Source organism: Perognathus longimembris, chromosome 16 (genome assembly GCF_023159225.1).
Source record: "Perognathus longimembris pacificus isolate PPM17 chromosome 16, ASM2315922v1, whole genome shotgun sequence".
In the NCBI taxonomy this organism is placed as follows: Eukaryota; Metazoa; Chordata; class Mammalia; order Rodentia; family Heteromyidae; genus Perognathus; species Perognathus longimembris.
The window spans coordinates 16,324,988-16,613,345 of NC_063176.1; the positions used below are offsets into that span (position 1 = coordinate 16,324,988).

The following is a 288,358-nucleotide window of genomic DNA, read 5'->3' on the forward strand; positions in this document are numbered from 1 at the left end:
AAGAGGGGTGCACAGCTGCAGCCTGTCTTAGGTCAGGTTGCACCAGAGACAACCCCAGTGGTAAGGATTAAGGAGAGTATTTAATCTGGAAAGCTACCCCAAGAAGCAGTAGTAGAGGGAAGGGGAAGTGAGAAGGAAGAGAAGAGAAGCTGTAATGAACACCCCAGGGCACTGGGCCAATGGGAGGGAGGGGAACCACTAGCCTCCGAGTGGCCCTACCAGGTGAATGAGGTTGTTGTGGTTTGTAGTCACTGGTTGCCTTCATTCACTGGTGAGAGGCTGCAATGGGGAAAGGCAGACGCTTCTCTCCTCCCCAGCCTTTTCTCCATCCGGCTCACTCCCATAGTCCTAACTACCCAGTGGACTGGCATCTGAGGTTTCAGGTCCAAAGCCAGTCCAGGCAGGAAAGTCCAGGAGACTCCTACCTACAGTTCACCATCCAAGAGTCAGAAATGGAGATACAGTGGTAGAGGGGTAGAGGGCCAGACTTGCGTGGATAAAGCTAAGGGACAGCGCTTGGGCCTTGAGTTCAAGCCTCAGTATTGGTGCTCATGCATGCACATACATACAAACACACACACACACACACACACACACACACACACAGAGCAACTGAAACTTTATGGGAAGGCTGAACAATCATATGGGTTTTCCATCTGAGAAAATAACCAGTCTTTCTTTTGCTTCTGATTCTTTGAAAAAGAAATGAAGTTGTAAGAATTGCTTTTTTCCCCCTTCAATGTTGGCTTATAAGCTCCCAAAGGGAATCACTTAGAGAGAAGATCTGAGACTGTGAGAACTGTGAGCTGCTTTCTGTAGGTATCATGCAAGGATTTAGGATGTATGACTCAGTAGATTGTGGGTTTGCAATCACTCACAAATGTTAAGGGAAAGAATGATCTCATCTACAATAGGTTGCAACATGAGGACTCGAAACATTGTCTTGAAGTTTCTGTGCAAAATAATCCAAGTCTAAGGAAGTAAATTCACACACCCTGTCTGCTTGCTCAACCCTAGTCTACATCTCAATCAGTGGCTGAGCTCCCTGGATTGCTTTCCTCCTTCAAGCCCCCTGAATGCTGTAACTTCTTTCTCCATTGACCCAGAAAAAAAAAAAGAAGGCAATCCTAAATTTCTAATTAAAAGGGAGGAGGTGGAATTTAAAAGCTATCTAGGGGTTTTGAAAGCACTCATTAAGGTTTTTTGTTTTGTTGTTGTTTTGGCAGTCGTGGGGCTTGAACTCGTGACCTGGGCGCTGTCTCAGAGCTCTTTTGCTCAAAGCTAGGGCTCTACCACTTTGACCCCAGCTACACTGGTAGTTAATTGGAGGTAAGAACTTTCCTGCCCAGGCTGGCTTTGAACTACCATCCTCAGATTTCCTGAGAATTGCAGGCATGAGTCACCAGTGGCCAACTAGCACCTGGCTTGTTTTTGTTTTTGTTTTGTGCCAGTACTGGGGCTGGAACTCAGGGCTTTAACTCCTCATTTCAGTCATTGCTGGCACTTTTCCACTCAAGTCATGTTTTCAGTTTCAGCTTTTTGATGGTGAATTAAAGATAAAAGTCTTAAATTTGTCTTCCTGGGCTGACCTTGAACCTCTGTCCTCAGATCTCAACTCCTGAGTAGCTAGGCTTATAGGCTTGAGCCATAGACACCCAGTTGAAGGAGTCATATTTTATCAGATGCAGATATTTTCATTTTGCAAATGGAACGTCTAGGACTCAAGGCCTTTGTTAAGACCAGCTGTGGTAAGAACCATTAGCCAGGGACAATGCTACAATGTAATCTGACGCTACCCACAGTTGGTGTAAAGTCTACAGGTTAAGGGTATAGTCCCCAAGAAAAGCACCTTTGACTTGAGATGCCAGCAGCAAGTTTAAGGGTCCTCAGATCACCTGCTACATGTTCAGAGGATCCCACGGCCCCTCGTGTTTAATAATTTGTTAGGATAACTTACAGAAATCTGTATTATAAAGGGACTGCTGAGGGCGGCTAACGCCTGTAATGCTAGCTACTCAGGAGGGGAAGATCTGAGGACTCTGGTTCAAAGCCAGCCTGGGCAGAAAAATCTCTCAGATTCTTCAGTTAAACAACAGAAAAACGGAAGTGGAGCTGTGGCTCCAGTGGTAGAGTACACAAAAGCTCAGAAACAGCACTCAAATCCTGTGTTTAAGCACCAGGACTGGCACCAAAAGCAAAAGGGACACAAGTCAGAACCAACCAAATAAAAAGACACATAGAAAGAGACCTCCCATCCGCCAGGCTCAGTGCCTTAGAATATGGCGCCCCCAGCACAGCATGTGTTCACAACTCAGAAGGACTACTAACCTTTGTTTCCATAGGTTTTATTAGAATTTCATTATGCAAACATGATTAAATCGTTGATCATGTGGTTAAATTCAATATTTATCCCCCTCCACATTCCAGTAGTCAGAAAAGTCAGGCTTATATCAACTGGCAGAAAATATAGAAGGTTGAATAATTTATTGTAACTTCATACTAAAGGTAGATCCTCTATTACCTATATTATATATGTACCTCTGTATGTTGCTAAATCAGAGGTAGGTATGGCTGCAAAAAGCAAACAAAAAAATCTGTAACTACAATGGCTTACACAAAATAAGAGTTAGCTTTATTTGCATGGTGATTCAGGGATGAAAGAATGGTACAAATAGCACCAGGGACTCCCTAACCTTCTATTAATCTTCCATCATTCTACATATGACTTCCATCTGCACATAACTTTAAACACAAGCCATCACTTCCAGGAAGAAAAAGGATAACCTCATCAACAAAGTCCTATACAACACTATCTCACAGTTAGAACTTAGACTAAATATAAGAAAAGCTGAAAAAATAATCTTTTAGCTAGATACATAGTCATCTCTACAAAAATACTGAAGTTCTGGGGGCTGGGAATGTGGCCTAGTGGTAGAGTGCTTGCCTCGTATACATGAAGCCCTGGGTTGGATTCCTCAGCACCACATATATAGAAAAAGCTGGAAGTGGCACTGTGTCTCAAGTAGCAGAGGGCTAACCTTGAGCAAAAACAAGCCAGAGACAATGCTCAGACCCTGAGTTCAAGCCCCAGGACTGTAAAAAAAAAAAAAAAATACTGAAGTTCTTTCACTAATGAAGAGGCACAAAGATGGCAGTTAAGCAGCTAACAAGGTCTTCCACATTGCATTTAATTTTGTTAAAAAAAAAATTCTTTTCAGGTGCCAGTGGCTCATGCCTGTAATTCAAACTGAAGATTATGGTTCAAAGTCATCTTGGGCAGGAAAGTCTGTGAAACTCTTATCTCCAGTTAACCACCCCAAAAGGCAGAAGTGCAGCTATAGCTCAAGTGGCAGAGCACTGAACTTGACCAAAAATTCCCCTAGGACAGCACCCAGGCCCTGAGTTCAAGCCCCAGGACTAGCACAAACAAAACAAAACAAAAAATAACCACCAAAAAAACCCCACAAAAATATTCTTAGAGCTAAGTTTCATTATGAAGCTGTACATGGTAGTACACACTTGTGATCCCAGCACTTAGGAGGCTGAGGCAGGAGTATTATGAGTTTGAGGTCAGCTTGGACTATATAGCAAGCCCCTGTCTAATAAAACAGCAACAACAAAAATACATTATGAAGATGTTTCTGAAAGCTAATGTAGTACAGAGCTGTATCTTAGTGAAATAAGTACTATTCACGAAGATCTCACATTTTATTTTATTTATTTATTTTATTTTTTTTTTTTGCCAGTCCTGGGCCTCGGACTCAGGGGCTGAGCACTGTCCCTGGCTTCTTTTTGCTCAAGGCTAGCACTCTGCCACTTGAGCCACAGCGCCACTTCTGGCCATTTTCTATAGGGCACTGGGGAATCGAACTCTGGGCTTCATGTATACAAGGCAAGCACTCTTACCACTAGGCTATATTCCCAGCCTGAAGATCGCACATTTTAAATACGTATTAAAATTTAAATACAGTTATACTTGCTTTACTGTACCCGTTCCAACCATACATGTGCATACAATTTGCTTAGAAGTACATTTGGATTGATTTCAAAAGTAGTTATTGTAGTAGTTTTTTGTATAGTAGTTTTTTTCTCTTACTTTTTATTTCTCTTCTTCTCAAGTTGGAGATCAAAACCAAGACCTTGGATATGCTAAGCTACAACCCTACAAATTAACGATATCCCTAACCCAAGTCACAATTCTTTTGAAGTGTGATAGGGATAAAGGCAACTTCCTCTTTTCTTGACACTTCATAAATTTTTCTAAAGAGATATCCAGTTTCCCAGGTATGCAACTTGAGAATTCAAACACATTTTGGCAGGCTCATGGGAAATGGAAGTGATTTGACTTGGGCATGATGGAGTAGTAAAAGTAAAATGCTAAAAAACAAAACAAAACAAAAGAAGAAATTAATAACAAGTTCAAAAAACATCTTCCCAACTTTCAAGAGCAACTTTCAATGTGTGCTCAAAGTACACACCAAAAGCAGTAGCCATACCAAAAATTACTTAACTTTTAGCTCCACCCACATGCCCACCCCTAACCGCCTCAGAACACTCAGGGGAAAACAGAGCAGTGTGTGTGCTATGCAAATATAACATTTCAAGTACTGTCTAGCTGCAGCTGTCCTCTCATGCTTTTCATTAAAATTTTTTTTTTTGGCCAGTCCTGGGCCTTGGACTCAAGGCCTGAGCACTGTCCCTGGCTTCTTCCCGCTCAAGGCTCGCACTCTGCCACTTGAGCCACAGCGCCACTTTTGGCCGTTTTCTGTATATGTGGTGCTGGGGAATCGAACCTAGGGCCTCGTGTATCCGAGGCAGGCACTCTTGCCACTAGGCTATATCCCCAGCCCCTTCATTAAAATTTTTGAACCAAAAATTTGTTATACAGATATTTCAGTGCCACATGTGAGAACTAGTTATTTTCTTTTCGAGTTATGTGGCTGGGACAATATTGTAAGGCCTGAAACCTCACAATATTTACTATGCAGTCCTTGTCAGAAAGACACATTGAACACGTCCAGGCGCAAAGTTGATTTGCATTCATTTATTGTCCAAGTATTTACTTATTAAGAATCTACTATGCATGAAATATTGTTACTACTTTTTAATCTAAGGAACTTTCAGACAAATGAAAGATATAGCTAATTAAAATGCTTCCTGGTAAGTATTACTTTGGGGGAAAAATAGATTGCAATCTGTGTGGAAGAACTGTAAGAGCAAGTCTTTCTGATTAAAACAATGTCTAAGTTGATAATGGATGATGCGTAGTGGGAAACAGATTACTAGAGATGTAGAAATGTCTTTGTCAGATTAATTGCATGGGTAGTGAACGGAAAATCGGCCATTAACTTATTAAGCTAGCATAATATGGTCCAAGGTCAGAAAAGGTAGCCAACCATGCAGGATGTGTTGGAGCATTGCTAAGAAAAACTAAAGCCTCATGGTGCAGATTGGCTGTGGAGTTTCATGATAAAATAGGAGTCTAGGTTGGATGAAAATTTACAAGACAGTGAGTGACCTCAGCTGGAGAAGGAGGTGATGGCTTTGTGGACAGGCTTTAGAATTTTGAAGTTCAGTTTCGGAGACAAAAATACTCAATAGCTCTTCTGGGATTTACCATGTCCCAGCAAGCTTTGCTGTTATCGCAAATGAAGATAAATTTTGTTCTCTTGATTAATCTTTCTAAATCCATTTGCAGGCAGTATCTAAAATGTTTTTGAGATTATAAAACCTTTTATTCTGGGATTAGAGGAAAAAAAGGCTTAATGCGTAAAATGCAAATGTTGATTTGGGGTTTTAACATTGCAATTTATTGTAACTCAAGTACAGTTGACAGTAGTCCATCATGTCTTCTCTCCAGTTTTAAATTTGTGAGACCTTAGGAAGGAAAGATGGGTCTCCAGAATCCTTTCCTATTCTAGTCTGTGAATCCTCCAAGGAAACCCAGGAGAGAAGAGGAAAAGCTACAAAGTAATATGGTCAGAGTTAAAAAATGTGTCTTTCGTTTCAGTATGTATTGAAAATAATTAGATGAAAGCATTGTTGTGGATGTTAAAGGAGGGCTTCCTCTTGTTTATTGTAATGAATTATGATCATTTAGTTTTCAGACTTTTTTTTAAAGTGGTTAAATGGAGATAAGAATCTCATGGACTTTTCCTGCCAGGGCTGACTTTGAGCTGTAATTCTCAGATCTCAGCCTTCTGAGTAGCTAAGATGACTGGTGTGAGCTACTAACACTCAGCGAATTTTCACATTTATTTTATTTTTTTATTTTTTTGCCGGTCCTGGGCCTTGGACTCAGGGCCTGAGCACTGTCCCTGGCTTCTTTTTGCTCAAGTCAAGCACTCAACCTCTTGAGCCACAGCGCCACTTCTGGCCATTTTCTGTATACATGGTGCTGGGGAAGCTAGGGCTTCATGTATGGAAGGCAAGCTCTCTTGCCACTAGGCCATATCCCCAGCCCCTCACATTTATTTTTTAACCTGAATTCCCTACCCCAGTACTCCTGGCTTCCCCAGATACACCGAAATAACCACTGTTTTGTAAATCTATTTACTTCTCTGGCTTCCGTTAGTTTTTATTTTTGGTTTTGGGTGCTGAGTAATGAACTCAGAGCAAAAATTCTATTAAATAGGGTGTAACTAAACATAGTATTGTATCCCATTCTAAAGAAAATTTGCTGTACAGCTTTAAAAGCTGATCTTACTCTATTTTCTAAGGGCATTTACATTTGATTTGTAGACTACTGATGCTCTGGAGAATATTTTGATATGTTAAGAATTATTTATGCTGGACATGGTTGAGTATACTCATAAGCCCAGCCCTCAGGATGCTGAGGCAGAAGGTTCCAGAATTTGAGGTACCTGCATTATATAAAGAAGATCTCTCAAAAATATTTTTCCTGTGTAGAAATGAAAGCCCTATTTTTTCTAGAAATGAGGTTTCACATGACCATGTGAAAAATAGATTTTTTGTACATTTTACATAAGATGCGGCATGTGTATATGTTTCTTTAAAAGTCAATACAAATTTTGTATGAATATGCGTAAATCTTTCAGAATTAAGTGTATGGGTGACTGTGTTGCTGGAGATTGAACTCAGGGCCTCCTGCATGCTAGCCAAACTCACCACCACAGAGCTACATTACTGTCCCTTCCCCTTATTTATTTTTTAACTTTGAGGCATTGTTTCCCTAAATTGCTTATGCCTGTGCTGTGAGAACCAAGGAAAAGTGTAGCACCCAAAGCTCCTCTAGAAACAATAGAGCTTGTAAGATTTCACTGTCTTAGAGTTTACTCTTAGCTTCTATAACTCCACTTTGGTGACTCCATGCTAGAAGGCTGCATCCCTACCTGTGAGACTAGTTCCTTATAGTTTGACATTTAAAAGAATATGTAGCCCTTGTTCCTCTCTGTATCTAGGTAGCAACCATTGTAACAGATTGTAAAAATGATCACAATAATAGATTATAGAAATGATCATAGTAATAGTTATAGAAATGCCCTGGCAACTGCCAGGTTGCTCCACTTATGATTGAGTACTGGATTGTTTCAGTTGATATTAGGGGAACATGGTAACAATTGTTAAAAGTGAAGTTAATATTAGGTCAGCCTGACCGGGAAATTCTGCTTCTGTAAAATCCATTTGTGACTTGCTTTGACCTCCCTGCGTTGACCCCCTGCATGTACTACGTGCCCACCTGCTGTAGAATGCATAGCCTCTGCCTTTAAAAACCCAGCGCTATGAGGCTCAGTGCTGTTCTTTACCATCCTGATGGTGGAGACCAGACGCTGTGCACAGCTAAATAATGACTCCTAGCCCCATTGAGTGCTGGTGATTTGATTGTGATGAATTCGAGTCCTGGGTGACCAGGATGCTACATGTGCCTAGATCATAATATGCAAACTAGGATTAAAATCCTTATGTAATAGATTTCTAGGATTGCTTGAAGTTGCTGTGGCAAAAGATAATTCCAAGGGCATTCCCTTCTAAGACTTGTTTCCTTGCTTAGGCAACTTTTAAGGGGACGGCCTTCTAAAACTCTGTGAGCGTGTGTGTGCGTGTGTGTGTGTGTGTTTACTGTCTCTTGATCCCCTTCCCTGTTCCATTTTATTGACTCTACCGGAAAAGTGGTTTATTTCAACATCAAGGAATGAGTTTTAGCAGGTGAATTCGTTCCATCCGTTGCTTCCTGGGTTTATAAACGATGGACATGTATTTACAAACACAGGCCGCTGTGTATATCCCTGGCGCACGGTGAAAGTGAGCCGGGTGAAAAAGTGAGCACGAACAGAAACAGTGGTTTTGGTTGTTGTTTTAAGACGAACCCTGAGAGCACAGAGGTGTGACACGCAGGGGAGCGGATCCGATGCACAGAAGACATTTCCTGCTGCCCCCGAAGTGGAGCCCTGGATCACTGGCTCGCGAACCACGTGACCTCCGCAGCTTCCCGGCTTGACGCCGACTGGCGTTGGCGGTGCCCCTGGAGACGGCGCCCGCCCACGCGGGACCGGCCCGGGCGGACTCCGGGAGGGATAATAGAAAACTACAGTTCCCAGGGAGCAGTGCGCGGTCCCCGCGCGCGCGCTCGCCCGCCCCGTTCCCACCCCCCCCCCCTCCCCAAGAGCCGGGCTCTGAGGGGCGGGCGCGAGAAGACGCCGGACGCCTTCGGGGCTCGACGGGGACGCGCCGAGGCGCGCGCACCCGCCGGGGGTCGGAGCGAGGCTCGCGCAGCGCCGCTGGAGGCGGCGGGGAGGCGCCGGCGCTCGGGAGCCTTGGTGACACTGAGGGAAAGCCGGAGGAGGGCCGGCCACCGGCCGAGGTAACCGACGCCCGCCGGCCTCACGCCCCTCGTCCTTTGTGCGGTGCCGTCGGCCCGCGCCGACCCGCCCTCTGTCCCGCCGGTCGGACGGCGTGGGGCCCCCGGACGCCACGGCGGAGAGGACTCGGGGCCCGGGCCGCCCCGCGGGCCTGCCTCTGCCCCCCCGGGGGCTCCTCGAGGGGAACGCCCCGTCCTGTGTGTGGGAGAAGAGCGGGGCGAGCAGGTGCCTGGGCGGGGTCCGAGCGGGAGCCCTAGCGCCGAGGTCGCGGGTTCGAGGCGGGGGGTGGGCGGCCCGTCGCCCCGGGGGCTTCGCGGCCTGCGAGGCGGGGACTCGCGGGGCGCAGCGGTCCCCACGGCACCCCCGGGCCCCGGGCTCGCCGCGTGCGGGCCGGATGGGGACGACCTGCGGGGCCGGGACACGGTGCCGCCGCCGATCCCGGAGCCGCTGCCCCCCCCCCCCCTCCTCCCCGGTGGAGCGCCGGGACCGCAGCCTCGCCTCCGCGCACGGCGCCGCCCCGCTCGTGGAGTGGGTTCACCGGCGTGGATGACAGCTCCATACCCCCCCCCCCGTCCTCGGGGTGACGTCTGGACGGGTCGGCGTCCTCGGGGACACCCCCGGTTTGCCAACACCTCGTCTTCCAGCCCGCGCCGGGTCGGTGCAGAACGCGGTGCAAGACCCAGCACGGGGCGCGCGGGGGGTCGTGACCGCTGAAAACAAACACGCCTGTGCAGTATCCCCTTTAATCTGTGTAATGACACACTTCCGCGTGCGTCTTACCTGTAGCTCATGTTACCGATTTGGAGAGATGGAATCTTCGGGAAAGGGTCTTAGAAGCTGCCCGGTGTACTTTCTCCCCCCTCACTTATATAACCTGACAATTGGCTGACCCTTGGGGCTCCTGATCTTTCTACCAGGAAATCCTTTTCCTCCATCTCCCCTGTGGCCCTGGCCCTTCTACAGCACGGGCGCTTTAAGCCAATGACCCCCCTGTTCAAGTACTGCTGGCACCTGGAAAGCTCCTTAGATGTGGTGTTAACATGGGCTGTCGCTTTTCCTCCTATTTCCTTCTGGCACCTTGGTTCATTTCCCTGTCAAAATGACCCACTTAAAACTTGGAGTCACTTTTATACATTGCCTTTTGGATACCAAATAGTATAAGCCTGAAATGTCTTAGATATGTTCTTAGTTTCATCATCTTTTTTTTTTTTTCCCTCTGTGTGCATGCAAGCAGTTTGGGGGCTCAAAACCAGGGTGTCCTGCTGCTAGGTAAGTGTGCTATCATTGAGCTACATCCTCCGCCCTCCTTTTTATATTTAAAGCCACTAATGTAAGCAGAAGACCCTGAGTTCAAACCCTAGTACCGCAAAGTCAATCTGCTATTTCTTTTAGCATTTGATAAGATTACTGTTTTTAAGATGACATATTCTTTATATATTGTGAATCCTCTATCTTAGCAGGAAACTCCGTTCACAGAGAAATTTTACTCTTCATCTTGCTTTATTAGAGTACATTAATTGTACAAAGGGTTTCATTGTGATACTTCCATATATATATATATTGTATTTTGATTAAATTCACTCTGTAGTGAAGAGTAATTTTTTTTTTCTTGTACTAGTCCTGGGACTTGAACTCAACATCTGAGCTTTTTTTGCCCAGGGCTAGAGCTTTGCCACTTGAGCCACAGCTCCTCTTCTGGCTTTTTGGTGTTTCTTTTTTTTTTTTTTTTTTTTTTTTGCCAGTCGTGGGCCTTGGACTCAGGGCCTGAGCACTGTCCCTGGCTTCTTCCCGCTCAAGGCTAGCACTCTGCCACTTGAGCCACAGCGCCACTTCTGGCCGTTTTCTGTATATGTGGTGCTGGGGAATCGAACCTAGGGCCTCGTGTATCCGAGGCAGGCACTCTTGCCGCTAGGCTATATCCCCAGCCCCTTTTTGGTGTTTCTTTGTTTGTTTTGAGATAAGAGTCTCAGGCTTTCCTGCCCACCCTGGCTTTGAACCTCACTCCTCAGACCTGAGAAGCTGGGATTACAGATGTGAGTCTCCCCCACCTGAAGTGAAGAGTGCTTTTGAAAAACAATGTTTTTTTCTTAAGGAAGTGGAGTGGGTAAATTTTGGCCCCACCTCCTTGAAAAGTTTTAAGTTTATAGCAAAATTGATCAGAAAGTACAATAATTTTGTATATATCTGGGTCCCCACAGAAGAATAGCCATCCTCATTGTCAAAATTCCTCACCAGAGAAGTCTGTTTGTTACAGTTGATATCCATATGACATTTCATTATTACCCAAAAGCTGTAGTTTGCCTTAGGCTTTACTGTAGATATTGTACATTTTGTAGGTTTTAACAAATGACTCCTTTGTCATATCAGGAGGTTTTGAAAGCTGCACAGAACTAAATGGATTATCGGTTTTTGGTTCTTTTTTGGTTGGTTGGGTTTTTTTTGCCAGTCCTGGGGCTTGAACTCAGGGCCTGAGCACTGTCCCTGGCTTCTTTTTTGCTCAAGGCTAGCACTATACCACTGAAGCCACAGCACCACTTCTGGCCTTTTCTGTATATGTAGTGCTGAGGAATCGAACCTAGGGCTTCATGTATTTGAGGCAAGCATTCTACCACTAGGCCATACTCCCAACCCTGGATTATTGTTATTTAAAAAAAAGAAAAAGAGCAAGCCAGAGGTCCTAGGTTTCAGTCCTCCCCTCCCACACCTAATATTTTGAACATCCTGAAAATTCAGATAGGTTTCATGCCTTAAAAATTGAATATGTAAGGTTTTTTAATGTTTGCATTCTCAACAAAGAGCCATTCCTTTTTGTATGTTAAGAACTAAAGATCTCAGACCTGAAAAAAACCAAAACAGTAAAGGAGTTGGAGACGTGGCTGTGTTGATGGAGCACTAACTAGTGACCAAAAATGTTAGGTACTGAGCTGGAGTCTGATGTCAGACATTAAAAAGAGAGAGAGAGATGAGCGAAAAGAAGTGTTTCTTAGAATAACAAAATGACATGTTTTCCAGTGGTAAATTCATTAGCTTAGCAGTACTCTTGAGAACAACATTTTATGTTATCCAGTGAAGCTAGAAGAAATTGAGTAGTTTAAGAAAGTTAATTTTTGTTCACTGATACCAAGCTATGTGTACAGTTAAGGTCATGCTCATTTTTTGGAGGATTTCTTTTTCCTGTTCTGATGTGCTTTTGTGAAAGTCTCAGGTATACTGACAATGTGCACAGCTCGATTCTGGAATTACACAGATCTAGATTGGAATCCCAGCTCTCTGTTCATGCTGGGTGACCATGAGGAGTCGTTACCAGAAAGTCTTGTTTCCTTAGCTGTGGAAGAGGGGTAAAAATAATATATTATACTTTATTCTTCCCCAAGTTGTGGTATTAATCATCAGTATATGTGGAAACATTTTATGCACCAAAATCTGATCTACCATAATAATCATTACTAGCACTAGTCACTAGTTTTTTAAAATGTCAGCAATATGATTTGTTATTTGGTGAATACTGCTTGTTGTAAATACTATTTCCTTTTATTTTTTCAAGAATTAGGGTTTTTTGTTTGTTTGGGGTTTTTTTGTTTGTTTGTTTTTGACCAGTCCTGGGGCTTGAACTGAGGGCCTGGGCACTATCCCTGAGCTTTTTTTTGCTCAAGGCTAGCACTCTACCACTTGAGCCACAGGGCCACTTCTGGCTTTTTCTATATATGTGGTGCTGAGGAATCAAACCCAGGACTTCATGCATGTGAGGCAAGCACTTTACAGCTAAGCCACACTCCCAGCCCAGAATTATGAAAGAGGATTGGAGAAAAAATGGAAAAGTTTTTACTGCTTCCCTGGTTCTTAACTTGTATCTGGGGATGTGACTGTAGTCCTCTCCTCACAAAGTTAGTCTCCTCCTTCCTTCCTTTTCTTTCCTTCTCCCAGTCTGAAATTCTCCTATTCAGCTTTTCCAGTAGTAAGAATTATAGGTGTGTACCACCATGCCTGGCAGGTTTTGCGGGGGTAGGGGGGGGAAGAGGGGGAGTAGAGGTTTAAACCTGAGTTTATAATCTAGGATCTTGCACATGTTATTCAAGTGTTCTACCACTGAGTTACAACCCAGCCCCCTATTCCCAACAGTGCTGAGAACTACATTTTAATTACCTAAGTGGATTTCTTTATTAGAAAATTTGCAGATTATTTTTAAATTTAGGATTTTGGAGGACAGTAAGGAGAATAGGTAATTTTTGAAGCACCATGTGCCTGATTTTCTTCCAAAAGTACAATTTGATATTATCTATATGATAGACTACCATCCTCTGGGGATTCTACTCCTTGATTGACTGATTATTAATTGAGCAGAGATTATTCTTTCCTTTCCTGACAGCTTGGAAGGGCAATAGAGTAGAGAATTCTTTTATAATTCACCATGTTTGAATATAATTTAAAATAATCATAATTTGCTTTATTCTAAAATTTAGACATTCTTATTCTCAGCAAAACAAAAGCACCAGATGCTAAATAAAATTAAATATTTTATTTCCAAAGTAGTATGTCTGTTATATATTTCTTGTATGTCAGAATTTAAAGTTATATTAAATCCTAATTGACTTTCAGCATTGCTGATTGGAAAGAACATGGATATATATTTTTGTAGAAATTTATAATTTTATTTATTTATTTATTTATTTTGGCCAGTCCTGGGCCTTGGACTCAGGGCCTGAGCACTGTCCCTGGCTTCTTCCCGCTCAAGGCTAGCACTCTGCCACTTGAGCCACAGCGCCACTTCTGGCCGTTTTCTGTATATGTGGTGCTGGGGAATCGAACCTAGGGCCTCGTGTATCCGAGGCAGGCACTCTTGCCACTAGGCTATATCCCCAGCCCCAGAAATTTATAATTTGCTTATATATTACTAGCTTGTAATTTGCGGTTTTAATTTTTTAAATTATTAAGTACTTGTACAAAGAAGTTACAATTCTGTAAGTCAGATTATGAGTATAATGCTTCTTGGTAAATGTCATCACCCCTTCCATCTTTCTTCCCCATGATTTTAATCTTATTTGCATTTTCAGAATTCAGAGTAAGGATAGAGGTCTAAGTTTGAATTCATCCTTACAACAGAGTTGGGAAGTAAGCTTTGTCCGATTACCCTGGTTTCTTGGGGATAGTAGTGACAGATTGCTGGACCATAAGACTTCACAATTACCATACAAAGTCAATTACTATTTGTGGGTCACTTACCAGTAACATTCACAAAGCTTGGGGGAAAAAAAAGTATAAGATGAATTGAGTGAAATTATACAAACTTATGAATGACTCGCAGTTGGGGTAATGTCATTTCTTTTGAGGTCTTTTTTTCCCTTTTAATATTAGTAATCAATATTTTCCTTTGAAATGTGAAAGCTTTTCAAAGTTCAAGCTCTAAATCAGTTCTTGGGAATTTTAGATTAATTTAGCAGAACAGTATTTTTCTAGATTACTTGCTTAAAAAGGCATTATAAATGTATTTAATCCAATTTTTATATGTATGTAGCCATCAGAAAGGAAGACCCAGATCCAGGGAAAACTATTTTAAAGCTCCAGTTCAGTAAAGGATGGGCAGTCATATAAATGGGATTAGACACAGTAGGTTTACTTTTTGATAAAATAGCTAGAGGTTTACATAGACCTCAAAGATCAATCAGAGGAGAATGGCAGCATTTGCAGGGGACTTCATGGATCAGTCACAACACTGCATCTTTAAATATTTTTTGTGTGTGAGAATCCTGGGGTTTGAACTCAGGGCCTGGGCAGGCTTCCATCTGTGATCCTCACATCTCAGCCTCCTAAGTAGCACCAGTGCCTCACTCCACCTTCCTCTTCTTGTCTTCTTGTTCTTACTCTTTTTTTTTTTTTTTAAGCTGGAGACAATTTTTCTTCTTTTTTTCTTTTTTCTCTCTATTGAGGATTGAACTCAGGGCCTTGCTTGCTAGGCAAGGACTATACCACTTGTACCATGTCCCTACTCTGATCTTGCAATTTTTAAACAGACCATTTTTTAAAACTAGGATTTATTGGTTATACAAAGGGGTTTTATTTTGACATAGCCAGTACTTGCATTGGATACATAGATTTGCTTATAATGTACCCTTTTAAGATTCACCTCCACTATTACCCTCCCTCCTTTCCTTCTCCCTTCTTAAAACTGTTTCAACAGGTTTCATTTTACTTATTTATTTCTTTATTTTCATTTTTTAATGCTGGTACTGAGGCTTGAACTAAGGTCATTATGCTTGGCTTTTTCCACAGAGTACTGATGCTCTAACACTTTAGTCATACCTCCACTTCTGAGTTTTTGCTGGTTAATTGAAGATAAAAAGCCTCGTGCATTTGTCTGCTGTGGCTGGCTTTGAACTACAATCTTTAGATCTCAGTCTCCTCAATAGTATGGATTACAGACATGAGCCACCAGTGCCTGGCTTCACTGTTTTATTCTCATACATATTTATAAAGTACTTCAGGAATATTCACCTCCCTTTATCCTCTCTGTTTACCCGCTTTCCTTCCACTAGTAGACATTTTTTGAGTTGTTGCTTCTTGCTCAAATTTAACTTCAAATATAAAAATAATTTTACACAAATGAATAATTTAAAAGCCAAGTATGGTGGTGCATGCCTGAAATGCCAGCACCATGGATGCAGAAACAGGACTATGATTTCTAAGCCAAAATGGGCTATATAGCAAATCCCAGGGCATCCTGGGAATGGACCAGTACTGTAGGACCAGTATGCTGATTGTTTCTTATTCTTTTGGCTAAGAAAAAGAATAGTGTCTTTTTCTTATAGCTATTCTGACAAATAATAATTTTGGAATAATGCTAATTAACAAAGTCTGGAAAAGAGTTGCAGTTGTTTGATATAAGAGGGAAAAATGATTGTTTTGAACTGTATGCAGTTAAACTAAAGTTTAAAGATAAGATAGTGATGCTTTTTTTCTGGTCCTGGGGCTTGAGCTCAGAGCACTGGGTGCTTCCCTGAGCTCTTTTGCTCAAGGCTAGTGCTCTACCACTTGAGCCACTGCACCACTCTGGCTTTTTCTGAGTAGTTTATTGGAGATAAGAGTCTCACAGACTTTTTTGCCTGGGCTGGATTCGAAGTGTGGTCCTTATATCTCAGCCCTCTGAGTAGCTAGGATTACAGGTGTGAGCCACTGGTGCCCGGCTTGAGATAGTGATTCTTGATATCATAATTTAGAGATCCTCAGTTGTATGACAGAAGTACTAAATGAAAGAAGACTCACTTGTCTAACCAACAATGAAGATTTGACCCTGTTTTTTGTTTTTGTTTTGTTGCCAGTCCTGGGGCTTGAACTCAGGGCCTGAGCACTGTCCCTGACTTCTTGCTCAAGGCTAGCACTCTGCCAACTTGAGCCACAGTGCCACTTCTGGCCTTTCCTATATATGTGGTGCTGAGGAATCGAACCTAGGGCTTCATGTATACGAGGCAAGCACTCTTACCACTAGGCCATATTCCCAGCCTGACCCTGTTTTAATAATCAGTAAATGATTAATAATCAGGTTTATCTGCCTGATGCCATGCTTACCCTGGTAATCCAAGTTACTTAGGTTACTGAGATCTGATGATCACAGTTCAAAGCCAACCTAGGGAGGAAAGTCCATGAGGCCCTTAAAAAGAGGCTCTCAAAAGAGCCTGAAGTACAGCTGTGGTTCAAGCTATAGTGTTAGCCTTGAGTATAAAAGTTAAGGAATAGTGCCCAGGTTCTGAGTTCAAGCCCCACAATCCACATGTTAATCCAATCACTCATAGCCCAGGCTAATTGTAGGCAAATACATATTGTTAAAGGATAGCCTTCTTAATTGTGTGTGTATCTTAGTAATATCGTAGTATCCTTGAGCACATGTTTAGTTCATTCTTGAGCATTTCCCCTCCCTTGCTTCTGCCAAAAAAAAACAAAACAAAAGCCCCCACTACTGTAGGTTTCTGAAAAGAGTTTACAGTACATTTATCAGTTAAGTCTAAAACACAAAAGAATCAGATATACAGAGGTTCGCAGACGTGAAAGACCAGATGTCATTGGGAAAATTAGGGAAGGCTTTATAAAAGAAGTATTATTTAAGCTGAGTCTTGACATTATTCCCTCACAAAGAGTGCACATTTATTTGATAAAAACTGAATAGTGAAGCCTGTGCTACAGTAGAAAAAGAATGAACTTATTCAGCTGGATTGAAACTCTAGCTCCTACCCTTTCTTGCTGTATGACCTTGGGCAACTCAAGCATGTTCAGGCCATCTGTAATGCTATGGGTAAACGAAAGAGCATATGTAGACTTCTGGCCAAGTAGATAGTACATAGAAGTTTAGTATGTAGTCTTTCCATCTCCCTTTCCTTTCCTCTCCTGCTTTATGTTACAAATCAACAGAGAGTCTGGGCACTAGTATAGTCCTAGTTACTCCCGGTACCAGCACAAAAAACAAAAACAAAATTAACCCAACTTTGCTCTGGCCATGGTGTAACTTCTGATCTTTCCCTCTGTGGATTTGGTTCTGTTGCTAGAGAGTTATTTCCTTTTGGAGGCATTGTGTTCTTTTGATCATTCCTTCTTGTGTTCTTGTGTTGAGATTTTTAAATTTTGTAGAGCAAATATTCATACATTTTTATTGTATTCTTAGTAAGTAGTTTTCTCCTAATGATGTGTCTTGGGGTGTCAGTTACTTATGTAGTGGCTTTATTTATTCTCCAGACATGGTAGTATAGTCTCCCTATAACTTGTTTGGCTGTGGTGAATGACACAGTCACTATGTACTGTAGTAGAATTGGAAAGACCTGTTGTCCTTGCTATGCAAGAGTAGAAACTAGTAGTTCAAGCCATTTTAAATAAGCAGACAGCATTGGGTTTGAGTATTGAGGATGAAAGACTCAATAGCTAATTGAAAACAACAGTGTTGAGGCCAGGTACTGGTGGCTCACAGCTGTAATCCTACCCAGGAGGCTAAGATCTGTGGATTGCAGTTCAAGACTAGCCTGGGCAGAAAAGTCCATGAAATTCTTATCTGTAACTACCAAAAAGCCAGAAGTGGATGTGGTTCACATGACAGAGTGCTGTCCTTGTACAATAAAGCTTAGGGACAGTGCCCAGGCCCTGAGTTCAAGCCACAGGACCAGCACAAAAAACACCTACCGACTGTGTACACCAACTTCATGATAGACAATAACATGGTGAGTAATTATTCTAAGTCAAAATAATTCTAAGCAGGATACTGGTGGCTCACATCTATTATCCTAGCTACTTGGAAGCTAAGAACTGAGGACCAAGGTTTGAAACCAGCCCAGGCAGAATTCATGAGACTCTTACCAGCAAATAATCAGCAGAAAGCAGGTAGTGTGGAGGTGTGACTCAAATGGCAGTGACAGCTTGTATATTTTTCTTGATAATGTTGATAATGTTGATTTATCCCTCTGGGAGTAAAGGGGAAAGAGGGATCATAATTAGACAAAGATTCGAAGAGACCATGTTACTGTAGGATGTTCTTCAGGTGATTCTGAATGAAAACAGTCCAGGACCACTCAGTGTCATTTAGACAACAATTTTGTTCAAAACTTGAGAACACAGAGATACCACATTACTTTCAATCAACATTCAAAGGCCTCCTTCCTGAGATAAAATACCCTAACATCATCTCTTCTCCTTTCCCTCTTCTCTCCTACTCTTCTTTTCCCTTTTAGTGGTACTTCCCTCTCTTTTAGTGGTACTAGGGTTTGAACTCTGCCTTGTACTTGGTAAGCAGGTGCTCTACTACTTGAGACACACTTCCAGCCCACAGTGAAATTATTTTACATTCCCATGAACAGTGATATTATTTCACATCTTTGCACATGCTTGCTCACATGTGCTTGCTTCTTGCCTCCTCCCTTTTATCCATCCATTGGTTCATTTGACCTTATAGTTTGGGGCTTTATTTCCCTCATGATTAGTGATATAGAGCATTTGTTTCCTTTACATGTTGGTCTTTAGAATCATGTGACCATTACTGTTGTTATGTTGTAGGGAATTTTATTTGTGTGGTGCTGGGGATTGTACATAGGACATTGCACAGTTAAGCAGGAGTTCTGCCGCTGAGCGACATCTCCTTTCTGTTGAAATATTCTCTAGATACACTTCCAGTCCTGAGTTCTAGAAATTATTTATATATCTGAACATTAACTCATCACACATGGTTTGTAAGTACTATTTTTCTCTTATATTTTCATCTTCCTTTCTGGGGGATCAGTAGTTGAGCTTGAACTCAGGGCCTGGGCACTATCCCTGAGCTCAGGGCTGGCATGCTCTGCCACAACACCACTTCTGATTTTCTGGTGGTTAATTGGAGATATGAGTCTCACAGACTTTCTGCTTAGGCTGGCTTCGAACTGTAATCCTCAGATCTCAGTCTCCTGAGTAGCTAGGATTACAGGCATGAGCCACCAACGCCCAGTTCATCTGTCTTTTTACTTTATTGTCTTTTGCTGTATTGAAGTTTGAAAGTTTGATGTCCTGGTGTCTATTTTTGCTTTAAATTTTAGTGTCATAAACAAGAAATCATTACCAAATTCAGTATCATGAAGCTTTTTTATGTGTGTTTTCCTCTTAGTAATGTTTCTGACTTTTTTTTTTTTTGGGCTTTGTGAAACAGCATCTAGCTATGAAGACCAAGTAATCTTGAACTTCTGATCCTGCTGTCTCCACCTCTTGGGTGCTGGGATTACAGGTATGTACCACCGTGCCCAGCCAATATCCAGATTTATGTAGTATCTTCACCAATTTCTTTACCCTGAAATCTATGTTGTTTAATAATCACTTAAAAATTACTGTAAACATCATTTTGTTTCTTCTGTTTAACCTTTCTTTACCTTTTTGTTACACTAGAAAGAATTTTGGTGGTGGTGGTGGTAGTTGTGGGCTTTGAACTTGGAGCTTTGGTACTGTTTGTGAGTTCTTTTGCTCAAGGCTAGCACTCTACCACATTAAGCCACACTGCCACTTTGGGTTTTAGAGTGGTTAATTTTGAATGACTATGAGTCTCATGAGGGCTTTTCTGCCTGGGCTGGCTTCAAACTGTGATCCTCAGATCTCAGCCTTCTGAGTAGCCAGGATTATAGTCCTGAGCAACCAGCACTCAGCGTAAGAGATATTTTTGTTTTGTTTTGTTTTGTTTTGTTTTTATTGCATAGTTGGGCAAAGGGGTTATGATTCCATCTTAGGTTATGAGGACTACAATGCTTCATGGTCATTATCACCTGCCTGCCTTCATTCTTCCTCATTTCCCCCCTTCCCTTCCTACCTTCAAGTTATGTAGTTTGTTTTTCATGTAATGCACATTGATTAAAATGACATTTGCCATCCTTCCTCCTTCCATTCCTGCGTCTCCCTTTTGTCCTCCCCCTCCATGTTTCCACGTTTCTTGTATTCATTTTGATAAACAGTACACTAGTTTTTCACAGGAGTTATACCTTTGGATTTGTCCCTCCTTCTTTAATTTATTTCTGTATAAATGCCCTGTATATGTTATCATGCCTAGTTGCAGTTTAGATTGAGTTTCTACATACAAGAGAAAGCATGTGCTTTTTTTCTGAGCCTGGTTTACTTAATATGATTTGTTTTGGGTACATCCATTTCCTTGCAAATGACATATTATTCAGTCTAATAGATGAATAAAATTCCATTGTGTATTTGTACCACATTTTCCTGGTTCACTCATCCATTGTCCTTTCTTTACTCTTAAATGTTTTTTTTTTCTTTCCAGATACAGTGGTTCACACTTGTAAATCTTGCTCCTTGGGAGTCTCAGATTGGGAGGACTGCAGTATAAGATCAACCTGGGCAAGAAGTTTGTAGGACCCTATCTCAGTAGAAAAGGCTGATGTGTTGGTATGTCTGACACCCTAGCTATGGCAAGCAGTGTAACTAAGAGGACTGTGGGGCATGCTGGCCTAGGCAGAGAGTAAAACACCTCTCTCAAAAACAAAACAAAAAACATGAAAACAAAACAAAAAGAAGGAATGTGGCTTAAGTGTCTAGCAAGCGCAAGGCTCTACATTTAATCTCCAGCACTACTGAGGAAAAAGTGGTGGTGGTGGGAAGGTATTCTTATATTCAGCTTGTAACTTTGTTATTCTTTTCTTCCAATCTATTTTTATCTTAAAAATATTTATTTAAGGTAATTGCAATTGCAGTAATAAATCAGTTCCCCATGATAACATCTTACAAAGAAAAATTATACTGATAATTATGTCTATCGTATTCCTATCTCACTTGGTTTATTTGTTGCTGTTTTGTTTTTCGGTGCTAGTTCTGGGGCTTGCACTCAGGGCTTGGGTGCTGTCCCTGAACTCTTTTGCCTCAGAGCCAGTGCTCTCCCACTTGAGCTGCAGCTTCCTTTCCATATTTTTGGTGGTTTATTGGAAATAGGAGTCTTATAGCCTTTCCTGCCTGAGCTGGCTTCAAACCACTATTCACAGATCTCAGCCTCCTGAATAACGAGGATTCAGTGGCACCTGGCCCACTTCACCTATTTTATGTTCACTTATTTGTGTGTTTGTGAATGTTACACGTAGATTTATGTGACTACTACAGTAATGATACAGTAGCATTCCATCATAATAATCTCTTGTGCTGCCCATTCATGGCCACAACCACTCTTCTGTCTTTATCCTTCCCTAACTTCAGAAAACTAGTAACCTGTTCAGTATAGTTTTGTTGATCCAAAGGAGATACATTTTTGTGTGTATTTATGATGGAATAATAAGAGAATAACAATAATCATAATAATAGAATAAGCATGCTGTAATAAAGTATGTGATCTCATCCTTTCTCACAAAATGTTATTGTACCATACTCCTGTGATGATGAGCGATAATAAGTGAGGTGAGTGATATAGATATTGTGACATAGCATTAGACCATTATGTAGGGTTACCTGGAATATGAGCACTGCAGTATCTCAATAGTCTAGTAACCAAGACAGCTACTAATAAGTGCCTCAGGGATGGGTTACATCTACAGAGTAGTAAAACTGAACTAAGGGTATGATTCACATCCTGGGTTGGATGGAGCGGGATTGCACAAGGTTTTATCATGCTACTTAGAATGTCATAGAATTTATACTTGTGACTTTTAAATTTGTGACTTTTAAATTTCGAATGACATAGAGTTTAAACATATGACTTGTTTATTTCTCAAATTTTCAACTAATACTTTGAGCAAAGGTGTATTGTGGGTAATTGAAACCATGGAAAATGGACCATGATAAGAGAAGATTACTTACATGTAATCTCATGCTATAATTTTCATTTTTCAATATACTTTGAGTTCTATCCAGATTATATGTTTCATTAATTTGTTCTTTTGTTGTTTTATTGCTGAATAGTATTATTGAGTCTCTGTCTCTGTGGGTGTTTATCCATTTAAATATAACATGATTATTGATGTTGTTGAATTTAAATATTTTCCACAGGGATCAATAAACTATAGTCCAGAAACTAAATTATACCCAACAGTTATTTTTATTACACATTGATAATACAAGAGGTTTTATTGTGATCATTCCTAGATATATACAGTGCATTTTCAACGTTTACCTCCTCTGTATGTTCCTTTTATATATATGTGTGTGTGTATATATATATACACATATATACACATATATACACATATATACACATATATATGTGTGTGTGTATATATATACACACATATATATGTGTGTGTGTGTGTGTGTGTGTTCCTTTAGCCTCCCTTTCCCTTCTTTTTCCAGACAGTTTGGTGATTTCATTATTCATAGGGTGTGTGTATATACATACACATATGCATATAAATATATTCATGTATATGTATATAGAAAGAGAGAGAGAAAAAGAACTTCAATCTTCTTTACCCACTAGTAACTTTTGTTTTCCTCTTCACTCCCCCCAAATCAGTCTCCCTTTTATACTCAGGTTCAATTATTATTAGTATCACCTTCACCATCATCATTATTTTAGGTCTAGATTCTCAATATTTGAAAACAGATGATATTTGACTTCTTGAGTTTGGCTTTTTTCAGTCGACATGATTATCTTCAGTTCCATCCATTTGCTTTCAAATATGATTTCATTCTTCTTTGTGGATGAACAACACTTCATTGTGTATATATACATCACATTTTTTTATTATCAGTTGCTGGGCACCTAGGTTGATCCACAGTTTGGCTATTGTGAATAGTGCTGTAGTCTCGATGAGAATACAGGTAACTGTCTCATGTGTTGAGTTAGAGCATGGTGATGGTGTTTAGTTTTACCTTTTTGATAGTGTATACGGATTTCTGTAGTAGCACTAGTTTACATTCCTACCAATAATGTATAAGGGTTCCTTTTTCCTCTCTACATCCTTGCCAGCATTTGTTGTTGTTTTTTTTGATGATGGCCATTCTGACTGGAGTGAGGTAGAATCCAAGTTCAAGCCCCAGGACTGAAATAAAGAACACCAAAAAAAAACCAAAAAAACAAAACAAAAAACCACAAGATGTTGAGTTTTTGTCAAAGGGTTTTTCTACATCTATTGATATGATAATATTATTTTTGTTCTTGATCCTGTTTGTGTGCTATATTAATACCTTTTGATTTATTACCTTTATTGAATCATCCTTGTACCTTGATCATAGTGCATGGTCTTTTAGTGTGTTGTTGAATTCATTTTGCATTTATAAAATAAAATTTCTCAAAAATAATTGTTATGTCTATGTTAGGTAAAGAGATTAACAATAAAGGACACATACAGCTGAAGTTCTGGTTAGAATATTTTTTATTTTATTTCCCTCTCCAGTAGTTATAATTTCTAAGACTCTGTCACATTCAAAGTTTTCTGCTTGTAATACTAATATTTGCAGTGTGGTTTATAGTTTTTGGATTTTGTTTTGTTTGCAACATAGTTTATAGTTTTATAAGGCACTTTCAAATACTTTTACACCCTTTGTCAGGATAGTTTTTTGATTGGATAAATATCCTTGTTTATAGATGGACGAAGACACCAGGGGTTAGTAAGTCTTCAAAAAAGATAATACAACTTGTAAGTGATGAAATAGGTAGTTTGCCTTAAAAGCTTTTGCTTTTGTCTCCAAACTAGAATTATAACATGCCCGATGGATAGTGTGGATATTTATCAAATATGCTTGATAATAAAATGATGATTTTACATGTAAACAATACTATGTTTGATGTGAAACACAGATAAAATGAGATGCTTGTGTTATATGCAGCAGTTCCTGTTCCTAGCTGTACAATATTTTTAATGCTCAAAATTTTTCTTTTCTTTTCCTTCCTTCCTTCCTTCTTTCCTTCCTTCCTTCCTTCCTTCCTTCCTTCCTTCCTTCCTTCCTTCCTTCCTTCCTTCCTTCCTTTTCTCTCTCTCTCTTTTTTTTTTTGTTTTGTTTTGGTTGGTCATGGAGCTTTAACTCTGGGCCTGTGTGCTGGGCCTGAGCTCTTCAGCTCAAGGCTAGTGCTCTACCACTTGAGACACAGCACCACTTCCAGTTTTCAGATGGTTAATTGGAGATAAGTCTCACAGACTTTCCTGCCTGAGCTGGCTTTGAACCATGATCTTCAGATCTCAGCCTCCTGAGTAGCTAGGATTACAGGCCTGAGCCACCAGCACCCAGTTCAAAATATTTCTGTAGAGTTATCTTTATCTCCAAGAAGAGATAATTTAGGGTGTGGGGTTTTTTTTGCTTTTTTATTAAATATTTTTAAAATTGTTATTATAAAGGTGATGTACAGAGACCTTACATTTTCATAAGTCAGGTAGTGAGTATATTTCTTTTTGGACAATGTCACCCCTTCCTTCACTCTCTCCACTGTTTTCTTCCTGTCCCCACGCACAAGTAGTATAATAAATACATTTCAACTTAGTGTCTAGTGAGTGCCACTGCTGGTTTGTTCCCTTTTGTCCCTCCATTTCTGTGCCCCTATTCCCCCTCCCAAGGAGAGTACATGAACAAAGAAGACAGAAAAAAAAAGACAAAAAACCCTCTTGTTTGCATTGGATAAGTGAGGTTTAAGCTGGTTGTTGTTAGCGTAGAGTTACACAGTTTGTAAGTGGTAGAACCGCAATCTGACTGCAGAATCCAGCATAACTCTAATGCATTCAGAATAACCTTTGGCTTTTCCCTGGCATCATTGAATAAAGTTTCTGAACTTCAGTTCATTTTCTATTTTTGAAGACAGTACATTCTACATTTCAAAAGTTAGGTGCTTTTGGATTTTTCTCATATTACATTTGAAAGGAATTACTCTTACAGATAATAAGCCAAGTGTGATGTTTGGCATTAAAAGCTACAAAGTTGTTTTTTTCCAATAATGATTGATAATGCATACATTGTATTAGTTATAGTTACTAATGATTTTCCCCCTTTGGGTTTGTCTTTATGTGTGTTTTGTTACTTATTTTTCAATTTCAGCAAACTATACAATGGCAATTGGGGGAATTTTGAAAAATAAGGTTTAGTGGCTGCATCTACCTTCTGTCTTCTCAACGGTTTATAAAAGAATAAATGGAATGTTTGAGGAAAGATCTATATTAAGAGACTAGTGTTGCAAATGGCTTCAGAATCTATGAATGGGAAACAAGCTAGGAATCACTGCCCCAAGGGGAAAAGGCAGCAACACCAGCAGATAAAGAACAGGTCTTCGGTTAGTGATTGTGGTGGTGAAGACTCCTTTGTCTTTGAAGCAAATGAAGCTTGGAAAGATTTTCATAGTTCTCTTCTTCGATTTTATGAAAATGGAGAACTCTGTGATGTCACACTAAAGGTGAGACTGCTTTTTTTTTTCTAACTTCAACCTCTTCAATGTTATGAAAAATAAGGATTTCTGTGCTTGCACAAGGCATAGTTTTGGTGCTGTATTTATTTTATTATGGTCAAAATGATTTCAGTGTCCTTTTTTTTTATTTTTTTTGGGTCTATATCCCAAGCTGTTCTTGAACTTGTGATACTCCTCCCTCAGCCTTCGAACTTCTGAAATTACAGGCATACACTACCATACCCAGCTCAATCCTTTTTTATTGAAGAAGAATCTGTTTTTTACTGTATGGGAAGATAAATAAAGACTAGCATAAAATAAATTATTGTAATTACTGCTGGTAATCATTAATTCTTACAGAATTAATCTGAAATAATCCTAGAATTACCAATAGTGATCGAAGTTAATAAATTGACATCAGATAAGCTTTTAAGTTGTGCATTAAAATTTGTATTATTTGATAAAAATAAAATATTCTTGCTTGTTTTCTAGGCTGTACAGTTTAAATGTATTTCCATATATTGGTAATTTAACTCTTTTTAGTGCTATTATCTACTAGTGAGCTTTGAAAACTTTACATCTGATAGTGAAATAAAGTGTGTTTAAATTCAGATGAAAAGTATTTAGAGAACTTTGTCTACAATCTATAAAACTGTTTATTAAACAATTATAGTTTCTTATTCTTTATATAATATTGTACGGAGATTGATGTGCATCCAGTGCTTCATTTTCCTCATGAGTTTGGCTACATTGGCATCTTTTCAATTTTTTCATTCTACTCCTGATCACAAAAGTTCTTAGCACTCACAATGTCATAGTAAACGAAGAGTATAATCAGAAGATCAGATCAGGACACACTCAACAAAGACCTATAAGCTGAAAGTGCAGGCTTTGAGTTCCAGGCTCAGAATGTACTGGAATAGCATGTTAGTCACATTATGGATAATCCCTCTATGGTCTGTTTCTGTAAACTTTTAGTCTTTTAAGTATTGGGGAAAAAGTAACCATTATTCTATTAGCTTTTGTCAAATCAGTTCTGTGTTTTAGTGATGTTAACCTCTTTGATCCATGTGGTATATTTAATTTCATGCCATTCTGATTTTCACCTAGTTTGAAATTTAGTAATCTACACTGCCTTTGGCAAAAGGAAAAGAAATGTAAAACAGATTATTGGATCTAATCAGTTATTTAGCATACCAATGATCATATGGAAAGCATTTTAAAATTAATTATTTTCAAAATTTTGTACATATATTTTAGATCATCGTCTGGGCTATTGCATATAAACATTCTTAACTGAAAAATAAGAATGTAGCCATTTTAGGTGAGGTTGGGAAATGTCTATAATTTTGAAATGAAAACTCCAAGAAAATCTGAAGTGGAAGACTGAATATATTATATGTGAAGTAGTGGCAGGGGTCATCTAAGAATCACTAGGAGCTGACCCTAATTTTTATCTCCTCCATTGCAAAATTAGAATTATAGTTAGGTTTTGATGAGAAATAAGTGAGTTAATATGCATAAAGTTCTACAACAGTGTTTAGTATATATTAAACAGTAATATTGGTTGCCATTATTATATATACTATTAAATTTTCAAAAAATACCAGATACTTCTGCTGTGGTATATTTTATTCCTATTCGTTAGAAAGGATTAAAGCATAAAAATTCAAAGATCTATAACTTTTTTACGTTAAATTTTATTGTAAAGGTGTACAGAGGGGTTACAGTTAAATAAGCAAGATGAGTACATTTCTTTTTAAACAGTCTTATTACCCCCTCCATCATTTTCTCCCACTTTCTCCCCCCTCCCTGGCCCCCTCTCCCGCCAGTTGTAAAGTTCATTTCCAATATAGTGTCTACTGATTATCACTGTTGAATTGGCTCACCCTTTGTCCCACTGTTTCTATGATTCCTCTCACCTCCCCAAATCAGATAAACTTATATATAAGACAGAGAATACAGAAATAAAAAAGTGACAACAGGGAATAAACCAGAGGGGGAAAAAGAAATAACTGTACAGTAAAAAACCTCTTTATTTTTTGGAGTTCATTTCAATAGGCTTCAGTTTATATGATGATAGGCACATGGCTATTGAGCCATTGTGTTCCTCTCCTAAGAATGTACTCCTTTTCTGTCACTCTGTGATGTTTAGAGTGCTATTTAATCATGTCCAAGTCTAGATGTTTGTCTTTTACTATCCATTGGATCAACTTGTAAATTTATAGACATATTCTAGTTATTACAAATGAGGGAAAATATGGAGCCTATGTTTCTTTGGCTCTGGCCTTACTTTGCTTAATATAATTTTTCCAAGTCTCTCCATTTCCTTACAGATGGGGAAATATCATTCTTTCTAATGAAAGCATAGAATTCCATTGTATATATACCACATTTTCTTGAAAGTAACTTGTTTGGGGTTTTTTGTCTATTTATTATTTTTGCCAGTCCTGGGCCTTGAACTCTAGGCCTAAGCTCTGTCGCTGAGCTTCTTTGGCTCAAGGCTAGCACTTTACCACTTGAGCGATAGCACCACTTCCCAGAGATCTATTGAAATTGTTTCCTAATTCAAATTTAGCATTTCTTCTGCTTTTAGAATTTAATCATCACAGCACAGCTAATATAGTAGTTTAAACACTTTCTAGATTCATATTATATTGAAACTTATTTCTATTTATATAAATTCACTTTTTAGCATAATTCCTTTGATTATTATTGTGTTTAGGACAGTCTAGAAAAAGTTATCTCATAATTTGTTTTGTTTATATACAAATTGAACATAAACTTGCTTAGGAAATATTCATTAAGGTTTTACCTAGTAAGTAGAGAGGACAAATAAGTGTGAATGCTATACTGTATTTACCTTTGAGGGACTTTTGAAATTTAGCCAGAATTAGGCTCATTAACACTATATAGTGATTTGTCATTTTTGCAGTACTTTTATGGAAACATGGGAGAGGGTTCATTAATTATGTCAGGAGATCATTGGAAAGGAATTCCATTGAAATGGAATCTTGTGCATGTTTCTATTCAGGCTGGTTTGAACATTGATCCTCAGGTCTCAGCCTCCTAAGTAGTTAGAATTACAGGCCTGAGCCACAGGTACCTGGTTGTATTTCTCAGTTTTGAAGGCAGGAAGATCAAGATACCAGTTGTGGTATCTAGGGCAGGCTGATCTCTTTCTCTGCATATAAGGTTACTACTGTATCATCCAGAGAGGATGAATGTATAAGGGTGATCTGTGTCTCCCACAGAAAGCAAAGGGTAAAAAAAAGCTCTAAATCCATTCATTCCAAGCTAGAGGGTGTACCACCATGCCTAGCTCTAATAATTTTATATACCAGAGAGGGAAAATGTAGAAATTACAAACTTTAAGAAGAAACTAATCCAGTGAATACTAGCTATTCAGGAGGCTGAGATCTAAGGATTGCAGTTTGAAGCCAGAAATTTTATCTTTACAATATACCAGTTCTTTTTGATGTTATATTTTTATACTACATTCTTTATTGTATGTGTGTGAGAGAGAAATAGCCACATTTAGCTGGGCTCTGTGGCTCATATCTATAATCCTAGCTACTCAGGAGATTGAGATCTAAGAATCGTGGTTCAGAGCTATCCCTGGCAGAAAAGTCCATGAGATTTCTTATCTCCAATTAACCACCCCCAAATAGCCAGAAGTGGAGCTATGGCTCAAGTGGTAGAGTGCTAGTCTTAAGCAAAACAGTTCAGGCACAGTGTTCTGAGTTGAAGCCCAGGACCAGCACTAAAAAACAAAAACCCCACAATTTAGTTCCTTTGAAACAGATTTGAGTTTTAGAGGGACAGTACCTTTTTAAAATCAACATGAAAACAACTTTCTGGCTATTAATGTATACAGTTATGATGGGGAAATGAGTGTTTAAATAATGTTTTTCTGGAAATTGTACTATATTTCATAGTACTGTTATGTCACAAAGTGACAGTGACAATAGAGTAGTTTTGTCTTTGAGATTTACAAAGAATTTGCTTAGAAACTGAATCCTGATAGCATTTTCGTGTGTGTGTGTGTGTGTGTGTGTGTGTATACACACATCTATATACACATATACTTACATAGCCAGTTCTGAGGCTTGAACTCAGGGCCTGGGCACTGTCCCTGAGCTGCTTTTGCTCAAGGCTGACACTCTACCACAGCACCACTTCCAGCTTGTTCTTTTTATGTGGTATGGAGGAATCAAACCCAGGGCTTCATGCATGCTAGGCAAGCACTCTGCCACTAAGGCACATTCCCAGCCTCATAGTTTTCAAAAGGGTATTTTCAGAGTCAGGCATTGGTGGATTATGCCTGTAATCTTAATTACTCAGGATGTTGAGATCAGAGGATTGTGGTTTGAAGCCATCCCAGATAGGCAAGTTCATGAGACACTTACCTCTATTGAACCAGCAGAGAGAGAGAGAAAGAAAAAAAAAGAAGAGAGAGAGCCAGAAATGGAGTTGTGGCTCAAGTTGGTAGAGTGCTAGCCTTGAATGAAAAAATTCAAGAACAGCACCCAGGACCTGAGTTCAAGCCCTGGGACTTGTGTATACACACACACACACAGGATATTTTCAGGCTCTTTAATGAGTGTTTCATCTTAGAAATGAGTGTTTCATCTTAGATTTGAGATCCCATTTGGGGGCTGATGTAAATTTGAAAATATACCTAGCTTTATGTTTGTGTATGTTTTAGATTCAGTCTCAATGGAATCTAGATCCTACCTGATCACTTCTACTTCTATTTAAAATTAAATATGCCAGGAGCCAGTGGCTGATGCCTGTAATCCAAACTACTTAGTACATTGAGATCTGAGGATCCTGTAGGGTGAGGAGCCTTTTTTGGGTAGAGATTATTTAGATACTGATAGTGTCATTCAAAGGCCGTACAAAATTACCAGTGCAGATCGCCTCATGTAGCTGATGAGAAGCATATATGTCTGTCCCATCATATCCCAAATGATTTTTTAGGCCTTATATCACCTCTGCGATGGATATCCCCCACTGCTGACATCTAATTTAAACATCATTTGTCAAATAAACATAACTATAAGTTTATTTTGTAAGTAAAATTATACAAAAAGGACATTTTAATTTTTTTGTGTGAATTTCAAAAAGTTGTACCAGGGGATTAAGTTTAACATGTTCATCTGAGTGTCTGGTGCTTCCCATTCAGTCAGCCCTTCTGTCATTCTTTCCCATTTCATCTGTTCCCTACCTCTAGATTCACAGGAAAAAAATTAAAGTACTACTACAGTTATTACTGTTTTCATACATTATTGATTATATTGTGCATGGAAAATTGGATTACTGTGATGTTAAAAGAAGAAACTGAGCCAGGTGCTAGTGGCTCATGCATATAATCCTTGCTACTCAGGAGATTTGGTGGGGTTTTTTTGGTGGGTGGGAGATTCTGAGGCTTGAACTCTGGGCCTGAGTACTGTCCCTGAGCTCCTTTTGCTCAAGGCTAGTACTCTACCACTTGAGCTACAGTATCAAATTGGAGATAAGAATCTCACAGACTTTTCTGGGTCTGTCTTTGAACTGCCATCCTCAGATCTCACTCTCCTGAGTAGCTAGGATTACAGGTCTGAGCCAACCAGAGCCTGGCAAGAAGTACACCTTTTTTTTATCCTGAAGCTTCAACTCAGGGCCAGCGTGCTGTCCCTGAGTGTTTTTGCTCAAGGCTAGCGCTCTGCCACTTTGAGCCATAGCTACACTTCCGGTTTCATAGCTACACTTCTGTTTTTTTGGTGGTTAATTGAAGATGAATCTCAGTCTTTCCTTCCTGGGCTGGCTTTGCACTGTGATCCTCACATCTCAGCCTCCTGAGTAGCTAGGATTACGGACGTGAGCCACTAGTTCCCAGCCATGAGACTCTATCTCCAGTTAACTACCAGAAAACCGGAAGTTGTACTGTGACACAAAGGTGGCAGAGCTCTAGCCTTGAGCAAAAGAGCTTCAGGACAATGTCCAGGCCCTGAGTTCAAGTCCCATGACAGACAAAAAAAAAAAAAAAAAGAAGAAACTGGACATGAAACTCAAAGGTAGAGTGCTTTTCTAGCATGTTGGAGGCCCTGAGTTTAATCCTTAGTACCTAACAAAGTAGGAAGAAGAGAAGAAACCTATATTCATTACCAAAAATTTTCAGATATGAAGTTTTAAATGTAAAATGTTAAACCATAAAGGTAGTAGAAAAAGACTTGAGGTAAATATTTAGGTAACACTAGAATACCTAAGGAAGAGATAAGAAAGGAAAAGGTTGTTTTGGATTATGTCTTAAAAACTATAGGGGTGGGGCTGGGAATATGGCCTAGTGGCAAGAGTGCTTGCTTCGTATACATGAAACCCTAGGTTCGATTCCTCAGCACCACATATAGAAAATGGCCAGAAGTGGCGCCATGGCTCAAGTGCCAGAGTGCTAGCCTTGAGCAAAAGGAAGCCAAGGACAGTGCTCAGGCCCTGAGTTCAAGGCAACTATAGCAAACTATAAGATGAATAAGTAGCAAATTATAAAGGATTTAAGTTTTGTATATATCTACTAGAATTTACATTGATCTCAATTTTCTAGAGAAGAATTTCAGATGAGTACACCTATTTACACTGGAGTATAAGGTGTGAACTAGTCATTTCTCATCATTACTGTCAGCCTATGATTAAGAGAGATTAGGATTAGTTTTCTAAAAAGTTAAAAGACAAAACATTTTGTTTAGTAGATGGTTATGGGTATATGTAATATTTTTACATTTTACATTCTGAGTTAAATTGCATTTCTAATGATGTAATAAAGTCAGTTTGAAATATATGACAGTTGTCTAATATTCAAAATGTGTTGTCAAATTTAATTTTTTTGTTATTTCAGGAGAAACAAAAACCAAAGTTTATCATTTAATGTTTATAAAAGAAAGATAAATCATTTTTCAAATTAGCAACTATTTCTTAGTAAGCAAACACCCTAAACTTAACACAAATACTTGAAGTACATCTCAAATGTTTCCTTCTCTTCCTGTCCTCCTCTCCCCTCCCCCATCCCTCCCCTTCCTTTTCTCCACTCACTCTCCTCCTCCCCTTGCCCTTTCCCTCTCCTGTCCTGTTCCCCCTTCCCTCCCCCCCTTCTTTTTCTCTAAATTAGTTTCAGATTCAGGTTGGTCTCAACCTTGGAAGTCCCCCTGCTCCAGCTCTCTAGGTTCTGGGATTATGGGTATTTGCTACACACCCAGCTGTACCTATCCTTTATAGCACTTTATAGATTACGTAGGAAATAATGGGAATAAAGATCTAGTAATAATGAAATGTTTATAACGGCATATTATTGGAACAGTCTAGTTTTTCAATTAAATTAGCGAGAATTCAATGTTTATTTTTAATGCTTTTATATGAAATGTTATCTCAAGGTTAAAATGAAAAAATTGAATTGAGCTCATAATAAATACTAAACGTGGGTGTGTTTGAGCTTTGCTTCAGTTTCTGATTGATAAATCATAGATAAAAGCAGTATTTGTTGCTGGATGCTGGTGGCTGAAACCTAAAATCTCGGCTCAAGGCTGCGATTTAGGAATAGAGGTTCAGAATCAGCCAGGGCAGACAAATTCCCAAGAGTTATCTCCAATTAAACAGCAAAAACCTGCGAGTGGAGGTGGGGCTCAAGTGGTAGACAGCCAGCTGTGAGGGAAAGAGTTGAGGCAGAGCATGAGGCCTGGAATTTCAAGGCCCAGTACTGGCACCAAAAAGGAAAAAAGCACCTGTTCATAGGGTGTTGGGACAATGAAAAGTGAGTTGTTGAGTAGGTATAAAAAAGCATAAATAGTTCCTGGCATATAATAAGTGCCAGTGATGTTTGCTGTTTATTTAGTTTTACATTACTTCACAAATGTTAAGAGAGTTAATGTGGAAACTAACAGTACTTGTCTAAATTATGTGCTGATTCAAGGCTAATTTTGATACTGTCTGTTTTGGTTTCTTTTCAACAGGTTGGCTCAAAGCTAATCTCTTGTCACAAACTGGTATTGGCTTGTGTTATTCCCTACTTCAGAGCCATGTTTCTCTCTGAAATGGCTGAAGCCAAACAAACACTGATTGAGATTAGAGATTTTGATGGTGATGCAATAGAAGACTTAGTTAAGTTTGTCTATTCTTCACGGCTTACTTTGACTGTTGACAACGTCCAGCCTCTCTTATATGCAGCCTGTATTCTGCAGGTTGAACTGGTGGCTAGAGCCTGTTGTGAATACATGAAGTTACATTTTCATCCCTCCAATTGCCTGGCAGTAAGAGCCTTTGCAGAAAGTCACAATCGAATAGACCTAATGGACATGGCAGATCAGTATGCCTGTGAGCATTTCACTGAAGTGGTGGAGTGTGAAGACTTTGTAAGTGTGTCACCACAACACCTCCATAAGCTTTTGTCCTCCAGTGATTTAAATATTGAGAATGAAAAGCAAGTCTATAGTGCTGCTATCAAGTGGCTTCTTGCCAATCCCCAGCATCATTCTAAATGGTTGGATGAAACACTTGCACAGGTAGGACTGAAATAAGATTGTATATGGAAAGTAAAGGTGATTTTTTTTTTTTTTTTTTTGGCCAGTCCTGGGCCTTGGACTCAGGGCCTGAGCACTGTCCCTGGCTTCTTCCCGCTCAAGGCTAGCACTCTGCCACTTGAGCCACAGCGCCCCTTCTGGCCGTTTTCCATATATGTGGTGCTGGGGAATCAAACCGAGAGCTTCATGTGTAGGAGGCAAGCACTCTTGCCACTAGGCCATATTCCCAGCCTGGTGATAAATATTTTATTGATACAAAGTCGTTCATTTGAAGGAGTATACAAACCATTAGTGTAGATATAGTGATGAAAATAACTTTATTACTTTCCTATTCACTTCCTGCACTGTTTTAGAGTAAATCTAAATTTGTCATGTTTGATTTTTTATGTGTGTATGTGTGTGTGTGTGTGTGTGTGTGTGTGTGTGTGTGTGTGTTCTAGTTTGGGGGCTACTCAGGGCCTGGGTGCTGTCCCTGAGCTTTTTTACTCAAAGCTGGCAGTTTACCACTTGAGCCACTTCCAGATTTTTTTTGGTAGTTCGTTGGAGATAAAGGTTTCACAGACTTTCCTGCCTGGGCTGGCTTTGACCCTCAATACTCAGAACTCAGCCTCCTGAGAAGCTAGGCCCCAGCTACATCTGAATGAATTTTAATCTGTATATTGAAAATATTCCTGGGTCTGGGGATATGGCCTAGTGGCAAGAGCGCTTGCCTTGTATACTTGAGGCCCTGGGTTCGATTCCCCAGCACCAATGGCCAGAAGTGGCGCTGTGACTCAAGTGGCAGAGTGCTAGCCTTGAGCAAAGAGAAGCCAGGGACAGTGCTCAGGCCCTGAGTCCAAGGCCCAGGACTGGCAAAAAAAAAAAAAAAGAAGAAGAAAATATTCCTTCAAAAAATATATTGAATATGCTACTAGAAATGGTTATAAGGAATTTTCTCTACAGTAATTAATTTATGTCTGTTCTTTTATAATGAAACTTCTAAATTTTAACATCATGTAGTAATACAAGTGCCTATTCCTATTGCATATAGATTTAGCTTGGAAAAACTCATTAAACATCACTTTCCATTTTCTTCCCTCATCATAACTTCGCTTTTTTGAACCTCAAAAACGAGTTAATTGCTGTTATGAAGTTGTCAAGGTGGGGTGAAACACAGATGAGGAAGTAATGACTAGGCCCTGTAGGCTCTGTGTCTTGTTTTGTCCTTTGTTTTCTCTCCCTCTCTTCACCTTTCCTCTACCTACTCTCCTCTACATCTCTTATTTTCCCTTGCCTTTTATGTATTCAGAATTACAATGGTGCTACTTACAAGAGGAATGTTATTTCTCAGTCTTTCAAAGTTAAATACTTTATGAAAACCTTGCACTTGATAAAAGCACTTGATAATCATGCCAGTCCTTAATAAAAATTTCTTAATAGTATTATCAACTTTTACAGGTAGATATTAAATACAAGATTGCTTATAATTACCAGTGTTATCATTTTAGATGTTTACAGGTAGAGAAAGTAAATCTTTTCAAAGTATGATTATAATTACAATTTTTTTAGTACTAGGAATCAAACCCATGACCTCAAGCATACCTGTCAAGTATGTATCAGCACTGAGCCACATTGCCATTTTGCTTCATATATATTTTTAACTTTTTAACTTTTTTTTTGTTTATAGGTACTGAGGAATGAAACCCAGGGCCTCATGCATACTAGGCAAATACTCTACCTCTAAGACACATTCCCAGCCCTGTTTCATAGATTTTTTTCTTTTCTTTTTTTGGGGATAGTCCTGGGGCTTGAACTCAGGGTCTGGGCACTGTCTCTAAGCTTTTTTGTGCTCAAGACTAGGGCTCTACCCTTGAGCTACAGAAATGTCTGGCCTTTTCTGAGCAGTTTATTGGAGATGAGAATCTCATGGACTTTCCTGCCTGGGCTGGCTTGGAACTATGATCCTCAGATCTCAGCCTCCTGAGTAGTTAGGATTATAGGTGTGAGGTACTGGTGCCCAGCCCAGATTTTTGTTGTTGTTGTTTTGACAATAGTGGAGTTTGAACTCAGGGCCTCATGCTTTCTAGGAAAGCACTTTACCACTTAAGCCAGGCCTTTAGTGCTTTGTGCTTTCATTATTTTTCAAATAGGGTCATGCTTTTGCCCAGGCTAGCTTGGACACTGCTCAGATAGCTAAGATGGCAAGCATGTACAACTACACTTAACCTTTTAGTGGTTAGGGGTCTCTGGAACTCTTTATTAGGCCATCCTTGAACCTGCTTTTAAATATACTGAGTAGGTAGAATTACAAGTATAAGCAACTGTCCCCAGCTCTCTATTTTGCACCTTTTTTGGTGCTGGTTCTTGGGCATGAATTCAGGGCCTGGCCATTGTCCGTGAGTTTTTTTTTTTTTGCTCAAGACTAACACTCTATTGAGCTACAGCTCCACTTTTGGCTTTTTGGTACTTAATTGGAGATGAGTCCCACAAACTTTCCTGCCTGAGCTGAATTTGAACCATGATCGTCAGATCTCAGACTCCTGAGTAGCTAGGATTACAAGCATGAGCTGCCAGGTCCTAGCTTGTTTTTAAGATACAGTCTTGCTAACTTTTGCTGGCTGGTCTTGAACTCAAAATCCTTCTGTCTCTGCCTCCTAAGAAGCTGGGATTATAGATGTCTACCCTCATGCTGGGATTGTTTGTGTTTTTGTAGTGCTGGGGATTAAATCCAGGACCTTACACATGGTGGACAAATGCTGTATGTGAGCTGTATACATCCCCTAGCCCTAGATAAGTTTTTGAAAGAGTCCAAGCCCTGGTAGCTCATGCTTGTAATCATAGCTACTTAGGAGGCTGAAATCTGAAGATATAATTAGTTCAAAGTCAGTCTGAGCAGACAAATCAGATTTAAAAAGACTAATCTCCCAACTAGCCACCAAAATGCCAGAAGTGGAAGTGTGGTTCAAGTGTTAGAGTCTTGAGAGAAAAAGCTAAGCCAGAGTGTTAGGCCCTGAGTTGAAGTCCCACTATCAATGTGTGTGCGCGTGTCTGAGCACACACACACACATACACTTACACAGAGAAATTTTTTAAATCTACAATAAATGTGGAGAATAAACCATTACTATTTAAATGTTTAACATGATTCTTCATGTTCTTAGGTCCGTCTGCCATTATTACCAGTTGAATTTCTTATGGGTGTTGTAGCAAAAGAACAGATTGTCAAGCAAAATCTAAAATGTAGAGATCTATTGGATGAAGCAAGAAATTACCACCTTCATCTAAGTAGCAGAGCCATACCTGACTTTGAATACTCTGTTCGGACCACTCCAAGGAAGCATACAGCTGGTAATTACCCCTTTTTTTTTCAGTTCCTTTGGGAGGATCTTTGATGTAGTTAATGGTTGTTTGTGTATGCCCAAACTTAACTGTAAGATAATTAACATCTGATTGCCTCAAAGTAATAATTGGCAAGTGTGTGTATATGTGTGTATATAAAGGTGTATGTAATTCTTAGTAAATATAGATAGTTTCACCAATTAAGGTGGTAGTCTCCCTCTCTCCCTTCTTCCCTCCCTCCCTCCCTTCCTCTTCCTCCCCCTCTCTCTCTCTCCTTTCTTCCCTCCCTCTCTTTTGAAACAGGTTCTCATTATGTAGCCCAAACTGGTCTCAAGCTTACCTGCTATAACCACCCAGGTTCTGGGATTACAGGCATGTACGATATGCCTAGCTCCAGTAAGCTCTTTTTTTTTTTTTAAAGTGTTGGTACCAGGGCTTGAACTCAGGACCTGGACATTGTCCTTAGCTCTTTTGCACAAGGCTGATGCTCTTGCACTTGAGCCACAGCTGTACTTGTGATTTTTTGGTGGTTAACTGGAGGTAAGAGTCTCATACTTTTCTTTCTGGGCTAGCTTTCAACAATAATCCTTAGATTTCCGCCTCCTAACTAACTAGGGTTGTAGAAATGACTCACAGGTGCCCAGCCAGTAAGCTTTTTAAACAAAACAAAACCAATCCTATACAATTTGAAGAGACTACTTAAGTTTCTCTTCCTTTGAGACCTTCATGATTCTTATAGGTAGAATTAGGTTTTCTGTTATGCCTTTAGAGTACTTTGAAGAAATTCTTTTACTACGTTGCATTGTTACCCATTTACTTGCCATGTCTTGAGTTCTTCCAAAGAGGAGTACAGCTACTTTAATTTTTATTCCTAGTACAAGTATGGTGCTTGACACAGATTACATATTTAAATATTTGGATGTTTTGGGTTTTTTTTTCTTCTTCCGTTGGTTATGGGACTTGAACTCAAGGCTTGGGTGTGTTCCTGAGCCTTTTCGCTCAAGGCTAGTGCTCTACCACTTTGAGCCACAGTGCTGCTTCTGGTTTTCTGGTGGTTAACTGGAGATGAGTCTCATGGGCTTTCCTGCCCTGCCTGGCTTTGAACTGCAATCCTCAGATCTCAGCCTCCTGAGTACCAAGGACCACAGGTGTGCGTGAGCCACTGGCGCCCAGCAATATTTTTTTTCTTCATTTTACCAAATAAAGATGCAAAATTAGTCTGACAGTTGTCTAATGAACCAAATTAAACACTTAAAATCTAAAGCTCCTATCTTTTAGGAAGAATGTACATTTGCCTTTTTTTTTTTCCAGTTTTGGGGGCTTTGTATTTTCCCAAGAAAATAACTGATGTTGTTTCCTTTTTTATACTTATAAAAATATTTGAGGGATGAGAGAATATAAATAAGGTCTAGTTATTTAGCCAGAGGAATTTTGAAAGGGAAGAACTGGGAGAGAGCAAGGGAAGGAGGAACATTGTCCAAACTAAAGTGTACTCATTACCTGACTTAGATAATGAGTAGTGGGTAATTGTAACTGCTCTGTATATCACTTTCATAATAAAAAAATTTAGAAAAGGAATTCTGGGCTGGGGATATGGCCTAGTGGCAAGAGTGCCTGCCTCGTATACATGAGGCCCTGGGTTCGATTCCCCAGCACCACATATACAGAAAACGGCCAGAAGTGGCGCTGTGGCTTAAGTGGCAGAGTGCTAGCTTTGAGCAAAAATAAAGAAGCCAGGGACAGTGCTCAGGCCCTGAGTCCAAGCCCCAGGACTGGCCAAAAGAAAAAAAAAAAAGGAATTCTGAACATATTTGCTGCTAATACAGTTAGTAATGAGATCCATGAAATAGTCTAACTGCAAGAACGAAAGGCAGTACTTGTTTATAAATACAATAGTTTTTGTTCATTTTGTTTGGTGCTGAGGATCAAACACATGGTCTTGTAAGCTAGGCAGGCTCTTTTTTAAAAAAATTTATTATTTTAGGGCTGGGGATATGGCCTAGTGGCAAGAGTGCCTGCCTCATATACATGAGGCCCTGGGTTCGATTCCCCAGCACCACATATACAGAAAATGGCCAGAAGTGGCGCTGTGGCTCAAGTGGCAGAGTGCTAGCCTTGAGCAAAAAGAAGCCAGGGACAGTGCTCAGGCCCTGAGTCCAAGCCCCAGGACTGGCAAAAAAAAAAAAAAGAAAAAAAAAAGAAAAAAAAATTTATTATTTTAGAGTGGATACACAGTGGGATTACATTTCCATGTGTGGCGTTACCTGTTCCCTCATTCTCTCCCATTCCCTCCCTCCCATCTCCACCCACGGGGTTACATAGTTTACCTACATCAATGTCCGGTGCACTCCACTGCTGCGCTTTTCCACCCCCTTTCCTCTGTTTCTGGTCCCTCCCCCCATGCTCCCACAGATGTGCACGTGCACGCACCATATATAAGGTAAAGGATAGAGAATCGTCAGGGGAAAAAAACCAAATTAAGAAAAAGTCCCTTGTTTCCATATCTTTGAATTTTGTTTCAGTATGCATGTTATCTCATATACACATGAAGAGGCACTTGGGTATTACACCTTTGTGATTCTTTTCAAAACTATCCTCTTTTTGTCTCACTATATGTGAGTATCCAGAATCTGGTGTAGTTTGTCATATACCAGTACATTTTATATCTAACTTCCACATATCAGGGAGAGCATGCTAGGCAGGCTTCTTTCAAATCCAGATTTGAATGTAACATGTCAACAGTATAGATTGTAAAACAAAGTATGCTAGATGCTAATATTTGTGGTCTCACATGATTAGAAGAACTTTAGTTGATTTTAACAAAGGGGTTAAGAGTATGCTAAGACCATACAGAAAAGTGGTACAGAAAGGATTTTGCATCCTGATACTTTTATTTCCATCTTCTTTTTTCTTTTTTTGGGGGGGTGGGGAGGCAGTCCTGGGCCTTGGACTCAGGGCCTGAGCACCATCCCTGGCTTCTTCCCGCTCAAGGCTAGCACTTTGCCACCTGAGCCACAGCGCCGCTTCTGGCCGTTTTCCATATATGTGGTGCTGGGGAATCGAACTGAGAGCTTCATGTGTAAGAGGCAAGCACTCTTGCCACTAGGCCATATTCCCAGCCCTCCATCTTATTTTTTCTTCCATGTGTTCCATGATGATCTATAACTGAAGTATTGGTTTTACTTAAATAAAGATTAAGATAACATTCTGGGATCACGGTACCAGTAGCACCATTAATTATCTGTAATTTTTTATTTTTCAAGGTTCAGTTTATAAACAACTTGATGATGTGGGGTTTGTTTTGTGTGTGTTTGTGTATGTGTGTCAGTACTTGAGATTGAACCCAGTACCTTGAGCATGTTAAGACAGCACTATTACATTTCAGCCATGACCCTAAATGCTCCCCATTTTGAAAATTTTGTTTTTGAGATAGCTCCTTATAGTAGGTCATTTCACCCAATTTTCATGATCCTTAAGGTCTCTTCCCATTTTAAGTTTCTCTGACTTACTTTGAATTAGTTGGGAAAGATAGCACAAACTGTTATGTTCATTCATTTATTCAGTCGTTCATCGAACATTAAATGACCAGCTCGGAGATAGGCATTAGAAATGCAAATAGACAACTCTATTTTGATAGAACTGCAGCCTAGTATAGGGAAATAGACATTGGAATAAATAAATGAAATCCAGTATTTGTGGGTACTTTGGTAATCACAAGGTATTGTGGGATGCTCAAAGAAAAGAATGATCATTTTTACCTTGGAATGGTAAGGAAAGGTTTTAAAAAGAAAGTAAACTTCAGCCTTAGTTTTGAATAATAAATAGATGTTCTTCTGAATGTCAGGGAAAAAATCTGTTTTATGTTTCTTGAATGCCTTGCCTAGAACATGCCAGGCATTATGCTAGTCCCTGTTATATATAAATACCTAATTCACAAACATTACCTAGTTTAAACTGGTGATAATTGTCTTACAGTTATTTTATTTCAATATAGATCATTTCAGTAGAGTGCTAAGTAAATGAATAGTGCCAGAGTTACTATGGGAACACCAAAGAAAGAGACTTGGAACACTGCAGTAGACCAGATATATCCTGAAAGGACTGCATGCTGTGCTAAGGCTTTACCTTTTCTGTGTATGTGGTGCTGAGGATCAAACCCAGGGCCTTATGAATGCTAGGCAACCACTCTACCACTGAGCTACATCCTCAATCCTCAGGCTTTACATTGTAAGCCTTTTCCAAGTGGTAGAAGTGGCCAATCTGGGTTGGAGCTGAATCACACTGAAGTTAAATGGGTTTTTTTTCCCCCAGTTATATAGCATAACATTTATCATTTTCATCTTTTTTTTCTGGTCCTGCAACTTGAGCTCTAGGCCTGGGCGCTGTCCCTGAGCTGCTTTTTTGCTCAGGGCTAATGCTCTACATTTGAGCCACAGAGCCACTTCCAGCTTTTTTGAGTAGTTTATTGAAAACAATAGTCTCAACAGACTTTCCTGCCTGGACTGGCTTCAAACCACAATCCTTGGATCTCAGCCTCCTGAGTTAGCTAGGATATAGGAGTGAGCCCACTAGTGTCCAGCTCATTTTCATCATTTTTAAATGTATAATTAAGTGGTATTCACTTAAGTTTTTAAATGGAAGTAGTAGAAAGCTGTTGATAATCTGAAAGCAAAATATCTTGTAAATGATAACAGATGACAAGATCTTGCAATACTATGACTAAGATAGTAGCAGTGATAATAGAGAGGCAGAGGTGTGACACTGAAGGAAAAGAAGAGGTTTAGGTAGGTTAGGAGAGACTTTGTTTTGACTGTCCTAGATGTGAGACATCTGTGGGACATGTGCCTTAGAAATGTGGATTGGAAGATCCACAGAAAGCATAAAGTTTGTGAACTAAGAACAAAACATAGGTCAGGGTGCTGGTGGCTCATGCCTATAATCCTAACGTCTCAGGAGGCTGAGATCTGAGGATTGAGGTTCAAAGCCAGCCTGGAAAGTCTGTGATATTCTTGCCTCCAGTTAACTACCCTTCCACCCCCCCCACCCCAAATGCCAAGGTGGAGTGTGGCTCAAGAGGTAATGAGCTAGCTTTGAGCATAAAAGCTCAAGGACAGCACGTAGGCCCTGAGTTCAAGCTGCAGGACCAGGGCACGTGCACATGTGTGCATGCGCATACACACACACACATCAAAAGGGGGAGACAGAAGGAGGCTTTCATATTAGAGACAACAAGAAAGTAAGGAATTTCTAAAAAGAAAAACCCAGGGTTATCAGTATATCAAATGTTACATTTGTGCTCAATAAGAAATAATTTAGAAATGGATTGAGTTTGTTAGGACTTTAGCAAGAGCAGATTTACTGAGTAATGAAGTTATAAACTATACTGTCTTGGGATGTTAGCTACAAGAGGTAGTTAATGTATCTTATTATTTGAAAAGTTCAACTAAAGAGAAGGAAAGAAAAGTAGAGGTCTAGTAACATCACACTGAATATTAATTATCCAAAGAAGTCATTTTTCAACTATAACTCAACATTTTATTTATTTATTTATTTATTTTGCCAGTTCTGGAGCTTGGACTCAGGGCCTGAGCACTGTCCCTGGCTTCTTTTTGCTCAAGGCTAGCACTCTGCCACTTGAGCCACAGCACCACTTCTGGCCATTTTCTGTATATGTGGTGCTGGGGAATTGAACCCAGGGCCTCATGTATACGAGGCAAGCACTCTTGCCACTAGGCCATATCCCCAGCCCATAACTCAACATTTTTTTTTTTTTTTTGGCCAGTCCTGGGCCTTGGACTCAGGGCCTGAGCACTGTCCCTGGCTTCTTCCCGCTCAAGGCTAGCACTCTGCCACTTGAGCCACAGCACCGCTTTTGGCCGTTATTTTCGGTATATGTGGTGCTGGGGAATCGAACCTAGGGCCTCGTGTATCCGAGGCAGGCACTCTTGCCACTAGGCTATATCCCCAGCCCATAACTCAACATTTTGACTGCTAAATATTTTTCCATACTAAGTAATAAAGTTTTCATTTTTGTCTTGTGCCTTTACCTTTAGGTGTGCTTTTCTGTGTTGGTGGTCGAGGTGGATCCGGTGACCCTTTTAGGAGTATTGAATGCTATTCTATCAACAAGAACAGTTGGTTCTTTGGACCAGAAATGAATAGCCGAAGGCGACATGTAGGTGTAATCTCTGTAGAAGGTGGGTATACTACTGCATAAAATCATATCACATGATTGCAGTGTTCTTGTTCTTCTATAAAGAAGAAAATTGCTGGGGCTGGGGATATGGCCTAGTGGCAAGAGTGCTTGCCCCGTATACATGAGGCCCTGGGTTCAATTCCCCAGCACCACATATACAGAAAATGGCCAGAAGTGGCAGAGTGCTAACCTTGAGCAAAAAGAAGCCAGGACTGGCCAAAAAAAAAAAAAAGAAGAAGAAGAAAATTGCTAAATTTTGTGATGCCAATAAAAATACTTGGGTAATGGTTATTTATGTCCTTTGTGCCCACAGATATTCATGGTATAACCCGTTAGAAGTGATATAAATACAGAGATGTATAGCAAGAAAAGGGATGTGATGAATTAAACTCTTCCAACCAGGTCTGGTGGTTCACACTTGTAATCCCAGCACCCAGGAGGGAGAGGCAAATGAGTTGCAAATTTGAAGCCTGCCTGTAGTACACAGGCAGACCCTGTTCTCAAGAAAAACAACAGCTAAATATGAAGTTCAGTAGTAAGCACTTAAGTACCTTGCATGCCCAAAGGCCCTGAGTTCAATTCTCATCACAAAATAAATAAATATGTAAATTCTGAGTTTATATTTAAAAAAAATCAAAGTAAGGAAAATTTTTATTGAATTCAAATTACAAGTATATATAGCTTGTTCAATACCAAATTATTACTACTAAAATGAGATTTTAACTAAAAATGAATAGAAACATTTAAGTATCATTTTCCCGATTATGTAAGTACACAAATGCTGATTTTCTCATCTATAACACAGTGCTTAAAAGTAGTTACAATTAACACTTTAGTGACATAATTTCCATTTTCTCTGTATTTTCATTTCATTTACAAGGTTGATTATAGTTTTATATTTATTTACATGTTATAAGCATATTTCCACTTTTGTAAGCATTTTTGAAACCATGAATAATGATTTAATCTATGTAATAAAAAGTTAGGAAGCCCAAGAAATTAGTGTTTGAAAGCATTTAAGTAATTATAGAACTGAAGGTTAAGCTTACTTTGGTTTTCATTTAACTATTGAAATGACATTGATAGTAATATTGAACAGAATAGAAGTTGTTAAGTCAATTTGTCATGACATTCTAATTGTATATTATTTATGTACATATAGCATTACTATTTCTCTGCTTGGAATCACATAGGAGTACTTCTTTATTTGACAGGCAAAGTGTATGCAGTAGGTGGACATGACGGAAATGAACATTTAGGTAGTATGGAGATGTTTGATCCTCTCACAAACAAGTGGATGATGAAGGCATCAATGAATACAAAGAGGTAGCAGAGCATGGAAGTGTATTGGGTCTTAGGTGGGAAGGGAAATTAATGGTCTTAATATTAAAAGGACTTACTTTTCCATTTTTCTCTAATTTTAGAAACTTTACTTTCTCAAACAAATTTTGTTAAACAGTTCAATGTGATGTTTTCTTATGGCATTTTTGTTTTTAAAGCCTGAAATGGTATTTTAGCATATAGTATCATTAGTTACAACTTTTAATTGAACATTGTTTTTTCTTTCTTTTTTGCCAGTCCTGGAATTTGAACTCATGAGCTATGACCCCATCCTATTTCTTTTTAGTTATTTTTCAAGAAGGGTTTCTCTTTTTACCTAGGCTTCTTGCATAGCTAGACCTCACTGATATATGCCATCTCACTTGGTTTCCTGGTTGAGATGAAATCTTGCTAATTTTTCGTCCAGGCTGGCTGGAAAGGGATTGTCCTGGTCTCTGTTTCCCAGGTCGTTAGGATCGTAGATATAAGCCACTGTACCCGACCAGCATTACTTTAAAAAAACTAAACATTTCTTTCAGAAAAGCTGCAAAAGTAGTAACACTTCTGTGTACTAGTGGTTCTCAGCAAAAATATTTTTTCTTGTTGTCTTATAATGTACAGGACAGCCTTCTACATCAAAGCACTATCTGACCCCAAATGCCAATAGTGCCAAGATAAAGAGTACCTACTTTGAACCTACCTTTCACCCAGCTTCCTATACATTAACATCTTACATAGCTGTTCACGTATTTACACAGACTTGGAAGTTTCTAACCATGCATTTTGTAAGTCATAGCTTTATACTTCAGAGGACCGAGGTTAAGGAGACTGTAAATGAATGATGAGGTAATTCCTTCCTAGGACACTCTGATATATATGGAGTTAGAATGTCTGGCATACTCACTTTCTCTGTTACAGATTTGTGTGTTACTATTCTAGAAGTCTGAAATTGAGTTTGCTTTTAAATGGAAATTTTTTATTGCTAGCTTTCAAGAAGAGTCAAATTAATTTCAATTTTTTGGGTAAAGTCTATGAAGCTATCCCAAACTCCAGAATTTTGTTTCAAATTATTTCAGATGAGAGATAATCAACCGGTGAGAATATTTAGCACTAGATATGAGCCAGGCATTGTTATACTTGAGTCTTTGCCTCAGATGAAGAAGAAATAGTTAAGATATATAAGGTACATTATTTGGCAACCAAATTAGTGACAGACAATAGTTTTTAAGGAATTCAATATTTGATTAGTACAATGTATTCTTTAAGAAACAGATTTTTCTTCTGATCACAATAGTAATCATTTAGCTTTTTAAATAAGAACTAAATCTCTGAAAACAAAATAAATGTCTCAGAAAAAGGCAGTCGAGAGGTAATAGCTGGTGCTTGTGAAGCTTGTAAAGGAAAAGATTACTATTCTCTTCTGTAGTAGTATAGTCAAAGCAAGCAACAAAATGAGCTGTGAAGCTACCTCAGTTCAGAGTGGAGGCTGCCTTTGGACCTATACAGCAGATGCAACTGTGTATTTACAAATGGAATATTATGGACTACTTATTACTATTTCATTGGGTTTTACTTTATTTGATTTTAGTTTAGCGTGGGGGTATTGCTCACTGGTAGACTGTATGCTGAGCATGCAGAATGCCTGGGTTTAATTGCCAGCACCAAAACAAATGAACTAACAAAACAACAAAGACAGTTTAAAGCAAGTTTACATTAGCTTGTGTAGGACAGGAAAAACTGAGCTAGAGCAAGGAAAGAGGTGACACTGTCCAAAAAGAAATATAATTCATTACCTGACTTATATAACTGTAATCCCTCTATACATCACCTTTATAATAACAATAAAAAACTAAAAAATAGCTTGTGAAGGCTGTACACTATACAACTTTAAGGGAACTATTCACTCACAGTTAACAAATTTTGGTAACAGTAATACCATCTCTTCAAAAGCTTTGATCAGTCTAAAAGTAATGGAAACAAACTGTACTCTTTGAAGGTTACTATGATAAATGACTTACATTAGCACAGTTTTCTTTGCTTCCTTTTTCTTGGGAAAAAACTCAGATGCTGAAAGATGTCTTATTGTTTTTACAGGCGAGGAATTGCCTTAGCCTCCTTAGGAGGCCCAATTTATGCAATTGGAGGGTTAGATGACAATACCTGCTTCAATGATGTGGAGAGATATGACATCGAATCTGATCAGTGGAGTACAGTGGCACCAATGAATACTCCCCGTGGAGGAGTTGGCTCTGTGGCTCTAGTTGTAAGTTGTACAGCAACAAAGCACTTTGAATTGCATTCATCACATCTGTAATAAACTTAAGAATGCTCTAATGTATATTCTTACCACCAGCCTGCAACTACTGATTATAGTTGCCACATATTTCATGAACTTCTACATTCTTACACATTCTGGTCCATTGTTAGGGCCGTACATAAATCAATTCAAAATCTGATGTGATGTTTTTCTCACTTTTCTCCATTCAGAACCATGTTTATGCAGTGGGTGGCAATGATGGAGTGGCTTCTTTATCGAGTGTGGAGAGGTATGACCCACATCTGGATAAATGGATAGAAGTTAAAGAAATGGGTCAACGAAGAGCAGGCAATGGAGTTAGTGAGCTTCATGGCTGTTTATATGTTGTTGGTGAGTGGATGGTATTTCTCTAGTTTAAATATATCAGGATATACAATGACAAATACAACACAACAACAAATGTTCTTTTGTATTGGTCCTTTAGTGGAGTTAGTCCTAAGATGTTTTTTTGAATTCTTAAGCTTAACGTTTATGACATTGATGCTATTTTATTTAAAACTTCATCTTTTATATTTAGGTTTAACTTTTTATTTTTACAGCTCCTGAGACTTAAACTCAGGGCCTTTGTGTTATCTTTGAGCTTTTTCTTTTTTGTTCACAAGGCTAGTGCTCCACCACTTGTACAACAGCTGCACTTCTGCCTTTTTGGTGATTAATTGGAGATAAAAAGACTAACAGACTTTTCATGCCTAAGCCGGCTGAAACATGATCCTCAGATCTCAGCCTCTTGAATAGCTAGGATTACAAGTGTGAGCTACTGGTGCCCAGCAGTTATCACTCTTTTTATGATGAAAAATATTATAGTTGTGATAGTTGTGATGATACATTTGTAAAAACTTATCAGAGCTGAGCACTGGTGGCTCACACCTATAATTTTAGCTATTCGGGAGGCTAAAATGTAAGGACTGAGGTTTGAAAACAGCCCAGGCAAGAAAGTCTGTGAGATACTCTTATCTCCCATTAACCAGCAAAAATCTGAAAGTCTTGAGCAAGAAAGAAGCCAAGGACAGTGCTCGGGGCCCTGAGTCTAAGCCCCAGGACTGGCAAAAACAACAACAAAGCACAATGCATTGTTAGCTAGGAGCCAGGGGCTGTAATCCTAGTCACTCCGGAGGCTGAGTGGGAGGATCATGGTTCAGAGCTAGTCAGAACAGAAAAGTCCAAGTGATTCCATCTCCAATTAATCAGCCAAAAAGCTGGGCTAGAGGTATGACTCCAGTGGTAGAGTGCCAGTTGTGTGCAAGAGAGCACTAAGTCATTATATATAATATATATACATATATATATGTATTCCTCAGGATTATATTAAACTGTTAGATCAACATCTCTGTCATATTGCCAATAAGAGTATTAAAGGAAACAACTAGTTTTTTTTTTTTATACCTGGATAAGTCATTATATAGAGATAGACAGATAGGTTAGATAAATTTCCTTTTTAAGTCTTACTATTAAAAAATAAAATGCACAGAGAAGGAACTTCAACCTATTTGCTCTTGACCAAGGAAAAAATTATACCAACTATTGCTCAGATACAGCTCCTCCAATGTTTTCCACTTTAAGTTTTTTAGGTCAAATGAAGTTGAAGTCAAATAAAGGTAAATAGTACTTATTGGTAGTAGATCGGTGTTGGGATTTTTTCTAAACTATTCTAAAACAGGTTTGAAAAATTACATTATAGAAGCTATTGACTTGAGATTTAGAAGTCACTTTCTATAAAGTATAATGCTATTTTCAAAATATTTCTTTACATAGGTGGTTTTGATGATAATTCTCCTCTAAATTCAGTTGAGCGGTATGACCCCCGAAGCAACAAGTGGGATTATGTGGCAGCACTTACCACTCCCAGGGGGGGAGTAGGGATTGCAACAGTGATGGGCAAAATTTTTGCTGTTGGTGGCCATAATGGCAATGCATACTTGAATACAGTAGAAGCATTTGATCCAGTGCTAAATAAGTAAGTAATGTGTTCTCTGTTTTAATAGTTTATTACATGAAAAGAGTGTTAAAATAGAGTAGTCCTCTTTTATCCATGGATATCTTCCAAGACACCAGTCCCCTGTAATGCCTGAGTCACAAACTTTATGTGTACTATATACTATATTTTTTCTATACATACATACATACATACTGTGCTTTAATGTGATTTGTAAATTAGCCACAGTAACAATGGTAACTAAATAAAATAAAACAACAATAATAGCATACAGTAATAAAATCGTCAGTATCTGGTCTTGTGCTTTGAATGATTATTATTAAGTAAAATAAAGATGTGCACTGTGAGACCACCAGAGGATAGATGTTATCATATCAAGTGCCTTATGAGAAGGTAGCATCTACAGAATAGATACATTGGATTGAGAACTGATTGATGTCCAAGCAAGACAGAATGGGTTCACATGACATTTCATCACTACTTAGAACTGTATGCAAGTTGAAGCTTATCTATTGTCTTATTTCTGTGATTTTATACTTAATATTTTTCATTACTGTGGTTTAATACTAAAAACTGGAACCATAGAAAGTAAAGGCTTAGAGACCTGGGAGACTGCTATACTGATGATCATAGTTGTTAATATAAAACTAGAATCTTTTCCTTTCCTTTGGATGCTTGCTGTCTTTTAAAACTTGTCTTGTAATTAGGAATTTTTGTCATTCATTGTTTTGACTAAATTATACTTTGTTTTAAGATAATATTCTTCCTTTTCTGATTTTTCAGATGGGAGCTTGTTGGATCTGTGTCTCACTGCAGAGCTGGAGCAGGTGTCGCTGTGTGTGCCTGTTTAACTAACCAAATTCGAGATGTTGGTCATGGATCCAATAATGTAGTTGACTGTATGTGATTTCAACTCCAGCCACCAACAATTCAGTCATATCTGATAGACAAGAGAGACAACATTTTGTTATAAACCTTTATGGGCTATAACTACAACTAGAATCCTGTTGTCGGCATTGTGACTAAACACAACTTTTGGAGTAATAGCTGAAGAATTATTAGTTATAAAGTTAAATATGGTACTTCCTGCTTTAGAAAATAATGGAGTAGAGAAATATGACAGTCCAACTGAAACCATACCTACTTTGAAAAACGCTTAAAGTAGTGCCAAAAACTTTGTCTATTTGGATGATTAAAATGTAATTTATGGAGTTTTACATATTCTCTTGCCTACAATAGGAGATTGATCTGTTTTTCAACATAAGAGACTTCCTTTTGAAGACTTTCTACTTGGTGCTTATGAGTTTACGTCTTGCTTTTTATTCTAGATGGTAACTTTTCAACGTCTTGTATATTTAGAGAAGTAGGCAAAATGTCTTTGTCTTTCTGAGTGCTACTTGTTGTCCTTGAGTGCTTACAGGTGTGCCATGAGAAGCCCTAGTTCCTATTTGAATTGCTAGGATGCCAAAAGACTTAGTCGTGGGTCTGCCTGACAAGTCTACAGTTTTGTTTTGGTTTTTTCCTATCTCATGCAAAAAGTGAAGGAGACACAATCTCAGCGAAGGCTTTAAATCTAATCATTTTAATGTCTAGTCAAGAGACTGAAAAGGACTAGCTCCGATTATATGACTTCCTAATAAAGGGGTTCTGAAAACACCTTTAACTTTCTTCTTTGATTTAATCATTAGATTTTTGAACCTAGGATCTAGGTTTTCCTTTTTTCATTAATTTATCTCATCCTATTTTTTTTTGGGGGGGGGGTGGGTACTGGGGATCGAGCCCAGCACTTGCTAGGCAAGCGCTTTGCCACTGAACTATGTCCCAGCCCTCATCCTATTTTTTCTAATTGCATGGACTTGGACTTATCAGAAAATGAATGCATTTTTACGAAAACCCTTTTTAGGCTATAGTTTACTGATTGCTTCTACTTTGAGTCTATCATTAAGCAATAAAACATGACTGGTAAAAACAGAAAGATTGAAATTAATATTTTTTCTCATTATATTTAATACCCTCCAGTGTATTTATTGAAATTTAATTGAACATGTAATTGAAGCCTTCTGACATAATAGCTCTTCATTGTTTTAGCTAACATTATAAAATGCCTATTCTTATGTATATTTTTATGACTATTAAGAACATTAAAACATTCAGTTTTATATTTAGACCTCTCTCCTAGGCCTTCCTAAATTTTCCTTTAGTTAGACCTTATATTACAGCTCAAATTTTGTCATTCACAAGAAAAATGAGTCAGTGAAAGACACTTCCTCCTCCCTCTAGACTTGAAGTTTATTGACTCATTAGATGAGATACTGGACTTGTAAGAATAGAAAAGAATGCCACACTTCAAAAGCCATTCCTATTAGACAAATAAACCTAAAAATAAATTTAAATAAATCAAAGGGTTCGTGTTCGCAGATACATCTTTCATAAAGCAAATTTAAGTTTCTTCTATCAGCCGGGCAAGTTCATAAGTCATTGCTAGATTTGAACCAATATTCTATAATATAACTACCTATATTTCACTGAACTCTACAGCACTTACTAGACTAACTGGCTAGATAAGGAGATTAAGTCTTGAAAACTAGCTTCGGCCAGGTTCTGGTGGCTCATATCTGTAATCCTAGCTACTCAGAAGGATCACAGTTTGAAGGGAGCCCTGCCAAGAAAGTCCATGAGACTCTTTATCTCCAATTAAACACCAAAAAAAAAAAAAAGCCAGAAGAGGAGCTGTGACTCAAATGATAGAGCAAAAATGTTCATGGACAGTGCCCAGTTTCTGAGTTTAAGTCCTAGGACTGGCACAAAAACAAAAATAAAAACCTGGCTTCAGCTGTCTATTTCTCAACTCTGTTGGTGTTCTTGTATTATAATGCTTGATACTGTTGTGCATGTTATATTTATTTTCAGAGGTAAGGATCTTGTTTTTTACTATGATGTGTTTTCCCCCTTAAAATATTTCCACTTCTGTTAAGTGTGTAGTCTGCTGTACTCAATTTCTGGCTTTTCTTATACAGTGGTCATCTCACATAATTAGCAGGTACTGTTAGTATGAAGTACTCAGAAGTAGAATTGAGGGAACATGCAGCTGTCTGCTATTACACACCAGAGCACAATCTCAAACGAATTGCCAACCTGGAAAAGATAAATACAACCAAATACAGTCTCTTTAGGGGATTAAAATGTGTTCTTTAAGAAGTGAAGTGAGGACCAGGATAAAGGATATTCAATGGGTAGCTGCCTGTGTTCACAGGGATGAGGAGATGAAATATTCAAGGGCAACTACTTTTTGTGAGTCCAATCAGTATAGCCTCAGATGGTAACAGCTCCTACCAAAAAGTGGTGTAAAACAGAGCTAAAGTACTGAAATTAGACCTGCAAAACAATGGTAGAGTAAAAATTGACCTGTTTTTTTCCTCCCTTGAGATGGGGGGCTCACTATAATGTCTAGCCTGATACATCCGGGCTTCTCTGTTCCTGCCTCAGCATCATGTGAAGCCGGAACAGAGTGCCCAGCCTTCTGTGTTCCTCTTCACAGAAATCCTTCTAGCTTCTTGTATGTGATTGTCCCACTTAGTCATTAAAACCACTGCTTTTCTGTATTGCACTGTCACTTTAAATACATTATTTGACTGTTTTTGACTAATTTTGCTATATTATGTAACTATTTTTTGACATTTGAATAAACTTTGTATTCCCTCTGAGTTTTATTCATTCTCTTTAATTTCCAGGTGAATTTTTAATATTATTAAATGCCTAGATAAGAGATTATTCAAAATCATAAACAGCTTTTTTATGAATGGTGAAGTCAAGAATTTTCTTTGCTTTTCCTTTTGACTGGATGAGAAAGAGAAAATGCATATAGAATCTAATTTCATACTTTATCAGTTCAAAAGTATTTCTAGGCTGCCCATGTTTTTTTTTATTATTGCTTCCTGTTTGTTTTTATTTATTTTTTGGTGCCGGTGTTGAGGCTTGAACTCAGGGCCTTGTCTTCTTGCTTTTTTCCAGTCAAGTTTTGGGATTTTTACCACTTGAGCCACACCTCCTCTTCTAGCTTTTTGCTGGCTAATTGGAGAGAAGAGTCTCTTCAGCTTTGTTTACCTGGCCTGGATTTGACCTGAGATCCTCAAATAGAATTCCAGGCATGAGCCACTGGTGCCCAGCTATGCTCATGCCTGGAATCCCAGCTCCTTTGGAGATGGAGATTATGAGGATAGTGGTTTGAGAAGCCCAGGCAGGAAGTTAATAAGACCCTTTTCCAGAGAGCAAACAGCCTGGTGGTGCATGCCTATAATCCCAACTGCCAGGCGTCTATAGTCAGAGGCTGATTTGGGGCAGAAGTGAGAGAGCCTACCTAAAAAGTAACTTAAGCAGGACTGGGAATATGGCCTAATGGTAAAGTGCTTGCCTCACATACACGAAGCCCCGGGTTCATTTCCTCAGTATCACATGTATAGAAAAAGCCAGAAGTGGTGCTGTGGTTCACGTGGCAGAGTGCTAGCCTTGAGCAAAAAGAAGCCAGGACAGTGCTCAGACCCTGAGTTCAAGCCCCACGGCTGGCAAAATAAGTAAATAACTAAAGCAAAAAAAAGCTGTAAACATGGCTTTAGTGGTAGAGTACTTGCCTAGCAAGTGTGTATAGGTCCTGAATTCAAATCTCAGTACTGCTGAATTTTTTTTCCTTTGACTTCTCATTCTAGACTTAAACATTCTTTATTGAGGGTATCATTAACTGACCCTTTTTCATGTAAAATTAGAAGTGGTGACAAAACTAATATATTCTTAAGGCCATTCATATATTAGTGTTATAATACTCTAGCACACCAAAAATAGTCATACTAATTTCAAAGAGTTGAGAACACATCAGTGCAATTTCTTCAAAATATGTATATCTGTTATTAGAAAATTCTGTCTATAAGGTCATTAGCTTTATTTATTTGATTGCTGTTATAGAATCTTATAAAGATTATGTAATTTTCCATCTCAAATATAAAATTGATTTAGTAGGTTGTAATATTTTTCTCCTTATATAAAAGATCTTTACATTCAATGAAAAATAAAGTTTTTGTTACCTATAAAAATCAACAAAGACAACTGACGGAAGCAGTTTCAATAACCGTAAGCAAGTTTCCTCAGTTATTCCTGACTGGTATAATAATATATTATATGAATGTGGTCCTTCCAAATAGTAACCTTACAAAGTTGTAGCTGCATTTTTTAAGCAATGTTGACTTTTGCTAAAAACTGTCTTCAAAACTCATCTACGAAAGCCATTTGTATCTGAGTACCAGTGGCGCTGTCTTACTTAGTCTTAGTTACTCATGAGGTTAAGATCTTGTATAACCTTGGAGGATTAAAATGTCTACTTGATTATGGACCTTCATCAGATAAGAGTCAAAGGTTTTATAGCTATTCCCATGGGTGAAATCTGTCAGAATTAAGGGTTTTCTCCACTGGCAACATAGTTTCTAAGTAAACAATTCCAATGAAAGATTTAAACAATCTTCTTTAGCATACTACTGTAAATGTACAGATACTCTGGGAGACCATCTTATTTGAATAATGCAAAATTTTTGTTTTTTTTCTTTTTTAAGGTTTCACATATTACTGAACCAACCTACTACTGCAGAACATAGAAAGAGAAAAACCAAATTTCCAGTAAAACACATCAACTGTCCAGACAGGCATTACAAAGTAATGCCTTATAAAGAATGCTATCACGCTGTGTTGTACAGTCTTACTGAGTCTGATCTTTTCATTCAACAAGTTCGTCACTGGCTCGTTTTCCCCGTTCTTTCACCTTACAAACACTGCTACCGTTTCTTGATGTGCTTGTCCAAGAGTTTGAATACCTGCCTAGAGCAAAGTAGGATTTTTGTAAGGTATGTGGCTCATCAGCTTAAAACATTATAAGATACGCAAGTTGTTTCCAAAATGGTTATGCAGGTTTATATGATTTATACTTGCTATTAAGACCTAATTTAGGGGCTGGGAATATGGCCTAGTGGCAAGAGTGCTTGCCTCCTACACATGAAGCTCTTGGTTCGATTCCCCAGCACCACATATATGGAAAACGGCCAGAAGGGGCGCTGTGGCTCAGGTGGCAGAGTGCTAGCCTTGAGCGGGAAGAAGCCAGGGATGGTGCTCAGACCCTGAGTCCAAGGCCCAGGACTGGCCAAAAAAAAAAAAAGAAAGAAAAAGACCTAATTTATTGCCAGTATGATAGGTGTAAGGTGAGTTTATTATGCATTTCTTGTCTACTAACAAATTGAATATATTTTCATGTTGCATCATTTCTGTTCTACAAAATACTCAGTTTTTCCTCTTCCTTTCTTAACTCCTTTCCATACTACTGAGGGTGCTTTTCCTTTGCTTTTTGCTGTTGTCAGTTCTTTTTGTTACTAAGTGGTCTTTATCAGGTTTGTAGTTTATGTTTTCACTTTGGGCTTTTTGTAAGCAAAACCTTTTATTTGGGGGATTTCTAAATGTGAGTCCTTTTTAGATCTTAAATATTTTCCTGTCCCAAAGTCATAGTTGCTTATAATTTCTTATGAAAATAAAAAAGAGCCAGGCATCGATGGCTCACACCTGTCGTCCTAGCCTTGAGCACAAAAGCTTAGAGACAGCACCCTAGCCTAGATTCAAGCCTCAGGACAAGCAAAAACGTCTTGCCAGGCACCAGTAGCTTACACCTAGCTACGTAAGAAGCTGAAATACCTCAGGATTTCAGGCTGAAGCCAGCCTGGGCAGGGAAGTTTGTGAGACTCATCTCCCACAAACTACCAAAAAGGCTGGAAGTGGAGCTGTGGCTCAAATGGTAGAGTGCTATCCTTGAAGAGAGGGGACAGCACTGGCTGAGGCTTGAGCTCAAGCCCCAGGATGGGCACACAGACTGTGTGTGTGTGTGTGTGTGTGTGTGTGTGTGTGTGTATGTGTGTGTGTGTGTGTGTAAGTTATACAAAGGAGTTACCATTCAACAAAGCAGTTTATGAATACAATGCATCTTGATGGATTTCACCCTCTGAACATTCTCAGCCCATCTATGTTGCATTTTAAGAAACACTTTTTTCATAAGCATATGCTTTTCTACATTAGTCTAGTGATATATTGAATTATGTTTAAACATTATATTTAACCACCAAGCTATATTTATATTCTTGGGATAGACCAAACTTGATCATTAAGTACAGAAAGCCCACCTGACTTGCAGATTCATTATACATGCTTTTGACCAAGCATGCTCAAAAAAGAAGAAATTTCAAAGCACAGTATTTGAATCCCCCATGCACATTATTCACGTCAGCTCATTGTAATTTTTTTGGTAGTACTGGCATTTGAACTCAGGGCTTCAGTCCTTGCTAGGCAAGTACTCTACCTTAAGCCACACCACAGCCCTCTTTGATTTCGACATTTTTGGTTAGTGTCTCATAGTTATTCTAGGCCCTGCCTGAACCCCAATTCTCTTGTTTTATACTTGACAAGTAGCTCGGATGCTAGGTGTGTGCCATCACATCCAGCCATTGGTTGAGATGGTATCTCACTATCTTTCTGTCTAGGCTAGCCTCAAACCACAATCTTCACACTCTCCCTCCAACAGCAGCTAGAATTATATGAGTAAACAGTATTATTTGACATTTGTGTGCTTTTTCAATTCTGCTACTAAGTTTGTACTGACAGCAGTTGAGTTTTTGCTAGTTAGTTGAGAGTTGATAGCACCCAGGAACTTGCAGTCTGAAAGGACCTTGCCCCAGCCTTTTGTTCTCATCTACCTCTGCAGACAAAACCACCCCATTCAGCCGCTGCTCTTCCACTGGTCCTGGGAACTTCTCACGGAGTCCTTTGACTCAGTAGTTCACCTGCCTGGTTGTTGCTGATAGTACTGCCCAGGTTTTATAGTTGCTTAATTTGGAGGTTCTTGGGATAGTCTCAGACCTAGTTAGATTCCAATTTTGTACATTCAGAGTTTGTGTCCTCCTTGCTCCAGCTGTATTTGGGGGAGGAGGTGGGTGGGCTAAGGGCATTCTGAGTTCTACTAGTACCATTACTTGTTCCAGAATCCTAAGGAAGGCTTGATTCAGCTTTTTCACCCCTGCACAGGTTAACCTTGAACACTTCACATATTTAATTCAGAATCTAAAGGTAGAGCCTTCCTAAACCTCAGAAGACGTTTAAACACTCCATTCACTCAGTATTATAGTTGTTTCAATCCACACTTAAACATGTTGTTTGGGTTTGAGCATTATACATTTCTTATGAGGTCATTTCCTTCTAAGGAAATATTTCTAAGGGTATATTTCCAGATGTTATATTTATCTTGATTAGTTTCTGTTATCTGTTTATGTCCTGACTTTACTGGCCTTCTTAATGGTCTAGATAGGTACAGTTAATAGTTCTGGTTAATAGTTCTCTAGTATTCTGACATTTTTCTTCCACTGTCATCTGGTGTCTGTTTCCTTCCTGTGGACTCTCCTTTTCTCCCATCTTTGGTGCTTCTAAATTATTTTGAAAAGCTGTTGTGCCTTCACTATCGCGTCTGTCAGTAGAGTACGTATTTGTCCTGCTGGTTAGTATATACTGTGCTTCATGTTCATAGTATATCTTTCTCCTCTGAATATTTCAGCAATGAACTCTGGATCTTCTCCTCTGTCTCCTTTTCCTGGAGGCTTCTATATACGGTCACTTTGAAGTCTGTTATTCACTATTACATCACTGAAATTTGTTTTTAAACTCAGTGAGTGTACCTAACATTTCTAAATTTTATTCTTGGTTGTGGTTACTTTTTGTGTGTGGCCATTGGACTTGAACTCAGAGCCTGGGTGCTGTCCCTGAGCTGTTTTTTGCTCTTTCACTTTGAGCCACATTCCACTTCGTTTTTTCCCATGGTTAATTGGAGATAAGTCCCACAGACTTTCTTGCCCCTGTTGGCTTTGAACTGTGATCCTCAGATCACAGCCTCTCCTGAGTACCTAGGATTATAGACGTGAGCCCCAGTGCTCAGCTGCGGTTGCCTGTGTGCGCATGCGCACACGCACGCATGACAACCAGTGCCAGTTCTGGGGCCTGAATTCAGGGCCTGGCACACTGTCCCAGAGCATTTATTCTCAGGGCTAGCACTCTGCCACTTAACCCACAGCCCCACTGCTGGATTCTTTGGTTATTGGAGATTAGAGTGACAGATTTTCCTGCCTGGGCTGGCTTTGAACTGCAGCTCTCACATCTCAGCCTAGGATTACCTAGGATTAGTAGGCATGAGCCCCCAGTGCCTGGCCTGTGCTTATTTTTTTTTTTTTTGCCAGTCCTGGGCCTTGAACTCAGGGCCTGAGCACTGTCCCTGGTTTCTTTTTGCTCGAGGCTAGCACTCTTCCACTTGAGCCACAGCGCCACTTCCGGCTTTCTCTATACATATGTGGTGCTGAGGAATCGAACTCAGGGTTTCATGTATACGAGACAAGCACTTTACCACTAGGCCATATTCCCAGCCCCCTGTGCTTGGATTTTTGTCATTGCTTAATTCCGGTTTGTTTTTTTTTCATTTACAGGCATTTTATACATAGTTTTTTTTATGTTAGTTTTTTTTTTTATCCTTAAATAGTTGGGGATTCCAGTATCTTACTTCTCTGAGAATCTAAATCTGTTTGCCAAACTTTTTCTTAATGAGAACCATTCATGCTAGGTGTCTGGTGATTTTTACTTTATGAGCTACACTTAATTGAATCTGCGGGAGTGTAATGTTTATAATTGGGAATGTTCTGTACTTGAGAGAAATTTTGTATTTGCTTCTCTGGGCCAGAGAACACAACTGACGTCAGGCATTCTGTCCGCTTGGCTCCGCCCTTTGCTGTGGGTCCCGTGTTTAGTCTCCCAGGCCCAGGACTATGGTGAGATTCGTCTTGAGGGCAGCCTTGGCTTTCCTGTTGGCTTACCACTCCCACTCAGGTCTGGCTCACATATTGTCCCTTGGGGTTTTCTTTGCTTTCCTCATTGCCCAGTAAAGCATTTGCCACTATGCTATTTCTAATTTAGAAACTAAAAGTAATGGGAGGTCTCTTAGACCATCTTGTCTTCCATCATCCCACAAGCAGAACGTTGCTCTGTATTTCTGGAGGCCAGAGAAAGGCTGGGTTGATGATTCGCTTACTAAATTCCTTCGTGAAGTTTATCAGTTGACTGCTTAACATAAGCGTTTTGATCATAAATTTATTATGCCTGAAGTTTCTTGAACTAGTTTAAACAAAGTGTTTATAAAAGATTAACTCAAGAAACTGTATTACTTGGTATACACATGCCCTTCACTGTATGTGAAACGTACATTACATTCCCTGAATGTTTCAGGTATCTTAAAAGTTTTTTTAAAAGTTTGACACTAGTCACGTAGCACCTTGATGTGTTATCCCTTCATAAATAGGACTCCAAAGCACTTATACAGGTCCAGAAAATGAAGCCATTACCCCTGAAGCTACAAATGGAGTCACACTAGTGCTCCTTTGCGCCTGGTTTCTTTGCCTTGACGGTCGCGGTTGGCCTCGGCTGCTGCCCCGTCCTTCAGCCCCTCGTGATGGCGACTTGGATCGTTCTGTGGGGGTGCTGTGCGCAGCGATGGGAATGCTCAGGAGCATAGCTTAGCGGGCACACGTCCACTTATCATGGATAGGTTCGTACATGTGGAATTGCTAGTGTTTATGACAACTTGGTTTCAACTTTTTAGAAACTCCTAAACTACTAGCCCAAATGACTATACTATTCTCTTTCCAACAGAAAAATAAAATTTCCCAGGTTCCCTTCGTTCCCCCTACTACTTAGTTCGGATTATATCCATTCTCCTCAGTATGAAATTTCAGTGGTTTAAAAACTTTCAAATAGCATCTTTTTTGCTAAAGGAAATGGCTGCCCCCTAGTGTCCAATTCTGCACATTACCCTTTCTTTGGGCAAGTGGCCCTGATGAGAAGCCTAAAGCTCAAAATGAGCTTGTTAAAATGTATATGCATACATACATTGATGGGGTGCTTGCACTCTTTGCACACTTAAGTGTACTGTGAACCCAGTTTTACAGTGTTTTCCTCCTTAGTAATACCAGTGTTCAGGATTTGGGCATGTTGGGCATCCCTTTAAAATGAAAACCAATTTGATTTTACCTGATTTCATCCAAGGTCTTTGGACCTGTAAAATGCCATGGCCTGTGAAGATGGGGCGGAAAGGCTGAAGCTGTCAGGAGCCCATGGCTCACACCTGTAATCCCAGCTACTCAGGAGGCTGAGATCTGAGGATCACGGTTCAAAGCCAGCCCGGGCAGGAAAGTCTGAGACTCTTAGCTCCAATTAACCACCAGAAAGCCAGAAGTGGTGCTGTGGCTCAAAGTGGTAGCGTGCTAGCTAGCCTTGAGCTGAAGAGCTCAGGGACAGCACCCAGGCCCAGAGTTCAAGCCCCACCCACAACCGCCAAAAAAGATAAACGGTGGAAGCTGTCTCTGTTGATTTAAATCTTTCACCTTCTTTTAAACCAGACCAAAGGAGTCATTTTTGCTATTAGAGTGGATATAATGAATTGCACACAAGTGGAGAGAGGCTGGTGGCTCCTTGGTATTTTCAGGTAACACTTTGTAAATATGTCTGTAAAGTGTTGTAAAATTTTAGGAGCCTGGGTCTTAGCTGCCCAGGCTGCAAGGCTGTTGAAAAGAGCGCACTACACATGTAAAAAAGCAGTGAGGTGGTTGGGCTAAGCAGTACGCCCAAAGAAAGAATAAGAATAGGAAGGATGTGGCTTTAGGAAATGAAGGCAGCGGAACTCAACAGTGACTTCATGGAAGACCCTCAGATGTTTGCTGTAAAAGATATCACACACGTGATGCTACTTATGTAGAAACGGGAGCGAAATTTCCCCTAAGTCTTAGGCCATAGACTTGCAAATGCTTAACTGCAGTTCACTGGCCGGTCATGTGTGTGTCCGGCACGCACGCACAGTGTTTCTTAGTGTCACACACCCATGGCTGGCTGCTTCCGTCAGTGACGCGGCCCGCAGCCGCATCCTCCATACACGGAGCCTGCTGCCGCTCCACAGGGATCACCTCCAACGCGCATGCTTCATCTCTAGGCACACGCGAGGGGGGAGGCCAGAAGGTACTTCACTCAACTTCACAGTGAGCACTGGAATGAAGAAAAATGGAAATACTCTGCGATTCAAATCATGATTGTAAAGCATTCTCTCAGAGCCTTTAAAATGCTATCATGAGACCCAAATAAATACTGAAATTTAACATAGGGACCCGAGGTGAATTGCAATGGACTGGCCTTGAACTCCTGGATTCAACGCTAGTGGCTTGAAATACAGGCGTGCACTACCACATACGGCTTAATAGGGACTGTTGGAACTGATTCACAGCCATCTGTTACTTATATGGAAAATATCATTTAACTCTTCCTACCTTAAAGGTGTATGCTTTACCATCTAGTCCTGAAGGTCATTTAAAAAAGTTTTTCAAGGGCTGGGAATATGGCCTAGTGGCAAGAGTGCTTGACTCGTATACATGTAGCCCTGGGTTTGATTCCCCAGCACCACATATGGCCAGAAAATGGCCAGAAGCGGCGCTGTGGCTCAGGTGGCAGTGCTAGCCTTGAGCAAAAGGAAGCCAGGGACAGCGCTCAGGCCCTGAGTCCAAGGCCCAGAACTGGCAAAAAATAAAAAAATAAAAAAATTCAGGGCTGGGATGTGGCTCAGTGGCAAAGTGCTTGCCTAGCAAGTGCAACGTCCTGGGTTCGATCCCCAGTACCAAAAAAGAAAACACAAAAAAAAATACAGTTAAAGTTTTTCATTTGTTTCATGTGGTAATGAATGTGTAGAGATTCCTCAGTATTTTGAAGGGCAGTGTGTTTAACCTAAGTTCTCTCTTTTTATTTCTGTATCTCTGGATTAGACCAGTTTTTGTCCATATTAGAGTCTGCACTGGCTCACACTCATGCTTGGCTTTCGTGGTCACTGCTGCCACTACCACCGGAGCCGCGCCTCCTAGCCCATCATTTTCTGCCAAGGCTGGCTTTGAACTGCAGTCCTCCAGGTCAGCAGCCTGAGTAGCTAAGAATATGGGTACGAGCCACCAGTGCCCAGCTTGCTCTTTGGATTTTAATGGGGAAATATTCTATTCCTAGTATCTTCACTTCATATATGTTAGGATATCATGCCTCAGCTCCTTTACTACAAGCATCAGGTGCCTGACAGAAGGTAGATGGGTATTCGGTGTTTTTAGTTTGGTTTCTGGTTGTTGCCTGGACTCTATGGTGAGGGCCAAGATGTCCAGTCTTAAGGGTAATTAGTTTCTGAACTGAGGTTTTCTTCTGTCCCACTTGAAATCTCTCAAATTTGGAGAAAGCTGGGGGAAATTTCAGTGTTGCCTGTTTAGTGACCATATCCTTTTTATCCTTTAAGACTTTTTACTTTGTGTGTATGTGTGCGCATGCACGCGCGTGTGTTCTGGGGCTTGGGCTGGGGTTCTGGAGCTTGAACTCTGGGCCTGAGTATTGTCCCTGAGCTCTTTTGCTCAAGGCTAGTGCTCTACCATGTGAGCCGCAGAGCCACTTCTGGCTTTTTTGTGTAATTAATTGGAGATAGGAGTCTCACAGATTTTCACGCCTTTTCTGACTTTGAACCACGATCCTCCCATCTCAGCCTTCTGGGTAGCTAAGATTACAGACATGAGCCACGGGCATCTGGCTTTTTACTTCTGTGTGTGTATGTGCTTGCCCTGGGGTTGCTCAAGGCTAGTGTTCTACCACTTGAGTCACAGCGCCGCTTCCAGCTTTTGTTTTTGGTAGCCTATTGGAGAAAGTCTTACATACTTTCCTGCCTACACTGGCTTTGAACTGTGATCCTTAGATCTCAGCCTCTTAAGTAGCTAGAATTACAGGCGTGAGCCACTGGCACCTAGTTGTTCATGATTTTTAAATCTTTTCTATTGGTGGTACTGGTTTTTATGTCTGACTAGCAAGCAGTTATCACCTGTTACGCTCATTTCTATAAAAGTTCATTTCACCAAATATACCTTTGTGTTTAGCTTCATGTCAGTGGTCATTAGGGGTCTACTGCTGTCTTCCCTGGAGCGGGGAGGCCGAGGAGTCGCTGGTGACATGTAAAGCATATAGGACAGCGTGTCAGAATTTTCCAGTAACTACAGATTGTCAGTTCTTTTCCAGATCCAGTTTACAAAATCTGTCTAATGGCAACTCACAATCCAGTCTTACTAACAATCAGCTAAAAGCGGTAAAATGTCAACACTGACAGTTGATAAAACCCACATTTCCTGTAGTTCTCACAAGCAAACCCCTTCACAACGTGAAGTCATTCAGCTGTGTATCACACACGAGCGTCATGTATCGTGCTGTCATCCTTGCGTGCACTGGGGCTTGAGCGTGGCTGTGTGCTGTCCCTTAGCTTTCTCGTTCAAGTCTGGCACTCTACCACTTGAGCCACAGCTCTGCTTAGGCTTTTTGGTAGTTAACTGGAGATCTAAGGCTTACAAACTTTCCTGCCTGGCTGGTTTTGAACCATCACCTTCAAATCTCAACTTCCTGAATAGCTAGAAGTGTGAGCCACAGGCGCCCAGCTCACGCTTTATGCTCTGTCTGCACGCACAGGACTAATTTGGACGACAGTGTCAAAAGTATAGACTATATAAGGGCTGGGAATATGGCCTGGTGGTAAAGTGCTTGTCTCATATACATGAAGCCCTAGGTTCGATTCCTCAGCACCATATACACAGAAAAAGCCAGAAGTGGTGCTGTGGCTCCAGTGGCAGAGTGCTAGCTAGCCTTGAGCAAAAAGAAGCCAGGGACAGCATTCAGGCTCTGAGTTCAAGGCCCAGGAGTGGCAAAAAAAAAAAAGTATAGACTATAAAGAATACACGCACATACTTTGCTCTTATGTTCTTGCTTTTTAGGTCTGTGCCATGCTGTGGGGAATTAGGACAAGTGTGTAGCCAGAACTACCCCACGGGGTGGTGTTCGCTTTAGAAGAGGGCCATCTGTGTTAAAGAGGAATGGCTGGAAATGGACACATGGCTATTTGAATGGAAAAACACCCATCTCAAGTGACTTGTTACCTGGGTAGAGAAGCCATGGAGGCGTTATGCCTACGTGTTCTGAAGCATGCCACACTATACTGAGTGATATAACACTCACAAGTGTTAAGAAAACACTCTGCCTACTTTTCCTCTTCAGTCAAAATAATTATTAATAGGACCATATTCAACATTCAGGACTGACATTTGGCGGTGTGGCAGTGTGATTTGGGGCTTTTGATCATGGAGATAACCCTGATGAATATTCTATCTAGTACATTTCAAAATAGCCAGTGTTAAAATGGGACCTGGTGGCTCATGACTAATCCTAGCTACGCAAGAGGCCAAGTCTCAGGATTGTGGTTCAAAGCCAGCCCAGGCAGGAAAGTCCATGAGGCTCTTATCTCCAATTAACTGCCAACAAAGCTGGAATGTGGCTCCAATAGTACCGCAGCACTAGCCTTGAGCAGAAAAGCTCAGGGATAGCACTGAGGCCCTGAGTTCAAACCCCAGGTCCTGCACAAAACAAAAGTCATCTACTTTATCCAGAACCAATGCCATCCTCTTGGACAAGTAGTTGTAAAGATGGATGGAGGCCAGCGACCCACATGAAGAGTCTGTGATGGCAGGATGCTACTTCCTGTGCGGCTGAGGGAAAGGTAGAGGGAAAGGTAGAGGCTAGCAGCTCCCAGGTGAGCGACACCGCTGATGTCAGGCAGCAGAGCTGAGTGAGGAAGAGCCCTTCCCAGTGGGCTGCAGGTCACCTAGGCCAAGCTGCTTCCACGCACAAATCGGTAGCCTCAGAAAATCAACGGCGTGCACAAACAGGCGCTTCCAGAAATGCCCGAGGCTGAGACTTAGCTAGAATGGGCCGAGTCCTGGGCTCAACTCCCAGCCCCAAAGACCCATTTCTCTAGTAAGAGAAATGCACAGTGAAGTAGCATGAGATTGTTTCTTACACTGCACCCACAGCTAGGGTAGTTTGGTAATATTTAAAAAAAAATTAGGTGGGTCCCAGTAGCTTATGCCTATAATCTTAACTACTCAGGAGGCTGAGATGTGAGGATCAGAGTTCAAAGCCAGCCCAGGCAGGAACGTCTGTGAGACTCATCTCCAATACCAGAAAACACTTGGTGGTGCTGTGGCTCAAGTGGTAGAGCTGTAGCCTTGGTTGAGCTGAAGAGCTCAGGGACAGCGCCCAGGCCCAGAGTTCAAGCCCCATGACATAAAGTTAAATAGAGTCAGGCATGGCGGTGGCTCACTTAATCCCAGCACTCAGGAGGCTGGGGCGAGGGCATCACAACTGAAGCCAACCGGGCTGCATGCTGAGTCGAAGGCTAGCTCGGCTATGCAACGAGGCAGCCTGCCTCAACCACAAAAGCAAGGAAATCGAGCTTCTGGCTGAAGACACCTTGCATGGGATGCTAAGAACGCAGACGTCGCAGCAGATCCTACCACGCGGCATGACTGCGGGAACCCGGCAGAGCCGGCCCTGGGTACCGGCACATCTGCAGCGGTCAGCCGGAAGATCGAGAGCAGGGAAGCTAGAGCCGTTTCCCCTCTTCCCTTCGATTGTGTGCACTTGACTTTGTACATTATCCGGTAGAGTCCAAGCAGAAAACTAGGTGTGTCCAGGGGCCCTTGGCTTTGCTTTTGCTGGGTGTGTTATTGCTGGAGACATACCAGCTCGTAATTGCTGCTTCTACTTATGCATGAAATAAAGCGAAGGAGATATTAGGGCTGGACCCCATGACAGGGAAGGGTGATATAAAACACTTACCAGGGCACACACCCTGGCTTTTTGCATCTAAAATAGAACTATCTATTTGGAAAGTATTTCATGACCCGCCCTCCAGTCTGTTAGAAGGCCTCCATTATCAGAGCCTTGGTGTCTCACTGAAGGCTTGGCTTGAGCCGAGTGTGGTCTACCAGGAAGCCACAAATGCTGAAAGAGCCCTGTTGCTAAGACCAGACAGTACAATTATCTAATCACAACCAGCAGATTAACCCCAATCCTATTATGTAAAAGTCCACTGGGCTGTCAAGTTGTTTGGAGTGGATTGGAAGAATCGAGCACCACTTGGATGATGTCAAACACAGGCTGGAGGCGTCCCAGTGCCCGGCAGGTGCTAACGTGGGCTCCCAAGGAGCCTCTACCCACTGACAGGCGCAAGAGGCTCCTAGCAACTACAGGCTCGAGTCGCGAGGCCTAGCTATCAGGACCAGGTAAGATGGCAGGATTGTGGTTGAGTCTCATCCCAGGCAGCTAAACTTTAATGATCTCCAGTTGACCAGCAGAAAGAGAGCTAGAGGTGTGGTTCCTTCCAGTGGTAGAGCACCAGTTGTGATTTTTAAAAATCTGAGTGCAAGGTCCTGAGTTCAAGCCCCAGTATCTGCATTAACACGAGCAGCACTTTCCCGCCACCTCCCCGAGTGGCTGCTGGCTGGCACTGTATGGGAAACCTCGAGATTCCCAGAGCAAAAGAGCAGAAGGACAGTGAGAGCCTGCCTACTTCAGAGCTTCAAGAACTGTGAGCATAAAAACAAACAGAAGGCAGGGTGAGGAGAAGTAATGCAACAAAAACATGAATATCCTAAACACCAGAGGAGAGCCGTGGCCTCGCTTAGCCTGCACGGAGCTCGTCCTGTTCTGCTCAGCGCCCCTGTCCTCCATCACGCCGAGCGCATGCCCCGTGAGCTCAGCGCGGCTGAACAGCCCAGGGTCCACAACCCAGGGCCCGCGCGTGACCACGCAGGAGGGAAAAACAGTTGCACGAGGTAGTAAGGCACGCACACGGGACGCCATTTCCCACCGTCAGGATCAGTGCATTTTTCCTTCCATCTCCAAACCATACCCAGGAATGGTGGAGTTGGAGAACACATCCTCTGGACCCAACTGTCCCCGGACTATGACAAAGATGGAAGACACACTTGCTCTCACTTCTCAGCTCCCATGAAGTCACTTGATTCAAGTTAGGATCACCTAATGGACCCTAAAAATGGACCCTAAAAATGGACCCTAAAAATATTGAAAGTTTTAGGGAAAGCTTATATAAGAGTTCTAGTGATCCTACCTTTATCAGACTCAAGACAGTGCCACTGAAGGTAGAAGAACCACATCAAGCTGGGTGCTGGCGGCTCACACCTGTAATCTGAAGCTAGGGGAGGCTCAGACCTGAGATCTGTTGATTGCAATTCAAAGCCAGCCTGGGCAGGAAAGTCCTTGAGATCCATCTCCAATTAACCACCCCAAAATCAGAAGTGGTGCTGTGGCTCAAGTGATGGAGTGCTAGCTCAGGGACACTGCCCATGTCCTGAGTTCAAACTCCAGGACCAGCACAAAAAAGGGAGGAAAAGAGGAAAAGAGGGAAAGAGGGAGGAAGGGAGGAAGGGAGGGAGGGAGGGAGGGAGGGAGGGAGGGAGGGAGGGAGGGAGGGAGGGAGAGAGGGAGGAAATCAAGTCCTTTTGGATGTAGTAAGGCATGGTGTCATCTGGGAAGAACGCTGGCCAAATATAACCAAGCTTCTTGTCTTAACTTGGCATTTTTAGAAATGAGTTAATGGATACTTCTAAGGAAACCAGTGCACAATGGCAGACATTACAAGGGGAGAGAGGACATTCTCAATAGGTGAAAGAGACATTGATCAAAATTGGTGGAGTTCATGTTTGTTTTTTTAAGTTTCAAGACAGTTTGAGGGAAACCGCTCAAATCCTGAATATGGATTATTTAACACTGAAAATTTCACTTAGCTGCTGTAATGGTGTTTTAGTTACCATTTACTTTCTCTGGAAAGTGTCCAGAGATGCACACTCAATTTTTTTAGCAGAGAGAAATACATCTGCAGCTGCAGCTGGATCTATTCAGCAGATAGACAGACAGACAGACAGACACACACACACCCCATAAAGCTACTGAGGTATTTCATTCGGGATGGCAGAGGAAGCAAGGACCATACGGGCTTTGGATTCCTCTCAGCAGCCGCACTCTACAAACCCGTGTGCCCAGCAAAGCGGTTGAAAGCAGGCGACCTCGGTCACCGATGCGCCTGGCAGTGGGTGCTGGGCCAGGCCACACTGGTGACATTAGACTAGCGTGTGCATGACTATCCTCTTAAAATAGACCAAGTGGGATAACTGACCTCATCACATTTCTCCCCCTGCTTCGCAACACGTACGTTCTGGAAACAGCACACAAGACCACGGCAAATGCCTACCTGGAAATGTCATATAGAGGAAAAGGGTTTTTTTTTTTTAATAGGCCTTCACAACAGAGCCGGGCACGCAGCCTCCGGGTGACCTCCCGGTGTGGCTTCCCGCAGCAACGTGAATCATCATCCCAACTACGAAAAAGCACGCGCACCCCAGTGATTTCTCTAAATTTTTATTATTTTTTTACAGCTCGATCCTCTTGTGAAAAGGAGAGAATTTGAAGAACAATTACACTTTTCTTAAAAAACAGCACTTTCTCCTCGGCACAGAGAACAAACAAAAGACTTGTGGCACATTTATCTTTGGAAAGATCTTTTGCAAATGTTTCCTCTAGAAAAACACCCCTGGCTCGCGGCCCGCTCGCTGACGCGGGGGGCCCGCGCTCCCGCACCGGGGCGCGCATCTTCCCATCGGAAGCTCCTGCCCTCCCGCCGCACGGGCAGCATCGCGCACCCACGACACGGCCGCCACCGCAACCCACGGGAAGCAAGGGAAGCAAGCACACCGCCGGCAAGGCGGCCCAGCGCTTCGCCACCCGCTGCCGCAGGTCTGTTTCTTTTTAAACAATTTTAACAATACCAAGATGTTGACTTTCCGCTAACATGGTAAGAAAGCAAAAAATAGATATATAATATAATAAAATATATAATGGTAATAAATAAAAAAAAGGCAACTCTACTCAGGCATCATCCAAATCACAATCACATTCAGAAAACAAAAACAAAAGATTCGGGCCACGCGTCCACACGCACGCAACACGCCCGGCGTGAACAGTGTATGCTCTGCATCTGAGGGAGGCTGATGGACTCAACGCGCGCCACGGCCTGAGCAAAAGGCAAACGTAATACTGCCCGGGCCAGCACGGCTCTCAACAGCTACTTTAAGCGAAGCAAGTCTTCTCCTCTTTGGCCACGGCGGCTGCCATGCGCAGCTCGCAGCCCTGCGGCGGCGATCTCATTTCCTGATCCTTCCAGGCTCCGCAGAGCCCGGCCTCCGACGCCCCCAGCGGGGAGGAGCAGGAGCCCCAATCCCATCACAGTACTTGGGGACACGGATACACAGAGGAACAGAACAGTGCGAATTCCCGCAGGACAAGAAATGCACAGCCACCCGAAGAAAAGTGGTAGATGGTTCTTGTTAATGCTTCATAACTAAAGAACATGGGCAGAAGAGAGATGTGCATTCTCAGTCACCAAAAAGCCAACACAATTAGACTGCATACTGAAGGCTCCTGGAAGAAATACTATTTGCAATATTTGAAGGAAAATCCCAATCCATGCGCTTCTGCCAGTATATACTTTGTTCCGACAGGACAGTAGCGAAGGCACAGGAAAAAACCTTATTTACATCTATTATTTCCAAATGGGATTAAGACCAAACCCACTGGAAAAGGAAAAGAACAAGTACTACCGCAAGTGAGGCTGGCATCTCTCCACAAACGGAACGGCCACCTCCCTTTCCACAGAGACAACCTATGCTTGTGTTTCTGAAAGCTCCGAGGCATCTTTCATGATCTAAATATTGCGGGTCAGTGGCAGAATATAACAGATGAGGTGGTCAATTTTCAAAGCTATTTCGTAGTGTTGGGAAAAATTTGAAGTAGACAATCAGGAGCCATGGCAAAAAATTTTAAATATCCAACACATTTACTTCAGGATGCACAAATCCCCTTCAAACGGCACAGAAGTAGAAGAGATTTAAGATCTATGTAACAGTCTTTGAAGATGTGGCAAAACTTAGCATTATTTCAAAATCAGGTTTGGTCCGTCAAGGCACAAATGAATGCAACTAAATCCCTCCTTGTGCATTTGTGTCCACCTGTCCTTTCTGCAGAGTCCAGATTAACAGTTGTGAAGAAGCACGAGTTACCTCACAGGAATCACAGTAACCGCTCTTAACAACAATGATCTGCAAGGTACTCCTAATTAAGGCAAGTTTTCAACCCAAAGTGGGGAGAATTAGTTTCTAAGCCTCCTGAGTTCTAGAATTAGATAAAAACAAGGGAGATAAAGGTGGCCCAATTTGTCTACGAGAAAAATAGTTACCCATTTCTGCCAAAACCAATCTAGCAAAATAAAGGCCGTTTTGTTTAAGAAAAAAAGACCAAATGCTTTTCTCATTATGCTCTTCAAATTACCATCCTGTTGTGATTTATTTCTAGTAACTCTTCACTGGGCTGTCCCATCCCCCCCATGGGGCCTATGTTTTCCCAACCTGGGTGATATGCTGAGTTTCAGTAAAGCATTTTCATAATTGAGAAAGGCTCTTAATTAATTGATTCACATTTGAACTATCTCCCAGAGCAGAAACATTTGACACTTTTCAAAGTAAGAGAATGTTCTATTTCCTGTTGCAGGCAGACACACACCTCTGTAGTGGCAAAGGCAAGATTTGCACTTTATTTTCACTTCTTAAGATACTTAGCTGTCTCACTGTGAAGTGTGTACTGTTACTGGTATAGGACTTCACGTATCCAAAGGCTTAATTTTATAATCTAATCTCTCAAATTATATCGGTGCAAATTTTGCCTTTGTAAGCATGCAGTAGAAAAGTGCAAATGGTTTAGAAATTCCTTCAGATTTCTATATACAACAATAAAGCATAAAGACCTTCAGAATAGTAGGGACTCATCAGCCACTACTTTTGACGGATTCCATTACCAGGGCAGTTACTAGCTATTCTCTTTTAGGTAAATGAATATTGCAGTAAGAACTAGACACAGCCAATGTCCAAGGCAGTCCAAGCTAATCTACCCCAATGCATTAATTTTCCAAGGGACAAATACAATTTGAAGAGAATTTTGAAGAGAAGCAAAACCCCACAGAGGTGGTCACTGAACGAGCGATCTGTGCTGATCCAGGCGGCTGAGAAACCTGCTAGGGAACTGTTCAGCCAAGGGCGCCGCGTGGCCAACGTGGAAAGAACCCGCCACAAAGCACAGCGCGCGTTTCCACGGCCACAGCTGTCGAGGAGCGACACGCAGGACGCAGGACGCACACGCAGCCGCCAGGCCCGGGGCCGCTCACCTCCCACATCCATAAAGCAAATTGCTTCATGAGAACCACGCGCGGCGCTTCTGCTCCGACAGGAACACTGTGGGTAAAGCCAGCAGCACAGAAGAGACAGAGCGGACATGGCCACACAGTTTCCGCTGTGACAACCTCCACGCACTCAACCTACCAAGAACGTTCTCGTATTCCTCACGCGGCTGCGCTTCCACTGCGAAATGAACCAGAGGAAGCCACGCGCAGAGCCGCAGCGGCAACAGGAGAAAAAGACCAGCTAGAAATAACAGTAACTTCTCCATTTTAATACGTACTCAAAGTCTCCATCTAAAAGGGCTATTTAGCACTGGCTTTTAAAAACACTGAACTCAAAAGAGGATTTCTAATAAGAACCCTCCGAGAGTCAAAGGAAACCTGTGCTTGGGCGTGCGGGAGTCTGCGTGCTTGCGTTCTGGGTGTGCTGCGGGTGCTGGTGACAGCGTAGGGAAAGCCTCCCCTCCTCTGCCCCCTAAGCAAGTCCAGCGGCTGACAGCCCTCGGAGGCGAAGGCATGGAGTGGCAATTTTTTTGAAGTCAAAGTGATACTCCAAATCTTCACCTCTGGTCAGGAAGTTAACTTTCCCTAGACAATCAAGACAATCAAAAGTTTCATTCTGCTATAAATATAATCTGCAACAGAAAAATATAGCATAAGATTTCATTTTTCTTTCTTCATTAACAAAACTCTGAGTTTACTAGCCATCGCGACCACACCGCTGGAGACCCCCCCCCCCCTCCCCACGCCTTGAACTCCCGCTCAGGTAAGCCAAGATTGAAGCCACGCTAGCCATGTGGCCGGGCAGACATGCGGGTTCCCTTCTCCTCCAAGGCGGGCTTTCTAGAACGCGCCAGTCCTCTTGGGGTGTGAGATGCTCCCAAGTGCGGCTCCTCCTCCAGGGCTCCCCACCCCCGGCTCTGCGCCGGGACAGTGTGCTTGGGGATTGGAGGGGGGGGGGCGCGGGGGTCACCTTCAGTTCCACGCACACCAGGGCCTGGAATGAAGCCACAGTTGGACAGCGGGACGCAGCGGCAGTGGAGTCCTTCACGACGGCGTTCGCAGATGGCCATTCGAATTCATGAAGCAACGCGGCCCCCAAAATTAAACAAAGAAATCATCCACAAAACCCTTCACCGCAAATCATGGTTAAAAAGAATTTTTTTTTAAATGGATTCATATGGCTACTGACACGACAGGAACTTGCTTTCCGAGCTGAAGTTGCTTCTCCTCATTTCATTTGCAACTTGGATCCTATGGAGTAAACAAAACACCCAAACAAAACAAAAGCACAGAAATGTCTCTAGACCATCCAGATGCGCATCCGGCGACGCGGCGCGCCCGTCCCCTCGGGAACAGCGACATCATCTCTGCCCGCACCACCACTGCAGCGAGCAGCGGCCACGCAACTCCCTTGCCGCGGCGACCGCGCGGCGTCCGGGCTCCGCCGCGCAGTCGAGGCCGTCCCCAGGAGACACGTGTCCGCGCCGATCCCGAGGCCTCCGTGTGCAAGGCGGGTCCCCAGGCCTCGCGCCGGCCCCGCACGCGGCGCTAAGGCGCTCGGGTCGCCTGCTTGAGCCGCTGCAGGCCCTGTCTCGTGTAGAGCACCAGCTCCGCCAGGCTGCTGTTGAGGGCCAAGGTACAGGCTTTCGTGCTCAGCTGAGCGAAGAATTCTGAAGGAAAAAGAGAAAGGAAAGGACGCACAGGGACGAGCGTGAATACACGGAGAAAATGGAGGTGAGCAGCCCTCGCGGGCTCGCAGCTCAGCGAGCGACCCCAGGGCTAAGTGCTAGGCGCGCGGCGCTGGGGCGTCGGGGTGGAGGCGCCGGGGTGGAGACGCCAGCACGGCGGGGCGGGGCGGGGCGGCGCGGGGCGGGGCTTTGCGTCGCTTTGCGTCGCTCCGGTTCTACAGCCCGGCCCGCTGGGTCTGAAGGGAGGGGAGGCCGAGGGAGCGATGGTGGAGGCCCAATTCCCGTGCTCGCAAAGACCCAAGGGGCGGCAGGGCATTCGGAGGCCCCAGCCTGGGAAAGGACGGGGGGGGGGGGGCAGCGGCCCTGGGCGGGAGCCGGGAGGCAGAGGACGGAGAGGGGGCCACCCACACCGACCGTGACACAGGGGGACACCCCGGATTCCCTCCCGGTCCCCGCGTGTCTCCCCCCCGGAGCCTCCCACCTCTGTTCTTCCTCGACAGCGCCTCGGCCTGCTCCCACAGCTCGAAGGCGGCGAGGACGTGGGACGTGATGGTCACGTAGGACGAGGTCATGTTCTGGATGGAGAGCGGGGTGCTGACGGCCGCCACGCCGCCGCTCCCCACGCTGCCGGCGCTCGACTGCGACCCCACGGAGCTGGCGGGAGAAGGCGTTGGAGAAAGCGGGGACGGGGTGCCTGTGCTTCTGCAAGGTGGACACAGAATAGGGGGGTCACCCACGAGTCCCCGAGGACTGTCCTCCCGTCTCGCCGGCCCTGCAGCCCCTCTTCCCCGCTGTCAAGAGCGCTCCCGCGGGGACACACCACGGCTCCCGCGGGGACACACCACGGCTCCCGCGGGGACACACCACGGCTCCCGCGGGGACACACCACGGCTCCCGCGGCCACCACTGCCACGCCTCTCTTCTCTTGCACTTCCTTCTCCTGAGTCACGGCACCAGGAAGGCAGAGCCCGAGTCCTCCCGGCTCTGACTCACTAGCACTTAGCACAGGCTTGCTTAAAATTTGTAGTAAGGACTTGCATAGAGATGACAATTCCGTAAATCAGGTTATGAGCGCAGTGCTTCTTGATCAATGACACCCCTTCCTTCATTGTCCCGTTACTCCCCTCCCCCACTCCTACCCTCAAGGGATGGAGTTCAGTTCTTCCATAATGTACATCGAATATAACGACTGCATTTGCTCACACTTCCTCCCTCCATTCATGTGGATTCCTAACGTTAATTCCCAGATCAGAGACAGAATCCGTTAGGAGGGAGGGACGCTGAGGAGTGTCAGGAGGCTCAATTTTCGCTCCACTCTGCCCTTGGCTTAGTGTCTAGTCACGCAAGTGATCGCATGCCTCACGTGGCCAAGGGAAATCGCTGAGACGTAAAGCAAACGGTATTGGGATGCTGTAGCCGCAGCAGCTCTGACAGCGCGAGTAGCGAGGTTCCCAGCAGTAACAAAGTCCGTCTCAGTCAGTACTTTTTAAAGAGGCCGTATGGGAACGTCTCCTTTTGAACTGCTGGAAAGGGGACAACCTAATCGATGCTCTTTCGAACAGTAAAACCTGTCAGAACTAAAAACGTCCCCAGAAATATGACCAAACTAAAACAAAACAAGAAAGCTGCCCAGCGGCGGTGGGTAGCTGTCTCCCAGCACTTGGGAGGCCGATGAAGGAGGATCATTACGTTTGACGCCCTCTACCCAGGCCAAAGGGGCTATACGGTCTCAGATACAGAGAAGGAGAGGAGACAAGAGGGAGAGAGGGAGACAGCGAACATATAATACTTCATATGGCTTTATTACAGTATACTGAGGTTTTGTTGTTGTTATTTTGGGTAGAGCTAGGAATGGAATCCAGGGCCTTAGACATGCTACCCAAGCACTGCCTCCAAGTCATATCCATGGCCCTTGTTATTAATCACTTCCTGGGCTTCATTTATAAACTCCTCCAGGTATGTATAGCAGAGATATAGTATATATACAGTGTGGTACTACCTGTACTTTCAAGCATCCATTGGGGGTCTTGGATTGTGTCACCAGTGCGTAGCATTGTTTTTTGTTTGGTTGGTTTTTGGTTCATCATAGGACTTGATTCCAGGGCCTGGGCACTGTCCCTGAACTCTTTTGCTCAAGGCTAGCTCTCTACTACTTTGAGCCACAGCGCCATTTCCAGTTTTTGAGTGGTTAATTGGAGCTAAGAGTCTCTCAGGGACTTTTCTGCCCAGGCTAGCTTCAAACCACAATCCTCTTGAGTAGCTAGAATTACAGGTATGAGCCACCAGCGTCTGACTTTTTTTTTAAGAAAGAAAAATCCTCTTGTTTTCATTTCCTGAAGATCATTTCGATAGATACTGTGTTGTATGATCAGAGACACAGAGGCATTGTGCCTTTGGTTCTTTCCCTAAGAACTTCCTGCACACTGTACCTTCACGTTAGCCAGTCAGCCAAAAGCTCATTTCTAACCAGTTCTCAAAAAGCAAAACTATGCTAATGACGTCAGTTAGGGAGCAACTGAGCACAAAGAGGAAGCATTTTTGAAAATCTACCATCACTGATCTAGGTACCAGCAGCTGCAAAAGCAAAAGTGCATTTGCTATGCAGACGCGTGAAGTTCAGCTTGTCATTACCTTGCCATGCGCGGGGAAGGCGCCTGGACCGCTTTGGAAGAACTCTTGAAGTGCTCGTTAAGAGTGCGTGAATACTTTATTGCTACGTCTTTTTTGCAGCGAAACATGGCCATATTCAGAAGGGACTGGCAACGCATGCTGTGAACAAAAATACGAGTTACTGTGACACGCGTGGCTTCGTGGGCAGGACTCAGCCCCACGGAGGGGCAGCTCCCCGTGGAGAGTGCAATGCCATGCCCGGGGGAGGGGACAGGGTGCGGACACAGAGTGTCACCAAAAGGAAGCGCTGGCAGGAAAACACAAATGAACGAGGATATGATGTAAATCACAGGCCCACTGACCACTGAGGCCACTGAGCCAACAGGCATGTTACCCCGATCGTGAGTGGAACCCCCCCACCCCCCCACCCCCGCCAGATGCCTCACCATGGTTTTTACACTAAGAAAGCACATTTCGAAATCGTTCGTAACATCTAGAGAAACACCAACTTACTGTTGTTTAGACAAAGAAAAGTGTACACACCATAAAACTGCAAATATTTTCTCCTGTGTTGGCAAGGTGGCATCAGAGAAGGATTTTAACGCCATCGTGCATCTGTGGGGAGGCGAACAGTACATCAGGTTCAACCGAGGCAGTCACAGTCACAAATCCCAGCCATGCCCGGGGCGGGTGTGGACTGACTTCCTGCAGCCCAGAAATCAGGGAAGTGGTAGGGCGACAATGAGGCCATTCAGAAAGCCAGGCCCCATGGCCTGTCTGCGGAGCCCAGAGCCGCCCAGAGCCGCCCGTCCTCACGTCCCTGCTCCGAGAGGTGGACACACACCCACGGGAGATAAGAAAGCCCACTGGACAAGCTGATCTCGCCCCAAGGCCTGGCACTGCTCAGCACACCTTGGCAAGAGCATAGAGTCGGAGCCATTCATTCTGTGCTTCATCTAGAGCAGACCACAGCTTCACCTCAGAACAAACAAGTTCTTGGGCCACAAAAGAAAGGGAGGGAGGGAGGGAGGGAGGGAGGGAGGGAGGGAGGGAGGGAGGGAGGGAGGGAGGGAGGCGCTGGGAACTGAACCCAGGGACTCATGTGTAACCGCTGAGGGGCTCAACTGTCTTCACACTAAGGTTCCGGGGCGTCAGTGATGAGGCCAGGAGACCGCGCCTCGCACTCACCTGATGAGCTCGGTGGTGTCCGAGTACACCGTGTAAGCCGCCTTGGCCGCCGGCGTCTCCGACTCCATGGCGACCCCGCACTCTATGAAGGCCAGGACGGCTTCCAGGTACTTAAAGGCCTTCCCCACCTTGTCTGTCTGCACGAGAACACGGACACCGTCAGCGCGAGCCACGCCGCACTTCCCACCCTCGTTCTTCATGCTAACTCCAACTTCACTGTCTCAGTTTACTTGTGGTCAGAGACAAGTGGAGAAGGAAGTAGCTCAAACTGATAAAGAACCAAGGCCGATCAGCTTTAAACTACAAAAAAAAAAAAAAGTCTTTTAGCCAAAGTTCATTAGGAGAAGAAAACAATTCTGTATTATAACTACTTTCTGAAAACATTATGGGAAGAAAGTACATGTTCAAACTCAAGTGTGGAGCCCACAGCCGCGTCATTAGTGTGCAGGCATTCATTACATAACTTTCTTGAGAAACAGGAAGTTATGAGGGTTATAAGTAGAAAACATCTATTATGGTTTATAAGCACCTTAGATTATTATCTCACAGTAATCTTTTATGCATTTTGATTGCCATAGATTAATCTCCTCTGGCGCCTTGGTTTGGTATTCAAGGCTACTGTCTGGGCCAACAAGGGCAAATCTCAAAGTCCTCGGAGGAAACAGAGCCGTGTGAGTGCCAACCCCTTGCCCTCGCAGAGCCATCGCGGGCTGGGTCCGCTCCTCGCTGAGCGGCACGCGGCCAGCTGGACTATGAGAGACTGTGGCCAATGACAGACGGTCTCTCTCCACGTGACACACACACCACCCATGAAAGCAGCTCCTTAACACTTGCCAGAAGGGAACTGCTTCCCCACTTGACATGTGCAGAAAGAATGAAGACACTCACGCTGTAGGTGGACTACGGGAAGGCAGCCTTAGGGCCGCTCGCCGTCCTCAGACCGCTGCAGGGTGTATGCTTCTCATGCCTTACCAGCACATGCACATCCCCGTGCACGTAGGTATATATGTACACATGGGCATAGGTATGCGTATGTATGTATGCGCATATATGTACACACGTACTTATGTGTATACACATATCACTTTAATCATAATGTAAAAATCCTTCCCAGACAGGCCAGGCTCAGAAGATAAGTGATTAAAAAAAGGATAAAATCCAAGGGCCAGGAGTTTGGCCTAATGGCAGAGTGCTCGCCTAGCACGCATGAAGCCCTGGGTTTGATTCCTTGGTACCACATCCATAGGGAACGCCGGAAGTGGTGCTGTGGCTCAAATGGTAGAGTGCTAGCCTTGAGCAAAAAAAGCTCAAGGATAGTGCCCAAGCCCTGAGTTCAAGCCCCAGGACTGGCAAAAAAATAAAAAATAAAAAGAATAAAATCCAGATTTACATGCCTTAACCAATCAGCAATATAGGACAGACCAATTGCTTCACTGCAAGCAATTGGAATTGAATTCTCAAAAACGTACTTACTTAAAAAGTGCTTATTTGAAAGTATTTTTCTTTTTTGTTGGCCAGTCCTGGGCCTTGAACTCAGGGCCTGAGCATTGTCCCTGGCTTCTTGCCCAAGGCTAGCACTCTGCCTCTTGAGCCACAGTGCTGTTTTCTGTATATGTGGTGCTGGGGAATCGAACCCAGGGCTTCATGTATATGAGGCAAGCCCTCTTGCCACTAGGCCCTATCCCCAGCCCTTGAAACTATTTTTCTCATGGAATTTCCAAAATTAACATTGGCCGAAGGGCAGAAGCAAAACAAAATAGAGGATCACAGTCAACATCCCCTTCCTTCAGTATCTTGCCGAGCTAAAAATGAGATTGCGGCGGGCATAACTCTGGTAAATTGTGTGAAACGCTGTGGCATGGCAGAGCTGCAAGTCCCCCCCGCCTCGCACAAGCGTCAGGGGGGCACTCCGCACCCCACCAAGCACCCCCCGCACCCCGCCGCTTGCTCCCGCACTCCACACCCGGCCACACCCTCCGCTCTCTGAACACCAAGCGCACAGCTCTGAGACATTATGCAATGGAGAGAGGTGATGCAGGCGATTGTACAGGTCATTGTGAAAACACGGGATGTCATTACCTACAAAGGGATGCAAGTGGCACGTGGCCACCTAGTGACTGACCTGCCTACACACAGACCCGGATCTTCTCTACAGTACTCATCTCAACTGAACAATGAGGGTGTCTAGTGTTGAAACCATCCCATGTCAGGGATTGTACATAACTGGTGACGGCGCTAGGGACACTCTTCCCAAACTTGAAAGACACACACGTGTGCAGTCACAACGTGGTGGTGCACGGGGGAGGGGGAGGGGGGCAGGGAAGAGCGCCCTGGCCTCTGCTCTCAGAGCCCCGGGGGGGTCTGACTTGGGTCACCCCCAGAGGGCGGTTTCAGGGCCGAGGCCAGAGGGGCTCGTCCCAGACCTGCTCAGAGCACAGGGAGAGAAGCGTCTCAGTGCCCCTTGCTAGTGTTGGATGAGAGCGGGGGGAGGGGGGGGCTGCCACCGAGAGGGGCAGACAGCAGGACAATATCCTGACACCTGCCATGCCAGTCTCGACCAGATCCCCGGGCCTGGCAAGGGCAGGTAGCCCGCATGGCAGAGGACACAGCCAACACGTGCTTGTGTGGAGACCCGGATGCTGCAGTACCGAGGGGGGGGGAGGGGGCACAGGAGACCCAGGCACTGCCCATGCGCATTGCTGGGGGGGGGGGGGGAGGAGCTTCCACAGCAGCTTCGGAACACACTGGGTGCGGGGGAGGGGGGGAGACAATGCTTTAATCATCTAAAGATGTTTTTAAACATGACAAACATGATCTCTATAAACTGCAGCAGGGATATAAAAACATACTTAACCATGTATATAATTAACCACCAACTACTACCTTCCAGAAAGTTCAAAGGCCAGTAAGTAAAGACAATCCCCGGGTTCAGAGTTTGTTTACCAATAATACAATCAGTAGGTATATCTGCAATTTTCTGGCCTTGGGCAACTCTTCCCCGCAGGACCAGTCAAGGCTTTGAGGGAACCTTGGACCGCGAACAGGCTTCCCAGTACTGTTCATGTGCAAGGAACTGACCCAGTGGGACGCAAAAGCATTTCCACAGGAACGGCCGGCAGGCGGGCCCACTTCCCCACAGGGCTAGGTACTTCAGAGTCACTCAACAGAGCCAGAGAACCCTGTACCCCAACAGTCAGCCAGACCTGGCTACCTCGCTCACACCTCAGCCAACAGGGGGCCCGACCCCGCCCCCCCGCCCTCTGTCTCCGAACCCAGATCTCCCAGACACCCCCTCCCCCCTGCTAACCCTCAACCCGCATCTACCAAAGGAAGAAAAGCCAAGACTGACCATTGACTCTGCTTTGTACTTCAACTTTTTGGCTTCCTTCATATGAAAATCAGCTTGCTGTCTGAAAAAGAAAAGCAAGGAGGGGGTCACGTGACCCTAGAGAGCCAGACAGAGCAGGGCCACTCAGAAGATGGGAGAAGGAGGATGGGAGGAAGAAGGACGCAAGCCCAGCATGGAAGAGGAACAAGCTGTCAGGAAAGGAGGGAGGGGGAGAATAGAAGCATCTAAACTCTTACTTGTCCAACTTCGCTTGAGGCTTTCCTGGTTTAGCGTTACCATTTGGCAAAGAAGGCACTGGGAAAGGAGTAGAAGTATCTCCAGAAAATCCCTACAAGAAAACAATACACATTACATGTCCTAAAAGCAACACACCCTTTTTGGTTTTTGAGACAGGGTCTTGCAGTACAGCCTAGCAGGCCTTGAACTCTTGGCTTTCCTGCCCCAGCTGTCCCAATGCTTGGGGTCGCAGGCACTTGCTGCCATGCGTGACAGCAACCCTCGTAACAGCCCCAAATCAAAGAAAAAGAGCCAACCAAACCCTGTGGTTTAGCTCGGCTGAGCAAGCGGAAGGACTTACAGCCGTAGAGTCTGCTGACACCGGGGACTTAGCAGGAGTGAGGACAGCAATATACGTGAGCAGAACTCAACGAAAAGCATAAAATCATCTTTCAGTCAGCATGCACACGCATGCACGCACGCGTGCACACACACACTAAGGGGACGAAGGTATTTGTCTTATTTGAGAAATACAAGTTTTTTTCTATTATGAAGTTAATGAAAGTATTTGAGATCTAAAAAACGGGGCTAACCATTTCTTATTGTTAGACATTTGATAAAAGGGTAGAAAATTAAAAAAAAAATCCTATACACATTTTTCTACTTCTGAATCTGTCTCAGAATTGAGCCCTAAATTTTTGTGCGATATTAACTGCAACTCAAAAACAATATATCTTAAACAACAACCACAAAAAGCAAAAAACAAAAAGAAAAAAGGCCTGTCATGAGCTGCCAACCAGAACCAATGAACAAATGGCCACAGTGCGCCACTGCTGAGGTGGAAAGGCCGCAGGACACACTCCCCGCGCACCCAGGCCGCCCGCTACTCACTCTGGGCTCCGCGGAGCCGCCGGGGCCCCTCCCCTGCACTTTCCTGTGCTTGGGAATGGAAGCGTCTTTCGAGCTGCTCTTAGTGCTGCTGGCACTTTTGGGAGGGTCCTGACCACCGCTGTCTGCTTCCGCTCTGGACCTCTTGTGTGCAGGCTTGGCTGGCTTCTGGGAGGAGGAGGAGGAGGAGGAGGAAGTGGAAGATGACACGGGTGGAGGGGGAAGCATTTCCTTTCTGGAAGGCTCTGAGGAAGGCTTGGGTATCCTGGAGGGAGACATCATACAAAATTAAGTTGAGGAGGAGCACAAACGGCACGGCTCCCGTTAGAAAACTCCAAACTCAGGCAGGAAAGATCGTGATGCCACAGAGCATGAAGCTGTGTCGGGGGCAGGCTGAACTTTAGGAACTTCGGGGTCTGAACGATCTAGTCCTATCCAGTGGTGATAGAGGAAGCTGGATAGTTTTTCACTAGGCTGGCAGAGTCTGCCAGGGGTCCCAACTCCTGCTCACCATGTACCTCTCTTATTCAGTTGCTCCTACCTCTGTACTTTGCCCTGACCAACAGGCAGGCCAGCTGCCATCTCCACATCTGACTCCCCCCCCCCCCCCGCCCCCGCCACCTCTGCGGCACCCACATCATGAACCATACATTTGTTTTTGCCAAGCCACTTTTGTGAGGCAATCTCTTGGACACACCAGAGAGTAAATCAGTTACTTTTTATATTCATACCTTCTGGGCACAATTTTTACTGCCGTCTCTCTCCCTGATGAGAGGTGAAAAGGCAGGTGGGCTCATACCTAGAACCCTAGCTCCTCAGAAGGCTGAGATCTCAGAATCATGGTTCAAAATCAGCCTGGGCAAACAACCCTACCAGACTTATTTATACCTCTAATTTACCAGAGGTGTGGCTCAAGTGGTAGATCATCAATCATGAGCAAAAAAGCCAACTAAGAGCAAGGCCCAGAGCTCAAGTGCCAGTATCAACAAAGCCACAGAAAGGCATGCCAGACAATTCCTTGTCTCTGAAAAGAGCCTGGCTCCCAACTCCAGGGCCAGCTCCACGACCATGACAAAATGCGGCCTTGAGCTGTTGTTTTCTCTCTCTCTGCCTGTTGCCCATTCTACCAAATAGGGACAAGAATAGCACTTTTCATACTTTGGTGCTTCCCTTTACCAAAAATTAATCAATTCAGGTGTTTTGGAAACTTTCCTTAGTGAAATTCTGTTATATCACCTTCCTATCAAAGGAGTTGTTGATAAGATTGGGGTGGGGAGCTTACAGGAAACACATACAACCCATCCTCAGAATAAGTCAGAGTGAACCGTCACCCCACTGCTGCTCGCCAGAAGGCAACCCCCTTTCCTTGTCAAGACCCGGTTACCTTGCTCTACACTCACTTTGCTTTAGAAGATTCTTTGTGAGAGGATGAAGATGAAGAAGACTGTGACTTGACTTCTTTCTCCACCTTGATTTTCTTGTTCTCATAGTCTCTTTCTGTGTCACCCTGTTATTGTAGCGTAACAAGCAAAGCAAAATATTACAGTTGTACAGATAAAACTAAACAGGCAAAGAAGAGTAATTCGGGGGCTGGGGATATGGCCTAGTGGCAAGAGTGCCTGCCTCATATACATGAGGCCCTGGGTTCGATTCCCCAGCACCACATATACAGAAAATGGCCAGAAGTGGCGCTGTGGCTCAAGTGGCAGAGTGCTAGCCTTGAGCAAAAAGAAGCCAGGGACAGTGCTCAGGCCCTGAGTCCAAGCCCCAGGACTGGCCAAAAAAAAAAAAAAGAAGAGTAATTCGACTTTTCAAGACGTGTAGCCGCACACAGCAACCTCGTGAGTACTTTGAGGTCATGTGTGATGGTCCAAGTGCGAGGTGATGTGCAGTGACGCAGACTGAACATGAAGAAGCAGCATTCCTCTGCCAAGCACCAGGGGCTCTAGCTACTTGGGAGGCTGAGATCTGTGGACCATGGATATCTCGGGCAGGAAAGTCCATGAGATTCTTATCTCCAAATAACCACCGAAAGGCCAGATGTGCAACTATGGCTCAAGTGGTAGAGCACTAACTAGCCTTCAGTGAAAAAAGCTCAGAGACAGCACTCAGGCCTCAGGCAGGCAGGCAGGGAGGGAGGGAGGGAGGGAGGGAGGAGAGAAGAGGAGAGGAAGGGAGGAGAGGAAGGGAGGGAAGGAAGAGAGAGATAAAGAGAGGGAGGGAGGGAGACTATTCCTCATGCCCAGTAGCTTTAGCATGAACTGTAGGCTGTATCTTGCCATGGATAGTTTCTAAATAGTAAGGAATCAATGCTTAGCATGTGTAAGGCCCTGTAGCAAAACAAAACCATGGGTGAAGCATGCGCATTCGCTGGGTGTGGCGCATCTCTGTAACCTGGCATGCAGGGGGCTGAGAAAGGAAGGTGGAGACTGGGGGGCAGCCGTGGTGACACAGTGAGCCGCTGTCCCAAATAACAAAAAAACCAAGACCAGAACAAAACAAAAATGAAGCATATTCCTAACTCACACAGCGATAACTAGGAGATTCCCCTACTTCTTTCAAAAGACCCATCTGCTTACAGCCACTCAGGGATTGCTAGTGTAACATTCAGAGAGGATGTTTTCAACACTGCCCTTATCTGTCATTAGAAGAAATGTTTTAAGAGAAAGGAAGAAGAGGAAGATGGAGGGACGAGGAAGGAAAAGGAAAAGAAGACAAGGAGGGAGGAGGAGGAAGAAGAAAATGAGGAGGAAGATAAGTAACTACAGGAGGTAGGTAACTCCAAAATCATCCATTTGTGCAGCTAGAGTGCTAAGTTTACTTAAACATTAAAAGAACCAAGCAATTCTCAAGGCCCAAGCCTTTCCTGTGTTCTCCTGTATCCAACACGGGGACTTCACGTGGGGACGTGGTTTCTGCAGGTATGTTTCGGGAGGCCCCCTAGCCCCAGCAAGCAGCAGCCGGGGAATGGAGTCCTTCAATTCTATGTCCTGCCCAGTGAGAACTGAGTCTCCCACTGTGAGTTCAGCGACTAAGAATCTGGGACACACTAGTCAATCTAGGACAATCCCCAACCAACGCGGGAAGAGAAAAGCTGCCCACCAAATGCGCCCATTGACCGACAGCGAGAGGTCCCGCTTTCCCCCACATGGCTTTCTTCTCCCCTGAATTTCTCCAAGAAAAGATGAATAAATGAAGGTGTGTAGGTTCAAGGTCTACCCAGACAATAACAAGCAGCCTGCCCTGCTCCAAAGAACAGGAAACAGAACATTTAAAAATCTCTCCCTCCTCCTCGCTCCTGCAAAGTCCTTCCTGCCAGCCTTGCACAGACTTTTCTAGAAAAATACTTCTGTTCATTCAAGCACCTCCTGGCTTCAACCTCAATTTACCCAGGGCAGCTCACAAAGCTAGCCTGAAGCTACTCTCCATACAAAGCATGGAAGGAGCATGTGATGATTTTACATTGATTAAATCTTTAGCTCTGCGTGCGCGCGGGCGTGCATGCGTGCGTGCCTGCCCGCACACGCCAATACTGGGTTTTTAACCCAAGGCATTACACTTGAAATTGCGGCTCTACGGCTTTGGCCACCACTTCCCATTGATTAAAACTTTAAGTGACATTTTTGACACGCTAGATAAAATATACAATTGCTATTAAAGCTTTCACTAATCCCATTTTCCTTTTTAAAAAGAATTTAACATGGGCCAGGTCCTGGTAGCTCAAGCAGGTTGAAGTCTGAGGATTGTGGGTTCAAAGCCCAAAGCCAGTTCAAGCAGAAAAGCCCACTATCTCCAACTATAAAAGCCTTGGGCAAAAAAAGCTCATGTTCAGCACCCAGGTGCTGAGTTCAAGTCCCTGGACAGGCACACACACAAATTTTTTTAATATGACTGCTAGGAAATTAATAATCACACATGGTCATATTATTTCTGCTCTATACACTGCACAAGATAGAAGATGATCTGAGAACTGGGCTGGAAATTTCCAATTAGTGAATTCAAAGAAGTCATTCTTTGAGTTACTCAGAAATGTAGCCATTTATCTTGTGAGACTGTAAAGACATACCTGGAAGGAGTTGATAAGGAGAATGAGACTATGCCACATAAGTGGTTCCAAACCTGTGATCCCCGGCCAGAGGCAGAAGGGGGGAGTGGCGCGGTAGGATGGAAAAACGAGAGAGAAGTGGTAACACTGTTCAAAAAGATATGTACTTGGAGGTTAGGAACGTGGCTTAGTGGTAGAGTGCTTGCCTAGCATGCATAAAGCCCTGGGTTCAATTCCTTAATACCACATAAACAGAAAGAGCCGGAAGTGGCACTGTGGCACAAGAGGTAGAGTGCTAGCCTTGAGCAAAAGGAAGCCAGGGATAGTGCTCAGGCCCTGAATTCAAGGCCCAAGACTGGCAAAAAAAAAAAGAAAAGAAAAAGAAAAAAACTCATTACCTTACTTATATAACTGTAACCCCTTTGTGCATCACTTTACGATAAAATTAAAAAAGAAGCCTGGAGCAGAAGTCCGAAGTTAACAGGGCTGGCCTGAGCTGGGGTTGCCGCTCACTGCAGCAGGCCCTGCTTGGAACCCAAGCACACGAGCCTACTGTGGTGGAGAGACAAAGACCCGCCAGCAATGAGGTGGTGTGCACCCAGGCAGGTGTGGAAGCGCCATCCATTAGGAGCCTACTTCTGCCCAGGAACCCTGTCACGAGGGCCCGGGGAATTCTCGAAGGTCTCAAAGGTTGCACAGCTGGTCTAGCAAGCAATGCAAGAAGGCAGGACATTCATCTTTAGGCAAAGTCAGAATCTGCTACCGGACTGATATTAACTTGTACAAGTGATAGTAAGGCACTGTTTTCAAAGATATTTCTCCTGATACAAGTTTTCAAGAGAAAACCAAACACAGACCACACAGAAAGTTACTTCTTCAAGAAAGCACCAAAGTCCAGGGGTAAAATGGGAATAGATTTTTGTTTGTGTGTTTTCCTGTTGTTGAGGACTTGCTAGTTAGGACTATAAACCAAAGTGGCAGACCTAAGAGACCACACATGAAAACAAGCTTTGTGGTGATCAGTCCTCACCAGCAAGCTGGAACTCTGGCTCGAGCCAGCCATGAACTTGAGAGGAGAGCCAACAAGCAAGCAAGCCCCAGCCATGAACTTCACCCAGTGCGGCCACTTACCAGCGCGGTCCTTTACAGCTTACTGAGCAACCAATGAGCTTCGTGTGGGCATTTAACAAATCCGAGGCAGACAGTACTCTAGATAACTAGTTCAAAGGAAGCCATTCAACTCCACAAAGCAAAAGCCCCTTCTGCGATGCTGCCTGCACATGTATGTCCGCAGGCCTCGAACGCAGAGGCACTGGAACTTTGTCCTCTCCTGCCAGGGTCAGCCCCAGGCTTCCCGGGAGCCCTCAGCCTGCCAGCTGGCCCAGAAGTGAAGTGTGGCACGAGGGCCTCGGCCGAGCTCCCCGGAAGCAGGACTCCCGCGGCCTTGAGAGGATGGACTGGACGGGGAGAGTCAACGGGGCAGGCAACGCTGGCTGGTAAGAGCTGAGAAGGGATTCCTAGAACAAGACTTGAAAACAGGAAGCCAGGTGTTCTTGAGGCTTTCCTGCCATAGGAGCTACATGAAAACCAGAGATGAGCAACCTAGCTCTCTTCAGGAGGGGGGAAGGAAGGGTCCTGGCACTGGGTTTTAGTTTGTTTTTTGTATGCATGGGCTGGTCCTCGAGCTTGAACTTGGGGCTTGGGCATTATCCCCGAGTTTCTTTTTTGCTCAAGGCCAGTGCTCCACCACTTGAAGCACAGCTCCACTTCCAGCGTTTTCTGTGGTTAACTGGAGAAAAGGGACTCACAGACTTTCTTACCCAGGCTGGCTTTGAACTAGGACCCTCGGATCTCTGCCTCCTGAGTGGCTGGTATTATAGGTGTGAGTGTGTGAACTCACTGTGTGTTTTCACCCCCAGGTCACCCCACCTCCCACCCCCATTTCAGGGAATCCAGGCAAAGGTTTGTGACTCAGAACCTCTTTGTTCCGCGAGTTCTCAATGGTGCCTGCCCCCACCACAATGGTGGCTGCCGGCTGCCAAACGGGACCCAATTATCTTGTGTGCTTTTCTCAGCCTGTTGGGTCAGGCAGCCTCAGGTGAGCTGCCAAGAGCTGCTCCACCTATAGGGCCAAGGGAAAGGAAAAAATAAAAACAGCCAAGACCATAAAAGGAAAGGATGAGGCCAAGTGGCGGGGCCGCCTCAGGCGTGGCGGACCACGGCCTGCACCTGGCTCATTGTAGGAGGCAGGTAGGAGGGAAACATGAAGGCAGATTTTTCTAGAGCTAACACTAATTTGGGGCCATGGGACCATGGAGTTTTGAGCTGATGGAAAGATGCCAGGAGTGTCTGAAAGGGACCCTGAAATGGAGAAGGGGGGCGAGGGGAGCAATGGAGGAACTAAGCCAAGAAGAAAATTCATTGTTACCATCAACATCAACACACAGCTCTTCAACTCTGACCTTGTATGCATTAACACATGTGGAAAAGGCGGGGGGGTGGGGGGAAATCACTGAACTGGGAAGAGGCAATGCCCAAGACCTCGAATCACTTTTTTTTTTTTTGGCCAGTCCTGGGCCTTGGACTCAGGGCCTGAGCACTGTCCCTGGCTTCTTCCCGCTCAAGGCTAGCACTCTGCCACTTGAGCCACAGCGCCGCTTCTGGCCATTTTCTGTATATGTGGTGCTGGGGAATCGAACCTAGGGCCTCGGGTATACCGAGGCAGGCACTCTTGCCACTAGGCTATATCCCCAGCCCCTCGAATCACTTTTACTATAAAAGGTGGAGCTGCAGGCTGGGAATATGGCCTAGTGGTAGAGTTCTTGCCTCTCATACATGAAGCCTGGCTTCCTTAGCACCACACATATAGAAAAAGCCAGAAGTGGCACTGTGGCTCAAGTGGTCAAGTGCTAGCTTTGAGCAAAAAGAAGCCAGGGACAGTGCTCAGGCTCTCAGTCTAAGGCCCAGGACTGGCAAAAAAAAAGAAAAAAGAAAGAAAGAAAGAAAGAAAAAAGTGTGGGGCTGCACAGGGACTGTTCGGGCTAGTACAGTGCTTAAGATCTGAGCTGCTGTGAAAGTCTCCCAAATGGAAGCAGACGGCTTGGCGTTGCACGGATGGAGGGTCAGTGGAGGACCAGCAGAGACAGCTAAAGGAAATTCAACCAGAAAAGCATGTAGGGATGCCAAGTCCAAGTTCAGCCAGGGCAGGGCTCACAGACACACTGCACAGACCAGTCATGCGCAGACAGTCATACAAAAGAGGGACAATTGATCCACTTCCCCCGCCTTGGTGAGGGCTGGCAGGCGTTGGGATGACTTAAAACACTATCAGCTACCGCAGGCACAAGGCTGTGGTGCTTTTCCTAAGACAACCGACTGGCATGCGGGCAGAGGATCCCTGGGGGCTTAATAAATTATATGGCGTAAGTTTTAAACCCCTTGATTTAAAGGACAAAAATTCTGGTGGTGATCTGAAAAAACAAGCCAAAATAAGAGCTAGTTGAATCATGGAGGGAAGGGCAACATAGAATAAAAATGTACTTTTCCTACTTCCCTTTCTGCTACACCACACATACATGGCACTCCCAAAAACATGTTAAAAGTTTTGGTTAGTAAAGTGATTACTTAGAAAAAGTGACAGACTTGAATGAATGAACCCCCTTACTGTGTGTTCGCTTGTTTAAACAATCTTTAGGAGACACTAGCCACTTATTTGAGCCAGAAGTGCTGGTCCACATCTATAAAACAGTCCTAGTACTCAGGAGGCTTGAGGCAGCGGGATGACAAGTTTAAGGCTAGCCCGAGTTACACAGCTATAATCTATCTCAAATAAAAAACAAACCCAGACTGTCTACTTATTTGAAAAAGTAATCTATTAGATAACAGGACAGAATGAGATATATTAGCTTCAGAAGTGGCTAGCAGCCAGTGAGACCCACATTGGACCTCAATGCCTGTTTAGGTGCAATTTTCACAATGCTCCTAATTGCACCGACTGATAAGATACTGTGTATGCTATGTAAACTATGATTATACATAGTACATTCAAATACATACTATGACTCTCATAGTAGACAGTGATTCTCCAATTTTTCTGCCAAATACTGAAAAGCATAAACCTGATTTAACAATTGTGCAAAAATGTAAATTACTATTTAGATTCTAAACTCCAAACAGAATGATAAAATCTAAGTATCTAAGGAATACAATGTGAGCTCATAAGTACTTGCTTTCACAGTCTCTCACTTTTCCTAGCCTATTGCTTTAATTTTGTCTTAATGTGTACCTGATCGCTTTATCTTAGCCATTAGCCACCATTAATGCTCTTTGGTTTGGTTTTTGCAGTATGGGGGATAATCCTCTCAGCACTAACACAAGCAAGTGAGCACTCAACCACTTGACTTGCATCCAGGTCTAAGTACATCTTACCTTTCTCTACTGTTCACCCTGAAAAAAAAAATCCAAAATCCAAATGTGAGGGAAGCACCTTCGCTTAGAAAGCATGGCTGCAGGGCCAGGCTGCCCTCGCCCAAGGGCTGGAACCAGGAAAGCTGGTGGTCAGGGTCCAGACGCGGGGAGGAGGGAGATGACTAGAACGTGCAGTCATACCTCCCACTAAGAATCCCGCAGGAAGTAATAAAACCAAAGGACAAGCAATTCTCTGCTCGGAAAGAAGTGTACAGCTTTTTATACTTATTTATCTGAAAGCTTCCCGAGTAAGGGCTAACTTGGGGCGTACATTGAGCCCGGCATTCTGGCTGTGTGGTCCACGCCGGCAGCATGCAGCACACCTGAGCGATTCCAGTCCACAGAGCAGCGCTGCAGGCCGGGAGTCTGGGCCCAGTCCCGCTGGGCCTTAGGATTTGCCTCCCGAATTCCACGGTTACCGTGTGGGGAGGGCACCCTGCCATCAGGGCTCACCTCCCCCACGAGACTGGAAAGAAGCCAGGGTTTAGAAGCCATGGGTGAGACCACAGCTTGTCAGTACCTCAGACGGACGGACTGCTGGCGGCCAGATCTCCCAGCAGCTGGCCAGACAAGCCACGCACTGGACTAAGATGAGGGGGCCAGCGCTTCTCCGTGCTGGAAACACGGGCGGTGAGCTGTCCTCAGGACGCTCGGCCAAGTCTGGGTTTGCCTTCAAGAAGGGACACTTCTCACAGCCCAGAGGGAGCGCTCCGTGTTTTCCTTTCTGGAGCTTTAAGGAAGACTTCCTGATCTGCACACAGGTCGCCTGATTTGAGAACTCGCTGAGGGATTTTCCAACTCCTAACATTTCCACTCAGGAAGCCAGCCAGCATTGTGGAAGAGAGTATTTCTCCACACGTGATCAGATGCAGAAGCCAGCACCGGAGACCACGAGAGACCACAGCACCCGAGGACACGGCTTCCCCGGAGGCCGTGAACGGGGCATTTTGGTTTCCTCGGGGAACCTAAGTCCTACAATTTCCTCCAAAGTTTTGTACTACACACACACACACTTAAAAACTTTAAAAAACCTTTCTGGCCTGAAACCTTGCCCTCACTGGGTGAGACAGACCCACAGCGAGTATGTGACCCCCCCATTCCACTTGCCTGGGGCAGATGTGGCGGCAACCGCCCTCATGTCTCCAGCACCAGGGTCTGGAGAAAGCAGCCGCCCTCCGCAATTTGGTAAAGTCATGTTATATTTTTAACCTAGTGGATTAATCAGTCAGGTCTCAGACATGACAGCAGGCTTCGTGATCTTTTTTCCTCTGTTATTCTTAGCTCAACTTCCACAGCTGAGTAAGACATTTTTCATGTACTTAGAAGAGTGTTGAGAATTATATTCCTTCCCAGGAGGAAGGAGTTGGCCCTTCGTATGACTTTGTCTCAGTATCTTAGGCAGAGAGACTTGGGAATGACCTTGGGGAAAACAGAGACCTCTTCATCGTCTCCAAGAAGTTAAAAAAAAAGGGGGGGGCCGGGAGGGTGGCTGGGAATATGGCCTGGTGGTAAGAGTGCTTGCCTCACATGCATGAAGCCCTGGGTTCCATTCCTCAGCACCACATATATAGAAAAAGCCAGAAGTGGCGCTGTGGCTCAAGTGGCAGAGTGCTGGCTTTGAGCAAAAAAGAAGCCAGGGACAGTGCTCAGGCCCTGAGTCCAAGCCCCAGGACTGGAAAAAACAACACAAAACAAAACAAAAAATTCAGAGCTCAATGTATCACAAGAAAGGAAAGGAGGATATTCTTCCCCCAAAAAGCTGTGTATCAAAGGAACAGATTAGGATCTTAGGTAATGCAGGCCCTGTACACTATGTCCAGTCCTCAAATGCAACTTCCAAAAATCTTATCAAATAAATGACAAATTTCCAGTACTTTACAATGTACTCTATCCTTTATATTATCCCAAAAGATATCCTAACCCCATGGTTAAGAGTTCTAACAAGAGATTATACACTCCTGAGTTAAAATGTGGATATAAAACTGGCATTAAGAGGCTCATAGTAGAAGAGTAAATTTTTATAGAGAAGTTTTTTCAGTAATTCCAAATACTAATATAATATTTCAGCTTATGTAAAATCAATTGCTAGGGCAAAACCTGAACACATAAAAAATCTGTCCTCAAAATGATGTGAAGCCAGGCACTAGTACCTTCCACCTGCTATCCTAGCTACTCAGAAAGCTGAGATCTGAGGATCAAAGTTCAAAGCCAACCAAAGCAGGAAAGTCCATGAGGTCCTTATCTCCAATTAACCAGCAAAAAGCTGAGTGCCAGCCTATAGAGCAAGAGCAGCTTTGTAGGAGGAGCAGGAGGCTCTGAGTTTAAGACCAAGTATCAGAAGAAGATGCTAAGACGGCTGCGTTCTTCAGTGACTGCTGAGGACTCCTGACGTGTGGCAGGAACGTGAAAGGGGAGCTCTGGGAGGAGGACCAAGGACACCTCACCAGGGAAACCATTCCCAGCCTCTGTGAGGCAACTTGAATGGGTTTAAGCTAAGCACTAGCCAAAATGCTTGTAAGGCAAGCCAGGTGCAGAGGCGGCTGGCCGGGGCCAGGTACTCACTTTTCTCTTTTTGGCCCCCTTGCTGGCACCGTCCGAACACCTCTTCTCAGAGTCAGACTTCTTCCCGGTGGACGGCGGCTTCTCCTCCGCTTTCCTCGCGCGGCTTCCCTTGCCTGGCGGCTGGGGTATCCGCGTCAGAAGGCTGAGGGTTATCTTCACCACCAGGCTTTGCGGGGCAGGAGTGTCCCTGAGCGGCGAGAGCACCCTGGTGTCTCTCAAGGGCAACAGCAGTCTGTCTCTGCGGCCATCCTCCTGGACCACCACCGCCTGCTGGCACCCACTAGTCCTGCCGCCGTGGCTGCCCCCGGGGGGCGGGCCCTGGCTCTGGGTCAGGGGAACCACACTGTCCTTGCTGGGCACGGGGCCTGCGGCGGCCTTGGAGGGGGTGGGGGGGCCGTTCTTGTGCTTCTTCTTCTCGCTGGGGGCAGGTGCGGTGGGCTTGGGGTCCCTGCTGCCCGCGGCGCGGGGCCTCCCTTTCGTCTTCACCTTGGGCTTGTCTTTGGCAGTCTGCTCCTTGGCGCCGTGCGGAGGGCCGGGCTCCAAGGGCACCTGCTGGCCCGCTCTGCAGTCCGCCTGCGCGGGGACCTTCACAGCTTTCTTGGGTTGTTTGGTTCCCACGGTTTGTCTGGGCGGAGGATCGTGCTGTGCTGGAGACTTCTGACAAGTCCTCTTCCCGGCGTGGGGGCCCTCGGGGGTGAGCCGGGGGGCTCTGCTGGAGCTCTTGGAAGGAGGGTCTTTGGATTCCGGGTGCTCCTGGCTGGTGCTGCCCTCGCCGCTCCCCTTGCTGCCCAGGGGTGGGTGTGAGGGCTCAGAGCTCCCCGCGCCCTCGGGGGGCACCGCTGGCTGGCTGACTTTGATCAGCCAGTTGTCCAGCTGCCATTTGTTTGTTGTCGGAGGCTCAGGCTGAAAATAAGGAAATCAAGTTGAAAAAATGTTTAAGGAACCAAGGATGTTTTACCAACTCTGTGAGCCACTGAATTATGCAGGGCTGCCCCTTGTGTCAGGCCGTCACTCCAAACCTAAGCACAAGGATCTGCTCACCCTTCTCTAGTTACAACTCTCCAACAACTCTTGAAACACTCCTCAGAGTTTTTGTGACTTCAGAATTTTTTTGCGGGATTACTGGTAGTCATTGACAAGTGCTGAGGAATCTTTGTGGTATAAATATTTTCATTCTGGCATAATTTGAACACAACTGACATATTTTACCTTGTAAACTCCCCTACTGGACTATGTGATGGGGAATCCTACCTAGGCTTTTTTTTTTTTTTTTTTTGGCCAGTCCTGGGCCTTGGACTCAGGGCCTGAGCACTGTCCCTGGCTTCTTCCGCTCAAGGCTGGCACTCTGCCACTTGAGCCACAGCGCCGCTTCTGGCCGTTTTCTATATATGTGGTGCTGGGGAATCGAACCTAGGGCCTCGTGTATCCGAGGCAGGCACTCTTGCCACTAGGCTATATCCCCAGCCCCTACCTAGGCTTTTCAGAGACAGCTAATGAACTAGTAAGTTTTAGTGATTTTTTTTGGGGGGGGGGCAGTCAGCCATGGGGCTTGAACTCAGGACCCAGGCGCTGTCCCTGACCTCTTTTGCTCAAGGCTAGCATTTTACCACTTTGAGCCACAACACCACTTCCTGTTTTCCAGTGTTTTAACTTTCCTACCCAGGCTGGCTTTGAACCATGATCCTCAGATCTCTTGAGTAGCTAGGATTACAGGTGTGAGCCACTGGCGCATGGCTAGCTTTAGTGATTTTAAAACATGACAAACATTTTTAAGTGACAAGGTTCTTAGTGTATCACAGATATATACTGATTTTCAGACTTTATACCATATAGCGTAGTGAACTCACTTTAGTCAAGGTAGAATCATGTTAGAACAATGGCCACATGGTTTCTCCTTTTCTCCTTCTCTCATCCTGTTTTTAGGATACTATCTCTCACCACTTCCTACACTTACACCAAATCTACTTCCCCGCTGTTATTTGAATTTCAGGAAAGGGAGAGAGGGAAGAAGAGAATCACTATTATGTATCCAGGCATTCTGTCAATAAATCTACATGCAACAGTTTAACAGAGCAAGATGATTAAGGTTAGAGAAAAGATAAGCACATATACTTGTCAACCCTGAGTTCCTAGAAGAATCAGAGGTATGTGCCACCAGTGGTGAACAAATCCAACAGGCAGTAAGATGCAGTACAGCTGATCTGGGCAGGCCTTCCAGCCCTACCTCTCACCCACTGGCTGTGCTTGCAACTGTAGCTCAAGTTGACCAGCCCCTTGGAAGGGTGTTCATGTGTGAAGGCAAGGGGAAGTCATTCTTGGTGTCATGTGTCTCTGCTCCCCTCACTCAAAACAGGGCAGTACTGAGATCCATTTACTAATCCCTAAAGGAATGTCCTGGTTACAGAAATATCACATTTTCCTCCAACACACTCCTACATGTCCAAAAGGGAGGCCTATGGCCCAGTTTCAGGATAAAATGGAGTAGGGGGAGGAAGACAAGAAGGAAGGGTAGAGCAATTGCTATTTTGTACCTAACAACGCTGTGAAATGAACAGATCCCTTGGATATTGGCATGGAGTACTGTTTGCATAGGGATTAATTTAAAACACTCTAAGTTTTAGTCAGGTAAGTGCCAGACAGGATTAAGGCTTGGTCTTCCTTTCTTGTCTCTGCTTTCTTCATTCCTCTCAGAGCTGGTACAACCTATACATTGTAAATCAGAAAGGATGAAAAGAGTATATCGGTATTTTTCTTGGCACTTTCCTGTTTTGACTACATTGCCCTTTACATCTCTTAGCTTGTTAATCTGAAAAAGTTCATTTTAAATGAATTACGGTTCTAACAAAAAAACTTCTGAGTTATATGCAATATATGCCTTGTCTTAGATTAAAACTTCATGGTTAGCCAGGCACTGGTGGTTCAAGCCTGTAGTCCTAGCTACTCAGGAGGCTAAGATCAGAGGTTCACAGTTCAAAGGCAGCCTGGGTACGAAAGTCCATTAGACTCTTATCTCCAGTTAACCATCAGCAAAGCATAAGTGGTTCCAGTGGTAGAGCATTGAGCCGAAGAGCTCAGGGACAGTGTCCAGGCCTAGAGTTCAAGCCCCACAACTGACCAAAAAAATAAACAAAACAAAAAAACAACGAAACTTCATCGTTGTATGGAATATAAATACAAAAAAGTTAAGTAAATAAAAGGCATTAAAAGTGAAACTGGAAGGAGGTAAAGTTAAAACTCAGATCCACAGTGATTATAGAAGTCATACTCTAACAGACTTCCAAGAAAGGTAGGAATAACAAGGGCACTGGTGATAAAAACAAAAACAAAACAAAAACAAAAACACATCAGATTTTAAAGTTAAGTGCCACCATCTGAATTCTCATGGTACTACTCTTTACAAACAAGACAAAAAAGAGGCATTTAAATCAAATAGCTTATTAAAAGCTCTAAGAGTTGAAGAGGCAATTAACACAAAGTAGTTTACTACCAAAGCACTGGGCAATGAATAGATTAGAAAGCTGAGCAGACTCATGAATATCCTAGAACAGAAAGGCGGTTTCTGAACTTTACTTGTAAGTAGCTGGGTGGCAATGTGTCCTACTTATTTTGCAAGGCTGACACTTATATTCTGCCTCCCATTAGAAAGCAGATACTGAAATTGAATCCCTGGTGGCTGGTCCCCAGGTTCAGTGGCAGCTCTGCAGCATGTGCATGATGTTCTAGGGCTCAGGGTCCCTGAAACATGTCATTCAATGACATAAGTTAAAGTGAGCATAAAAGCAACTTTCCCAGAATTTAAAAAAAAAAAAAAAAAAGTAGGGCTGGGTACTGGTGGCTCGCGCCTGTGCCAGCCATATGTGGACAAGCCCCCGTGAAAGAAGGAAGAGGCCAGCGTCTCAAGCTCCAGTACTGGGGATGGATGAATGAATGATGTGATGATGAACAAATGAGAACAGAAGCATTCTACGACACACCGCTTTCCTTTCTCTCTTGTCTGTGCTGGGACTGGGGCTTGAATTCAGGGCCCGCACACTCCATGCTGGCACTCTACCCTTTGAACCCCAGTTGCACTTCAGGCTTTTCTGCTGGTAAATTGGACAGAAGAGTTTCACAGACTTTCCTGCCCGAGGTGACTCTGAACTGGACCCTCGCGTCTCAGCCACTTGACTAGCTAGGACTGCAAGCAGCAATGCACACAATTTTCTTTTTTAATATGTTGTGTTTCTTTTTTCTTCTTTCTCTTTTGGCCAAAGTCTTGTTGCTGGCCTTGAGTTCTTACCTTTACCACTACAGTGCTGAGATTACAGGCGTGCAACACCCTATCTGGCTTTACTCTAATAATTTCTTAATAATGGGATATAAATCTCATTATTAGAAATACAAGATTAAAGTGGTTTTCAAGTTTCAATTATTTAGCTAATCAACACTTTTTTAATTATCTTTTGATACCAATAGTCTACAAACCATGATTTTTCTTACAGAAGGTGAAACAAAGACAAAGATCTCATAACCATTAACAGCGAGTAATACAAACAAGTTGTCTACATAGCATATTCAGCCTCCTTTTCACTGACATATAGAAGAAATAATTTCATTAGAAATTAGTGTCGCACAAGAAAACAAAGAGCCCCAGCAGAGTTGCTTCTAAAACTTGAAAGTAGTTCTAAAACGTCAAGCAGTTAATCCTAATCCATGCTAATGCACAATGAAGCCTGAGCCTTTACTCTGTACTAGACAGACTCATATTTAATAATAATGATATATTTCTTCAGTGCTCCCTGTCCCCAGGACAAACCCAGAAGCCTCACTACCTGATATCAAGTGTTTCAAGTTAATGCTGTAATTGAATTGGCATCCTTCTAAGCTACAGAAATGAATGGAGAAAAAGTGAGGTCTTTCTTAATTGGAAGGCCTCATTGCCTGGTACTCTCACCGTAACTATGCAGTTTCCCTAGATGCTGGTCTCCTTCATCGGAAACAAACCCAAGCGCCTTCCCGCTTCACTACTGCCCTTCCCTGGCACCACTTTGCTGCTGCTGCTGCTGGGTTCTGAGGGCGTGTGGCAAGCGTGCTAGCTGTTACAGCTTCTGTGCTCAGCCATCCAGTTCATAACACACGTTTTCTACATACATTTAGTGCTTGAGGCTCTCGGCCTCACTGTTTGTTCATCTTTACCATGTCTCTTGATGAGGCGCATGGGCAGAAGGGAGCAAGAACAATCTACCTTGGCAAAATGACTTGTCATCAATTCAAGGCAAGGCTTTCAGTGACTCGGAAATAGAACTCCCCATTGACTTATTTGTAGTTCACATTCCTGCCCTTGACTAAACCAGGCCTTGCCTTAATTCATGCATTCCTGAAATTTCAAAAAGAAATTTCATTAGTATTAAAACAGGATCCTGCCAAAACAAGTTTTCTTTTTCAAAAGACAGGCGAAGAAGACGGTGTGCAAACATTCTTAATAAGCTGCACTAGCAGCAGTGGACAAGAACCTATGCCTATGTTTTAACCAGGGAGGTGATGTGTCTCCCAAAACTCCATCACCAAATACTTGGTAAGCTATAAGTAAGAAAGCAAGGCACTTTGCGGGCCGCTCGCTCTCCGCCCTGAGGGCCAGCATCCTGGACGGCCTTGGGGACACAGTACCTCCGGAGCTGGGGCTTCGAGGGGCTCATTCTCGCTCTCACTGGAGCTAGACTCGCTCTCCGAGTCCGAGGAGCTGTCTGAGTCACTGGTGCTCTCCGACTCGGCGCTGCTGGAGTGGGCCGCCACCACCGGCTCCGGAAGCAACTGGGGGGCACTGCGAAGCAATCAGGGACACGGTTAGACCCCCGCTGCTTCTTGCCAGGCAGAAGGAAGCCTTGCTAGCACCTGCCACTGGTGGACATGGGGGGATAGTGGTTAAAGAGAAAGTGCTAAGTCCAAGTGGACAACACAGAAGAGACCTGTGGCCTTGCCTCCCGAGGGCAGGTCAAGCTACGCAAAACCAAACTAGATGCCGGGGCCTGACATCCAGGGTCGCCGGACATCCAGGGTCGGTAGCCAGGGTCTAGACGGCTGTGGAGGACCACATGCGTGCCGGGGCCCAGAAAGGCTACTGGCACTTTAAGTGATCTGGCTCCTCCTATGCATAGCCAAAAGAAATCCAGGTATAAAAGAAAAAAAAATCCTTGTAACTGTAACCCCTCTGTTCATCACCTTGACAATAAAATTAAATTTTTTAAAAGAGTGAAAGAAAAAAAAACTTCAGAGCAAATCTCCCTATCAACTAACTGTGTGTTGGGGAGACATCACTGAGGAGGAAGATGAACTCAAGTGGTTCATGCACGCCTCTCAATGGAATTACAAATAGGCCATACTTGATGAATGGCTGGAGGTGAACTGATCCAAGATCAGGCCATAACATTACGTAAATGAGAAAACACAGAAATCACTACTAAACACATGGGATTACACTCATAGGCAACCCTAGAAGCTTGCCTGAGATGCCCTTAGTTACAGCAGCAGATCATTAAGTATAATCCCGAAAGCTTCCATATCTATTTGAAAATAATATTTTCAAAACAAATTCTTTTTTTTTGCTTTTTTGGTCTGTCATGAGGTTTTTGAGTGGTTAATTGGAGATAACAGTCTTACAGACTTTCTTGTCTAGGTTGGCTTTGAACTGTGATCCTCATATCTCACTATCCTCAGTAGCTAGGATTACAGGATGAGCCACTAGTGACCCCCTCAAAACAAATGCTTATTAAGAACTTAGAATAGCGCTGGGAATCTGGCTTAGTGGTAGAGTGCTGGGCTATCATACTTGAAGCCCTGGGTTCGATTCCTCAGCACCATATATATATGTGGCCAGAAGTGGTGCTGTGGCTCAAGTGGTAGAGTGCTAGCCTTGAGCAAAAAGAAGCCAGGGACAGTGCCCAGTGCTCAGGCTCTGAGTCCAAGCCCCAGGACTGGGGGAAAAAAAAAGACAAAAAAAAATTAGAATAGGGCTGAGGATGTGGCTTAGCAATAGAGTGCTTGCCTGGGTTCAATTCCTCAGCAGCACATAAACAGAAAAGGCCACAAGTGGTGCTGTAGCTCAAGTGGTAAAGTGCTAGGACTTGAGCAAAAGGAAGCCCAGAGACAATACCCAGTGCCCAGGCCCGGAGTTCAACAAGCCCCAGGACTGGTTAAAAAAAAAAACAAACTTAGAATAAAAAATAGTAAATAAGTAAAAGCACTAATTGAGGTAACTTGAAAGCAAACATATTGTACCAATCCCAGTCACTTCCTGTCCACACTCCCCATTGTGCTAGTACCTGAGCCAGTGACTACAGAGGGAAACACACTTCAAGGAAGTCCCACCCCAGGGGTTTTCTTTCACTTTCCCTCTACTTCCACTTTAGACTAATCGCTCCTGTCTAAGTAAACATGACCCACTAGAAATGCTAACAAAACTGGATATAAATAAACCCATGGGCCTCTTCCACCATTAACTATAATCCCAAACATTAGGCATGCTTTTATGGTTGATCTTGTCTCTGAATGCCTGAGTTCACATCAAGGGAGTAAGGTAATTGAACTCACGAAGAGCAGGAACTTGTCACCTTAAATCCCCACATTTAGTAACAGGAGAAAAGACAAAAAAGAGTTAAAATAGGTCCCATTAAAAAAACTGAACTATCACATTTTATAAACTATGGCTGGCTCACGTTGAAAAAGTGTCATTTCTCACTCAATTTAAATATGCTACAGATAATTTTTAATGCAGTTGTAACAATTTGACAATAGGTCTAACTAGGAACATAAATAATGAAAATAAGTTCTAATATGAATTTGTTACCTTCATAAAAAATAGTGGGCTCTTCAGTCTAACTTTTCAAATGCTGATGATAAACTATCTTAACTGTATTTTTCAATTCTAAAACAAATTTTTTAAGACAGGGTCTACGTAGTTCAGAAAACCCGTGATCCTGAGGCCAGCCTCCCTAGTGCTAGGATTACAGGCATGTGCTACCACACCCAGCCCAAGAATTTTAACAACTAGTTTTTGCAGGTGGGTGTGGGGACTCTTCTACATTTATAGGGTTAATAACAACTACCTTTTTAGCTTCCAAAATATTAAGCTAGCCCTTTCTTTTAACTGTGATCTTCCATTTTCAAATCCCTAAAGAAACTAAAAGCTTTGGGTTTTTGTTTTTTTTTTCCCCCAGTCATGAGGCTTGAACTCAGAACCTGGGCACTGTCCTTGGGCTTCTTTTGCTCAAGGCTAGAACTATACCACTTGAGGCACTGCACCACTTTCGGCCTTTTCTGTTTATGTGGCACTGAGGAATTGAACCCAGGGCTTCATGCATGCTAGACAAGCCCTCTACCAACTGAGCCACATTTCTAGACTGAAACTAAAAGTTTTAAGGCCAAGGCCTTATCTTCTGACTGAGTAAAACTCCACTAGTTTTCTCCATGGAGAGAGAGAACCCACAGACAGTACCTTGGAGGTGCAGCTGAGGAAGGAGGCTTCTCTGTGCCCTACAAATTCACAAAAAGAGGAGAAGACCAAGGGAGAACAAAAAGAGAGGGGAAAAAAGAGAGATTAGAACAACAGCTCAGATATGCTGAATGGATTTCAAAGGTTCTTGCTATCACCAGATACAGGAAACTTACCTGTTCATTCTCACTGTCGTCACTGTCACTCAGCTGGAGGTCATCTTCCAGCATGCTGGGCAGGGAGAGACAGGAGAGAAGTTGAGATAACCATGCGCGCGCGCGCGCGCGCGTGTGTGTGTGTGCGTGTGTGCGTGTGTGTGTGTGTGTGTGTGTGTGTGTGTGTGTGTGTGTGCGCGCCAATGTTGTGGCTAGAACTAAGGTCCTCTGGTTGTTGCTTAGCTTTCTGCTCAAGGCTGGCACTCTACCACTTGAGCCACACCTCCACATCAGGCATTTTGCTGATTAAATGGAGATAAACGTCTCTCGGATTTTGTCTGCCTTGGCCACTTTAAACCAGAATCCTCAGATCTCAGCCCCCAGAGTGGCTTAAGATTTGTATCAATGAGTCACCAGCCTCAGGCCTTGTAATTACCATCACGTGCGAGCTGGTCCTGGGGCTTGAACTCAGGGCTTGGGCTTCGTCACTGAGCTTTTTTTTTTTTTTTTTTTTTTTTTTTGCTCAAGGGTAGTTCTCTGCCACTTGAGCCAAGGCCCTACTTCCAGCTTTTTTTTTTTTTTAAGGGAGATGAAGAGTCTCATGGACATTCCTACCCAGGATGGCTAGGAACTATGATGCTCAGATTTCAGCCCCCTGAATGGCTAGGATTACAGGTTTGAGCAACAAGGGCCCAGCCTAATTACTTTTTAAGCATACAGAAATTATGTCTAATGACATAAAGGAGTAACAGAATAAGAATTGTTTCATCAATTTCATAATTTCAAGACGAGCACTGCTTCAATCCAAGGCCTTTCCCATCTCAAAACCCTATCTTTCACAGGTCTCAATGCTGAAGTGCAATTACTATCGTAAGCATTTGGCCCAATCCCACAACTAAGCTCTCCACCCCTCCTCAGTGAATCCAAGTCAGCAAAGCAAATAACCTGAGGAGGAACAAGGAGCCAAAAGAAAGGGAGGGAGAGAAAAAAGAAAGGGGAGGGATGGAGGGACAGAGAGGGGGAAGGCAGGGAAGGAACATATACAATACATTCAAAGTCAAATTATTTCGTTTCACAGTCTCTAACCGAAGGACAATGATGATTAACTATACTTGAGTGAATGTTGAGTATTTGTAAAGCACTTAGAAAGGCATTTGGATATAAAAAGTGCCATAGAAGAATTAAATACAAAATAAGATCATAAGAAATTATCAAGGCAGCTCTCACCACATTTTTGGTCAAAGGACATTATTAATATTGAAGCTCTACTTTTCACTTACAAAAAAAGTTCTTTTATCTGCTTAACCCTAGCCACCACTGGGAGGAATAGCAGTACAAACCTTATTGCTCTCCTCCTCATTAAAAACAAGTCAGTTACTTTCCTCAAACTCCTATTAAGACATTTCTATCAGGGCCAGTGGCTGGGACCTATAATCCTAATTGCTATTTAGGAGGCTGAAATCTAGACATCCAGGAGGCAAAATCCTGTGACTTTTATATCCAATTAACCACCAAAACACGGGAAGTGGAGGTTTAGTGCAAGTGTAGAGTACAAGCTTTGAGCAGAAAAAAAAAAAAAAAAAAAAAACAAAGAGATAGTGAGCAGGCCCTGAGTTCAAGTCCCAGTACCGAAATCCTCCCCTCCCCCTATCTCTTCCCATATACCCTTTCCTCTAGGCATGCTAACTTATAACATACTATATTATTGAAATTAAACCTTTTCCAAACCTGCTTTTTCTCTCATTTCAATACTTTTCTCGCTCTGTAAGCTTCCTCCTTGAAGACAGATGCCCCAAATATCAAAGGATGAATCACTACTTGCTCCCTCTCACTTCCCCTAAATTTCAGAGGACCATTTGAGGCAATGCTACAAGTAAAACTGAAAAGAGTGGGGCTGGGGGGAATACTTGCTTCAGTATCTACTGATGTTCCCCAAAAGCAAATCACATTACAACTTAAAAATCATTTAGTATATTTAAAACTGCCTCTTAAATAACCTGACCAACAGATATTACTGCAAATCCACTACCTACTACTGAAGTAAGCAGGCACAGTTATTTTGAGGAGCCTTGTTAAAAATCACTATGTTTAAGCACACACCTGTAATCCTAGCTTCTCAGGAGGCTAAGATCTGAGAATCACAGTTCAAAGCCAGCCCAGGCAGAGTCCATGAGACTCTTAATCTCTAATTAAAAACCAGAAACTGGAGTTGCACTGTGGCTCAAAATGGTGCGGGACAGCATCCAAGCCCTGAGGTCAAGCCTATGACACACACACACACACGCGCGCGCGCACACGCACACACAATACACACAATACACAATTTCACTGTATTTTCTAATGAAAGTAAGTTATAAATCTTGGCTTTCCCATAAATGATTGCCTACATGCAAAGCAGTAATCCTGCCAAATAACTATGTCACCAATAAGCATACTGAAAAGCCATCCTGTGACGAGTTTCTAAAATAGACCCAAGCTGTTAGCTTCCTGTAAATGCAGACCTTGCCAATATTTATCAAATAGAAGCTAAGTTATATTTTAGAAAATACAAGCTTGAGTCACAGATTTGGTACTTAGCAGTCATCACGGAATGAGAGAACAAGTCACTGGACACACTTCCTTTCCATGGTGGCTTGGCTAGGGAGGGAATCTACTATCAACCACAGATAACAAAACTGCGTAAATGGACCCCTTGATTCTTAGTCACTGGATCTGCTCGGTAACAAATGATTACGTAATCCCACCACGCCTCCTGCCCAGAGGATTAAAAGTCCTCTCATGTTTTCTCCCAGCTACTGAATAACCGCTAACTTCCAATGGAGACACTCTCCTAAAGTAAATCGAGGTATTTAAGAGTTCCGAGTTTCAGTTTCTCTTGCTCTTTGGGAGTAACAGGTACTATGAAAAACCCTTTTACAGATTCTGAAATTATTTCCCTTCAGAAAATTATGTGCAATAATAAAATAAGCCTCCAAGTACAACAGCTATATTCGAGACCCAAAGGGTAGGGACAGTGCTCTGTAAAGGGAGCTGGCAAAGAAATACAAAAAGAAACGGTAAGCTATTGGGTCAAATGAAATATTATACTCATGTAAGTTATGCATGTGACTTATGCTAAGTATCTCACTCAAACAATTTGTGGGAATAATTGCCTTGACAAAGAATAGGTTTATCTCAAATCTCACCACACATAGGTATACTGTCAGGGTCTGCTGAGCCAGCCAATGATCATCACCAAACCTTCCAGAGGTGAGTCAAACATCATCAGAGGGAAATCAGCACACACCGAAGGTCCTGGGAGGCAGGAGGGGCCAAGAAGAAATACTGCATGCTGCTTTTAATAGCAAACACACATTGCATCTACTACTGTGATTCCTTCTGCGGCTGGCCACCCATTACCGGTGAAGGCTGGGTCTTTTCTGAACTTTGAGTATGAAGGTGAGTACATGGGCCAGCACCTGGACATCAGCTTACACTCGGTCTCATTCTTATCCACCAAACCTAGGTAAAAGGACAGAAGCCAGGGCAGGGTGCCCTGCCTAGCTACCACAAATTCCTCTGGGGTAGAATCAAGGGGCTTTCACCTTCTTAATGAGAACGTAGTAGGTCCTACAAAGCTGGCTGAGTCAACAGTAGCCACTTTGCCAAGTCAACAGCCATAGGCCAGACTAGTGTCCACCGTAGGTACTCCCGCTCTCAAAACCCTGCCAAAGACATGCCCAGGATCATGAATTTGGCACTGGCTGGAGCTTCATCTCATACTAATCCCCCTGCTTTGGCTAATATATGACACCGTGGTTAGAAGAAATAATGGACACCCCAAAATCTAAGTTCTATAACCCACCATGAGAAAGGCCACTACTGAAATGGAATAACTGCTACTTTTGTCCTTTAAGAAAACACCTTAACTTTAAACCTTACATTTTCTAACTGGTCAAAGACCTCCTAAGTTTAATTTCCAAGTTCCAAGGTGAGGCCAGGATTTCAAAACCAGTGGCACCACACCACTGTTTTGGCACTGTTCAAAAGAAATCAAACTGCTTGGGTAAAGCAGGTCTTTGAACTACCATGTAGGTTTAACCACATTCTGCATTACTAGCTAGGCAGGCATGTCACCCAGAGGTTGCAGGCAATCCCCACCTCTGCACAGATGCGTTCTGCAGGCTGCCTGGCGAGCCACACACAGGTTCCAGCAGGCCCGCTGCCATGAGTCCGCCCCTGGGGACTGTGTGAAGACATGGGGACAAGCTTGGCTTTCTCATCCACTTCTCAGCACTGGGATTTTCGGAAGGTTCGGTTGCCAGGATTCTATCACAGCTCAGTTCAAAACCCCACAATTTTAAGTAGACTCATTTCATGGTGTTACCTTTCTTACAATCATTTTGTTTGAGAAGGTGCAAGCAAAGGCAAGGCTACAGTAGTTATTTGTAGTTAATAAGTCATGAGCATGGTATCAAGTGTACTTAAAATGGGAAGACAACTAATACTTTTCAGAAACCACTAATGAGTAGGTGAGTATGTATAGTGCCACAATCTCTCCACTCACAGTTGGTTTAAGGGGTAGATGTGTAATGAGAATGTGGAAAGAAGGATGAGCTACAGAGCATAGCTGGGTTTCCTCACATTTATACTCTATTGAGTTGTTCTACTTTGTTGTGCTGGTACTGAGACCTCAACTCTGGGCCTCATGCTTGTTTTGTTTTAAAATACCTTTGTGTAACATATTAACTGAAGTATGATATATGTAAGGGAAAATTCAAGTGATGTAACCCCTTTGAACAACTTAGAGTTTAACAAAATGAGTGCCTGGAAGCAGGTAGTTGGGGAATACAGTCATGGTATTTAATGCATATCTATGAAACTAGGGAGGTGTGGAGGTTCTTGGGGGCCTTTGCGTAAGTGGGGAGTGGGGAATGAATGAGAAAGTGAGAACAAGGATATTCTTATGAAAGTAGACTACATCTTGTGGGATTCATAGTGAAGGAGCTCAGGAGGGTGAAAACAGAGTGTATCATATTTATTCTACAATCACTTATCACTGAGACTTGTGGGGACCCTGACATATAAGCTCCTCCAAAGTAATCCTTAGGAAAAGAGTTACTCCTGAAAGTTTTCAAATGCCTTCCACCGTGTAATCTACCATGTGTACCCTTACCATGAGTTTACATGACTTACACAGGGTACTGAAGTCCCATTTGAAATTGGCAAGTGGTTGCTGCTTTCTTCTCCTCCTTCAGGTTCCACATCAAGCTCTAGAGCTCTCCCCTGCCTGATCTCTTCTTTGACACATGCCCTATGTGAAACCCCTGCTCTTGCCACCTTGTCATTCTGTCACCTTGCTCCTTATTAATGCAAGCTGCATTTACTTACAAAATGCAGAAGCCAGGGACCTGGTCTCCCCGACCCACATTCGGTACCAAGCAGAAGCTGGCCTGCACTCGGTGATTACACAATGAATGGCTGAATGAAGCTCTTACTGGAAGTATTTCCAAGTCACACAGAGGTGAAGTCAGAGAATGTTTGGCTAGTGGGGGTTAAAAGTAGGCTAAGGAGCAAGAAGAATAATTTCTTTCCTGTGGCACATAAGTTGAAACTCAGTTACTTAGCACTTATCTATTACATAATAGTCACTTGACAAATGTACTCTTCTCTATTTTAACTTTCATCTAAGACGAAGTACAGTAGTAAAATATATTACTGCCCTAGAGAGGGGTTCCTCAAGTGCTTTAAAATCCACACTTCCAGTAACGAGAGCTCCAGGTCAATTCTCTGGATGAGAGCACAAGCACTTTAACAGTATTTTAAAAATTGTTTAAAATCTGCTTCACTTCATAGTTGTCAGAATATCACTTCAATGTTATATAAATAGTACAGTGTAAGTCATCATAGAATACCATTTACTACTGCTAAAATATCCAAGAGTTAAACCAACTACCCCCAAGACTAATGCTACCATGATCTGAAGTCATGATGGCCAGTCTGCACTCATAGGAAAAGGGAAAGAGGGAGAGAGAGAAGGGGGAGGGGAGTTGGGGCTTGGTACTGTCCCTGAGCTTTTTTATTCAAAGCTAGCCCTCTACCACTGAGCCGTAGCTCCACTTCCAGATTTTTAGTGCTTAATGGTAGACAAGAATCTCATGGATTTTCTTGCCTGGCCCAGGCTGGTTTCCTGAATAACTAGGAATACAGGTGTGAGCCATTAGCATCAGGAGATTCCAGCACTGAAAAGACACACACACACACACACACACACACACACACACACACTCACTCACCTTTATGTATCAAGAAATTTCTTAATACTCAGTCTTACAAATTCACTTTTCTACTTAGACTAGCTAATATTAACTATGAATGAAAAGATAAATAAGAAAAAAGTCACAAAAGCAGCTATACTTGCTATTCTCCTTTATTACATCTTTAGTTTTCCTCCTGAGAATAAAACACTTCTATATGTAGGTTTCCAAAATAATTATACATACCCATTACCCTAGATTCCTGATCACTTCAAAATAACGTGTCTCCTTTTTTCTAGCAAGCCAGGTATAAAACACTGAGAACATTTAAGAACGCTCAATATATAATGACCAGCACAAATGTTTGCTCCTTGTTTTCAAAACTGTGAATGATGGCTGAGCCACACCTCAGTGGTAGTAAGTTACAAGCTTTAAATCTGAGGTAATTCCTACTATTTCTCTTTCATAATATTTAGCAGTCAACAGCTAGGGCATGACTTAGGAAGCACAAGGTCCTGAGTTCAAACTCCAGTCCCACCAAAACAAACAAAACTCCTCAGTACTTTCAGTTACAGCTTCCAATGTAATAAAGCTTCAGAGTAAATAATTTCAATAGATGCTAACATTTCAAGAGAAAAAAGTCCTTAATTATGATTTAAATTAACTGGCGCAAGGAAACTACTGTCTTTAGACCTAATTCTGAAGGACATTGAGGGGTTGAGGATTTCAACAGGGGTTGTGTGTTTTATAGGTTGGATCCTCCATACTAACAACAAGAAGATATTTAAGCTATGACATCCTGATGTGATGAAATGGTCATGGTAGAAATGGTAATCAAGTTCTTTACCAAAATATCATAAAGTCAAAATTCTTAAAAGTGAAAACTCGGGTTCATTTAAAAGAGCATCAGATGACCTCTGGCTTTTATTAGCTTTCTGCCTTTCCTTCTTGTCCAGCTCCAAGAACCATCCTAACCCCAGCCTTCACCTCCAGCTACTTCCCTCTTCCTATACCAACTGTCCACAAAAGCCAAATCTTAGTGCTCACTAAAACTAATTTCAGTCTCCAAGTAACTGTTGCAGACAGATACACAGATAGATAGCTGGACACATGTAGGCATCCCTTCATAAGCAGTTAGGAAATGCTAGCGTGGAAGGGAACATCCACTACAAAAGAATTAACACATCACCACTTCTGAGAGGGGTCAATTGCAGGACGTTACATCCAGACACACAAGACGGTCCACAGCTACAACTGCAAGAAGTGGGGAAAAAAAATTTTTTTTTTGTATTTTCTTAGGAGACCTGAACAGATCTACACCTTAGAAAGGAAGAGCATTCCAAAGCTAAGAGTCCTTAGACAAAAATGCCCTTACTTCAACTTGGGGAAACGGTGCTAGCACCCTAGCTAATCAGTTACTTGCAGAGCGTCAGAGTGATTATTTCAAAAATAACCAGCGATTAAAATATAAAGATTAAATTTGATTGATTCTTCATATTCTCCATCTACACCCTTGTACCCCTTTACTACCCTCACCCAAATCTGAACAGACATAATGATATAATGCAAATGATTCATAAATTATTTTTTACTACAGGACCCCGTTTCATTCCTTTTCATGCACTAACTTTCCTTTTCTATGGACTAAGAACTCTGAAAGAAAAAGGCATAAGACCTAGATTGATTTTCTAAACCAAAGTAGAAGCGGGTCTGTAGCTCAGCAATAACTTTTGACATGCAAAGTACATTACATTATCTCCCAGGCACTCAATCTGCCCTGCAGATGGCAACTTTACAGCAAATAACCCAAATGGTGACATTAGATCAAACTAACCATGAGCACTAAGACACTTTAACCATGAGCACTAAGAGACTTGCCATACTAAATCTGAAACCTTTTCCTTCGTTAAGGTCTAAGCCAGTGATTTTATACTGCTATGATTTAAGAGCCAAGAAAAATCCCAGAAGAAAAGGTGAGGAAAGAAAGGTGTGAGCTGGAGAGCTGGAGATGTAGCTCTGTGGTAGAAAACTTGCTTAATATGTATAAAGCTTCTTGGGTTCAATACCCAGCACCATTTAAAAAAAAAAAAAAAAAGCAGATGAAACAGATAATAGAGGAGGTGAATTTGATTGGGGCACACTGTATGCATGTACAAGGGGGTACCCCTATACAATTGTTCTTTTTTAATCTAAAATGACATGATTTCACCTTTCTTTTAAATTTAATTTTGTTGTCAAGGTGATGTACAGAGGGGTTAAAGTTGCATATATAAGGTAATAAGTACATTTCTTGTTTAACGTTGTTACCCCCTGTACAATGCTAATATAATACTAGTATCCGCAGCTCTAATAATATAGCTGCTGAAACAGAAAAAGGAAAGGGATAACACAGAGAAGAGTTTATTTCACATAAAATTTATTTACACATATCACCAGTGAAGACTCACTTGGGGGACTATTTGGGAGTAACTTACTCCTAACCATGTGGGAGGCAAGATTAAGGTTTGAAGGGGGGGTGGGGGGGGTGGGAGAAGCTGACAGTACTCAGTGCTGGTGGCTCACACCTAGAATCCTAGCTACTCAGGAAGCAAAGATCTGAAGATCCCTGTTCAAAACCAGCCCAAGCAGACAAATCTGAGAAACATGTATCTCCAATTAACCAGCAACAAATGAAAGAACCAGAGGCGTAGTTCACATGTGAGCAAAAAAGCTGAGTGAGAGCAGGAGGCTCTGAGCCTAAACCCCAGGCCAGGTGTGCCCTCCCCCTGCTTGCTCGTGTGTGTGTGTGTGTGTGTGTGTGTGTGTGTGTGTTTTCCATCTCAGTCCAAAAAATCTTCATATGGTGGTGCATGTCTGTCACCCCAGTTGCAATGAGAAGTGTAAAGTAGGAATCATGACCCTGTCTCAAAAATAATCAGTCAAAAAACCTTGGAGGTGTGATGCAGCTGGAGACTGCTTAGCAAGTGTGAAGTCCAAGTGCAAACCCCAGTACCATCCCCCGCCCCCACCAAGTCTCAATGCATTGTTTCTGGCTCACTTTGCTTTTCTAAACTCCATCACAGAGCTGGCACTTGGGAACAAAGACTTAACCCAGCCCTACCTTCGACCAAGGCTGGGGTATAGAGCTAGGTAGCTCAGTGATACAGTGTTTAAACCAATCCACAGCAATGCTCACCTTCCAAAACACATCAAACAAAAATGCTTACAAGTCGAGACTGAGCCCCTAGAATCCTCTACTAGTGTGTGTTAGTGACTGGTTAGACAGAGGGGAAGAAAAGGCATCCAAAGATAATAGCCCTGTAGCAGGTAGGTAGTTAAGGAGACAAAGAGCACTTCAACATTAAAGAAAAATAATAATAAGTTGAATCTTTAGTTAGACATTTTAAAAACTCCTCAAAAAGATCCAAATATATCTAGACTTGCCTGGTCTTAATAAAGAACAGGTGGGTAATAGAGCAACCTCCTTATTAGCAAAACTAGGCCAGAAAAACAGCAGGAAACCTTAAATTGAGCACAGTTCCCCAAAATTTATTTCCAAAAGATAAAGCTTTTTAAGACTGAAATTTTAAAAGCCAAAGCCCTCTATTTTCCACAGTTAATATATGTAAATAACAGCTCAAAACCTTTCTTTCCAGAAAACCTCTTAGCACAGTCTCTTATGGTACATAAACCTTCAACAGGAGAACTTGATCCAAATATAAACGTGGGTCATTTCCTCCTTGGTACAATGCAGCAGTATTTTATGAATACCATTAATTGAAAGCAGGAAAAAAAAATCTAAGCAATGGACTTACATGGGAAATACTAACGTCATATAAGCTTTTAATAGACAAAAGCATTTTTACTTACGATGTTCCTTGCTGTGAATTAGGGTGGGTTTTTGAAGGTGTATCATATTGTTCTGTGAGGAGGGAGACAATGTCAGAGCAGCATAATGACACACGTTTATGAGATCATTAGCTTACGTTCCCCTTTTACCACTTCCTTCCTTTTACCTAAACACTCAGATGTTCTGTCAACCAGTGTTGCCACAGCTCTTGATGCAATCTGTTATAACATTAATGGTGCTTTCAGAGACAAGGTCTGTTTAGATATACAAAAACAAACAAGCAAACAAGCAAAACACCCAGCCTCTTAATAGGCTAAATCCGTCTTGAAGGTAATGTTTGCTGGCCTCTTAAGTTGCCAGGAACTGTCTCAACACGGAGACGTTCTTGTTCGTGATGACAGTCGCTGGGCCCGTACCGAAGTGCTGTGACCGGGCTGCTGCGTTAGTCACCCTCTCCTGGATTGGCTCCCACATCCATCAGCAGTTGGCCAGCACTCCCTCTTCCCAGCCTCCATTTCACCTGCTCTCTCCCTTTCTCAGCGCCTCATGACCCAATTCACTCACTCAGCACCTATTTACAGACTGCCTAGGAGAGTCCATGTGCGAGGCATCTGGTGCAGCCCTCGGAGCCGTGGTAGTTGACTGAGGGACATGAAACAGACTCATAAATGCCTACCATCCTTGGCAGTGTGACAAAAGTATACAAATCAAGTGCATACCTTAGGAATCCAGAGAATGGTCACTCTATTGGTAATGACCAAAGAAGGCAAATGAGAAACAGAATGCAATGTCACAGTGACAGGTGAGTTTCTAGTGGGAAGACTGCAAGAGGCCTTCCGGCAGAAGCGGAGAGTGAAGGTACAAGTGGGAGGAGTTAATAACATTAGGTATGTGGTGTGTGGTGGGCATAACTGGGAAATGGGGAATCAAGCTCAGAAGGCCCTAAATTCAGGATAGAAAGCTAAGGGGCACCTTCAATGACAGAAAGACACAGGATATAGGGGGTCTATGAATATTAATCCCAGCCATGCTGCCCATGTAACACAGGAAAGAGCAGATTTGAAATGTGAACTGTGGAACATACCAGTTGGGAGATGGTTGCATGGGTCTAGACATAAGGTCATGGGAACTAGAAACAGAACTGGAAGGGAAATGTGAGTACTTCTTAGGCAGGGTTCATTCATCCCACAACTGTCATGTGGAGACCCCTGCATACTTGCAATTGTTCTCTTTATCCACAGGGTGGCAGTAGTTCTTATATGATATTTCCAAACTGCCTCCTTCCGTCTAAACAGCTAGAATCAGGCCTATAGTTTGATCAAAGGGTAAAAGTCCTTCCAACCATTAGCAGGAACTATACATGGTCACTGTGGCTGGGCTCCAGGTTCCAGAGGTTCTCTATACCCTTAGGCAGTAATGTTTTGCAAATGCAGGCATAAAAATGAGTACATGCTTACATCCCTCCCTGTTCTTTGTGATCCCAAACTAGTACTATGCATGCCAGCACACTCTACTCTTCACTCACTCACTGCTCCGTTCAGGTCTCATTCCTTCTTCATCCAACAAACTAGACCTCCTTTCCAGAACTTAGGAAACATTCTCACAAGCATAAAGCTCCTCAAACACTAAGAAATGAAGGGGAAGCACTGAAAAATCTGGAGTGAGCACCTGGTGACAAGAGTCCTGTCAGGTTCCTATCAGGAACTTCTCTTCAAAGTAACAAGGGAAGTGGCCCTAGATACCGCGAATGATAACACAGTGGTCCATCCCTGGCCAAGAACGTGCTTATGAGTTTTTCTTCAACGTTTAATGGAATAGAGAGCTTCCTTCTAAAGCAAGAGCTAGCGACCCCACAAGCCAAGAGTCACACTGGAGGGCTGGGGATATAGCCTAGTGGCAAGAGTGCCTGCCTCGGATACACGAGGCCCTAGGTTCGATTCCCCAGCACCACATATACAGAAAACGGCCAGAAGCGGCGCTGTGGCTCAAGTGGCAGAGTGCTAGCCTTGAGCGGGAAGAAGCCAGGGACAGTGCTCAGGCCCTGAGTCCAAGGCCCAGGACTGGCCAAAAAAAAAAAAAAAAAAGAGTCACACTGGAAGGTTTCGGATCTGCATGACTGGCAGCCCCCAAGCAGCCCTGCCTATCCGTACCTGGCACTCCAACATCACACCTGGACCCCTTTACTAGTCATGTGTGTTTGAATTAGTGGCCAAAATGCTGAGAAAAGGAAATGTCCCTCTGGCTACCAGTGTATCACGCCTGTAACCTTAGCTACTGCGGAGACTGAGATCTGAGAATTGAGGTTCAAAAGCCAGCCAGGGCAGGAAAGTCTGTGAGACTCTTATCTCCAATGAATTACAAAAACAACAACAACAAAATAACAACACATAAGAGGAGCAGTGGCTCAAGTTGTAGAGCTGTAGCTTTGAGCAAAAGCAGCTCAGGTCCATGCCCAGGCCTGAATTCAAGCCCCAGGACTGCAAACAACAACAACAACTTGACTCAGAGGCTGTCTTAACTTACTTCTCTTGATTTTCTAATCTTTTCCCCTCTCCTCACATCCTTGTAATTCAAGCAATATAATCATCAAGAGGAAAAAAATGTGAGGGAACTAAATGCGAAGGTAGAAGCCATTCTATGGAGAGCTGCAAGCTCCCCTCCCCCTCTCCCAGCATGCATACAGACACACCATCCACCCAGCTGTTGGCCTCTTCATCCTTTGAAGATTAACACTTCATTCCTGTAGCAATTACCACATCCTGCTGCAGGTTATTTCCACCTGTGTAAGTATCTTATCCCACTTAAGATATTCTGCGGATCTAATTAATTGCAACTATCCAAGTGGTATTTGTCAGGCTGGCGTGCTTTGCATAGGTCAGGACACAAAGAATTTATTCATTTGAGGGATTATTGTTGAAGGGAAAAGCTGGACCCAATTATTTCCCTCTGAGTTCTAAAGTATTTTCAATTCTTAAAGCAGGGATCAATAATTACACAGCCAATGGAGACGGAGGTGCCACAGAAGCTATGTGCTGTATTCCTTACAAAAATCTGTTTGGTTTTAAAATTAGATAAATCACACAAAAAAGTTCCCAATCTATTCTTTATTGGGCTGTTTTATTTTGGTTTTGGGGGAAGTGTCTCTTCACTGTGTACCCCAGGCTGACCTTGAACTCAAGGTCTACCTGCCTTCTGGGTTCCAGAATTATAGGTGTGTGCTACCACACAAAGCTAGCCCAGCCTATTCTTACATACAGCTTCTGGGTGTCCTGAGAGTCACATTCAAGAAATAATATGTCAAATAATATCTAATTATATTTGTTTAGTATTTTCATTAGCTCTTTACAGCAATCTGAAATAGCACCTAAAGACCAAGTTTACGTTTGGCTTTCTTTCTAGTCTTTCAACATAGGACAGCCTCATCTCTGCTGGGGCAATTGTTTCCAAGGTTCTTAAGTTAAATCAGTAAAATTTATGCTTTGCTCCTCAACGTAATAAACTACTCTAGATATTTACTTACTTTGATTTTGGATTGCAGAACAGATGTGCTGAGAATCCTAGAGAGAGAAAATAACAATGCTGGTAATTATCTTAATCATTTAATTTCTTACCAAAGTTTCCCTAAGGGCAAAACCATATTGCTTTTAACATTCAAAAGATAGTCATATAAACCCTTTCAATACATATATTTTTAAAATGGAGATAGTAAAAACAATACCCATTGATTCTACAATTACTATTTTAATACATGACCTAACCATGCATCTCTTATCATCACTCTTTGGTGCATAAACACTGGTTTTTACATATAGCTTTATTTTTTCTGTTCTTTCCTTGTTTATTTTTCAGAATTTAAAGATATTTCACAGTGTCTCAGGTTTTATTCCAAATAAATTCCCTTTCTGAAAAAGTATCATTATAAAATAGGTAAAATATCTACCTTATGGCAAAATGGGTGTGAGTAGATAGAATTTTTTCAATAATATCATGGAAAAGAATAACTATAAGTGTATATAAATGCATAGCAAGGTGTACAGAACAAACCTAAGCATCAACATCCTGAAGGTTATTCGAAATTACAAGCCCAAAAAGAAAATCTGGCATGTTCACAAGCACTGTAGCATGAGTTGGCAATTCATTTGCTTCACATAAAAAGCAGCACTCATGTTGCTGATTACACCAAGCTGAAGAAAATCTAGGAAGTATAAGGTAAGTGTGCGCGCATGTAAGCGTCACAGGAAGAACCCTCAATTGAGCTGATGTAGCCGGGTTTAAGCTCCTGCTTATAATCCTAGCTGCTCAGGAGGCTGAGATCAAAGTCTATGAGACTCACCTCCCACCCTTTTTTTTTGTTCCAGTCCTGGGGCTTGAACTCAGGGACTGGGCACTGTCCCTCAGCTTCTGTTCAAGGCTAGTACTCTACCACTTGAGCCACAGCACAACTTCCAGCCTTTTCTGTTCATAGGATACTGAGGAATTGAACCCAAAGCTTCATGCAGGCAAAGCAAGCACTCTACCACTAAGCCACATCCCTAGCCCCGTAAGACTCTTTTATCTATCTCCAATAAATAAAGAAGAAAGCAGCAGCAACAGCCACAAGTAGAGCTGTACTCAAATGGTAGAGCTCAAGCCTTAAGCGAAAGCAGCTCAGGGACGGAACCCAGGTCCTGAGTTGGAGCCCCAAAACCAAGGGGAAAAAAATGTTGCTCTTCCAGGAAACCCTGGCTGCTTTTATAAGCTGTAAACCCCTGAGCAAATCAAAGCTGCTTTTACTAGTAAGTTGGAGAATAAGCTTAAAAGCATTACGAAGTACTCCAGAAGCCAAGTTGTGATTTTAACCTGCCCTCTAAAGATCCCGTCAACATTCCTCCAACAATGCCCACAGCAACACCTCACCCTTTTCATTAATGCGAATGCTGTGCCTGTCGAGGTTTAAGAACTTACCTTTGTGGGGAAAGGAAATTTGGAGGGCTCTGCTGTACTGGGCGTATGTATTGCTGTCAAAGGAGGAGGCCATGAATGGGTCATTTCCTGGAAAGAGATTTGAAAAGGGAGGGAAAAGTAACTTACAACTAGAACAACTATTTCTAGTTAGTTAACTTTTTGATCTTAATGTATAATGGATTGACAGTTAGGTTACTTAAACAAAAAATAAAAACCAAGCCTACTGGGTTTAGGTTTAAAAATTGAGTCTCCCAAACACAACAAAATTGAAATAAAAACTGAGTTGGAGGAACAGGAGGGTGAAAGGTGAAGGGGCTGGCTGAGCCCTGCGCATGTCCTGAGGCGGGGTGACAGTAACGGTGCGGGAGAGCAGGGTGACTAAGAGCCGGAGGCCTGCACTGCAGGAAGGCCTCCGTCCATGTCCGTCCATGCCCTGTCCTCGCCCCGTCCTCCCTCAGCCTCGTCCTCCCTCCGCTTCCTGGAATTATTGAAGTTCAAAGAACTTTCCTGTTTTACTTAAGCAAACAAGCCATTCAGGCCACTTGTTCCACTTGGGAGGGTTTTAATGGCTTTGACCCTTCTCTGATACATACCATTAACACATAAGAACTTCTGAGGGAGGAGACCTTCACAATTACCTTCTTTTTCCATGAAGTTTGATTATTTTACTGACTACTTCCTTGGTTGAAGGGCAAGATTTCTAAAACTTAAAAATTAAGAATGTGTCTAATGGCAAATATACATAGATAGAAACACACATACTTTTTGAAAGGGCTATCACAGCACTAGAGATTCATTTTTTCAGATGGAGAAACTCCAACATTCTTGCAGATGAGAAAATTGAGGTCCAAAACAAGGAAGCAGGAGGCTGAGCAGAAACCCCCGACTTTCCAGTGTTGTGAAAGAAGTGCCTTGCCACGTGCATCACACCTGCCTGGCAAGCCACCCACTAGCAAGCAAGGGTGCCCAGACAGAGCATGATGTGCCACTCCACTTGTGCATCACCACCTCTGGCCTAGCCTTCACTCTTGCCAAATGCCAGCTACTGTCTTTGCCTCTGCAGGAATGCCAGATGATCTCTGCATCACCTGGAGTCAGTGTGAGAGCAAAGGCTTCCACCTCTAGCCTTCGAATCTCCTCCCCTGCCTTTCCCCCTGCCACCCTGTGAGTGCTGGCAGGCCCAGGATGAAGCCGCAAGGGACTCCCTACAGTGATGAGCCCAGCAGCGGGCGCTGGCTTGGAGGGAGTTCACTAAACGACATTCGGCAATCTGCAGCAGCAGTTCTGTATTAAACCATACTGCAGCCAGAGACCCTAATTGTAATCCTACCTGAATCAGCTGAGACAGCCTCAATTCTGGGTCTCAGTTCTCAAAGTACTGAAGTGACAGCTCAAGTAAAGTGCTTAGATATGTGGTATACAGAGGGCACTAAATATATAGGAAGGGTACAACATGTTAAGAGAATATTTGGGTCTTAAAGATGGGGTCTTGTAGCATAGCCCAGCCTGTTCTTGAACTCCTGATCCTTCTGCCTCAGCTTCTCAAGTGCTGGCCTTCTAGGCATGTGCTGGAAACATTTCTACTTCTTATTAAAACTGTACTTTCAAAAGGATTTCCATACTGCACCAAAAAGAGTTCCCTGGTGTTTTATTTATTTGACAATACTTTAAGGTATGGAGACAGTAAACTTCATTTTTTAAAGCTGTCATAAATTATAGTGCTTGAAAATAGCATCCTTATGTTTTTCCAAGAATTTCTTAAAATCTTAATGGCAGTTGTGGCTTTTAGTAACCAATTAGTCCCAAGCAACATTCATCCTTACTCTCAGTGCCTAAGGCTGTCCCAACAATTAAACTGGGCATTTGGAAAGTGCATAAATTCTTTCAGCTAAGTGGTTCCCTGGTCGCCTGAAAGAATTTATGTACTTCCCTAAAATGCCTGCCTTCCTAGAGGGGCTTGGGCACCAGGAGAATTAGGGCTATCACTACAGAAAGGAGCTACCCAGGGGGCATGACTTACCACACAAGCACAGCGGTATCTATCCCTAAAGATGTGGCGTCGTTCTAACCATTCCTCCGAACACCCCTTTCCCCCACCACTCATTCCTTCTGTCTCCTCTGTTCACTAGTCTGCCAGATTGTTCACAGCCCATACTATCCTCACTACAGTATAATTTGCTCTTTCCTGTCACAATATCCATGAGTTCTTGCTGCCTCATTTCTTCACTGTGGCAGCCCCCGGGCCTAGAAAAGTTACCTGAAGGTTTGATGGATATTTGCTGAATAACTGAACAAATAATATGCTGCCAGTCACTATCAAGGCATTGCTGGAATGCTGCACTGAAGTAGTGTCTACTCACACCACCTTCACTCTGGACAGCCTGCTGAGAAGGCTCCAGCTGTTTCCATATGCTTCACTGAAGGGAAGTTGTCCTCTGGCCCCAGAGTGCACAACTATTTCCTGGTTGTTAGTAAAGTCTGTCTGCCATGGGCTTACCTGGTCAGCCAGCAGGAGTATCAAGCCAGCATTTCTTCATTAGAACACTTCTATCATCCCTAAACACTGGCCGCAGAGAAACAAACAACAGAGACTATGACCGTGTTTTCACTGCTATGGCCCTTCTGTGTTTGGACGCCTAGTGACCTTGGTGAATGGGCTACAAGATAAGATCAAGAACGTTTAGAGAGAGGACACTGTCTGGAACACAGGACATGTTACATAGGGGAGGAGAGAGATCTTACTTTGTCATCTACAAGAAGGCCTGGGACTTTTCAGTCCTGGGCATGCATCTGTTTGCAGCTCAGTTCACGATTCCCACATGACAGTATGCACCCTCTGCTTTCAGTAACTACTCTTAAGGTCCCAGTGGGCAAGAACTCTAATTAAAGTCATGCTTGATGAGAGGTAAGGGGCTGGGAACTGAGTTTAAAACGCTTATCCGAGGCCATAATGCTGTCACCTACAGAAGGCATACCTTCTATTAACGTACATCAAACCCTAAGAGATGCATTTAAATATGCAGATGACAACAAATCTATATTATTGAAGTTGCTTGTGAAATAAGTAGAAAAGCAGCACACAAATTCAGATAGTAATTTCAAATTAAACCACTGATTATTTTTATGACTGTCTAAACAACTTCAGAAGTAGAATGAGGAAAAGATACAAACATAAAAAATACTTTAAAAAACTACCAGAAGGCTGGGAATATGGCCTAGTGGCAAGAGTGCTTGCCTCCTATACATGAAGCCCTGGGTTTGAATCCTCAGCACCACATATGTAGAAAAGGCCAAAGGAGGCGCTGTGGCTCAAGTGGTAGAGTGCTAGCCTTGAGCAAAAAGAAGCCAGGGACAGTGCTCAGGCCCTGAGTTCAAGCTCCAGTGTTGTTTATCTTGAGTTCGAAGTATTAATGATCTCTACACATAACTTTCTCAGACAATTATGAAAGAAAGAATAGGCTGTAAAACAAAGCTGATGGGGCTGGAGGTATGGCTACAGTAGTAAAAAGCCTGCCTAGCATACACAGGCACTGAATAGGAGGAAGAGAGGGAGAGAGATAAACAAGGAGGAAGGAGGGAGGGACAGAGGGACAGAAATAGGGGGGTAGGGAGACGAGGAGGTGGGCAGGGAGACACAGAAGAAAAAAGACGGGTGCATTTCCCAAAAATCAGGTCAAATATCACCAATGCTAAAAATTTGGCAAGTCAAAAGCTAAGCAGTACAGTATAGTTACTGATATCATCATCACTTAGTACTGACTGCATAATGACAAAACTAATAGGGAAAATTGGGTAAATGTATATTTTGAAGAAAAAAAATTAGAAGTAGAGGCCCATGTGTCATTTCTCTTTCTTCTCCTACTTAAAAAAAAAAAATCCAACTTCACAGTAAGACTATCATTTAAATTGACACAGAAGTTATAAACCATAGACCAAGGATGAGAATTACACAAAGCCCTCAGTTATTTCAATTACAGCATCTTAGCAATAAAATTAAGCTCTAGATTTCCTAGAAATTAAAGCCAAGGTGGGTAACATGGTAGTTACACAAAAAGAAAACATGCCAGCTCAAGGCGACAATTTCTTTTTCTCAGAACTGAAATCTAGAAAATTCTGCAAGTCTGTCATCCTGGTTAAGAAGAAAATTCCTGAATAAGCCAGTAACATATCCAATGGTATATAATAGAAGTAAAAAACGTCATGAGCAGGGAGGAGAGGGGTCAGAAAGGGAGAAAATGAGTGAGTGACACTGCTTAAAAAGAAATGTCCTAATTATCTAACTTAGGTTACTGTAACCCCTCAGCACATCACCTTTATAATATAATTTAAATTTTTTTTAAAAGCCCTCATGAGGGGCTGGGGATATGGCCTAGTGGCAAGAGTGCTTGTCTCGTATACATGAGGCTCTGGGTTCAATTCCCCAGCACCACATATATAGAAAATGGCCAGAAGTGGCGCTGTGGCTCAAGTGGCAGAGTGCTAGCCTTGAGCAAAAAGAAGCCAGGGACAGTGCTCAGGCCCTGAGTCCAAGCCCCAGGACTGGCAAAAAAAAAAAAAAAAAAAAAAAAAAAGCCCTCATGAACAGACTCAGTAAAAAAATAAATAAATAAATAAGAACTAGCCCTTTAACAGCACAGTGCAAACGTGTTTTCTTGCTTTATAATCTTTGGGCGTGCTCATGCACCCTCTGTGCAAAAGTAAACTTTGCCTTGATGAGTTAAGGGGGAATTTCTTTAAAAATCAAAACTAAACAAAACAAAAAAAGTTCTTTGTAAGGCACCAGTGGCTCACACCTGTAATCCTATCTACCCAGGTGGCTGAGATCTGAGGATGACGGTTCAAAGCCAGCCTGGACAGGGAAAAAAACAGTAGTCTCTTATCTCCAATTAATCACCAGAAAACTGGAAGTGGAGCTGTGGCTCAAAGTGGTAGAGTGCTAGCCTTGAGCAAAAAGAAGCCAGGGACAGTGCTCAGGCCCTGATTCCAAGCCCCAAGCCTTACTTCCCCCCACCCCCCAAAAAGCCACAACCCTTTAAGGTTAAGTCCAAAATACCTACCTACCTCCCCCCAATAACCAATGTGCATTATACTTTGAAATTTTATTGATTTAATTTTTTTTGGTCAGTCCTGGGGCTTGAAATCAGGACCTGGGCACTGTCCTTGAGCTTCTCACAGTCTCACTGAAGAAGTCAAATACACCACACTATTCAGTGCCTAGTACCATGCCACATTGACACGGGGCATTCCCTCTGTGGGAGGCCAGCCACATTTCTGGGTCTTTATGGACTGTGGGTTTGAACCAGCAGAGTCCAGGGCAATGAAGGAAAAGATAACCGTGCAAGTGACAGAATATTGCTTATTAAGTAATAATTCAATTACCACCGTGGGACAGGGTTAAGCTGAAGTTCTCTCCCTCAACATTGACTTTATATGTTCAAATTCACCCAGGGCAAACTTAAGGAGGTTACAAGAAAATAGACAAAAGGGCACCTCCCATGGCATAGACAACAAAACATTAGAAAGCACTTAAGCAGTTTTAGTAAGGCCTCTAATAATTTCCTCACTGAGATTAGTACATACAGAGACTTCTGTGTTTTGACAGGAATTGATGCACATAATCAAGCACTCTTAATCCTGTATCTTTAGACAAATGATAAAGCACCATGCAGCCAGCATTTTCCACTGCTGTCATTCCTGTCCAAACACCGTCAAATCTCCCACAGGGACTCACAGGGTTCCCACAAAAGACACCCAGGAAAACTTGAGGCACATCATGGAACATTGGTCCAAATACCTTACAGTTTATAAACTTCATTTCAATTAAGAAAATTGGGCCACGTGCTGATGGCTGAGGCCTGGAATTGCTAGCTACTCAAGAGGATGGGATCCAGGGATGAAGGTTTGGGGTGAACTGAGAGAGGAAAGCCAATGAGCCTCTTACCTCCATTAATTTCCAAACCACAAGAACTGCAGCTGTGCCTCAGCTGATAGGATGGGTGGAAAGGAAGGGTGGGGGGGGGGAGGGAGGAGGGAGGGAGGAGGGAGGGAGGGAGGAGGGAGGGAGGGAGGGACGGAGGGAAGGCGGGAGGGAGGAAGAAAGTCTGATAAAGAATTAAATAATTAGCAGGGAGCTAGTGGCTCATGCTATAATCCTAGTTACTGAGGAGGCTGAGATTTGAGATCACAGTTCAAAGCCAGCCTGGGCAGGAAAGTCCCATGAGACTCTTTATCGCCAATAAACTACTTAGAAAAAGCTGGAAGTGGTGCTGTGGCTCAAGTAGTAGAGTGCTGGCCTTCAGTGCCCAGGCCCAGAGTTCAAGCCCCAGGCTGGGGGGGGGGGGGGGGGAAGAGGTATCCTAATTTCCCTTTGTTACTGAAGGGAGCTGAGAACAGCAAGTGTCCACTGGAGGGAAAGTATGCAGATACAAGTTTGCTCACTTCAAATGATAAATAGTAGCAATGAACTCACCTTCAGAATTTCTTCAACACAGTGAACCTCACTGGAGTACATCTGCTGAAAGAGAAGAGAGGGCAAGGTTTAAAAACAAGTTAGGAGTGGTGGTCACAGTGGGTGCTGGTACACCCCACAGCTCGGGTCACCCCAGGGCCTGCCTTTTAGGATCTGAGCACTAGTAAATGTATTCCAGGATGAATAAAAGCAAAGAAAGTTACCAGATTTAATCTTGGGGAAAGCATGAGGAAAACAGTAAACTGGAGAGCACAGCAGACTAAGTGTGACTTTTTAGGGCAAAGTTATCCGTGGAAAATATGTATATTAAAGAAATACTAGGGGTCGGCAGCGTGACTCAGTTGGTAGAGAGCTAGCCAATGAGCCAAAATACTGGGAGCTAGAACACAGCTCAATGATAGACTACTTGTCTAACTGTACAAGGTCCTGAGGGAGGGGAAAAGTGGAAAGCAGAGAAAGGAAGGGGTAAAATAGGAAGGAAAGGTGGCTAGGGGAGGGATAAGAGGCAGAGGGAAGGGGAGGGTGGGAAGGAAGTTAATAAATAGTATATTTGCACATCTAGGGGGAGAAATAAATGTAGCAAAAGCAAGTTAAAAGAGGTGTCAGAGCCAGGCACCAGGGGCTCCTGACTGTAATCCTAGCTACTCAGGAGGGTGAGATCTGAGGATCCTCGTTCAAAGCCAGCCTGGGCAGACTCTCCAATTAATCACCAAAAAGCTGGGAGTGGAGCTGTTGACTCAAGTGGTAGACTGTTAGCCTTGAGCAAAAGTTGTTCAGGGACAGTGCCCAGACCCTCAAGTCTCAGAACCAGCACAAAATAGTAAAAGAGGTGTCACAGTCAGCTACTCCCAACATCTGACTGATAGTCCCATTAAATGACCACACATGGCCAACATCTGAACACTTTAGTGGACCCACCAAGAAGAAGGCCAAAGTCCAATCAAGGAGGTTTCTCACTGTTATTACTTAAAACAAATCTAACCTGCCAAAACTCATTTTAAAGTTTAAACCATCTTTCCTCCACTTTGTCAGCATTGTCACAATTATGTGATACAAAGTTCCACAGGACAAGAAATTAAGTTAGTTCCCTGGAGGGAAGATGTTAAGATGTTATAGTTATATCTGAAGCAATAATTTTCCTGAAGTAGAGATGCGAAACCTGTCAGGACTCATTGTTTTCAAAGGGATAGCACTTTTTGCTGGAGATCAATTCCTGAGGTGTGTACCCTGGGTGCAGTATAGCACAGGCTACACAATGCACACAATGCACACTGCCCTTTCTGTCTAGGCCGCTGCCAATGCAAGGCAGAAAGCATAGCTCTTCCTCTGGTACAATGGTACATGCCTGCCGCGCAGCTGGCGAGCAGGTGGAAAGGACACTTTCTCCTCTTCTTGGCCCCAATTTAAGTGTAATTTATTATAACATTGGTTGGTAATCTAGAACATCTCAATCCACCATTTCCCCTCATTCCAATTTAAGGAATGAAAAGAAGTACACACATTCACACTGCCCTGTGATGAAATGTAATTTTGACATGTCAAAATTAAAGCACAATTTGATCTACCTAGATGTATGTTCAAATCATGTACACTGTTGGAAATGGCCCTATGGGTATTCAAGAGTTTTGATATTTGTGAAGTAGGGCCAGAGAGTTTGGAGGTCTAACCAAACAGCACCAAGGGCCAAGTGCTACATTCGCTGTGCCCATTGAAGCCATATTTAGACATTATGAACGTCCAGTGTTTTGCTTTCTGAAAAGCTACATAATTTCAGTATTGTATGTGCATTATTAGAAAGAAATAACAATTAAAAGGTGAAGGTGAGATCAGTGGCAGTGGTACATTCCTGTAATCCCAGCATTTAGGAGGCTAGTCTGACTAACTACAGAGCAAGATTCTTTCTTTAAAAAAAAAAAAAAAAAAAAAAAAGGTTAAAGCTAGGTGCTGTTGGCTTATTCATGTAACCCTAGCTACTCAGGAGTCTGAGATCTGAGGATCATGGTTCAAAGTCAGCCTAGGCAGGAAAGTCCACGAGACTCTTACCTCCAATTAATTTTTGAAAAAGTCAGAGTGGTGCTGTGGCTCAACCAAAAATTTAAAAAAAAAACTCAAGGACAGCTCCCAGTACCAGAGTTCAAGCCCCAGAACTGACATTTAAAACAGTATTTCCAACCAACACTATCATGTAAAACCACTGGAAGAGACCAAACACCCAACACAGAGTCAAGCTAAATACTGTGCATCCTTCAAAAAGCATGTTATGCAGTCATCCAGAAAAGCTACTAAACCCCCAAAAGGAATTCTCACAGACCCTTCAGCTAGCCTTCCCAGCCCCTGTGCCCTGAACCGCTGGGAGCAGGTTATGGAGTTAGAGTTAATACTATTTCTCCTGGAGCCCTTCCCTGTGCGCGCACTACCTTCTGAACCTGTAATTTAAAAAAGACGGTTACAAGACTGTACAGTATGAGCTCATTTTAGGTTCCACCTACCCAAGATTCACATCCGCACTTAAAAAAAAAGAACAACAGATCTTTATAAGGCTAGAGGGGTGGCTCAAGTGATAAGAGAAGCAGCCATGGGCAGGCCAGTCTAGTGAGGGTTCAAGGTAAGTAAGTAAGTAAATTAATTAATTAAAAAATAGGCCTTTCAGGTGTGTTTGCAGAGAACGATCTGTAAGGTCAAGCAGCCTTGTTAATAAAGTACAATGTGGCACCTCCAAGTCTGCCTGTGGAAAGAAACTTTCCCCAAAAGGGAGGGGCAGCTGGAAAACCAGTTGTTCTGATGCTCTTGCTAAGCAGAGCCAGGCTCTCCCTTTAACTCTGTGGCCAAGGAATAAACAAGTGGCCCGGCTAGAACTTTGCAACACAGCTGAAACTCAACCTAAAGATGTTTTTTGTTTTTATAAAAAATACTTTAGATGGAAAATGAGAGAGAGGAGGAAGATACATTGGACTTGGGAATTATCACAATAAAAACGAACGTGCTTTTAAAAATCTATGCTTTAAAAAAAAATGTTAAAGGCAACAAACAATCAAGCCGGGCACCAGTGGCTGAGATCTGAGGATCGTGGTGTGGAGCCCAAGCAAGCAGGAAAGTCTGTGAGACTCTGATCTCTAACCACTAGAAAAGCCAAACGTGGAGCTGTGGCTCAAAGTACTAGAACATGAGCCTTGAGCCTAAAAGCTCAGGGGCAGTGCCTATCCCTTGAGTTTAAGCCCTAAGCCACAGGGGGAAAAAAAAATACAAAAGGCAGCAGTCACCATCTATATGACTTCATTATAATGGAGGACATAATTTCCTGGTCCAGTTCTTTGAGTCAAGTCAGACCCTAGCAGACCTCACTTGCCTCCTGTACTTAGTGCCAAGACTCCCCTCCAATCTCACACACCATTTCCTATGCAGAGAGACCACTGTCCTTGTGGAGACTTCTCTCCCTAATTCTACTCAGTAAAGGAAAATGATAGCAGCTGTTTATTGAATGTGTATTGTGTTTGACATTACATTAAACTCATTAATACTACTATTTTCTCAGTTTGTACCACAGTTTATAAAAACTGATCCCGGGTTGGCTGGAGAAATGCTGCTATACTAAATGACTCCACAAACTCTAAAATACAGCTCTATTAAAGAAACATTAAAGTGAAATGAAAGGCTTCAGGGCATATTGTATAATGTCCTGTTTTATTCTTGTCAGCCTTTCTGGTAGGCATCATCCCTGTTTTTGAAACAGGGAGACTGGAATTGCACATCTGAAATCACCCAAAAAAGCTGGCAAGTGGCCAGGCCTGGTTTCAGAATCCTGTCAAACTGGCTTTCTCCAAAAAACTTCACCATTCCTCCAAGAGACAACAGTTCAACATTTCAGAAGCACTTGGGAGTCTCCTCTAACAAGCAATGTTTCTCACTTGCTTCTACGAAGAGGCATTGGGTATCTACACTTCTCTCAGTGATCCAAGTGCTTCACACGGGAAAAGACTGGTCTCAGTCTGATTTCTACTTCTCTTGAAACAACACAGAGCAATAAGGAAACTCACTGATATAACAATAAAATGTTAGTAAATGTTTTCTAAGCAGGACACAGTCTGTGTACTAAGGTAAAAAGAGATGAACAGAAGAACACACCTCACTACTGAGACGGGAAGACTGTTAGAATGCTGTGGTTTAAATCTCTCAAGTTTCAACAGAGCAGTGCTTTTCTAACAATGCTATTCTCAAAAAGGCTTAGTTATCACCAACCAGAAAATGAACTCAAGAGGGAAGCCAGCAGCTCCTGGATCCTAGACCTGACTCTGCTCAAACACTGGCTCTGCAGTCTTGGCTAAGGCTCAGCAGCTTTGGGACTACTTCCTTGCTGTGATAAGGGTAGTATTACTAAATCCAACCACTTTGGAGGATTGGTTTGAAGTTCAAATGTGAAAACATGGAACTTTAAAAACACTTAAGTGGCACCAATACGGAATAACAGACAGTACCAACATTAATTATGAAGATATTCTTTAGTAGTGTGATAGCTTTCCAAGAAATCACAGTAGGTTCCCTGTAATGTCTGATTTTTAAAATATATTAACCTCACTCAACTGTCTTTTCCCCCCAAGCACTTTTTAGTGTCTATTGCTAGTTGGTTATCTACCCCCGATTCCCTTATCTGGAACTGTTTTCCCTATTCTACCTCTTAGCAGGACTTCAGGTTGCAGATGGAAAACTATCTTAAGGGAAGCAACACTTCCTGCGGGATGGCTCCCAGAGACCAGCCAGGTGTTACCAGAGCTATCTGCACTGTCACATTCTTTCCGCCTCTTCAAGGCTGTAGACTCTGCCCGCGCACCCCAATACCACTACAAAAAAAAAAAAAATCAAACAAAATAAAACTCAGATGCTGTAGTCTGCTTGAATCAGAAATCAGTATCTTAAAACTATGGGGAAGTAAAACATACAAAGGATGAAAACAAGTTGTATTTAATTGTTTTCTGCTCAAAAACATTGAACTATAGGAGAAACCATTTCCCTACTTGGCAAACAACCAAAGGACTGATACTGCATGTATGAGGCACACAAAAGGGGAGCAGGTATTGGAATAATGTGGGGAAGAGGACAAAGTGGGACTCCAAAAACATCAACTTGGCCCTAGCTTCCAAATACTAACTGTATCTGCTCTTTGACTTTGAGCATGGATTCCAATCTGCTGGAAAGAACAGAAACAAAACTTCAGTTTGTCAACAGCATGAAGAAACAATGCAAATGTTTGTCTGTAGTTAATGGCTCAGAAATCTATGGTACACACCCCTAGCAAAGATTCACTGGGTAACTATGACACAGAGAAGGACACTGAGTACTGATTTGAGGATAATCTCCAAGATGTATGAAGTAGGAAGAAAATAACGAAGATGCATGCAGACTTGTTTACTATGCACAAAATACCACTGGGGATAATGCAGAAGAAATCTAGAATACCAATTTATTCTAGGAAGAACTGCATAGGTGTTTGTGAGGGGAGCAGGGGGAAGATGTGTGCTATTTATCCTTTTTATTTTTAAATTCTGAAATATTAGATATGTTACCTAGTCACCAAAGCGCACAAATATCAAAACAAATAAAGCATAAATTTTTCTCAAAGTACAGCTGAATAATCTCAGGTGCTTATGTGATTACTTATTTCCTCTACAACTTCCTTCTCCCAAAGAAACTGTATAATCAATCAGTCTTGCCCCTTGCTTGTCCCTGAATCCCTGTTTACAGACGCCTAGAAAGCCATGCAAAGAGTGTTTGCTCCTCAAGCTAGAATATAAAGTCCTTGAATGAGAAGCATTGTTGGTTCTATTTTTATCAGCTGAACTTAAATAATGACAGGTAGGAAGAGGCAAAGTGATGGAGGGGGTAACTCTGATCAAGACACACTGTATGCATATATGGACATATCAAGTAAAACCCCTCTGTACAACTAATTGATGCAACAAAAAGTGCAGGGAGGAAAATAAGGGCTTGAAGCATAGTGTAAGTGGTAGAGCAATAGCCTAGAAAGCGTAAGTCCCTGAAATGAAACCCCAGTTCTTAAACACTGAACAGACACATTTCACATGAACAGACTCTCAGAGGATTGTAAGAAAGAAATAAGATACTGCACATTCAAGTTAATGGTATACAAATAAATACATGCAATTATGTGAAGACACCGTACTCATCATTTCTAAGAAAGATTAGAGGAGGAGACCAAAATGCCTGGCTGAACAAGGATTTGACTTAACATTAATTCTATTTTGTGAATACTCAGAAAATTGTCTAAACAGCTAATTCTGTTCCAAGAACATGTTCTAACTGCCTGGGTGTGCCGAAGTGGGCTGGAAAGGGTATAAAAGTCTGAGCAGGATTACTTTCAAAAGCACCATGCCTTTGGGCAACTGTCTAAATGTCTACTTCCATACACAGAATGTTATGAGGGGGTATTTGTTTTTTTTTTTAAGCATCTCTGGTTAGATGTATGGGAAATTAAACCAAGAAGGACAAAATCGAAAAGCCAAACCATGCAATGATTAACATGGAAGAAGGGACATTGGACTAGAAAGGTTAAACTTTCCCTTGCAAAGCTAGTCATCACTCTTCATCTCAGGTTCCTTCCAGAGAGTGGAGGGTTTTGAACAGTTTCTGTCTGCTTGCATGGTTTTGTTTGTTTTGTTTTGTTTTGTTTTTGGGGGGGTGAGTGGTAAGGATCGAATCAAGGGCCTCAAGCAAGCTAAGCCAAGCTCTAAGCATGAACCACACCTCCAGTCACAGATAAGCTTCAATATGCAGTTAAGAATCATTCTTGTTACCTGAACACCTCTTAACTTTAAACATCTACAAGTAGAAAAATCTAACATATTTAATAGCAGGCTACTTGCAGAAATCTCTATAGCTCTCTAAATTTTTCAGGAGGAAAAATGTTAACAAGAAAAGATTATTCCAAATAAAGAGCAGGACATAATAGAGCACTCCTATAATCTCAGCATTCAGGAGGCTGAAAAAGGAGGAGGGCAAGATTGAGGCCTGAAACACTGGCTCAAAAAACCAAAACATGAGTCTTTACCATTGTCTGCTTGTGGAACAAAAAAACATTTGCCTATTTTTCTAAACTTTAACCCTATAATATTAAAATACATCCTTGCCCTAAATACATATTTTAAAACAGTAAACCCAATTTTAACTACAAACCCCAACTATCACAGCAGACAGATATTTTCATCTTTTAGAGTAGTGGCCTAAGTACTACTACTCTGAAGATGTGAATTCCTCCAAGACACAAAGACCAGGTCCTTGGGGTGGGGAGTGGGAAAGGGAAGCATGCTGGGTAGGATAAAGGTCTCCTTGAGATCAAGATAGTCCCCAGAGCAAGGCATGGAGAGAATGCTAGGTGCAAGGAAGAACTCAGTCTCCGATGTGCTATGCTCTAGTTCTTGTAATAAATGAGTGCCTGAACCCCATGGGGGTAAGGGGTAAGCCTGCTCTCTTATAGACAAACTGTTTCAAGTTTCCTGCCAACTTAAGCAAAAACAGGCTAGTATGAAGAAAAAACAAACTGACTGACACAGAAACTTACAGAAATCTTTTGAAATAGCAGACTTTAAAGATCAATATGATGAGCTGGGAATGTGGCTTATTGGGAGAGTGCTTGCCCAGCATGCATGAAGCCCTGGGTTCCATTCCTGAGTACCACAGAAACAAAAAAGGCCAGAAGTGGTGCTGTGGCTCAAGTGATAGAGTGCTAGCCTTGAGCAAAAAGGAAGCCAGGGACAATGCTCGGGCCCTGAGTTCAAGCCAAAGGACTAGCAAAAAAACAAATAAAGATCAATATGAATAATTAGAGAATTGATTATCTAGTCGTCACTTTGACCACTCAAGTAACTTGCCATTAGTGCCATGAAGATAATTTATTTTTGAGTACATATAAAAATTTTGTAAGATCCCAGTTTGTATTTACTAAGCTACTTGAAACATTCTAAAATTTCTGTTTTGATATCTGTTAAAAGAAGGCATCTTCTGTAATTACCAGAGATCGGGTTCTAGTTCTTCATATCTGGCTTAAGTAACCAAAGATGGAATCAATTAAGGTGCTGTTCTCTAGATGCAGAGCTGCTGCGGATGCTGCTTGAGGAGGGGGAGAGTGCAGCTTTCACCACTGTGTCTCCTCTAGACCGTTTTTACTTTCCAATAGTGGTTGCAAAGTTTCCATGCAGACATGAGGCTGTACCTTTTAAAAACATTATGTAGCAGTGATGCACCGTGTGCAGAAATGCTTTCAGTACCTATTATTCAGGATGACATGTCGGCTAACTTTCAAATGCAAAAGTTAAGAGGAAGGAATATGGCTGGGATGTGGCTAAATTCTTAGAAACGAAGCCCTTGGATGAGCACCAAGTAATCGAACAGTATTTGAGAATAAATATCTATATATATGTGTGTGTGTATGTATGTATGTATACATATATATATATATATATATATATGTCTAATCCCAGTTACACCCGGACTTCCTAACTACAGACTGAACTCAATCACTCCCCACGTAATAAGGGGAATCAGCACCCCCCGCGGGGCAAGGCTGGTAAACACTGTGCCTTTGATGAAAGACCACGTGTGTTCCACAAGGCCCACTGTGGGCAAAGCAGCCACAAAGGATGCTTTTTTTTTTTTGCGGGGGGGAGGGGGGTGGGTGCATTCCACATTCCATCCCAGTGATAATAAACTGACAAGTTCTTTCAATAGACCCAAACTTTAGGTAGAATCTATCCCTTCTGCAACCAAGTGTATTTATTAAAACACTTTCAACTTTTAAAACAGAAACCAAGCATGAGTGGCCGCTCAACTAGAATGCATCACCGCAGGGAGGGGGAGAACCCACCGCATGATGCGTTGTCAGCTCACTAACTCTTCCCCACCTGCCCTGGTGTGTGGGTGTGCATACACACGCCTATAAACACAAGCATGTGCACGCACACACCCACACACATCCACTGGCTCTCTGGCTACTCCTGTCTCACAAATGACATTAGCAGATGGTTCTAATCTAAAACAACACTACTAAATTACTTTGCCAACCGTGCCAGAATTTATAGAGACATAAACCTGTATTACTGCTCCCTCTTTAAGTATACATGTCTATCAAATTTAAGTGGCAAACAATGTCCAGGAATCACATCTCATTCTATGTTTCACAGGCTGCCTGAACAATTTTTTTTTTAATAGCTGAATGTAAGCACCAGGAAGGTGGGGGCGGGTGGGGGCAGGGACTTTCCATCCGTTTCTGGATGAGGTTGAAAGGAACTTAAGTCATAGGAATAAGATAAATCATTTAATCCATGCATTGTCGAAAAAGACATAAAGATTTTATCCTGGGCTTACTCCAGGGTAATCACAGCAGTCTGGGTGTCTCTCTCCTGGCATTGATTATTTAAATTAAAAAGAAACAACAACAAAGAACAGAATCCAGTGGAAAAAAAAGAAAATTACTTAACTGGTAGGCTATGGGCATAAATGCTCTAAGGAAATAAACACAGCTCAAACAACCTTGGGGATTACTGATACTATAATAAACACTGAAGAGGAGGACAAATAATGACGGCCTTGCCCTTTACATCTTAAATATGAATAAACAGCTCCAATCTTCCTCCCTCCTTGCCCTCCATATGCTAGGTCACAAGTAAGTTGCTAGGGTGTAGAAAGATCCATTGTGAGGATGTATAATTCCTTTACTATCAGAATTTTATGAATGATTATGAATTGTTTGTTTAATCCTATCGAAGAATACCTGAAGTTAAACACCTGAACTTAAAGTTCTATTCCTGTATAACTCAAAGGCAGAGTTAAAGGCAGGTGCAGTGCTATAATCCCAGGTACTCTGGAAGCTAGGTCAGTAGGACTGAAAAACTACAGAGAAACACTACAGAGAAAAAACTACAGAGAAAAAAGGGGGTGGGGAGAGGAGGAGAGAGGAGAGGAAAGGGAGATTTAAAGTAAGATTCACACTGAGTCTCAAGTGGCCATTCTTTCCCTGCACTATCTTGTATATACATTCATTCTGGAGTACAGGCATGATGAATGAGGCTTCTAGCTGCAGAAGTCATCTTGATAGAAGTATAAAATCAAGTTCTGAATAAAGACTTAGTCAACAAGCACCAGTATTTTTGTTATAAATACCAAAGACAAGGTAGATAATTAAGAGCTATTCCTACATTTGTTCCAAGTAGGTATTATTCCTAGTGAGTGTGAAATATTTATAATATATACCACAATTCTAAAAGTTAAGGAGCAACAGGCTTGTCCCCACTTTTCAAATATGAAGGAATCCATGTCTCTTCTTAAACTTCTCTCTGCCATTCCATATTTCTCTCTGTTTTGGGTTCTCTTGCGCTAAGGACATACATACACACACAGACACCAAGAAGCTTAACAAGGACTCTGAGTCTAATCCTCCGGCCTCCAGGTGTTATATAGCTCAAGGTAACCCAATTCCTTTTAAATCTCAATCTTCTTATAACCTCCTCGTTGCTCATTTTTACCTTTTCCTATTTTTTGTAGAATACTGAGTCTAAGTGCTAGAGAAGAGGTAATTTGGAAAATAGGCAAACATTCTAAATGTCTCAGCTGCTTGTGGCCCTCTGGTTCAGTGGCACACCTGGCGCACGACCCATGGGAAAATCCTACAGAGCCCATTGCATGTTTTCCTGACATCATCACCATGCTATCTTCTGGGGGTAAGGGGTTGGGGGGAACAGGTGCCATTTAAAAACAAACACTAAGAGGCCTTTCATTTTGAACTTCATTAACTGGTATACTGTTAACATTCTCCAGAAAACACGAACCACATTATTTATACAGTCAAAATAATGCTTTTTTACTAAGCTGTACTAGAATAAACAATAGATAAATGAATCTGAAAACATTTGGATTGGGTCCTGGACAGATACATCTTAATTTATTATTTTGTTCAGGTATATCTTTTAGGGGCATCTCATGATCAAATAAGTATTTTCTTAAAAAATAAATTTTCTTAATAAATAAAGCACGTGTGCGTGCATGTGTGTGTGCGTGTGTGTGTGTGTGTGTGTGTGTACACTGATCTTGAGGATCACCCACAGCTCACTTCCAGCTTCTAAGATCATTAATTGGAGATAGAAGTCTCACAGAATCTCCTGCCCCGTCTGGTTTCTTTAGAACCATGATCCTCAGACCTCAGCTTCTTGAATAGCTAGGATTACAGGTATGATCCACCAGTACCCAGCTATTCCAAAGCTTATTGTATGTAGAATGAAGTACAAGTTTTTTTATGAACTTAATTGGAACTTTGTCTTTAAAAAATGCTTTGTGAGAGCTTTTTAACTCATTAGGAAACCTGTTGCATCCTAAATTTGCTGGTAACAGGTTCTCCAATTCACTTTATAACATCGTTCCTACAGAAAGAAGCCAAAAGTTTTAACTTCAATTTGGATAAGAAGCTATGTTATAATAATTCTTTTAGGAGGGTCTTTCTTTTTCATTGCTTTTTGGCAAATTTTACTACAGCTCAAACTTAGGTAAATCCTGTCTTCTAAAAGGAAAAACTGGAGCAATGTCATATTTTCTTGGCTTTTTTCATAACAAACTTACATCCCAGAAAGATTCTGGTTCAGGTTCTGTTATCACAAACACTGCTAGTAATAAGACAGTGAGAACCATAGAGGTCAGGAAACAATAAGGGTTCTCTAGCACACCTGCCTATACTGAAGTCAGATTGTCTTATGTTCCTAGACTTTGGAAAATCAATATTAATTGTACATTAAAACTAGGCTGAATTCTACTTAGCTGTTGGGGGGGGGGGCTATAAGGTGGTTGGAGGAGGGGAAGGAAGGAAGGAAGGAAGAAAGGAAGGAAGGAAGGAAGGAGAGAAGGGAGGGAGGAAAGGAAAAGAGAAAGCACACATATGCACTCATGCCTTGGCTTTTGAACTATCAATATCTTCAATATTTTATATCAACATTTACCAGGTCACTTAGAATTTCAGAACCAGATTTGAAAGATTAAAAAAAAAAAACTTTAGTTGTAAGGAATTACTGCGTATGGCCTTAATTCCTCTAAAGAATATTGTCAAAAATAAATTATAACTTTCTACAAATAGAAAATGATGGTATGTCTTTCTCTCTGGTTACTGCCATTATTATCTCATGAGGGAGGGAGGATCCATAATCCAGACCAACAGTGCACAAATCTCAAGAGGTATTATTCCAAGTCTCTAGTGGCTGCCAAAAAAAAAAAGCCACAAACACCATACCACCTGTCAGTTACCTACCAAGAGTACACAAAGGGAGGGATCATGGGAGGGGCTTAATGCCTATAGCTGGAAATCTTATTTACCTTGTTTATAAAGTCAAGCACCCAGCAGCACTAAACCACAGAGGTTACTCTGATCCCTGCATCTCTGACGTTCACCCCTAACGGAGGCAGCAAGAGGCAAGGCGAGGAGACAAAGACGCAGAGATTTCCTTTTGAGGCCTCACACTCTCGCCTCATCTCTACGCTCTGAGGCTGTGTACTTACTGTGGGGCAGCTGCATACTTGGGCACTTACCTCTGTGCACGTGTCTTTCTGCCTTCCTACATGGCCAAAAAGCTTCCCTGTTTCCACACATCCCTTTGGCAGCCCCACTAGGTGCCCCTAGGTCACTGTCGTGTGTGCCCGTGGTTGGCGATGGTGGCCCTGACGGGGGAGAGCTGTGCATGTCTTCCCTGGTACTGAGCCCTAAGAAGCAGCGGGTGCTCCCAGCCACAACTCCCCTGGCTCTGCTCCTAAAAATGCTCTCTCAAGTATACCGTTGCTTAGCAATATTTGCCTTCCCCCTGTACATTTGAAATTGGCAACATCTGTCCCTTTGGCAATTTTGACTTTTGCATAGTTTCAAAACATAAGGCTTTACAAAGTGGGCAGGCTCTCAACTCCCCTCCTCCCTGCCAAACCAGGGGTGGAGACTCTACTACCCTCAATGCTTTACCCTTTCCTTTGCTTTCAAGGCCAACAGAAATTTCTACAGAATCTGAGACAGCTGGTGGCACCTAAGGAAAATGTTTAAGCCACCAGTGGGAGTTCCTATTAAATTCTACCTACTAAGTTGTGCGTCTGCATAATTACACCTGAGATCAGTCTACAATAAAAATCCCACTTCAGGGCTGGGCATATGGCTTAGCGGTAGAGTGCTCGCCTTGCATGCATGAAGCCCTGGGTTCAATTCCTCAGTATCACATAAACAGAAAAGGCCCGAAGTGGCACTGTTGCTCAAAAGGTAGAGTGCTGGCCTTGAGCAAAAAGAAGCCAGGGCCTGAGTCCAAGCCCCAGGACAGCGCCCACCCCCCCACCCCCCCCCCCGCAAAAAAAAAAAGATCCCATTTCAGTAGAAATTTCCTTTAGAACTAATTTGATCAAATGGCATCCTGTATATACAAATATCATTAGTAACATACAATTTCAGGCAATTTGCTGAGTATTCAGGGCTTCCTTCCTCCTTCCACTTTTTTTTTTTTTTTGATGGTGCTGGGAATTGAACCCAGGGCCTCATCCTAGGCAAACCTGGATCCATTCCCAGACTCTGATATGACAATTTTCATCCTAAAAATATAAGCCAATTTCAAAAACATGAATGAACACACGAATGAACACACACACACACACACACACATGCATTATGAGCTAGAGGACAAAAATATAATTTAAGTAATTCTAGTACTATGGATTTCACTAAACATCATCTTAGGGCTGGGAATGTGGCTTAGTGGTAGAGTGCTTGCCTAGCATGCATGAAGCCCTGGGTTCAATTCCTCAGCATAAACAGAAAAGGTCAGTAGTGGCGCTGTGGTAGAGTGATAGCCTTGAGCAAAAGAAGCTTGGGGATAGTGCCCAGGCCCTGACTTCAAGCCCCAGGATGGGGGGAAAAAATCATCTTAAATTGTCTCTTCCTTTATATTATTTTTATTGATTTAACTCATTAACACTAAAGTTACTCATAGCATCATAACCTCATACATTTAAAAAGGGACTACATAAAAATAAAACTATTATGAGTAGTATTCTAGTTCTCCTTAATTTTACTTCTTACCTAGCACATTAAAAGAGAAATAAAATTTAAAGTAATAAAAAGTATTACAAAAAAAAAAAAACAGTCCACTAAGAATTGAACTATGCTCTTTGCCTTTAAACTTGGCGTGTGGACATTTTTCATTCCTTTAAACAAATCGACCTATAATTTTCTTTTTAGCTTAAGCCAAACCAATTGTGACATATTGGAAACACATGTTTTGAGAGACATTCCGTAGGAACTGAGTTCCCGCTACAAAGAGTAGGCTGACCTTTCTAGTCTCATCAAGTCTCTGTCGGAGCACTCACAGAAGCAGAAATGATGGGCCATACTAGAATTCATCCTGCGGTCCTTGACACTGAATGTAACAATATCCCGGGAATTCCACAGCATGCATAAATTAGAAATCTTAATTAAACACAAACATGAATTCAACACTCCAGAAATCTTACTTCTCACCACTGTCTACCACTCACTCCTTGCTACATGCAAATCTGCAATCCTTGGAAAGTGAGGCTTTGTTGCACTGGATAGGCAAACTAGGAACGGATTTTTCAAACAGGCATTTGCCAAGGTCGTCTGGCAGCCACTCTGAATGTTCAGGGCAGTGCTGGAGCAAGACTCTGTCAGACATGCAGGCTTCCAGGCATGCTTCGGACGACAAAATAGGCAGGCACTAGCTGCAATGAAATAGCTTAAACACCGTGCTTGTACAGAGAGTGCAGTCCTAATGAAAGGCAAGCATCAACATTGTTATCGCTACCTCACTACGAGGCTACCTCACTACGACGGGAGGGTCGGTCTTCCTTGCCTTCCTTCCACACTTTCTCACAACATTCTCCTCTAATTTAACAGCCAGTCACTGCAGCTCTGAAGAAGCCCTCTCTGTCTGCAGTGTGCTTCTAATAGAGCCTGAATTAATTAACGCGGAGGAAGCACTGTCATTTTGGAGGCTGAGATTCTGGGCTCTGGGGGATGAAGAGAAAGAAAACTAGGGCAGGGGCTGTGGAGCTGTCCACTAGGCAAGTGCTGATAAACTTGAGGGATAGGCTGAGGCCTCCAAAGACCCCTCAGCTTAAGTCATTTGATCAACAAGAGAAAACAACTGAGAAGCTTGCCTAGGAAGGGTTCTAGGATGGGGAGACAAAGGCAAAACTAGTCAGGTCAGTATTATCCTTTTTAGAGGAGAGGAGGTGGTTTGGTGGGCTTTGAATTCATGCCCTTGCACTTATTTGGCTTGCTTGCTATGCTGGTGCTCTACTACTTAAACCATGCCTTCGGTGCTGCTTTGTGCTACTTGTTTTGGAGTCAGTCTTGTGAGCTTTTTCTGCCTAGTCTGGCCTCAAATCATGATCCTGGGGCTGGGAATATGGCCTAGTGGCAAGAGTGCTTGCCTCGTATACATGATGCCCTAAGTTTGCTTCTTCAGCACCACATATATAGAAAAGGCCAGAAGTGGCACTGTGGCTCAAGTTGGCAGAGTGCTAGCCTTGAGCCAAAAGAAGCCAGGGACAGTGCTCAGGCCCTGAGTTCAAGCCCCAAGACTAGCCAAAAAACAACAACTCATGATCCTTTAGATTGGTCTCTTGAGTAGTTAGGATCACACGAGTGAAGCACAGATGTGCAGCTTACCATCCTTCTGAGTGTCATTTTGCAAAGTCTACAGGCAAAGAAGCCACTAAAAGGAAACAATGGGTTTACTTAAGCTAATTACCAGATTATTTCTTCACTCTGAGGCTTTTAAGTCCTACTCTTCAGGATAATTGTCATGTGTCAATCAATAAAAAATAATAATAATCAGTGGGTCTACAAGCAAGGAAGACTTTACTGTGATTCCTTTTTGTCAAAATAATCTATACCTAGCTGGTGACGGTGGCTGAGATTTGAAGATCCCAGTTCAAAGCCAGCCCTAGGCAGGCATGTGCATTAGACTCTTAACTCCAATTAACCACCAGAAAACTGGAAGTGGAGCTTTGGCTCAAGTGGTAGAGCACCAGCCTTGAGCTGAAGAGCTCAGGGACAGTGCCCAGGCACAGAGTTCAAGCCCCATGACCAACCTCCAGACCCCCCCCAAATCAGCTGTACCTGATGCCAGTAATAAAATAGGGTAACTGGGACGAACTTTATGCTGACATCCTGAAGGAAGTCTCTATGGCTCTTGATTGTCCTCAGCATTGAAAACATTCACATAGACTCCAGACCTTCTCCTTTGAGTCCCACATAACTAACAACCTGCCGGCATTGCCAGAAATCAATTTAAAACTGTTATTATGAGAAGCTTTTAAAAAATATTCCTCACCCAAGAAAAATGTTCTACAGTACAGTATTAGCAGCAGCAGCTGCCAGTATAAAAACAAGCATTAAAGGAGGTGCACAGAAGAGTGAAAAAGAAAACTACAGGCAAAATTTAATTCTGAACTGACTGAAAGTTTTCAAGCATAAGGAAGCCCTCCACCAGTGAAGGCATGGCGATGTTTTAAATCACTTCTGGGCCTCAAGTTATGACACTGTCTCAACTGTAACTTGAACTTAAGTACTTGATCCAGCCTTTCCTCTACCATTGAAGAGGAGTCCAAAACAACTAAGCGCAACCTCAGTTATTTCCATACTGCTTCCTAAGAAATATTTGTGAAAATCTAGATTGGCTATTTTACCATATACCTTGTTCTAATTCATACTAAGATTAATAAAGACTGGTATTTCCAACTCTAAAGAAACTCGTGTATAAATCAAATACATGTCTTGGGACATTTGTTGTTTTATATAGTAAAGGTGTAGTATTCTATTCTGTTTGCATATATAGCAAACACTGCCTATCTTCCACATTAGACTAAGGATGTGCTTATAAGTAATGTAAAAAGATAACTATGCTGAGACAGAGCCTTACTGAATCTGTAGCCCAAACCACAGAATGAACACTTTACTGCCTTTAATTCAGTATTGTAAGTTTGTTATTGTGAAACTCAACTACAACTCAGTCCTTTACTGGTTGAAACTGGCTTCACGAAATTCTCACAATGACTAATCTAATTCTGAAAAACTAACAATAATACAGTAGGTATGAAATATTTTCTCAAAGACACAGTATTTAAGTGCTTTTTGCAAAAGAGCACCATTATTTTAAAAATTAATGACACAAAATGTCACTACTTTGTAACTGAAAAATACTGTCACACATCACACAAACCAAAAATAGTAGAATACTTCTGGTGACTTCCAACCATAGTAAATACAGACAACTTGAATGTAGATTGTAAACTATTTTCTCATGGTGTAAATTTTCTTCTTTTATTGTTATACATGTCAAAAGAACGTGGTAGGTATATCCTACAGTCAAATATATCCTGTTTTACTTTTTGTAAAAGCCAGGGAGCTTAGGTAACACAGCATTTAAATGTAAAGAAAAATGATCCCAGGCTTTCTGATTCCATAGCCCCAACCACCAGAAACATTATTTTCTACTTCTATTTTGTTAAAGGACTAATGTTCAAAACTCTTAAGCTCTTGAAATTATATATTTTAAGCCAAGGTAAGAAATGAATATACTACAACTCATTCAGCCAGTGTAAAGAATGCTAATAATGATGTAGATGCAGTAGGTATCAAGTTCTTACACCACACCACACATCGACTTCAGATACATTTTCTTACCTAAACCTAAAAATTATCTTGTGAAGAAGTGTCTATTACTGTTATTTTTACAGATAAGAAATTGACTAGAACAGGTTAGTTCATCTGTAGTGGAACAAGCAAAATAGAGATTCAGGCCCAAGTTTTGTTGATCCCAACTCCATACTCTTAACCAATTATCATGTATAATGCCTAAAATTCCAATCCAGTTACTCAAAAACCAAACCATAAAATGTATATTCCCTTTCTCCAACACCTAGTGTTGAATGGATTACATGCTTTATTGCATACTTATTATTAATCTTTAGTTTTAAAATGAACATTACATCAAAATTCCCAGCAACCATTCCTCTAGGGAAAAAATAGCCTGCAACAAGGAAACCCAATCCCCTAAATAGTATAACCCCACCTGTACCCTATAGACAAATACTTTATGATGAAAAGAGTATCACTGACTATTGCTATAGTTTTATTGTATGTGTGTGTCCAAAATTCATGTTAAAATGTAAACCTCCAGGGGCTGGGGATATAGCCTAGTGGCAAGAGTGCCTGCCTCGGATACATGAGGCCCTAGGTTCGGTTCCCCAGCACCACATATACAGAAAACGGCCAGAAGCGGCGCTGTGGCTCAAGTGGCAGAGTGCTAGCCTTGAGCGGGAAGAAGCCAGGGACAGTGCTCAGGCCCTGAGTCCAAGGCCCAGGACTGGCAAAAAAAAAAAAAAAAATGTAAACCTCCAAGTACCTGGATTAAAAGGGCCTTTGGGATGGGATGGTGAGGACGTAAGGTCCTTCTTTCATGGCTGGGATAAGTTCTTGTAAATAGGCATGAGAAAGCAAGCTGAATCCTCTGTCCCTGCCAATTCTTCTGCCAGGATGCTATGAACACATAGCATCTACCCTCTTTTGCCCTTCTGCGCCATCATGAGCTGCAGCAAGAGGTGTCATCTTGGAAATAGAGCAGCCTTAACCAGACACTGAATCTATTGGAATCTTGATATGGGACTTCCTAGCCTCCAAAGTGTCCAACATTATATTATAGTCACACAAGAAGACTGTAACAAACCAGAAAGGGAGAGGTGAGGGAGGGAGAATGACATAAGGGGTGACACTGGTAGAGATGTATTGTACTCATAACCTGACTTATGGAATTGTAACCTCTTCGTACAACTACTTAATAATTTGAGAGAGGGAGGGTTGTGGGGGTTGGAACTCAGGGCCTAGGCACTGTCCCTGAACTCTTTTGTTCTTCCACAGTGCCACTTCTGGTTCTTGAATGATTCATTGGAGATGAGAAGCCTACAGGGACTTTTTGGCCCAGGTTGGCTTCAAACCGCAATCCTCAGATCTCAGCCTCCTGAATAGCTGGAATTACAGGCATGAGCCACTGGTGTCCAGCAATTAAAAAAATTTTTTTTAACAACCCACTTGCCTCATTACACATACGGGAAAACAAATTTTACTTGATAACAAGGAGGCCAACAATCCACTCCATGGTTTTTGGTGCAGAGTACATACATCAGTTAACCTTGTTAGTGTTCTGATTTCCTTTAACTAAAATATGAACAAGTTCCTAAATCATAAATTTAAACACTTACAGGAAGATATCTCTATATATTTAAAAATAAGGTCTCAAAAAGCAGAATCAGTTCTACCCTACGTTATTTCACCTTGACTTTTAACATTAAAAACATTTCACTAGACATCTTCCTGAGAGCTATCTCTATGGACTTCTAGGCCTAAATCACATACAGGGAACACTAGCAGGTGACAAGAAGGGTTGCAAGCAGGTGGTAAAAAGACCCCATGAGGACAGGAGAGGCTGTGCCCTCTAAGAAGTCGACCAGTTCCTATTTAGTGAAGAATCCAAGTCCTTCATTAACAATATTTCTAAATGTTCAGTGAAGACCAAATTAAAATTAAAACCATCAGATGTTAATTAAAGTACATTATTTTTTTTCCCTTCTGTTCTTTTGTCCAAGACTGGGTAAAAAGACCCCATGAGGACAGGAGAGGCTGTGCCCTCTAAGAAGTCGACCAGTTCCTATTTAGTGAAGAATCCAAGTCCTTCATTAACAATATTTCTAAATGTTCAGTGAAGACCAAATTAAAATTAAAACCATCAGATGTTAATTAAAGTACATTATTTTTTTTCCCTTCTGTTCTTTTTTCCAAGACTGGGACTCAAACTCAGTTATCTGCTTTTGCTTATTGGCTGGCACTTTACAGTCTGAGCCACATCTCCAACCCTGCTAATTTTTAAATATGGCAATGAAATACAACTTTCAAAACAGAGCCCCCATATGGGTAGGTAGAATCTCAAGTATTGGCTTTACTTCTTTCTTCACAATTGGAAATGGGGTGCATGAGATAGGTAGATGTCCTCTTTTTGTTTTCTTGCCAGTCCTGGGGCTTGGACTCAGGGCCTGAGCACTGTCCCTGGCTTCTTTTTGCTCAAGGCTATCACTCTGCCACTTGAGCCACAGCACCAGTTCTGGCTTTTGTTATATATGTGGTGCTAAGGAATCGAACCTAGGGCTTCATGTATGCCAGGCAATCACTCTACCACTAGGCCAGATTCCCAGCCAGATGTGCTTATTTTTAAGGGAAGAATTTCAGCCAACCAGCCAGCCATCGGTAGCTGAAGCCTGAAATCTGAGGCCTGAAGTTCAAAGGTAGCACAGGTAGGCAAGTTCATAAAGACTCATCTCCAATTCACCACCAAAAAGCCCGGAGTGGAGGTATGACGCAAGTGGTTGAGTGCTAGCCTTTAGTGAAAAGCTAAGGACCACTACTGTGCTCAATACGAGCACATAATTTTTTTTAATCTTTATTAAACACAGCCCCAGCTTTATACAGCACACATGCAGTGGTCACCAGCAATTTGTTTGAGGAGAATGAACAGGTCCACTGGCCAGCGGAGAAAGCATGAAGCAGGCAGGCTCATCGGGTTACTGCTTTGGTCTCCACCATGTGCCACATGACTCCTGCCAAAGCTGGCTTTGGCAGATTGGCAATGCAGCCTGACAGATCACCAAGTAAGCAAAACAAACCACAGGGTAGCAGTTACTTTACATGATTTGTGTGAAATAAATGCCTGAACTGTAGATGAGTCATAGCATAATGAAAGATTGGGGCTCCAAACAATGCACCAGTGTTTCTCCTTGTCTTAGCAACTGGTGCAGAAAAAACCTTGAGTGGATATAGTAAGATAAACAAAATGGCTTCGGCTCTACCTTTTACTGCAAAAGCATTAATCGTACTAGAAAATGAAGCTCAGTGTGGCAGTTGGGCCTTTTCAGGGTCGCTAATTCTAATCCCCTAAGGCGACAGCTAGTGATACACCACCGTGGTGAACAATAGATACCCCACGCAATGTGGTTGGCTCATTCCCAGAGAAAGTGATTCATTCAAAGGCAAAATATTTAAGATTAAATTCATTCCTACAGCTTTTATATGCAGAACTTATAAAATATACACCAAAGGAAATCCCAGGTCTGATTTTAATTATAGAGGAAAGCACCTCTATACACAACAGGTACATTAAACATCATTACTTGCCAGTTTTGACAGCACATAAAACAATCCAATTAATCTCTAGACTGCAAAGTGCAGCATCTCTGAGGTGAAAATTCTACAATGAACTACAAATGAGTATGTTAGGCTGCTTATTTCCAAACTCACATGCAGGAATGCCTAAGATGACCTAAGAAATACTTCAGTTAAAAGTGGTAAGACAATCCTTCAAAAATGCATTGAACTCAGAGCCAGGGCCCCTACCAAGGGCCCTCAGGAGAAAAGTCAGCCCATGCCCTCTATCCAGCCAAACAGTTAAGACAGATTATCTTTCACACTCTAATCAAATGTGAGCTGGGTTAGGAAATCTTCAAGCCGAGCTCAGTGCGGCAAAAATTCCATTCTGGCCTGAGTCTTCACTTGTGCTGACACAAAGGAAACAAAACTGACTTCTACACTCAGAATGTCTACCATCTGCAGGAAGACAGGGCACGAAACAACAACTAACAAAACAAAAGGCAAGGGAGAAGTCATGCGCAAAATAGTATGGCGGATAGTTTGAGGGGGGGGGATCCTATGCCATCTATGAAGATCTAATGGACTAATAAAGTGGGTGTCACAAAGGGGCTGCAATCAACACCAGGAAGAAACACACAACTTTATAGAAAAGGTATGGAAAGCGCCATACAGAACACACTAAAATCTGAAGTGTGACACAAACTACTAGAAAAGTCCAAGGGGTCGGGGTGGTAAGAGAATCTAGAGCTCAGAATATGTTTTAGCATTGGGGCCAGAAAATGCCATGTGTGATTTTCTGCATTCCAGCAGTGGAAACTGTAAGGGAAGGGGAGATACCAGGGGAAAGGCTACAGACATAGCCCTCTTCTTCCTCCCCCTCTCTTTGCAGTGCTGCAGTTTGAATTCAGGGCCTTCAACTTGCTGTGTGGGCATTCTACCACTTGAGCCATGTCGCTCCAGGTCTGCTTTTTCCTTGCTATTTCAGAGATGAAACCTAGTGAACTTTTCTGCCTGGGCCAGTTTTGAACCACAGTCTCCTGAATAGCTAGGATTACTGGTATGAACTACCAGCGCCTGACCATTTATTTTTAATGTTGTTTTTTGGCCAGTCCTGGGCCTTGGACTCAGGGCCTGAACACTGTCCCTGACTTATTTTTGCTCAAGGCTAGCACTCTGCCACTTGAGCCACAGCACCACTTCTGGCCGTTTTCTATATATGTGGTGCTGGGGAATCCAACCGAGGGTTTCATGTATAGGTGGCAAGCACTCTTGCCACTAGGCCATATTCCCAGCCCTATTTTTAATGTTTAAAATCAAATGTAAGTGCACTTTACTCATCTAGGATATCCTAACTAGGAATTCACAATCCCTTTGCTCTGATCTATTTATGGTTCTTTTATCTGTTTACTAATGTGCTCACTTTTTCACCTCCAGTTCCAGCATCACCAATGTTCTATGCCCAAACTCTCTTCTCCTTAAAGTCCCAGTTCAGATTTCAACTGTAACCATGCCTACTACCCTCTGTGGACTCCACTGCTCTAAGCACTTCCTTTGAGTGTCCTCAGCCCCTACATCAAGGACGACTAAACAGTGACACAGTACAATCAAGCTCCTCACCCAAGGTCTCACTAAATTAGAACCCCAGGCTGTACTAGCATGTACATTCTGACTGCCAGGAGGCCCACTGATTTCTTTCTTCCTGATTTTTGTTCTTGTCTAAATTTCTCAATAAACAACTAAAATAACCTCAAGCCCCATCTGGCTCCCTAAGTCCATTTCTCCATGCTCTACTCTGCCTGTACCCCAATTTCCTGAAGCCACCACCACTTCTTTTACATCTTTTCTTTCTCTAAACTTTTAGCTTGGGAAGTGTTTTCACCAATATTCAAAGTGTTTCATAAGTCAATTCGCCTTAAAAAAGAAAACAAGAAGTACATTTTCCTCTTCTCAAAGTGTTAATACAGATGCCGCAGCTAACAGTGTGGAGACCCAGACAGCCTGGGTCTTGCTGGACTCCCCACCCAGCAGTGACACCCCACAAAGCTCAACTAGATTCTCCTTCCTAAGTCTCTCAGGATGGCAACTGTCTTCCACACACGATGCATTTCCCACCATTAGTAACACAAAGAGAATGGGGTAGAGGGGTACATGACCATCCTCCTGTCCTATTACTATTAATGTCTTGTACCACATTCTCTGTTTTCATACTGACTCCCTTTGTTTATGCTGTGTCATAGTCAGTTTATTGTGCATGTGGGTTCCCTTTATCTAGTCCATACTCAAATAGTTAACCATAAAAGCGCAATTCTAAAATGTGAACATGACTAAATTACTATCAAAGGTTTTGTATGTTGCTTTTGACACTTGGTAAGAATGTCCAGATTATTTGAAGACAGGAAAAGGAATTCTTTCTCAAGCTCACATGTTCTCAAGCATGAAAAAAAAAATGTTACAAGTAACAAGAAATTCTAAGTCTACCTTAGGAGTCTATAAAACAAGAAACAAAACTTTAAAATTCAACAGAAAACATTTGCTTTGGGGTAGACGATTTTTAAAACATGAGCAGTATTTGTAGCCTCCAAACACAAAATAACAACAAGGAAATTTTAATTACCCTAGTGTGATCAGTACACACAATATACGTATATTGAAATACCATGCTGTACTACTTCATAAATATGGACAGTTATTATATACTAATCAAAATTTTTAAGAAATGTTTAAGGAAATGGAAGTCGATTTCATTATTTCACATTATATATTTTGAATTACTTATGAATATGTATAATTCAAAGCAATAATTTTTTAATATTTTTAAAATAAAATGAAAAAAATCCATAAGGCTTAAGGTTGTAAGAATGACTGAGCCAGGCACTGGTGGCTCACGCTTGTAATCCTAGCTACTGAAGACGCTGAGATCTGAGGATCATGGTTCAAAGCCAGCCTGGGCAGGAAACTCCATGAGGCTATCTCCAGAAAAAAACCAGAAGTGGCTCAAGTGGTAGAGCACTAGCCTAGAGGACAAAAAGGCTCAGGGATAGTGCCCAGGCCCTGAGTTCAAGCACCAAAAAAAAAAAAAAAAAAAAAAAAGACTGTAAAAAATATAAAAATAATAATAGAATGCTTTCCTTAATTCATGAAGTTCATTTCAAAGTTCCAAATTTTGCCTAATGCGAATTCTCAGGATTCTATTATTTGTAAATTGGAATTAGAAAAAAAAATCTAAAGTGGTTTATCTAAAGGATAGAACTGGAAATTGGACCTCTAATTACTTAAATACTGAGGCCCTTAGATTAAAACATTAAACCTCACAATCCTTCGGCCAAAGGAATTAAAAGAGATTAAAGTGGGCTTGACAAATTACCACGGGGTTAAGGGGAAATGCAGAGAGAAAGTAGGCCGAGCTTAATGAGGGAATGCAATGAGGGCACCAGAGCTGGAGATGCGTGGACTCTGAACCTCTATGGGAAAAAGCTTGTCAATCCGGTGGTTTTGACAATAATAAAAGAGAGGAACAAATCAGTGTGAAAACAGCTGCTGAGAGAGAGCTTGGAAAATGTGCACCCGCAGTAAAATTAACCTTGGCAAATATGGTCTTTCAAATACTGTAGCTCTTGGCAACTGGAGAAATATGAGACAGAAAAAAAGTAAGTCTGTTATGATAACAAGAATCCGGATCGTCTCTGAGGAGGAATCCTGCTAAATAGCTCCTGACCCCACCAAAACAGCCCGAATCAAAATGACTAACTGAGCCATCCATGGGACGCTGCCCCCTCGCTCCCCACCCCCAAGTATCTGCCTTCCTGTCCCTGAAGACTATCAGTTGGCTCAGAATAAAGCACAATTAATCTAGAAAAGTGCTAAAATGACTTGGGTGGCTTTAGGAGAGCCTGGGAGAGCGTGCAGTCCGGGCAAATTCCAAAGTGTTGCATGTCAGTGTCTTGGCAGAGAGACTGCTTGCGAGACCCAGGGGGATCCAATATCCATCCACAAACATCTCAAGTGTGAAAACAACCAGGAGGAACAGGAATTGCTTCTCCTGGTACCGAATGTACTTCTGGCATTTCAGAGAAGGAACAGAAAGTTAAAAACAATTCCAATTAATACCACCCCAAAAAAGATCTCCCAGTTTCAATTTTATGCCTGCCTCTTGAGCTCCGTGTATGCAATTCCATTCTTCATGCTAACTTATTTCCAGCAATTTTAAAACTTTTCAAAATGGTCTTGCTTACATTACTTAAAATATTTCTATCAGAGTTAAGTCGCTTTATGTTTTTTAATTTTCTGACTTCCAGAATTTAAAGGTGGAAATTCTACTCAGCAAACTGAAAGTTTCTGAAGAAACCAAAAACCTCATTTTTAATCTAAATTCTCTCTAGTTTTTAAGTCCTGGCTCAGAGGAAAACATAGCACACATGCAAAGGAAAACAACCTGCAGGCCTAATCCAGTCTCAGGCTGCCTGTTGGTTGCTTCTGCTCAGGTCTGCAGGTCACTTGCGACTATTTTTCAAGCTTCTATATTTAGCTAGTTGCAGGTCTAACCCTGGCCAGTCTCTAGAAGACCCAAGTCCCTCACTCAGCTATTCACTGACTATGGCTGATTAGTCCTCAGCTCAGGCACCCAAATCATCAGGGAGCCTTGCATGCCAATCCACTTCCTGCTTTTGTAGTCACTTCCTGAGGTCATGCCCCCTGCCCAAGCTGACAGAGCTCTAGCTCATGAATCTAATCTAAATTTGTTGCACAGGTTCAGGAATCTTTATCCTAAATGCCTTGACAAATTTATATGGATATACAAAGATCCCCAAATTTAGAGATCTCTAGATTTGGAAATACTTGCATATGCGTGAGATGCCTTGAGGATGGGCACAAAATTCACTTATAGAATATGAAATTCCTCTCTGTAGGACAAATATAAGCAAATAAAAAAGGTATTTTGAATTCATTTATTGGCTGTTTATTTTTAGTGCACTGGGGTTTTGACTGCAGCCCATCGTGAGAGATCAGGGGTGAGATTTTCCTGACACCTGTGTCGTGTCCAAGCTCAAAAAGTTCTGGCCTTCAGAGTATCAGATTGTCAAATTAGAGATGTCCTGTTGGTAATTGTTGACATAATAAAAATATTTTTAGAAAATAGAACCTTTATGGCTGGGAATATGGCCTGGTAGTAGAGTGCCTGCCTCATGTATATGAAACCCTGGGTTCGATTCCTCAGCACCACATATATAGAAAAAGCCAGAGGTGGCGCTGTGGCTCAAGTGGCAGAGTGCTAGCCTTGAGCAAAAAGAAGCCAGGGACAGTGTTCAGGCCCTGAGTTCAAGCCCCAGGACTGGCACCAAAAGGAGGCGAAGAGGAGGAGGAGGGGGAGGTGGGGGAGGAGGGGGAGGAAAATAGAACCTGTAAAGCTGTGTAAGAACATTCTAGCCCACCCCCTCAGCAAGTTACAGCAGAAGAACAGCAAACAAGAGCCTGAGTCCTGGGAGGTGCCCTGGAAAGCCCACACTTGTCCTCCTGAGACTACTCTGATATACAATCCCTCCAAGGGAGCCTTCTGCCTGGACCCACCCACCCCCAACTTCCTGGGGTCCATGGCTTCTGGAACAGTTCTCACTTCTAGTCTGTGAAACAAACTGCATGAGAATCAGATACACATTTCTCAAACTACCTAAGGTAAGGTCTGGGAAATTTTATTTCTAATAACTTGTATTTTTATTTTGTTTTGTTTTTTTGCCAGTCCTGGGCCTTGGACTCAGGGCCTGAGGACTGTCCCTGGCTTCTTTTTGCTCAAGGCTAGCACTCTGCCACTTGAGCCACAGTGCCACTTCTGGCCATTTTCTGTATATGTGGTGCTGGGGAATCGAACCCAGGGCCTCATGTATACGGGGCAAGCACTCTTGCCACTAGGCCATATCCCCAGCCCCTAACTTGTATTTTTAGCAGGCTTCTCCAAATGATTCAACAGTAATGTGCTGGTTGGGCTCAGAATAAGTGAAAATAACTAATGAGCTGCGTTCACACCCTGGGAGGACATCTTACAATGGTCTCTATAGATAATGTGGCAGAAGTCTGAGACTCACACTGCTCCCTCTGCCTAGAATCTACAGACAGCTTAACTTCCCCAACTCCTCTCAGATGCCATTCGAGCGGAGCCCTTCACTGAGCTGTTTGGCTCTGAGTCACAGACTTTTGTTACCATTCTTACCACCGCCTGGCCTCTGAGATTTGTCAAACTTCTCATACAATCACAGTGTGAGTGTGTGTGAGTGGGTTAATGGAATAATGCCAATTACCAACTTCATTATTAAAGTCCAAAAAGATCATAGTCACCTGCTGATTTTTCTTCACATTTTGTAACCCCATCCCCAGCATGAGACATGCCACGCAGCAGAGGCAGTTCTAAAGTGAAGGAGCATGTCAGAGTTAGCTGCTTAATTCTACCTTGAGGGACACCAATAGGACGTCCATCATGTATCCTCACAACCAAAAGTGGGTTTCCACAATCTTCAAATCACTTCATAATAGGGAAGTCCTTCTTTGTGAGGTTTCAAATACTAGGAAAACTTAACTCTGAAAGTAGGAACTCGGTGTTCATGTGAATGAAAGTGAATCACTATCAGACATTTTTTCCACTGTGGGCTAAATCACAGTGGGTTAAGCCACTGAAACTAATAGGTCTAATAACAATAAAAATAAACAAAAATAAAAATAATGTTTTTTTAAGAAAAAGGAAGACTCAACTTCAGAGCCTGGTGCTATGAGTAGCATTGTATTCTGACCTTTCTACAAGAAACCAAAAGAGGCCTCAAGGAAAAGTGTGATGGCTTTGTGGCCACAAGTCACAGTTAGAACTCAACCCAAATGTATCTGAAGGAGGAATGAAGGAGAGCCATAAAAAGATGTTTAGGTATACCTGCCGAGACTCAACATTTTAATAGCTACTATATATATAAATAAATCTTGAAACTCTTTTCTCCAAGCTTGACATCTTCCCAGCATTTGGGTTTCCATACATGACTTCCAACTAACTTGTCAATGCCATGTGAATATATAACAGCTCCTAACTTCCATAAGCGACCTTGGTTTTCGAGGCCAGCCCTATCTCAGTAGCTGAGGTCAACACATTATTCTTACCTTTCTAATAAAAACCCACCAGCCATCTGTGATGCCTGATTTCCCCTTGACCCCAGGCCATTCCACCCGTGCTCCCCACAAAGCTCTAGCTGCCAAATAAAGGCAGAGTGTGTCTCACCCAGGGCACCGCTAACCTCCCTGCTCCACGTTAATCTCTTACCGCCATTCTTCATCCAGGAGCCAGAATGATCACTTCCCCAAATGAAAGTGGATGTGTTACTCCCTGCCCAAGATCCTCTCATAACCTCCTTTCACATTTGAATCACACCCAACCCTCTTACCTGGCCCACAGAGGCCTGCAAGCCTCACTTTTGCCCCCACTCCCATGTCATCTCACGTTCTCCCCCACGCCTTTAGTCATCTAGCCACATTTCCTTCCCTTCTGTTTTTAATAAAGTTATTCCTTTCCCCAAATGCAAGCCTTTGTACTACTTGTTTTTTGGTCTGAAATGAATTGCCTCTGCTATCTCCTGCCTCTTCTTTGGTAACCCCTCCAAAAGAAGGCGACCATCTAAAGGAGGCCGCCTCTCGTTCTCCTCACTCTCATGGCCCTCTTCTCCTACAGCACTCTTGTTAAAGCCTGTCATTTCCATTTATGTATCAATTACCGATGCCTCTACTAAAACCAGAGGTTTGTCTAGCTCAACCTCAGCTCCACCACCATGACTGACCACAGTACACACGGTAGAGGTTCGTATCATCAGGTTAAATGAATAAAAACAGAAAATAAAGATGAAGGGGGGGGTGGATATGAAGCCAAGAAACACCTAAGCATGGAAATTATATTCCCCAAGGCTAGGCTGCCTTGATGACACAAGTCCAACACACATGGAGTTAGACATTTTCCGGCTCAGTAGAAGAGAGTGCTTGCCTACCATGTTTGAAGCCCTAGCCAACATCCTCGTGGCTGCAACCAAAGCCACCACCAGACAAGTTGTCAGAAAGACCAAAAAGAACTGGGAGTTCTAACTCTGGCCCTGATATTAACGAACTTTTGGCAAAATGAAGTGAGTTCCTCCTCTTTGATCTTATTTGTAATACAAAAGGCTTGTGCTTATCTTTAAAGTGAGATTTCAAATTCAGCATACAATTTGGTATGTTAATCTCTGCTTATTGTATGCTTATTGTTGTGATATGCGGAATCAAACTGAGGGCCTTGTACATTGAAGGCAAACACCCCATGACCAAGCTACAGCACCCCCCACCCCACCCCCCACCCCCCACCGCCCTTGGTATTGTGAGAAGGTCCTCCTGTGTAGCTCAGTGACCAAGAACTTCCTGCCTCAGTCTCCTGGGTGTCTCTGATCTGACAACTCCAGTGCTGGGAATATCACCACAAAACTTCAGAGTCCTTCCTGCCTTGCCCTTGGCAAGATGGCTGCTCACTGCTCTACATCTTCCAGCTGACACAGACAGACCCTTGCAAGGAAAGCTGAGTGCTGTTTTCTGGTCCAAGCCTCTATTTAGTAAGAATAGTAACCTTTTCATTATTTTTTCCATTAGGATCTTAGGAAAAACAACACTTTAACTATAAAAATGATTAATCGCCCAAAAGAATATCATTCTTTTAAAAGTACTAAGTACAACATGAAACCAAATACCTTCCAGGAAGTAAAACGACACAGAGTAGTATAAAAGAAATCCACACTTGCCTTAGAATGAAGGAATTCCAAAAGACAAGGCAACTCTAATTGGGTTCACTTTTTAAATATTTTGTTATGGAAGCTATGGCGAATGGGTGGAGACAACAAAATAAATCACAAAGCCCAAAGAGCCAGGAAAGGGGTAAAAACAACAACAAATTTTTCACCACCTTAGGACTAAGGAAGCAAATGCCTACCGCCCAATACTAAAAGCACTCAAGGATATGGCTCAATCTCTGCTTCAGTATTCAAAGTTCACCTGCTCTTGGGATAAATTCACTGCTTTCCTTATTCTCTCATCTGTTTTCAAAATATAGACAGGAGATTTTCGAGTTCCTCATTTTAAAAAATTCTTGCCAGCTGCCATTGGCTCATGCTTGTAACCCAAGCTGTTAGTCAAGAAACAAAGACCTCGAGGATCGTGGTTCAAAGTCAGTTAAGTTAGAGCAGAGTAGTTTGATAACAGCCCAGGTAGAAAAAGTCAGCGAGAACTCATCTCCAGTTAACTAGCAAGGAGCAGGGCTGGAGGTATGCCTCCAGTGGTAAAGCACCAGCTGTAAGCAAGCAAGCCCGTAGGAGGACAAAGCCTCTGCCTTCAAGCCCAGAAGCAGCCCCTCCTGCAAAAATATCTTAATTACCCATTTTGTTATATGCAGTTTTGAAAATCAATGCTAAACCTTTGAAACATGAGAACTTTGTTAAAAAAAAAACACACAATAATAATGCAATCAAACTCAAAACCTAGCCAGAAAAGAAAAAAGTAAGTAAATAAACCTAGCCAGAAGGCTCTAATCTCCAGATGCCTCCTGCTTCCTTCCAAGCTCCTGGCTCATCTTCTCCCTCACGTGCGTCCCCTGGAGGCCTCAGTTTGCCTCACCATCAACTTCATGCTCTGGCTCGCCCGCTGCACCATAGTGTCCCAGGCAGTTGGTACCACAGATGCCCCTGGCATGAGGGCTCTGGCAGGAGCCAGAGTGAGCTGTCACATACAAAGAAAGCTGACTGTAGATGATGTATTTACATCTACACAACTGTTAATAGCAGACTCATCTGTGCCAAGAAAATCCCATTCTCCAAACACCAAATCTATGGCAGACCTTGTGCATTTCAAATGTCCACTCCTCAGAAAATGTCCAAGGTTCATCTAAAATAGTTCTGTGTTTGCATGCCTAATAAAGAGCAGAAACTTTCAGACTTAGGATAAATCTTGACTGACTTCTTCACTCCTGCCTCCAGTCCCAAGAAAGCAGGAAGCTAACCAAGAGCCTCTGCCTGAACCATCTGCTAGGAAACCTGCTGGCTGAACTCACACAGGTTCGTTGTGGATGCACCTAACGCCAGATGGTTTGCATCCAATTACCCTCTAATGGTTTCAGGGATGCAGGCTCCTTCCTCCCAGTAGACTGATGCCTGGGGGCAGTACCAATACTTCTTTGGCATCATTTCCCAAATGAAAGCATATGTTTGGGCATTTGGTAGACTATGCCAATACTTGCTAATGTGTCCTGAAATTGTTTGAAAGCATTCTTTTTGGTCTTTTAGGTTTTCAAGAAAAATGTTTGCTCCCTTGTGTGTGTGTGTGTGTTTAAAAACCAGCAAGACACAATAAACCTAATTTGAGAAATAAAGCAAAGGAATTCCCACTAAGTTATTCAATATCTGAATTAAAAGATTATAAAGTAGGCTGACAGGCCATAACACAGCACAAATGCTCAAAAAACAACCCACGGAGTTTGAGTTGATCCCTTTAAGTTCTGCCATCTGGGCTAGTTCTTCCATTTGCTTAACTCTTCCTTTCTGATTTTTCCCTGGTCCCCAAACAACAATCACTTTCTAAAAGACATCAGAGGCTCAAGTGATATCCAAGGACAGAACACCAAGTCTCCTCTAAACCAAAAGCTGACAGTTACTAGGAACCTTCACGATCAAGACTAACTTTCCAGTCAAAAACCCTAAAACCTTATTTTAATTTTTTTTAAGTAAAAGGAATTTCACCTTCTCCCATTATGCAAAACTGAAATCTGGATAACTCGATGGATCTGCAAATAAGAATGTTTATATAATATGTGGGCCAAATCACAGACTTTTATAGACAATCTCTTAACATTCACTTCATGGGAAGGAGTGCAGGAGTTCAAGACCAGCGTGGGCACCATAGCAACACCCCATTTCAAATAATTAAATTCAATTCACACACAAAGTGCACTTCCAACACTTCACTTTCCCCTATTAACCTTAATTTTAGAGTGGCTACTACCACTTTAAAGTTTCAGTAACAGGATATGTGCTCCACTTCTCCTTTCAAACACAACTCAGCCATTTATCAAGAGAACACGATAAGGAAATACTTTTTCTTAGCTAAAAAAAGATGACAGACAATTGGGCTGGGGGCTGGGAAGGTGGCTCAGTGGTAGAGTGCTTGCCTAGCATGTAGCCCTGGGTGATTCCTCAGCACCACATAAAGAGAAAAAGGCCAAAGTGGCGCTGTGTCTCAAGTGGAAGAGTGCTCTAGCCATGAGCAAAAGAAGCTCAGTGACAGTGCCCAGGCCCTGAGTTCAAGCCTGAGGACTGACCAAAAAACAAACAAACAAACAAACCAACCCACAATATTTTTGGTTACTTTTAAACCCCAGAGTTGAATAACATCTTCTACAGGTGACTCACTCTTGAATGACATGTCACCGTATGCCCACTGTTCTTTTTCAGATGGTAAATAAAATATACAGCAACAGAACTTCAATTTAAAAGTTTCTTATAATTTACAAGGAACAAACCTTTAAAAAATACTTTCTTTTCAACATTTGGACATCTTTGATTTTACTTGACTCAGAAGAGTGGGACTAAGTTTTTTAATGCAAAACTTTTCCTTGACATCATTTAAAAAAAAAAAGAAAACAAGAAAGAATTAAAAATAATTCTTAATCTTGGATCTGGTTGTGGACTATATAGAAGACAAATAGTGCTCTTAAAATCTCCAGATTATACCATGGCTCAATAAAAGATTTTTGGGTTATGTTTTGTTTTGGGGAGAGGGTGGTTTTTGACAATGTGAGGCTCTGAAGTCAGGCACTGTGCCTTGCTGGGCAGCATTCTATCACTTGAGCCACATCTCCAGCACTAAGGGGGGAGGGGTAAGTGTGTGTGTGTGTGTGTGTGTGTGTGTGTGTGTGTGCGCACAGACACAAGTACTAAATCCTAAACTCAGGGCTTGAGCACTACTGTCCTTGAGTGCTTTTGCTCAAGGTTAGCCCTCTGCCACTTTGAGCCACAGCTCCACTTCCGGTTTTCTGGTGGTTAATTGGAGATAACAGTCTCAGGGACTTTCCTGCCCAGGTTGGCTTTGAACCGTGATCTTTAGATCTCAGCCTCCTGAGTAGCTAGGATGACAGGCATGAGCCTCCAATGCCTGACTTAAGATTTTTTTAAACCCTTCTGCAAACAACGTTACAAGTTGGATTGATTCCAGCACTTGAGAAGCTTAGGCAGGAGGCTCTCAAGTTCATGGCTATCCTGAGCCACCCAACAAAAGGACATCTCCTACCCAAAGAGAAAAGTCACATTTCAGTATCTGATCCACACGCATCCTGAGTTTTTCATGGATGAACAGGCTCCTAAGCCACATGAATACACCACCCCAACATTACAGACTTACCTCCCCACTCCTTTCTATGTCAGACATTGCAACTTACCTCCACTGACTGGGAAGGCATCTTCAGCCTGGTGAGCTTGGTTTTGGCAGGCACTTTTAAGTCTGTTTTTTCAAAGGTCTGTGGTCGATAGTCTTCTGGCGGTGATTTCAGCTTGGGAGACTCGCTCAGCGGAGCCTGATCCTGGCCGTCCATGGGCCGGACGTAAGCAGTGGGCTTCTGCTGCATTGCAAGACTTTTCGATGGCAGAGAGGGGGGTGGAAATGTCTGAGAAGCCGGCTGGGGAGGGGCGACACTGAGGCTGGTGACCGCTACCAAATTGTCTTGAGGGGTCTCTTTATCCCGAACCTTCACTACCAGGTCTTTGGCAGACTTGGCTGGGCAGGAGCTTTTACTGTTGTTGCTACTGCTGTGAAGCTTGTTGCTTGCCTGCATCCTGGGTAGCGTTTGCAGGTTGGAATGTACAGGTGACAAAGGAGGCACAGGGGAAGGCAAAGAGGAGATGAAGGGGGAAAGTTCCCTTTCTGGAGCTAAGTGTGTCATCAAAGTACTGTGGCCTTCATCAGGCCTGGGGTCCCCTTTCTTGTGATGAGTGGAGCTGTACCCCTCCTGACCAAGGCAAGCGGGGGCCAGGTGCTGGCTGTCTGGTGGCCCATAGCTTTTGGCGTGGAGATTTGGCAATGGTTCCATTCTTGGCTTTGCCATCTTTGGGTTGTGGCTAATGTTACCAACAGAAAGTGGTCCAGAGGCAGGAGTGTGAATGGGCTGGTGGTGGGCACGTGTGTGGAAGGAGTTAGACGGAATGCTGCCCCCCTTGTCAGGAAATGAAGGGTATCTTGGCTTCCCCAACCTATCTTCAGAAGCAGCCAGACACTGAGGGTGGGATTTGGTGCTAAGGAACTCCTTCATTTCTTCATAGTTTCCCAACATGTTCTGTATTCGACTTGACAGCTCATCACCTTTTGCTTTCTAAAAAACAAAAAGGGCACTAGAGTCAAGAGACTGGGGTGAGCGGGGGGGAATCTAAGGAGAATAATTATTTTAAAAATCTATTACACTATTAAGGAGAAGGAACTTCTCAACTTAATGTGTAGCATACAGAGTTTAATGGGGGTTTTTTCCCCCCTCAAAAAACAATCTCTGTTGTAAGTTATTTCCACAGTTGTAATACTTATCTGAAATCAGTCAAGAATGAAACAGAATCATTCATCACAGAGCACAATACAGTGATAAATCAGCCTTTCATCTTCTGGTTTAGAGTGAATACCTTGTAGGGCTCTCCAAAAAGAGGAATCTTTTCAGGAAATGCCTCCTTCTCTTGGTGAATTTCCTGGTTGCGTCTTTCCTTCTCCTTAATTCGAAGCAGGTTTCTGTCTTCATTGTACAAGCTGTTTCAGATGCCGCAAAGGAATGAAAACAACACAATTCATCAGTATCCAAGTTTTGTTGTGCACGTGTACTAATGTGGAGAACGGCAGGCCCCTGGGAAGAAGGCGATGAGGGGAGCATAAAGAAAGCATAAGCCCTTCACCTAGCCCTAGACTGTGGTGTCAGATGGCTGGGGTTCGGGATCCAGGAGCCCACACCCACTCTGTGCAACAACATCATGAACCAAGACTGACTCCAAGCTGAATGGTTTTACAGGCAATGTGCCATCATGAGATTTTTTTTTTTTACCTCCAGCTTGCAAAAATATGGGGGAGAGAAAATTTTCATCTGAAGGAGTCAGCAGGATGGGAACTTTAAAAAGACTTTGCCTGGATCAATCGGTATTACACACTTTGGAAGATTAAAATCAAGTCTTATTTCCTAATTAAAAGACTACGAAGCACCCAAAACACCATTTCTTTCTTTCTGGACCTTCTCTGCAGGATTATCTTGGCATGCAAATCCAAAAGGGTAATTTTTTATTTTTCATGTCAAATGTCAAGGAGGAGACTATCCTATTATAGATCTCAGCCATCCCTACTGAAAATGTTTTCCAATTTGACTGCCCTACTTAAGCCACACAAACATGTATCCTAGATCACAGACCTGGCACCAGAGGGGTTAAAAGCACTGACTGAGGAACAAATTGGAGACCAATGTGGAAAGACAGGTGTGTTTTAGCTAGCACATAAACCAAAAGGGGGCTTGCCTCGCCACCTCACAGGCCACCACATTAGACCCTCACATGTGATCACCAGCGAATAAGAAAAGAACTGTTAAAAAAGACTTTTGGGGCTGGGGATATAGCCTAGTGGCAAGAGTGCCTGCCTCGGATACACGAGGCCCTAGGTTCGATTCCCCAGCACCACATATACAGAAAACGGCCAGAAGCGGCGCTGTGGCTCAAGTGGCAGAGTGCTAGCCTTGAGCGGGAAGAAGCCAGGGACAGTGCTCAGGCCCTGAGTCCAAGGCCCAGGACTGGCAAAAAAAAAAAAAAAAAAAGACTTTTGTCTTCACAGGCTTGTTTCTGGGACATCTTCAGCCTCTTCATTCTCAATGCTTTCTTTTTGAAAGAACAGGAAAACACTCAGTTGCCTTGGCTGTGTGAAGCTTTACAAATACTCCCTCTTGGCCTCTCTACACTCTCGTCATCTCTCCTATACCCCTTTCACAGGAGCCTACTATTCTCTGCCTGTCCCATAGCTCATCTTCTAACTCAGCTTTCCCCATAAAAGACTGCCATCCTAGCCACTCAGGAGGCTGGGATCTGAGAATGAAGGCTCAAAGCTAGCCCAGGCAGAAAAGTCTTAAATAGGTAAGAAATGTGGTGCTGTAGCTCATTGGTACAGTGCTAACTTTGAGCACAAGGAGGCTCAAAAACAGTGGCCAGGTCCTGAGTTCAAGCCCCAGGACTGGCAATGATCATGATGATAAAATGATCTGCTATCCAGGCACCAGTGGCTCACATCTGTCCCCTAGCTACTCAGGAGGCTGAGATCTGAGCCAGGTAGCTTGAAGCCAGCCCAAGCCTAAAAGTCTATGATACTCTTCTCTCCAATTAATCACCAAAAGGTGGAAGTAGAAGTGGTAGAGCACCAACTTTGAACAAAAAGAGCTCAAGGACAGCACCCAGCATGAGTTTGAACTCCAGGAATGGCATTAAGGAAAAACAAAAACACTTTATTAGATGACAAATAACCATATCAGATTTTATGAGAACTCACACCTACCAAGGAAGCCATTTATTGTTTGTAAACATTCTGAAAAAGAGGACATGCTAAAGCTGAAATTGAAACATTCTCTGATCGGGTCTGAATGTGTTTTGTAGACAATTAGACTTTCTTCTGGGAGGCAGTAGCACAAGAAACTTGACCACTCAAGAATTCCTTACAATCATTTCATGGTATTGCTTATTCTTGTTGGTTCAAAAGGCCACATACCATTCACATGCAACCATAGAAGCCACATAAGAATACTGGTTAGGAAATCAGTTTGTTTCTGCCTTCAAAAAAAAGCTTGTCTTTTTGCCATTGGGGGCCAGGTTTCCGAGAGGTGGAGCCTGCAATGACATTCTGCACAACTCCTGTCTGCCCTCCTCAGAAATGCCCCGGGGCGGGCAAGCTTAGCTTCAGTACACAGGGGACTGGTAGTCAAGCTGGATGGCACCACAGGAAGTTTCCTCTTTCTGGTAACACTAATTACACAAATGCCTCCCTTAAAAAATAAGGGAGAGTTCTGGTCACTTCAGAGCTATCCCCCTCTTTTGTCTCAAAACACAGACCTGAAAACAAAGCTAAGAATAAAGGTGTGAACAGTAGCACCTCAACTAACTGGCTGGTGGAGGTCTTTGTATAATTTCACATCCCATTCCAAGATCAGCTATGTCGAAGCACAATTACACTGGTTTAAAATTACTAAAATATTTCTAAATTGATCAGCTCAGGCTTAGCTCAGCAGCAGATAGGCTTCATCATGTTTCTGAATTTTCGTTCTAAATTAATGAAAACTGCTACAGAAATAAGGAGAAACCCCCAATTAGACTATTCTTTCATAAAATTCCTACCACTGGCTTATTATTATGTGATTCTAAAATCAAAGAGCATCCCGTGGAAAACAAATCCTATTAAATTAAGGATTCCAGTTAATTAGGGCTTTACTTCCATTTGTTTCAAAAAAAATTTTAAACCCATACTAGGAATTTATTGGCAGCATATGCAGTACTATACCATAGGAGACTATGAGACTTGATGATTTTTAATTCACCATACTCTTAAACTGAAAGCCTGCACACAGTGTAGTGAGTAAAGACGTGAATAAATGTCACTGTCAGATGAGTTTTGTAGGGTCTGACATGGTGAGATTCCTCTCCCCAGTTCCCTCACTAGACAGAGTGGGGGCTGACAGAGGCCCACAGGAGGCCACGTGCCCCGCCCTGGGCTGCTTCCTTTCTCCTTAGAAGAAAGCCCTTTGCCAGTCACACTGGGTAGATTTCTAGTTTACTTCACTTTGACTTCCTGCAAGTTTGCCATGACTCGGAGAATGCTTTATTAAATGCTCCCAAGCAACTTTTTTCCAGGAATACCTTTTCATTTTGCAATCAGAGAAAAGGTAAATTTTAAAAAATAAACCAACAAGCAATTCACAGGGTGAGTAAACCTTTGTTCACTGTTTTCAAGCCAAGATCAAAATGAGCAAGAAAGGGGTGGATGAAAAATGGTTTGAATGAGGGGATTTTTAGGGAATGGCTTACACAATTTGCCATCTCTGTAATTACCTTTAAATAATTACAAGGTAACAACTATCACTTTAATAAAGGTAGCCCCCTCTTCCCCTGGAGAAACAGTTTCACTTTCATACAGTCAGGACAACCTTACCCCAACATCAGCATGGTGAGAAGTTCTCACTGACCCCATCTGCACATAACAGCGAGTTACAAGCGCCCTCAGCTAAGTCTCCACAGTGCTTTGCATTTTGCTGGTAGGTTCTCAAACTTCAGTGCACATCAGAGTGACATGAAGGGCTTGTTAGCAGAGCTTCCATTCAGCAGACCCGAGGCAAGGCCTGAGATGTGTAGGGTAAACAAGGTTTCGGGTGTTTCTGAGGGGTGAAGGGAATGCATTCTTTAGGGGGGCAGTGGCCAGGCTGCGGTCCCCTCACTGTACTGGGTGCTTGGGCAGTACTGACAGGGCCATAGCACACCACTCTTCCACGCAGGGGAGCGTTGTTAGCGTTGTGCAAAAGTGAAGCTCGGAGATCTGACTTACTGATAACGGTAGACCTGAAAATTCAAAGGCCTGGCAACAAAGCTATGTTTTCAAGCCACTGTTCACCCAGCCAGGCTTCCAGACTTGTGTTTAATGAGATAAGGATGACAAAAATGGCATGGTAACTTATAATCACCCAGAATTCCTTAGTCCAAGGAGGCACCCAACAACAGGCATTGTCCTTGCCAGCACAGCCACCTCAGATGTCTAGTCCAGTGTAGTCCAGGTCTGTTCCTGAGTAGGGACTTAACATACCCTAAAGAACTTTGAAGCCAATGGCTCACGCCTGCAATCTTAGCTACTCAGGAGGCTGAGACCTGAGGATCTCGAGTCAAAGCCAGTCTAGACAGAAAAGTCCCCCTAAGACTCTTACCTCCAATTAACCACTCAAGAACCTGAAGTGGTACTGTGACTCAAGTGGTAAAGCGCTAGCCTTGATTGAGCACAAGGAGGCTCAGGACAGTGCCCAGGCCCTGGGTTCGAGCCCCACAATCAATCAACCAACCAACCAAACAGAAAGACCTTTGAGAGAGGGACACTGAACAGCATGGAGCTGATCTTTAACTAAAACAAAAAACAAAAATCCCTGGGTCTAGGAATGTGCCTGCCTAGAATGTATTGAGTCCTGGGTTCAATTCCTCAGTACCACATACACAGAAAAGGTCAGAAGTGGCGCTGTGGCTCAAGTGGTAGAGTGCTAGCCTTAAGCAAAAGAAGCACAAGGACAGTGCCCAGGCCCTGAATTCCAGCCCCAGGACAGGCAAAACAAAACAAAACACACTGCACTATAATTCTTATTTTAGATGTTTTTGTTGCTTTTTTTTTTTTAACAGACTTAGGTCACTGACCCCATAACAACCTCTGGGCTTACAAGTCATCTCTAATGTGCTAAGACAACTTCGCACTAATTCTCTCAAGGACAGGCTGTGAATAACCTTGCACCAAAGTAACCATAATATGGCGAGTATCAGGCTCAATCCCATTTACTTCTCGCTGACTGACCTAAGCCATGTTCCTAGAACCTTGCTGCCCACTTTCTGGTCAGCTCCAGAAGTCCCACCTGAGGAGAAAAACAAAACAAAACACCAAAGTCATGTGGTGGATGGAAGTAGCCAGCCACCCTCAAAAACATGCACACGGTGCTCAAATATGGGGACAGAGCGAAGTTGATCAGTTTACGGATAATGCAGCAGTTACCAGAAATTTGTTTGTTTGTTTTTTTAAATCTTCAGATATAGAATAAATTCAACAGCCACATTCTTGCAGATCACATAAGGCTATCTCTGAGATCCACCAGAGGTGGCAGAAAGATCTTTAAAAGAATAAGTCAGAAGACCTCCATCACCGCATTTCTTTAAGGTAAATAAACAATGAGAGAGATGTGGCTTCACTTCTGAGCACTCACCGTGCAGGACAAACACAAGCCAGCTGAGGGGACCGGGCCACAGATGCTCTCACTGAAACACTCATACTCCAACTCAACACAGAAGCGTCTGGAAACAGAAAAGGTGCCAGGGTGCTCTCACTTTGAGAAGTGGTGAAAATTCTAAGCAAGTCAGAGCTGCTCGAATTCCTGAGTACAGCCCTGGAGTCAGCCCGCGCTGGGGCCGGCCACTGCAGCCTGTCACGACTCATTTACTTTGCTGGGGGGTATTGGGTGGCACAGAATGTGTTATGGAAGTATTTAAATATGAACTAGTAGAAGCAATGTCTTTCTCTCTCTCCTTTGCACAAGGAAACAACCTAAGTGGATGAAGGAAAATATTAAGAGACAGGGCACAGCACGCCTGCTCTGGTATCATCTGGCTGAAGCACCCTCACCCAGGCCGGAGCCCATGGGCCCTACTGCTAAACTAGGTTAGTCACGCAGGACCGCTACATGCCATTCGTGCTTCCATGGCAACTCAGGCCTGGCCGTGCACAGCTGACTAGCCATTTATCACCCCTGAGTGGTCACTTCACGTCGATGATACCAACTCCCTTAAAAGTTTAAATCTGCCCTGCAGAGCTGAGGGCAATCTCTCATATATTTATCTCTGTAAGCATAAAAGAGACATATGGCCTGAAGGAAAGGGAGAATCCTAAAATCAACGGTGCATATTAACTCTGGAAAACATCAAGTCTTCTTGCCCTTTGAGCAGCACTATGCTGATTTGAAACTGGGCAAGCCCAAGCTTAGAAAATGACACTACATATATACCACAAAAAGACAGAGGCAAAAAGACAGATGTGTTTAGTTCTTGCTAAAAGTGACTCTTTGACCCTGGAAAGCAACTGTGCCTACCCCCATCTTCTGGCCTGTTTCTCCCTCCTCTACTCCAACCATCTGACACCCAGGAAACATTTTTGTACATATGGCTTTATGGGGGAAAAAATGTCATATACTTTAAAGCACACTATTAGTTCAACATTAAATGGTATCCCTCCAAATACAATTTAAACACAAGAAACCAACACAGAATGGGAATGTGCTTAGTGGTAGAGTGCTTGCCTAGCATGCATCAAGCCCTGGGTTCCAGTCCTCAGTACTACATAAACAGAGAAAGGCAGAAAAGCGGTGCTGTGGCTCAAGTGGAAGGTGCTAGCCTTAAGCAAAAGAAGCTCAGGGACAGTGCCCAGGCTGTGTTCAAGCCCCAGGGCAGGGAAAGGGGAAAGGACAGAAGAGGGGGAAAGAGAGGGAAAAGGGAGGAAAGGGGGGAGGGAAGGGGAAGGGAGGGGAGGGGAGCAAAGTGATTCCATGTTTGAAGGCAAAATACTGTTGCTTCAAAGAATTGAGAATTCTCACTTCCTGCATGTGAAAAAATCTGCAATAGGCTTTCTCACAATTAAAAATAATACTTTGCTAAATTTTCATTCTTACTACCACCTCCATCATTTAAAACACAAGCACACCACACACACAAATGAGGAACTTGTTCCTTAGATACTAAGTCTTACAGTCTGATTACACAAAATACCATTAAGTTGTTTTTCTGGAGAGGACTCCAGGAGATCATCTCATATATATTAACATACTCTGTTGTGCATGTATGTTTTCCACAGAAGGCTAAGTCCTATTATAATTTATTATAACAGTTGAAAAGTTTTAGATTACTGCACTTTGCAAAATTACAACCTTGAAAACACTGCTGACATAACCTTTTGCTCAATCACTGTCTTGTTCAAGTTAAGACACAACAGTGAAATTTACATTCTTCTGACTGATGATTAGAAACTCTCTAGGACTTAGAATTAGTAAAATGCTTTGCATATATTTAATGATACTGCAAGTTTTAAATAGAGATAGACTCTACCTAGGCCAAAACACAGTCACATAAACTTTAATGAGGCATCATATTAATTTACCTTTCAAAATGAACCTGCTAGATACTTCTGTGAACATGCTAGTGTGCAAGAAAGGTCTGGAGGAACACCTATTACAGAAACCTCTGAAGAGGCACACGAGGTCAAGATGTAGAGTTTAAGTGGTAAATTAAGTGGTTTAAGCTTAAGTGGCAGTACAGATTATGAAGCATTTTGTTAGCATCCAGTTTTGTTTTGGTATTCTTTGCAAAAGAAAATATTCTTTAATTATTTTGGTAGTTAAAAACTCTAAAATTAAGAAAACCCTTTATTCATATTCACAAAACAAAATAAAATCAGAAGTAAAGAAATATCATGAACTGGGAATGTGGCTTAGTGGTAGAGTGCTTGCCTAACATGCACGAAGCCCTAAGTTCAATTCCTCAGTGCTACATAAATAGAAAAGGCCAGAACTGTCACTGCGGCTCAAAGGGTAAAGTGCTAGCCTTGAGGGAAAGAACTTTAGGGACAGTGCTCAAGCACTGACTTCAACTGGAAAGAAAAAAAAAAGAAATATTTTCTAGCTGGATGCTGGTGGTTCATGCCTATAATCCTAGCTATTCAGGAGGCTGAGATCTGAGGATCACAGTTTGAAGATAGCCTGGGCTGGAAAGTCCATGAGACTCTTAAACCACCAACACGCTAGCAGTGGAGCTGTGGTTAAAGTGGTAGAGTGCTAACCTTGAGCAAAAAAGCTCAGGCAAAGTTCCCAGGCACTGTGTTCAAGCCCCAGGACTCACACACTCTCACACACACAAATGTAGTTTTTGTTTTTGTTTTTAATATACACTAACTCTCCTAAGGAGCTCTGAAAACTGGCCACAGCCCAGAGCTATTCCAGGTTGTTTCAGAGCCGTCTGCAGCCAGCACAACTTCTTTGTCTATAGTTCACAGGAGAATATGGTTCAGATACAGCAGCTGGTTTACTTTTTTAAGTTGGGGGAGGCAGTGTAACCCCATTTGTTTCTTACAGATCATACTAATATATTTGGAGAGGTATTGTTGACATATCGAATGAAAAGCACAAAAACTTTGTCTTCTTCATTTGAGTTTTTCAGGGGTAGGAGGGAACTGTAGGTCAGGCTGGGCAACTCTGACAGAAACAAAACAGAAAAAGACGTGCCAGAAACCATGTCTCCTGCCTATCAAATATAATTAACAAGTAAAAAAAAACAGAGCCCACTGAGCAAGGCCACCACGCAAACACAACCACACAAACCACACCAGTGAAAAGAAATGGCTTCTCACCTCAAAGATTTGGCAATCTGTAGCTAGGGGATAATGAAATACAGAAACTACCACACACACACACCCCAAAGTGGCAGCAGGTTCACCTGAGATTCTGTCTTCCCTTTAGTGGGAAAGGTTGCTGATGGTCAGAGCTACCCTGGCCCTCAGCCTTACTGGCACCACTCATTTGGCACCAATTAGAAATACAGGCAGGGCTGCTGGCTCTTCCCCAGTCTGGTCTACACCAGCCTCATTACTGTGTCATTCTCCACACTCAGCTGACCACAAACGAGGCTGCTGAGTCCATCTTATGAGAACCACCAAGGTGGAAAACCCCTGCAGTCACAAATTTAAAAAGAACGCAGGCAAGCAAGCTTAAAGTCAGTTTTAATGCTCATTTCATTTATTTCACTCCCTCTTCATCTTAAAGATGTGGAGACATTAAACCTATTAAGCAACCAAAATTCAAATGAAGTGTATTGGACTTCATTCCTCACTTGGCGGTCACTCAACCAGCTGGCCTTCTTCGGGCTCTCTGTCCCCACACCACTGCTCCTTTGATCTTCCCCCAAACTCATGAATCTGATCTTCAAGCTCCCCTCCTGAAACACTTCCTGAGCCCCCTGCTGCCTACAGAGCCACAGCTCCTGTGGAGAGGGAGCTTTAAGCAACTCTTCCCCAGTGGCCTCCCTGCCTCTCTCCACCCCCTGCTCCCCGGCCCCCCTTTTACTTACTCATCTCTCTACCCTGCAGCAGGAGGGTAGAGAGGCCGGGAAGGCACGCCTCACCCAACTCAGTGTCTGGTTCCTGATGAACTAAGGGCATCACGGCCTTTGTCTCTGTGGGTTAAATCTGCAGTTGGTGTGGATACTTACCAAGACTACATGGACTTACATTTGCCTAGAGATGTTGTTGGGGCTTGAACTCTGGGCCTGGGACTGTCCCTGAGTTCTTTTTGCTCAAGGCTAACACTCTACAACTTTGAGCCACAGGGCCACTTCCGGCTTTCTGGTAGTTTGTTGAGGTTAAGGGTTTCAACTTTCCTGCCCAGGCTGGCTTTGAACACCATCCTCAGATGTCAGCCTCCTGATCAGCTAGGATTACAGGTGTAAGCCACCCACACCTTGCCAGATATTTATTAGACCAGGAACTGCTTAAGGGCAAAGGACTACTGCTGACAGCACAGGGCTTAGCAAAGTGGGCTAAATATGTATCTCTGATGCATTCAAGTATTGTATTACTCAAACAAGCCGGAATTCTACCCAATTCTGACAGTCTGTTATTTAGTGACACAATGTGATTCACTGGTACCTAAAACTGTTTTAACACACTATTTTGTCCATCAAATGACTCAAACCTAGAAGGAAGCTGATGACATCACTCCTTCCCAGATGAGCCAAAAGAGCCTTGGCTCACACTGTGTTTATCAGTTAATGTGACAGTTTTAATCCTTCAGTTTACAAACTTACTAATTAGTCATGAAATTTTGCTGTGCTCCACAGCAAAAAAATAAAATAAAATAAAAAAAGAGAAGCAGCATACATTTAGGGGTTGGAGCTCATGACTCGAGTGGTAGAGCGCCCAACATGAGTAAACACACAAACAAACACACACACACACACACACACACACACACACACACACACAATTGGGTAACACTGAGTAAAAATACATTTTATTTTAAATCAATCTGTCCGGAGTGTTTTAGAAAGCTACCTCTAGGGCTAAATCTTCAACAAAATTTCCTAAAGAAATGCCTCTCTGTGGTACAGAAAAAGACATACAAGAAAAAAAATTACGTGCAAACTGAGATTCTTGCTCTCCATAAGGCCTCCTCCCAGCAACCCTCCCCTTAACCGCTTGGATCAACCCTCCTCTCCAGGCCTCCTTCCAGAGGTGATCACACGGGCCTCTTTTCAGGCATCAGACAGGTGGAGCTGTGAGCTGCTGTACGTGTCTGGACACTGTGCAGCGGGCACTGGTGAGCTCAAGTGAAATATCAGACCCCCAGCTAGGTGTCAGATACACACCACCTCCCTTCACCAGCAGATGCGCTACAGCTCCTCACCTTACTTTTCTCTGTCAATCAGTATCTAATGGTTTTTGGTTTTGTTTGTTATAAAGAAAAGGAACTGTCGCATGAAGCTGTGAATGGGAGTGTAGAGCAAGTGTGCACATTTGCATGCATCTGACTGTGCTTGTCTACATGCTTCTCTGTCCAATTATCACTTTCTCTTCGATTGCAGTCTAACTCTCCACACCTAGCCCTACCAATGTAGGGGCCTTTCTTGCCCCTCACCAACCTCCTGCACCAACTCCCTACGGTACTTGAACACTGGTCAATGGAAATACTTGCTCTACACTCTGACCCACAGCTTCACATGACAGTTCCTTTCCTTTAAAACCAACAACAAAAATCAAGCATTGTGGAATTGAGTATTTTCAAAAGATGACCCATAGTTTCTTTTTAAACTAGGTAGCTATGTACAGCACTCTCTAAACAACTATTTCATAGTACATCAACAAACCTGCGAGTGCCACACAGAAAGCAAGAGAAAAACAAACCATCTGTGTATTATCACAAGACTCCGGAAATGCCCCCAAGGAATAAAGAAAGGCAGTTCTGTCAAGAAATTACTCAAGAGTAAAGTTTTGGGTTTTAAGAAAAAAAAAAAAAAAAACAATTAGCTCTACAGAGAAATTAACTCGTAAGTCATCAAATGTACCAAACACTTCTAGACTCCAGTTAAGTTCAAACATGCACCAAACTGGGCAAGGCACACTCCATGTAACAGCTCGGAAAAAGCACAGGACTGACCACTCAAAGAGAAGAGTCCGCCCAGCAACCCAACTTCTACACACACATTCCAGAGAACCAACGGCACCACAGACAATAAGGAGAACTGTTTGAACCGAGGCCAATGTACCAAGTACAGCTTGGGCCAGAACAAATGTTCAGCAGTTAGACTTTCTAACCAACAGGGGGGAAAAAAAGCAACAGGAAAAGGCTTCCAGTGAGAAAATGAAAGGAAAAGCGATGTCTGTGTATTGATAAGAATGGTGACTGAAGAACAATGGGATAAAGAAGCTGACAAGACGCAACTTGTCAAGAATAAAACGTCAATATTTGTTCTTTAAACACACATAGACTCATCAACAGGGCTTTCCATTACTGAATAAACAAAAAATAATAATAGGGCTCCTCCTCTTTCTACTTTAAAAAAAAACTCACTTTATTTACCATGGAAGAAGAAGAAGATATAAAGTTCAAGGCTCTTCCATCTCACTATAACAACACACAAGTTCTAGCAGTAGAAATCACTGCTGGTGGTATTTCAGACCTCTGGCTGCTATGGACACAGTTGTAAAAACAGAGGAACCTTCTAGGAGTTTTTTTTAACAGGTTCCTAGCAAACATAAGGACATATGACCCAGCAGATAGCTAGCTAACCTTAGTGCTAAATTACAAAGGCAAAGAATGAAAGTAGACTACGTCGTCCATATAAATGTTTTAAAAGAATCAGCGGCAGTTCTTTTCTTTCCCTCTTGTATTTATCTCTCCCTTTGGTAATTTAATTACACACGCCACACTTGTTCCTACAGAAAGCTTAATGTCATAAAAACTAGAGGCAATTTCTATTTCACCCCACAGACATTTCAAGTGGGAAGAACAGGGTGATTGTTATAGAAGAAAGCTGGAGACATGTATTGGTATTTTATATGGCAACAAGCAACAATTACGTTTCTAAATATTCTCATTTTGATCATAACCCCAGCTCACCTCCTACTACCCGCTATAATTGGCATGTCCTTAAAGCTAAACAGTAAGTCATTGTTTTTCTGGAGAAGTCTCCCTTCATTTGACCTCTGTTTTGTGGTGTTGTAAGTTTTACAAAGCTTGTCAGGATTCTTAGGGCTGGATTTTGGCCCAGCCATCAACATTTATACACAGAATATATCTTCCTTCCCTCATTACTGCCAATAGGCCATTCACTTGGGTAAAACAAAGGGCATTTATCAGTCTTAATAAAGCATCTTCCTTTTCCTGCAACACTAAGAAACCAGAATCTAAAAGTCCATTTTGCTAAAAAGAAAAGAGATACAGTACACTCAAGAACTTTGTATAGAATGTGTCCTTAATTATGCATTAAGATCTCTGAGAAACAAAATAAACAATAAGCATCCAAAATTACCAAATATGCTGTGCTTTACAACTTCACGAAACTTCATTATGAAATGATTTTTCTCCACACAAAATTGCAGTTTAAATATTATTCATATGCCTTAAATTAAACTTACTTTACGTGCATGAATGAATTTACCTATGGTTTCCTGTACCCTAACTCAAAAGCCTCACAGAAAAATAGACAAACCTACTTATTTCCAGTAAATGCTGACTCCTTGTATGCTATACTGAAGGATTTTTTTTTTTAAAGAAAAACCCCCACAATCTAGGGAGATGTACAAAAGAAAACAAGCAAAAAATATGCAGACGGTCATACATGCTAAAGGAATAAGAAAGAAATGGAATAAGGAATAAACGGAAGAGACTGAGGTGATTAATTCGGTGTGACGTCTGGGCCTGAAAGATGAGCAGAAGGTTCCCTCCACAGCATTTCAGCTGGGGAGCAGTGATCACTCACTGTGGATTTCTGGGTTTCCCCCCCACACACACACACCATCCCTCAACTCCAATTTCCCTTAGGATGGATGGAAAAATATCTCTGATCATTTTCAGAGGTGGCAGCTTCTAGTACCTGCCCACTCACTAGGGTTGGCCATGCACCCCAATTATCTTCCAAAGCAGCAACCCACACACCCCATGGCCTGAGGGGGACCTGCCTGACACAATGATCCTGAGTTACTGTGCACTCAGCCCAGGGATCATGGCCCTGTTAGGAAATGCGTAGTGCGGCTGCTGGGCGTGAGAACACGGATGGCGTTAAAGCGGCTCTTTTCCACCTCCAGGCTGGGTGAATTCCTCAGAAGTATGTCTCCACCATGCAGGGGACAAGTGTGGCACAACCTCGCAATTCAAAAGACTTCACACCGAGTGCAAGATCTCCATGTTGACCCACCATTCACAGTTCTGCTCATTGGGCAAAAGTTGAGTAGTAAAGGGAACATTTGGTGAATACTGACACCAGAAACCTAATATCCAGAAATTAGTAGATCACAAGGTTCACACTTGGTTGTCAAATAAACTGGCTAAAGGAGAGAAGAGGATCACTGCCCAAAAAGAAAATGGGCATTAAAAAAAAAACAAAAAACATTAGAAATATCTCTCTTATGTATAGCCCAAGTTGGCTTTGAACTCCTGATCCTCCTGTCTACTGAGATTTTCTGGTATGTGCCACCACACTCACAATTTTTTTTAATCCTCTGTATATCACCCTTACAATAACAATAAAAAATAAATTTAATGTTCATGCTTGGTTTAACATTGAACAAACAATACTTACGTGTTAACCAAAAAAATGAGCATTAAACAAAGTTAGGAAGAAATAAAGAGATTGGGGGTGGGGGGGAGAAGAACTAGACCAGGGATTGTCAAACTGACCTGTGGGCCAAATCTAGTCCACCACTTTTGTAAATAAAGATTTACTGGCACACAGCCCCAATCCAATTGTTTACACATTGCTCATGGCTGCTTTGGCCCTACAAAGCAGAGCAGAAGAATTGCAAAACAGACCACGTGTGCTGCAAAGCCTAAAATATTCACCATCTGGCTCTTCGCAGAAAAGATTTGTTGACCCCTAAGACTAAACCCTAAATTATGAAAAACAACAAAGGGTGTGTGCTTTTTTTAAGTTCATCTGAAGGCCTTTCATTTTAAAAAGAGAGGCCTTTGGAAATAATTTATTCTGGAATATGCAGTCTTTTAGTAACACCAATTTGTCGTTATCTACTTTCATGGGGGCGGGGGGGGGGGGGGATAAAAATCTCCCTGCTTATCTCTATCTCATTTAAATGTCTTGCACTCTTGTCTGGAAGATTAGCATAATGCGAGGTATGCCGGGAAGTGTGCCAGGCTGGCAGCCCGGCCTCCCTTCCTCGTGACATTACCAACCACCAGCTGCCCTCCACAGCTTCCAAGGGCCAGTGAAGTGTGTTGGAGGAAGTGGTTCCAACTACATCTTAAGTGGAATAAGAAACTCCACACTAACATGCTTTCTAATTTTAGGATAAAATAAATGGAAGGGACAGGATACAAGAGGGCAGAAGAAAACATTAGCAGAAGCTATAGGAGGAAAATACTCCAGGCACAGTGAGTCCATCCAGTCCCTCAAGCTATCTAGTCCAGCAAGCGGGTGTGGTTTTTGGAAAATATGAAGAATGAAGCCAATGGTGGCTGTGAAAGGTCACAATTTACTGCTCTTCAAATGCTCCTGCAGACTGCAGAACCGCACCACTAGACTTAAATGCATTTATTTAAAGAAAAGAACATTTATCAGGTTGACAGTATGAGAGGAAACAGGTTGACAGCCTTTATAAAAGTAAACCTCCATCTTCAAATGGAAGTAGTGTGCTGCTTAGACATCTTAGAGAATTCATTATATCACATGCATTTATTATTCTTTCAAAATAGGGAAGTTTTAAAGAACAGACAGGGGTCTCCATTGATAAAGTCTATTTCACCAAAAAGGGTTAGAGCCTAAAAATTCACTTCTAGTTATCCTAAAGTCAGTGTAGTCCTCAAAATCCACCACTGCAGAATAAATTTTATATGTGACAATAATGAGAAATAATTTATAAAGCAACATTCAATATATCCTAGGAGAGTTAAAAACAACAGCAACTTACTGATGCCAAAGGCTCACACATGTAATCCTAGCTACTCAGGAGGCTGAGATCTGAGGATCAAAGTTCCCAAAGCCAGTCTAACCAGGAAAGTCCCTGAGACTCTCCAGTTAACTACCAAAAAGTATAGCTCTGGCTCGGCAGTAGACCACTAGCCTTGAGCAAAAAACAACCTCTGGGACAGTGCCCAGACTCTGATTTCAAGCTCCAGGAACATACACACAAAATTCACACGCATCAAAGAAAAAATGAGCAACTCAATAAAATTCCATGAGAATTCTTAGCATGAGAGAACCTAGGTGACAAAACCTGTAATTCAATCCAAGACTTTGGGTCTGCGACCTTGAGAAATCAAGTATATAACTTCCACTCCCCCCCCACCCCCCAAAAAAATCAGTCATGTGATTTAAAAAAAAAATTTTTCCCAGTCCTGGGCCTTGGACTCAGGCTCAGGGCCTGAGCACTGTCCCTGGCTTCTTTTTGCACAAGGCTAGCACTCTGCCACTTGAGCCACAGCGCCACTTCTGGCCATTTTCTATATATGTGGTACTGGGGAATTGAACCCAGGGCTTCATGTATACAAGGCAAGCACTCTTTGCCACTAGGCCATATTCCCAGCCCAGGTCCTGTGATTTTTATAGTTTTTCAAAAAGAAACGCCACAAGGTAGAATAAAGCAGGGAAGAGTGTTTACTCATCTTCCAATTATTCTCTCATGTACATCCTAAAACTAGTTTCTACCTTCACAGCCACTTCGGTTACACAGATGGACGCTCTGAAAACATTCCAACACAGTTAAAGGTTGGTGCCTCTTGGCATATTTTATGGGGAAAAAAATTAAAAACCATACTAGTGAACTTTAGTTAATATACAACCTCAAGTATTTAGGGAAAAGTACTTTGATGACTACAACTTACAGAAAGTAGTAGAAGGAAAGTATTAGCCAAGCTTAGTAGCAGAAGGTTGTTAATACTATCAGAGAACACCAGTTAGAGGCCAGCCCCGGTGTAAAAGTTCAGGAGACTACCTTTCAACCAATGGATGAGACAGGTGAACACCTGTTATCCCAGCTGGGCTGTACAATGGCTTGGAAGTACAATGGCTGGGCACGGTAGATACTTGTCATCACAAAGACACAAAAGAGCACGAGGATGAGTACTACAGCACAATCAGTCCTTACCATGAAAAGAAGCAGGCCCAAAAGGGGGCTGGAAGCATGGCTCAAGTGGTAGAGAGCCTGCCTAGCCAGTGTGAGACTGAATTCAACCCCTAATATGGGAAGCACAAGGTGATCCATTAGATAGTATCTACCAAAGGAAAAAAAGGTGGATCTGAACTTGCAAGACAGGTGTTACAAGAAATGGCAAGGCTTAAAATGCGCACATACATACATAAGCAAACCAGGACCCTCATCTAATTCCTTCAAATGCTTGCTCTGGCTTCTGCTTCCATTTCTTTTTCTTTTCTTTTCTTATTTATTTTTTTCCCCCAGTCCTGGGGCTTGAACTCAGGGCCTAAGCACTGTCCCTGGCTTCTTTTTGCTCAAGGCTAGCACTCTACCACTTGAGCCACAGAGCTACAACCAGCTTTTTCTGTATATGTGGTACTGAGGAATCGAACCCAGAGTTTCATGCATGCTAGACAAGAAGTCTACCATTAGGTCACACTCCCAGCCCCCTTTCTTTTCCTTTTCTTTTTTTGGGGGCTGGTGGGGATGGGGCTAATGGGAGGACAGGGTCTTGTATTGAACCCAGGCTTTTCTCAAATTCAAATTTCTATCTTCCTGGATTACAGGAATGTACCACTGTGTCTGGCCTTGGCTTCTACATCTTGCTCTACTGGGAAACAAGTGGTCCCGCGGACACATCCATGCATTCTAGGAGCAAGTTTCAAATTCCCATCTGCAGAGCTTTCTTTCAGGCAACCTGCTTAACAGTGAACTCACTTCCCATGGTGCCTGCCCCAGTCTAGTTTCAAAATCATTCCTTTCCCCTACTTGGGAATTAGGTTGTGAGATTACAGAAAATTAATCTTCTCTGGTTCGTGTCCTATTTCTTCATGCACTGATTTTGTGCCTGTAAAGGAACCACCAGAATCACATTTCCTTCTTCACATTTCAAAATGTTTTTCCTGCAAGTTCTTTCCCACAAAATTGCCTAGCTAGCAAGCTTGGGGCTTCAGAGAGAGAAAACTACTTTACAATTCTAGTCCACTCAGTTTGAGTTACATCTGATATCTAAAGTACCAAAAGGGCAGATTTTTCAAAAGCATTTCACCCAAGTAACTCTATAATGTGCCAACTAGGTGGCTCCCTTTGGAAGTACCAGTCTTTCCTTGCATGACTTCTCCTGTGAGCCAGTTCTGAAGCGGTGGCCCCTCATCTGGAGATACTCTGACCAGCAGACCACGCAGGTCGTTCCCAGCCAGGATCCCTCTGCGGCCTATTGCCTGGCCCTGACGAGCTAACTCATCCTAACTGGAGACCGCCTGGTTGAGTTTAAAGAAGGCAGACAGGAGAATGAGAGCTGCAGAGAATGGAGCATTCTGGTAACCTGGCAAAGACCACAGTCTCTTTCCAGCTGTGGTCCTTGACCAGTCTCATCAACTGTTAAACAGGATGGTGATGAGCCAAGGCTGGATGCCCCATGCCTGTAATCCCAGCACTCAGGGAACGGAAGCAGAGAATGTCAAGTTCAAAGCCAGCCTGGGCCACAGACTGAGGCTTGTTACAAAAAAGGGGAGGGGGGGCAGAGGGGAGGTGAGCACAGAGGTGGACAAGAAAAGAGAGGCTTGAATGCCTCTCCAGATGCACCGCCAGCCCCCAATGCCACGAACACCACACTCTCTCATCCAGGGTTGGCTTTCCAGGTCGGCATCTTGTGCTTCATCCATCCATCCCACACCTCAGCCTCTGCCCACGCTCATCTCTCCCACGGAAAGAAATCCTCTCTCCTCACTATCACGCTCCTATGTGTTTCTTCCATTTTCTTCACTCTCTTTTTGGAAGGGCTGCGAAACCCACACGCCACCCGGCAGGCTCTTCCCAATGCCATGTCCAAAACAAATTCAAGGCTGAGTAACCGGCACCTGCGCCTGCGCTAGTCAGGCTCACTACAGAAGTGTAAGCGCACCATATTCACGAGCCAGGGCAGCTTGCAGAGCAGGGGTTCTAAGTCACGCCACTAATGACATTCGGGCCAGAGAATCCCTTGTGCAGGGCTGCTGTGTTGTGGGAAGCTTGCAGTATCTCTGCTCACTGTCTAGACAGTGGTAGCACAGCCCTTACGTCTCCAGACTTTGCCAAATGCCCCCAGGAAGGGATGAGGGAGGCCACAGTTAACACTTCTCTCCTGAAAACCACTCTGCGAGCATGAGAAATATTCCCCAAGTCAGTGTCATGTTCCTGCTGGGGCAGCAGCTGCCCCAACAGTGCAGGCCACAAAGCCACAGGGCACCTTCCCCACAGCTACACTGATGACAGGCCCTTCTGGGATCCTGTCAGGAACTAAGGAAAGCCAACAGGGCCAACGACAGTCTCTCTAGCCCTTTATAGTTTCCCATACTCCAAACCAGAGATGAAAATCAATCACACTAAGGGTTTGAGGTTGTTGCAAGAATGAATGAATGAAACCAGAGGAGTGGCTCAGCATTAGAGCATCTGCCTGCAAGGATGAGGTCTTGAGTTCAAACCCCAAAACTGCCCTAAATCAATAGTACCAAAGCAAAATAGGGCTGAGTTCAGTGCCTGCACACAGTAACTACTCAATAACTAAGATATCACTAACAGATGCACCGAGTGGGGATTCCAAGTTCTGGATGCAGAGAAAATGGTACCTTTTTCACTCTGTATTCCTCCCATCCCACCTCATCTATTTCTCTCATAAAGAGAAAGGAAAACGAATAAACGCAAGACATGAGCCCAAGAACTACTGCATCCAAAGCAAAAACAAATTTTTTAGGGTGGGGAAAAAAGGCAGAAGTATATTAATTTCGTCATAAAATATGTATCTACAGAAGCAAGATCTTGACAGAAGGCGAAAGATAGAAGGGATTTCCACTTTTTACACAAACTTTTACCTACATCTGTACTCCTTCCTGAACACTGACAGGGTTCCCTGAGTTACACATGACCTTCTGGTACAAAGAGAACATCATCTCCCTTCACATATCCCAGGTAATAACCAGCTTTCAGGAAAAAAGCATGTAGCAGTAGCCAGCACTAGGACTCACATCACATAGATTCAGCTTTTCTGGGAATTTTACACATACCATTTGCCTGACACTCTTACTTTTCCAAATCACAGCTTGCTTTAAAGACAGACAAAAGGCTCCCAGCATGTGCCGATTTCCCTGCCCTTCCTTTTTCCACCATGAAACTGGGAGCACAAGAACAAGTACAGGAAGGACAATGAGGCCATATTAAAGTCTAGACTAGATGAACAGAGCTGCAAATCAGTGATCACCTGAGTAAGCCTCAGTTTCTTCCTCTATACAACAAGAGTGACTACCTCTATCTGTAGAATTAATACAGGCCCTGCTTCCACTCAGGACAAAGCAGAACACCAGAGTGCTTGATAGACTGATACTATCATAGACCCCAATTATACATAAAACCTTTGTCTTTAAAGAGTCCCAATTCACCAGTAGAAACTACAGTACTCTCCTCCCCACTTCCCCCCCCCCCAAGAAAATACAGCATTGGGCTGGGAATATGGCCCAGTGGCAAAGAGTGCTTGCCTCATATACATGAAGCCCTGGGTACAATTCCCCAGCACCACATATATAGAAAAGGGCCAGAAGTGGCGCTGTGGCTCAAGTGGCAGAGTGCTAGCCTTGAGCAAAAAGAAGCCAGAGACAGTGCTCAGGCCCTGAGTTCAAGCCCCAGGACTGGCCAAAACAAAAAAAAAAAAAATCCATCATTTCAACATTTTCTAATTAAGCTTAGAGAGATCTTTTATACCAGTCCTCCTCTCCTGCTAGGACTTGCCCTCCCCACAAAGCACACATGCGCACACGCCCTGACACATTCTGGTTTAAGCATGGTTTCCATGCTGCTTCAGCATTGTGTTTGTTCTGCTACTGCTCCAAATATTTTCCGTTTTGGCACAAGTTAGGAAACATTGGTGAAGGCTAGGCCTTTACCAAATGGCTTCCATGGCTGCTTCTGCAAAGTATTACTGGATCCAAATACATTTTTGAAAGAAAAACAGTTTGATGTTCAAAAATATTTACCTTTTTTTTTTTTTGCCAGTACTGGGGTTTGAACTCAGGGCCTAGGCACTGTCCCTGAGCTCCTTTTGCTCAAAGCTAGCACTCTACCACTTGAGCCACAGCGCCACTTCCTGCTTTCTCTATGATTAATCAAAGATAAAAGTCTCACACGAGCTTCCTGCCCATGTTGGCTTTGAAACTCCATCCTCAGATCTCAGCCTCCTGAGTAGCTAGGATTACAGGTGTGAGCCACCAGCACCTACTACTTTTTTGCCCTTTTTAAATTCCCGATTCTACTGAAATAATTACTCTGGATAACTAGATTACAAGAATATATTATAAATTTGTGGGGCTGGGAATGTGGCTTAGCGGTAGGTAGAGTGCTTGCCTAGCAGGTTGCCCTGGGTTTGATTCCTCAGTACCACATAAACAGAAAAAGGCAGAAATGGTGCTGTGGCTCAAGTGGTAGAGTCCTAACCTTGAGCAAAAGAAGCTGAGGCAAAGTACCCAGGCTCTGAGTTCAAGCCCCAGGATTGGCAAGAAAAAGTAAATTTAACTAGAATAAAATTTCTTCTCAAATAATTTTAGTGGCTCTGTCCTTCATCCGCAGCATAATTTTTTTTTTCTGCCAGTCCTGAGGCTTCATTGAACTCAGGGTCTGGGCACTGTCCCTAAGTTTCTTTTGATCAGGGATAGCACTCTACCACTTGAGTCACAGTTCCAATTGCAGGTTTGGGGGTAGTTTATTGGAGATAGAAGTCTCACATACTTTCCAACCCAGGCTGGCTTTGAACTGTGATCCTCAGATCTCAGTCTAGTGAGTAGCTTGGATTATAAGCATGACCAGTAATAGTACAAAGGGGTCTCAATCCCAGATGTCATGTTATGAGTACAATACATCTTAGTGGTCAATGGCACTCCGTTTAACATTTTCCTTCATCCCCGCCTCCCCCTTCCCCCATGACCCTCAAGCTACATAGTTCAGTTTTTACATAATGTACATTAAATATAATGACTACATTTGTTCATCCTTCTTCCTATTCCTATCCCTGCCTTTGCCTTCTCTCTCAAAGAATATTTCAGTTTCCTGGTGCTCATTTTGATAAACTGTTAGTTGTTCAGGAGTTATACCACTGAACTCTCTCCTTAAGTATATTATCCTTTGTGCAATATGTTCATGTGAATATAGATATAAGCCTGCATATGTTACCATGCATGTCTGTATTTTAGATCCAGCTTCCACATGAGAGAAAACATGTGCTGTTTGTCTCTCTGAACCTGACTGACTTTGCTTAACATAATCTTTTATACGTTCATCCATTTCCCCTACAAATGACATAATATGATTCTTTCTGCCAGATGAGTAAAATTCCATTGTGTATATGTACCACATTTTCTTGATCCACTCATCTGTTGTAGGACATCTGGGTTGTTTCCATTAATTTTGCTATGATGAATAGTGCAGTAATAAACATGGATGTGAAACACCGCTTTTAAAGAAATTCTGTAAAATCAGGACCATTCCTTCTCAAGACACGATCCCTCAGTGGGATCCCTGAGTTCAAGGCCCAGGACTGGCCAAAAAAAAAAAAAAAAAAAGATCTGGGTGCTATCACTTGGCTTTTTCACTGTAGGCTAGTACTTTGCTATTGGAACAACACCTTCACGGAGTCTCAGAGTTTCTGCCCAGACTAGCTTTGAACTGTGATCCTCAGATCTCAACATCCTGGTAGCTAGGATTATAGGCATGAACCACTGACAACCAGCAGCCTTGTTTATTTTAACTAAGAGTAATAGCAAAACACAAATATACATATGTACATGTTTTATATGTGTATATAAATGTGTTATATATACACAAGTATAATATATGCTTTCATATATTTTGTATATATTACATATGCATACATACAAATATAGATATATCATTTATATAAATTTGTAAGATATTATACTTACAGATAATTTATATAAATATACAATTTTGGTCAGTTGTGGGGCTTAAACTCTGGGCCAAATGGCCAATACAGCCCCTATCGAGAGAACATAATGGAAATGGGCTACTACATAATAAGTATCATGAAGAACAATGTCTAGGTGCTGTCCTGAGCTCTTTAGCTCAAGGCTAGTGCTCTACCTCTGGAAGTCACAGCGTCACTTCTGGTTTTCTGGTGGTCAACTGGAGATAAGTCCCATGAACTTTTCCTGCCTGGGCTGGCTCTGAGTGGTGATCCTCAGATCTCAGCCTCCGGAGTAGCGAGGATTAGAGATGTGAGCCACTGGTGCTTGGCTTTACCAGTTAATTTTTAAATAACAGTTAAAAATAATTTTAGTCTGTCAATGCTTGGGTCTAGGCAAGCATGTACACATATCATGTGTGAGAAGAGTCCTCAGTCATCAGAATTTTGTAGACTAAATAACCAGATAGGTAGACTGCACAGACCCCAAAGTCTGTGATAGGAATTAGTATCTCTAACCACTTTGGCTACCAGCACAAAGTATAAAATAATTTGTTTTTCCATTTTCAAATTCTTTATTCTGTACTGAACTGGCATTCCCAATCCACCTGAGCAAAGGGTCACCCTGCTGACAGTACATGCTTAGAGCAGAGGTGATAAGAGGAGAAAGAAAGAGCCCAAGGCCCTCTGCCTGGTAATCTGGGAGCAGAACACTGTCAGTGGGGTCCACAGGAACAAATCACACACAATCTAGTCCGTGACAAGCCAGCCAGCTCCCTCCCCATCCAGGGAGATGTAGTGGACCTCTGCCCAGAGTCTGGCCCCTTATTTTAGGGCACTCTTCCAAATAAATATCTAAATACTAAGGGGGGGAATTAGAGAACTTAAAAGCAACAGGAAACCAAGACCTGTTCAATACAAAGAGGTAAAGTATATATGAAGTTCATTCAATTTTTTTTTTTTTTGGCCAGTCCTGTGGCTTGGACTCAGGGCCTGAGCACTGTCCCTGGCTTCTTTTTGCTCAAGGCTAGCACTCTGCCACTTGGGCCACAGCGCCCCTTCTGGCCGTTTTCTGTATATGTGGTGCTGGGGAATTGAACCCAGGGCCTCACATATACGAGGCAAGCACTCTTTGCCACTGGGCCATATTCCCAGCACCTCAATTTTTTTTTTTTAATCAGCTTTTCCTGTAGTTCCTAAAAGATATGATTGGGCACATACTATTAAAATTAAAAGCTTGTTTATTTTATGTTTTGGTGTGGGTAATTTGTAGTTTCCACATCGCTGAGAGTTCATGTAAATCAGATCTTGTAAGGTGAAAGGAAAATGCCAGGTCTATTGAAGAGATTGTCTCAAAGGACTAAAGAGTTGTCTGTCATGTGCTTTTTTTTTTTGTTAATGCCCATGCTGGAAAAATAAAATAATTTGTTATTATTAGTATTGACTGGGCTTTATATGCCTTTCCAAAACACATATTTAGGGCTGGGGCATGGTCTAACTTATAGAGTGCTACTAGCCTAGCATGGTACAGACCCCTGGTTCAAATAAATCTTCAGCATCACTTAAAAAAATGTTATTTTTGGCACAGTATTTCTAAGCATATAAGATTAGATTTGTGTTCTTAAATTTAAGACAAAACAATCCTCATGTTATCTACAGACTAAAATAAACCAACTTGTTTTTCTGTGTTGACTTATCAAACATATGTAAAGATGATTTCAGCTATGTCAAAATATTTAAGGCCTAAGAATAACACTGAAAGAACAAAAAGAAAATAGGTGGACCACCTGTTAAAATTAAGAAAGACATTTCCACCCAGTGCTAGTGATTCATGCCTGTAATCCTAGCTACCCAGAAGGCTGAGATCTAAGGATTACAGTTCAAAGCCAGCCTGGGCAGAAAACTTGGAGATTCTTATCTCCAATTAACCACCAGGAAACCAGAGGCACTGCAGCTCAAAGTGGTGGATTGCTAGCTAGCCTTGAGTAAAAGAGCTCAGGGACAGTGCCCAGGCTCTGAGTTCAAGCCCCACAGCTGATGAAAGAAAAGGAAGGAAGGAATGAAGGACGGGAGGGTAGGAAGAGGGGAGGGAGGGGGAGAGAAGGAAGGAGAAAGGAAGGAAGGTTTCCCTTTAATTGCAATTAACTATTACTACTGTAGTTTTACTGAACTGTAAGAATTTTAACATCCTAAATCCTATATACTATTGTGAAAACAGAATGACTCAATTTTTTTTTTTTTTTTTTTTTTTGCCAGTACTGGGGTTTGGGACTCGGGGCCTGAGCTTCTTTTTGCTCAAGACTAGCACTCTACCACCTGAGCCACAGTGCCACTTCTGGCTTTTTTATATTTGTGGTGCTGGAGAATCAAACCCAGGACTTCATGTATGCAAGGCAAGCACTCTACCACTAGGCCATATTCCCAGCCCAGAATGACTGAATCATAAAGTCTCTAGAAAAATGAAACATTAAAGTGATACACTAGTCATAACAGCAGTAAGATTATAAAATGCTCTTTTTTTCTAAAGTTAGATGCAAATTACCTATGAAAGTATGACCACACTGTTAAAAGTTATATTAATTATACAGTGGTAAGAGCAAAGGGACATTTTTAACTCTTTGAAGAGTAATCGGGATAAATAAAACTTCCCCAAGGTCTCCATGGTAAGTGATTGAGGCCTGGCTAGTGTCTTGAAATCCCTGGCTTTCTAATTCAGTCTTTTCCACTCTGTTAACTACAGAACACTCGGCAATCCTAGTTCAAACTTTAATATTCTGAAAAACAGGATGAGGTTTTACAAATCTGTGAGGAAGTCATTCTATTAAAAGTCCACCAGTTGAGTAACAAAATACTCAACTTCATCTGGAAAAATAGACACTAAAAGTGCCCATTAAAATTCTAAAAGTATGCTTTAAAAGAGGAGAGAAGCAGGGACTGGCGGCTCATGCCTGTAATACTAGCTTTTTAGGAGGCTCAGATCTGAGAATTGTAGTTCAAAGCCAGCCACGGAAGATTGTGAAACTCTAATCTCCAGTTAACCACCAGAAAGCCATAGGTGGAGCTGTGGTTCAAGTGGTAGAGCTCTAGCCTTGTGCAAAAACAAAACAAAAGAAAAAAAATCTCACGAACAGTGCTTAGGCCCTGAGTTCAAACCCTGGGACAGGGGGCTGGGAATATGGCCTACTGGTGAAGTGCTCATCTCGTATACATGAAACCCTGGGTTCAATTCCTCAGCACCACATATATAGGAAAAAGCCAGAAGTGGCGCTGGGAGAGAGAGAGAGGGAGAAGGAAGGAGAGAGGGAGAGGGAGAGAGAGAGGAAATAAGCTGAGCACAGTGATGCATTATCTGTAATCCTGGCATTTGTAAGGCTACAGGGAAATACCCTCTCAAACCAAAAAAGAAAGCAAGACATAACAATTATGCATTTGTCAAAAACATTACTACAGCTTGGCACAGGTGGCTCACACCTGCAATCACAACAAGTCATGAGGTTAAGATCTGAGGATCAGGTTCAAAACCAGCTCAAGCAGAAAAGTCCACTGGATCTCTTTACTGACCAGCAGCAATGCTCAAAGTGGAGGCATGGCTAAAAGTGGTAGAGAGCAAAGAAGCCAAGAAAGAGCAAGAGGCCCCAAGTAAGCCCAGCACATTACTCCCCCACCACACAACGCTTACAACTATGCTTGTAAAATAATAGCAGCAGTATTAATTATACTCACCTCTTCATTCATGGCAGATGACACAAATAGACAAAAACTAAAGAACAGCACTAATATAGGTCCAATGTAAAAACCCACATTTAAATCCAGACTCTAAAAAAAGAAAAAAAAACTTCTCTGTTATGTTCATGAAATATTCATTTTTTAAATGATCATATATTATGCCACAAAAAGGCAACAATACACCCATTTCAAATAGAGTAAAGCAGAGGTAAGAGAGAGGAGAGGGACAGTAATACATGCAGGAACAGAAGTTTTAGTTCCTACAGCAATATGTCATGATCACAATTTTTTTCAAGAAGCCACAAACTCCCTCGAGAAAAGCTACTTAAACCATCTGCTACTTTCTAGAATATCCAAGAAGGAAGATCACCTAGCTTTTATTTCAAGATGTATCAGCCTGACCCTCCTGTGTTTTCCTATTTTACTAGTCCCCTGAGAAGCTCACTCATGGGCTTGGACTCAGCTTAACATGGATAATATCTGGGCAAAAACAGAAGCCATATTTTACCCCACTTTCCATGGACATGTGGATAAAGGAGTAACCTTGGAAACTAGACTTTGTACTTGGGAACCAGGCTAACTGCCCTTCCTCCTATCTACATCTTCATTTCCTGAGCTTTATTCTCATGGAGCTGGGACTTCTACTCTCTTATCACCCTTAATAGCTCCCAAACAAATGAGGGGGAGAGGGAGGAGTTTCTTCAAATTGCTTTTTAATATTTGCTTACTAATTGGTACTTATGTACCAATTAAGTCCATCTCCAGCCTTAATGCCACAGTCTCTAGTTTAATACGTTATTCCGCAATTGCATCCATTTTACCTGCATAAGGGAGGAAAAAGAAAAAAAAAAGGAACTGGGTACCAGTGGCGCTCACTTGTAATCAACTCTAGCTACTCCAGAGGCTGAGATCCGAGAAAGTCAGCAAAGGTCAGGAAAGTCCATGAGACTCTTACCTCCAATTAACCACCAGAAAACTGGAAATGGTGCTGTGTAGTGGTAGAGTGCTAGTTTTTAGCTAAAGAGCTCAGGGATAGGGCCCAGGCCCAGAGTTCAAGCCCCACATATCTGACCAAAAACAAAACAAAACCAACCACCACAACAACAAAACCCAGAACTACATTCCAGAAGAACTGTAGACTAGCAAAATGATCAAATTTTATTTCAAAACATGCCACATGATGGTTATTTCCACATTTTAGTCACCCTGTTTAAAAACTATCATCCTAGGAATATGAGGACACTGGGCATGTGGCTTACCGGAAGGGTGTTTGCTTAGCGTGCATGAAGCCCTCGGTTCAATTCCTTACTACCACAGAAATTAAAAAGCATTAATGAAATTATTTTTAATGTCATCCTTGATTAGGAAGCCAGGATCTGAGGATCAGGGTTCAAAGCCAGCCTGGACAGGAAAGTCCACGAGATTCTTATCTCCAATTAACCACCAAAAAAATCAGAAGGGAAGCTTGCAGCTCAAGTGTAGAGCGCCAGACCTGGGCTCTCAATTCAAGCCCCAGGACCAGAATTTTTTTTTAAAGTCATCTTTTAGCAGGATAGGGTGGTGCATAGTCATAATTCTGGCACTTGGGAGACTGAGGCAGGAGGGTTCTAGTCCAACACAGCAAGACCCTATCTCTAGGGAGGAAAAAAAAATCTTCCTCCCCATCACAGGAAAAAAAAACCTATCCCTTCTTCCCACTATCCCCACTCATTTCTACGACATTCTGGAAGCTGATTCTATTTCTCTAACCTTCTCCACCTGGGTCAGTCTTCCTCAGGTGTTCCTGGACCACGCCAAGGGTAAGTTCCCTGCACCCCATTACTCTCTGCACCTATTGGGTTGTTGTTGTAGTTTGGGGCAGGTGGGGGGGGGGGCAGTCCTGGGCATGGACTCAGGGCCTGAGCACTGTCCCTGAGCTTCTTTTGCTCAAGGCTAGCACTCTACCACTTGAGCCACAGCGCCACTTCCAGCTTTTTCTGTGTATGTGGTGCTGAGGAATGGAACCCAGGGCTTCATGCATGCTAGGCAAGCTCTCTACCACTAAGCCACATTCCCAGTCCGCCTCCCTGTGCCACCGCCGCCCCCTCGCATTGGTTTTGTGTTTGTTCAGTTTGCACCTGTTCATTTCCCATTCTGTTTACTTGTTTCCCCCTCCAAACTACAAGCTCCTCCTATGCAGAGAGCATGGATCTTCATCAACTATAGAGCAGTGTCCAGTTGTCAGTGAACAGCAAAGTGCCCAGTATGTGGCACAGATAACATGTATTCAATATGCAATGTTCCTCAGTGTGAATTTGCCATATCCAGAAAACTGGTCCTACTGATGTAATCCATACGATGTCAGATCAGTATCCAGTGAGAGTGAAACCCATTGACCTGCCAGCGAGCACCAAGCCTCCAAGGCTGAAAGAATAACTACCAGGAAGTCTGAGTAAGGCAGAGATGAAGGAAACAACCAGGGCCTGCCACCCTTCCTAGCACAGGTAAGGAGCACTACCAGCACCAGAGACATTTATTTATGCACGTAGAGACAGACGTTTTCAGAACATTGCACAACATATTTTGGGTGGGCAGGGCTCAAGTTCTCCTGATATTCTCCAGAAGTTTCACTTTGATAAGGTATCTTTGCATGTGAGGCTTGAATGCTTGAGAGCTGCTAAAAGACTGCATGGACAGAAGGGGACAACGCAACACATCCACTGCAGTCGGGCACTCTGACACAAGCCTGTAGTCCCAGCCACTCAGAATACTGAATTCACAAGTTTGAGGCCAATCTGAGCAATATGGTGAAACTCTCATCCCCAAATCAAACCAAAACCCCAAAGAGCACGTTGAAATAACAATGTCCAGATCCAATTTGCAATTGTGAAATAAAGGATTTATAGTGAATGAATGTATTGGAGACATTGGATTATTCTATCTATTTATTTATACTTACTCTATTGAAGGTTCTATCCTAAGTGTTCCCATTTATCTCCTCAAAATCAGTTACTTCAATTATAAAATGACAGAGCTTTAGCTAATTTTATACCAAGATGTTCCTTTTTTAAACTTTTAAGAATATGACTATTTTTAAAAAGAATGTCTGACAGATTTCCTTTAAAGAAAATTACAGCAACAAACCTAATGTTGTAGAGTCAAACTTTTATCAACATTTTAGTAGCTTAAAGCTACCAATTAAGTAGGCCATGTTACTTAGCAATAAACATCTATCTCTGGGCCTGGGAATGTGGCTTAGTGGTAAAGTGCTTGCCTTGCATTCATGAAGCCCTGGTTTCAATTCCTCAGCACCACGTAAACAGAAAAAGCCAGAAGAGGTACTGTGGCTCAAGTGGTAGAGTGCTAGCCTTGAGCAAAAGAAGGTCAGGGGCAGTACCCAGGCCCTGAGTTCAAGGACTGGCAAAATAAATAACAAATATCTATGCAAGGCACTAGTGGCTTATGCCTGTAATCCTAGCTACTCAGGAGGCTAAGATCTGAGGACTGGTGTTCAAAGCCAGCCAAGACAGTAAAGTTCACAAGACTCTTATCTCCAATTGATCACCAGAAAACTGGAAGTGGTAAAAAGCTAGCCTTGAACAAAAAACCTTAGGGACAGTGTCCGGGCCAGAAGCTTAAACCCCACAACTGACAAAAAGAAAAAGAGAAGAAAGATCTACGCTAGATGGTAGTGGGTACCTGTAATCCTAGCTACTGGAGAGGCAGGATAGAAGTGTAAGACCAACCATGGACAAAAAAAGCAAGGACCTATCTGAAAAATAAAGAGAAAAACCGGCTGGGGGGCATGGCTCATGTGAGAGACCATCTGCCTAGCAAGTTCAAGGCCAGTTCAAACTCAAGTGAATGTGAAGGAAGGAAAGAAAGAAGGGAGGGAAGTCTAAGTTAACAGCCTGTCCACTGAGAGGCAAAAGAGTAATTTCTTCAAAACTGAGTAAGAATGCAGTTCTCTGGTTTCTTTAATAAAAAAAAAAAAATAGAGCGTAGTTTTAGGACATTTCCCATGAAGTCTCCTCCTGAGTAAATCAGATACACCTGTATTTTAAAGCAAGAGCTGGGGGGGGGGGTACTTAAGTTCTCTAGGCACACATTATCCAGGATGAAAATCACATGACAACTTCAGTGCAGTTGTGGCCACAAAAACATATGCACCAAATCAAAATGTAATTACACTGCACAACACAGTGCGGGTCGTACTTCATATTTTATCCACTGCTTTGCTTTTTGACAGAACAGTTTCCTGAAGGAAAGTTCCAAGAATTGAAAAGTTACAACATACCAGAGAGTGTTTCCTGAACTTTGTTGCAGGAAGTGACATCTGCTATAATTTTAACATTTACTTCTCAGTAGGGGTCCCCTTTAAAATTTCTCATTGAACTTTACTGGCAGAACAAAAATACACCTAAGCAATGTTTGTTTGGGTTTTTTTTGTTGTTTTTTTGTTGTTGTTAAACCACCACCACCACCAAAGAGAGATCTCTTCAGCTGCATCAAGTTTGGCTATCACTCTAGACCAATTCAGCTGTAACAGTTCCCAGGGGAGGGAAGCAGCTGCACCTGATAAACTGGGGTGTGGTGTGCCTTGGTGTGGGGAGGGAGCCCACAGAGCATAGAAAAGGGCAAATAGACTACAGATCCAGGTATCTGAGTAACCCCTGGGCCGTGCTGGATCATGAAGCTGTGTGCGTTACTTCTGGATACTTTAGTTAACATTTATTTTTTTCAACACTGGTACATGTAGGCATCAACATTTTAGTCACAGTTTTGTCATATGAAGATAAACTGATGGAGTTAGCAACCTCCAGCCTGCTAAAGGGGGGGGAGGGGTGAAAGGATGTGTACACATGAATATATATTAGATCATAACTTAACTGCATACCATGAAGGAGTTGGTAAGATGTCTCTCTTGCTCACACCACTTCACAATGCTGGTGTGTGGGCCCCTGACCCTCAGGGCCAGTAGCATGCCACCCAAGGCTCCACCCTGGTCCTGTCCAATCAGAGTCTCTGGGGGAAGGGAGACTCAAACTGTGTGCTAACAAGCACCATGGTGATTGTTGTGTTTAATCAACTTGGAGAACCTTGAACCTACTGTGACCACATTATCCCAGAAATGTTCCCTTACTCTCATCTGTCTAACTGCCAACCCAGAAAGAAGCAACACTGAAAGGAAAGACAAAAATCTCTGGATAGAAATGAAGCCAGAAAGCTTGGCTCCAACAGCTATAATCCTTAACTACTCAGGAGGCTGGGATCTGGAAGATCGTGGTTCAAGACCATGTACAGAAAAGTTCACTAGGACTCCTCCAAAATACCAGGAAAAAGCAGAAGCTGGAGGTGAGGCTCAAGTAGTAGAGAGCCAGACTAGCAAGTTTGAGTCCCAGAGTTCAAATCGCAGGGCAAGAAAAAAAAAAAAATTAAGGCCAACAAGTGATTCAAGAGTCACAGTTCTACAAATCCTAAGTTCTACCAAGTGCTCTCTCTACCAGCACCGGGGAAAATAATTCTTGGTACTTTTTTGCATGTGATCTAACTCTAGGCATCCTTTAAAAACATAACACTAGTGGCTCACTCCCGTAAGTGTAAGCTATTCAAGAGGCTGAGACCTGAAAGATCACAGTATAATAGCAGCCAGGCAGTAAAGTCTGAGAGACTCCACCTCCAATTAACCTGCAAAATGTTGAGCTGAAAGTGTCTCAAGTGGCGGAGCACCAGCTATGAGCAAGAATGCCGTCCCAAGTTCAAGGCAAGGTACTGGCTCTGGTACGCACACACACAAACTTAATGCTAAGATAAAGGCGCTAATACAATATTTTTCCTCTCCAGTTCTTTTACACAACTGAAGTTACCACTGGGATTTCCTATTAATATTTTTAAATCTTATACTAAACTACTATGTTAAGAACTAAAGAGGACTGAGCAGTCTGGCTCATGCCTGTAATCCTAGCTACTCAGGAGGCTGAGATCTGAGAATCACAGTTCAAATCCAGCCCAGGCAGGTTAGTCTATGAGACTCATCTCCAGTTAACCACTAGAAAACTGGAAATGGTGCTATAGCTCAAGTGACAGAGTGCTAGCCTTGAGCAAAAGAACTCAGGAACAGCTCCCAAGGCCCTGAGTTCAAGCCCCACGACCAAAACAAAACAACCAAGAAAAGAGAGAGAGAACTGAATAGGAAAGTAGCAGTAGCCCATGCCTGTAGTCTCAGGTACTCTGAGATCTGACAATCATGGTTCAAAGCCAGCCTGGGCAGGAAAGTCTATGAGACTCTTATCTCCAATTAGCCACCAGAAAACCAGAAGTGGAACTGTGGGATCAAATGAGAGAGTTCTAACCTTGAGGAAAAAAATGAAAAACAACAACAAAGCAACAACTGAGGCCCTAACCCTAAGTCAAGCACTAATACTGGAACCAAAAACAATTTTTTTGTTTAATTTGGTTAAATTATAAACAGCAATGAATCAAGAGGAAAAAAGAGACAGCAAAGAGACACTCAGGGTCCCAGGACACTGGCTCTGTGGTGAACACAGAGAGTTAAGCTTTAACACACTTTGGAGAGGCCAGAAAAGCATTTGCACTGGATTCTCTACAGTGCTCAGAGCCAGCACCATCAACACACATGCCCTCGGAGTTCATCTTTACTGTTACTTTCACAGGGCTGGCCACCTCAAAATCCCAAATCTTACCTTTCTCCAAAGTACATCTAAACTCCATCTCATACATTTTTTACTTGAGCAAGATACTTCATTTTACACATATACATTTATGCCCATAACAAAATAAAGAATACTTCAAAGTACAGCTTCTTCTTGCATTTTTTCACTTAAAAAGATCATTTAACCTGTAATGTTATGCACTCAATAAAGAGCAGTGAGATGTAATTGAACCAAAAAAAAAAAAAATGATAGCCAGGGAACCTGTGACTCATGCCTGTAATCCTAGCTACTCAGGAGGCTGAGAACTGAGGATCACCGTTGGAAGCCAGGCTGGGCAGGAAAGTCTGTGAGACTCTTATCTCCAATAAAATGCCAGAAGTGGTGCTGTGGCTCAAGTGGTAGAGTGCTAACCTTGAAAAACAACAATGACAAAAAACCTCAGGCACAGTGCCCAGGCCCTCAGTTCAAGCCCAGGATAGTACAAGAAAAAAAAATTGTGGGGATGTAGCTTAGTGGTAGAGAGCTTGCCTAGCATGCATGAAGCCCTGGCTTGGATTCCTCAGTACCACATAAACAGAAAAAGCTGGAAGTAGCACTGTGACTCCAGTGGTAGAGTGCTAGCCTTCAGCAAAAGAAGCTCAGGAACAGTGCTCTGGCCCTGAGTTCAAGCCTCAGGACTGCCCCCCACCCCAAAAAAAAGGTAAGTCCAGCTTCTATCACATGACATGGTATGTAATCCCTAAACCTGTTAAAAGGATCACTTACATCAATTTTGCCAAACAGCATCATCTGCTGACTTTAACAACAAATGACTCCCAGTTCTTTCCATGGGTTCTTTCCATCATTATCTTGGGAGAAGCTCTAGACAATGACTCAAGAGGCTCAGCTGCAGGTCTCAGAAATAACTAGAAAGCGCTCACTTAAAAAGACCTGTTTGTGACTCTCTTCTGTCAGGGGCATTGTTTACAATGATTTCATAGGAGAAAATGCAGTCATTCCAGGGGTCAAAAATCCTGTATGCATTATTTCCCATTTAAAACGTCTCCCTTTTCCCACTCAAACCCTTCTCCCTTGAACTGCACTTTACAAAATACAGCAATGCCCTTGATATTGGCTCATACTTAATCAGACCTGCTCTGTATTCATACCTATTCCTGGCTTCCCAGGTAGTAGGGAGCTGTGTAAGTCAGAGGAAGAGGCACGGGGCAGGGCAAACTGGTTTCATACCAGTTTCACTGCAGTCCTTTTTACAATGAGAACATTTCTCTTGCCAGAACCAAAAGCATCTACCAAAAACCCAGCTCTATTTCAATCTATGGAACAATCTGACTGTAGCTCTTGATTGGCTTGTTTTTGTAACTTCATTAACTTCAGTCAAATTCAAAATTTAAAAACTGTGGGAAAGTTGCCTAGACTTAATTGGCTTTTGCAGTTACTCTGTAAGGGCTGTTTTTTGAGATGTGAGCTCAGACACCAGATGCCAAACTCTCCCAAAGTAGCAAGTTCAGTTCCCTTTGGCCCAACCCTCTAGACATGCCGCCCTACAGGGAGGGCGAGCCCAAAGCTTCTCAGATAGCACAAGGTGCTTTTCAAAACTAGCTAATCCCTCACACTAGCTGAAGGTAGGTATAGATTCCTTTCTAGATTTCAGTGACTACTTCAAGGACATGGTTAGAGAAGTTGGAAATTCAAACAAAGCCCTACTCTACATTTGATCCAGCAACACCATCCGCCATACAAAGCAAGCTAATCTACACAGAAAAAGATCTATAAACAGTTTGGCTTACTAACTTAAAAAAAAAAAAAAAACCAAGTGCTGATTTGCATACTTCTATAAAGAATAGCTTCCCACTTTTAGAAACTAATACTTCTGTGACTATTCACTGTTTTGTCAGTCAAAAAAAAAAGTTAAATTTGTTTACAATTTCCTGAAGGAAGTATATTCAATGTGTTCACTGATTCCAAAACCCACACTCTGAGTATAGAACCCTCTGTAACTAATTTTCCATTTTCAGGTGGCCATCTCTCCCTGGGCTCCAATAATTAATCAACCAAACCTTACTTCTTTTCAAAACACTGATCAAAAAGGGAAAAATCTATTTTTAAAAAGTGTTAGAAACTGGCTCGCACCTGTAATCCCAGCTACTCAGGAGGCTGAGATTTGAGGATCTTGGTTAAAAGCCAGCACAGAAAGGAAAATCCGTGAGACTCCAATTAACCAACTGAAAACAGGAAGTGGCACTCTGGCTGTACTGATAGAGCACGGGCCTTGAGCTGCAGAGCTCAAGAACAGTGCCCAGGCCCAGAGCTCAAGCCCCACGAACAACAAAAGCAAAAGTGATAAAACTTCACATTGTATTAATAAACAAGTGCCCTCCATTGCTAAACAATCAGCTTTCACAAAAGCAAAACAAAACTAATTTACTAATTTTATGTTTTAGACAGATGAATATGTAACCTCAATTTCACAAGCCAAGAAAATACTTAGGTAGTTCCCCTTCTTCTGAAGTACCCAGGGATCATTAAAATAAAAAGTAATGTTTTGCCAATAAGAGCCAGCCATAGAAAAGGAAATATACCACATAGCCCATTCATATGAAAAATTAACCATCTTCTACCCACTAGTATCAACTCAAGAATGCCAATGCCCTTCTATACACAGCAATAGCATTTAGAGAAAAGTTCCATGGATTCACTTCTTCATTCACTTTCACTGCTGTAAAATTCCCAAGTTCCCACCTACAAATTATTTCAAAGCACAATGAGACTACTTGTGGTAAAATAATAAGCTATGAATTGCTAAGTCTAATGAGTCTGAAAATTCAAATTGTCTCAAGAACAAATAGTATATAGGGCAACTATCACCTTTATAATAAAATAAAGTTGGCCTTTTTTTTTGGCCAGTCCTGGGCCTTGGACTCAGGGCCTGAGCACTGTCCCTGGCTTCCTTTTTGCTCAAGGCTAGCACTCTGCCCCTTGAGCCATAGCGCCTCTTCTGGCCGTTTTCTAGATATGTGTTGCTGGAGAATCGAACCCAGGGCTTCATGTATATGAGGCAAGCTCTCTTGCCACTAGGCCATATTCCCAGCCCCATAAAATAAAGTTTTAAAAAATGATTATACAACACAAACTGCAATGTTTCAGTTTCTCCACTCATGGAAACTTGGCCCAGCTTTGGGATTTCCCTGAAATCCAAAAATGTCTTGACTCTTTTCCATATTCTCTGGATCTCAGAGATTATCTACTCTCCCACAAGGCACAAGGTCAGGAGCAGCTGGCTCTGCATTCCAAGATAGAACAGAAGGTTATTTACACGAGAGGAACACCTCCAACAGGCAGGTGCCGAAATCCCTGCAGGGTGACCTAGGGAAGGTTTGAAGGCCTAGCCTGGAGCAACAGAATTAGGGACAGGCCTCTAATGTCAAGTGATAACAAGAGGAACCACCACTGCTAACAGATTATGACATCTTGCTGTAAACCAGTTTGAGCAGAAATCCCTTACACTGACGCTCTGCAGCTCCCTTTCAACAGTTCACCCTGGCATTGAAGAGACAGGTTCCAGTAAGACAGCCAAGTACAGCAGAGGAGCCCCAGTCCAGCAGGCTCCACTTGTGTGACCTCAGGCCAAAAAGCACCCCTTGTTGGGCCTTAGTTTCCTGGACTAACAAAGGTGGACAGTAAAAGCATTTACCGATTTAGGTGACTAAGACTAGTAAAGAGGCAATCCAATTAAAGCAGCTTAACCTTGTGTTGGGTGCGCGCTCACCATCCAATTTACCACTTATCTCATTTTACTTTTAACATCTGTTCTAGACTTAAGGTTTGACCCTCCAAATCATTGGTTCCAACCCTACCAAGGCAAATTTCAGGTGAGACTTGAAATTCCCTAAGTCCAGGAGCTTTTTTCAAAGTGAAATGTAATAAATCTAGGCCTGTGAATGATGTCATAAACATCCAAATTGGGGGAGGGGGGACTGGCTCCCCACTCCTTAAACTTCAAGGGTTCAAGCATTGGAATCATCTGAACCTCTCAAATCTCACGGTTCAAATCTCATGCTAAATTACTGTACTCTGTAATTCCACTTAATTTGGTAGATCAAAGTAACAATCTAAGGTTTTGTGCTAGGGGCTCCTGTAACATAATGGCACTCCCCAGAGAACCTTTTGAAATACATTCCATAAAACATACCAAAATACTAAGTAACTAAATTATAAAGAAACATAACTTACCAAATTGATTTAAAAGACCAATTAATGACACCGTACTATTTTTATTATTCGTGTTAAATATTATACAATATAAATTATGAGTATTAAATAAAATATAAATTATTATTCATGTAAAAAGCAACTCTTTTAGCTTCATAGAAATGGTAAATATAACTGTAATGAGATTATGAACACATAGGTGGTTTTTATTTTTGGTGCCATACAAAACACCCACACAGGTATTACACTTTTGTGTCTGCCTATATTCCTACAATAATGATAAGAATCAATAAAGCTAACATTTAGCCAAAGTAAAAATGCAACTTTCCTTTCTCGTTCCAGTTCTATTCCTAGGCCCCAGGCTCGGAACTCCTTTCTTAAAACAATCAAGAAAATGAAGATAGAGGATAAACCACTAAATTGAGAGGATTAAACATAAAGAGAAAGTAGCACTCCCGAGGTTATCTGTTTAAGAGAAAAGCTTTCCTTCCTAGAAAGTTATAATCCTTGGGGAAATTCAGAAGTCATACCCACCCAAAACTTCAACCATGAAGCACATCTATTTCTGCCTCCCTATGATCTGAATATGCAGACCTAAGATCCGTTCAGCCTTCTGAATGAAATGTCCCCCCAGATCAATAACTCGCATTAAACATTATTTTAAGAGCCTCCCCGTTGTGGCAAATATGTTCAGGCCACACTGCTTTCTAGCAAAAGTTGAGGCACGCCTCGGCACCAACTAAACTGAAACCACTCGGGCCGGTCCAGTCTTCCACCGTCCACCGATGCCTGGCACCAGTCCCGGGCAGCAGAACCCCGGTGTCTGACACGAGCGCTCCTGACAGCAACTGCGGCTCGAGGCGTGAAGGTCTCCCCCGCCCCCGCCCCCCCCCTCCTTCGCCCCCCTCGGGGCGGTGCAGGTCTCTGCCTACTCAGCAGATCCACGCGAGCTGTGCCTTTCGGTGTGGAATGCTCCTTCCTCGTAGCAGGACAGCTCGCCCCGGCCGAGTTACAGTTCATACACGGATGGTGCCCGCCGAGGTCCGCGCAGGACAGCGGCGAGGGCAATCGGGAGTCACCGGGGCGCGGGGGGGAGGGCGGGTGAACCCCGCTCGTTCCCCGGTAAACGGGGACTTCTTGTTTTAAGGAAGAAAAAAATAAAAAAATAAAAGAAGATTTTTGACTTGAACCTTAACTTTTACAAGTCGGAGCCTCTCCGCCCCGGGCACGTTCGCCGGGCTGTTCTCTACCTGCCATTCGGTGCCGAGCCCGGAGCCTCGGGGTGCCGGGGAGCGCGATGACAAAGCTGCTTCCAGCCGCTCCTCCCCGGCACCCCCCGACTCCGCCGCCCGCACCCCGCCGCCCGCAGCTTCCCATCGCCAGCCACTCACGGGCGGACGGGGTCGGTGAAGTTTCTCCCCGCGCCCGCCTCACCTCGAGTAGGCTGCCATCCTTCAGCTTAGAGTCCGGGAGAGCTCCTGTCCATCAGAGCCTTCAGCCCGCGGGCGCGGCGGCCGGCGGCGCCCTCACCCTTGGCCGGAGCCGGGCGGGTTCGGCGCCCGGCGCGACTCCCGCGGCGCCCGGACTCCCAGCCCGGGGGGGGGGGGGGGGGGGGGGGGGCGGGCGTCCTCCAGCGCAGCCTCGGCCTCCCGGCTATTGGTTCGCACTAATCCTGATGGACATCCGGGCACCGGGGCTGGCGGACGCGCCGCACTACGGACGAGCCGGGGGACCCGGGGGGCTCCGCGCTCGCTCGCCCGAGGCCCCCCACCCCCACCCCCGGGGCGATTTCTTAGGAAGACGGAGCCAAAGCAGCCCGGCTCCCAGCCCACCGGCGCCCCGGCTGGCACCCAGCCGCCTCGCGCGTCCGCCGTGGAGCCCACGGGGAAAGGAACGTCGCCTTCGGGCTAGTTCCAAGTTGCCCGGAGTTCTCCGAATACCCCCCCCCGTCATGAAAGTTCGGATGGTACGGCCCGCCTCCTTAAATGGGCAGGCGCACGGCTCGGGCCGGAGCCCGAGCCCGCGGCGGAGGGGTGCGGCGGAGCGCGCGGCGGGGAGGTGCGGGGAAAGTGCCCGCTCGGGTCCCCCGCGCCCCGCCCCGCCCCGCTCCGCTCCGCTCCGCCTGCGGGCTGGCAGCGCTGGCTTGCCAGGTCTCTGACAAAGTACAAGCAAACACACAGCGCCGGAACACGCAGTGCCCGCCGCTGGGGACCCCGGCTCGGAACTGGGGCCGCAGCGAGCAGGACGCGCAGCAGCAGCAGCAAAAAAAAAAAAAAAAAGAAAATAACAAAAAAAAAAAAAACCCGTGCGCGACTTCAGGTCCTCCCTGCGCTCGCTCGCTCGCAGGAAGCGCGGCCAACGCACGCACGCCGCCTCGACTTCGCTTTCAGTTTTGATCGTAGACACGGACACAAATATTTACACCACGACTTCCCTTTGGGGCAACAGGGAGATTACAAAGCAAACAGTAATTCATGTGGGTACTAAGATAATTGAGGGGTTGTCCCCCCCCCCTAAAAAACACCCACGGGGGGTGGGGGTTGGGAAACTAGATGCAAGCCTGTGTGTGTACGTATTCTCTCTCTTCTCCTCCCCGCCCCCCGCCCCCCAAAAAAGGTATCGCCTCCTACTCAGAAGACCAGAAAAGGCGTTTTATCGGTGCTTAAGGACAAGCAGGACAGACCTGACACGGGCAGAGATGCGGAAGGGTGGTGCTCAGGAAACTTAAAAGATGAATGCTTATGGATCTCCCATTTGACCACGACAATGCCCTCCCCACCCCCGCCCTGCTGGCATAGGCACAGTCCAAATTTATTCTTAAAGAGTGGTGAGAGAGGAGTCCTCAAGACCTTTTCAGAGGTCAGGGCTATTTTTAGAATAAACAAAGGACAGTATTTGTCTTTTCACTTGCTGCCATTAGCACTGATGGTGCAAAAGCAAATGAGGGGAATTACTAGCACCTCAGCAATAATCAAGGCAACGGAGCAGCAAATGAACCCAAATCATCACCACCATACATTATAGCAGCGTTAAAAGTCAGTCTCCTTTATTAAGGAAGGAACCAGTTGGAATTATTACTTTCGCTAAACCTTGACCCTGAGCACAGGGCTTTTGGCTGATTTCTGTGCACAGCACATAATTCACACTATAGCACAGTGGCTATCTAGAAGAAAAGCACTTGCGAGTGTCGGTAGCTCACACCTACCATCCTAGCTACTCAGAGACCTGAGGATCACGGTAGAAAGTCTGCCTGGGCAGGATATCCGTGAGATTCCTATCTCCAGTTTACCACCAAAAACCTGGAAGTCGAGATGTGGCTTAAGTGGCAGAGTGCCAGCCCTGAGTGAAAAAGCTAAAAGGAAGGTGGCCCAGGCTGAGTTGAAGCCCTAGTATGCACACACACACACACACACGCACGCACGCACACACATTCATACACAAAAAAGCAAATCAACTTGTGTAACTGAGTAGCAAGCTGCCCTAGTTGTTCCTTCATGGAGTGTCATTTTTATAGTAAAGAACAATTCGCAAACTGGTTATTCCAAGCTGGTTATTTGGCAGACATTTTCTTTCAAACTGAACAAAGTACACCTGCTTTCTAAAGAAGAAGAAGAAAAAAAAAACAGCATTTATTGCCAATGATAAAGTGTGAGGTTCTAAGCATTTTGGAAAACGTTTTGGAAATTTTTGGAAAACTGTACCTTGGCTACTATAAATTTCCCAGTACTTTACAGGTTTAATCAGTGCTTATTGATCATGTAAATGTACTGTTAGAAGACTTAGTAAGTAATAGTTTCAATATAACTAATGCATGAGAGTATAAAATCAGGCATAGATAGGTAAGCGTTCCATTGAAAGTGCAAGACAGACCAAAGGACTTCTATTTCAATCTGTAGAATGCTGGTGTGTTTTAAAGAGGGCAAGTGGACTATTCCTGTAAGACAAGCTACACGGGATGCTAAAGCAGATCACAAGTCTGAGGCTAGCCTGAGCTACATACACAATAGCACTCAGTCTCAAAAAAAAACATACATGTGGAGCTGGGAATGTGGCTTAGTTGTAGAGTGCTTGCCTAGCATGAATGAAGTCCTGGGTTCGATTCCTCAGTACCACATAAACAAAAAAAGCCAGAAGTGGTACTGTGGCTCAAGTGGTAGAGGGCTAGCCTTGAGCAAAAAGAAACCCTGAAATAGTACCCAGGCTCTGAATTCAAGCCCAAGGACTGGCACAAAAACAAAACAGAACACATACATATGAACGCGCACACACACACACACACACACATACATACATACATACATACATAAGTATTACTTTTTACTGTGTATATTATTAGAGGACTGTATGTCATATGCAAATATTGTGTCATTGTATATAAGGGATTTATAAACCAACTATTAATGACAAATGAAATGAGATAGAAAAGCCAAAAAATATTTCACTATATCACTTACTCAAAACTTTTATTTGCCACAGACTGCAAATATATCATTGATATTAAAAAGATATAAATAGATATAAATAGATATAATAGATATAAATAGATATAAATTACTTTCTTTACCATTCTGGGGATGTAGCTTGGTAGCACAGCACCTACTAAACTACAGCATAAAGCCCTTGGTTTGAAGCCCAGCACCATAAAAAATAAATTAAAAACTACACTTTCACTCTGAATTGGTAGCTGTTTTCATGCTAATTAAATATGTGGAAATGAAAAAATACAGCAAATATTTATCTGAAAGGAGCCAGAGTCAACACCAAGTTAGAATTACACCTGAAATTCCCTGGCCTCTCTAATTGGTTTGTAATGTAAATTAGGGTAACTAGAAACAGAATTCCACTGGATTTGTGATCAACAACAATTCTAGAGGTTCTAGAGGAAGTTAAGGAGAAATCCGTTTCCAGCTGGATACTGTATGTGAGTGAAGTACTGCAATGTCAACCCAAGCACTATTATTTATTACTGTTTTGAAAACAACACTGTATAAATCTACACTCTTGTTCAGCCACAAAACTGAACAAAAAGGCATTCTTAACCTTCTAATGGAACCGAATTCTTTGGCTTTCTGATGAAATGTAAGGAGATAGGCCCACACTACAATATTTGTTATACTTTGATGTGGCTTATGATCTCTTAAGGAGCACCTGAGGACCTATGGACTTCAGGTCAAAAATGCTTTGGCCCTGGTACAGCTTACATTACAAAATGGGGCTTAAGATCACACTGCCCAATCTTCACTACCCATTTAAAAACTTCTTTGTAATCACCCTGATAGGAAAGAACTGCTTGTAAAAGTAATTTTTTTTTTTAATGTTGTCAGGTGCCGGTGGCTCATGCCTATAATCCTAGCTACTCAGCAGGTTGAGACTTGAGAAGCAAGGTTTGTAGCCAGCCTGGATAGACAAATGCTTGAGATTCTGAATTCCACTGAAGTACACCCAAAGGCCACTGTGGAGCTATGGCTCAAGTGGTAGAGCACCAGCCTTGAGTGCAAAAAAACTAAGTAACAGTGCCCAGGCCCTGAATTCAAACTACAAAACTAGTGTGTGCATATGCACGCACACACACATTAATGGAAAAATGTGGGTCAGCATCTTCCATACAAGACCAAATATCCCTGAGCTATAGTATGGAGGTCAGATCTGCCCAGCGCCATCATTGGCCACATGGAGAGTTAGTTGTACTATCTGGCATCCTGTCTTGATAGGTATGCCTGGATTTCTAGAGGAAGGGAAGTCCCATCCCCAGGTGATGGGTGTTCCCAAATCCCTAGACAAGGCGCTTGGCCTACAGGTTACTGAACCTGTCAGTCAAGTGCTTGGAACTGGGAGCTTCCTGTGACCTTGCCCCCTGACCTGACCCTATTTAGGGTCAGACCAGCTCAGGCACCATTATGCATGCCACATGTCTGCATGTTCACATCCTATGTCCTGACTCCTGGCTCATCTCCAGTCACCATGTCATCCCAAGTCAGCTCTCCATTGGAGCAGGATTGGTTTGTTGGTATGATTTTTTTATCTTTCTTTCCTCTCTGGCTGGTTTTCTGATGGTGTTAAGGGTATTTGTGGGCTGCAGGTCTTTGTAACAACTGGCTACCTGCAGACTGCTAATGCTCTAATAAAGACTCCGAGATTCAATCCTTCAATATTTGGCTTCTCAGATAATTTCCTAAATAACAGACGGTGGTTCTATATTTCCTGATCTCATGAATCAAGATGAATGAGACCAATCAGTCTTATAAGTAAAACTTGCCCAGATGTAATGCCAACAATCTATACTACATGTAACACATATCAAATACAATCATAATATTGCATCCCATCGTGTTTATCGAATAAAAATAATCATTCAGGCATTCTATTTTTCACTTGGCTAAAACAATAGATAGAATATATGTATACAGACAGATATAATGCATATGCATAGACTATTTGAAACACAAGTGAAAAGCAAAAATCTATATTGCTGTATGCTAAAGGTAAAAATGGACAGGTTGACTTTTTCAGAACTCCAGAAGACTTGAATGTATGCATGTGTACTACAATGGTCTTAGAAGAAGGGTTCTATTCCTTATTTTTGTTCTAAAAGTTACACACCAGGGGACAATTCCAATGCTGTAACTCCTTTGAGCAACTAACTTACAATTTTTGGGGTTTTTTTTTTTTTTTTGCCAGTCCTGGGCCTTGGACTCAGGGTCTGAGCACTGTCCCTGGCTTCTTTTTGCTCAAGGCTAGCACTCTGCCACTTGAGCCACAGCGCCACTTCTGGCCATTTTCTGTATATGTGGTGCTGGGGAATTGAACCCAGGGCTTCATGTATATGAGGCAAGCAAGCACTCTTACCACTAGGCCATATCCCCAGCCCCGCATTCTGCCACTTTTGAGCCACAGCGCCACCTCTGGCCATTTTCTATATATGTGGTGCTGGGGAATCAAACCCAGGGCTTCATGTATATGAGGTAAGCACTCTTACCACTAGGCCATGGTCCCAGCCCCTAACTTACAATTTAAAGAAAAGAATACTAGGAAGCTGAAACCTGTAGCTTTGGGGGCAAGGGGAAGTCAAGGGGCGGGGGAGACAAGTAGAGAGAGGAAAATGGGTGAATGCAGCCATGTAATCAATGTACATAAGTGAAAATGGAATGTGGTAACTTGAGGGGGTATGTGGTATTGGGAGAGATGGGGGAAATAATCCAAAGTTTGATGTTGATCAAGATGCATTCTACTCATAATCTCACTTGTTGAGCTGAAACCTCTTTGTGCAACTACTTTAAAATAGATAATTTTAAAAATAAGATGCATTGTAATCCAATGCCTAACATATGAAGCTGTACATCAGTTTGATAATAAAAATTTGAAAAAAAAAAGATGCATTGTATTTACAAGCTGACCCTTTTGTAGGGTCTGGGAATGTGGCTTAGTGGTGGAGTGCTCACCTGGGTTAAATTCCTCAGTACCACATAAATGGAAAAAGCCCAAAATGGTACTGTGGCTCAAGTGGTAGAGCGCTAGCCCTGAGCACAGAGAGGTTCAGGGACAGAGCAAGTTACACAGGTTAAATCTCCTTAAGAACTGTCACTTCATTTCAGTGGACTCAATAAGGACACTGATAAAAACCACTTGGCAAAAAGAAAGGAGGGGCTCTAAGTAGGGGCTCTAAGTTGCCATCGGAAAAGACACAAGAAAAGAGAGAAGAGACCAAAGGGGGTGGAGGATAGCATAGTCCCACCCCCTAGAGCAAGACAGTGGTGAAAGCAGCACTGATACACACAGCAACTGTGGCCTCCGCGCCAAGCCATCCAGCTTTCCACAGCCCTCAACGACTTCACCGTACCAGGTGCTGTTCTAAAGCTTGATTCCACCGTGGTCTTCAAAACTGGGGTTACCTGTGACATTCTCAAGGGCTTCAAGATGGGCAAAGGGGGGGCTGGGGATATAGCCTAGTGGCAAGAGTGCCTGCCTCGGATACACGAGGCCCTAGGTTCGATTCCCCAGCACCACATATACAGAAAACGGCCAGAAGCGGTGCTGTGGCTCAGGTGGCAGAGTGCTAGCCTTGAGCAAAAAAGAAGCCAGGGACAGTGCTCAGGCCCTGAGTTCACGACCAAGGACTGGCAAAAAAAAAAAAAAAAAAAAAAAAAAAGATGGGCAAAGGGCTTTAACTGAGTCTACTTCTACTTCCTTAACGTGAGAAAAACTGTCTTTTCTATCCAAGTGTGTGGCTTCAAAGTTCCTGCTTTGGCCTGGTGGTTAAGGAAAAGAAGAACTGCTCTTCGATAAAGAACTGTTTTTGAAATGTAAGGTTTTGTCTTAAACTGGATTCTTTTCAAAACAGAGTTCAGAATGAATAAGAAATAGCTGCCAATCTTTTGAGTGTGGGGAAATGTTCCAAAATTGGTTGTGGTGATGGTTGCTCAGCTCTTAACATGCCAGGAAACTATTCAATTGTACATTTGGGGTAAAGGTAATACCAAAATCAATATAAATATATTGATATCTCTTAAGAAAATAAAGAAAGAAAGAAAGAAAGAAAGAAAGAAAGAAAGAAAGAAAGAAAGAAAGAAAGAAAGAAAGAAAGAAAGAAATAGCTGCCAAGCGCTGGTGGCTCATGCCTATAACCCTAGCTACTCAAGAAGGCTGGGATCTGAGAATCACAGTTCAAAGCCAGCCCAGGCATGAAAGCCCATGAGACTCTTATCTCCAATTAATCACCAGAAAACTGGAAGTGGTGCTGTGGCTCAAGCAGTAGAGCGCTAGCCTTGAGCTGAAGAGCTCAGGGACAGCGCCCAGGCTGAGTTCAAGCAGGAGGGGGAGGAGAGGGAGGAGGGGGAGGAGGGGGAAGGAGGAGAGGGGGAGAGGGGGAGAGGAGGAGGAGGAGGAGGAGGAGGAGAAGGAGGAGGAGGAGGAGGAGGAGGAGGAGGAGGAGGAGGAGGAGGAGGAGGAGGAGGAGGAGGAGAAGGAGGAGGAGAAGGAGGAGGAGGAGATGGGGGGGGGTGGGGCGAGGAGAAGACCAGGACGATATAGCTGACCTTGTGGGGGATGATGCAGGTATATTTTGAGATTACTTGTGTGCTGTTAAGGTGAACTTTATTCCATTCACCTTATATAAATACATTTTACCCTATTCAAACTAGGCAATCAGGGGGCTGGGAATATGGCCTAGTGGCAAGAGTGCTTGCCTCGAACACTTGAAGCCCTGGGTTTGATTCCTCAGCACCACATATATAGAAAAGGCCAGAAGTGGCGCTGTGGCTCAAGTGGTAGAGTGCTAGCCTTGAGCAAAAAGAAGCCAGGGACAGTGCTCAGACCCTGAGTCCAAGGCCCAGGACTGGCAAAAAAACAAAACAAAACAAAACAAAACTAGCCAATCAGGAGCAGATCGTGAATCTGAGGCTCAAGAGATCTGAGCAAAAGGGTCGGGGCCTGCTACATTAGGGATAAATAAGGGGGTAGCCTGCCTGCTCTGTGTACTAGCTTGCCAGATGTTTGGCTGGTGGTGCACCCTTCTGAGCACTGCTGAGACAAGTCTTTATTTTTGTGTCTATCATTGTGACTCCAATGGTTCTTGGAAAGCATATTTATAACATTAATTTCCAAATGCCTTTTTGAATATCCAGCTTTCATTCTTTTATACTCTCATTTTCCACTTGTCTTTCTCCATCAGAAAAAGAAAAGCAGTCCTCAACCACAGCCCAAAAGAGCTTTAAATGGTGACCGCCCCAGGTAGATAGTTCCTCAGAAGTCCCCCTCCCCCACCAAAAAAACAAACAGGTTCTTGGTAGAGAAAGGGAAAGCTTGAGAGCTCAAATCAACAAATACTGTATGTGCCAGCTCACCAAACATATCTAAGTACTGTTAGCATTTCCCTAGCTGCAGGTCCTCAGCTCCTCCCACTAGACCCCAGGCCCACCCATACCTAATGAGCCACTCCTACTCACTACCTACCTACTTCCCCTTTACCCCCAGAGAGTGAAGCTGCCACCTGGATAAGGTGCTGGTGCCTTGTAGCTCCCTCTCCCGTGGAACTATGGCCCCACTCATAAACCTCCTTATGAACCTTCGTCTTCTGCCTGGGATTATCTCCGCATGGTCCTCTGGGATGGCCGGGACCTATGATTTCATTGGTGCCGAACCCGGGATAGGCTCCCCGGTGGATTTGCTCCCCCATTTCTGGGGGGTCCAAGCTGCCCCCGGGACCTATTCTGCTGTCCTAAGCCCACTTAGACGACCACCATGGTAACTTCTCCTGACCGAGCGCTCTACTTCCATCCACCACGACAATCTACAAATTTGCCCTCACACCCAGGGTAAGTGATCATCTAAACAAGGGCTCGGATCCGATTTTCCGATTTACCACAGGGCCACAGGGCCGTGGCTTCAGGGCCATACCAAAAATCTTGGCCCCAAGTTCTGAGCCCCACTCAATGACCATAGCTTAGGGCCACAGGGCCATGGCCACAGGGCCACACTCCGCGCTCGATCCAAGACACAGGAACTGGGGTGACAACCCCATTGCTGATTGTCTCCTACATTTCAGCTGACCAGAGTAATACCGAGGATGCTTGGTATTTAACTCCTCAGCTCCGCTAATCACTTACCACGGGAGGGGCACAATCTAAAAGCTGCTCAAGCTTGAGCCCAATCTTTCAAATTTGGACTTACATAAGTTCTATGAGCGCTCGGGCGGATGGAGTTCTCTATCTATCTATCTATCTCTCTCTACCTGTATCTCCGCATGGTCCTCTGGGATGGCTGGGACCTATGCTTTCAACTGTAACACATATGTTGTGGCAAAGCTCTGTGCCTTATTACCAGTACACAAGAATGATGAGATGGTATGGATAGACCCATTTAAAGTCAGACTTTCATTGACCAACCTGATTTATCTCCTTTGTTTGGCATAAGGATTGTAATATTTTCATTTCTGGGGAGGAATTAAAGTAAAAATGTTTAAAGATTGATCATCTACAAAAAAAGTTCAAGTTATCTCATTCCATCACACGTGCACATACATAGCTTTTTTTATGCCAGTACTGGGGGGCTTGAACTAGGGCCTGAGCACTGTCCCTGGCTTCTTTCTGCTCAAGGCTAGCACTCTGCCACTTGGGCCACAGCACCACTTCCAGCTTTTTCTGTTTATGTGGTACTGAGGAATCAAACCCAGGGCTTCATGCATGCTAGGCAAGCACTACCACTAAGCCACCTTCCCAGCCCCTTGAGTTCTTTTTTTTACTCAAAGCTGATACTGTACTACTTGAACCTTGCTTCTACTTCCTACTTTTTGCTTGTTAATTAGAGGTGAGTCTCACAGATTTGTTTTGTCTAGTCAGATCTCAGTCTCCTCAATAGCTAGGATTATAGATGTGAATTACTGGGTGCCCCGATAACTTTTATTTCAGAATAATTTTAGCATTCCAGAAATGTTGCAATGGATATATATATATAGTTCCTCAATCAGTTCTCCCCATTGTTTATATCAACAGTGATATCTTTCTATGAAATAAACTCCAAATTTATTTGTTTCTTTGTTTTCTGCCACCCTTGTGTTTGTACTTAGGACCTGCGAGCTGTACCTGAGCTCCTTTGCTCAAAGCTAGCTCTCTACCATTTGAGTCATAGCTGCACTTCTGGCTTATTGGTGGTTAACTGGAGATGATTTTCTCACAGACTTTCCTTCCTAGGCTGGCTTTGAACCCTGATCCTCAGGTCTCAGCGTCTAAGTGGCTAGGATTACAAGTGTGAGCAGCCGACAGCCAGTTCTGAATTTGATCTTTTATTTTATTTGTTTGCCAGTCTTGTGGCTTGAACTCTGGCCTAAGTACTGTCCCTGAAGGCTATTGCTCTACCATTTGAGCACATCAGCTTTGTGTGGTAAATTGGAGATGTCAGTCTCACAGACTTTTCCTGTGGGCTGGCTTTGAACCAAGATTCTCAGATCTCAGCCTCCTGAGTAGCTAGAATTACAGGCATGTTCTCTTTTTGTGCCAAGGTCCAACACTGGGTATCTATCACATACTGCACTGTCTATAAGAGCTTCACAGACTTTCCTTATTTTCTGTGACTTCCACAGTTCTTATTTCTGGTGGGTTCTCCTGCACAATGTCTCTCTTTCAACTATTGCTTTGTTCCTGCCTTCAAGCGGGGAAGAAGGCTCTATCTTTAAAAAAGAGTATTCCAAGGCGAGCACTTTACCACTAGGCCATAATCCCAGCCCATAAAAAGAGTATTCCAAATATCCTTTGAGAATTTTGCAGCAAGAAAGATTTCCTCTTCTCCAGTTCCTTGGTTATTCAATCATTTACTTCTGCCACCCTGGTCTCTTGGATATTTGCTTTGAACTCTGGGTTATAATCCAATATTACACATGAGTTACTTCATTGTTCTAGCCTTGGCTGTCGGAGCTCCTGCAGGCAGGCTGGTTCCTTGCCTATTAACGGGCTGTGTCCTGGTACTGCGCATGTTCCTTTCTCCCCAGCTCTTGATGCTGTGGGCTCTATTTCTATTTTCTCAACCCTAGTCTTCCAACTAGCCACAGCTCTCCACATACCAGTTTCTTCTGTGTGTCACCCCATTTCTCATCAAACTTCCTGAAACAAGAGAAGGCTACTTGCTTTCTGGTGCCAATGGTCCCATCTTTGAAAAGTTCCCTATAGACTTTTAAGACATTGTTCTACTTTGGAGGAAGGGGATGGGAGGGGATATAACCCACCTTATGATGCTTTCTGCACATATATCTATGATTCAAGATCAAACCTGATGAGTCTTTGTGTTTCACCTCTTAATCTAAATCCTACCCTGTACATCAATGACTTTAGAAGTGTGACTCCAGCCTAAAACAATCTCTAAAATGCCAAGACCATTGCATTCTTTCTTGCCATCCCAAACACTTCCACAAGCCCTTGAGAGATGGTCCAAAATGATCACTCATCTGTCATGTAGCCCTATTTGTATCATGGATTTGCAGAGTCATTTCTCCACAGAGTATGACTGGGCAAACAGCATCCTCAAGAGAACTCAGCCAGTGTTTCCTATTAGTAGACCAGAGGATTTGGATAACACAAAACTAAAGCAATCCATACCATCTCCTGTGTTTTTAACTATCACAATCAACAATGAACCCCTTAAAAAAGAAGACTGGTGGGCTGGGAATATGACCTAGTTAGTGGTAAAATGCTCGCCTCATATACATGAAGGCCTGGGTTCAATTCCTCAGCCGGAAGTGGCGCTGTGGCTCAAGTGGTAGAGTGCGAGCCTTGAGCAAAAAGAAGCCAGGGACAGAGCTCAGGCCCTGAGTCCAAGCCCCAGGACTGGCAAAAATAAATAAATAAATAAATAAAAATAAATAAACAAAAAAGAAGATTGGCCACAATCAGTTCTTGAATAACAAGCAGTAGATGGCTCTTTATTTTATTTTATTTTTATTTATTTTTTTTTTTGGCCAGTCCTGGGGCTTAGACTCAGGGTCTGAGCACTGTCCCTGGCTTCTTTTTTTGCTCAAGGCTAGCACTCTGCCACTTGAGCCACAGCGCCACTTCTGGCCATTTTCTGTATATGTGGTGCTGGGGAATGGAACCCAGGGCCTCATGTATATGAGGCAGGCACTCTTGCCACTAGGCCATATCCCCAGCCAGTAGATGGCTCTTCATGGAAGAAGCTGGTAACTTTTTTTTAGGCATTTCACATTTTTCTAAATATTATATAAATAGAATACATATTGTTTTTCAGTCCAAAAAAAAAATCACCAATGACTGTAAAAATAAAACTCTACTCCAGGAAGGAGACAAAGATCATGGACTCCACTTCTCCATGCGAGAACGTTCTCACCCTACCACATCAAGCTTGCCTGCCCATCTCTGGGGACATCTGTTGTAATTGCAAAGCAGCCAGCCCCCTCCACAGCTGGCCAATGAGCACTGCTCAATTCTGCCCTCCACAGGACTCCCTGGACTCCCAGTGCATCCAACCTTATTATGCTTTCTTGATCCTAACAGAGCTTTCTGCTCAGCTTTCTCCTGATTACTGTTCCATCTTTCTCTGCTCCTCATACCAATACACATTTTTTACATTCAAAATGCACCTAAGCAGAGTATTGGTGGCTCACACCTGTAATCCTAGCTACTCAGAAGGCTGAGATCTGAGGAGCAGGGTTCAAAGCCAGCCTAGGTAAGAAAGCCCTTGAGACTCTTCAATTAATCACTAAAAAGCCATAAATGGAGCTGTGACTCAAATGGTAGGTAGAGCACTAACCTTGAGTGAAAAAGTAAAGGAACTGTGCTAGGCCCTGTGTTCAAGCCGTAGTACAAGCATAAAAAAAAAAAAAACCAACAATATTATTAGTAGTAAATACATAAAATTAATAAATAGAAATATAATCAATATTGCAGGTAGATTGTGTTAGGCAGAAGCCCCATCGGGTGGTCTCTGTCTTCTAATTAAAATGTCTGTTTATTTGCTTGATTAATATAGCTACTTTAAATTCTACCAATTTAACCATCTCCTAATTGTCCCTTCTAATTTTCTGTTTGTTTGTTTGTTTCCTGAGTTGCTCACTCCTTTCATTCTGTGCAACTTGTTTGTTCAGGTAACTAGTGTTACAATGTGGCTATATGGGTGTTTTCTTAATTTATCAAATGCTATAGCTGACATCTCTCTTTCTCTCAAAAATTCCCTTCTGAAGCTGGTCTTCGGATCTTCTTAGGCCCTCTATCGCTTGCAGCTTGGGCTCTTCCTAGTTCACCCATGCCTCAATAAGCCAACAACAATTGTTCTTCTTGCAACACTACTGCCAGAATATAGAATATGTAATTTCTGAAGTACCTATCAGGTATTTCTTATTTTAAAAAAGACACACTGCACATTCTCTCACTTCAGAGTGAAAACAAAGTTCTTATAGGTCATCCAAAACCCTTTCTTCCCAATCTTTCGTCAATCAGCAACCTCTGCCAGTTCTTCCCACCCATTACCAGGGATGCCCTCCAACCCCACACTTCTTTCAAGGTACCAACCTTTGCAGAGAATATTCCGTGCTCTGGGATTATTGAATGCCTTGTTCTCTCTACTCCAGGTGGAGACAACCCCTCCTACACACACACACACACACACACACACACACACACACACACACACACACAGTCCACACTCCATCAAGTGCAGCTCTTCTCAGAAGCCCCACCATGAAGTCTCACCTTCACTTTTACTTACCACAAACTCCCAGGCCTCATGCATGTCAAGTGTTGAGGGTGGATGAGATTAAGAGGAATGTTTGCTCATTTGAGTAGAAAGGCAGCCAAAAGATGATCGTTGGCACAGAGAACTGTTAAGAGCTGTGCGCAGGATTTGCTCTTATGCTTGTGAGTCTTAGGGTGAGGCCTGTCCTCAGATTGGCATATTGTTCGGGGTTCTCTCATTGTGTGAACAGTCAACTCTGACATAGCTGAAAGCTATGAAGCAAGTCAGAATCAATGAACCCTTTCCAGCATTACAAGAAGTCCAATGGAAAGCACATATATGCCCACAGAAAGTATGTGAAAGACTTTCCTTTTTTCTGGAGCTCATGCCAACTCAGGTGCTAATAATCACACTATTGTAAGGTCTAATTGGCAATGACATATACTCTTATTAATTAAAATCAAGAAAACAAACACAAGCTGGAGATATGGCCTAGAGGCAAGAGTGCTTGCCTTGTATGCATGAGGCCCTGGGTTCAATTCCCCAGCACCACATATACAGAAAACGGCCAGAAGTGGTGCTGTGGCTCAAGTGGCAGAGTGCTAGCCTTGAGCAAAAAAGAAGCCAGGCCCTTGAGTCCAAGCCCCAGGACTGGCAAAAAGAAAACAAAACATTTGATTAAATGTGAGCAAATACTTAGTAGATAAACTCTGAAAATAAAAGAGAAGGGATAAGAGAAAGCAATATTTAAAACATAGAGACATCACTTTTAAGTTACTTCTGCAGAGATGTGACCTGCTAAGACAACGCGGCCCTAGTTCACAGTCTTGGCTGCAAATGAACATCTGGGGAGACATCCACTCCTGCTGCTCTCACCTGGCACACACCCCTGGTCAATTACTGCTAAGGGTGCAAACCAAGCATCAGTGATGTTTTAAATTCCCACAGCTGAGTAAATGTGCTACCAAGTCTGAGAACTTCTGCCTTGTGCCCTGGCTATCAATGTAAGGCTCCAATGTAGACATTGCCCTCTAACATGGTGTGCCTACTTAAGAAATGCAGTCTTACACCCAAGACACCAGTGGTCCAAGCCTATAATCCTAGCTACTCAGGAGACTGAGATCATAAGATCCAAGTTCAAATCAACATAGGCAAATCCATCAGATTCCAGCAAAAAGCCAGAATTGGAGGCGTGGCCCAAGAGGAGCGGACCAGCTATCAAGAGGCTCTGAGTTCAAACATTAGGGCAATAATAATAAAATTGGTCTTAGGTTCCATCCAAAGTCTTCTTCTGAACCTGTGTTTTCACAGAATTCCTAGGTGATTCATCTGAGAAGCACTTCATTACAGAATACATGACATTTTTCTCTGTATATTCTCAGAGATGTGTGACGACTGAGCACGGTGCCACACACCTGTAACCCCAGCACATGCAAGGTTGAAGGAGGAGGATGGAGACTTCAAGGCCAGCCGGAGCTACGCAGGGAGACCTTGTCCCCAAAACCAACCAACAAATCAGGAAAGCACAAAACAAAGATTTCCAATATTGATGTATATAACTGTAACACCTCTATACTTTTGTGTTTTGTTTTTTTTTTTGCCAGTCCTTGGGCTTGAACTCATGCCTTGGGCATTGTCCCCACGCTTCTTCTGCTCAAGGCTAGCAGTGTACCACTTGAGCCACAGCACCACTTTGGGCTTTTTCTGTTTATGTGGTACTGAGGAATTGAACCCAGTGCTTCATGTGTGTTACTCCAGACAGCCACATTCCAACATATTAATCTCTTTAAAAACAAACAAACAGGGGCTGGGAATATGGCCTAGTGGCAAGAGTGCTTGCCTTGTATACATGAAGCCCTGGGTTCAATTCCTCAGCACCACATATATAGAAAACGGCCAGAAGTGGCGCTGTGGCTCAAGTGATAGAGTGCTAGCCTTGAGCAAAAAGAAGCCAGGACAGTGCTGAGGCCCTGAGTCCAAGACCCAGGACTGGCAAAAAACAAACAAACAAAAACAGCACAGTGGTGTATGAATTAAGGGCTTTTCCATCTCCTCAAACTACCTCATTTCCCTGAATGCACATTAAGAAAAGAAAGAAAGAAATGGAAAAAGACTGAAGAATCAGACAATACAAGGTATTTCCCAATGTCTGAAGGCATGATTTTGTGCCTTTTGTGGGGGAAAAAATTACATATACAAGCAAGCCACAAAGATCAGTAATTACAGCTTATAAATTACACTGGATCTGCCTCACACATAAAAAAAGATTATGTCACCTATTCTCATTTTCCATGATGCCCAGCCTGTCCTAGTTTTTATTCCTAGCAAATATGTGAATCCAAACAAGTGAAAAGCTTATTTGCAATAATACTTTACCATTCTATCTGTTGTCTTCGGAAAAGTAGGGGGCGGGGCAAGGAGGATTTGAGATTTTTTATGATCTCTACTCCTTACCTAAATCACAAAGCAGGATTAAAACTAACTCATCAGCCTGGCGAGGGTGGCCCACACCTGTGATCCTAGCTACTCAGGAGAGTGAGGTCTAAGGATCCCAGTGCAAAGTAAGCCTGGGAAAAAACGTCCATGAGACTTGTATCTCCAATAAACTACTCAAGAACAGTTGAAGGATTGGGAATATGGCTTAGTGGTAGAGTGCTCGCCTAGTATGCATGAAGCCCTGGGTCCAATTTCTCAGTACCACATATACAGAAAAAGCCAGAAGTGGCGCTGTGGTTCAAGTGGTAGAGTGCTAGCCTTGAGCAAAAAGAAGCTCAGATAGCGCTCAGGCCCAGAATTCAAGTCCCAGGACTCCCCCCACCCCCCAAACAAACAAACAAAAAAACCCACAAAATCACCAACATTTATTGAGCAACTATTATTTCTAAAGTGTTGTGTGACTCTGTAGGATCTTTTTTTTTTTTTTTTTAAAACTCTGGTGAGGGATGAAACAGTGCTTGCCTACCATGTGAGAGCCGAGGCCCTGGGGTTTAATCAGGTTTAATCCACAGTACTCCATACAAACATCTTTATGTTCAAAGAATTTATTCAGAGAAAGACTCCATTTCTTAAAAAAAAAAAAAATGTTTTTACAGTACTGGACTTTGAACTGAAACCTTCGTGCATGCTAAGTAAATACATTACTGAGCCATTCATTCGGCTTTCATTTTATAAATTCTATATTATCTTGAAAATATAATGAACACAAAGAACAAAAAGTTGATATTTTCATAACCAAAAACTTGGAAGTTACTGACCTAATCATATTACAATATTTAAATACTATGCTCAAGAATTCATTTAAGGAAATGAAAAGCTCAAGGCTGTGAGTTCCATTCAGAGCAAGAGAAAGAAGGAAGAGGAGAAGTAAGGCAAGGGAGGGAGAAGGGAAAGAGGGAGAGAGGAAATGAGGGAGGGAAGAAAAAATCCAATTGCACCAATAATGTTTTTGAGGTTCACTAGGTTTCTTTCCTACATTCTCAAAATAGAAAGAGACTTCCCTTCTAATTGCTAATCCAATTAGAGCTTAGCCAAGGTGAGAATAGCTCAAAGCTGGCTGGCCTCTGGCCTGAATACTTCACATCTGAATGGGCCCCATGCTTTCACTTAAAAATCCACAACCAGCCACTTCCTCAAGTTCCCTCTGAGTGGGTTCTTACTATCTGTTCTTCACACCAAAGCTTAGTAGCAAGCAAGGCAAGCCACTGGGCTAATTGGTAGACAATCCTAATTCACTGAGCACCCACTAAGTGGGTTAGGATATTAAATTGCCTCCCACTGCAAGTCTTTAAGCCAGGCATGATAACCCCAACTCTAGAGAGATAAGGAGAATGAGGTCCAGAGTGCAGTTCTGCAGCTGCCCAGTGGTGGGACAGACAGGACCCTGGTACCATGACTCCAGGGTCCAGAATCATCCTTTCAAGACCTTATCATTTTTCCTGATATCTAGCTTCATTTCACAACATTCTCCAAAGGTCAGAGCCCACTGAAATAGATGGTTTCTGCCAAACACAAACAGGTATTCTCATAGGTGGCTGGTTTGGTTTCCCCTAGAAGTATTTCAGGGTTTGAAATTCAACATACCTACTATATTTCAAAGACTAAAGAGAAGTTTTTTTTTTTTTTAAGCTATTTGAAGTCGACAAGGAACTCCAAGTTCTGTTTTCTATATATATAAGTACACTATGCGGATTAGCAGGTTACATAAAAGATACAGTAAGAGTCATGCTAGTGGCTCATGTCTGTAATCCTAACTACTCAGGAGGCTGAGATATGAGGATCATGGTTTGAAGCCAGCTCCAGTAGGAAAATTTGTGAGAGTCTTTATCTCCACTAAACGGCCCAAAATGCTGGAAGAGGAGCTGTGGGTCAAGTGGTAGAGTGCTAGCCTTGAGCAAAAAGAAGTTTAGGGACAGTACCCAGGCCCCATGTTCAAGCCCCATGACTGTAAGAGAGAGAGGGAGAAAGAGAGGGAAAGGGAGGGGCGGACAGATTGTACTCATAAACCAATTTGAACAACTATTTAAACATTATTATGTAATATGGAGGTCAGATCTGGCCAGTGCCATAATTGGATTCCTAGAGGAAGAGAAGTCCCATCCCCAGGTGATGGGTATTCCCGAATCCCTTGAGACAGGAGTGGGCATTTGGCCTAAAGGTTACTGAACCTGTCAAACGCTTGGAACTCGGAGCTTCCTATGACTCTGCCCCCTGACCTGACCCTATTTAGGGTCAGACCAGCTCAGGCACCATTAAACCATGTCACATGTCTCCATGTTCACGTCCTATGTCCTGGCTTCTGACTCATCTCTGGTCACTGTGCCATCCCAAGTCAGCTCTCCATTGGAGCAGGATTGGTTTGTTGGTATGATTTTTGTTCTTTCTTTCTTCTCTAGTCTGTTTCCTGATGGTGTTAAGTGAATAAGTTGATTTAAAAACTAACCTAGACCAAAGCAATTTCAACTAATAGCCTCCCCCCACATACTTCTTAGTCTTTTAAACAAATGGATAACTGCACATATGAATAATTACACATGTGTACGATTTCTATTTTCCAACAACCTCAAATGAATACATCACAGCAAGAAGAGTAACCAAGGTAGTAAAGAAGTGAAATGAAAAAAAAAAAAAACACTTCCCAATCCTACAGTTCTGTCAACACTCATGCCTTAATTCTCAAGAGTTGAATTGAGTTCTGGTAAACACTTGCCATTTTGAATAGCCTAAGCCTGACTACACACAAAGAAAGACAAAGCCCCAGTCCTTTAGATAAACTTTGAGGAAAGCTGTATGGTGTAGCACAGAAACTCCTTCCCTCTCCTCTCTCAGATGCCCCGCAGAGCTGCTCAGGGAGGGTGCTTCCCGTGGGCAGGGTGAAACTGTTCTTGGTGATGTGCAGCTCCTCAGAGATGAATCCTGAAGCTTTCAGCTTTCTTCCTGCCTCTTTGGTGTCAACCAGTTCACCAAAGATCTTAGGCTGCATCCCAGCACGGAGATGGGGGATGGTCTAGCTTTGTCTTTGCCCCTTGCAGTCCTAAGGGGCTAAATCTTTACTTCTCACTAACCTCAGGAGACAACCTGTTTTCCTGGGGGCATTAATCTGTTGTCCTTAATTGAAGAATGAGGGCTTCTACACCAAAGACTGGCACTGGCCAAATCTGACACATCTTCACCTATAAACCTCTGAGTGCCAAGCCCTTCGCTGACCCGGATTCTAGACCCAGAACACGATTCAAGATCTTGTCAGGAGGACACAAAGGCCAGAAGGACTGAGCAGTTTCCTAGGGTAAATGGGGCTGTCCAGCCCCTGAAACGCAAACACATCAAATGCAGCTCTTTCCACAAGCAACACCAGTGCTTGCACATTGTGCCAAGACCTGACAAGGAAAACAAGAGCCCATAGATGTTACATAACAGCCAGAGCAACGTGAGAAAGCAGCCAAGCTATTTAATCCTCTTCCTTATGTGATAGGTAAGAAATTCAAAGACCAGGATTTTCCAGTTTGAAAGATTTCCACATGGAGACTTTCAAAAAAACAACATACCCAAAATCCTATTGTCTCCTTTAAAATGTTACATTAATTGGTTAAATTTGAATTACCTGAGTGGACATGTTTATTAGTAGCATATGAAGTTTTCTAATTTAATTGGTATGCTCAGGATCCTTTTATTGAAGTATTCGTGGGTCTCAAGCTTCTTTAATAGTATATACTCTTTGTCACATGAAACTTATTTGGGGAGGCCCAGAGGTCCCCCCTTTAAGTCTATCATGTGACCAGCCCTCACCCACAGCTTCCCAGGGCAGGAACTCTGAGTTGGTTCATTATCATATAAAAAGACACTTGCCAGCTTGGAAGATTCCAAGGATTTTAGGAGTTGTGTGCCAGGAAACAGGACAAAGAGGAAATGTGTTTTTCACAGTATCTCTACATTATACTATGTTGCTTCCATCCCTTCCCGGCTCAGTGCTCTCCTTCCCCCTCCCAACAGTCTTAGCAACAAAACATGACCAGTCGATACCACAGTACAGTGTGGTTTCCATTTGCATCTCTTACGATGTATGACAACGACTGCCTTTTCATATAAAATGGATATTTCTAAAATGCACCCGTCTGACAAGTTTGATATTTAGAATAAGCATTTTTCAAATAAAATTTACACAAAAATAAAAACTACTAAACATACTCCTTACAAATGTTGCATATCTCAGAAAAGCCCTCAGTTTCCTGAGGTTTTTGGTGTACTAGGACCTGCATTGATAAACCAGCAGCAGGGCAGAGAAGCAATGAGTGCCAGCAAACAAGGTTCATTACCCTAAGAGTCTCAAGACTGCTGAAACGCAAAGGACGCGAGTCAAACTTGAAATGGGAGTGCTTCATCATGCACTTGAAAAGCTTCCTGGGCTTCAGAATGGGCCAAAGCAAAGCATTATAAATGCTCAAGAGATGTGAGAAAAGTAAGGGGATCAGAGAATTATGGTGAGAAAAGCAGAGGCAAATCAAGCAAAAGCTTTAAAACATTGTTGCAGTAAGAAATACTCAGGCTCCTCTAATCAAATCTAACACCCAACACTGATTATGAAGAGGTAAGCAGAGGGCTGGGAATATGGCCTAGTGGTAGGAGTGCTTGCCTTGCATACATGAAGCCCTGGGTTTGATTCCTCAGCACCACATATATAGAAAGCCAGAAGGGGATCTGTGGCTCAAGTGGTAGAGTGCTAGCCTTGAGCAAAAAAGAAGCCAGGGACAATGCACAGGCCCCGAGTTCAAGCCCCAAGACTGGCAAAAAAAAAGAAGAGGTAAACGGCCTCCATGAAAGTATTTGAACTAAGAAAATACCCCTACTTCTCACAGGCAGAGTCACATGTAGTTAGGATTAAACTCTGAGAAACAAGCAGGGTTAATAGGGAAGCCTAAACACTGTGCAATTTACTAGACAGATTCTACCATGAAGTAAAAATGAAATGCAATAATGAGAAGCTTCTATCAATGGAACAGCATACGAAAAAAAATCTGAGATACTTTGATCAAAGTAATTACAGACTTAAACAAACAAACAAAAAAAATCAATACAACTGAACCACTTCATAGGTTACTCTCATTAAACCTATCAGCAACTATTTACCATTTCCCTTAAACCCATAATTAAAGCGATGAGAGTCAAGAGAACCCAGGACACAGTGGGAGTCTGACTCACCGCGCAGCTCCGCACAGCCCGGTGTGCAGTTGGCACCCAATAAATAGTTGGTGCATGAAAGAGCAAAAACAACCTCCCATAGCAACATGCCCGGACTTTGCCATGGGAGACCTTTCTCCTGAATTATAAGTTAGGGCAACTCCCTGGCAAACCTTTCAAATAAATTCAACAAACATTTATCAAGTGCTGGGTATGTGCAAGGGCTAGGCACTTGTCCTGGCACCGGGATGTAAAGATGACTAACACAGTCCTTAACACCCTGAGGGGCCTCAGTCTAAGAGAAACCCAAACCATAAAACACAATGGGAAAATGCCACGGGGGAGATAAAATGCTGTGGGAACCCAGATGAGAGAAGGAGGTGAGGGGGAAGGCGAGGGCAGGGAGTCCTCAGAAACGCAACTCCAGCCCCTCAGCACCCTAACACAAGCCCTCATAGCCCTCCTAAAGCCGTAGCTGAGATGGACAATTATGGCTCCTACCTGCTCAGGAGACTGAGATCTGTGAGACTCTTTATGTTCAGTGAACCTGCAAAAAGCCAGGAAAGGGTGTGGCTCAAGTGGTAGAGCACCAGCCTTGAGTGAAAAAAAGATAAGGAACTGTACTCATGCTCTGACTTTTTGTTCTTATCTAAAATTAACTTTCCTACCTTCTCGATTTACTTGCTTTCTTAGAGTATTTCTCACTGGTTTGTTTGTTTAGTGTGGATCAAACTCAAGGTTTCATGAATGCTAGCCAAGTGCTTACCACAAACATATATCTTCCCACCCTTATCAGTTCTTTTTTGGATCTTTTTTTGGGGGGAATGGGGGGAGCTTGAAAACTCTGTTGCCTGGGCGCTGTCCCTGAGCTCTTCAGCTCAAGGCTAGAGCTCTACCACTTGAGCCACAGTGCCACTTCCAGCTTTCTGGTGGTTAACTGGAGATAAGAGACTCACAGACTGTCCTGCCCAGGTGACTTTGAACCAGGATCCTTACTTAGATCTCAGCCTCCTGAGTAGCTAGGATTACAGGCGTGAGCCACCAGTGCCTGGCTAGTTCCATTTTTTCTAGGAGGGCAGTACTGAGGTTTGAACTCTGAACCTTGTACTTGCTAGGCAGGTACTTTACCACTTGGGCCTTTACTTGGGTTAGTTTTGAGATAAGAGTCTCACACTTTTTGATTATGCTGGACTGGACCATCACCTTCCTATTTACATTTCCGGCCATACCTGGGGTTAGGCAAATAGCCACTACATTCAGGTGTTGTTTTTATTCTGTTGAGATGAGGTCTTGTGAACTTTTTTCCTGGGCTGAGCTAGAACCAAGATCCTCTTAATCTTACTCTATGAAGTACCACCTGGCTTCATAGGTTTATTTTTATTTATTTTTTTGGCCAGTCCTAGGGCTTAAACTCAGAGCCTGGGTGGGCACTGTCCCTGAAGATTTTGCTCAAGGCTAGCACACTCTACCACTTGAGTCACAGATCCACTTCAGGCTTTTTTTGTGGTTAACTGGAGATCAGTCTGGACTGTCTGCTTGGGCCAGCTTCAAATGTTGATCCTCAGATCTCAGTCTCCTGAGTAGCCACGGGTACCCACCTCTTAGGCTGATTTTTTTTTTTCTTTGCCAGTCCTGGGTTAGCACTCTGCCACTTGAGCCACAGCGCCACTTCTGGCCATTTTCTATATATGTGGTGCTGAGGAATCGAACCCAGGGCTTTGTGTATAAGAGGCAAGCACTCTTGCCACTAGGCCATATTCCCAGCTGATTTTTAATTTTTGATTCAGTACTGGCACAACTTTTTTTTTTTTTTTGCCAGTCCTGGGGCTTGAACTCAGGGCCTGAGCACTGTCCCTGGTTTTCTGTTTTTGGTTTTTGGTTTTTTTTTTCCCTCAAGGCTAGCACTCTAGCCTAGCCATTTGAGCCACAGTGCCACTTCTGGCCTTTTTGTATATATGTGGTGCTGAGGAATTGAGCCCAGGGCTTCATGTACATGAGGCAAGCACTCTTGCCACTAGGCCTTATTCCCAGCCCACAACATTTTTTTTTTACAGGAGTAAAGAAGGTCTGAATCGAAGACCAGAAAGAAGGACTGAAATGCCCTCTACTGACTGTCCTTTGTCTGATGACCTCTGTGTTAGATGCTCATCAGAGCTCTATTCAGAACTGAACTTAAATGATTTATGGGGGACTAGAGATGTGGCTCAGTGGCAGAGCACTTGCCACATATGTGCAAGGCACTGGGTTTGATCCCCAGCAGCACATACATACACACACACACACACACACACACACACACACACACACACATATCCATGCTTGCTATTTCATTGCCTTCTATGATCCCCATAGTCTTTCTCATCAAGTATCTGTCGATTTGCCCCTCTCCTGTTAGTACCTGAACTCCATCTTGATCAACTTTGAGACATCAGATTTGATGAAGAAATGAAAGCACCAGCTCGCCAATAGGAGGGATCTCCTCCTAAGACTTCCTTACTTGCCATTCCCATTCTAGGATGTAATGCCCATCGATTCTGTTATGTGGCTATTCCTACCAGTCTAAATATAATACATCAGAAACTTCTGGCCACACCATAATTTGCATATATTTTTCCCTACTCTCAAGGGGTTGACAATTAATTTAAGGGAAAAAATTAGAGACCAAATGAGACAAAAGTAAAAAGCCCAATGTAAAATGGAGCAGAAACCTTCAAGCAAGTGAGCAAATCATTTCTATAGCCTATAAGCCATCCTGTCCCCTTCCAAGAGTTGCAGTAAGCAAGCAGGATGGGCACAGTACCCAACCTAACTGGTCCTGCCACCTCCATCCTCCCCAGCACAAATCCACTGCCAAGCTTAGCTCCTATGGCACAGCCTGTGCTCAGTTGGCCTCATAGAAAGCCTTCATGTCCCTCCTCCCCACCACACCCCAAACACCTCTGTCAGTCTGAGATCCTCACAAGTGGTTGCAAGAGTGAGGGAAGAAGCCTTAGGGGTACCTTAGACTCCTTCCACTCCTCCTATGTAAGCCCCAGAGATTCCCCTACCCCTTTCCTTTTCCCACTTTCTCTCCTTTCACTGTCTTCTGGGACTATGGGCCCTAGCCTAGATCAATCATGACCAACAGAAATATAAACAGGGGCTATTAATGTTAATTTTACATTTGCAGCTAGCCACACTGAAAAGGTAAAGAAAGAGATCACTGCAACCCATTTTAATGTTTTACTTGAGATCAAGCTATGACAGGTCTTCATTTTAATTTGTAATGTACAGTTGGGGAAACTATCTTTTCCCTAAGATGAACTCTTGGAAATCTACAGCTCAATTCTGACAAGTCACAGTGTTCGGCAGTGCCATGCGGACTGGTGGCTATTGCACTAGGCAGTTCTGATTTAGAAGGTCTCCAGCTCCTTTGCCACCTGCCCCTCCAGATGCACCCTCTGCTTTCTCCTTCCTCTGTCCTTGGAAACACTGTACTCTCAGCTGTAATGGACTATTTCTGTGAGGAAGGAAATGGAACAGACTCTTCTTCCACATCACCTGTCCAGCCCTCCCTTAGGCATGGAATGCCTCTCTGCATCCTTACAAGTTTCAATACCCAGCTCAAGGGCTGCCTCATGAACAAAACCTGTTTTGCCCAACAAACTATAAACTCCTAGAGACCCAGAATCGCTATTATTCATCTTATAGCTCTGAAAGAACACAGCAGAGTACTCTATACACAGCAAAGATTCTTCCTAACATTCCATGCTTAATAGGTAAGTCTATCCTTAACCCTAGTGCATATTCAGGGAACAGCTGGTTCCAAGATAAGCTAAACTACTGCTTAATTAATGCTTGCTAGCAACTCAGGAACTGACTGTGTGGGTGCAGTACTACCCTGTCATGGAAAAAGTGACACTGCCTCATAATTTAACCTGGAATTCTGGAAATTATCACAGACCAGAAGTGTCATTTTCATAAAGAAGAGAATTGAGGACAGAATCCTGATATGATCTATCTAGCACCACAGGCAATATTCATACTAATTAATCAGAGAACAAACTATTAAAAATAAACACCAGGGCTGGTTGCTAGTAGCTCATGCCTGTAATCTTAGCTACTCAGGAAGCTGAGATCTGAGGATCGTGGTTTAAAGCCAGTCCAGGCAGAAAAATCCCTGAGACTCTTATCTTCAATTAATCACAGAAAAGGCTGGAGTAGAGCTGTGTCTCAAAGTGGTCGCATACTAGCCTTGAGCAAAAGAAGCTCAGGGACAACATCCAAACCCTAAGTTCAAGCTTCAGAACCAGGACAGGCATAAAGTTAGCCAGAAGCCATCTCAACCAAAAGTCAGATTTAGTAGTACATGTCATCCCAGCTATGCAAGAAAAACATAAATGGGGGATCAAAGTCCAGACTGGCTCAAGCAAAAAGCACAAGACCCTACATGAAAAATAACAAAGTAAAAAAAGAGCTGGATTATGTAAATGTACCCCCTTCGCACAACACCTTGTCAATAAAATTTAATTTAAAAAAAAAAGAGCTGGAGGTGTGACTCAAGTGGTAGAGTGGCTGCCTAACAAGATTGAGACCCTGAGTTCAAACTCCAGCACTCACACAAAAATAACACAAAATAAATCATGCTAGGGGCTGGGAATATGGCCTAGTAGCAAGAGTGCTCGCCTCATATAAATGAAGCCCTGGGTTCGATTCCCCAGCACCACATATATAGAAAACGACCAGAAGTGGCGCTGTGGCTCAAGTGGCAGAGTGCTAGCCTTGAGCAAAAAGAAGCCAGGGACAGTGCTCAGGCCCTGAGTCCAAGGCCCAGGACTGGCAAAAACAAACAAAACAAAACAAAACAACAACAAAAACACACACACACAAAAAAAAATTATGCTAGAAAATAGAAGGGAATTCCCAGATTAGATTCCTTTCTCTAAATAACTAACCATTAAAATGACCTGGGAAAGCACAGGGCCTGGTCCCTACTCTGTAATGTGCTATGTCCCTGTTTCTTATGTTTGGGTTTCTTCTCCACTTGGGATGTGAGGGAGAAGGAAAAGCATTATTTGCTACAGGAAGTTTCTCTAACTGATTTGTCCACGTCCACCCTAGCGTGAATTTCCCAAGCATTTCTGTGAAAGACACGTCTACACCTGCTACCTCTCTGAGAACCTTCCAGTGGCTTTCCATCTCATGTCAAGGTATTTCTAGCAGTCTGCAAGGCCCTCTACAACCTGGTTTCCTGCCAGTTCCATTCCCAAGCACTTTCTCCCCATCACTCTGCTTTAGCCTCATAGCCACCTTGCTAATCCCGAAAGGTACATAGCACATATGACCTCAGGGCCTTTACATGTGCTCCCTTTGCCTGCAAAGCTTCCTCTACCCCAGCCCCAGTCACCCATCTGGCTCATTCCCTCAGGCTGTCTGTTCAAATATCAAGTATCAGAAAATCTGCCTTTTCTGATGACTGGATAGAAAATAGCATGCATGCCCTTTCCTCATACACCTGATGCCACTTATGGGCACTGGCCCTGCTGGATTACTCTGGTATGACAGATGTTTATTCTGTCTTCCTCTGTACTATATAACATCAGCTTAGGTAGGTAGGATCTTGTTTGTCTTGATTGCTTCTATACTGCATAAAACGATGCCTAGAACACAACAGACACTCAATTTTTTCTTTTGACTTAATACAAGTTTGTATGCATGAATTGACGGCTTGGTCCCCAGCCTATGGAACTACTGGGAAGTATTGAAGCTTTCAGGAGGTAGAGCCCACAGGAAGGAAATACGGGGTTCCCAATTTTTCCCCTCTCTCATTTCCTGGCTACCATGAGGTGAGTGGTCTCCCCACCACACGTGGGATCCATGTGCACTGTGCTGCCACAGGCTCAAAGCAACAGCACCCTGCCACCGTGGGTGAATGCCTCTGAAGACGTGAGCCAAAACAAACCTAGCTCAAGTCCTTTGTCACAGTTCACAGAAAGCTCACAGAAAAGTGAATGAGCTACACTCTTAACTTTCTTATGGAAAGAGAGGAACAAAGGCTTATCCTTTCACTTTTACTAATAATATTTGGGGTATATGTGCATATATGTGCAACATGATGGGTTGGCGGTGCTAGGGACGAACACCGGGCCCAAATAACACTTTCAGTAAGTAATATCTCAAATTTAATTGTAAAACTACTTACTCTATGCTCATCACTTAAAAGCAGCCCATAAATATTACCTTTAAATGCATACGTGGGGGGAAAAACGTCAACTTATTAAGCAACCTGAATATTTCTAATTCCAAGCCTGCATGTACCAAGCTAGATGAAGATCTCTTCCAATCCACAAAAACAAAGTACCTTTATTCTATCTTGTAATTTCCATACTAGATCTTGTCATCCTCACATCTTATTGTTGGGTACATCCTAATGAAGAGTCCCATCCTCTCCTGGAACAAGGAGATGCTCTGTGTGTGATTCCACAAGTGACCTAGAATGATCAACCCTATTTTTTCCCTCCCTACCAAAGAGCCCATCTCTTCATTGCCCTTTACAATTCACCAACTACTCATGACGCCAGGCCCCCTGTGCCATTCTGCCTTGCTCTGCTCCTTTTATGAATGATGGCTGACCCTCCAACCCAGCACCACTCCCCACCTCCCCACCTCCCCACCTGGGCTTAGGACAAGTGGGACTTTTTGATTCTCTATCACCCAAGTGCTGTGCAAAAGATGCCAGAAAGGATCGGCCCAGACCCTCCCATGGCAGACTTTATTTCCGGAGCTGCCTCCATTATTTATATAGTAGTCTCTCCCCGTCTTCCATCCCCAGCAGTGATTTCAGAACAGGATGTTGCTCGTAAATCTTTCCTTATAGCTTACCTACCACCCACTGACCAGCTTATTTTTACAAGAGTTACTATTTCCCATACTCCCTCAGTGTAAAACCCCAGATAGGCCATCAAAGTTTTATTCTGGGTATCTCTAACCACCATCAGAACCAAGTGCAGATGAATGTCCTATGTTTGCCGTTGTGAGTGTAAAGTCTACGAAGGGCAATGAAGGAATGTCAGAATGACAAGGACACACACAAAATCAGGAAAATCACTGAGAAAACATAACCATCCACTGGCAGAAGCTAATTATCATTCATTTTAAAAATTTATTTATTTATTACCTAACCAAGTTCAGGTAAAATGCTAAGCCTTAGAGGCACAAAAATGATAGCTCTTAACCAAATGTTCTTGCAGATCTTATGAGGGGAAAAAATACAGAAGCAATTTAGGAACATAAATGCTACTGTTAAAAGGTTGTAATCTTTGCCAGGTACTGGTGACTCATGGCTGTAATCCTAGCTACTCAGAAGACTGAAATCTGAAGATCACAGTTCTAAGCCAGCTCAGATAGAAAAGTCTATGAGACGCTTATCTCTAATTAGTCATCCAAAAAACTGGAAGTGAACTGTGGCTCAGTAGTAGAGGGCTAGCCTTGAGCCAAGAAAAGCTCAGTGAAAGCACCCAAGCCCTGAATTCAAGCTTCACAACTGACAGAGAGAGAGCAAGAGACAAAGACAGAGAGAGAGAGAAAGACAGAGACAGAGACAAAGACAAAGACAAAGACAAAGACAAAGACAAAGACAAAGAGAGACACAAAGAGAATATGAAAGAGGAAGAAAAGTGTGGTCCTTTTCTAGTTATTAAGCAGGATGATTGGGTGACTTGTGTGACACTTGTGTGACATATGCCTTCCTCAAATCTTGTTATGATGTGGGCACATTACCCATCTGACATGGGAGGAAAAGGTTATCTTGCCCGGTGCTAGTGGCTCATGTCTGTAATCCTAGCTATTCAAGAGGCTGAGATCTGAGGATTGTATCTTGAAGCCAGGCCAAGAAGGACAGTCCCGAATCTCATCTCTAATTAACCACCAAAAACTCAGGAAGGGGGCCGGGAATGTAGCTTAGTGGTAGAGTGTTTGTCTAGCATGCATGAAGCCCTAGGTTTGATTCCTCAGTACCACATAAACAGAAAAGGCCAAACGTGGTGCTGTGGTTCACTTGATCCACCGCTTCACTTCCAGTTGTTTGGTGGTTAACTGGGGATAAGAGTCTCATGGACTTTCCTGCCTGTGCTGGCTTTGAACCTCAATCCTCATAGCTCAGTCTCCCAAGTAGCTAGGATTACACAGGTATGAGCCATTGGCTCCCAGCTCTCTTCTCCCCAGCCCCCTCTCTTTTCCCCACAGTGAGTGCTGGGTGAATGTTTTGGCCCTGGGCTACACACCTACTTCCTTCTCAGCAACTTTTCAAACTTCTGCCACCTTTTGCCTATTTAACTAAATAGGCTAAGTAGCCACTAAGTTGCTACTTAGCTCTTCATAAGCACTCCCATCTTCCAGCCCATTGAGATTTCTTTTCTACTGAATAAATGACAGCCCGGCTCTTCACTTCTGGAGAACTCCAGACTTAAGATAACTTACAGACTACTTGACCTCTCCACTAAAGCTTATTCAGTAAAGTTCCAGGGAATAGGAGAGAGACCAGAGATACAAGGCTTACCTGTCATACTTGGTTGGGGCCCTAGTAAAGGGGACTTGTTTTTTTTTTTGGCCAGTCCTGGGACTTGGACTCAGGGCCTGAGCACTGTCCCTGGCTTCTTCCCGCTCAAGGCTAGCACTCTGCCACTTGAGCCACAGCGCCACTTCTGGCCATTTTCTATATATGTGGTGCTGGGGAATTGAACCCAGGGCCTCATGTATATGAGACAAGCACTCTTGCCATTAGGCCATATCCCCAGCCCATGGGGGGGGGGGGGGGGGACTTGTTCTTGATGGTCCCTTTTCCCCATCCAACAAATCCTCTTCCACAGTTTCTGGGAAATATGCAGAGCCCATTTGGTCTTTCTAGCGCTTTCACCGACTACTTAATATCCATTTACTCATAAATGAATGTTTATTCTCCCCATTCTTCCTGCAGGAAACACTTGCATCTTTACAGCCTGCAAAGCCTTGTACTCCCCAAACATGGCTGAGAGGTGAGGCAGGGAGGGCAAGAAGAACATAAACCAAGGAAGGGTAATTGAAGGCAAAGGCAAATTGAAGGTACATGGACTTGTGAGACCTTGTATCTAATCAGGCAGCAGGGCTGGTGGAAGAATAAGTGTGATGAATCTTAGCAAATAGGAGACTGAGGCCAGGGAATAAAGTAGCAAAATGACTGCATAGTGAACATCCTAAAATAATGAAGCCTCTCTCCTAGCAAGTAAAAGAGGGGGAGGAAGTATAAAATTAGGATGAAAAGACCATGATCAACAGTTAGAGGGTAGAGGCACATACAGAAAGAGATGATGGTATTTTAAAAGCAGCCCTGGTTTAGAAATCCAGACATGGAAACACCCACTGGAGGTGGTGAAGCCATCTAAATGAGTGGCCACAGAAAAATCTGTAGCCTAAGAAGGAAATCAGACAGGAGTAGAGATTTGAAAGATGACTGCTCTAATCAAGAAGGAAGTTCTGGAAGAAACTATAAGAGCCTGATCAGAATAAGATGCCAAGACAGATCCCAAAAACCAGGAGGAAAGGTTTGAGCACACTGTGATTAAAATTCAACACACTTCTTATAATGTTGAGCATGCACTGATTCAGAATATAGCACCTGTTTTTAAGTCTACATAGGTCTCAAGAAAGTTGCTTATTTCTCAGATTTTCAAGCCATTTGCTTATTACAGAAACTATTGCCTTGGGCAGGTGAGGAGAATATAATGCAACCAACCCACACTCAACCCCAGACTCAAGGAATGTGAGTCCTTCTGAAAAGAGGTAACAATTACTTTCATTCATACACTTACTCTCTGGTTTTCTGAATTGGGAGGTTCAATGTACCCTATCATCAAATGCTGTGCAGAAGCCTGCAGTCATGGGAAGTAGTGGGGGTGGGAAATGTAGGGGTGGGCACTGACAAGAAACTGGTGAGAAGGGAAAGCTAGGCCAATGCTACAGTCAGCACATACTAGCAGGTCCCGGGTAAGCTACACCGAATAACCCTAAAGTCCAAAACAGATGTCCTTCAGCCCAATGATGACACAGTCATTTGCTCTGTGAACCAACATGAAGCAAATACCTTCAAAATGCAGACATCAGTGCCTCACCTCTATACTCCTAGCTACTCAGAAGGATAAGAGAAGAGAATCCAGGTTCAAAGCCAGCCCAGGCAGGAAAGTCCATGAAATTGTTATCCCCAATTAATTAGTAAAAAGCTAGAAGTGTAGTGAGACTCAAGTAATAGAGAGCACACCAGATTTGAGTGAAAAAGCTAAGCAAGAAATGTGAGGTCTCAACTGGGAATGTAGCTTAGTGGTAGAATGCTTGCCTAGCATGCATGAAGCTGTGGGTTCCATTCCCCAGCACCACATATATAGAAAAAGTCGGAAGTGGCACTGTGGCTCTAGTGGTAGAGTGCTAGCCTTGAACAAAAGAAGCTGGGGGACAGTGCCTAGGCCCTGAGTTCAAGCTCCAGGAGTGGCAAAAAAAAACAAAAACAAAACAAAACAAAAAACCAGTCAGAGATTCCTGAGTTCAAGCCCACTACTGGCTCATGAGCAAATGAACACACACCAACACACACATATATACACACACACACACACACAGAGAAACTATTCCTGGGCTTGGGGTTTCTAGGTATAGGCTTAGATGGCCATTAAAGGAGGAATTCCTCTGTAGACTATGTCCTTCACTTGCTCATGGGCTGACAAGAGAAAAGGTTTGGCAAATGTGCTAAGGTGTGAATATTCTGGCTACACAGACAAAAATGCTACTGTGCGATGACACTGATAAACGAGTCTGAAAAGTGAAGCACAGGTAACACTCAGGCATGACTGGCCATGAGGCTTGCCTCTACTTTACAGCAATTTGTTTTGAAAAGGTCAACGAAGACAAATAGATAGCAGCAGTAAATTACTGTTCACAAAATCCCGAAGACTTTATATAAATGCCTGAAAACACAGGTTTAAACAGTTGGGTCAACAAGAAGTAATGGTTTCAACAGTCACCCAGCTTTCAAAGAAACACCAAGTTAACCCATTAGGAAGAGAACAATAACTTTGAGTTGTTTTTCCAAGAGAGGTCAAATAAATACCTATTACAGAATCCTCTATCACTCCCCGCCATCCATCTATGGTAGTGGCAGTCTCTATGCCACATCCCTTGTTTGTTAGTCACACACAGGGATCCTGTTGAAGGATGGTACAAAAGCTGTTTACATTTAGAGAGATGTGACACTGAGGGAAATAAATGCTGCAGGTTGTGTTAATCTGGTCTAGTCAAGAGTGGGAAATCACAAAAGAATGTGAGACGCATAAACTATGATGAGGTAATATCAAACTATGATGAGGTAATAACTTGAAAAAAGTAAAGAATAGCTGGGTGCTGTAATCCTGTAATCCTAGCTACTCAGGAGGCTGAGATCTGAGGATCATGGTTCAAAGCCAGCCCAGTAGGAAAATCCATGAGACTCTTAATTCCAATTAACCATCAGGAAACAGGAAGTGGTCATGTGGCTCAGGTAGAGTGCTAGTTTTGAGCAACAAGAGCGCAGGGACAGCATCCATGTTCTGAACCTGGCAGACAGGAAAATAAAAGGAAAGAAAGGGAAAAAAAAGGTAAAGAATAATAGGCCAGGCACCAGTGGCTCATGGCTTTAATCCCAGCTACTCAGGAGGCTGAAATCTGAGGACTGAGCTTCAAAACTGACCCAGGCAGGAAAGACCATGAAACTTGTATCTCTAACAGGCAAAAGCCAAAAGGAGTGGAACTGTACTCAAGTGTTAAGAGGACCAGCCTTGAGTGGAAATGCTAATGGATAGAGCCCAGGCTCTGAGTTTAAGCTTCAGTGGTGGGGGAAGATGAGGGAGAGTAAGGGAGAGGGAGAGGGAGAGAGGGAGAGAGGGAGAGAGGGAGAGAGGGAGAGAGGGAGAGAGGGACGGAGAGAGGGAGGGAAGGAGGGAGGGGGGAAGAGAGAGAGAGAGAGCGAGAGAGAGAGAGAGAAACACACCTTTGAGGGTCCTCTAATGATTGGGAGAAAGTACCCAAGGAAGGATGAACTTTGAGAGGAAGTTCCATCTCCAAAACTAGAGATTTCATTGGAGAAGAAAGGGGAGAAGCCCATCGGATGGCAGAGAAGTTCACGGAAAAGCTGACAATTGGAAGTTTAGGTGAGCCAGGGCTGATCAACAGGTGCACAGAGGCTTGACACCTCTGTCAGCGTGAAGCCTGGAATATGCTCTGTGGATGCACTGGAAGGTCCTAAAGTGGAGGTCACAGGGCGGCAAGGTTGCCAAGGGACCCCCAGTATTGGAGGATCTTCACAGGGCAGAGTAGCAATGGATTTTCACACTTAGGTGCACACACATATGCAGGCAAGTATACATGCTTGCATGGACAGATAGAACAAGAAAAAGCAGTAACCAGAGTCAACAAGAGGCCCATCCTAAGTGAGCAGGCCCCTCCGGCACCCTCTACTGACCAGAGTTCTAGGGTGCTCATGGTAAAGAACTCACTGAAGCACCCAAAGCACTGAAGGACAAAGTGGGAAGTGACCAAGAGAGCAACGGATTTCCTGAGTGACTAGAACATTAAAAGAGGTGGTGTTGCAGCTGAATGTTGAAGATGAGTAAGACTTTTGCAGACTGCAGGGCTGAGGAATGGAGAGGAACTCATTCCAGGTTGAGAACAGTTTTATTACTCACCCCAGGATCATGGGCAAACTACAGAACCTCTTTAAGCCTCATATGGAAATTCCAGCGTCATCTACCTTATAAGGTCCCCATGAGAGTAAAATGCAACATTTGGACTAGGCAAAAGCTTTGAAGGGAAAATAAAGCATTCCGTGGAAAACATGCAAGAGCCGGAAGGCTCCGCGGTAAGGACTCTAGCTCCCGCCTGCCCTCCCTTGGCGTAGTCTCAGGCCCTTCGCTACCCCCCACCCAGGAGCAGTCCCCCACCTTCCCATCCCCTTCTTAGTGCATATTTTTTCACTGAAGGCTCTCCACAAATTCTTATTGAATGAATGAATAAATCCCAGATTATATTGAAAACAAAACCTTTCTTACAAATTAAACAGCGTGAAGGAAATATATACGATTTGTATTTACTTAAAATAAAACAAGGAGCCAAGGTCAATGACTGGGGAGATCTTAGGAAAGAGACTGAGATCTGAGGATGATAATTAGATGCCAGCCTAGGCAGACAAATCCCAGAGATTCTTATCACCAATTAACCAGGAAAAAAAAAAAGCTGAAAGTGGAGTGTGGATCAAGAAGTAGAGGGCTTGCCTTGAACAGAGAAAAATTTTAAATAAACATAAATAGAAATGAAAGTAAGGGCAGAGGCCAGTGACTCACTCCTGTAATCCTAACTACTCAGAGGGCTGAGATCTGAGGATTGCAGTTGTAAGCCAGCAAGAAAGACTTTAAGACGCTTATCTCCAATTAGCTACCTTAAAAAGCTAGAAGTGGAGCTGTGGCTCAACTGGGAGAGCATTAGCCTTCAGCAAAAAGTTCAGGACAGCAAATAGGCCCTGAGTTCAAGTTTCAGGACCAGCACCAATAAAAAGATGGAAGGAAAGAGACAGCTGGGTATTAGTGGCTCATGCCTGTAATCCAAGCAACTCAGGTTAAAAGCTACTTCAGGCAGGAAAGGCCATAAAACTCTTATCTCCAATTAGCCATTAAAAAAAAGTCAGAAGTGGGGCTGGGAATATGGCCTAGTGGCAAGAGCGCTTGCCTCGTATATATGAGACCCTGGGTTCGATTCCTCAGCACCACATATAAAAAAAATGGCCAGAAGTGGCGCTGTGGCTCAAGTGGCAGAGTGCTAGCCTTGAGCAAAAAAGAAGCCAGGGACAGTGCTCAGGCCCTGAGTTCACGGCCCAGAACTGGCCAAAAAAAAAAAAAAAAAAAGCCAGAAGTAGAGCTGTAGTTCAAGTAAGAGCCTAGGGAGAAAAAGCTAAGGAAAATAGTAAGCCCTTCATACAACTACTTAAAGATAATTTTTTAACAAAGAAAAATCTAAGGGAGAGCACCCAAGCCCTGCATTCAAACTATAGTAGTGGTACAAAGGAGGGGGGGGGGTACTATGTAAATACTAATTTTCTGTTATGCACATCTTAATATAACATTCTAGCCAGGCCCTGGCGGCTCATGCCTGTAATCCTAGCTATCAAGAGGCTGAGATCTGCGAATTGCATTTCCAAATCGGCCTAGGCCAGGAGAGTCTGGGAACTCAGAAGACAGTGCCAAAGCCCTGAGTTCGAGCTCCAGAACCAGGACAAAAAGCTGAAAATAAAATAAGATTCTAACAGGAAATGTGAAATAAAAATTTCACCGAGAAATTGATTCACTGAGCTACCTACCATTTTTGAATTACCCAACCTCAGGGCCCCAAGTTGCAGCTCAATGTTACAATGCTTGCTTGGTATGTTCATGGCTCTAGGGTCGATCTCTAGCACCAAAAATAAGATAAGTAAGTCACCCCAACTTTTCACATAAACCCCATAACAACAAATATTTATCTCATAATCAGCTGACTGGAATATATCCTTAAGAGCTGCTTCCACACTCTGCAGGGAGCCCAAACTTTTTAAACCTTCAGTCATTTTAGGAGCATCATAAAGTTCAAATTTCCCAGGCTCTAAAGACTACAAATTATCAAAGATGGGCCCACAGGAAGGGGAAGAAATATTTATTAAACACTAGCCCCCCCCCAATTTGGAGTTCTCTGCTGGAGTATGTGTGATATATATATATATATATATTCACACATATTTAATCTTCATTATTACTCTTACATAAGGATATTAAAGAGTTTGGAGAGGGTAAGTCCTTAGCATTGCAGGCGTAGTGGGGCCAGAATCCAAACCAGGGTATAATTGGTTTTGAAGCAACTCTTGCAAACACATAGACAAGATGAAATTAGTCAGACTACTCTTCCAGTTGGAAAATAAGTGGCCTGCTCCAGGGAGCAGGTAACATTGTTGCACTTCCCAGTGTAACTCCTGTAGATCAAGGGCAGTGGGAAGGGAAAAATCACAGTGCTGTCAGAGCTTCCTGTGCCACCCCATACGTCCTCTTTGTCTCAACTCTCTGGTTGTTGTCCTTCATAAACACATACTTTAAGAAACACTGTCCTGGGCTGGGACAATGGCCTAGTGGTAGAGTGCTTGCCTTGCATACATGAAGCCCTGGGTTCGATTCCTCAGCACCACATACATAGCAAAAGCCAGAAGTGGCGCTGTGGCTCAAGTGGCAGAGTGCTAGCCTTGAGCAAAAAGAAGCCAAGGACAGTGCTCAGGCCCTGAGTTCAAGGTCCAGGACTGACTGGCACAAAAAAAAGAAATGAAAAGAAAAGAAACACTGTCCTTTGTGGAAATCAACACTTCCATTCTTAAATTCAGTACGGTTGCCTATCTCGTCATCAAGTGCTCACTGCAGGAAAGTATATCAGCAGGATGTTGAAAGATAATCTAAAAGGAGAACTGCAACAACTGCTAACGGTTCTGAGAGGCTGATTTATCCACAAGGCCACCACCTGACATCTGGGCAAAGCTGCAGAGACCGCAACGTGCTGTCAGAACAGCACAATCACCTCACCCACGGCTGCAAAGCAGCTCTCACACAGAGGACGGGGAGATGCTCAGAGCATGGGCACTGAATTCAGCTCTCACTATTTTTTATTGACCTAATCTTCTCATCTGTTTGCTGCCATACGGCTCATTAGTCACCTCCAGCTTCTCCCATCCTCATCTCCTGAACTTCATATGTTGTTCCTTCATTGGAGAAGATGCATATTTGTCTACCATGGCCATGCTGAGTGATGCATCCAGGAACTACTTTCAACTGATGCTCACTGAAAGCATGGGGGGGGGGGGAGGGAATGGGACACCTCTGGAATCAGCTCCAGAGAAGTCTGCCCCAAGGCCCAGAATGTCAAATCCGAACTGAAAGGACTCCCCTGCCACCAGCTTCTATAGAGGGGAAGAAAGCTAGCTTGATAATTGGTCTGCCATTGGTCAAAGCTTAGCCAAGTCTTACCCTGCCCATTAAATACTAGCTGCTCTAGGGCTAAGGGCTGTAGCTCAGTAGTAGAGCCCTTATTTATTTGCCTAACCTGTACGTGCAAAGGAACCAGGTCCTAAATTGGATCCAGCACTGGAGTAAGGGAGGGAGAGAAGAGCGGAGGAAGAGAGACATAGAGAGGGAAAGGTGATCGGAGAGGGAGAAGTGGAAGAGAAAGAGAGAAGGGAGGGAGAAAGGGAATGGGTGCTCTGTTCTGGCATTTGTAGTGGAAAGATGGTTAAGCGATATAGGATCTCCCAAATTCCCCCATTCTGATATCAAGGGGACTGGAAGGCCTGGAAAACTTCCTCACTTATAGTGCAGCCCACAGCAGATGGAGGCTCCCCCCTCCAACACACACACACACACACACACACACACACACACACACACACACACACACAACCACCCAGTGGTTTCCTGCTCCTCTTTAGCTGTGAACCTTTGCTCCTTTATCAAGTCACCCAGACATGATCACCAAACACTGGGATGGTGATCAGTAAACAGGTGATAGTGTCATAAACAGGTTAGAATTCTTGGGCAAGCAAAGCCTTATTAGTTTCATGTGGTTTCAGAGGGAAGGCTTTGACCTGAGGTTGTTCTTCAGATCTGGCCAGGACTTGACTACACAGAGCCCACCAGGGAAATAACAGTGAGAGAGAAACTGGATGAGGAATTGGAAGCATGGGGAGAAGCATATGACCACTGAAGGTGAGTCATCAGGGTTGAATCTGAGTGGCAGTTCCCAGGTCTTAATTGTATAAAATATTATTTTAATGGGGCTGCTTGCAACACCATAAGCTGTTCAAATACTATAGTTTGTTACAGGTTTTGAGCAAATGCAAAGCCCTGTGAACTACAGACATAAAAGGAACTCTGTTTCAAACTTTAAGTGAAAACTTAGTAAAAAGCCATTGGATTTCTTTTATAAAATGGCAAGACTTTTCTTAAAATTGCAACTCTTTGCTGGGCACTGTGGCTCCCGCCTATAATCCTCGCTGCTCAAGAGGCTGAGATCTGAAGATTGCAGTTCAAAGGCAACCAAGCAGAAAAGTCCATGAAACTTTCTCCAGTTAGCCACTAGCTTACTGTGGCTCAAGTGGTAGAGCACTAGGCTTATGTGAAAAAGCAAAGCAAGAGTGCAAGGCCCTGACTTCATGCCCCAGAACCAACACTCCACCCCACCCTCCACCCAAAAAAATCAAGCCAGTGGCTCACACCCATAATCCTACACACTCTGGAGGCTGAGATCTGAGGATCAACGTTTGAAGCCAGCCAGGGCAGGAAAGGCCGTAAGACTCATCTCTAATTAACCAGAAATAGCCAGAAGTGGGGCTGCAGCTCAAGCACTCAAGTGCCAGCCTTGTGCACAAAAGCTCAGGGACAGTTCCCTAGCCCTGAGTTCAAGCCCCAGTACTAGCAAAAAAATAAAAATAAAGGGGCAGGCAAACAAAAAATAAATAAATATAATTTTTTGTTAAAAACTGTCTTAACTTTCTCTACCTGGCACAAACATGACAAGTTTTCTCCCTGATGTTGTAAAGGAAGGGGTCTAAGCTCCCAGTACAGCAAACTCAGAAAGCACAGCCTGCAACGCTCATTGTGAATTCAAACTCCACCCTTTCGGTCTCAGTCCTGGGCACGCGGAGTGTGTCCCCAGTGTTTGAGAATCTGGGCAAGCCCAGGGGTAACTTTAACAAAGATCTAACCCAGGGTAAGGAGTCAAAATTCAAAGGAGGAGCAGCCCCACTCTCACCACTAGGAAACCCTGTTTTCTTTTAATTAAAAAAAATTTAGAGGTCATCCCTCAGCTTTGTTTACAAGTAATGAGTCCAGCAGCTCCCATTTATCACCCCTGGAGATTCTTTTACACTTTGATGTGAAAAGAGTCAGAGCCTATTGTGATTTCAACTACTCCAACAGCAGGCCTTTCATTTGCAAACGAATCGCTGGCCCCCAGTAAGAGCCAACTGTCAGAAAAAAATTCATTGCCCTTCCTTCAAGTTATTTATCAGAGACTGGGGAGAAAGCTGCCTTTAAGACATTTCTTTTAAAAAAAAAATGTTCCCAGAACACTCCTAATGCATTCCCTACCTTCACTTGGTTCTTTTGCCAAGAATGTCTTTTTCCCAAATCGCATCACACAAGAAAAGCAACCTCATGTGTCTTTAAACCATCCCATCTGGAATGACTTTCTCTCCCTCGCACTTTCATAGAAAGCCCAAGCGGCCTTAACAGTTATTTATAGGTTAAGTATTCCTCCCTTGGGGCAACTATGCAATTTTCTCCAAAGCAAGAAGTGTACCCGCACCTTCACTTGGTCATGACAGAGACTCAACCATCCCAACGAGAAGGTCAAAAGGCACCCACTTCCGCCCATCTTTATCAGCCTCAAGCACAAAAAAGTATTAAGAAAGTTTAAAAGTAAAGAGAATGTACAGTTCTTTAAGTATCTAAGAAGTCTGAGGTGGTTGTGGAAAAACAGGAAGATACCTAGTGTGAAGGGTTTATTTCTTTTTAGTAAATATTTTAAATTATAACATATTTCCTTTTTCAGTTCGTGTGGTTGGGAGGCAGAATTCAGAAGTAGCAGGCTTGGCTTTGCATACAGGAGACACAGGGTTCAATTCCCAGTACTGGGGCAAGAGAAGGACACAGACATTCCTAGATTACCCAACTATTTTTAGCACAAACACGCATCTTGACTCTAACCAGAGTTAACATCCATTTTCAAGAAATGCAAGGCTACAGAACCATAGGATTTCTCAACCTCAACCAACATATTGGCATTTAAAGACAGACGATTCTCCGTGGCTGGGGGCATGTGGTATTTTTCTACATGCTTAGTAGCATTGCTGATGTCTTCCCCCTCTGTACTGAGGTAACTAAATATCCCTCCAGACATGGCCAATTAATAGTGGAGAGGGGTGGAGGGCTCTCCCCAGCCATGACCAGCCCTGTGACACAGAAATTGGTCAAACATACTAACAGGATGCACATAGACAAATTCACAACATGGGGCATTCCTTCAACAGGGCATCCTCAACCAGCCCACAGCCGCCCCTGAGAAAACCAATAAGGTAATGATCACATTAAAACCCTACAGACAAAACTTAATGCCACCTGTAAACTTTTTTTTTTTTTTTTTTGGCCAGTCCTGGGGCTTGGACTCAGGGCCTGAGCACTGTCCCTTGGCTTCTTTTTGCTCAAGGCTAGCACTCTGCCACTTGAGCCACAGCGCCACTTCTGGCCATTTTCTGTATATGTGGTGCTGGGGAATCGAACCCAGGGCTTCATGGATACGAGGCAAGCACTCTTGCCACTAGGCCATATCCCCAGCCCCTAAACTTTGGTTCACTAGACACAGGATAAAGATCATTTTAAAAGATATTTAAGCCAGGGCTAGGGATATGGCCTAGTGGCAAGAGTGCTTGCCTTGTATACATGAGGCCCTGGGTTTGATTCCCCAGCACCACATATACAGAAAACGGCAGAAGTGGCACTGTGGCTCAAGTGGCAGAGTGCTAGCCTTGAGCAAAAAGAAGCCAGGGACAGTGCTCAGGCCCTGAGTTCAAGGCCCAGGACTGGCCCCCCCCCAAAAAAAAAAGATATTTAAGCCAGATGCTGGTGGCTCATGCCTGTAATCCTAGCTACTCAGGAGGCTGAGATTTGAGGATCATGATTCAAAACCAGCCCAAGCAGTAAAGTCTGTGGAGACTCTTTTCTGGGGCTTGGACTCAGACTCAGGGCCTAAGCACTGTCCCTGGCTTCTTTTTGCTCAAGACTTGCACTCTACCACTTGAGCCACAGTGCCACTTCCGACTTTTTCTATATATGTGGTACTGAGGACTTGAGCCCAGGGCTTCATGTATGTGAGGCAAGTACTCTACCACTAGGTCATATTCCAAGCCCTGTGAGACTCTCATCTTCAATTAACCACCAGAAAACCTGAAGTAGAGCTTTGGCTCAAAGTGCTAGAGCCCAAGCTAGCCCTCTAGCCTTGAGCAAAAGAGTTCAGGGATAGTGCCCAGGCCCTGTGCTCAATCCCCATGACATACAAAAAATAAAAATAAAAATAAATGATATTTAAAGCTCACCTGAAAAGTATGAACTAGGCATGAGATAAAGCTAAAATGTTAATCTTATTAGTTGTGCTGATGGTGTATGGTTCCATTGGAAATGGCCACATTTTTAAAGAGATTTACAAAAAGAATACAGGAGGAGAAAGAACAGATGTGTGGGGTTTGCTCTAAAATACTTCAGCAAAGAGGAAAAAATAAAAGGATAGAGGGGTTTTATTTTAAGTGTCATAAAATCTTCAGAAAGGTTATGTGCGAGAAAATAATATATGAAAATCATTCAGTGTTCCCTCTACTTCATCCAGTATCTGAGTATTTTCATGGTAACTACTTCATACATAGTGATGAAGAGAGGAAAAAGAACAGAACTGTAGCTAACTCTGTACTAATTAAGTAGGTTTTTATGGACATCAGAGCCAACCTATTTTTCCCCAAGCACTCTCATCACTGAACAATATCCTCAGGCCCAATTCTTGATTGCCACTACACCATACAAAATATTTTGCTTCATTGTTTTGTCTTGTGTGCTGATACTGGGGATTAAACTAAGAGCCCGAATGCTGTCACTTGGCTTTTTTTGCTCAACTCTATTCACACCTTGTTGTTTTTGTTTGTTTCTGGCGGCTAATTGGAGATGAAAATCTCACAGACTTTCTTTTCCTGCTCAGGCTGGATGTGAACTGGGATCCTCAGCCTCCAGCCATCAGTGCCCAGCAGTGTCATTACTTTGCTTTTTGTTGGTTTATTTTTTGATAGTCCTGGGGCTTGAACTCAGGGCACTGTCCTTGAGCTTCTTTTGCTGAAGACTAGTGCTCTATCTCTTGAGCCACAGTGCCACCACTTGCAGCTTTTTCTGTTTATGTGGGACTGAGGAATCAAAGCCAGGGCTTCATACATTCTAGGCAAGTGTTCTACCACTAAGCTATAGTCTCAGCCCTTTGTTGTTTTATGGTACTAGGGTTTGAACTCAAGACTTTGTTCTTGGCAGGCAGGTGCTCTACCATTTGAACCAACCCTCAGCATTTTAAAATCACTTTTAAGTCAACATATATGGTATCCCTCTGTATTTCAGGCTATCCAGGAAGGAACCAGGACTTGGATATTGATGTAAAATCAGATCATTACCAACAAGATGATGTAATCTGTAACAGTCCAGCTCCCAATTTATCTTACATACTATCTGAACTAAAATATCACTATACAACATGTTTCATTACACAGCAACTACCTAGACAATATTTGTCATATTGAAATCAATAAATAGATACTAATTCACAGTTCTCTGATTAATATACTTCAGGACTAAAGGCAGAGACAAGCCACATGTATAGCATTATGAAACTGTACCATGCCACTTTGACTTGAGAGCCTAGAACAAATAAGCAATTCTTCTAAGCATCTACTCTCTCTGATTAACAATAAAAAAATACAAGCAACATTATTCACAACAGAAAAAAGTAGATGAACCATAAACATCTACCAACTGATGAATATAAAAAGTGATATCAATCTTAAGGAATACTCAACACCTACAGTCCTTGCTATTCAGGAGGCTGAGATCTGAGGTTCAAGGATCAAAGGCAGCCCAGGCAGGAAAGACTGTGAGATTCTTGTCTCCAGTTAATCACAGAAAAAGCCAGAAGTGGTGCTGTAGCTCTAGTGGTAGAATGCTAGCCTTGAGCAAAAGGAGTCCATGAACAGGGCCCAGAGTTCAAGGCCCAGTAACAGGAAAAAAAAAAAAAGATACAATGACATTGTCTGGCAATAAAGAGAATGAAATAGGCCTCGCACCAGTGGCTTAGGCCTATAATCCTAGCTACTCAGGAGGCTGAGATCTCCGTGAGACTCTTATCTCCAACCAATCAGCAGACAACCAGGAATGGTGCTGTGGATCAAGTGGTAGAGCACTAGCCTTGAAGAGCTCAGGGACAGCCCCAGCCCAGAGTTCAAACCCCAGGACAAAAAAAAAGAAGGAATGAAATAGTCCTAGAAATATGGCTTAGTGGTAGAGTGCTTGCCTACCCCGCATGAGACTCTGGGTCCTGTAGGCACATAAATAAGAAATGAATAAATTTATTTTAAATTTCTTTAAGGAATGAAATACTGAGATATGCTATGGCATGCATGGCCTTGGATAATCTCATGTTATATGAAAGAATCAACTCACAATAAACTGTATGAGTACACTTATATGGAATATCCAGAAGAGGCAAAATATTAAGTCAATTAGTGACTAATACAAATTATTGGTTGGGGCAGGGGTAGGAATGAGATTAAGCTGTAAACAGGTAGTTCCATTGAAGTGAGTGATGGAAATGTTCTAATCTAACTCTTGTGATTGTTATGGAGTAAATTTACAATTATTGAAGCGTATCCTTAAGTCACCATGTAAACTATATCTCCATTTAAACTTCCATCGTTTTTAAAGATGATTGTGCCACTTGCAAAAGAATATATACTTTATGCAAAGTTTTCTTTCTTTCTTGGTCAGTCTTAGGGCTTGAACGTAGGGCCTGGGCACTCTGAGCCTTTTCACTCAAGGCTAGTGCTCTACCACTTGGAAGCACAGCGTCACTTCCAATTTTCTGGTGGTTAATTGGAGATGGGTCTCACCACTCTTCCTGCCTGGCTGGCTTCATACTTGAATCCTCAGATCTCAGCCTCCTAAGTAGCTAACAGGCATGAGTAACTGGCACCTGACTTTGCAAAGGTAAGCTTTCTTTTTGGGGGGAGTCCTATTGATCGTGGGGCTTGAACACAGGGCAGAGGGCACTGTACTTGAGCTCTTTTGCTCAGGGTTTTGAGCCACTTTGAACCACAGCACCATTGCCAATTTTTAGTGGAGATAAAAGTGTCACAGGACTTTTCTGCCCAGGATGGCCTCAAACTGCAATCCTCAGATCTCAGCATCCTGAGTAGCTAGGATTAAAAGCATGAGCCACCAGCACCTGGATTGCTATTTTCATAATTATAGTTCTTTTTGTACAATTTAGGACAATTCCATAGACAATATTAAATGTAAAGTGGTCTACAAGAAAAGCTTTTTGTGTGTGTGTGGCGGGGTGGGGGGGAGGGGCAGTCCCGGGGCTTTAACTCAGGATCTGGGCACTGTCCCCAAGCTTGAGCTTCTTTTGCTCAAAGCTAGCACTCTTCCACTTGTGCTGCAGCACGACTTCTGACTTTTTCTGTTTGTGTGGTACTGCGGAATCGAACCCAGGGCTTCATGCATGCTAGGCAAGCACTCTACCACTAAGCCACATTCCCAGCCCAAGAAAAGCTTTTAAGTGTATCCGTATGTCAGGTTAATGAGTGCACTCTGCATGTCTGTTTTAGGTCTGTTTCTTTATCGCTCTTCTTATAAATGCTATTCCCAGAGCAGCTCACAAAAAGAAATCCATCCCTTCAATTCAAAGCCTGTCTCAAAACAAAGCATTTTCCCAGGGAGGAAAATTAAGGTAGCTGAAACCCACTATTCTACTCTCATTACCTGACTGAAAATTAATAATTTACTGAGAGTTTATGATGTTCCGGGCACTGTGATAAGAGCTTTATGTGCATTATTCTTCTTATTCCTATTTTAACGAGGCTTTAAAAGTTAATCAGTTTGCCTATATAACCTGTCGGAAAAGAGGTCTTTGCAAATCAAGATACAGACCGTCCACCTCAACTGTGCCCTATCACGGCCTAGGATTCTAGGCCACATGGATTTTACTGGGAAATTACTATTTCTGTAGTTTAATCTCCCTCTCCCACACCCCCTGCCCCCACTAAGTTTAACTGTCCCTTTGGAAAATAGCTAATTCAAAAAAAAAAAAAAATCCCTCAGGTCTGGCACAAGCCCCAAATTAAACCCATGAGACTCAGTGAGTCACTGAAGATTCATATGACAATGACACATACTTGCCATTGAGCAACCATTTTCTAAAATAATGGAAAACATGGTGTTCCCTACAAGCTTGAAAACCAGGCCTGAAACTACTTCACTTGGGAAGTCCAGGGAAGCACCTTCGTTTCTCACTTCCCAATTCCAGGTGTTAGATTATTTAGCAGGCCCCAGCCATCACTATTTCAGGTAAGTGTGACCCTAGCACACTAATCTCCTGCAGTAAGAATTCCCTTGATTTACTTACTCACACAAAGAAAAGCTGTCCGTGTAATAGGTGTTAATCTTCTTACCATCTTGTAGCTTCCTCACTAATTGAAGACTCTTCTCAATTAGGAGCTCTAAAAATGACTTCAGGCTGAGCAGAAAAGTTTCCCAGGCTGCACACAGTATTCAGAAGTGATTCAGGGCTGACAGAATGCAATCCCTCCAGTGTTCCCAAGGACCACACGTCTATCAGCAGACATTCTAAAACATCTGCAAGACATGCCTACTCTCACCGTAGCAGAAGACAAAATTTAACTCATGTTCCATCAATCTGAAATTACAGTCTGAAGTAAAATTGCTTTCATGCTTTTGTTTTATTCCAACATGTTTTTGTCCAGGCATCAAATAAATATTCCCCACAAATTATTGCAGCTTTTTCACTCTGGCTTTCAATACCTACCTGGGCCAATTAAAAGGAAGGAAGTTTAGCACACATTATGAAAGAATTAAACTTAAGTTTTCGAATTCCAAGAGGGAAAATTTTTTACCAATTGATACAGAAGGGTAAGAAGCTGAACATGTTAATAAATTGCAAATAGTACATTCTCTTTCCCAAAGGAGAAAGAAAAATAGGTACAAACTCCAACAACAAAAAAAGATGGAACAATTTAAAGTGTGCCATAAACATGAACCAAGAGTTTAACAGAAAACACACAGAAATGAAATCCTGAGATCCTAATTTGCTTTCTGAATAATGTAAAAATGTCACTTCCTGTGAGTTTTTTTTGTTGTTGTTGTTGTTGTCGTTTGTTTGGGTTGTGTTTTGCCCATACTAGAATATGAACTCAGGGTCTTATACTTGCTTGGCTTGCTTGCTAGCTAGGTGGGCACTCTACCATGTGAGCCACATGTCCAGAGCAGCTTTAAATTTTTTTTTTGTTATGATGAAAGTGATATACAGGAAGGTTACAGTTACATAAGTCAGGTAGAGTACATTTCTTTTGGGACAATGTCACTCCACTCCTTCCAGACTAGCCTTTTCTTCCTGGGTTGGCTTCAAACCACAACTTTCCATATCTCACCTTTCCCTGCCAACCCCCGACACTCGCCCATCTTGTGGGTTTTTTTTTGTTTTGTTTTGTTTGCCAGTCCAGGGGCTTGAACTCAGAGCCTGAGCACTGTCCCTGGTTTCTTTTTGCTCAAGGCTAGCACTCTACCACTTGAGCCACAGCGCCACTTCTGGCCTTTTCTATATATGTGGTGCTGGGGAATGGAACCCAGGGCTTCATGTATGCAAGACAAGTACTTTAACACTAGGCCATATTCCCAGCCTGTTCCACAGTCTTGTATTTTGGAGACAACATCTCCCTGAGTAGCTCAAGCTAGACTCATACATAAGGCCCTCCGGCAGGCTTGTAGCATCATGCCTGCATTTGCTTTATCTTTAAATTGATAATAAAGTTTGAAAAACCAACAAATACAGTGGTGTACTCAGGGGGCTGAGGTAGGAGCATCTTCAGTTCAAGCCCAACTTGGGCTTTTACAACAAGATCCTGTCTCAAACAAAAACTATTTGAAAAGACTGTTATTATTCTGAGTAATTTGAAATTAAAATCCAAGGTAAAAAAATAAAATAAAATAAAATCCAAGGTAATAGAAGGTAGATGGGACCAAGAAGATAAGTCAAAAGAGTAAGGCTTACTGTATTATCACGTTGGGCTACGGTAAAGTTGATGAAAAAATATTTAAGGGGCTGGGAATATGGCCTAGTGGTAAAGTGCTCGCCTTATATACATGAAGCCCTGGGTTCGATTCCTCAGCACCACATATATAAAAAAGGTCAGAAGTGGCGCTGTGGCTCAAGTGGTAGAGTGCTAGCCTTGAGCAAAAAGAAGCCAGGGACAGTGCTCAGGCCCTCGGTCCAAGCCCCAGGACTGGCAAAACAACAACAAAAAAAAAAAAAAAAAAAAAACCAAGGGCTGGGGATATAGCCTAGTGGCAAGAGTGCCTGCCTCGGATACACGAGGCCCTAGGTTCAATTCCCCAGCACCACATATACAGAAAACGGCCAGAAGTGGCGCTGTGGCTCAAGTGGCGGAGTGCTAGCCTTGAGCGGGAAGAAGCCAGGGACAGTGCTCAGGCCCTGAGTCCAAGGCCCAGGACTGGCCAAAAAAAAAAAAACAAAAAACAAAACAAAACAAAAAAAAAAAAAACCAAAAAACAAACAAAAAACACCAGAGTGTATATTAATAGAAAACATTATAAAGATTTTAAATTTGCTAAATGAACAGAAGGGAAGTAATATAAACACAAAATGGAGTAGAAACTCAAGAATGTGTATTCTAGGACTACTTTCAAATAAAGCTGAAAGCAGAGGCAGCAAGCCCAGGAGCCATGAGAACAGACCAGTGAGGGAGGCAGCAGCGGAGGGCAGGGCGGACAGACAGCGGGGGCGACAATGGGGCTCTGCAGAGCCAGCCACACTGGAGTCCTTGATCGGTCCCGCAAGTGCGTTCACTCCGTACAAATGCACTGAACTGAACTAACAACGCCTGTCCTTTTCAGGCTGTTATAATACAATAACAATTTTCTTGAAAAAACTAAAGAAAGAGAAGAGGGGGGAAGATGGGGAAATAGAAGCATGTTCAGATTTAATAGTATCTAATACTGATAAATCTGAAAGTCATAGTAGTAGCTTAAGACTTATAAGAAGCAAGGCAATGATTGCCCTTATACGTTGCATTGATATTCTGTTCATGCCGATAACTTTTGATAGCCTTAAACAAAGTAGGAGTTCATGCTCTGAACTTCTATTTAGTGTGGGCAATTAGGGCTGCATAGTCAATGCACACATTTTCTTTCCAAATATGTCACAGTGTGGACCAGTTTCATGGGAATTTGATATGTTTTTGTTCTGGATGACTAAAAGATTCAATAGCTATCATAATTAAACATTTACATAAATCTGTACTAAAAATGAAGTTGAGGAATATATCAAAAAGCTGAAAAGATAAATATAACAAGTTAAAAAGCATTGGCACTGTAATTGTTGGAAAATTATTTTAAAGAGCAGTTATCCTTCCAAACTTAGTAAGGAACAACAATAGAAAGCATACAATACAAAAAACTTTTAAATCTTTCACTGACAATGCTCTTCACCATTAAAATTGATGTTCCACCAGATGTTACACTAGATCAAATATAAATAACTAGAAACATTTTCTTTTTTTCTTTCTTTCCATTTTTGGGAGGGGAGTGGGAGCATCAGTCTTGAGGCTTAAACTCAGGGCCTGGACCCTGTCCCTGAGTTTCTTTTGCTCAAAGCTACGTAGCACTCTACCACTTGAGCCACAACACCACTTCCAGCTTTTTCTGTTTATGTGATACTAAGGAATTGAACACAGGGCTTCATGCATACTAAGCCACATCAACAACCCCTAGAAACTTTTTCTAAAAGTTAGCTTCAGCTGGGCACTGGTGGTTCACACCTCTGAATCCTAGATAGTTATTCAGGAGGCTGAGATCTGAGGACCACAGTTCAAAGCCAGCCTGAGCAGCAAAGTCCATGAGAGGCTCTTGTTATCTTCAAATAACCAACCTAAAAGCTCAAAATGGAGCTATGACTCAAGTGGTAGAGTGTCAGCTTGGAGTAAAAATGCTAATAGCACCAAGGCCCTGCATTCAAGCCCCAGTACTAGAGGGGACTATACTGATAGTATGTGCCTAGCATAGAATGTGCTTTTGATGGATCAAAAAACTGAAAAGTCAAAGATATAAAATGCACAGGAAAGCCGAGTGCCGGTGGCTTATGCCTGTCATCCTAACTTCTCAGGAGGTTGAGATTTAAGGATTGTGGTTTGGAGCCAGCCTGGACAGGAAAAGCCAAGAGACTCTTACCTCCAATTAACTATTCAGATAAAGCCAGAAGTGGCACCGTGGTTCCCATGGTAGAGCACTAGCCTTGAGCAAAAGAAGCTCAGAGACAGTGCCCAGGCCCAGAGTTCACGCTCCACAACCAACCAAAAAAAAAAAAAAAGTACATCCAGTCTCCCTAAGGCAAAGCAACAAAACATAAGTCCACAGGAAGGTGGAGCTTCCGGTGTGTTGTAAGGGAGAAAATATCACCGTCCTCACATTCATGGAAAGTACTGATGATCACCACCACCCAATAAATAAATAAATAAGGCTCTACAACTATGAGAACTGCTACGTGGTAAGACAAGTCCAATGTTGCTAAACCCTAAATTTTTCAAAAGATGAAAGTCTGCATTGTTATATAAAACACTGGCAGATCCTTTCTTTCATAATGCCATGGAAAGCCAACCAAAGCCCAGCTGTGGCCCAGATCCATCCTGCTGACCACCAGACCACTGACTGAAGGCAAAAAATGAAACCACACCAATGTCCACAGCAAACACATGCCGTTGTGTTCACAGTCTTGGCGCAGCAAAGACCCTTTAAGTACCATTCAAAGCAGAGCCCACAAAGGGCAAGACATTTAAGCACATGGATGTTTAAAATGTACACCACACAGAACACTTGGAACAAATGTGAAAAATGAGGCCAGTGTGGCCCCCGGGCTTTACAAGTGTGGGTGACTGATGTCCTGTGGTCAGGGAGAAGAATGGGCTAAGTTTAACAATACCCCTCCGGCATCACCTGAAAATAATTTCCTAAATGAACCCAAAACAGAAGGAAGTAGGAAATATCCAGGAGGTTCCAGCATCATCTATTGCCTAATAAGTACCACTGGGTGCTCCATGACTTATAAACACTCCAAAAAGCCCCTCCTGGAGGGGCAGCTCCATAATAACTGTGGTGTTTATTTTGATACAGGCTGAATGCAAACATTTCTCCAAATCAGTGGAATACAGACCAATATCTTAAGAGACAGAATTACAATGCCGACAATCTAAAGGCCCCCTCTCCCTTCTTTATCTGTGCTGGTCCTAGGGCTTGAACTCTTCAGCTCATCAGGGCCTGCCTAGGTGCTGTCCTTGAACTTTTTTACTTAAGGCTACTGCTCTTACCACTCGAGCCATAGCTCTACTTCTGGCTTTTTGATAGTTTATTGGGAAATAAGTGTTTCACTGACTTTCCTGGCCAAGCTGGCTTCAAACTGCAATCCTCAAATCTCAGCCTCCTGAGTAGCTAAGATTATAAGAATGAGCCCCTGGCAGATGAGCATAACATCCATATTTTAAATAAATAAATCAAGACACTCAGAGATTGTTAAGAGTGTGTATGGCACAAAGATCTCAAGTAGGAGGCCAATCTTGTCTATTAAGACTCTTCCAAAAAAAAAAAAAAAAGAAGAAGAAGAAGAAGAAGAAGAAGGGCTAGAAGGGCTAGAGTTGGAGGCATGGCTCAATTGGTAGAGTGCTAGCCAATGAGCAAAAGCAGCAAGTACCAAGTCTGATTTCCAGTCTCAGAACAAAGAAGAAGAGGAGGAAAGAGGAGGAAAAGGAAGAAGAGGAAGAGGAGGAGGAGAAAGAGGGGTGGGGAGAATGGTAGAAGGTAAAAAATACTCACATACATTACACTTGTGAATGAAAATGGCCAAATGAAAATCACTGAAAGCTGTTGAATGATACAGGATAGGAAGGATGTGGAAAGTGAGAGTGAAGTTAGGGTTGACATGGTTGAAATATTGTACATGCATATGCAAAAGACCACAACAGAATCCCTTGACATAATTAGCATATACTTTTTAAAAGAGGAAAGTCAGGAAGGTGAAACATATCCTGTTTGGGGAATGAGCATGAGGAGGAGGAGGGAGGGTAATCTGAGTGTGGGTGAAAGTGAACGTGCAAAATGCTTTATGTATGTACAAGTGTGAAATTAAGTAATGCAGCTTGTTGAGACTGGTTCTGGAAGGGAGAAGGGACAGTGATGGAGGGGGTAAGTCTGCACTGTCCTCATCCATGGACATGTCAATGTAAACTCCCCTTCATAGGGGCTGGGGATATGGCCTAGTGGCAAGAGTGCCTGCCTCATATACATGAGGCCCTGGGTTCGATTCCCCAGCACCACATATACAGAAAATGGCCAGAAGTGGCGCTGTGGCTCAAGTGGCAGAGTGCTAGCCTTGAGCAAAAAGAAGCCAAGGACAGTGCTCAGGCCCTGAGTCCAAGGCCCAGGACTGGCCAAAACACACACACACACACACACACACACACACACACACACACAATACTCCCCTTCATAAAACTAATTGAGGAGGATGAGATCTGAGGATCAAAATCTGAAGCCAGCCTAGTCAGAAAAGTCCATGAGATTCTCATCTCTACTAAAAAGGCCTAAAGTAGAGCTGGGACTCAAGTGCTCAAGTGGTAGAGCGCCAGCCTTCAGCAAAAACGCTAAGCAGGACCTCAAGGCATGCGCGCACATACACATGCACATGCACATGTGCAGAAAAGCAAAGTAGCCAATCTGGGGCTGGAGGCTCAGAACTGTTATCCTAGCTTCTCAGGACCAGACAGGAAAGTCCATGCGAGGCTTATCTCCAATAAGCTATTCAGAAAAGGCTGGAAGTGGTGCTGTGGCTGGAAGTGGTACAGTGCTAGCCTTAAGCAAAAGAAGCTGAGAGACAGTACATAGGCCCTGAATTCAAGCCCTAGGATGGGGGGGGGGGGGGAAGAGGGGAGGAAGAGGGGAGAGAAGGGAGAGAAAGAGCAGAGGGAAAGAGGGAGGGAAGAGGAAAAAGGAAAAGAAACAAAAAGTAGATCATCTAATAGGTTTGAATGAAATGTTCTTTCCTCCCTTCCTCTTTTCTTTCCTTCCTCTCCTATCCCTGCCGCCTAAAACTGGGATATGAACTCAGGGTCTTGCACTTGTTATGCAGACCCTCTATAACTTGATCCATCCTCTAGTCCAAACAATGAAAATGTCAAATATTTTCCTGCAAAGTAGTATGGAGGTCAGATCTGGCCAGAGCCATCATTGGCCACAGGGTGAGTTGTACTATCTGGCATCTTGTCTTGATGGGCGTGCCTGAATTCCTAGAGGAAGGGAAGTGCCATCTGCAGGTGATGGTGTTCCTGAATCCCAAGAGACAGGGGTGGGCACATGGCCTATAGGTTACTGAACCTGTCAGTCAAACGCTTGGAACTGGGAGCTTCCTATGACCCTGCCCCCTGACCTGACCCTATTTAGGGTCAGACCAGCTCAGGCACCATTAAGCCATGCCACATGTGTCCATGTTCACATCCTATGTCCTGGCTTCTGACTCATCTCTGGTCACCGTGTCATCCCAAGTCAGCTCTCCATTGGAGCAGGATTGGTTTGTTGATATTTGTTCTTTCCTTCCTTTCTGGCCTGTTTCCTGACAGTGTTAAGGGTATTTGTGGGCTACAGGTCTTTGTAACAACTGGCTTCCTGCAGACTGTTAATACTCTAATAAAGTCTCCAAGATGCAATCCTTCAAAATGTGGCTTCTCGGTTAATTTACTATATAACAGCACCAGAGAGTTCTAAATCTGCAAAAACAAAGAGGTCCAAATATCGTGGGAAGTTAATTGTAAAATTAAATATTTTGGATTTCACACTTACCTGTTGCTGCTGCTGCAGCTGCTGCTGATTCTCTCAGTAAATGCCATTGCTGCCCAATCAGAGAGAGGCAGGTCCGCACATCTGGAAGAGAAAGGCAACCTGTGAGCATTAGCCCGTGGGTGAAGGCACAGGTCCACAGGGCCTGCAAGAAACTTTCTTCAAGATGGAATTCACAGTTCTCACTTCAATTCGAAATTCATTCTTGCCAGGTGGCAGTGGCTCATGTCTGTAATCCTAGTTACTCAGGAGGCTGATATCAGGAAATCATGGTTTGAAGCCAGCCTGGGCAGAAAGGTCAGTCAGCCTCACATATCCAATTAACCACCAAAAGCTGGAAGTGGGGCAGAGCTCAAGTGGTAGAGCACTAGCCTTAAGCAAAAGCAGCTAGTGCCCAGGTCCTTAGTGCATGCCCCAGGACTGGCACCTAAACAAACAATTTCTATGCCAAATCCCAAGATACACCATGCCAACTAACAAGCATGTATCAAAGGCCAAGGACACAGTTCAATTGTGTGTGTGTATGGGCACACACCAGTTCTAGAGCTTGAATTTGGGGCCTGGACACTGTCTCTGAGGCTAGCATTCTACTACTCGAGTCACAACTCCACTTCCAGCTTTTTGGAAGTTTATTGGAGATAAGAGTCTCACAGAATTTCCTGGCCCGGCTGGCTTTGAACCGCTGCGATCCTCAGATCTCATCTACCTGGATAGCTAGGACTACAAACATGAGCCACTAGTGCCTAGCAGCAATTCAAATTTTGAAGCTACTGCTTGGCTCAAAACAACTTCAGGCAAAAATAATGTACATGGCAGCTGAGCACCGGTGGCTCATGCCTGTAATCCTAGGTACTCAGGAGTCTGAGATCTGAGGATCGTGGTTCAAAGCCAGCCTGGGCTGGCCACCAGCACCTGGCTCCATTAGACTCTTATCTCCAACTAATCTCCAAAAAGCCAGAAGTGGAGCTGGGGCGGGGGAGGGGTGAGCAACAGGGGGAGAGAGAGACAGAGATCGGGAGAGCTCGTGAGAGCCAGCGCACTAGCCTTGATCGTAAAAAGCCAAAGGAAAGGACAAATCCTGAGGACTATTTCTCCTATCGCCCCCAAATACAATCTTAATATTTTAGTTCCAGGTCTGGGAATGTGGCTTAGTGGTAGAGTGCTTGCCTAGCATGCATGAAGCCCTGGATTGGATTCCTCAGTACCACATAAACAGAAAAAGCCAGAAGTAGCACTGTGGCTCAAGTGTTAGAGTGCTAGCCTTGAGTAAAAAGAAGCTCAGGGACAGTGCTTAGGCCCTGAGTTCAAGCTACAGAACTGCCCCCTATATGTTCCAATGGTAAAAAGACCAAGAAAATCCCACTTAATTCTAAATTAAAAAATAAAATTGAGTGTTTTTTCAAAGAAGAACTGGTTTTTGGAAAACGTTTGTTCTGTAATCTAGGCAGGTGGCGCTTGGTGTATACTATTTTGTGTATATCTGAGTAACACTATCAACAGCTGTTTCCTTTTCCCTCTGGTGTCTCTTTGTAAATTGCCCTCACTTTGACTAACTTGTTTTACATAGTTTCTATTTCATTCTGCAAACATTTCTGAAGGCAAAGGTATGTTGCCAAATTATCTTCACACAGACTTAAGAAACAATTTGATACAGATGGCAACACTACATGAAAACTATCCATTTAAAATTGCCTGCTGAGATTAAGAGGTTAATAGTTACAGTTTCTCTTATAGGGAAACACTGAACTTTCAAAGTTCTAGCACTGCTGATAACCTCTTTCATGGCCCTCTCCAGGAAATTTAAATTGTCTGCTTGCTAGATACAATGTTTCCATCCTGCTAGACCCACTGTTATCTCTTCTCCCAGAGATGCAACACTATGCCCCGCCCCCCCCAAACACACACAGAGTTAAAGTCATACTAGCAGAGCTCTTAAGTTTGCTCAGGGTCACACCTGTTCATCTTCCTCTGCTTCCCTGGCCTGGTCTTTTGCCTTTCTTCTTATTAATAACTTACTTTCTCTCCCCTATCTCTGTCATTGTTTCACTCTGTTGTGTGTGTGCTGGTATTGGGGACTTGAACTCAGGGCCTTGATGCTGTCCCCCCCCCCTTTTTTTTTTCTCAAGGCTAGTGCTCTGTCACTTGAGTCAAGGCTCCACTTGCAGCTCTTTAGTGACTGATTGGAGATAAGAGTCTCACACCCTTTCCTGCCCAGGCTGGCTTCAAAGCTTCAAATCATAATCCTAGCTGCTCAGACCCCAGGTGTGAGTCACTGGCACAAGGCTGCTCCCACTTTCTGACATAAATAAACTGCCAATGAAACAGTATTGTATTTGTATTGGTGCCTTTCTACCTAAAACAGTAAACACATTTAAAGATATAATGGCAGCCCCCACTCCCACCCCTGGGTGACTCTCCAATTAAGACACTCAACCTGGGCTGGGAATGTGGCTTAGTGGTAGAGTGCTTGCCTAGTATGCATGTAGCCCTAGGTTCAATTCCCCAGCACCACATAGATAGAAAAGGCCAGAAGTGGCGCTGTGGCTCAAGTGGTAGAGTGCTAGCCTTGAGCAAAAAGAAGTCAAAGACAGTGCTCAGGCCCTGAGTCCAAGCCCCAGGCCTGGCAACAACAGAAAATGTAAAAAGACACTCAACAAGCAGTACAGCTCAACAGAATCCCCTGGGCTCCTTGAAGAAGGGGAACTGCCCAGAGGCAGCATAGGAAAACAAATCTGAGAGCATGGGCCTCAGTTGTCTTCACTTACCTACAGAACCAGCAAGCATTTCCCAAGACAGCAAAGTGAAGCAAACATGCTTGCCACTACTGCGGTAACACACACACATACACCCACTATGGGAGGCACACAGGATGACATTGGGTATAGGTATTTGATGTTAGAGAAGAACTAAGGTAAGGATGTTGAAATGTTACATAGGGTAATGATTACAGAATATAACAGTTGAATGAAGTCATTTTGTTTCATTGTTTTTGTTTTGGTGGTACTGAAATTTGAACTCAGGACCTTACACTTGCTCTTAGTTATTTCTCAGGTGAAGGTTCTCATTTTTGCCCAGAGCTGGCTTCTTTTGCCTCTTGCATAGATGGGATTATTGAAGCATAACTATGCCTGGTTTACATACTGAGACAAGGGCCTCTCGAACTTCTTATCTAGTGGCTCCAAATGAATGAAGAACCTCCAAATCAAGAACTTCTTGATCTCTTGCCTCCTGTGTGGTTGAGCCACAGCCTCTGGCCCTATGAGCAGAGTCCTATAGGAAGTGAGGGTGTGTCATACAACTCTATGGGAATTCTAGTTTTAGAACACTGGAGGAGTGTGTCAGCCCCTGGCTCTCATCACTCAGTAGCATCACAACTCCTTTGGGATGGGGGGGAACAAGTGAAAGGAACCATAGTCCCCCCAGCCTGTGCAATTGAACTCAAACTGAGCAGCGGCGGGACTCTCATATACAGAGGAAGGGGCAGAGAACTACATACAGCACCACATCCCTGAATCTCATTTCATGAAAAACCAGATGCCGGCACGGATAGCTATTGAGAGCTGAGTGCAATTTGCACAGCTTCCTGGGCTAGCCACACAATTCAGATAGAAGGGTGGGTCAGAATGGAGGCCTATTTATAGTCTGGAAATTATTCTAACCAATGCTAAAAGAAATTTAATAGGTACTTAAATTTATCAATTCTCGTTCCAGGTACACTTTTCTTTATTTTACTTTTGTGTTGCCTTTAAATATGCAAAGGGGTTTCAATTCAATGTGTCAGGTTATAAGTGCAATGCTTTCAATAAACATGCTTTAAAATAGTCACATGAGCTGGGCACTGGTAGGTCATACCTATAATCTCAGCTACTCAGGAGATTGAGATCTGAGGATAATGGTTCAAAGACAGGAAGGAAAGTGCATGAGAGTCTTCTTTCCAATTAACCAGCAAAAAGCCAAAAGTAGAGCTGTGGTTCAAGTGCCAGAGTGCTAGCCTTGGGTAAAAAAGCTTGGCGATGCCACACTTTCACATAAAGGCATATGAGCTGGGCTCAAACCTACTAATCCTACCCATTAAGGAGTTTGAGACCTAGAGGATCAAGGTTTGAAGCCAGCTCAGGTAGAAAAGTCAGCAAAACTCCTCCAATTAACTGGCAAAAAACTGCACTGGAGGCAGGGCTCGAGTGGTAGAGCACCATTCCAAGTACAAGGCCCTGAGTTCAAAATCCAGTTTCTCTGTGTGTGTGTGTCACATTACCAAAAGGAGAAGGTATACTACAAGAGTATGTGAATATAATAATATAAAAACTGGTAACCTACCACAAAGCATAGGAGTTAAAACAAACATGGCTCATCATAATAATGAAACATCCAAACAAATCAATTTGACAGGCACTGGTGGCTCACACCTGTGATTCTACTCATGAAGCTAAAATCGGAGGATTTAGAGCTCAAAGATAGCCCAGGCTAAAAAGTCTGTGAGATGCTTATCTCCAATTAACCACTCCCCCCCACCCCAAAAAAAAGCTGCTAGTAGAACTGTAGCTCAAATGGTAGAGCACTAGCCTTGAACAACAAAAAAAAAAAGGTCAGGGACCGTGACTGTACCTAGGCCCTGAGCTCAAGCCCCAGGACTGGCACACACACAAAAAAATCAAGGGTTGGTGGGAATGTGGCTTAGTGGTTGAGCACTTGCCTAGCATGCATGAAGCCCTGGATTCGATTCCTCAGTACCACATAAACAAAAGCCAGAAGTGGTGCTGTGACTCAAGTAGAGTGCTAGCCTTGAGGAAAAGAAGCTGGGGACAGTGCCCAGACCAAGTTCAAGCCCCAGGACTGGAAAAAAAAAATCAAATAGGTTTTATCTAAATAAGATCTGAATAAAATGTACAGTGTACGCCAATTTGTTTAAAAAAGAAAGAATTTTATTTATTTATTTATTTTTGCCAGTCCTGGGGCTTGGACTCAGGGCATGAGCACTGTCCCTGGCTTCTTTGAGCCACAGCAACACTTCTGGCCTTTTCTATATATGTGGTGCTGAGGAACTGAACCCAGGGCTTCATGTATACAAGGCGAGCACTTTACCACTAGGCCATATTCCCAGCCCTGGGTCTACCTTTATGTATAAACAAACATAAAAATAAAATTCTTGGGGCTGGGAATATGGCCTAGTAGCAAGAGTGCTTCCTTTGTATACATGAAGCCCTGGGTTCGATTCCTCAGCACCACATATATAGAAAAGGCCAGAAGTGGCGCTGTGGCTCAAGTGGTAGAGTGCTAGCCTTGAGCAAAAAGAAGCCAGGGACAGTGCTCAGGCCCTGAGTCCAGCCCCAGGACTGGAAAAAAAACAAAACAAAACAAAACAAAAAACAAAGATAGACCCACACAATTTGAAGTAACACAAACCAAAGTAATACTAGTAGCATCTCTGAAAGAGAAGAGATTTGGGTGAAAATGCCAAAGCAGGTGATGTAAAAGGACATTTTCACTTATTGTGCTGCATGCTATACATTCTTTATTATTAATCATAGTTTTGTTTTCTTTAAATATGGGGGCAGAGGTGCACTGGGTCTATAAAAACTGAATAAAATCAAAAGTCAAGTGCTGGTGGCTCACACCTGTAATCTAGCTGCTCAGGAAGCTGAGACCTGCAGATCACAGTTCAAAGCCAGCCCGAGCAAGAAAGTCCTGAGACTCTTATCTCTAACCATCAGAAAACAGGAAGAGGAGCTGTGGCTCAAAGTGGTAGAGGACTAGCCTTAAGCTGAAGAGCTCAAGTCAGGGACAGCACCAGAGTTTCAGCCCCATGGCTGATTCACCCCCACCCCCACCCCCAAAAAAAAGGCCAAAGTGGAGGTGTGGTTTATGTGGTAGAGTGCTATCCTTGAGAGAGAGAGGGTTTTTTAAAGCCCAGTATAGTGTCAAGGCTCTGAATTCAAGCTCCAGGACTGGAACTGAGAAAGAAGAGAAGGAGAGGACGGAGAAGGGGAGGGGTAGGAAAGGAAAGGAAAGGAAGAAAAAGTACTGTACATCTCCATACTCTCAGCTATCTTATTAGAATATGGATCTTCATAGAGTGATTGTTGGTTTATGTAAAATAATACACAATTCATAATGCACAATGACGGGCTCAATGTGAGGACTCAACCAATGGTAAATCATTGTTGTAGGTGTTTGGTTTGGGGCAAATCACAAGCACAGGAGACGCCACACACTGGGGAAGCTTTTGAACTGGATTAATAACTGAATGAGGCAGGTGTCTCAAAGTCCCTTGACCCTTACCTAGTTTTCAAAGGAAAAGATGAGAGGAGACTCCAGAGGCCAGAGGACTCTGGGGCTGGTCAGTTCCTGGTCATCTCTATTTCCTCTTTACCCATAGACATCTTTCAGACAAACAAGCGTCTTCTGGTAACTTGCAATGTGTCAGGATGAGTCATGAACATGCACTGTTAGTCGGAGTCTCCAGAATTCTACCCTAAGCAGTGGAGAATCTCCCAGGACTCCAAGCTGACTTGACCACTCATGGTATTTCTAGCTCTCCATTCCACAAGGACTACACAAACACAGAAATCCAAGGAGAACATAAGGTCCCCAAAGAGTCTTACACTGGGCTGGGGATATGGCCTAGTGGCAAGAGTGCCTGCCTCATATACATGAGGCCCTGGGTTCGATTCCCAGCACCACATATACAGAAAATGGCCAGAAGTGGCGCTTTGGCTCAAGTGGCAGCCTTGAGCAAAAAGAAGCCAGGGACAGTGCTCAGGCCCTGAGTCCAAGCCCCAGGACTGGCAAAAAAAAAAAAAAAAAAAAAAGAAAGAGTCTTACAGACTTTTGCTGGCATTGGACCATAATACTCAGATCTCAGCCTTCTGAGTAGCTAGAATTACAGCCGTTAGCCACTGGTGCCCAGCCTTTCATATTCTGCCATCCTGACTTCATACTTGTCATCTCGAGGTACAAAAACACTGCTGCCCTACCAGACATCTGTTTCACACACAAGGCAAAGAAGAGCATCGAGGCCACTGCAATGGTTTGGAGGTGAAGTGACATTCCCATTAGACAGGCTCAGTCATATGAGTCAGTGTAACCACAAAGAAGTGGGAACCATGAGAGAGTACACGAATCTTGATAGGAAATCTGTTTATCTCATCCTCGTGGGCTGGTAACATATTGTACAATGCATTATCCCCCATTTTAGAATGGGGGCCCATTAAATGAAGTTACTTGGAACAAATTCAAAGTTGGTAATTTAGTCAAAGGAGAGCAATTATTTCTTATTATAAGGTATTTATGGTTAAAAGGCCATCACATGAAAGAAAGCAGGCTGATCAATAGAGGGTAGGAGCAGGGGCACCCATGGCTCACGCCTGTCATCCTAGCTACTCAGGAGGCTGAGATCTGAGGATTGCAGTTCAAAGCCAGCCCAGGCAGAAAAGTCCTAGAGACTCAAATCTTCAATTCACCACCAGAAAACCAGAAGTGGAGCTGTGGATCAAAGTAGTGGAGCACTGGCCTTGAGGAAAGGAGCTCAGGAACAGTGCCCAGACCCTGAGTTCAAGCCCCAGGACCGACAAAAAATTTTTTTTTCTTAAGCTGTTGATCAATAGGTGGTGGAGACAGGGAAAGAGAAAACCATAGGAGTGTTACTCTGAGCAAAACACAACATATGCATACCATATTAATAAAATCCTTTGGTGCAATTAGTATGCACTAAAAATTAAAAAATAAATCACAGGGCCTATAATACTAGCTATTCAGAAGGCTGATCTGAGAATCTGGCTTCAAAGTGAGTCCCAACAAAAAAATCCCTGAGACTTTTAACTCCAATTAATCACCAAAAAGCTGAAGCAGCAGTGCCTAGGCTCAGAGTTCAAGTCCTGGCACAACACAAAACAAAAGCAATGTTGACAGCAGGCTCTAGCTATTACAAGTAACAAAGTCACTTCTCTCTAAGCCAGTAGTCCTGCAATCTGTGGTAGGTAACTTGTTAACTTGAAATAGGGTAAAATTTCAGCCTTCATGGTATTGGATTTGGGGGCAGCTGGGGGGTAGATTGTTTTCTTTTATTTGGTTTTGTGTGAGACAATATCTCATTATGTACACAAAGCTGGTCTTGAACTTGACATAATCATTCTTCAGCCTCCGGAGTGCTGGAGTTGCAGGTGTACACTGGTACATGCACTCCCTTCACAGATTTTTTAAAATTTAATTTAATTTTGTTGTAAAGGTGTTGTAAAGGTGATATATAGAGGGGCATAAGTAAAATAATGAGTACATTTCTCATTTTTCTCCCAATTTCCCTTCCCTCACCTCTCCCCTTTCACAGTTGACAAGATATTTTTCTCAAGTTTGAAAACTAGCAGGCAGCTTATCAAAGATTGAAATGCATAGGTTGAGGGTTCGGCACAAGTGTCTGCCTATCTAGCAAAAGGCAATGAGTCTAACTTGCCAAAAAAGAAAAATAAAAGATTCAAACCAGTCCAGCTTAGAAACCATGCTATTAACTTCTGCTACACTGCAGTAGTGCTAAAGAATGCTTCCAGAAATAGCCACAGCAATAGCACCTGAGAATACTACAATGCAAATTCTTGGGCACTGCCTCAGACTTCTTGAACAGAAACTCTGTCGGTAGGAACAGAACATCTGCCTTCCAGCAAATGCAGATGGCCACTACAAGCCTGCCAACCACTGCTCCACTGCACATATTTGGTACCTACCTGTACAATTCAAAGACATGGTATAAGAATATGCTATTTATGCCAGGCACCAGTGGCTCCTGCCTGTAATCCTAGCTGAGGCTGAGATCTGAGGTTCAAAGTCACCCTGGGTAGGAAAGTCTATGAGACTGTTACCTCCAATTAACCACCAGAAAACCAGTTGTGGTTCTGTGGTTCAAGTGGTAGAGCATTAGCCTTGAGCTGAAGAGCTCAGGGACAGCACCCAGGCCCAGAATTCAAGAACATGCTATTTACACTGGGATGGGTTTTTGGAATTCTGTAAGCTGGTCTGGTGCTGATGGCTCATGCCTGTAACCCTAAGCCACTCAGGAGCCTGAGTTCTGAGAATAACTGCTCAAAGCCATTCTAGGCAGGAAAGTCCATGAGACACCTCCAATGAATCACCAGAAAACCAGAAGTGGCACAATGGCTCAAAGTGGTTCAGCACTAGCTTTCAGTGAAAAAGCTCAGGGACTGCTGCTCCCAGGCCCCGAGTTCAAGTTGCCCAACTGACAAAAAAAATTTCTGTAAGATCAATTTTTATAGAGTGTATAACTTCCCTAAATCAAGGAAGCCAGGTGCCAGTTTCTCATACTTATAATCCTAGATAGTCAGGAAGCTGAAATCTGAGGACTGAGGTTCTATGCCAGCCTCGGTAAGAAAGTCCCTGAGACTGTAATATCCAATTAACTAGTAAAAAGCTGGAAGCGAAACTTGTGGTACGCCAGTCTTAGGTGAAAAAATTAAGCAAGAGTGCAAGACCCTAAGTTCAATCCCCCGTATTCTTACACACCCACAAAAAGGAGGGTTAGGAATGTGGCTTAGTGGTAGCATGCTTGCCTAGCATGCATGAGGCCCTGGGTTCTATTCCTCAGTATCACATACACAGAAAAAGCTGGAAGTGGCCTGTGACTCAAGGGGTAGAGTGCTAGCCTTGAGCAAACGAAGCACAGGGGCAGTGTTCAGGCCCTGAGTTCAAGCCCCAGGACTGACCAAAAAAAAGGAAGGAATCTAGTCTCTAAAGCCCCATCTTACTTTCTAGAAAGGTTGGATCTTCAGTGCAAATAACCATAGGCATCTGTTAAATTAATCTGCTTTTAGAGGCACAAATATATGTTCAGAAGGCTAAATGGGGGAGGGGGCGACTTTTTATTTCCATACTGATCACAAAGAATTACTTAGCCAAGGAGAAACACTATTTATATTTTAGAGTCAAGCTGTAATTCTTGAAAAACAGGAAACCACATATCAACAGAGCCAACCCAGTGTACCACAGTAGAAAGGGCACCAGGCTTTGAGTCAGAGTTGTCATGTCACTTCAACTCAGTTTCCTAATGCTAAAATGGAAAATGAGCTCCAACTTCAGAGTTACAATTAGGCTTCAGCTGTAAGTCATGGGAAAGCCTTTGGTAAACACCAGTGTTCTTTGGGGTTGGAAATTTGCCTGCACAGCAGAGGCCAACGTAGAACTCTCTTGATCATGGTCCCATCGGAATCTCTCTCATGCTTAGATGACTACCTGCCTGGCACATGAAGGTAAGTCTCATGAGGTGTCAGAAATGAATCCAAGATATTTTATTAATGGTATAATTGTTCCCTTCAGGTTCCATTTGTTACAGTAAAAATCTTAGTCTTTTAATAAGAAAAAGTCACTCTAACACAAAAGCCTTAGTCATGTTCAAAATGGGCCAGATAATTTAGGAAAATCAGCTGACCCCTCCACCCCTGGGAAAACTACTACAAGTATTCTATCTACTAAGGAGTTCTGTCCTAAAACTGAGACAGAAGGGCCTATTAACAGCCTTGATAGCCTGAGCACCTCAGGGTGGCAAGTCGACAGCAGTGGTTGTATACTTACAGGCAGTTCATCACAATAGAAGATGTGTATCTACAAAGAATCAATCGTGTATTATTTACTTCCATACTGAAGTTGTATAACCTATTCTAATAAAATCTGAGCTCCTAGCCACCTGTGAATAGAAGCAATGGCAATCAAAAAGCCACTGATGACTCAGGAATTTATAATTTAATAAGCATAATATCATTATTCACAAAACTTTGCATATTTATGGTAAATGCAGTTCCTTAATTTGTACTCTCTCCAACACACTTTCTCAATTTCCTGAAAATTAGTTTAACAGTCTAAAAACCTGAAATAAGGGAACTTTGGGCTTTGGCTTCAATACACAGCAATGAGATTAGTCCACCGACAGCTTTCAATGTCTGGCTTTACCAGAAGACATGGCTTAAGAAGAAGAGTGCCAGCCTTGAGAGAAAAGGCCAAGCAAGATACTGAGGCTTGGGGCTGGGAATGAGACCTAGCGGTAGAGTGCTTGTCTAGCATGCATGAAGCCCTGGGTTCCATTCCTCAGTACCACATAAACAGAAAAGACTGGAAGTGGTGCTGTGGCTCAAATGGTAGAGTGCTAGCCTTGAGCAAAAGAAGCTCAGGAACCGTACCCAGGCACTGAATCCAAGCCCCAAGACTGGCAAAAAGAAAAAAAAAAAAAAGATATGGAGGCTCTGAATTCAGGACCCAGTACACATACATACACACACACACACACACACACACACACACACACACACACACACACACACACAAGCTTTAGTAGTAAGGAGATCCCAGCTATAATTCCATGTCATGAGAAACATTTGGGGTTTTGCATCCCATCCAATCAGTATATATGTTAGCTTTGCCCTTTAAAAACTGTGGCCATTCCAGGATTTGGGATTTTCATAGTCAACAAACAGCCTAAGGAATTATGCAAATTTGTTTGATAAGAGGCTAGTAGTATATAAAGCTATTTCTACTTGCTTCTTATATAGAAAAAGCCAGAAGTGGCGCTGTGGCTCAAGTGGTAGAGTGCTAGCCTTGAGCAAAAAGTAGCCAGGGACAGTGCTCAGACCCTGAGTTCAAGGCCTAGGACTGGCAACAAAATAAAAAACAAACAAAAATACTAAAATTCAGGCGCTGGTGACTCATATCTGTAAGCTATCCTGGGCAGGAAAAGTCCTTGAGATTCTTTTTTTTTTTTTTTTGGCCAGTCCTGGGCCTTGGACTCAGGGCCTGAGCACTGTCCCGGGCTTCTTGCTCAAGGCTAGCACTCTGCCACTAGAGCCACAGCGCCACTTCTGGCCATTTTCTGTATATGTGGTGCTGGGAAATCAAACCCAGGGCCTCATGTACACGAGGCAAGCACTCTTGTCACTAGGCCATATCCCCAGCCCCCCTGAGATTCTTAATAGCAATTAAGCACTAGAACACTAGAAGTGGCTCAAAGTGGTAGACCACTAGCCTTGAGCAAAATAGCTCAGGGACAGCACCCAGGCCCTGAGTTCAAGCCCCAAGCCTGACAAAAAAACAAAACAAAACAAAAAAACAAACAACTAAAAATGGGGCTGGAAATGTGGTTTAGTAGTAGTGCTTGCCTTGCATGCATGAAACCTTGGGTTCAATGCCTGTGTGCCATAAACAGAAAAGGCTGGAAATGATGCTGCTGTGGCTCAAGTGTTATAGCGCTAGCCTTAAGCAAAAGGAGCTAAGGTACAGTGCCCAGGCTCCAAGTTCAAGCCTCGAGACTGGCAAAAAATAAAATAAAAAAACTAAAAACAAGTTTTGGGGTCTGGGAATATGGCCTAGTGGCAAGAGTGCTTGCCTCAAATACATGAAGCTCTAGGTTCAATTCCTCAGTACCACATATAGAAAAAGCCAGAAGTGGCGCTGTGGCTCAAGTTGGCAGAGTGCTAGCCTTGAGCAAAAAGAAGCCAGGGACAGTGCTCAGGCCCTGAGTCCAAGGCCCAGGACTTCCCCCCCCCAAAAAAAAAAGCCAATAAAAATAAGCTTTATTTTAAAAGCTTAATGTTGAAATGGGGGGGGGGGGGGTGGCCCAGTCCTGTAATTCCAGCATTCAAGAGGCTGAGGCTGGAGGATTGTGACTTTGTAGCCCTGGGTTTACATAGCAAGACCTTGTCTCAGAACAAAACAAAAAATGTAACTTGAAGCTGGCATGGAGGCACATGCCTGCAATCCGGCCCTTGGGAAGGATGCAGCAGAGGAATGGAAAGGCCATCTTTTGGCTGCATACATATCAAGACCCTGACTCCAACAAAACCTGTTTTTATTCACTCATCTTTTCAATTCTCAAGGTAATAAATATGTAATTTCAACTGAACCATAGTGTTAAGAAATTTGTAATGATATCTGATAAGACTGCAACTCACATGTATATCTTAATTGAATATCTTGCAAATTTAATCCAAAACCCAATTATGCAACTATCTTAATCAGAAAAACAAACTGATAGCTCAACCAGCTCTTTACAAATTTCAGTTAAACCAAATAGGAACAGGAGAGACAGCCAAATTTGACATAGTCCAATTAAGGCTCAGTAGGATCCAGTAGACCCCCCTCCCCCCACAAAAAAAAAGAAAAAGGAGCTGGGAATGTGGATTAGTGGTAGAGTGCTTGCCTAGCATGCACAAAGCACTGGGTTCGATTCCTCAGCACCACATAAACAGAAAAGGCCAGAAGTGGAGCTGTGGCTCAAGTGGTAGAGTCTTAGCCTTAAGCACAAAGAGGCTTAGGGACAGCACCCAGGACCTGAGTTCAAGCTTCATGGCCTACTAAAACATTTTTTTTTAACTTTTTAGGCGCTGGGAATATGGCCTAGAGGTAGAGTGCTTGCCTTGCATACATGAAGCCCTGGGTTCAATTCCTCAGCACCACATATATAGAAAAAGCCAGAAGTGGTGCTGTGGCTCAAGTGGTAGAGTGGTAGTTTGAGAAAAAAAAAAAAAAAAAAAGCTCAGGGACATTGTTCAGGCCCTGAGTTCATGCCCCAAGACAGGCAAAAAAGAAAAAAAAAATTAAAGCCGAATTCAAACAAGTGTCTTTAGTCTAGGAATGTGGCTCAGTGGTAGAGTGCTCACCTAGCATGCATGAAGCCCTAGGTTTGATTCCACACCACATAAACAGAAAAAAGCCGGAAGTGGTGCTGTGGCATAAGTGGTAGAGTTCTGGCCTTGAACAGAGAGAGAGAGAGAGAGAGAGAGAGAGAGAGAGAGAGAGAGAGAGAGAGAAGCTCAGGGACAGTACTCCCCAGGCTCTGCGTAGAAGCCCTTGGGCCCCCTCCCCTCCCCCCCAAAAAAGTGTCTTTAATTACTACTTATCCATTCTCCAGTTTTTCTCTCCTTGTCCCCCCGGAATCCTAGAATCATTTTCTCTCCACTCTTTTGCACACAAGTTATCTCCAAATACAACACTGGCACAGAGACAACACCTTAAATTAAATCAGGAAAGTCACCCAGAAGTTTCAATTCTCCTGTGAATCCATTCCCAGAAGTGCCAACTAAGTAAGGCACCTTTCCCACTAAAGATGAAAGGCAATATACGGAAACACATTAGACAGAGGAAGTAAACATCGAAAGAAGGCCTGGCTAGGTATTCTTAAGCCTGAGAGAACTCAATGCCAGCTCCATTGGTCCTCTTCTTTTCCACGAGTGACACCTCTTAGCTCCGAGAGAGAACTCACGACCTGACACCTTCTCTGCATTCTACGTGACCTCTCGCCTTGACACAGTTCTTGCACAAGCAAAATCCACACTCCTCTCTGACTTCTTCGCCTTTGATGCGGCTGTGCTCAAAATTCTCACTCCGCAACTTACGGATCCAGGAAACGCCGCGTCTTCACCCTAATTTCTGGCTGCGCACGGAGGGTTTAACTCCGGTTCCACGGTGGCAAGCCACACACCCCCACGCCCCCACCGCCGGGAGTAAAGCGGACCCACCCCACCCTTAAAAGACAGCAAAACAGGCATCTCCAATCCTCCCGGGCCGCGCGGGATTGTCCCCCAACAGTCAGATTCGGATTCGTCTTCAACCCCCAAATCCCAGGGTCTCGGGAGGGTGGTTTGCATAACAATACGGGGGGAGGGGGAGGGAGAGGGAAGAGACCGCAGCCGGGAAGCTCGAAGGTCCCTCCCGACTTCATTAATGGAACTCCCAGTCCATTAATGGTAGCCTCGATTCAGACACCCCCCCATTCCCCGCCCCCCGAAATCGCGGCGCTCGGGCGCGCGCACCGTCGGAAGGCTCCGCTCGCCACGAGCAGATACTTGAAAATCCGGAGAAATCAATCAAGTCACCATATTCCTGAGACGCCCCCCCACCAGCCCTCGGCGGCAGCCAGTTTCCGAGGATGCACCCCAAGGTTCCCTCTCGCCCCCCCCGGAGGGGGCGGACCACCGACAGACGCCCCCCCACCTCCCGACCAGTTAGGTGGAATTCGTGCCAATACTGTCCCCGGCGCGCGCGTGGGGAGGGCGGGGAGTGGACGAACCCCGAGCCTGGCTTTTGACTCCTCCAGAAACTTCTGGGACTCCGATTACGCAACTCCGAGACCAGGTTTCCAACAACGGGACATCCTTTCCGCGGGGCGCGGGGCGCAGGGAGGGGTGACGGCGGCTGGGTCTCCGCCCCCGTCCCCATCCCGCGTCCTGATTTTCGGGGCTCTCTTTGCCCCCCGGAGTTGCGAGGAGGGGCGGTGCGAGCGCCGCGTCCCCGGCGCCCGCTCCCCGCGAAGGTTCCCACCGGAAAAAGTGGAAACGCCAGGGACTTGAGTCAGCGCGCCGGGAAGCGGGCACGGAGGCGGGGAGGGCTTCGGAGAAGTCCCTGGCGGCGGCGGCGGCGGGGGCGGGAGCGGCGGCGGCGCCCGGGCCCGCGCGGACCCCAACCGGGGACGGGGTGGGGGGGTGGAGTGGGGGTGCGCGGGGCTCCTCCGCTTACCTTCCAGCCCCTGGGTCTCCGTCCAAGCCCAGCGTCTCCGTCACCTCTCCTGACCTGTTGCGGTGCCAGCAGTGCGCAGGAGCGCGTCCCCCGGGGGGGGGGTCCAGCCCGGTAGCCGCGGGGGCGAGAGGGCAGCTCCCGACGCGGTGCGCGCAGGCGACGGCCCGGGCGCGAGGACCGCGCGCACCGAACGCGTCCGCTCCTTCGCCAGCGCCAAGAGCCGCCAGCCGCCCCGCGCCGCAGGGAGACCGAGGCCACGCCCCTCGCCTGGGCACGCCCCCTCCTGGCCACGCCTCTCGCCCCCACCGCGGTGGCGGGGGGGGGGGGATGGAGAGAAACGAACCAGTCCCTGGACTCCCAGCCCGCCCCGATGCCCAGCTCCGCCCCGGCCCACGCCCTCCAGCTGGCACCGCCCCAAAGCTCGGGCAGGTTCGCAGCGCAGCTCCGGCTCGGCTCCGGGTGGAACACTGCAGTGGCCGCGCCGCCCGCGTGGGTGACCCTGCCCCCGGCTGCAGTGGGGCACCAGAACCCTCGGGCGGCTTCACAGCGAGATTAAACACCGGGTCAAGTTCTGCCTCCAAGTGTCAAGGAGGCTTTGTGCCGTCTCCCGTGCAACTGAAACCCATTCTGGATCCTTTAAAAGGAGATAATAACTAACATCTGGGAGCGTTTTGCAGCTTAAAAAGGCTTTTCACACACAGTCCCGTTTCATCTTCACAACTTTGTAAAGCAGTTATATTGTTGCCATTTCCCAAATAATGAAACTGTTCAATGTCACAGCTACAAAGTGGCACGGGAATCCAGGCCTCCAGCCTCTGAACCCCTGGCAACTCAAACGGGCACCGGGGGCTTTAGCAAATAGACCCAAAGGAAGAAAGGGCAACTTAATGTCTGGCTAAGCTGCTTCATGCTGCTGCCTACCATGAACAGACTAAGGAAGGTAATAAGCTGTCTCACCTTCCTTCTGAAAGTCATGTTGAAAGATTGTATCAAATAGCCTACAAGGAAGTGCCTAGATGCGCCATTATGATGTCTTAATGATTTAAACTGATGAAAAATGGATGAAGATCACTTTACTTAAAGGCAATATATAATGCAAATTAACATAATGTATGAAAAATGAATCTCGGCTGGTGGAGGTGTGGCGCAAATGGTAGGGTGCCAGAGAATATGCTGAGAGCACGAAGAGTTCAAATCCAGTATACACGTGCACGCGCGCGCACACACACACACACACACTCAGAATCTCTCCATGCCCTCCATCTCTCTCTCTCTCTCTCTCTCTCTCTCTCTCTCTCTCTCTCTCTCTCTCTCTCTCTCTCTCTCTCTCTCTCTCTCTCTCCAAGATATAATACTGCTTTGCCCTTCATGAGTCCTTCACGGTCCACATAATTGCAAATCTGATAGACATTTGCATTTCCAAATTAAACCTTTGACTACTTTCTCATATTTCCTATGGATTGCTTTCCAAAATACAACTGTTCTTCTCTCTATAGACCGCTGTAGTGAGATTAATTTAATTTACCTTAGGTAAAATAATTGATAAACTCAATGAAATCTAGTGGGGCTTATTTTTATCTTTTATTGCTTTAGTCATGGGGCTTGAACTCAGGGCTTGCACACTGACCCTGAACTTTTTTTTTTGCCCAAGGCTAGGGCTTTGCCACTTGAACTACAGTTCCACTTTCAGCTTTTTGGTGGTTAATTGGAGATAAGTGTCTTGCAGACTTTCCTACCTGGTCTGGCTTTGAACTGTGATTCTCAGATTGGAGCCTCCCAGTTACAGGATTGTAGTCTAGTAACTTTGGTTGATGGGGGTGAGGGTGGTGAGGGTGAGGTGTTGCTTTTTGTTTGTTTTGTTTCTTGGTGTGTGTGTTGCTGGGGATGGACCCAAGAGCTTGCCCTACCATGAGCTCGCTACACCTACATATCTGATGCTGTTTTTTTTTTTTGGTTTTTTTTGGCCAGTCCTGGGCCTTGGACTCAGGGCCTAAGCACTGTCCCTGGCTTCTCTTTGCTCAAGGCTAGCACTCTGCCACTTGAGTCACAGCGCCACTTCTGGCCATTTTCTGTATATGTGGTGCTGGGGAATCGAACCCAGGGCTTCAAGTATACAAGGCAAGTGCTCTTGCCACTAGGCCATATCCCCAGCCCTCTGATGCTGTCTTTAGATGAAGATATTGGAGACAGTCTCTGAGCAAAATGGGCCAGGTATCACTTGTGGTAGCTGCTGGTAAAGTTCTTACGACAGGCTGATATCTAGTCTCAGCAATGACAAATACTTTAAGCTTTTAAAAAAAAATATATATATATAACACATTTCACTGTAAAAGAACACATTTCAATGTAAAAGACAGAAAGAAAATGAGGTCACAGTAGAACTTTTGTAATTTTATTTTCCTGCCATTACAGTTGAAAATGATACAGCTTTAGTTCAGCAGAGCAATTCATTCCATGCACATGACTTTTCTTAAGGCAATGTACTAAGAGACAGGACACATTAATGACAGACACCGAATTCCTCACCACTATGAGGTGGAAACCAACAAATAAGTGATTATTTCTGAAACACTGCTATTGATTTGTTTTCTGAATGGTGAGAGGTTGTATTAAATACTTTCATAGGGCTGGGAATGTGGCTTAGTCGTAGAGTGCTGGCTTGGCATGCCTGAAGTCCTGGGTTCGATTCCTCAGCACCACATAAACAGAAAAAGCCAGAAGTGGTGCTGTGGCTCAAGAGATAAAGTGCTAGCCTTGAGCAAAAAGAAGCTCAGAGACAGCATTAGGCCCTGAGTTCAAGCCCCAGGACTGGCAAAAAAAAAAATTTAATTAATTTTCTTATATTAAAGAGAAGGAATTGAGAGTAGAGGTAGTAGATTCTTTGAGGCCCTGGGTTCAATGTCTAGCACCAAAAAGCAAACAAGCAAACAAAAATATACTGGTAGCTGGTGGCTTAGCTACTCAGGAAGCTTTGATCTGAGGACTGTGGTCAAAGCCACCTGGGGCAGGCAAATCCCCAAGGCTCTTATTTCCAATGAACCTGCAAAAAGTTGGAAGTAGAGGTTTGACTCACATGGTAGAGGGCTACCCTTGAGTGAAAACGCCAAGCAGAACATGAGGCCCTGAGCCCAAGCCCCAGCAACCCCATAAACAAAACAGCAAAACACTTGAGTTCAGGCCTGGGCACTGTCCCTGAGCTGCTTTTGCTCAAGGCTAGCACTCCACCACTCGAGCCACTGCACCTCTTCTGGCTTTTGTGATGGTTAATTGAAGAGAAGAGTTTCATGGATTTTCCTATCTGGATTGATGTTGAACCATGATCTTCAAATCTCAGCCTAGGATTAGAGACTTGACCGATCAGAACTATCAGTGTCAAACATTATTTTTGTTTTCAAATTCATAAACAAAAGAAAGATAATTATGAGCCTGGTGCCAGTAATTACATAGTAGAGCTGATATTTGACTTCATCAACAACATTTTCTTGTATCTTTACTAAGGGAGTTCCCTAGTAGCTGGGATTACAGGCATGAACCACCACACTGGTCTTTGCTTTCTTAATCGTGACAGCATAATCACATAGATTTCTGATTGTTTCTTCTAAAGCAAACCACGACTCTAATAAGATCAGTGACCTTTAAAAAAAAAAAAAAAAACAGAATTGGAAGCTTTCCTTTGTAATAGTACAGTGGTTCTTTTTAGCTAGGTTTTCCCCTGGGGCACTTGGGATGCTTCTGGGATGGCAATGTTCACCTATGGCTTCAGTAGAATTTAAAAACAAACAAGGCAAACCTCGGGGACTCTGAGAAGCTTCTAAGCAGTATCCCCAGAACACTAGAATAGCCCAAGGGGAAGCAAGATGCAGGCAGGTGGGCTGCACCTCACAGCACAACATGGGCGTTTGCTTGGGTGAAGGAAGTGCTCCGCTTCCCACAGGCAGCAAGCGCTCTACACCAGCAGGAGATTCTGCTGTTCCAAAATGGCTGAGTGCAGACTGTTCTCCAGGGGCATAAAGTCCTTGCCCCCAATGTAGACAGATCCTACAGAAAATTGCCAGGAGACTATGTTTAGGCTAAAAAAACCCTTAGGAGATTGGGGGAAAGGATTTCAAGTTCAAGACCATCCTGGCCTGCAGAGTGATTCTAAGGCCAGGAGGAAAAGGAAAGTGAAAGTGAAAGTGAATGTGAACATGAAAGAAAACGAAGGGAAGGGAGGGAGGTGGAGGGAGGGGGGGACAGAGAAGAAAGGAGAAGAGGGGGGAAGGGCAGGTGCAAGGAGGGGGAGAGAGGAAAGGAAAGGGAAAGGGATATGAAGTAGTTAAGACTTTTGAGGGCTGGGGATATGGCCTAGTGGCAAGAGTGCCTGCCTCATATACATGAGGCCCTGGGTTCGATTCCCCAGCACCACATATGCAGAAAATGGCCAGAAGTGGTGCTGTGGCTCAAGTGGCAGAATGCTAGCCTTGAGCGGGAAGAAGCCAGGGACAGTGCTCAGGCCCTGAGTGCAAGCCCCAGGACTGGCAAAAAAAAAAAAAAAAGACTTTTGGGAAATTGGCATAGACAAAAAGGAGAAGCTAGTATTGTGGAAAAAGGAAAAGAACAAGAAAACGAAAGAAGAAACATAAATTCAAGGAAAAGATTATGAGGAACAATGGTAAGAAAGAAGAAAGGGGGGCTGGCAATATAGCCTAGTGGCAAGAGTGCCTGCCTCGGATACACGAGGCCCTAGGTTCGATTCCCCAGCACCACATATACAGAAAAAGGCCAGAAGCGGCGCTGTGGCTCAAGTGGCAGAGTGCTAGCCTTGAGCGGGAAGAAGCCAGGGACAGTGCTCAGGCCCTGAGTCCAAGGCCCAGGACTGGCCAAAAAAAAAAAAAAAAAAGAAAGAAGAAAGGGGGCTGGGAATGTGGCTTAGTGGTAGAGTGCTTGCCTTGCATGCATGAAGCCCTGGGTTCAATTCCTTAGTACCACATACAAAAAAAGCCAGAAGTGGCTCTGTGCCTAGAGTGGCTAATGGTAGAGTGCTAGCCCTGGGCACAATGAGGCTCAGGGACAGTTCCCAGGCCCTGAGTTCAAGCCCCAGGGAGGAGGGGGAGGGGAAGGGGGAGGGGGAGGAGAGGGAGGAGGGGGAGGAGAGGGAGGAGGGGGAGGAGAGGGAGGGGAGGGGGAGGGTAGGGGAGGGGGAGGAGGGGGTGGAGGGGGAGGGGAGGAGAGGGGGAGGAGGAGGGGGAGGGGGAGGGGGAGGCGGGGGTGGAGGGGGAGGAGGAGGAGGAGGCTACAGAGTGCTTTTTAATCTGCAAAAAGCTCTGGGTTCCATCTACACACACACACACACACACACAGGGTGCAGGAAGAGGAAGCGGAATCAGAAACAGAACCCATGGCAAGGAGTCCTACACTTGTGGGACACATGATCTCAATCACAACCTACTTGGTATTATGATGCTAAAGCAGTCATAAACAATACATGATGCATAAAGATGGCTTTCTTTCATTCCTCTTGCTCTCCATCCACCTCCCCTTTCCCTGTTTTCTTCTTCATTTATTGTACCAGGATGGGGCTTGAACTCAGGGCCTGGGTCCTTAGCTTTTGTACTCAAGACTGGAACTCTACCGCTCGAGCCACGCCTGTACTTGCAGCTTTTATGGGAACAAATCAAAAATGCATCTCACAGACTTTCTTGCCTGAGCTCACTTTGAATCTCCGTCCTGGGATATGAGCCTCCTGCATAGCCAGGATTACAGGTGTGAGCTGCCAGTGCCTGGCTGAAGCTGACCATTTCTATAAAATGCTATTTGCAAAGCCAGAAGGCAAGTTGGAGTTTGCAATTTTCTTCTCTAGAACTTTACAACTAAACAGATGGAAAAGCCAGCAGCAGCAAACCTCCATGCCAACCTATGGAATTTTCCTTCCCTTCTGCATGCACTGTGTAGGAGATGCCTTTGATCTTGTTGAGTTTTGGAGGGATTGTAGGGGCTGCAGTCTGGATTCCTGAGGGCATGGGGGAAAAAAAAGTCTAGAAATCCAGGAATGGGTGTGTGCAGATAGAGAGATTCCTAGCCTCAGGATTCCACCTGGGAGGCAGATATGCAAGTGTGAGCCCAGTATAAGAAGAACCAAGGGCTTCATTATTATAATTAAAATCCCTGTTGGCATTGTCTACCACTTGATAGAAAACCTGGTTTCTAGGGAGCAGACATCCCTTTCTCTAACAAGTACAGTGTTATATTACTGGTGACTTTATTCATTGTTGCATTCTCCTCCCAAACCCCTATGCCTCCGGCTACCTTTCTCCCCTCTCTAATCTGTCCTCTACTACAGAAAAGGGAGGGACACTCTTTTAGCAGGATTTTCTGGGCATGTGACACATTTGCAATTGCAAGGGAATTACTTATCAGCTCTTCATTCTAGACTCAAGACTTTCCAGATTATTTCCTAAATTAGTGATGTTGGCTTCATTTTTGTTAGCCATTTTGTTCTACTGGAAAGCTACTTTTTTTTTTTTCTGTCTTTCTTCTTTTTCTTTTTCTTCTTCTTTTTTTGCTGGTTCTGGGACTTGAACTCAGGGCATGGACCTCTTTATCCTATCTTTCTTGCTGAAGGCTACCCTTCTAGCTTTTTGATGATTAACTGGAAATAAGACTCTCTGACTTCCCTGCCTGGGCTGGCTTTGAACTGAAACCCTCGGCTCTCAACCTCCTTAGTAGCTAGGATTACAGGTGTAAGCAAGCCACAATACCAATGCTCAACTATTATGCTTTATCAAAAATAATGGTTAGCTGGGCTCTGGGCTTGTAACCCTAGCTACTCAGGAGGCTGAGATCTGAGGATCATGGTTCAAAGCCAGCCCTGGCAGGAAAGTCCAAGAGACTCTTATGTCCAATTAACCTCCAGAAAACTGGAAGTGGCACTATGGCTCAAGTGGCAGAGTGCTAGCCTTGATCTGAAGAGCTCAGGGACAGCCCCCAAGCCCAGAGTTCAAGCCCTAGGACTGACAAAAAAAAAAAATAAAGAATAAGGATTATCAGACATTTTATCTATAAAGGGCTAGATAGTTAACATTTTAAACTTTGTGGGCTTTGTGATCTCTTGATCTCTGTCACAATTCCTCTTCTTGGTATTATAACACCAGTAAAGTATGTAAAGCTGTAAAGCAGTAAAGCACAAAGATAACCTCGTCTATAAAGTGCTATTTGCAAAGCCAGGTGGTAGCTTGCAGTTTGCTGATTCATTCTCTAAAAAACTTACAGCCAAACAGATGGGAAAGCCATCAGTAAACGATAATAAATAAAATAGAGGAAAGCATTACAGAGAACAAAAGTCCCAAGTGCCAGAATCTAGGTAAATGCATTCTAAACAGTAAAGTAAAAAAAAAGGCAGGTTGGGGATGAAGCTCAATGGTGGAGTGTTTGCCTAGAATGAAAAGATCCTGGGTTCGATCCCCAGTACCACAGAGCAAGTGGGAAGCCAACTGGAACAGACGATGAAGTTAGCTTTTTAAAAATAATTCAAGACAATCTCAGATGAAAAGAGAAAGAAGAAAGACAGTTGGGGGACATGATAAGGTTAACTATTTTTATAATTAAAAACAATCTCAGGTGGAAAGGGCTATAAGAGCTAAAGGGGATAGGGTACATACCTCTGCTGATTTGATGATTTATTTTCTGTATTTAATTTTACTGTGGAGGGAGGGGGAGGGGTTGAACTTCATGATCCATATTACTGACTTTAGAGTTCTCAACAACATACAGTCTGCACGACAGAGCAGTATTAAATACTAAACAGCAAACTTTGGGGGCATATATATGTATTGTGTTCCCCCCCGCTTCCCCCAGGGGCTTGGACTCAGGGCCTGAGCACTGTCCCTGGCTTCTTTTTGCTCAAGGCTAGCACTCTGCCACTTAAGCACACAGCGCCACATCCGGCTTTTTCTATATATGTGGTGCTGAGGAATCGAACCCAGGGCTTCATGCCTTCAAGGGGAGCACTCTACCGCTAAGCCATATTCCCAGCCCGTGACAGTAGGTTTATATCTCTGCTTCTAAGGATTTATTGGGGAATTACCCAAGGGAGGAGCAAAGTTAGAAAACTTGAGCGCTGCGGGGTAATCCTTTAGGCAGGTGGTAGGGCCAAAGGCTCAGGTTCTCTCTGTAGTCGGCACACCGCGGGCCCCAGGCTTTGCTCCGTCTCTCTATTGCCCTCTGCTGGCAAGGTCTCATATTGCATCAGCAAGCAAATGAGAAAGATGCTCAAAGCAAGATAAGGAAAAGCGTCTGTGGAAGCCCTAGACTAGGGGCTCATTAAGCAGGTCGAGACCCGGGGATGGCAGTTCAAAGCCAGCCAGGGTAAGAAAATCCATGAGACTCTTATCTCCAGTTAATCACACAGACACACAGACACAGACACACACACACACACACACACACACACACACACGGTCAGTGCCCAGGCCCTGAAACAAATTGATATCGGACACAATCCTCTCTCACTTTTCTCCACTCAGTCTGTGTTGCTAACATCGGTCTGTGGTCCATGTGTATGCTTTTTGGCTGATCTGTCTTGAATATGATTCCTGGTTGTCTATTTTATAGCTCTGTAGTTTTCAGAAAAACTACTACTAATAAAAGTTTTGTTAGGAGATAAGCCGGGTACTGGTGGCTCATGCCTATAATCCTAGCTACTCAGGATACTGAGACCTGAAGGATCTTGGTTTAGAATTAGCTAAGGCAGAAAAGTCTTCAAGATCCCATCTCAATCTAATCTCATCTAAAATAAAAAAATAAAAAAATGGACTGAGGGTGTGGCTCAAGTGTAGCGTGCCAGTCATGAGCTAAGCACATATGTGGCCCTGATTTCTGCCCCAGTACAAGCACAAGGATGCTAAACTTACTCTGCATGGGAATCTCAGTCTGGATAGGGAAACTTTTTTTTTTGCCAGTCCTGGGTGTTGGACTCAGGGCCTCAGCACTTTTCCTGGCTTCTTTTTGCTCAAGGCTAGCACTCTGTCACTTGAGCCACAGTGCCACTTCTGGCCATTTTCTATATATGTGGTGCTGGGGAATCGAACCCTGGGCTTCATGTATACAAGGCAAGCACTCTTGCCACTAGGCCATATTCCCAGCCCTGGATAGGGAAACTTCTATCAATGTGTTATCTGGCACACTAGTGAGATGAGCCACTTCCTATTATGCCCCTTGATTCTTGGACCCACGTGGCCTTTCTGTGCAGGAGATGGCTGTATAGACTAGTCTCCGATTCAAATCCTACCCTCTATCTTGCATGACAGATGTCTTACTCTGAGGAGTGAGGAAATTGACATTCTTTTTTTTTTTTTTTGCCAGTCCTGGACCTTGGACTCAGGGCCTGAGCACTGTCCCTGGCTTCTTTTTGCTCAAGGCTAGCACTCTGCCACTTGAGCCACAGCGCCACTTCTGGCCAGTTTCTGTATATGTGGTGCTGGGGAATCGAACCCAGGGCCTCATGTATATGAGGCAGGCACTAGGCCATATCCCCAGCCCAAATTGACACTCTTATCTCCAATTAACTACCAAAAATCCAGAAGTGGAGCTGTGGCTTCAGTAGTACGAGTGTCAGCTTCAAGGGAAAAAGCTAAGGGATAGTGCCCAGTCCCTGAGTTCAAGACCCGTTACCTGAAGGCGCACATTTTTCTCTTCCCCCTTCCCCCACACAAACAGAGGACAAGGACAATTGTCTAACATGTGGTCCTGCTGCTCTGGTCTGAATGTTTGTCTTGAAACCTTACCCTCTCATAATATTATTTGGAGGGGAGGCATTTGACATAGTAGCTTGTGGACACAAAGTCCTCATGAATGAGATGAGTACCTTATGAATAAAAGAGATACTTTTATTTATAAAAGAGAATAATACAATAGAATAACAAATATTATAACTAACATTATAAGAAAATATAATAAAAGAGAGAGTTACTTCCCTCTTGTCACATGTGAAGATAGAGTCAATCTGTTGGCCTCTTGCTCTTGAACTTCCCAGCCTCCAGAAGGAAGCTAAGTAAATTTTACTTTTCTTCTTTTTTTTCTTTTTTCTTTTTTTTTTTTTTTTTGTCTTTGCCAGTTCTGAGGCTTGAATTCAGGGCCTGGCACTGTCCCTGAGCTTTTTTACTCAAGGCTAGTGCTCTACCACTTTATACCACAGCTCCACTTCCAGCTTGTGTGTGTGTGTGTGTCTGTGTGTGATTAAATGAAGAGTCTCACTGACTTTCCTGCCCAGGCTGGCTTTGAACCACAATCCTCAAATCTTAGCCTCCTGAGTAGCTAGGATTATAGGCAAAAGCCATCAGAACCAAGCCTGAATAAATTGGTGTTGTTTACATACCACTCCATCTATAATACATTTTCTATAGCATAGTAAACAGACTAAGATAATCATCATACATTCTCAGTGGGTAATTTTATCTTTAGGTTATGGGGGTAGTCTGTGTGTGTGTGCGTGCGTGCATGAGTGTGTGCACACACATACACTGGAACTGGGGCTTGAACTCAGGGCTTGGGCACTGTCGCTTAGGTTTTTTGCTTAAGGCTAGTGTTCTACAACTTGCGCCATGCCTCCACTTTTGGATCTTTACTGATTAATTTGGACAAGAGTCTCATGCATTTTTTTTTGTGTGTGTGCTGGTCCTGGGGCTTGAACTCAGGGTCTGGGCACTCTCCTTAAGCTTCATTTGCTCTACCACTTTGAGCCACAGTGCCACTTCTGGGTTTTGTTGGTGGTTAATTGGAGATAGGAGTCTCACAGACTTTCCTGCCTGGGCTAGCTTTGAACTGTGATCCTCAGATCTCAGCCTCTGGAGTAGCTAGGATCACAGGTGTGAAGTACTAGTGTTCAGCTTCATGAACTTTCTGCATGGGCTGGCACGGATCTATAATCCTCAGATCTCAGCCACCTGAGTAGGTAGAATCACAGGTGTGGCTGCCCCAGGTTGTCAATAATATAAGCCTGTATCTTACCCCCAGATGTCCATTATTGAGAAATACATTTGTTGTTCAGAGCAGCAGCTGAATAGAACGCTACAATGCCAAATAAGGCACTGTGTGTGGGTGTGGAGAGCATCACTGTGGGTAGAGAAATCATGTATACACAGAGCATGTGTTGGTTCTAATGAGGGTGAATGTCCGCTCGCTCTTCAATGAAAAGAGTACCATCCTAATCAGCTCAAATGGCACGGCTGCTGACCGCCGCTGACAATGGCAGCTTATCAGTGGTCCCTGCTGGTGTCTGCTGTTGGCCGATAAGACACTCAGAAACTGCATTGCTGGTCAGCCTTGATAGGCAAAAGTCAATGTGATGGTGCCAATGTCCACCTCCGGCATCCCTGCTCAGTGAGTCCCCTAAGCAAGGACCGCTGGGACAGGGTTGGTGGCTCCACTCCACACAGTATGTCCTTCTGTTCATTCCGTTCCTTGAGCTTCCTCTGCGCTCAGTCTCCTGTGCTGATCACTCGTGTGACACAATAGCTTTGTAGCCTGTGTTCTTTCCAAGAGAGCCCCCCATCCCCTCTCCCCCCTTCTTTTCTACAGAACGAGGCTTAAATTCAGGTCCTTGAGCTCTCACTTGTCTTTTACAGTCAAGTCTACCACCTGAGCCACACCTCCACTTCTGGCTTTTTGGTGGTTCATTGGAGATAAGACTCTCCTAAGCTTTCCCCTCGAGGCGGGCTTCAAGCATTGCTCCTCAGATCTCAGCCTCCTGAGTAGCTAAGATTATAGGCATGAACCACTAGCGCCCAGCGTTCCTAAAAGGGGGGGTCCACTGACACATCTCCTTTCACACTTGTCACCAGCCTTTCAGCCGCTCCCTTCCCTGACCACACCCATCAAGCAGAGGTACATGCACCTGCCCCCTTGTCCAGACCAAGTAGACACACTACATTGCTACGCCTTCCAGTACAAATGACTAATTCGTTCCCACTTCTGCAGTCTAGAAATCTGGGGTTCATGTGAGCGAGGCCCTGCTGTCTCTGGAGGCCATGGGAAAGCTTTGATCCCCGGCTTCTGATGTTCTGCAATCCTTGATGTCTCTTGTCTTCAAGAAACACTACTCCAGTTTCTGTCTCCATTATTGCATGGAAATCTTCCTTTTGCATTTGGGTCCAAATTTTTTTCTTCTTAGCAGGACACCACTCACTGAACTGGGATACACTCTGTCCACGGTGACCTTATTTTAACTTGATGATAGTTACAAAAACTCTATTTAGAAAAAAAAGGGGGTTTGTATTGTGTGTAGGGGGGTGGGCTATTGTTCAACCACAGGATGAGCTCAGGGACAGAGCCCAGGACCTGAGTTCAAGCCCCACAACGGAAAACGAAAAGTTCCATTTACAATAGAAATGATACTTTCATGGAGAATATTGTAAACAATATTGCAACAAGGAGAGGAGAAGATGATCTAATGAATCAGCTTTGAATCAATGAGAGGACATTTCATGCTTTCAGATGAGACAGGATATTATAAAGATAGCTGACGTTTCTCAAATGAATCTACAAATTCAAATAAATAGAACCAAAATGTCACCTAGAACTTTAAATGAACTTGTTATGGTTTGACCCACCAATGCCCCTTCCCTCCTCCAGCTCAAGTATTAGAGGCCAGTTGCCCAGTACTGGTTTTGGGGGGGAATAGATTGGATGCTGGGGGCTGTGATCTCTTCAGTGGATTCATAATCTGATGGCATTCTTATTTATTTATTTATTGTCAGTCCTGGGGCTTGAACTCAGGGTCTGGGTGCTATCCCTGGCTTCTTTTTTCTCTAGGCTAGCTAGCACTCTACCACTTGAGCCACAGTGCCACTTCTGGCCTTTTCTGTTTATGTGGTGCTGAGGAATCAGTGCCACAGGAACCCAGGGCTTCATGCCTGCTAGGCAAGCATCTACCGCCAAACCACATTCCCAGCCCACATCCTGACCTTTGGTGCCTGTATTGGAGCTTAAATTCAGCCTAGGCCATGTCCCTTAGCTGCTCAAGGCTGGTGCTCTATCACTAGAGCCACAGCTCCACTTTCAGCTTTTTAGTGGTTAATTAGAAATTAAAGCCTCCTAGACTTTCCTGCCTGGACTGGCTTCCAACCTGGATGCTCAGATCTCAGCCTCTTGAGTAGCAAGGATGACAAAAGCCAGCCAGTGGCAACCCGCTGAGGGCATTAAGGAGAGGAAGGGGAAGTAGGAGGTGAGGCTTATTTGGAGGAAGTAGGTGCGGGGAGGGGGAGGCCAGCTCCAGGTGTGCTGCTCTCCCAGCCCCTTTTCTCAAAGTCAGGGACTGGAACTTCTGAAGCCCTGAGCCAAATAAAGCCTTCCTTCTCTTGTTTATTCAGGTATTTGGTCATAGCAACAAAAAAGCTAACTCAGAACTTGACAAACCTTTACAGAACAATGGCAGTGTCCACATAGCTAAGTCAACCCTGGACACAGAATAAAAAAGTATTGGGGCTGGGAATATGGCCTAGTGGCAAGAGTGCTTGCCTCGTATACATGAGGCCCTGGGTTCGATTCCTTAGCACCACATATACAGAAAATGGCCAGAAGTGGTGCTGTGGCTCAAGTGGCAGAGTGCTAGCCTTGAGCAAAAAGAAGCCAGTTACAGTGATCAGGCCCTGAGTTCACGGCCCGGGACTGGCCAAAAAAAAAAGAATAAAAAAGTATTTCTTGCACTCTGAGGTGTTAGGACATAGTGCAAAGATAGAAGAATAAGTACTGAGCGTTACTGGCACAGAGATAGACAGATAAGTGGGAAACTGGGTCACCATGTGGAAATCCATCTCCTTAATCCTGTGTACCCAGGCAGACTACAGATGATTGAAGGCAAATGTGAGGAACAAAATTCTACACAGTCTAAACCAACTGTACAACTCGGGGTGGGGGGAGCGGGGAGGGTCAGGGAAGGGGGATTGAGGGAGGAGGTAACATGTTGGATAAGAAATGTACCCACTGCCTTATGTATGAAACCGTAACCCCTCTGTACATCACTTTGACAATAAAGAAATAATTTTTTTAAAAAAGACTATTTACAGTCATCCCTTAGTGCCCTTAGGGAATTGATTTCAACCCCCCCCCCAAAAACCCACAGATTTTCAAGTCCCTGACAGAAAACTGTTGTATTGTCTTAAAGCCATTCACATCCTCCCATATGCTCTAACGACCTCTATGTTACTTATGATACCTAATACGATGTAAGTTCTGTATGAACAATTGTCATATATTGGTTAGCCAAGAATGACCAGAATATTTATATATATGTGTGTGTGTATACATATATGTGTGTATATACATATATATGTTTAGTACAAATGCTATTTTTTTTTTGGCCAGTCCTGGGCCTTGAACTCAGGGCCTGAGCACTGTCCCTGGCCTCTTCTTGCTCAAGGCTAGCACTCTGCCACCTGAGCCACAGCGCCCCTTCTGGCCGTTTTCCATATATGTGGTGCTGGGGAATCGAACCGAGAGCTTCATGTGTAGGAGGCAAGCGCTCTTGCCACTAGGCCATATTCCCAGCCCAAATGCTATTTTTTTAAGTAAATTTGTTTTCCAGTTTTCTGTATCTGTGGTTCTGGGGAATTGATCCCAGGGCTTTATGCATATGAGACAAGCACTCTTGCCACTAGGCCATATTCCCAGCCCAGTACAAATGCATTTTTTTCCAAAGCTTTTTTAAAATTAGCATTACTTGTCCAAAGGGGTTTTATTGGGATATTCCCACACGCGTACACAATGTATTCTGTTGAATCTCACCTATCTATCTCTCTTCCTTATTCTACTTCCTTTTCTTAAAATGACTTCAGTGTGGGGCTGAGAATGTGGCTTAGTGGTAGAGCACTTGCATGCATGAAGCCCTGGGTTCAATTCCTCAGCACCACATAAAGAGGAAAAGCCAGAAGTGGAGCTATGCTCATGAGGTGGGGTGCTAGCCTTGAGCAAACAGAAGCCAGGGACAGTGCTCAGGCCCTGAGTTCAAGCCCCAGGACTGGCAAAAAAAAATGACTTCAATGTTTCACTATTCTAGTTTCTTTCTTTCCTGAGTAGTTTATTGGAGATAAGAGTGTCACAGACTTTTTGTTATGATTTCGGGTCCCCAAAGATCATCAAGGAGCCGATTCTGATGCAAACACATGAAAGTCTTTATAGCAAGCTTGAGCCTGGACTCTCAACCATCACTGACACAGTGGATCTGGATTGAGAGCCCCGACCCTCAGACAAGCAGGTTTTTTATTGCGATTACAACAGGGGCAGGGTATTTCCAACTTGGCAGATACTTGATTGGATGGCATTTAGCAAGCAAGTCTTGTCCTATTTCTATTGGCCATCTACCCTTTCAATTATCTATTTTGGCTGTGAGAACGGGTGCTGGCCTTGGTATCAGGAACTGACAGCAGGTGGTCACGTAGCACTGATGCAGGGGGTAGAGCAAGTCACAAATGGATTAAGCAAGCCGTTTACAGAAGCAGAATTCTGCGGTCAGGCTGACCTAGTACCAACTTCATTTTAACAATTGCTACCATGTTTTCCCATTACCACTAAGCAAGCTTGAGCGGGCTAAAACAATCCAGTACTCAATCATAAGTCAACCAACCCAACAGTTACCATGGCATTTCTACTACTATTATGATTATTTCTATAGTCTATGACTATGATCATTTTTTATTGTCCATTACCATGGTTGTTACCCAGGTACAGAGGGGAACAAGGGCTCCTTGTATTTTTAAATGTCAAACTACAAGAAACTAGTCTCACGGGTGGGGGTGCAGCCCTCTAGCATGGAGTCATCACCAGGGTTTAGAAGCTGTTATAATTTTTATTTTATTTTATTTTATTTTTGCCAGTCCTGGGGCTTGGACTCAGGGCCTGAGCACTGTCCCTGGCTTCCTTTTTGCTCAAGGCTAGCACTCTGCCACTTGAGCCACAGCGCCACTTCTGGCCGTTTTCTAGATATGTGGTGCTGGAGAATCGAACCCAGGGCTTCATGTATACGAGGCGAGCTCTCTTGCCACTAGGCCACATTCCCAGCCCCTGTTATAATTTTAATACTAAAAATTACTACATTTAGTTACTCAGGTTCTCAGGTGAGCCCTTCTGCTAAGGTTGGCTTCAAACTACAATCCTGAGTAGCTAGGATTACAGGTATAAGCCACCAGCATCTGGCAATTTATTATTAAAAAAAAAAAATCAGTTGTGGGGCCTTGGGCTGTCTCTGAGCTCTTTTGCTCAAGGCTAGTTAGTGCTCTACCACTTTGAGTCACAGCACTACTTTCAGTTTTTGGGTGGTTAATTGCAGATAAGAGTCTCAAAGACTTTCCTGCCTGGGCTGGCTTCAAAATGCAATCTTCAAATCTAAGCCTTCGGAGTAGCTAGGATTACAGGTGTGACCTACCAGCACCTTGCTAATTTATTCTTCTTTAATGACTGAATACTGTCTAGTTGCATGGATATCCCATAGAAGCTTGTTTAGTCATTCATGAGGAGATGGGCATTTAAGTTGTTTCTCCCTCTGAGATATTGCTTTTGTGTAATCATGATTTGAATTCATGGTTTCCATTTCAAAGGGTAGATATGCTAGGCCATATACTAGCAGCATGTTTAACTTTTAATAGGACTGCCAGACTCTTTTCCAAGTGGCTGTGTCACCTTACCTTCACAGCAAGAATGGATGAATGGTTCTAATTTCTCTCCTTGGTTCAAAGAACCATTATAACTCCCTGCCAAAGGCCTTCAGAGCTTGAATAAGATGAAGATGGCCAGATACAAGTACCCAGAATCTGAAAGGATTAGGCATACACTCACTGATGGGAATGTCATGGTACTGGGCGTCAGAGCCCAGGAAAAGAGACCAAAGACCCATAAGTGGGAGCTACCTTGTATAAGGAGGAAGAGCCGAGGGGCTGGGGCAACTGAGAGAAGACAAAAGCACGTGTGGAGGGAGCAGGCTTGCACTCATGCTCTGTGGTGTGGATGAGTCCACGTGAATATGAATGAGGAGAGGGGGCCTGCATGATCTGTGCACTGACGCTGGGTGAGGTTCTGCCAGGAAGACTCAGTAAGTCAGGGAAGTTCATTGATTGAGGATAACAGGGCCAGCTTTCCTGTGTCCCTGAAGGGATTGAAAGTATAGAAAGGAGTGGGTGCCAGTGGTTCATGTCTATAATCCTGTAATTTTAGCTGCTCAGGAGGCTGAGATCTGAGGCTTGCAGTTTGAAATCAGCCTGGGCAGAAAAGTCCATGATACTTACTCATCTCCTATCAGCCAGCAAAAGTGAGTAGAGTTGTTTCTCGTGTAGTAGAGTCCCAGCCTTGAATAAAAGAGCCAAGGTAAAGTTTGAGGGCCTGAGTTCAAGGCCCAGTACCAGCACAAAAAGACAAGAAAGAAGCATATATAAAGGAGAAAGTAGGTTGGGTGTTGGTGGTGATCTTCTGTAATCCTAGTTACTCAGGTGGCAGAGGCCTGTGGTTCAATCCCAGCCTGAGCAGTAAAGACCATGAGACTCTTATCTCTAATCAAACTCCAGAAAACCAGAAGTGGTGCTGAGGCTCTAAAGAGTAGAGCACTAGCCTTGAGCAAAAGAGCTCAGGGCCCTAAGGCAAGCCCCATGACTGACAAAAACAAAAAAAAAACAAAAAAAAAAAACACCAAAAAAAAAAAAGGTTGGAAGAGGGGCGAAAGTAGGATAAACCTTATGGTGGTAGATGAGAATTGGATGTAATGGTGTAAACTCTTGATTTTTAAATATAGACACAGATAGCAATGTATGTGTTTTTAAACATTGTACATGTATGTATCCATACATATGAATATAATTCTAGCTACACATGTAGTTATTTGTTCTGATTCCTGAAGGGGTCAGAGAATATGAACATCTCAATAGCAAGGAGGAAATCCACATCCAGATAGTAGTTTCTAAGTAGTATGGATATTTTTCTAAGTAGTAGGGATTATCATCTTCTTTTTCTGTCTGCAGTACTGGGGTTTGAGCTCTACGCCTTGCATTTTCTAGGCAGGTTCTTCCCACCACGTCACACACCCAGCTCTTATTTGCCCTGGTTATGTCAAGATAGGTTCTTGCTTTTGGCCTGAGCCCATGACTGGACTTTGATCTATTTTAGGCATCTAAGCATAGCTGGATTGACAGGTGCATGCCATCAGGCCCAACTTCTCCCATTGAGATAGAGCCTTGGGAACTCCCTGTGCAAATGGGCTTGAGACCTACGCTCAGCCTCCTGTGTAGCTGGGATGACAGGCATGAAACATCATGCCCAGCTATTGGTTGGAAGGGGGTTCTCACATGAAGGCCTAGGCTGGCCTTGAACTACAGCCTTCTCAATGTCAGCCTCCCAAGTAGTTTTGATTACAAGCACGAGCCTCCAGCACCCAGTTTAAAGAGCAATTTGAGGGCAGGCAAAGCAGTAGGCATGGAGATGAAGGCAGAGGGTGACTCTTGAGGGACTGTGAATTCCAGGAAGAGGAGGTAAAGCAGTAAGAGAGTGCTGGGGACTGGAGCCATTTAGGCCCCAAGCTTTGGACTGAGACCAAGTGAGCTTGAGCCTGCCCTGGATTCGCTAGCTAAGTGATACACAGGCAGGGGCCTCTTTCACATCTTGCAGTATCAGCTTCTCTGTTGTGGCCCAGGTCATTATAAGGACAAAAAGAGACGACATAAGTAAAATCCTCAGCATGTTGTGAACACTGGCTCTTCTCCCTGGGAACCCTGGGAAGGCTGTAGCAGCAAAAATCGAAGAAATAAACAAACCCTAAAACCCTAGGGAAACTTCCCAACATCTTTATCTGAGCTCAGGACAGGAACTTGGGGGTGTTCCAGGGGCTTCCCAGTCTCCTGTGCCAGGCATGAAGTGAATTCGCAACACTTGGGATGTTAATTTACCATTGAAATGAGTGCAATAAGAGTGCTGACCTTTGTGTTGGATTTTTCTGAGTCCAGTGAAGGATGGGGTGGGATGAGAGGAAACCACTGAGATGAAAACTTCTATAAAAAGGCATTGCTCTGGCTCTCACTGCTGCTCAAACCCAAAGCCTTCCATGCTGGTACTGGGGCTTGAACTCAGGGCCTTGAGCTCTCTTTTAGTGCTTAGCTTTTTCTGCTCAAGACTGGGCTTTATCACTTGAGCCACACCTCTACTTACAGCTTTTTTTTTTTTTCTTGTTAATTGGAAATAGAGTCTCTCTTGTCTGCCCGGACTGGCTTTGAACCTCAATCCTCAGATCTTAGCTTCCTGAGTAGCTAGGATTACAGATATCAGCATCTGATGTCCTGGGAGTTGAACTCAGGACTTGGGCACCGTCCCGGAGCTCTTTTTGTTTGAGGCTAGCACTCTACCACTTAAGCCACAGCATCATTTCTGGCTTTTTCTGTTTATGTGGCACTGAGGACTTGAACCCAGGGCTCTCTACCACTAAGCCACATTTCCAGCCCAATTAAAAAAAAAATTCCAGGGGGAGGAGGGGAAATCAGGGAGGAGGTAACAAATTGTACAAGAAATGTACCCACTGCCTTACGTATGAAACTGTAACCCCTCTGTACATCACTTTGACAATAAATATTTTTAAAAAAACAAAAAAATTATCTATTGGGATCAACTTTAAAAAATTGCAGAAATGAGGTTTGAACTTAAGACCTGGTGCTCTAAGCTGGTGTTCTACAGTTATGCCTCCAGGCCTTTTGCTTTATTTTTCAATAAAGTCTCACCTTGTTTCCCTGGCTGGCTTGGATCTCATTTCTCTCATCTATGCCTCCCAGGAAGCCAAGATCACAGACCTGCACCACCACATCTGGTTTGCTGGTTGAAATGGGGTCTCAATAGCTTTTTGCTCTGGCTGGCCTCAGACCACAACCATCACAATTTCTGCTTCCCGAATGGCCAGGATGAGAGATGCAAGCCATAGCACTCCCCTAACTAGACAGAGCCTTGCAATGCTCCTCCTGTCCCCACAGAGCTCTCACATCCAGCCGGTTTCCACGCTTTCTGCTTCCATCTCTCTAAGCTCGTTGCGCGTCTCACCATCCTTGGATCCCAGCCTTTAGTTCTGACTTGGTGAGTTTATGCAACATTTTCTTCGAGTTCTTTGTACCCCTTACTTTCGTGGCAAGCAAATCATTGTCCACACTGCATAGAGATCATTTTTTTCCAAGTATAAACTAGATTTATGTCCCAGTCCTGGGACTTGAACTCAGGGCTTGGTCACTGCCCCAGAGCTTTGGCTCAAGACAAGAACTCTACCACTTGAGTCACAGCTCCACTTCTGGCCTTATGCCCCAAGGTCAAGCAAAACAACAGGCCTGATCACATGCCTGTCTGCAGGCAGGTTCTTCCAATCTGGGCCTGGCTCAGGACACCACCCTTGGTCCCCAGGGGACATTAGCCCCTCACCCAGGTAGAACATTCCACTGTGGGCCTAGCCAAGGACATCACCCAGGGCCTAAGACACCATAGCCCATTTTCTATTTTCTGCTTCCTTATTAAGCCTTATGTAAGCCCACCCCAAAAGCAGCAGCACAACCTCCAATCCCATGGGAAGGTCTGTGTGTTTGTCGCTCTCTCTCTCTCTCTCTCTCTCTCTCTCTCTCTCTCTCTCTCTCTCTCTCTCCCTCCCCCCCCCCTTGTTTCTCAATAAACAGTCCTCACCTGTTGAGGACCTTTTTCCTTCTCCTCCATTTTCCTAACATACAGAAGGATATGCTGTTAATTTATTGGTAAATGCCATTATCATTAGCCCTGGACTTTTTATTTTTCAGCGTTTCCCTCCTTGCTTCCCTTAGTTATCCTCACGGTCACAAGAGCACTGGAGTAGTTCCAGGTGTATCCAGTATTCACACTGATGCTAGAGAGGAAGAAAAGATCATTCTACATCTGTATCTTCAGGAGTATCTGTATCTGTATTTTCAGGAGTGAGGAAACCTTTCCTAGAACCTTTCAGCTAATTTTCCTTCATATGTCATTGGATAAAATATGCCACCCCTGCACAGACACAGGCCTGCCTCAATCAGTGACAAAGAAAATGGTACTGGCCTACTCGGCCAAGGGGAATCACAGTCTTTTCTCCTGTGGTGGAGTGTCCCCACGGGTATTAGAGCTAGGTGGGGGGAAGGCAGATATACCTGTGTGAAACTTGAGCTGTCACTGCAAGCAAGGAGCAGAAACAATCTGGGGAAGGCAATCAGCAAAGCTACTACATTCCTGGAAACACTTTCCTAATTATTGATCCTGACTTAATGACAGTTCCCCTGGGCTCTTATCTTCTGACTTGCATTGACTCTCATCTTCCAGTCACTTTTTTGTAGGAAGATGCAGAGTAGGCTGGAGTTTTGGATTCTCCTTGGGAGACCACTTACCTCTGTGCACTTGATTATCCTTGGAATCACCTTGGGTCCTGTTTATATGGAGGAAGTCAGCACTGAGGTAACTTAGGATCCTCCCTTCTCCCCTGAACTAGCTACTTGCCCTTGGCCATTCATTCACCAGGCTGGGTAGATGTTTGGCTGCGGGTTGTAGTGAAGCTTCCTCCTTCTCCTACTATCATCAGCTTCTGGGCTAGTTGGCTGAGAAGAGCACCTTAAACCCAGTTTAACCAATTTTTTTTTTGCCAGTCCTGGGACTTGAACTCAGGACCTGGGCACTGTTACTGAGCTTCTTTCGCTCAAGGCTAGTACTCTACTACTTGAGCCACAGTGACACTTCTAGCTTTTTCAGTTTATGTGCTACTGAGGAATTGAGCCTAGGGCTTCGTGCATGCTAGGCAAGCACTCTACCACTAAGCCACATTCCGAGCCCAACTTCTGGCTTTTGGGGTTAATTGGAGATTAAATCTCATGGACTTGCTGGGCACCTGTGGCTCTTGCCTGTAATCTTAAGTTACTTGGGAGGCTAAACTCTGAGGATCATAGTTTGAAGCCAGCCCAAACATGAAAGTCTATGAGACTTTCTTGTCATTGGTTGTGGAGCTTGAACTCAAGTTCCTGAGCTTCTTTGTGCTCTAGATTAGAGCTCTACTAGTTGAGCCACAGCTCCACTTTGTTGTTTTTTTTAATGTGTGATTAATTGGAGACAAGAGGCCCACGGGGACTTTTGTGCCTAGATTTCAGCCTTCTGAATAGCTAGGATTACAGGCCTGAGCCACTGGCACCAGACTGAGACTCTATTTCCAAATAATCACCACAAAGCTAAGAGTGGATCTGTGGCTCAAGTGGTAGAGTGCTAGCCTTACAGAAGAACCCAGGCTCCAAGTTCAAGTCCTAGGACCGGCACACAAAAAAAGTCTCCAAGTATTCTGTCTAGACTGGCTTTGAACCATGATCCTTGTAATGGGGACCCCCCAAGGGAGGGGACCACAATGTAACGGGGTCCGAGGGTGGGGGGATCCCCCATCCCTCCAAGAGTCCACCACTCAGAGACAGTCTCAAGAAAAAAGATGGGTTTATTGGGGAAGTAAAAAGTATACTGACCAGCCAAGGTCACAGCCCAGACTTGGGAGCTGGAACCGCAACTGTAAAAAGCAGGCTGGCCAGCCAGGGCCGCAGCCCAGACTCGGGAGCTGGGACTGCGTGCCCCGGGCCACACTCAGGGTTGGGTTATAAAGGCAAACACCACATGGTCAAGCTTGCCAAGATGGCCAATGAGGTTACAACACTTACAGAGCATGCCAGGTCACACGCAGGTGGCCAATGGAGTTACAGTCTGTCTCACAGTATCTGTTTGAACCAACCTATCATTCTAGTTAATTTTTTTTTTTTTTGCCTGTCATGGGCCTTGAACTCAGGGCCTGAGCACTGTCCCTGGCTTCTTTTTGCTCAAGGCTAGCACTCTGCCACTTGAGCCACAGCGCCCCTTCTGGCCGTTTTCTATATATGTCGTGCTGGGGAATCGAACCCAGGGCTTCATGTATACGAGGCAAGCACTCTTGCCACTAGGCCATATCCCCAGCCCCAACCTATCATTCTGGTTAGAATTGGCGTATGGATTTGGTGGGGCTCACATGATGCAGGTGGATATGCCTACTCATAGGAGGGCACAGGTTTAACCTTGAACGTTCCTTGAAACTTCCATGCTTCAGGTGGTCAAGCAGTTTACACAATCTTATCACGGCAAAGGGGAACTTCCCTGGATAGGGTGGGGGAGATCCTACTGAAGATGGAGTTGGCTTCTGCTCTAATCTGACCTGAAGTCAACCTGTCACCCCTCCACAGTTAATGATGGCACTGGCCAGATCTGACCTCCCTATTACAATCCTCAGATCTCAGCCTCCTGGTTAGCTAGGATTAAATTCTTTGTGGTTTTAGGACTGCAAATGTTACCACAGGCTGAAAACTACAACTTCCAATTTAGAGGAGCAACTGTATTTCCTCTTGTGTGTTGAAGGGCAGAGAACTTCAATTTGCATGGGGGAAGGAAGGAAGGCATGAAGGAAATGTCTGAGAAAAAGGACAAAACGAGACAGAGTAGGGTATCTCTTTCTATTTTTTGTTGTTGTTGTTTCACTCCCTACCTGTGGGCTAGCTATATTCCTGCTTCATGTTCCATGAGCTGAGCCAGTATGCTTATTACAAATCCCCTTATGCTAA

General features: G+C 43.4%; 2 protein-coding genes and 1 non-coding gene across 10 annotated transcripts; 2 read left to right on the forward strand and 1 right to left on the reverse strand.

Moving 5' to 3' along the window:
• Positions 1–8,662: 8,662 nt before the first annotated feature.
• Positions 8,663–54,966, forward strand: Klhl8 (kelch like family member 8). Of its 8 annotated transcripts, none has more exons than XM_048364061.1 (13): positions 8,663–8,821; positions 19,468–19,542; positions 20,578–20,702; positions 25,263–25,614; positions 33,588–34,136; positions 37,295–37,481; positions 43,526–43,669; positions 44,883–44,994; positions 47,083–47,251; positions 47,476–47,635; positions 49,058–49,259; positions 50,022–50,137; positions 54,836–54,966. In XM_048364061.1, the coding sequence occupies exons 4-13, from the start codon at positions 25,402–25,404 to the stop codon at positions 54,850–54,852; spliced, it is 1,869 nt and encodes a 622-aa protein (XP_048220018.1). In that variant the 5' UTR covers positions 8,663–8,821; positions 19,468–19,542; positions 20,578–20,702; positions 25,263–25,401; the 3' UTR covers positions 54,853–54,966. The 8 variants fall into 8 exon arrangements, with proteins under 8 accessions (XP_048220018.1, XP_048220021.1, XP_048220022.1 ...); XM_048364064.1 differs by having other exon boundaries at positions 25,341–25,614; XM_048364066.1 differs by having other exon boundaries at positions 8,664–8,821; positions 33,816–34,136.
• Positions 54,967–68,650: 13,684 nt separating this feature from the next.
• On the reverse strand, positions 68,651–196,220 carry Aff1 (AF4/FMR2 family member 1). Its single transcript, XM_048364541.1, is given in 21 exon segments — positions 68,651–73,175; positions 73,177–73,205; positions 73,705–73,925; positions 75,855–75,992; positions 76,377–76,448; positions 77,022–77,158; positions 80,371–80,431; positions 80,607–80,698; positions 81,478–81,739; positions 82,875–82,981; positions 92,549–93,451; positions 98,195–98,348; positions 101,019–101,056; positions 101,192–101,246; positions 111,256–111,307; positions 114,756–114,792; positions 116,180–116,266; positions 122,649–122,693; positions 156,344–157,270; positions 157,569–157,689; positions 196,057–196,220. Coding segments are annotated over 21 exon segments (3,834 nt in total). The 5' UTR covers positions 196,074–196,220; the 3' UTR covers positions 68,651–72,896.
• A 28,904-nt stretch (positions 196,221–225,124) lies between these two features.
• Positions 225,125–225,232, forward strand: LOC125365098. The gene has a single exon (XR_007213648.1). It is a non-coding gene; the product is annotated as a small nucleolar RNA U13 (small nucleolar RNA).
• Positions 225,233–288,358: the final 63,126 nt, after the last annotated feature.

Bases quoted from the DNA above. Each gene is read 5' to 3' on its own strand.
- Klhl8 (XM_048364061.1), top strand. From the start codon at position 25,402: ATGGCTTCAGAATCTATGAATGGGAAACAAGCTAGGAATCACTGCCCC. The intron at 37,482-43,525 runs GTAATTACCCCT...CTTTACCTTTAG, and splicing joins TCCAAGGAAGCATACAGCTG to GTGTGCTTTTCTGTGTTGGT. The intron at 44,995-47,082 runs GTAGCAGAGCAT...TTGTTTTTACAG, and splicing joins GCATCAATGAATACAAAGAG to GCGAGGAATTGCCTTAGCCT.